Source organism: Taurulus bubalis, assembly GCF_910589615.1.
Source record: "Taurulus bubalis genome assembly, chromosome: 14".
Classification (NCBI taxonomy): domain Eukaryota; kingdom Metazoa; phylum Chordata; class Actinopteri; order Perciformes; family Cottidae; genus Taurulus; species Taurulus bubalis.
The window spans coordinates 13,429,584-13,717,941 of NC_136602.1; the positions used below are offsets into that span (position 1 = coordinate 13,429,584).

The window sequence follows — 288,358 nt, forward strand, 5'->3', positions numbered from 1 at the left end:
TAATGTTATTGTACACTACTGGGATCACATCAACAGCATGTAAAACAAAGGTAACATGGGTAGCAATTTGAATGGGAGCTCTGTGTCCATTGTACCAAGCTGGTATCTGTCTCTGCAGCCTGTCACACAATAAAGAGACGTTCAACATTTAGATCAGCAAAATGGAGAAACACAATCCCAATCTGCAGGGAGAGCAACGCCTGGAGCCATCCTGATGGACTGTCACTTATTGAACAGTATGTGATCTCTATATCTTACATTGGAAACTAATGAACAGCTAAAAGTTACCACTTCATGAATAAGCATAGGTCATATTTATCTATACACATTTATACATTCAGGTATGACTGTTGTGTTCACTGTAATTGGCACCGTTTCTTCTTTTTTCTGTGTGTGGAGAGCCAGTCAGAACCGACAGACATTGAAATGTCCAGATCTTTCTCTTGTATGATCTGTCAGTCACGGGCATGTAACGCTTCACACAGTTGCCTATTCAGACAATTCTAGGATGATACCTTTAACATGATCATTGTCCTCAGAAGAAATTTCATCCTATTTCTTCTGGCTTGACAGCAGCTTATGATAAGTTGAGCTTGACTACTTTAACTCTGTTGAACTAAAAACACCTATGGCAAACATCTCTCAAAATAAAAAGATAGAAATAAAACCCAACACTTCAACAAAAGGAACATGAAAACAATCAGAAGCCTTGAAGTGTGGTATGGTAATTACACGGTACATTTGAGGGGACCTTTCTTAATCCCAGTTCTCACCTCTCCAGCCCTTGCAGCAAATGAGGAATGTCTGAGCCAGAGAGCAGGAAAACACTGTCATAACTCGTTATCAAGTGATGTTACAAATACCTTACAGATTTTTATGCTATTTTTATTCATTATTTTACCTTTTTTGTTCTTTTTGAAATTTTAGAAAATATTTGAAAGTCAGCAACATGTATGTCTTTCACTTTCTACAGGAAAATGCCTTTAGATAAAATAAATAAAATCAAGCACAGACTCTCATGAATTATATGTAATATTCACATGGAAGACAACATATACAATATTAAACATATTTCTAGACCAATACTGCCTCCTATACAACAAGGCCAACCATCTGCTGTATTTTTGGCCAATTAATGTCATTAATTACCTTGTTGAAGCAAGTGAGATCGACAAATAAAAACACCTAGGGAACCAACTGAATGCCTTACCACCAGTCCCACAGCTTCCAGAAACAGACTTACTCTTTAACATAGAAAAATACTATACCAAAATGAAATACAAATATATATATTAGAATCTGTTAGGCATTTCTATATAAAGAGTTGTTGGGGGCGGCTAAAGGAGTTAGGTTACATCATGAGACAAAATATAACAAAAAATAAAACAAAAAATAAAAGCAAATCAATATGACAAATTAGACAGAACAAAATAGAAATCAGAAGATGAATCTGCAACCTTTTTTGATAACATGTATAGTGATATTAAGAAGCTCTACATATTTGTCGGCAAACTCTTCTCCACACATGCAACTGTTTGCACAAGTTTAATACTGCAGGCATCAAGACGAGCAGGGCTAAACAGCCTCCTGCTCAAAGGGGGCGGGATTATGCAAATCATCCTAACCATGAGGCGATCTATGCTGGGGGAATGATAACCACTGGGCTCTGCCGGCACCAGGTCGGTGCTTTATGCAAACAGATTTCATAGTTGAACCACTCACAGGCCCTCTCACTCTTAGGAGTGTTAAGACTGTAAATGTATGTATGACATGCGTATGGTCATGTACTTCAGAGAGGTGTACGACTGCCATTTTCAGTGCTGCTAGTCAGTGCAGTCTCTATTTTTATGGAGTTTCTATGTTACGGTACCTCACGGCAAACAACTGTGACGCCAGACCACCTGGCCTCAAAGTCACGACATCCGCACTGGATTATGTGCCACTCTAACCCGACCTTTGCTTTGTTCCCTTCTACATGTGCATGTGTGGATGGATGAGTGTATCCCGGCAGAGAAATTACTACACCAAACCAACAACAACTTCAACTCAACCCAAACCATATCCAGCCCTCTCCAGGTAACCCAGCCAAGCTCAACTCAAGATAGCTTTGCCAAGTCAAACGGTCCCGCTCTCTTCTCATCCCTCTGTTTCTCTCTTTTTGTCTTTCTTCTTCCTCTCTTTCGCCATTTCTTAGCCCGGCTGGACCCCAATGTCCTCACTGCCTCCATGAAGCAAAGATGGTAGATGGTGGCTAGGCTGTCAGAGGCCTCACAGATGGATGGGGAATTCACACTGGGTAATTTGGGTTGGAGGGATGCCTCACTCTGAATGCAAAACCTTTGAAATCTCTGGACCCGTTGGAACAATGTTGCAGATACAATGGTTCTGTTGCTGTTGTTGTCACTTCTACATTGTTGCTCATGATGTTGGTTTCTCTGTGTTACTGTAGGTCACACACCCTTGGAAGGGGAGGAAATGTCCTATTTTACAAACATTGTTGTCCATAATATATAGATAGAGGTTTTATATATATTCTTTATACTCTCTCTTTTTCTTTCTTTCCCTCCCTCGCTTTACTCCAGTCCTCTTTCTTCTTTCCTTTCTCTCCATCTTCTGCTCGGCGGCAGCGGCAGGAAATGTGAGTAAATGGTGCTACATGCAGCCCATACAGCCGCACTTGATGGTCTTTTCCACTTCCTCGCTGAAGGATGTTCCATCGCTGCATTCAAAGGTGTATTTCCGGCGCTTCATTCGCTGGCTGGCGCAGCAGGCCCCTGCATCGGCCCCTGCATTGCAAGCTCCAGTGCACTCTACCCAAGAAACCATGCGTGTTGTCTGGCAGATGGCGTAACCTCGCTGTACCTGGTAGAAGTCTCGCACAGGTTCCCCTCGGCATTCAGACTCTGGAAAACATGAAAAAGGCCCGAAGACTTCAGTTAACTTAACCAGGTACATCATCAGGTAGAGGCAGCAGTCCTGAAGTTATATTAGACACCATGTTACAAGACCCTTTCCATATGTATTACAAAGTAATAGTGTTTTATGTCATATAAATAAGTATAGTAGTTAGTCTAAATATATTAGTTCATAAGGTTCAATTAAATTTATCCATGTAGCGTCAAATCATAACAATAGCTATCCTGAGAGACTTGTCATACAGAGCAGATAGACCTTACTCTATAATTTACAGAGACCCAACATTACCCCATAAGTAAGAGCTGGGGAGACAGTCTTGTCATAGTATAGTATAGTATAGTATGCCTTTATAGTCATAATATAGTTTGACATAAAATATATCATAGTAAAAGTCAGTATAATACGGCATAAAAAAGTCAATAAAAAGTCATGGTATAGTATGTCATACAACATTTACAGACCGACAAAGAGAAAACTAACCTGCGTCACATAGTTCCCCTGTGTAGCCACTCTCACAGTGACAGAAGGCATCTCCTGTCTCTGAGATCTGACAGCGACCGTGTTTGCAGGACAGGCGACGGCAGGGGTTGAACAGCTCCCCCTGTTGGTTGCACAGGGCGCCGCGGTAACCCTCCGCACACTCGCAGCGATACGACTGCGTGTCCAGAGGGATGCACTTTCCATGGACGCACCTGGTAAGACACAATCACGTTGATTCATTTTATTTTTCAAAAGCAGTATCGTGGTATTGATGCATAAAAAAAGGTTTGCAACTACATTTACACAAATTTATGTTTTGGTCATATACAAGCTAGTTATTTTAATATCTAAATATGCTGAAGAATTTAAATGAATAAAACACATCAAATTAAAATGCTTAATTTCAATGACCTGTTACATTTTAATATCACCATGCCAATCCTGACACATCAGGTAGAGACGGTTTTGCCAGCGAGGGTTTGCCCAGATCCAGTGACACAAAATGGATCAGCTTTAAAAAAAACATTATGTACGGGACAACTCTGTCCCATTTAAAGCTCCAAAGTGTGCAGTCAGGTAATATGACCCCGAATGCATTACATTTGGATGTTAGGCAGTGACAAGTGAGGATAACACATATTTAAAGCCATGTTTATGTTTTGTATTTTTCTTATTTATTTGTCTAGGTGGTCCTCAAACAATCAGAAGTGTGCCTTAACTTACAGAAGGTTGAGAATCCCTGAACTAATGTATCTATTACATGATCTCCACCTAAGATACAACAGTAAAATGCCACTTAATTAACGTTGTTGTATCAGTAGCAACAATCTAACAAGGCAATACTTTATAATAAATCAGTCACAGGGAATAAGTACTTTTTGATTCTTTGAGAACATTTTGCTGATGATACTTTTACTTAAATGGGACACCTCCACAAGACAACAGGCAGTAAGCTGTACACTGTTAAATATGAACTGTATTCCATTCGCTAACATACTTGCTGCCCTGGCAGGGGTTGGTCACCGGCTCGTCACAGTGCGGCCCACTCCAGCCGGGCTGGCAGTGGCACACTGGTCCCTGGAACCCATCGGGCTGGCATATGCCATGTACACAGTAGATCTTCTTGCAGGGCTCGCAGCCCGGTACCACGCCAGGCTTCATCTGTGTCTTGGTGAAGTCTTGGAGCTCATTGTTGATGTACAGGTTCTGGATGCAGCCGTGGAAACTGGATCCGTTCTGGAGCTGCCAGAGACGGAAAGCGCCGGAGTGTATATCCACTGGCATGCCTGGAGGAGGAGAGGAAACAGATGACTTTAAAAGGGGTGAAGGTGTGCATACTGGATCACAGACGGACAACTAACACAGGGCTGATATGAATGTAATGAAGGAAGACATTTCAAATATGGGCATCCCAACAGTGCGTGTACAATTTGTCAAATGAATGTACTCGGGTGCTTTGATATTTAGCATTTGCCCCACAAGATACATCATTCTTGAAACAAATGTCAGCAAAAGGCAAAGTGGTACGGGGAAATGTCTCCTTTAGTGTTGTATGAATGAAGAACAGTACAGCGCTGAAACACACTACAGGTCACTCCTGAGCAAACTGTCATGTCAGCACCAAGCCTGGGCTTCCATGACAACACAATATTTTAAACATATTTAAATTATGTGAATGTCAAGAGGAACTGCATCATACATTACAAATAAACACAGTAACATTGTCTGCAAACACATCCATGCAAGTACAAACAAAGCTGAATGTAAGACTGTGTCTGGTAGTTCTTATGTTAGCAACTAGAGGGCGCACTTCACATAGTGTCTGAAATTTTTGACACACGACTACAGATCTATTGGACTATTACACAGTGTGTTGTATGTTCACGATAGGTTGTAATCCAAAATCTCATTTTTGGGAGTTATGTTTTATATGTCAAGGTGAAATGCGTTATTTATTCATTACAAATGTGTGCATATGGTGTCTGCGCATATTTATTTGTTGTGAATGAATGTCAGAATCAGCTAGCAGACACAGTCAGGATTGAAGGTGGGGATGGAGGTAGGATAGGGTTGAAGGGTTGCATGGTTGAGGGGAGACGTTGGTTGCGGTGGTGACAAAGCGAGGGGGAGGGAGGGTGATTGACAGTAGTGTAGTAGTTAAGAGTGCCTGCAGAGGAGGGAGGTGCGTTCTGGAGAGGGCCCCTACCCCCCACGTATAGTGGAGCCTCCCCGTTGAGGGGCCGCACCGCCGCAAAGCTGTCCATTGTTGTAGGGAGACCCCCGTCAATGGACAGGTTCACCATCTGGTCAAAGGTCACGAGCTCCACAGTGTGGAACTGGCCATCATTGATAGTCTCGGTACTAGAAACGGAAAAAACAGAGATTGGACATAAGATATAAGAAACATACAAATGCCATCTTTTCATCAGCTACCAGTTACAGGAAACCTCACTGTTTCAAAGGCAACTTACCTGTAGATGGCATGTCCTGGCTGGCTGCCGGGGTCATAGCTGACCTTGACATGACCTTGGTATAGCTCCACTGCAATGTGATCATTGTCCCCATTGTACAGTAGGATGCCATTATCCTCAGCTGTTGACACCTACAGAGCAAACATGTTTGCAGAGCGTGTGTGAGGTATTCAGATCTCAGTAAGGCAGCATGTACACACACACAAACATCCACACATCATATTCGATCCCACTCTGTGGATACCTGTAAAGTGATGTTAGCCTGTGGCCAGTTCTTGAGGTCAGACAGTAGAAGGTAGGAGTCTCTGTCGATGAAGTTGACGCTGACCAGCTTCTCGCAGCGTGGACCCCCAAACTCCGGAGGACACTGGCAGAGGGCACGGCCGCCTCGCTCCACACAAGGTGCGTTGTTCTGGCAGTCGGCCAGCTCACATAAGGACAGCGGAGATGGGACAACCTCACACAGCTGACCACTATCGAGAGACAGAGAAGAAGGGCAATGTTAGTGAAGCAGATTAAACTAAAACAAATCACAAAATAAAGTGTTAAAAGTGCGCTCTTCTCACTTGTATCCGTCAGGGCAGTCGCAGGAGTATCCATTCAGCTCATCCACACACTGAGCTCCATTCTGACAGCGATGCTCCTCACAGTCATTGTAGTCTACACTGCAGTCGTCACCAACATAACCAGGAGAGCACACACACCTGCAACACACAAATACAATAGTGGAATCAAAGCTACATCTGAGGCCGTCTATTTTGCAATATATAGAGTCATACTTTTTTACTGCATCTGTGTTGCTGGCAGCAAACACTTACTTGGGGCCAGTGGAGGTGATGAGGCAGGTAGACTGATGTTGGCAGGGGCTCCGTCCGGGGGCGCACACATCCTCCATTTCTTCGCACAGCTCCCCTACACCAAAACAAATATTTAAAAAAAAGTGTGAACTGTTGCACAACACAGAGAGAATAATTCTGCAAAAACAGCAAAGTAAGTCTTACAGCACTTTATTGTTACAGCATGATCCATTTAATATGTTTCAAGCACTATTTGCATAAAATTACTTCGCCTTTTGGTCTGTTTTGCTAAGTAAGATATTCAATTAAGCGAGACACATATTAAATGACTAGATGGCTTTGCATATTTCAAGTATGAGACTAGTTTTAAATCTTGGCAAGACAAAAACTATTCCGAATGAATTCATCCATTCCATCTATTATTTTTCCACCTATAAAGAAGCAGAGTAATTCAATTTAAAAGACAATCTAGTTTCAAGAATGTTTATCTTGAGTGCATTCATTTCTTTGCCTATGTCAAGTCTTTGTAGAATGAGGTTTATGTGCGATTGTGTGACTCAAGAAATAAGTAATCTACTGGCAGATTGTTTTTGTCTCATACCAAATTTCTCTACTTTTTTTTTGCTGCGTAGTTGTTTCTTGAGTCAAACTGCTGCACGCACTAACCTGTGTAGTAGGGGGGACAAAAACAAGTGTAGTTGTTGACTCCATCGACGCAGGTGGCGCCGTTCTCACAGTCGTTGTCGTCACATTCGTCAATGTTGGTTTGGCAAGTGGGGCCCTCAAAGCCCAGTGGACATGTGCAACTGCGAAAACGTACACACTCATTAACTAACATCCTCGCTTCAACTTCTTTGTGCGATAAATACAATTCCAAAGCTCGGGTTCCTCACCTGTATTGTCCCTCCTCATCCTCATTCACCTGGCAGGTTCCTCCGTTGGCACATGGGGTACTCACACAGGCATCCAGAGCTGTTTCACAGTTCTTACCCTGAGACAGGACAAAGGGAAATCATATTTATAATATAATAATAATAATAATATACTATATATTTTTGCTGTAAATTATTATAGAGGATATTCACAAATCGGTGGTAGCTCTGACCTTGAATCCTGGAGGACAGCTGCACCTGTAGATCTCCGCCATGTCGCTGTGACAGATGCCTTGGTTCAGACAGGGACTGGACAGACAGGGGTTACACTTGGCCAGCACCGCGGTGTCCACATCACCTAAGAAACACCAGGCCGTTAAGAAGGAACTGCATGTAGATACTAGTGGCGTTTATACATTATGTATCCGTGGCCATCACAATAACTCACCTGTACATTCAAACTTCTTAGCAGGTGTGGTGAGCAGCAATTTGCCCTCCATGCCTAGCGGGCCAGCACAGCGGGCGATGCCGGGCTCTTTGTAGCTGGTCTTCACCCAGTCAGACAACCAGCGCAGGCGACAGTCACAGTGCAAGGGGTTGGCACCAATCGCCCTAATAGGTAGATACATGGTTTCATAAGTTAGGGTGGCTTTGTTATACTTTTCAGCCTCTTTTAGTTCAGTAACAACCTCTGTCATCCACTGTAATACACTCTATCACCAGCAGGTGTCTCTACAGCCTTACGTAAATCAAACCAGCTCAACTGCTCAACTTTGTGTACTATAGAAATAAACCACATTTCCTCAAAGAATAAAGGAGATTTGAAATTTAATGCTCAATGCCATTTTGTGCATACATCATCTGGAGAATGGTTTCTCAATTATAGACAGAGGTGCAAACAGAAGGCACTCTTAACCACTTCTGTCATGGTGGTCGTGAATCAATGCTGCCCTATCCTCCCGCTGTATGCACAAACACTCCTGAATCGATGCTGTTCCATTACGGTGGAACACAGGCTCATCTTTCAGGCCCGGCCAATAGCTGACACCTGACATCTGCTAACATGAAAGCCACTTGACTGTGACTTCGAATCAATGGCTGCCCTCCGTCCCTTCATTCACCCTGTTTTCCTGCAGCCTTGACTGCTGTAAAATATCTTTGTTTAGTCCTCTCTTCAACATCTCCAACTCTGACACTGATAGGTATATTGATCAGTGTCTGTCAAGGGATGATGTGAATATCTAGACTGGATGGCAGAAGGCACACTGCAAAGATACCAGACTTTGATACTGTGAGACTGTAGTGTTACACATGTCCACGAGTACATGCACGACCACACGATGCCTACACGCCTCACACAAAATTACAGACATAAATAAACAAACCAAAACAAGCACACACGTCCACAGACCATGGATAATCTGTGTGTGTGTGTGTGTGTGTGTGTGTGTGTGTGTGTGTGTGTGTGTGTGTGTGTGTGTGTGTGTGTGTTTCTTCGGACATGTGACAGGGAGATGAGACAGTACAGGGGTCTGTGTAGTACTTCAACCACAGGACTGCGGTTGCTTAAGGGAGGGCTTGGCTCATGTGAAGCCCACCAAAGAGGACTACAGACAGGCCACTGTGAGCCACGCTCTCCAGCTGTCTGAGCAGACCCCCTCTGTGCCTGAACATGTGTGTGTGTGTGTGTGTGTGTGTGTGTGTGTGAGTGAGTGAGAGTGAGAGAGAGAGAGTGTACATGTGAGTGGTAAGTGCAGACAGTATCACATAGGCTGCCATTGGGGCGTACAGTATCTAACTGTGGGAGCCCTCCCTCTGTGTGTGTGTGTGTGTGTGTGTGTGTGTGTGTGTGTGTGTGTGTGTGTGTGTGTGTGTGTGTGTGTGTGTGTGTGTGTGTGTGTGTGTGTGTGTGTGTGTTACTACTTACAAGTGGGAAAGTGAGGCGACATCGTTGAAGATGCCATCGGGAAGCTCTGAGATTTCGTTTCCATGGAGAGACCTGAGGGGTGATCGAGGAAGGAGATCAACAATTATCATAGGAATAAAATACAATTATGTGTAACTGTTCTGTCCTACGATTAGAGCTGAAATAATTACACAATTCTTTGATTGACAGAAAATGTCAAATGTACTATTTTCATTATTACAAAAACACATTTCTCATTACAGCGTCCACAGTTTCTTCTGAGACTTCTCTGATTGAATATTGAATATATTTGGGATTTTGCACTGTTGGTCAGACAAAACAAGCTATTGGGAAATGTCCTCTTGGGGAAAAGTAATAATGGAGACTGCTGGCATTTTACAGTTTTCTGACATTGCATAGACAAAAGGATAAATCAAATATAATTGACTAAATAATCGATAATGACGAATTGATGTGTCCAAGATTCGTCTTCGGACAACTAAAATTACAAACAACTAGAAATATGTTGAGGGATGTTAGTGCATTAGTGCAATTGTGTGTGTGTGCAGATTTACAGGTATATTAATGTGGTTGCATATTTAGGCATATGCATGTTTAAGTGTCATGTATCAATGTGTATGTGCTTATACACTATATTGTATGTTCTGTCATTTCCTTTGGTGTTCTCTAAATACTATCACGGGTGACAAGCCAACATGGCTTAATGGCTAAATGACTGATGGCTGCTGTAATCCGCAGGGTCATTACCACCTCCAGCCCTCAGCTGACCGCATGCTAACGTTACCACAGCTTCGTCTGCAGCACCAATACATCACGCATCTGCTCTCTCTGCCTGGATGATTGGAACTAATGTAGAAACAGACTTTAAAACCCCACTTCCTTTTTTGTTTGATCTGTGAATTACTACTAAGCTGTTGACGAGTCAGGGGAGAGGATACAGACAGCGAAGCTGGTCAACGTCAGGATGTAGAGTATGTTAGGGAAAATACACAATGTAACTATCTGAGACAACAAGTTAATTGGCCTGTGTGCAGAGGGGATGCTTATTAGTGTAGAGCGAGTTGGGTTGTGGTAGTCGGAGTTAGGATACTGAGGGCATGACGCCAGCCGCATTGTGCCAACGAGGCGGCGATCTCATGGGAGAAAGGAGCCAGGGAGTCTCCAGGAAGAAACCTGATCCGCTCTCCTGCTCACATTCTCTCTGTCTATCCTTTTTTAAATGTTCTTTTCTACAGCTGTAAATGATTACAGCACTCCATCTGACCTATGTCAACCTATCTCTAGCTTGGCACAATACTCAGAATGGAATTGCATTTCATGCTTCTGGACAGGTAAAATGATGGACAGATATGCACAGATGTTCACAATGTTCACACAGGCTTGTTTACCTGACACCAGTTATTAAGCTTGTGTGACTCTGAGAGTCCTCTGAGCTACATGTTTTGAGGATCATGTAATACTGGCCTTTACTCACAGCACTGCATCCAACCGCAGTTTGAGAATATGTCAGGTTGTATTTCATTCTCTGTAGGCATTAACTCATTTTTCAGCTCTTTTCATTTATTACACTCATTCATATCACTTTCTTTTGTCACAGCCTCCCACCCAAGACCTAGTGAACCACGCCCTAAAGCTGCCTCAGCTCACTCACCTCACACCTAATACCCAGCAGGCCAATTAGCAGTTTAATAATCTGCAGCTCAAACCACAAGCATACACACAAAAACACACACAAACACACACACACACACGCACCAAACCACACCACACCATATCCATGCCAGCCTCAGACCCCTGGTCTGTTTGAAGCCATGAGCGTTAATGATTCTTCTCCTCTTTACTGCTCTGTAAAGCCAAAGGTTCAGCTTTATAAAGGCTTTGGCACCTCGGTGTGTTTGAGCACGCACGGGTGCGTCCCGTTCGTAGCCGGCTTTGGCCTCTCGCTGTGGTTTTCTATGAAGCTTCCAACTTTAAACTTTGAACCCGGTTGAAACTATTAAAATAGAGCTCATTGTCGCTTTAATTTTGTTGCAACCACACAGCTTTGCTGTAAAAAAAAGAAGAAAAAAGCTATGGCACCAATTGATATTTAATGGGAGGCTTATGATTGATCACACCAGCAATAAAGACATCAAAGTGTTCTGCTTCATTTGGACTCCCATTTGACTGAGACAATAAGGTAGTCCAGACAGTCTGTGCATATATATGTGTGTGTGTGTGTGTGTGTGTGTGTGTGTGTGTGTGTGTGTGTGTGTGTGTGTGTGTGAGGCGTGTGGTGTTTGGGGGAGGGCCTCACATGGCGTCTAGCACACTTGCAATATTTTAAAAGTGAAGGTGGCGTGAGTGAGTAAGAGCAGAAATAACGAACGCCGCTTCATTAGAGATCAAAGCGACACGCCCGGCCTAGCAAGGCGGCGTCAGCTAATGATGGCCAAGCTTCACTCTCATTCCACAAAAAGGGCTCTTACGCTTTGTGCTTCGTAATGATCGGCGCTCTAGTCAAATCCTGCCGTAAAAAGAGGCTTTGTTGAAGCTTTGTTGTCAGTAGTAAAAAGTGTGCCTGCTATGAGCACACATGGCCGCTAAGTCTACTCCCACACACATACTGACGGGCACCGAGCCAGTAGATGACAAACATATAAGCTATTCACACACACACACACACACACACACACACACACACACATATATAGATGCATATATAATCTCATAAGGAGTGCGGCTGGGCCTGGTCTCTGTTTCTCCTTCGTAGAACCAAACTGTACGTTTGAGTTAAAGCGTGAGGCATCCAGCTGCTGTATCATTGGATGCAGGTCCAAAGATCGGTTTTGGTCTCGTCATTTTTCTGTCGAAGATATTTACATTCTACATCTCAGTTATTTAGCAGACCGATTCAACTACGGGGAGCCCATGGTCACTGAGAGTGCACAATCAAAGACTTCATAACTTCATAAAAGCCCGGAGGCAAAGTCAAAACCATTACGGTTAGCAGGGCAAACATTCGCCGGTAATCAGTGTCAGAGTGATTTTGTACAGTGGGCTGTGGGGGCGCGTGTTTGGCCCTGACGGTGAGGCGGTGATGAGCTCAGGGCGTTTAGAGGTGAACAGGCATGCTGGGAAGATGTCTGAAGATGAGGTGTGGGCAGGAGGAGGAAATGGAGCGACACTGCTGCTGCCCCCATGGCTGCCATTTAAACAGAGTAAATAGGTCGGAGGTTGTGTGTGTGAATTCATAAGCTGTCATAACTGTTTTGACTATGTTTCAGTCCTCTGGAGTCAATACAAGATTCTCAACATCTGCTGCACTGCTTCTGTAGTCAGTGCAAGCTGCAAAATATCCTTTAATGACTCACTTGGTCTGAAAGTTAGTCTTATCTTGTTTTAGAACGCTTCGTTCAAAATAACTCGTCTCAAGTTGCTCTTTTGAGAATTGTTCTGATATTATGTGACAAAGAAAGAGCTCACACACACATTTGATTTCATAACATCTCTCCTAACACCACTGGCAAGATACATTGTATTAAAAAAGAGATTTTAACTTAATCTCAACCCCAGACCGAAGATGAACACACACATATGTCTGCATGCATTTCAAATATTAAAATGAACTCACAGCAGTCGGAGAGAGTGCAGTCCACTGAAGGCCATTTTGGGGATACAACGCAGGGAGTTGTAGCTCAGGATTCTGCAATGTTAAAAATAATTACAGATACATGTAGATCAAATACATATGTTTTCATCCTACAGTCAGCATCGGGATGAAATACTAGCTCTTGGCTGAGGCTGAACAGGACTTACAGAGTTGTGAGTTGGCTCATGTTAGCGAAGGACGAGTTGGTCAGAGAGTTTATCTTGTTGTTGCTCAGGTCTCTGAAAGTAAAGTTTAAAAGGCATAAGTTCACTGTATTGATCTGCACAGTGAGATAAAGGAGGCAGGCAGGAAAACACTTACACCAGCTGCAGGTATTTGAAGGTAGACAGGTCCTTTGGCACAACACTGAACTGGTTTCCATCCAGATACCTGGACAAAGAGACACACACTGTTCCATTGAGACCAAGATACGGGATGCTGAGCTCTATGGCTTTTACAGTGAAGGTGTGACAGGAAGTGTGGAGTTATTTGATCAAACACACTTTTACTGAGCAGTTTGGAACAAAGAAAAAGAAGAAAAGAGCAAAAATGCAATGAAGAGTCTAGAAAATCCCACTCCATCAACCCGACCAACCAAAATGTAAGCTTCATTCACTTACATATTTTCATATTTGTATCAAAGGTGTAAAATGTAAATTATCGAGGACGGTTCATGCAGTAGTGTTTTAAATAGTTTAAATAGTTTTTTAGTGAAAATGCATGTGTCTGGGATATACGACTGGATAAATGAGACTTGGATTATACTTCACGAGTTGTGCTAGTGTTTGTAAACGGATGTTTAATAGTTTTCTGCTGTTAAATGCGGCCCCTGTAGAGTTTCACAGTGGAGGCATGCAAGACAAGGCAACAGTAATTATATCATAATCTTTTATTATATTTTAGTTGTTGTTAAAACTTTATTTCATTCTACATTTGGACATGTTGTTCTGCAGCTGGTTAGGTGCAGTGCGTGTGGAGGTTATTGCAGGACATCACACTTTTTACACAGAGCACTTTTTTCCCACGCTCTTGTTGCAAATTAATCTCATGTTACACCAAACAGCAGATTGTTTTGTCTTTCAATTACGTTTTTCTTAAATGTTTTGACTCCACATTATGTGTCATGCATGGAAGTCAGTCCTATTCCAGACACACACTGGTTATATATCCCTTCTACTGGGACTGCGTAACTGGGAAAAGATGGCAAACGTATTACAGTAAGTGACATTTTTGTGAAATCTCAGTTTCCCAGCATTTCGTGAATGTGACCATGCCCACCAATGTTTAAAGTGACTGAGGCACAAATGCTTGTATGTGCGTTCATGCATGTGTGTGTGCGTGTGTGTTAACATACTAATGTATTTCCAAGCCACCACAGTTGACACCATGCCTGCAGGGATACAAGCAACCTGCTGACTGCCAACACAAAGTGCTATTAGAGGGCTGTCACCCTGATAAACGGCTGATTTAGGGTCCTTGTGCCTCTGAGCAGGGCTACAGGGCCTTTCTCCTGCTATTGTTGGTGACTGTACTCAGAGCGGGAAGGGCGGGGGGGGGGGGGGGTCTGTTAGTGGGGCCTTTGGGTTCAGAGGTAATGATAGGTAATGACGGTGCAGAGGACACTTGGGATAATGATGGAGTAGAAAACTCTCCAGATGACTAGATGAAAGCCCAGAACAGGGGGGCACACCTGGTCACACCTGCTGGGACAATGACAGGCCTTAAGGCTTTCACAGCGTGTGTGTGTGTGTGTGTGCATATGTGTGTGTGTGAGTGAGTTAGTCTGAACCACTTGAAGCAGTATTGGAAAGTTCCAGACCTATTCCATTCCCTCCCCTTTCCATTGAAAACTGCTCATTAAAATGTCCTCTTGCTCCCCTATGCTCCTGTGGACAGGCTTTTGGCCCTCACACAAATATGCGTGCTCACATGCACACACACACACATGCACACACACACACACACACACTGATCCTTGGCTCTGAGTGTGAGAGTGACATCAGTGCTAGCCCTGAGGGCTGCAGGGAACTCAGAAGAAGAATGTCTGAGAGAATAACTGCAGGGTTTATTGACTCCTTTCCCCTTCCCCAAATGATGAGATCTGTTTTCGTTGCCTCTACTGTTTTCTCTAACTCTTATCTCTTTTGCACCTTATAAGCTACGTCTCTACTACCATTTGAAATCACCTCCTTTAGTTTCCTTTCCAGACATGCCTCCAACAAAGCCAGACAAAGGAATAATAATACCTGGAACTCAACATGATAAGATACACATGCAATTGATGCCAATAAACTCACAGTTCAGTCACGTTTCTGGGAATGCCTTTGGGCAGAGTGTGGAGGTGCTTGTTACTGCAGCGCACCACAGTCTCGAGGCAAGTGCATTCACTTGGACACTGGGGTCTGGGCACACAGCTTGACGGTTCCTCTTGGCCTGGGAAAAAAACAGAGGAGTTTGAGGGGAGTCAGCCACAAGAGAGGAAGAGAAAGGAGTAATGACCAGGAGGGTAGGAAAGACAAGAAGGACAGCCAAAAGAAGATCTGTCATCCCTCAACAAAAAAAGAGAGTAGAAAGAATACTTGGACAAAGCCAACCTAAAGGCAAAGCAGAGCCAAAGCAGCACAATCCTTCACTCTGATGGTGAAGCATTGAGACAGTGAAAAAATAGGAAGAGACCAATGTGAAAAGTAAAATCGGAGAGAGAGAGAGAGAGAGAAGCCTCGATAATGTAATATTGACCAGCAAGAGCAAAGAAAGGAAGCTGCCAGAAGCCTGAAGACAAGTCTAGCATTCATTCAGGTGCAAATAGGCTGACTGGTCAATAAGGCAAACAGTTCAATAGCTCCACTCAGCTCAGCATCGACCAGCAGCTTAGGAACTGCGCAGTAGCAATCTATTCAGTAAACAAAAGAGTCGCACAATAGCGGCCATTATTTAAAATGATCTCAGACACTTTAAGCAGGTCTGTTTCATTATGTATTGTGGAGCAGAGTGCAATGTTAAAATCTTTATCAGTCAGAGCCAGACAGGGCAGTTTCACACATAGTGGAGGTCATCTACTATATCGGAAATGCTTGACTCCTTTCAGAGAGACAGATTACGTCATTTAAAGTGGAGAAGCTGCAAGAAAAGTTCAGATACGATCTCAATGAGGACATACATAAAGAGACTAAAATCACGATAGGCAGTTAGATGTGTGTCTTGGCACCACCTACCATCCTCACAACGGAAGTCAGGCAGAGCCACATCCTGCAGAGGAATCTCCTTTAGGAAGGCGGGACGCTGGCAGCGAGGGTTACCGGTCACAATCTTCTTACTCCTCAGCCAATCACCAAGCCAGCCCAGCCGGCAGTCACAGTTGAAGGAGTTGGCCAAGAGGTTACTGAGAGAAAGTGGGTGTAAGAAAGGTTGTGAGAGCGTTGAAGAATTAAAATGAACGATTTAAGGTAGGCTTGTGGGTATGCCAGGGTCTCACAGGGTGGAGAGAGTCTGCAGAGTGTCGAAGGCTCCGGGAGTGATTGTGGTCAGCTGGTTGTCGTACAGAGACAGCAGGCGGACATTGTGCAGCCCAGTGAAACTGTCGTTGTGGACGCAGCTGATCTTGTTGTTTCTCAGCATCCTGAAGAGGAAATACATTAAACACTTAGGCATTAAAATAAAAATGAAACAATATCTTGCATTTCAGAAATTCCAGACTGAGTGTGTGACTGTATGTGTTGTTGCATCACTCACAGCATACGCAGGCCCTCAAGGCCACGGAACATCCCACTTCGGACCGAGTCGATGTGATTGGCCGTAAGGTGAAGCTCATTGACCGATGACGCACCTTCAAATGACCCATCCTCAATCTCTGTGATCTTGTTGTTGCTGAGGTTACTGTGGAGGGGGAAAAACATGTAAAAGGAGTAAATATCACTATTTAGAGAATGACTGCTGAAAGGGAAAGTCAACAAATAAAATAAAAGAGCAACTTACATTTTCTTCAGCTGGGAAAGACTCTTAAAAACTCCAGTTGCCTCCAAAGCAGTGATGTCATTGTTGTTAAGGCGGCTAGAGAGAAAGTTTAAAAAGACAACTTTGTATTAAAAACAAATTCAAATTCTCTGCCTTTTCCTATATCTCTTCCTGCCAGCAGTGTACAACAGTCTTTTTTCCCTGTTTCCTTACAGTTCACTGGTGGATGTAGGGATGTGCTCAGGGATCTTGGTGAGCTTCAGGTTGGAGCAGTCCACAACGTTTGACTCACAGCGGCACTTAGGAGGACACACTGGATCACTGTTACAGGCGTTATTCAGACGGGTGTCCTCTGTGCCTGAAAAGGAGACAATGCAAACACACACAATGATATCAACCTCTGTCCTATGCCAACATATGCACCTTTCCATGGCGCTCTTAATCACGCCATCGCTCCCTCCACAGCTGTATATCAGGAGTGTGTCCTGTTGTGACCTGAAAGGCAACCGTACCCAACTCATCTTAAACCTTAGGCGCACTCAAGAACATCCTGCAGCTCTCCCGCCATTCAGAGGAGAGAGTTGAATGGGTGAGGGCGAGGGTGAGCTGTTTTAGAGAGGTGATAGAGTGGGAGCAGTGGGGTAAAAAGAACAGTATAGGGAGATTGAGATAGAGATGCCAAGGAGGATTTGGACGGCCAGCGTCAGTGAAGCAGAGCACCCAAGAAAGAGCGCAGGAAGCGTGTGCGTAGACAGGTAGAGTCAAAGGAGAGGAGAGGGAGGAAACAGAAAAAGGAGCAAATGAGGGACTTGCATGTAGGGAGGAAAAAGAAGAGAAGGAGCGAAAGGAGACAGATGAGAGAATGAAAGGTGAGTGGCAGAGGTCTGTCCTGATAGAGGAAATGCAGGAATATGTCCCGCACTCCCCATACTGCCTCACTCTTGCTCTTCCTCTGCCTATGAATAGACGTTACGTGCCAAAAAGCGTGCTGCCAGTTACATCACGGCTGCTCAATAATGGAGCAGCGCTGGGAGCCACTTAGGAGACAGTATGTATGTGTCTGTGAATGTGTGTATTGTGTCTGTGTATATATGTGCGTGTACAGTAATGCGTGTGCCTGTGTTCCATTGAGAGAGAACAGCCCAGCGTTTTCTGTTAGAATATCATCTTGTGTCCAGTTCCTTTTTTTTTTGCATGCTCACATCGGTGCACCTCTCCGCCTGAGGTTTGGAGATGACGTCAGTGGGATGCCGTGGGGCATCCAAACCACAACCATGAGCAGGAAAACCTCAAACAACTAGGACGAAATTCTACAGTGTCAAAAATCTGTCTAAATAAACATTGACATTTTAAACCATAACCTAAACCCAAAACCTCATTGTTGACTTTATTAAAATACGGTCGGACGGCAAAAAAATGAACTGCTTTCACAGAAAAAAACTGTCCTCAGGCCGTTCGTGCAAAGACTTCATCTGAATGTGTGTCACTTCTGAGATTGGCTCATTGGAGATATATAAACTCAGACATGCAGGTCATTAGGAACTTTCCCTCGTCGGGCCAGACAACAGGAAAACGCATTTCCTGCTGCAGAGGAAGCAATGAAAGTACAGCGCAGTGCTTTGATCTTGAGGATGTAGAGGAGCCGGGGGAGATTCGTGAGCCTGAGTCATCGTCATCGTCACAAGTGCGTGGTGGCGACACTTTTACTGTCAGCATATTTAAACGAAACTGAAGCAAAAAGAGGAGAGGGTTGAGCTTTTTCCCTCTCCAAAGCGCAAAATGACTCATCGCTGGAGTTGTAGAAGTTCTCATTATTCCCTGCAGCTTGGTTCCTCATTATCAATGCATTATGAAATTCCTGTGCTGTCTGTGATTGTGTGAGTTGAGTGCATGGGTGTGTGTTTTGTGGAGGATTTTATTATTATCATTCAAGGAGGGGAAATTCTCATTAATCACATTTGGCTTTGATCTTCTTTCTGCTTACATTGTACTCCCATTTGTTTTCAAAGCCAGCGTAGAGATTTATCTCAGCTCAGCACACAAAGACACATTAATTCATACGCACGCACACGCACACACACACACACACACACACACACACACACACACACACACCTACACACACACACACACACACACACACACACACACACACACACACACACACACACACACTTTGACACACATCACTGCTCCTCCTAGTTATTTTCTTGGAAGTGCTCTAGTTAAGAGGTCCGGAAACATCCGCTGATAGGAATCTGGGTCCTCTGGTGGGCTTTATTTTCTTTAGCTTTTACTGATAGAAAGGACACACTTTCCTTCCTCTCTGTCCTTCTATCCCTCCCTCCTTTTCTGCCCCTCTTGGTGAGTGACTGTCTGTGCTCATGCCAAAGCAAAGAGCCACTTCCTTTTGACTCTATCTGCTGAGACTGTTTAGAAAACAGAGCTGAGGGAAAACAGACGCTCTCACACATATATCTCATTAAGATGCACACACAGCCAGTCATAGGCCCAATTAGCTGTTCTCATACGTGTAAATACCGTAATAGCCACCACCGGGACATAACTTTCAACTAATGCAGATACCATCATCCACATTAGGGGTTACTTTGGTGGGTAATTGAGGTCTTTTCATAGTTTTAGCCATTATAAGAACTTATGGATACAAACACTTAAGTGAGTGGACCAGAGATGTTGGTAATAATCCCTCATTGTGCAGGAAAATAGTATGCATGTTACTATGGAAAGTAAGGTCGGTCAATGTTGAACTAGGAAGTCGTTCTGTAAACTGTGATAGAAGAAAACAAGAGGCAGTTTCTCCGCCTCGCTCTTTAGTTTTCTTTTCCACATAAGTTTGTCTAACCTGAGGTGATCTGAATGCGCGCGTTTCTTTCCCTTTCTGACTTATTTTGAGCAACGTCGTCATGTTCCCAGCTCTCAGCAATTAACTTGGCAAATAAAATGTATATTATTACTAAAAGAAATGATGGCAAAACTACAAAAATGTGACCCAGGTTGTAATAAACTGAAATGATCCTCTAACCTGGGGGTAAGTGTTATTCAATTGAACAGTATGTAATGGAAAAAATGATGCCGCTACACGGCGGGAGGATAATTAAAGAAAAGAAGGAAGACAATGATAGGTGTGAACATTTACAAGCACTCACCTGGGATGAAGTACTGCTCTTTGGCTGTGATGGAAAAAAGAAAGAGGGACGGATGTCAGTGAGACCAGTGACCTGCATAGCTGGGGTGTTGCTATGCTTCAGAACAGTCATATATAACGCTTCTATATGACGACACATGACTCAAGGCATATGACATTTAAACAGAGAAGCCCAGGACTGTCTCTGTGTATGGTATTGTGAAGGAACTAGTAACAGTGTTAAAAGGTGATAAATATTTGGCTGTTGCTATGGAAGAGTGACATGAAGGAAAGAGGGAGACAGTGAGAATGAAGGAAAAGTGAAAAAATGAAATACAAGGAGAAAAGAAAGAGAAAAAACACATGGACTCCCTTCTTCAGCAGATCTAGCCAAACAAGTGAGGCTATAAAGAAGTGTGAAACCTCAGCCGTGCAGAGTGTCAGACAGCGTAGCACAGTGCATAAACACAATGGTGGGCAGAGGGAGGAGGGAGCGGGGATGGTGAGGCCGGGCTAGTGCAGTGCAGAGGAGAGAGGGATGAGGGTGTGTGGGGGAAACCTGAGCCTGGTGGGCAGAGAGCACTGAGCGGGCAAGGGGAGATGGAGGCTGAGATTGGCGGAGGGCAAAGGCATGGTGGGCACGTAAGGAAACCCGAGCCCTTATAGTAGGTGATCTCAGCTCACTGTGGTTTGAATATGAAACCAGACTCACGATGTGGTAATATTGAGGGGAAAGGGAGAGAAAGCGAACGATCCCTCTCTCCTTGGCCCCAAGTTCATCTGGGTAGATATTGATTGAGGAGCACCAGCACAGCCAATGATAGGCTGAATAAAACCTTTTTCCAGGAATGATCACTCATTAAAAGTGGTATGAGGTAGAGGTAGCAGAGATAATAGCCACCCTCAGCGGAAAGAAAGAGAAAAGGTAAGAGCAGAACAGCGAGAGAAGTGGGATTAAAACAACAAAGCCTGTTTGAGCGATAGAGACCTAGAGAGAGAAATAAGAGGGAGACATTTGGAGAAACCGGCCTACCGGAGCAGCGGAACTTCTTGCTCTTGATCTGTCCAATACGTTTGTTTGCGAGTCGGCGAGGGCTGGCACAGCGGGCGCCGCTGGTCTCGATAGGGTTGGAACGCAGGTAGTCTGCCAGCCACTTCAGATTACAGTCACAAATAAATGGGTTCTGGGCAAGGTGACTGTGGAGCAGAGGGAGGGTTGGAAAGATGGGGAAAAGAGGTAAAAAATAATGAGAGGGGGGAAAAGAAATATGAAGCTGATGGGATAAAGGCTAACAAGAAACATTACAAGTAGTATGTTTATAATTAGACATCCAAGCCACAGTCAGAGAATATAAGAAAATGCCATTATTTACTAATCAATAGCTTGACATTTTGGGTGATACACCTTTTCACTTTTTATGTCAAGAGTGGGTATATAAATGGGGTCGACAAAAGATTAGAAACACCTCTCAGTATAATGCAATGAAATGTAATATAAAGCCCCACTAACTGTAGCATCCAAAATGAACGTAAAATTCAATCAATACCTCTCAAGCATTTCACCAGTTTAAAGAGCGTATGCTGTCATGGGGTAAGGCTTTATCTGTATTTTTACCCATTCTGCAGAATGTAGGCAAAACAGGAAGCTGATTTTAGACAGAGAGCCTTAAACTCAGTGCCCTCTATGCATGTGTGTGTGTGTGTGTGTGTGTGTGTGTGTGTGTGTGTGTGGGGGGGGCGGGGGGGGGCCAAGGGGCAGCGTTATCCATCTTCTTCAACAGGTGTCTTGCACATGGATGATAATGCCATGCAATGTGTATCAGACATGGAAAGCACCACGGTGTGGGGTCTTTGTGGGGCTGAATTGGTGCTGTCTGGTTACCGTTGGTGGAAAGAGTGGGTGTGGTGTGTGCTGTTTTTGATCTCGATCTGGCCGCAGAAGCTGTGTGTGTCCGCGTGTTTGCGAAGATGATAGCTACTCTCCTCTCTACCTCTTGAGTCCGTTCCTGTGTTATTATGCAGACCTGCGAGTAAACAACTCCTGTGTTGGCTCATGTTGTATGGTGACAGCTCAGTATGTGTCAGAGCAGCATGTTTATGTGTGTGTGTGTGTGTGTGTGTGTGTGTTTGACTCACAGGGTCTGTATAGCTCGTAGTGAAGTAAAGGTGCCCTTGGCGAGGGTTTGGATCTTGTTGTCGTAGAGCGATAGCAGTGAGAGATTCTGCAGGTCCTGGAAGGCGTTTGCACGAACACAGTGTATCTTATTGGCATTCAGCAACCTGGGAGAAGAGAACGGAAAAGGAAACAAAGAGAGAGGGAGGAAGAAGGAGGGAAGCAGCTTGTCAGAATTTCTTTATGTATTCATTCATTATGTATTCCATCTAGAAAGCTATGCACAGGTACAAAGTTTATTTGAAGGTTATGACTCCTTACTGAGTGGGAGTAAAAGATGCCTGGTATTCAATATATGTCTGCAGAGTATCAGTGTGTGTGTTCTGCTTACAGCAGTTGCAGGGCGTAGAGGCCGTCAAACACCCCCTTGGGTAGGTCAGTGATCTTGTTTCCATACAGCACACTGGGAAATCATAACACACACTTGCTTAAGACATGGGAAATGACAACAGGGTGGATATTTATGCACATACAAGCACAAACTCGGCTTGCGGCCACTTACAGGGAGTTGAGGGAGCGCAGACCCTGGAAGGCATCAGGAGCTATCTCTGAGATTTGGTTGTTGCTCAGGTCTCTGCGAGGAAAAAGAAGGCCAGTGAATTAGTCAAGGGGAAAAGTCCTTTTTCTGTGGGAGGTTTGACCCCACTGTCACCTGGGTGTCGCCCTCAGAGGAAGGTGGGGTGGGTGTAAAGGCCCTGCTTGTCGCTGGCAAGCAAGGAGGAAGCAAATGTAGTGTGAGCTGGATGAAGAGCAGTTCCAGCTCTCTCCCATTTTTTGATGGTGCGTCCCTTCAAGGGATTTGAAGAAATGGAGCAGACTAGAGTCTCATAGCCAATCAAAACATTTACTTGTATTATTTGTGGCCTAACAACCGGCCCTGTGTTGTATCACGGTGTGTGAGTGTGTGTGTGTGTGTGTGTGTGTGTGTGTTGGTAAAAATGGGGTGTAGGGCCTAAATCCAAAGCGAAATACAGTAGACTGCCTCTGAACGTAGCCCTTGTTAATAAGATCCACAGGCCTCTCCCCACAGGGTAACCACTAAGCCTGTGTGTCTATGTGTTTATATGTGTGTGTGTGTGTGTGTGTGTGTGTGTGTGTGTGTGTGTGTGTGTGAGAGAGAGAGAGAGAGAGAGTAAATGCAACAGTAAATGAGGAACAGTGGGACAGAAAGAGAGAAAGACAGATGGAGAGAGAGAGTTAATGGAGTATGTGGACTGAACTGCAGTCGACTGGATACCTTTGAAGGAAAACCATCATGTGGTGAAGAAGAGGGATATTTTCTCATTTGGGGGTAACAGTTAAATAAGTACCCATTTGTCTTCTTGCAAAGGACTGAGGTTTCCTGGAAACGAAAACATGGCGAAGGAGCCAACATCTGCACTGGTGTGTGTCTGTAAACTCAGACACTGGTCTGTTTGTGTGTGTGTGTGTCAGTGTGTGAGGGCTGTTACTGCATCCCTGTCTTAAGGAGCGGTTCACGTGCAGGTCATCCAAACTGGGACAAGGTGAAGGAGAATGTGTGTGGTTGGCATTTACTGGGAGAGGAAAACACGCAGGGCCAGGAGAAGCATTGCACACATACCTCCACAAATAAACACACACACACACACACACACACACACACACACACACACACACACACACAAACACCTGTATATAACATTAGCTTACCTAATGGTGCCGAATGACTATTTTTCCATAAATAATATGCCAGAAACCTACTACTTAATATAAAACATACATGAGAACATCTGCAGAGCCTGACACAGGAGAATAAGCATATTCATCGTGATGTATCGATGATGTCCACACACAGCGTGCACTGAGGGTGTTGGACAGGCCGGACCAGTGAGGGCTCACAGCCAGCTGAATCAACAGAGGCGCTGAGGGTCAACACAGACATGTGGCCATGCATTGTTGTTGCTAAATGCAGAATCAGCAGCAGCAGCAACGGTAGCAGGTCATGTTTGTTTGGAAGACCAAATGCAACACATTCTCAACCATTATATCTGGTTTGTAAATGCTCTCTGAAAACCACAAACGGTTTGTATCATATTTACTGAAAAGAGGTCCTCTTTTTTTGTAATAATATTGCAAACCACTATTTTCCTGAAAAGACAACAGTTTCTGACTTGAGTTTATGGGGCTTGAATTTAGATAGTTTCTCCGAACTAAATGTGGAACCCTGACATGCTTGAGTGACTCCACAAGGTTTGCAGTTTTTGTAAGACAATTATGTAAAAAGAATTTGGGGGAATTTTCTGTGAGATTATGGTCAGGGGCACTACAATGAGATAGCAGCTGCTCAATGCCATTTATTTTAACAAGAGAACAGCTTTTTTCTTTTACATTAGTAAAATATATATTAATTGTTAGCAGATAATATGTATGAAAACATATTCAGTAATAAGTGATGATATTGTGTTTGTCACAAAAGCATGATTCACAATTTGTGTTAACATACTATGAAAAAAAGTTGGACGAATAAATATGAATCTCTCTTGAGTTTTGGCGCTGCAATAAGATAGTAGTTGCTTGAGTCTGTCTGCCACTCTGTAGTCACCTCATCTGAACTTCAAACCATCTCTGCAGTGCGATGATACAACAGTGATGAATCCTTGAAGAATGGCGGAGAAACTCCCCGACCTTCCGTTTCCTCCATCTCTCCCTGCTGCTGCTATGTCGGTCAGGCCTGGTGGTGTTGGAGTTATGGGTTTGGCCGACTGGTGTGTGCTGGATGGGTGACCGGACAGCTGGCTCAGCGAGTGAAAAACCACTCAGCTACCAGCCAGTCACTGTTCACTCCCAGAGAGAGCAAAGCCTCAGCTCTCATTCCAGCACACTCTCAGGCTCCTCATCATCAGCCCAGCCACAGTTGCCCATGAAGGCACAAAACACACACACACACACACACACACACACACACACACACACACACACACACACACACACACACACACACACACACACACACACACACAGAGACTGGACACAACACTAGCCAGGGGAATACCAGTGTGCGGCAATGCAACATGAGAGCTGTTATTATGCTCATGTAGCATCTGAGTGCTTGCTTTCCATGCCACCCTAAGTCTGAGAACAAGTATGTTCTTTAGGCACAGACCAAATAAATACATTCTCCTTAGCAGTGAAACGACTGCCAATTGTCGCTTCTTTTTCCAGCGCTCAACTTCTTGTTCTCGTCTGTATTATTTAGCTCTGAGGTGAGTGCACTGCTATACTTACATCCTACGCAGTTTCTTGTAGGGAGAAAAGGCTCCAGGAGGAACAGACTTAATCCCATTCTGCTCCAGACGTCTGGAGAAAAGAGGAGAGGAGAAAAGAGGAGAGGAGATACTATCAGTTAACTAAACAATACTTCGCCATGGTAACATAGTTGAGCAATCCTCCCATTACCTCTGACCCTTGGTGATTAGCCTGATTATATTAGCGGAGATCTATTCCCCATCTGTAATAGGTCCAGGCATGTTGGAGTCATAACATCCTCAGAACCAATAAACAGTCTGGATACTAAAGTGCTGGGGAAAAGGACTGGAGGGGAACAGGCTCCTTCTCAGCTTGTGTGAGGGTGTTAAGGCCTTCGACTGAAAGTCATATTTCTTCTTTGTATTACATTTACAGTTTCCAGCACTTATGTTCTCATATGCGATCGTGAAATCAATAATGATCTCACTTGTTCTTGTGAAATATGTCTTTATCCTCTGGGTGTCTGCAAAGTGTCCACTGAAACCTATGCAGCGCCGTGAAAAATGACTTCTTTTCGTTTACTTTTTCCTGTGAGCCTAAGAGCTGCTGAAGATATATTACACCATCCAAAAAACGTCAACGAATTAAACGAACATACAGGCAAACAAACATTTGGTCATTTAGAACGGAACAGTCACAAACTCTAATCAGTCTCAGATGGTCACAGGGAACCAGACCTCACTAAACCCCATTAGTGTGGGCATGCATGTCTGCGTGTTTCAGACCGGCTGCTACTTAGGACCCAGCTCCCTGGTGTATCTGGCAGAGGGCTGTTTATCTGCAGGTCACTTCACAGCTTTTAAAACCGTCCTTAACAAGGCTTAGCAGGACCCAGAGGGAGCCGGCTGTGTGCCTGTCTGGTTGTCCTACCATGCTGAGGACCTGGCTGTAGAACCAGAGGAGGCATGGGCCTGCGCGAGGTGTGGTTGTCCAGAATCTATACGATCATTAAAGTGCTATTTGTCACCACAGAAAAATGAGAAACATAACATTTAAATCTGCAAAACTCTTTGGCAACAGAGCGTAGTTGATAGATTTCATCATCACTCTCTTTAAGAATATGATTTCTTGGCTCACGACCATTTCCACATGATTTAATTATTCCATTAGAGACATGTCAGATTTATTACATGCCTCGTAGGCCTCCTGCATTGCTATGTTTATGTCTATCCGTGGGGGGTAAATGTTTTGTTAACAGTTTTGAGTTTCCACATTTTTCAATCAGGAATCTTTGCCCTTCAAAGGAGGGGGTCTACATTTATGGAGCGATATAGGAGCGTAATTGACATTCTTAGGATAGCAGTGATTCTAAACCACAGATTACTGCGGTGTACATGCTCTCTCTGTCTGTTTTTGTCTGCCTGTCCCAATCTGTCCATGGATTTACAGGCGTGTGACAGCGTTGTGGTTCTTCTGCCCTCACCATGCGGCAGAGTGCTGGGCCAAGTGGCTTTAGCGCCTTCTCTCATCAACCAGCCTGTCTGACTGGTCCAAACCAGTCTAGCACTCTACGTGCAGTTTGCATGTGTTTTAGCGCTCCGATGTGTGCCATCATATAACAAAAGCCTTCGAAGCAAGACAAGGACATACAATGCTGTCTGACAACTTTTTAGCCTTTGCGCTGTCGCTAATCGCAGATCGATATGTGCAAGCGACTTAATCCCCTCAATCAACAAAGGAGCTGCTTTGTCCAATTGGCACAGAAAAAAAAGACAATCTCTCCGAGTCGGACGGACAATCAATGGTTCCCATCCAATTTGTCAGGTAGAGAATTTGTATGTGTGTCTGCCTGTGAGCTGGTGTTTGCGTCGGCCAAATCAATGGTCGTCATCCTTTTCATTAGGGTCTGAGCATGTTTTTCATTAAGGGGAAACACATTACGCCTTTGGGTATTCAGCCAGTGTGTACATTAGTCAGAAATGGATGGCAGGACCGCAGCAGCAGATGAAAGACGGGGGGAGATTTTTATGGCTGAGTTCAGTCACTGCAGACAGAGACTATGGTGCCCTGCATAGTAATCTGTTGTGGTAGTGTTTAGGCTAACTGGGCCTGGTCTCACAAGAGAGGAGTAGAGAAACCAGCTCACATCCCCACAGCCATAAACACAACACTGGCATTCATTAGGGGAGAGCAGGGCAGGGAGGTTGCAGTTCTCCGATTTGTACATAATGAGAGCAGCATGTGTGTGTGTGTTTGTGTGTGTGTGTGTGTGTGTGTGTGTGTGTGTGTGTGTGTGTGTGTGTGTGTGTGTGTGTGTGTGTGTGTGTGCGTGTGCGTGTGTAAGTTTCAGAGTGCCTCATTAACAAGACTGGCCTTGATACCCAGCAGCCCGCCTTGCTGTAATTGAAACTGATTTTATAATGAACTTCAAGCACAGATCAAACCTGCTGCACCAAATTACTGAGCGGAGCTCCCCCATCCCTTTTTACTCCTTCACCACCGATCTGCCTCCTCAAAGCCGGGAAAGCCGGGAAAGAAATCAAGAGAGGAGGAGAAAAAGCATTGTGGGAATATAGCTTGTAAGGTAAGGCTCTGATGGGCAGGGCAGGAGGAATGTGCATGATATGAGCCAGTGTTTCACCCAGGTCTTGTAAACGATGAATTAGATAGTAAGTTTATTAGCGGGATGCGGTTAAGCACCAATTAGATGTGAAGGGCAGGGAGACTTTTAAAATGTCTTTACTCATCTGCTGTGCAGAGAGAATCTACTGTCTATAAAACATGTGCATGGTAGAGCTATCTTTCAGCCTCCCTGTTCTCCCATTAGTGCTGCTGGCTGGTTATTGGGCTCATAGATCACATCACTCTACGAGATACTCCACTTGTGGAACAGCACAACTCGAGGGCATGCAGAAGAGGTGGCCAAACATGGCAAAAACCTTGTGAGGCTGAATAATTAGCATCACAAAAGTCAATATGCAGCATGTATAAAGACTTTCAAATTATTTCAAATACCAAAATATTTCTGAGGGGGTCATTCAATTAGACAAGAACACACAGAAGTGTGGACCGCACATCCAAATTAGGAAATTGAGCACACCACTGCACTAGAAATGGGTCAGGGTTGTTGGGGAACATGGGATCTGTGACTTCCATATAACTGGGTATTTATAAACAGACCCCATGGGGAGGAGGAGACCTAGAAACTTGCTGTGTCCTCCTAACTACACACATGCTCCTTGGAAGAACATGCTACACAACCGCTGGCTTCCTCCCTTCATCCTCCCCGTGCATAAATCACAGCGTTGCCATACCATTTCTGCCGAGAGGGCATTACATCTCTGATAAAGAGAGTAAAAGCACTATCTTAAAAGGTCTAGCCGTGCATTCCCAGGAATTATGGTAGGCTGATAGCATGTGGGCCGTAAAGAGTTAAAGCCCAGACAGATGTTGGAAGACTGATAAACTGAGGGAGGGATGTCAGCGAAGCGCTCGCATGTGGTTCACAGCCATCTGAGCTGATAAGAGCAAGCAGCCTCAGTCTAAAGTCTTTTAGTGGACAGCAAATGGATGGATGTCTTGCTGCCAGGTGATGCATGGTGAGAAAAGCAAGCTACAACAACAGCGTATGTATATTAAACATGTTTACATTCTCTCAGCCTTATTAAACCCCCGGCATGAGAAATATCTATAGAAATACATACACGGCAGTGCCATGCTTCAAAGAACAATGCAGCTGTGGATGTCCCTGCGTCTCTTTCCTTAAGGTCGGCTACAGGTTGCACTGTGCTGAAGAAGCTAAGCTTCCTAAATGTGACAGATACAAACAGTTATCTAGTTCTGAGGGTATCTACTGTACCAAATTTGACCAAAATCCGATTTACGCGGAGTTGTTCATGGTTGATATAATTATATAAATGTTGATTGTAGAAAAAAGTATTACCTTTGCATTTAAATGTATTTGTGATTTAAAAAAAACATATTTTTCCTAACCTAAACTGGTTTAGAAAACATATTTTAAGTTGGATTTCATTGATGTTTTTTGTTACTGGGGTGACACCGTTTACTGCAGAAAACAGTGTCATTGTGCTTACATCTCAGCCATGGTGTCGGGTAGGTTGGCCGGGATGGCAGTGAGACCTTTCCCTCTACAGTCCACAATGTTGTTGCTGCAGGTGCACATGGCAGGGCAAGAGCCCACACCAATGTTGCTGCACGGCTGAAAGCTGGAAGATTCCTGGTGACCTGAAGAGACAAGAAAGAGAGCGAAAAGAAACTACATGAGAGGTCAAAAAGGAGGAAAATATGATGCGTAGAGAGGAATATGCAGCTCCTACAGGTGTGTGAGCACAGGCGGATTTGTCTGGTTTCAATGAGAGCAGCACGACTCTCAGCAGGATTATCGTGTGAGATTGTTTGCAGGAGGATTTGTGCGCTGCTCCTGCACTCATCGGGAACTCAAGCTCCTCTGTTGCTGTTCATGTCATCAACCCTTTGTACTTGATGAACTGAATTGCAGATGAACATACATTCCCAGGGATGTTTTGACATTGAGAAAAATATATGAAACCTCACACTCTTGACTTTATTGTAAAGACGTACATCCTTGAGAATCAATGGGCAAGAAACTAGGTTATCTTTCAAAGGAGTGCCACAGTATATTGAGAGGAAAAGAAAGACATGAATAATAGAGTTGGGGAGGCGATTGAAGGCCTCCCAATAACACTCATTGATCTCTCCGCAAATTTTCCTCCTGAGTCTGCTTTCTCCGGGTGGAATTGATGCCATTCTGCACATTCAGCGCTACAACCCCCCCACCTCTTCACTTCCATTTGTTCTAAAACACTTCAACTTTTCAATTTGCATACACAGCACACAACCCATCGCGCTGTCTCTAGATACCTGTTCAAATAGCTGCGGCACCGTCAACGATATGGTGAAGAGCGGGTGCTTGCACTGCCAGTTCAGCGTGTTTGGTGTGTGTGGTGTGTGTGTACGTGTGTGTACAAGTGTGTGTATGTAAGCCTAACCCAGATAAAATGAATAAAACAGACTTTTAAATGGCCTCATTTACACAGCATTACTAATTCGAGTTTCAAACCATGAATATTTGATTACCTTCCTATATATCGCTCAGCTTGTGTGGAAAATGTTGGCAAGAGGGAGTGAAGTCGGGATAGATATTCAGGGAGAGGAAGACAGAGTGAGTGATGGTGAAAGTCAGTGACAGACTAAGTTCACTGCTAAAAACTCCATAAAACAGAGAAAAAGCTCACTGCCAGACATTATGCTGTACCATTAAATCACTGGCTCTAGCTCTTGGATTATTAACTAATAACCAATATATAAAGGTCAGATCTAATTTATCTGGCCAAATCATAATCAATTACCTAAAGGAACGAGACGCTTTGACAGATCTGGTAAACACAACAAATAGCATAAGGAGTGTGAATCAACACTTCCACAGTCGCTCAACCCACGTGATCTGAGGCCCTGTGATCTGGGATGGCAGAGCTTTGACAGATCTGGGATCAGTTGTAGGGCATAGAAGAACTCCCATCTGATCTAACATGGCATATTTGACAGGCCTGGGATCAGGGAGAGTGCAGTGCACAGCTGGAGCGTCCTTAACAATGACAGCTCTCTGACAGGTATACTTGAGGTGAGTCTGTTTGATGTACGCTCGTCCCCTGTTCATCCCTGTGCTGTTTCCCCCATTATCTCTTTCCCATCCGCCGTCTCCTCCACTGTATTCCCGCCCCATTTCCTTGGTTTTATTTGCTTCCACCTTTCTATCACTCCTCCCTCCTCCAGCTTTCTGCTCTCCCTCACTGCACTTAACGTCCTCATTTCCAGCCTCTTCACTCCCACATCTCTGCCAATGACGGTCACCACAACCCATTACCTGCTATCCATTTGCTCACAAGACTTTACATTTGACCTCACTCCACCTCATTTCTCTCATAGTTTCAAAATGTTATCAGTGGATTCTTTCCATTTGTCATTTTTCCTCAAATTCCCTTTTAGCACAACAGTTGGGTTCACCAGTTCTCTCATCTTTTTCCCTCTTTATACACTATTTTCTTCCCGGTTTCCCACTACAGGAGTTGTATTTTATTCCACCCCTCAAGCAATTCATTACTCATTGCTCAAATACACTATTTTTATGCCATTTATTAGTCCCTAGGAGCTGTAATTCAGCGTAATAGTTAATTTGATGTCATATAACCTCAAATTGGCACAAGCAGCTTCTGAATTTTAGTTACCTCGCATGTAAATGATCAAGCGGGTTTAAATCTAACCGTTCTGCTCAATAAAATCACAGCGAAGGCCATTCAGACCAATTTAAATCCCTCTAATCTAAACTAGAGACAGAGGATTATGAGTAATTAGGATGAAAATGGATTGGCAGTGATATTTGGCCCATCATGTTTTACTGGTTTTCTCAAAGAGATACATATTATTCCCAAGATTTTAAGTCTTCTTGCAGTAAAAACGTGTGTTTCTGCTGTTCACCTTTTTAGCCTGAACAGGATCATTTTGTGGTTAAAAGCTCAGAAACTGCATCTGGTTACAGTAAGTGAAGAGAAAAATGGAACGAAAACACAAATGAGCGGCTGGTCATGCACCAGAGCCCAACTGAAAAATGAAAGTAAAAGGGTTTGCTCTGCAAATGTTATTTTTAAAATCAAATGTGTATTTTTTCTGCTTTTGGCTACTTTTTAATCATTAAGTATGATGACAGTGTAAGAATGCATTGCTTAAAAACAAAAACTGCAAATAGTGAGCCCTAGATTTAGATTTTTAAATTGATGAGAAAAGACTGCCTGGTACAATATGATGTGATTCCTTAGAGTGAAGCAGTAAATGTGTTACTTTGCTCATTACCAACTTTGCAATATTGTGACACACTCCAGCCAAATACTGGGAGTGAAAGTCACTGAACCAAGATGCCGATAGCCCTGCAGAATGTCATCATATTTTGCAATAACTACCAACACACTGGACCCCCATTTTCCTTCTCCTGCCTCTCACAACAAGAACATGCCTCTCTTTTCCCTCTTCCTCTCTTCCAACAGAGCGCCACCCCGTCCCAAATCCCCCGCAGGTGGCCTGGCCTGGTCACAGCACAAACTACATACACAAGTACACAGTATATGTGTGCCAGCGAGCCAGTCCCTAATGAGTCCTTCACTGGGAGTTCAACTTCGGTCAGTCATCCATTGAAGAAGAAACTGGGTGTGTTTGCGTGTGCATGTGTTTGCCTGTGCACGTGTGACTGTTATGCACAGAGAAGCATAAATAGATTTGGTTTTCATCCCGTTTGTCTTGTCCATAATATATGAATACCCATTTGCTAATGAGACTCACAGAGAACAAATCAATCTACCACAGATTTCCTCAGTAAAAAAACAATACCCCATTAAAATTCTCCCATGATGGAGGCTAATATCAGCAATACCTGCAACTCCCTAGCATGCAAAGCCTCAACCTTTTGTATCTTATTCCTAGCAGACACAAAGTTTTCCCTGACACCCATTACTCCCCTTTCCTATCTGGAATCTCTACACTCCCACGCTTTAAGTCTCTTTCCCTGGACGATGAATAGTTAATGATCTGTGCTGTTACGCCGTATGGCTGCGTAAAAATCACAAACCCACAAATACACACAAATGTCGACACAAAACATCCTCACAGCTGGTGTTGAGAGTAAGATGGCCTTGTGGGGAGTGGAGGTTCTCATGCTGTTTTTCTATTGTACTGATATGATAACCCCATTGCACATGCTCTCTCTCTCTTTCTCTCTCTCTCTCTCTCTCTCTCTTTCTCTCTCTCTCTCTCTCTCTCACACACACACACGCACATGCACATGCAAGAGAGAAAGTTAAAAGCCCAATAATCCTGTGCGAGAAGGTGAGACCATGAATAACAACAACTGAGGAGAGAGCTACTACTGGCAGAGGGGGCAGCCTTTGCTCCAGCTGTGTGTTTTATATATGTGTCATGGTATTTTCCTGCCAGGTCCTGAAAGCTGGAGACACATGAAAGGGCCAAAGGAGAGCTGTGAGGTTGCTCGGGGGCAGAGGAGCTGTCAGGTGGCTGCCAGGAGAATACACTGACACAAAAACACAGCGGGACTGGAGGGGATAAAATATTTATTCGGTTGGACAGGGAGTTTTTGGAATAAATGATTTTGTTTAAAAAATTGCCCTTTCATCCCTTTCAAGATGCTCTAAAACTATCTTACCCTATCCACTGGAAATGTAAAAAACGTAATAGACAATAGACAGTTTGATATGCATTATTCTTGTGGTATCAATTCTGACGTTTAGAGGAAGTCTTACCTGAGCAGCTGAATTCGTGTTTCTGTACCTCTGCCACATTGAGTCCTCTGAGCTCAGTAGGGCCAGTGCACTGGGTGAACAGACCAATTGTAGGCCTCTGTCTGAGCCACTGGGCCAACCAGGCTAAGTGACAGTCACAGTTCAGATTGTTGGAGTGGAGACGGCTGTAAAAAGAGAGAAACAATTGCATGCATTAAAAGATCTTCTCTGCCCTTTTTTGCTATCTAAAATACCACCAGCTGAGGACACAAATAGCATAACAAGTATCTATTCTTTTTGAGAACTCGTCACATTCCATCCCTGTGGCGAAAAACACAAAATGATACGCTACATGGATGATTGTAAATGGCACATTTGGAGACAAGAGGAACACTAAAGTGTTTTCTAAACCCAATGTTCCAAACACGGCATTCTTTGAATGCTGTTCCTGTCCAGAATAACTCTTGCTGTGGTGCGGTGGACCTCTGGAGCACGTATGCTTACTTGCACACACACACACACACACACACACACACACACACACACACACACACACACACACACACACACACACACAGAAAAGCTATATATTTAATATAACCCCACTGCGAGTGAGGAAGCCCAAAAAGCCACCACAAGAGCAACGGCTCTGAGTTTTCTGCAGGCATAATTGTTTTAATTTGTACATAATTTCAGTTTTAGTAATCATATACACAATAGGCTTCTGGGGCTATTTTCGGGCCAATTGTGTGTGTGTTTAGATGGAGGGGATAATGGTCCCTGGCATTGCTACAGACCCTTCTGTGGTGCTTTGTGGTTATGGCTGCCCCCCAACACGGCCTGGAATGACAGAACCTATCTACTCCCATTGATATCATATGGGACATCAGCACTCTCTCTGTGCCTGCATGCAAGTGAGATATAGTATTATTTTATATCCAGAGAGATAGAGAGCATGGTGGTGCGATAGATGTGACTCACAAGGTCCGTAGCTTGGGCATGTGGTTGAAGCTGGAAACGGGTATGCTGCTGATGTTGTTGTTGTTCAGCGTTCTGTGAAAACAAAAGAGCTAACAAAGTCACATCCTCAGTGGAGGGGAGACATTTTATATTTATACTTCAAAAAGTGTTATTGCGGCCGTCCGCTTCCGTTACATCTTTTTAAATCCATCCCTTCCCCTCTCTCTCTCTCTCTCTCTCTCTCTTTTCTATCAGTCTCTCTTTGTTTCATCCTACTGGGAATATAACACCTCATTCCACACAGATGGGAAGCCCTCGCACCTCCCACGCACACACATACAGTCGTGCATGCAAATATACACAAATGCATGCGCATACAAGCACGATCACAACCAACCCGACTTGTAGTTCGGGAAACATAGAATGCGCACGCACGCACGCACACACCGTCGAACCCTGGGCATCAGCTGCAGTGGGAGAATCAGGTCATTTCAATCAGCCTAATAACCCTTCACCATATTTCAAGCTGCTCCCCCTTTGAACACAACCTGTCCTCCTCCCCCATAAAACCTATACATTCATACCCCACCAAACCCCTCCCCCCATCCTCTCTTACACCCTTATGACAAACCTATCACTACATCTGCAATCCATCCACGCCATGAAAGCAGCCTTTAATGTTTTGTTTTTTTGGTCTCCCCTAAAACCCCCCACAAACACCCACGCACAACGCAGTCTTTAACGATAAAAATAACAAGGCTGTCAAAGTGCCTTTGTCCCAAAGACTGCACAGTTAGTCGACATTGTTTCAGGTGGAGAGCTCCAACAGAGGCCTGTGATTATGATTTTTGACAAGGGATGATTAATTGAATGTTTAAGAACTGCATAACATGGTCACCACTGTGCCCGGGGTGGAATGCTCACTTGAATGGGATTTTTGATCAAGACGGTTGGAACTCCCTTGTCAGATGGCCCGCCCAGGGCTGGATAGGGTGTAGATGGAGGTGGAGGAGTGGGTTGGGTTTTGGGGGGTGGGGAGTAGGAGGGGTGTTAATGTGATGGAGGGGAACGCTGCTGTCAACTGAGTGGAACAATGAGTTAATGGAGCTTGGTCTCCGAGATGCAGCCCCCCTCACAAGGCCCACTGGGGGTATTTTGGCATAATAACTAAGGCCGTACTAATTAAAGGTCTGTGCCATGTGTATATATTAGTTATGATAACCAGCAGGGGAAAACAATGTCTTCATTTAACTTAGTGCTTTCATGGAATGATTCAAGGTGAGGCTGGATGAGTGGCATCACTTCAGATACTTACAGCACTTCCAAGCCTCTCAGAGCTCTGAAGGCTCCGTCCTCGATGCAGCTGATGTGGTTTTTATCCAGCTGACTGCAGAGCACACAGGAGAGAGAGAGAGGCTTTGTTACATTACACATACACGATATTTCTGTCTCCCTGTGGGGTAGTTGTGATTATACAGTAAGTAGTACACTGATGGACTGCAGTAAATCGATACTGGTTGAGTCACCTCAGCTTAAGTAACCCCCGAGAAGAGAAGGGAGACTGCACTGATTGTTTATCTGCATCGATACACCCCATAAACCTGTGCGTCCGTGTTTGAATGTGCATGTAATCTGGTGAAGATGTAAATCACTGTTGCTACAAGCCATCTTTGGGGAGCTGCTTGTGTGGTGAGGTGGTTATAGTCAGAGTCAATCCACTGAGCATTCACAGACACACGCACACGCACAGCTTTAAGAGTGATTTGTTTGGCTCTGAATGATCTTGATTCACTCTTTAATGATTTATTATTACTGATTTCATCGAAGTAGCAATACATCAAAAGCAAAAAGCCAATTAATTAGTTAAGCAAAGATTCACTTATTTCAGCTTCTCCAATGTGAATATTTTCGGACTTTCTTAGATTTCTATAAACTGAATATTTTTGGCTTCATGAGTTCTGGAAACATGCGATGGCCTTTTGTTGCTATTTGCTGACATTCTATAAACCAATAATGTATCACTAATGAACATAATCATTAGTTTCAGGGAAATACTCACAGGTTTTTGATGTCCGTAGCTCCTCTGAATGCTTTTCTGGGGATGGACTGGATGAAGTTCTCGCTCAGATCTCTGCAAGAGAGTAAGTAGGCATTAGTTACACATAACTTACACTTGACAATGGCTTAGTTGATTTTTTTTGGTTAGGCAGGGTGTGCGCTCTTTCAAAAACTGGAATACAATCCTTTTTTGGAAGGATTATATACACAATTTCCTCTGTAAATGTTTTTCAACCAGCAGAATTCACACTCTTCATCGTCACTCCCTCTATTACCAAACTAATCGGTGCAAAACAGAGAGCTACGGTACATTTTTATTTCCTTTCCAATGTGTGCCAACACACCTTAGGTGTGGTAATGCATGGAGAGCTATACTCACAACGGAGTGGGTATTTTATAGTGGCCGTATTATTCAGAGTTCCTTCATGCTACATTGTGTTCTCTGTGCCTTGACCATGCTCTGGTGTGAGATGCCCAACTCGCTGCCTGCACACAGACCGAACAACGAGGCAGCAATACAGCAACCAATGAGGGGTCCTCGCTGATCCTGTTGGGTGGATTCATTAGGACTATGCGGCACAAAGAACGTCATCTTTTACTATTAGGCTGTGTATGTGTGTGTGTGTGTGGCCGGCGCTTTGCGGTGGATACAAATTAGACATTTGAAATGTGTGTGGAAAGAAAAAGAGTGAGAGAGGGGAGGGTCAGAGAGTAAAGGAGGGAAAGAGAGTGAGTGAAACACAAGTAGCCATAGTTTTAATTAGCAGATTCTTTTGTCTGCCGTTTAAATAGTGAGCTAACCTCATTCAGAAAGGCTCTGCCCCTCTTCCACACATACACACACACGGAAACTGTAGGGGGCTGCCAGAGAGGCTCCTGTCTTGAAGCGCACACACACGCACACACACACACACACACACACACACACACGCACGCACGCACGCACGCACGCACGCACGCACGCACGGAGGGCTCTCACAGTTAGATAGACGTAAACAGAGTACTTATGGTTGGCCATAGAAAGGCTGAAGCACAACAATCTATAAAACACATAATACACAACACAAATGTTCTGCATGGGACTGATGACTTCTACTTATTAAATGATAATACACACCATATTAGGTATTCCCATGACGCACACAACAAGCATCCACACTTAATAAAACCCCATGGGGGAATGTTAAAATGCATTCCCGAGACTTCCGCGACACATCGGTCTCACACAATGTCCCCACTGGTTCATCCTTCCCAGAATGCTGTATATTTGTTATTTCAACAGGATACAAAACAGGAAAACAAAACACACCACAGCCATTGTGTTGTGCAATCTATCTAATGAAAGGGTGGTTTGCCTTCTATGGCGCAGCAGAAATTAAAACAGCCCTGTGCAGGCCAAATACACCACAATCATAAATGGAACGTGTGTGTTTGCTTTTTTGTTGTTTGAATATATTAAATCTAAGGCAACTGTTGAACTTTGACAAAAAAAAGAAGAGACATTTTGCTTGAACACGCACATGTCAGTATTTCAAGTGAAAGTCCGATAGATCGAGCTGTAAATTGGCAGTTGACTGAAACTTGTTGAGTCTTGCGTCATCTTCACAGTCTCACCCTGAAGACGGCTGTGTATTTAACATGACATACCCTGTGGGAATGGCCATTCAATTTGTACCTTTATACTTTAGATAAACTAACAAATAATATGTCCATTTAACTTAACTGCATCACATTACAATAGTAAAGACAACAGCTTTATCCGGCTGTCATTTAGTTTAATGCGACGTGCATGTACGGATGTGCAGATGAAACACACACGTCGCTGGCCAGTTTTCAAAGAGAACATAAATATTCTATGGAATGGCACATTTTAATTGCATCATCTGAGGTTCAGCTTTATTTCCTTTGCAGATCTGCAGATCTGTCATAGATATATTCCGACAACACAGTTAGCAGTCAATTTAGGCAATTACTCAACAATGATATATCTATTCTATCAGTCTGCCATATTTTACAGGATCAAATCCTGAACATCAAACCCCCTTCATGTCTCCTAACGTGCTGCCATGGGGAGCAAGAACAGTTGTGCGCCCTCTAGCTTCTTTGTTGTTCTCTTGGCAAAACAGCCTAAGTGCAGAGTTGAAAGCTGAGTCAGTCTGGCAGCCGGGCTATATTGGTGCCTCTTATCAAGGCGGCTCCATGCGTGAGGAATGCTTTTGGTCTACCTGGCCCTGCACTCTATCTGATGACTAATTAGTCCTCTCACCTTCTCCTCACCTTCCTGCAACAAACACTCTCACACACACACACACACACACACAGATGCTTTAGTGCCGTACTGCAGAAACACTGTTAGAGACTTCTCCGTATGTCTTTTCTGTGTGTGTTCACTGCCGGGTTCAAAACAGAAATGATAACCGATTGCTGTGCTGGGACAGCATTGTTGGAGCGCCGGAGGCTACAGGCTGTAAGAAGAGGAAGAAGCAGAAAGATGGCAACAGGCATGAGACGCTGGAAAAATAAGACGAGGCAGGAAGGCTTTGACAATATGAATACAATGCTACGTATGTAAGTAGTCAAATGAAAGCTTGAGGGTGGAATCCCCACACTAAAACCCCCATAATCCTATTAGCACGCTATAACGCGATTGGCTGGAGTGATCTATATTGCTCCCACTTATGGTGCTGTTTGATTGGATTAGATGCTGAGGTCGTGGGAGGTCGCTTAATAACTGTATGTCTGATCTGGGACAATGCATGCCCAAAAGAAAAGCACCATGACAACCCTAAATGATGCTATCCATCGTGCCAGAAAGTCTGCCTTTCTCTCATTTACTTATATTGCCTTTCTCCCTCTGCCTGGTTCTTTCTCTCCTCTGTCACATATAACAAAATAATCACAGTGGTCGTGGTTTGGAGTCTGCAGTCTTCTGTGTCCTTTAAGGATTTATTGATGCGTTCAACTCCTTTGGGAGCCAGAGCAATATTACATTTAGCAACACTACATTTCTACATTTACACATTCTTAAAACGGCAAACAGAACATTTCTGTGGGAGACCATGCTGTATTTTACATAGTCTGTGGTTGCCCCTCTATGGTGTTGTCTAAGCTCAGCCCTGACTGTGTTGGCTCCGAGATATTTGACATGTCTGATTAGTTTTGAAGTAGATTTACAGGGAAGCAGTGAACCCTTCAAAAACAGACATGATTATGTGAGAACAGTCACCGCAAAGAGGGATATTGGCCACCATGATCTCCATCACGGAATCAAGACAGTAAATCAAATGTTACAGCCCTTGAGCAAATACCACCACAGTGCATCACTTGAGAAGCAGCCCAAACAATCAAGTTAACTGTAGCTAACAATCAAACTGGCATGGCAGGAAATTACTGTTTGTCCTGTGTTTCTCCATCAAGTCATTCTGCATTTGAGTGTCTTGAGGTTGCTCAACCTCATTAGATTGAGCAGGATCAGAGGGCAGACAAAGTTAAGTATCAGAAGTAGGGCCACGGGACCAAACCTCCAGGTTTAACTCCACGTGCACAGCTCTGTTCAGGCTAAAAGGATTCGTGGAAACCCTCAGAGCCATACCGCACTCTACACTGCCCAGACTCCATGCGCTACAATGCTATGATACCCCGAGGCATGACTGTGGCCTCCAGCCCCAGTCCAGGCCCCCACGCCTGGACTGGGCGTGGGGGCCCAGTCCAGGCGTACAGTGCTGTAATGATGTCAGACCTGCAACGTTTTAGTTTCCTTTTTTCCTGCACACAGCATGGCCACCAGTCCTTTTTCATCACAGGTGTGTGAACCGCTGCCTGAGTGGGCGAGAGTGTGGCTAAGTTGGTGTTCAAACGGCGTAGACCTGGTATAGATTTAGCTTAATGCACTACATACCTCGAAGCGGGCAGTTAGTTCATTAACATCGCCTGGCTCTCTTTAGGTGACGTTGCTCACAGTTCATTCCCATTGTAGCCCTAATGATGAGGTAACACATGTTTTCAGGTGTGTCCTCACTGTATGAACTACGGCCCCTGACGTGCTGCGGTCAGGATTTTGAAGGATTTTACTTCTGCAAAACAATGGTATCGTTTAATCAGTGTAAAGTTCTCTGACAATAAACTCAGCTACTGATATGCCTATTTATAAGAATCCCTGCAGAGTCTATATCTGGAATAATTAGCAATGTTATCAGACAGAGCTCAAGGCGCCTGGTCTGGAGATTAGCCGCACATTGAAGGTAATGTCTGGTTCCTGTCTGATTCACATGATTAACCTCTGATCTCTATCGCAGTACACTGCATTAATACTGTACACAACGCATTACACACATACCTACTGTAACGAGGAGATGCTAATCCCACCCAAAAGAAAAAGCAGCGTGTAACAATCAAACTTTTGACTTTTAAAAGCAAAAGAAGTTCCTGGGGATGCTGCAATGGCTCAGCCACCTCAAGAACAGACAGCCTTTTCTGGTTGAAGCCCAGAACGGTTCCACAGTGCAGTAATTGGATGGTAAGTTATATACAACTTCTAATGAATAAAGGAAAACATGCACATGCGCACACAAACAATTGCCTCTTTCATGCCTTAAAGATTTCATAACCTCTGTCATGAATCAAACAAGATATCTGAGGTCTTGGTTTTAGAGGTTTCACTGAGGGGCAATGCACACTGCTATTGATTTCGTACTCGATTGCATGATAAGAAAATGTTTATCCTTGCCAAATGCTCTTAATGTCATTCTTCCATTAAGAGAGGGAGAAAAAGACAGAAAGACAGAGGGGGAATGTGTCCGATTACTTACTCATTAAGGGAGTTAATGAGGTGTGTGAGGACTGTTAAAAGAATGTCAGTGTGCTGCCACTAACTGCTAACTACTTTCTTCCTCCCTGCACGGTAACAACCCACAAGTAGTCACACACATAAACAACCACACAAATAAACTGTGGGCTTTCAGAGAGATGTTTCTGAAGCTGGAAATCAACACATGACATAATCCAGCGCAAATAAAGGAGCAATACATTCAAATGAATAAACCAAACGTGCACAACTTGTTTGTGTATGTCCACAACAAGCTATTGCACTTAGGTTGCACACTTGAATTGGACTAATCTCCGTTGAATCAAGACTTGAGTTGCTCTTGCCCCAAAACAGCTCAGTGATACCAGTCGATAGAAGGAGGTAGGAAGTATGGAGTTAATGATACAGTCTGTATAAATGGAGCCATTAGCCCTTTGCCCTGGTGAAGCTACAGCTGATGCAGCCAACCAAATGGAGGACCAAACCATGAGAAAGCATATAAGGTAGAAGTAATCAAGTCCCTTGAAAAAGGCCATTTTAACGAGGCCTTGAGCGCATAAGGCTCACTCAAAAAGCAGAAAAAACTGTCTATGTTAACATGCTGCATTTATGTGTCCACATATTTTTGGTTGAGGTGCTGAGAACTGTAGAAGACAACAAACCCGCAGTGTCAGGCAGATGAAAAAGGAGGGAAGGTGTTAAGAGTGGGGGATAACATAAAGAGAATGAGGTGAGAAGGAGTATGGATCGAGGCTGCAGGGCCTTTGGGTGCTTGCCAAAACCCAGGCATGCATGTGTGTGTGTATTTGTGTGGCCCGGAGAGAGTGACTGAGTGTTTCTGTGTGCGGTCAAGAGTATCTGCGCCTTCCCTCTCACCCTCATCCCCCCGCCCCCGCCATCCTTCTCTCTCCACACCTTCACATTATGCTTTCTTTCTCTCTAAAATAAATGATAAACATGCCTCCGAGCTGTGTCTACCTTCACTTTCTATCTATCCTGTCTTCCCTCAATGATTTGTACCTCCAAACAGCAATCTGAACAAGGGAGCCAGACACCACCACTGTCATCATCGTGATTACCATTATCATCTGGAGGTCAAAACACAGTCTTAAAAATAAAACCCTTTATTCATGTACCACACATTATCATGCACAGACGCAGAGTGCGTAAGGTGCTTCTCTGGTCCCTTTGTGGTAAAGATGAGAGCTGGATGGCGCTCAGTGGGAGGAGGACTTGTTAAGCGGGGAAGGAGAAACTGCTTTTATAAAGAGAGAAATAAACAGGCTGCTTTAGGAATACTCTCACACAAAAACCCATGAGAGAAAGAAGTCTCTCCATCTCCCTTCTAGGCCTAAATATAGGCTCGACAAAAAATCCTAAAAATAAACACTACATTTTTATCAAATGCAGCATAATTCAATTGCATCTTTCTCTTAGTAGATTTTCCCTTCTTTTTAAAAGTGAATGTCAACACAAGTCCACAAGAGCTAATAAGCAACAAAAAGCCAGGAGAGTAAAGCTGCATGTCACTACATTATAGTCTCTCTCTTTTTCTGTCCCTTTCTCTATTATTCTTATGGACTTTTAGGAAACAAGTAATCAAGCAGAATTATCTCATTTTCATCAGACCCCACATATTGTCAGAGCAGAGCCCTCATATATATATATATATATATATATATATATATATATATATATATATATATATATATATATATATATATATGCCGTGTGGACGCATCTGGAGAGTTTGTGATTTATTCTGATGTTGAAAAACACAGCTAGCATAACACCCTCTGTCTCTCTCGCTCCCATAATATATATACACACACACACACACACACACACACACACACACATCCTTTTTCGATGGGACCTAAATGGGATTTCATGGATGGACTCCACTCTAATCATCTACAGCTCAACAACCAATGAGAAACATGCAGAACTCCCAGACTGGAACACTCAACAACCACCAAGAGAAAACACAATGTCAGTGAAACTTATCAAGCCCATATGAGGGATGACACACACACACACACACACACACACACACACACACACACACACACACACACACACACACACACACACACACACACACACACACACACACACACACACACACACACACACACACACACACAGAATCAAGACAAGGCTAGTTTAACTATTGCCCACATCTCCTCTTTCAATGTAAGTGATTCATGATGTCTGTGTGTGTTTGTAGACTTAAAAATCCCATATGATCACATACGTACATTTGGCTGGGTGCTTTGCTGCCACCCGTGAAGCAAATGAAAGAGTTTAACATGGCGAAGAAAGAAAGGAGAAAATCTATCCTTTCTCCCAGCTCTCCATTTACCCTGATTCCCCCCCTACCATTATGTCTACTTGTGTTTCTGAGTGTGTCCAAGCCTTTCATTGGCAGTCAAGCTGAGTGATGGAGCAGGGCAGAGCGGCATCGATCATGACAAACGCTTACCGGCGCTATCAACTGACTGGTGTACGATAGCGCCGCTTTGCACAGGGACACAAGCCCTGTCCATCCATCATGCTGTCTACCTGCTGGACAATAGAAGAAAAGTGTGAGAAGAAGAGATAGGAAAGGAGGGAGGGTGAGGTAAAGCATACCTCTCAACAGCTCCATTATCACTGCCATTACCTATCCCTATTTTAGCCAGCGGGCTCACACCAAGCCAGAAATAATGATCTCCATCTCTGAGAATAGCCTGGAAATCATTTTGCTGGATTGGACTAATGTTTTACACTGGACGGGACGGGAGTAAAAGGGAAGGAGACAGCTATTTAGACAGACAACAAAGCCAATCTGGGTGGCTGCTCACACACGCACACACACACACACACACACACACACACACACACACACACACACACACACACACACACACACACACACACACACTCTGTGTGGTCTGGCTAAAGTAGTTAAAGATGCCTCTTTGTGAATGGCTGGCTACCTAGAAAGTGGAAAACTGATCCCGGAGATCGAATGACAGCTTTTCCTGGAAGAGCTGGTCTGAGGTCAGTGTTATTGAGCCGCTGGGATGACAGATCCACCACACCTAACCACAGGCAGCTGATACCAGATCACAGGACTGTCACTAAGACACACACAGTCAGGAGCTATTTCAATCAACACGTGAACTGAACACACTTCAGGACACTTAATCGAATCCATGCACTTCGCAGAGGTACAGATTTGGATCAAGACGAGGAGGGAGAAAAAGCTCCGGGGAGAAAGAGAGTAGAAGAAAACAAAACATGAACTATAGGGAGTAAGAGATTTGATGACTGCTGACCAAAATGAACCCCTGCATAGATCATCTTCTTGTGTCCTCTGCCTTCCTCTCTCTGAGGAACTTGCACACGGTCTGTTCTATTCTTTTGACCCCCAGTCATTACTGTAAGCTCTCACAGTCGCCGTCACACATGGGAAGTATCAGACGAGAGGGGAGGAGAGGACTAGGCCAGAGGGAAGGTGAGCATACCTATATATGGTATCGGCTCTGTCCAAATCCCTCTGAAAGCTAAATCAAAAACAGCCCAAAGGTACCTGCCTAGTTGTACACAGTCAAGGACACCGCGTCTAAATAGAGGATCTCATTATAAGGGAGGGGGGGGGGGAGAGACATGATTTTCCCTCCAACTCATCTTGTTATTGTTGCATACACAATTTATTCTTTAAACTTTTCTCTTTTGTTTACCCATTACATGTTTTGGGTATATTTATGCATGCCATAAATATGTCGTTTATATGCATTATTTAGCTGTGAGGGTAATAAGGCCACGTTGGAGATTTAGCCGTCCCATAGAACAGAAGAGAGAGGTGAAGTGACGGAGTAATAAAGGCTGCAGGCACTTCCCTCGGTTACCCATACTGCCTCTTGCTCACCATGATGTATGAGACAGGTGCATTGTGGCTGACGTCAAGTCGACAATTCACCCTGGGCATGTATCACCTTATCTTTAACAGGACACACTCACATGCACACAAACGCCCCCTCCGAGGCATGCTCTCACATACAAATAGTGCTTTCACTCCCACGTTATCTTAATGCAGCAAGACAGCAATGCAATCAGCAGTGAGTCCGGCCTCTCATCCCCGTATCGCTGCACTCAATGTGACAAAAAGTACACAATATAGGTGAGTAGTGGTTAGCTGAAGACAAGAGCAGCTGCTGCGCACACCACGATGTGACAAACAGAGGTTGGAATTCGACTTGTGTGTCACAGAATATGTCTTGCCATAGATTCCTCCAGCGTAGGAAATGATTCATAGCCAAGCGTCAGATTTCACCTGTTGATAGCACCAGCGCAACACTGTATGGATTTGTCATATATCACCAGGATATATTGTGCTTTGATAAGACTACTAAAAGTAACCTCTTTCATTTATTGATAAAAATCAAAGAACGATAGGAAAGTTTGAAATGAGAATAATGCCTAGCAATAATAAATAGTGACATACTCATGTTTCCATTTTTCGATTTACTTCAGGGCGCAGACTAATAACCATTTTCATTGCAGATTAATGTGCTGAATATTATTAAGAAATGAACTGATTACAAAAATACCATTCAACAAGTTTTCAGAGCTCAAGTTGACATTTTTTAAACTGCTTGTTTTGATTGAGCAATAGTCCAAAACTCAAATATATTCAGTTCACGTTCATGGAAGACAATGAAACAGCAAATATTCACATGAAAAGCTAGAACAAGTAATTTGTTGATTGACTAATCGTTCCCATTTTGCAATAGCAAATGAGGCCGAAGAAGTGAGAAGTTCTGCAGTGGAAGTCACTTAACTGGATGTGTTTTACTGTAAAAACAAAATGCCTCCGCACTATCAATCTCAAGCAGCAACTTGTATGGGATGAAACAAGCAGCCCGAGCAACTGATTGATCACAGTTCTCACAGTCACAATACAGCATCTGTTTAACAGACATAACCCTGTGCAGTTGCACAACACCAGCCATGGCACAGCCTGTGGTACCTACTTGTCTCGGCTCCATTGCGAAATGTTTTTTCAGATGGGTAAAACCTCTGAAGCAGCTTGACGTGTGAGGGAAAATACCACTGATGCCCAGAACATTGAGCATACAGTAGACACACTGGCTGTAGACAGACTGTTACATAAGTAAAGAGGTAAAGGTCAACCACTGGTCAGCACAGTGCGAGTGTGTTTGTGTGTGTGAACAGGTTCGAGGAGGCAGCGTGACAGGTGTGTGTACATGTCAGGGGTCAGTGAAGGCATTCATAAAGCGATGAATAAATAACTGCAGGGTCTCTGAGACTATGGAGATTTTCTCATGAATATTACATGAGAATGTCAGGAAGACTAAACTCGCTCTGGCATCAGTACTAACAAACCTCTCTCATGCACACAAACACAGACACACAAACTTTAAAACTATGTCTTAAATTTCTTTATCTCACTTGTTTTCTAAATGGTGAGCTCATGGCCATGCTCATTGTTCTTTTCAATGTTTATTTTATTTTATCTCTGTGCTTATCTATTTCATAATGAGTCTTTGGTTGCAGCCAGTTCTCAGACCTTTGGTCTGAAAACAGCTGTGTGTGCGTTGCTGTTTTCTTGAGGTCAATGCAAGTATTTGTTTTGATGTCCATATAAACTGATACAGACTGTTTTGTGGGCTACGGCAACTGGAACTTAGAAAAAAATGGGACTTCAAGTAAAAGCAATGCCATGAAAGTGATTCAAAGCCTCGAGGCTTTCGTTTTCTGGCACTCTTTCTCCTTCTATCATGGCTCTTAATTAACTTCACAGCATAAAGAAAGTAATTCCACCAGAGCTAACGGCCCAATACTTTTCAGATTCAATTTCACTCAGGCAGCAAGTCAAAACCCAACTCTAGTCGACGTGTGTGTGTGTGTGTGTGTGTGTGTGTGTGTGTGTGTGTGTGTGTGTGTGTGTGTGTGTGTGTGTGTGCGCGTGCGTGCGTGCGTGCGTGTGTGTGTGTGTGTGTGTGCAAATCCTAATGTCGGGATGGGTCCAAAGGTGCAAGGCCAGAAATTGCAGAGGTTCTGGTTGCTAGGAGACAAAAGATACTCAGCAGGAATTGTGACTAAGCCTTGAGGGTAGTGTGTGTGTGTGTGTGTGTGTGTGTGTGTGTGTGTGTGTGTGTGTGTGTGTGTGTGTGTGTGTGTGTTTGCAAGCATGCACATTTGTATGTGTGTGTTCTGTTCGTGAGAGCAAGACTGAGACTGGCAGAGGAAGGAGAGGACAATGGAGTTGGTCCCAGCTGTGCTGCAGTGGGTGGGAGTCGTCCTGAGAAAAAGCGCTTAACAATGGACATCAGTGGCTGCTCTGGATGTTTAATCTGTCCTCCACACTGCTCTGGAATACCCTCATCCTCCCACACTGACAGCCAACACACAATGTAGGCAGGGGAGTGGGTGAAGCAAACCTGAGAACCACCACATAATGACAGACAAAGACAATTTCAGCTCGTGGATATATATTATCTGCTTCTATGGCCGACAAGACATTTACAATTATTCCTCACAGTATTATGGCAGACCTCAAAGCAAACAGTTTCCATTGGTGTATTTCCAATGAAAATTGTTCACAGAGAGTTTTTAGGATTATCCAACGTAATCTTGACAATGTTTCTGGAAAGACACGTTGCTTTTATGTCATTTTTCATTGCAATTCCATTCACCTCCTTTGAATTTGCTTTACAACACAATAGTGTGAAATGATTTGTGTGTGATTTGATTCAACTGTCCCTTTCAGACAAACACTTTTACCAAGGGTCTGCATGTCTCTTGAATTAATTTGGCATGGGATATTACCCTCTCACATTCCTTAAAATATTGTAGAAGCGTCACATGTGGCCCTGGGGTGTTTTCATTAATGAGTAACCAGCCTGGAGCAGCAGATGTGATCTGCAATGATCAGGAGATAAAGATGAGGCTTGAGAAGACTGACTTTCAGGGTTAATGAACCCTTGCAGAGGTACAGCCGTAGGCATGGATTATTACCACAAGGGCTAAGCACACACAAAAACATGCAGGCGCACACACACACACACACACACACGCACGCACACACGCTAAAGCATCTCTTTGTCCATATAACCGTACTCCAAGTTGAATTAATTTAATATCTTAAGCGCTTTAAAGGTGGATTTCAACATAACCATTAAGTAATTTTAGCAAATGCGTCCAAAGATAAATATATCACTGAATGAAGAATACCCTATTTTATTTTTCAAACAGACATAGTTTAACACAATGGAGACTGAAGCACATCCATCATTATCCACAAGCATTAGCATAACGACTGATTACTCCCCAGGGCTGCGAGTCGCCTGTGTGGAGTAATGGCTGCATGCCAGTACAGTTAGCATACTGTCGCTAGCCAGATGAGGCCAACACCTTTAGATAATTTACTGAAACAATGACAGCTATGATGGATCAGAGGGAATACAATGGCTTCTTGTTCCATGTGTGTGTGAACACTGAATCAAGTCCATTCGTTGGAGTTGAACTAACATGCCACCGCGCTTGCTTGTGTAATCACGTCTCTGACAGCATGAGACCAACTTCTGCATCACTTTATTGTCATAAGTTCTGCATGGTTGTCGATGCATAGCCCGGGGCTGAGCGCATGCATATTTGTGGTAGTGCGTGTGCGTGTGTGTGTGTGTTTATGTGTGTGTGTGTTAGAGGGACTGGTAACCCCTGAGGAAGCTGTGTTTCACAAAGCCAGCCTGGCACTCACTTGAGGACCAACTGCCAGAGCAGGGGGCATGAAATTAAAACTCACCACCCAGGAAAAAAGGGAGAGGACAAGTCAGAGGGGGGAGGAGGCGGAGGAGAGAAGGGAGGTGGAGGAGAAACAAAGGATAATAAAGATGCAGGGGTGGACAGGACATAATAGGCTGCTGTATAAAATCACCCAAGTCAAAAAGAAAACAAAAGAAATCTATACGGCAGAGTGGAAATGTGCTTTGCATTAATGTTGCCTGCCGAGATTCTTACATATCATATATATGCGTTGAGAGAGAAAAAAGGATCTGACAAAAAAAAAAATCCTGCAACTATCAAACAAAACCCACAAGAAAGACTACCAACTGTTGGGAGAGAAAGTGGTGCTGACCCTCAGAACTTCAAGTCATATATCATCATATGTAGTGACTGGCCATGTTGCCAGACATACATTTGGTTTGAGTTTCTTGAGATGGCAATAGATCACCTCACTGGTCTAGACCTAATCAACACTGAGGCTCTGCACAGTTCTGATGCACACGCACACACACACACGCACACACGCATGCACACACGCACACACGCACACACACACACACACACACACACACACACACACACACACACACACACACACACACACACACACTCTATCCCGTCTGTCTATGTAGGCGTCCTCTCGACCATTTTCAACTCTGACCTCCAGAAAGAACAGGAGGCCCCGAGAGGCTATGATGGATATGCCAGACACGGAGAGAGAGTGTGAGTGTGTGTGTGTCTCTATGTGTGTGTAAGTACACATGTGTATGCTTACCTGACAATTCTACATCCTGTAGCTGAACTTTGCTATTTATTTTCTCTTCGTGTATTTTACTGCTGTGTGCAAATCCCCCCCCACCGACCCACAAGTGAAGAGAAGGTATTTACTGAGAAAATAATACACACACACTGAACTGACACACATCCATATATACACACACACGCAGCCGGGAACAGCCAGCGGATGTCCTCTCTCCAAGGTTCCTATCTCACCCTAGTCGTGACCTTTCACCCCAACCCTGTGAGTCAGGATGGGAGGGCCCTGAGCGTGACCGATCCATTAGACTCCTCTGACAAGGATGAGGATGACATCTGAACCTCAAAAGGCAGGGGAGGGAGGAAGACGCCGAACGGGAGGAGGACTACTAAAAAGCTGAGAGAACATGGGCTGTGGGGGTGAAGGGAAGGTGCCTCAATATGAGCAATCAATCGTAAGAAAATGCCTTATTTCCCAAGAGCTGGTGAGATGGAGGGAAGGAGGAGGATGGGACTTTAAGGATGAGTGAGTGAGAGTGACAACGCTGACTGGAATGCCTTTGTCTGCATAGGCTAATATTTGCTCTTGGATTTTGCTTTTTCCCCTTCTCTTATTTGCTGTTGACAGAGAGGAATGAAAAGGCAGATAGCCAACGGGTTACCTAGTAGCAAGACTTTTGTGTGTCCGTGTGTGTGTGTGTGTGTGTGTGTGTGTGTGTGTGTGTGTGTTGCCAGCAGGTTCCCAAGCAGCAGGTGGTGAGCAGAGGCAGAGTATCGCGTTAAGGAATCTTGTTTGCTGCTCTAAAGTTGCAGCTACTTTCCCATTAACCCTGCGAAGAACCACAAACAAATACCTAACATGCAACAGAAATGTGTGTGAGAGACAAACAGGGGGAAAAGGATGAAGACATAAAAACCCATTACACTTGATGCCAAGACCCCCCCCCCCCCCCCCTTCCACCTCCATCTCCTCCCCTCCCATCCCCTCACTCCTCTCCCCTCCTGGGGAGTCAGGGGTTGCAGCAGCCTGGGTGTCAGCCTGAAGGCCAGTCTCACAGCAGGCCAGTCATGGCAGCGGCTCTTTGATGTCTTTGTGGAGAGACTCCGTGGCTCATGTCCACGCTCATTAACTTTGTCAATGACAGATCAATGTGAGCCTGCAGAACGGTGCGCTGCCTCAAAATTACAGCCTATTCACCATTCTGGGTCTGAGTCTGGACTGGGCTCGGTATTACCCTGAACAAACAATACAACCAGAGACGGAGAGACTGTTTGCTCACGATGGCACCCATTTAACAAGAGTAGCCCCTTCACACATGCACGGAGGATATTGCTCCACTTAACTCTGGCATCCTCACTTCCTCCAGCTTAGTGCTCACAGGCAGCAGTCACATCTCTTTGCATCCTGTAGTTCCCTGTTTAATGATTAGGAGATTATGGCCCTTCTCTCCTTTTGCACCCTAACGTCAGTCAGACAGATGCAGCCGACCAGAGAGCTAAAACCATGAGAGCAGTTCAGGCTCATCTCTCACAGCGTGACCCACATTGTCAAGATCTAGCACTTAGCACCTTTAAACCACTTCTAGAATCGTACCCCTACTTCACGTGTCTTTTATTTACAACTCAATTCCATTCACGGACAATTTTTACTGCTTCTCCCTGCTTTTTGATGGTGTCAAGTTGGTTAAACGAGAATCTCTACTGCAGTCTGTCTGGAAGGACAGCGTTATGCTGTTAAGAGGGAACGTACAGTCGTGTGTTTATTTGTCAGCCCATCATCATTCGGTGCCAAGTGACACTTTATTTAGGAGTTTAGTAGTTTTCATTAACGTCCAGCATCCTGGCGTTGACATAAGCGAAATATGAAACCAAAATATGTAAAAAGACTCAAACTGACTGAGCGTTTGGTGGCCTTGTTTTACCTGCATGATGATATATTTCCAAAAGTATAATTAATTTAGTTTTAGTGTTTTTTGAAACAAAGAAGTTGAAGAATTTTCTCAACTCATAACCAACATAATAATGAAAGAGGCATCTAAAAATCTGAAAATCAGAAAAATCTCCTAAATTAATATAACATGGTTTTAACTCTGACAGTTATTGAGACACACTGAAATCTCTGCTGCGTTCACATGGAATTCATCATGCTCGTCTCATGCCCTCGTACATAAACATGCTCTAAGTAATTTACGGGACTCCATATACACAATATGTGCACACACAAACAAGTTCTCACACAGCAATGTTCATTCACATATGCGCAGTGCACACACACACACACACACACACACACGCGCACCCGCACACACACACACGCACACACACACACACACACACACAAAGCCTGGTTCACACAAACACACACAGCCAGAGAGATCATCTGTACTCTAAATATTTAAAAAGACTATTCATCTGCCTGTAATTAAAACCACTGCAGCATTCCAAAGCTGTAACCCCTACCATCAACCCATATCTCTCTCTCTCTCTCTAGTCTGTTGTTCTCTTCTTCCTTCCTCCATTCTGACCTTTGCTTCAGTTGCTTAGAAATGGGAAGTTTGAAAATCTTCCAAAAACAATGAAACTGTGGAAATCCTGTGTGCAACAACTGCCATCTCCTTGACACCCATGAATCTCTCTCTCTCTCTCTCTCTCTCTCTCTCTCTCTCTCTCTCTCTCTCTCTCTCTCTCTCTCTCTCTCACCCCGCCACCACCACCTCTCATTTTCTGTCACAGCTCGTCTGGAATGGCATCGGTTCATTTACCAGAGGGAGAACGTAAAAGGTCAGGTTTTGTCTGGGAGGAAGGCAGTCGTCTCTCCTGAGGAGAAGCTTGCCGTTCCTGAGAGAAGTAATGATATATTAGGACAGCCCGCAGAGCAAACACAGGAACCGTGAGTCAGCGCAACACACACAGTTTGGTTACAAAACTCATGGGCTTCTGTCGTGCCCGGGCCTGCGGGGATGCCCCACCGCTTCCTCCCATTACAATTTGCCCAAATCCTGCCTTTATCGCTGTGTTTGCTCTGCTGAGCTCACTAATGCTCTGCAGCCTATCTCACAAGCTAGGTGTTTATATGCATGTGTGTTTGCTTTGGCCTGCAAAGTAATGAGAGCAATGTGACGAAGGCCTGGGAGAGGGAACACACACTTAGAGGCTCACAGGACAGACATGTTCCTGGAGAGGAGCGCAACAGTATACAACTCAGCTCCAGTATAGATGCAGCGTGTGCGCGTGAGTTTGTGTGTACGTGTGTGTGCGGAGTTGTAAACAAGCACTTCTCATGAAGTTGAGATGGTCTACGGAGAGCTGCTCTCATTTCAAACATCATTTATTTATTAGCCCCCTGTGTGGGACGTACGCACACACAGTCACACGCGCAAGCAGTGACAGATATTCTGCAGTTTATTCCATCACGCACCAGCGAACAACCTCATTCCCTCACCCTTTTTCTTTCCGCCCCCCTCGTTCCTTCCTTGAAATCGATGGAGTGTTTTGTCACCCAATGCTGCGTTTCGTGCAATATTCATCTGAAGAAAAAAGAAAAAAGCTCATCTCACACTCAATGAATTTTCATAAACTCAGTTTGGCGCTGATTGGTAAATGAAGGGCTACCGGCTTGACACATGCACGTATGTACACACACACACACACACACACACACACACACACACACACACACACACACACACACACACACACACACAACCCCATTATCCAAGCTTCAGGCAAGGCTTTGTTTCCTACCATTGGAATCTGACAGTGATTTATGGAGAAGGGGAGTCACACTACACCCTGATACACACAGCAACACAAAGCAAGGTTACTGGCCCAAACATGGGTACAAAGAAAGGTTACCGCTCCACCAACAAAGCTACACTGACAGCAATGCACGCTGCGGTCCGGGGTCAACACCACATCATTGCAGCCCAACGGCTGCATTCAGCCGACCCACTAAATGAATGCATTGGCCACTTTCAATAACTTGTTTTGATGAATTCCATGGATATGAATATCTTTGCCTCTCCACTCAATGACTCCTTAATAACTCTTCCGGAAACTGCATAAGGTTTGGAAAAAGCAGAACCGACTCTCCTGCTGTCATACTGAGGTCCAACTTTATGTGCCATTTTCTGCAGTCATTTTCTGCTGCATTACCACTGTGGTTTTGTCATAGCGGTGAACCCTGCGAGGCCAGACACACCCTGCCTCTCAGCGCAGGTATGTCATCTGCAGTACCAGGCTTTCTTCTTTTCCTTCTGTGCAGGCATGTTAGATCATCTGTATCTGCTTTCAGTTACAGCTCAGGTGAGGACAACACATTCCTTATGACTCATTATGACTGTTGAGAACACAAGGCAGAGATTTAGCTGGTAATCTACAACAATTTTACCTCCACCGTTGGTTCTGGACACACACATGCAGACCCTGCGGGGCGGAAACTGATTCTCGAGGGAATACTTTTTGTTTTTCCCACACAGCAACCGCAGACCATTTCTGCAGCACATTGCCAATTTCATTCAGGGTGCCACTTTGTTGCTGCTAACATTCTTTGCCGGGACAAAACAGAAAGCTGTGATACATTGTCTTGTAATGTCAGAAAAAAACAAGGACGAGAGAAAAAATGTTGTGTCTCATGCATTAAAAGTTGGATAAGGGGCACGAAACACTGACTGATGACTCACAGACATAACACTGACAGTGAGTCATCCTTTACAAACCTTAATTTGGGGGTAAAACGCTCGTTGCTGGTTTTGCTCTCAGAGCTCAGGGCTGCACGGCAGAACCGAATGATATCAGAGAACAGGGACTCTGCAGCTAATCACGCAGTCAGATGGACGATATAGACTATACCGGAGAAGCACGACGAGAGAGGCGTAGAGAGACGGAGGGAACGAGGGAGGGAGAGAGAGAGGAATAGAGGTCAGAATGGGTCTCATTTGAGAGTTAATAATAAGAGTTAATTTTCAAAAATAGTTTCTCTCCATTCAGATGGGTGCTTCAGCTTTGGCAATAATAGTATAGGTTTATGTGTGCGTGCGTGTGCGCACGTGTGTGTGTGTGTGTGTGTGTGTGTGTGTGTGTGTGTGTGTGTGTGTGTGTCTTCGGATGAGGTTTATGAAAGCCACTCCAGGGCTCTCCAAGGCCGGCCAGCCACGACCAGCTTGACGATTGAGGATCGGAATTCAGAAGGGCGGTTGACAAAGAGGCTCTCCCCTGGTGTGTATTTTACAGAATGAGAGAAATACACAGACGGAAAGAAAGAACTAGCGAGAGAACGAGAGAGAGTGAGTGAGTGCGAGTGTGTGAGCGAGTGTGTGTGTGTGAGAGAGAGAGAGAGAGAAAGCAGGTGTGAGTGCATGAAACAGCATTGACAACTCAAAGACAGTGGTCTATTCAGGGTTGCGTAATTGCCGTTACAGTGGCTGCTTGTTTCTTTAATTTCCTCTTTGGAGCGATACGGCGGCTCTCGCGTTACTCATTAATTATGTTTTCTGGGATCCCCTCTCTGCCCCTCCCCCTCCGTGTTGACTGACAGCCCGGCTGCCTCCTGGCCCAGCCTGCCTTGGAGCAGGGGAGTGGGGAACTGAATAGGCTAATAAATGGCGAAGGAGGGGTTGGTCACACCCCGTCCTATTGTACCAGCGCTGTCACGCCTGACCCTTAACCAAACACACACACCAGTCACACACACACTTTGATGGGTAACAATGTGCGCACACAACCTTGAACGTAGTCACACACACACACACACACACACACACACACACACACACACACACACACGCGCACACACACACCTTCACATCACCTCTGTCAGCTCTGACCCCATACCAAATACCCAGGCTCCCCCCTGTATCCAAGGTGACCAAAATGAGGCCCCAGCTATCACCATAGCAACCGCGGAACAATGAGCTCCAAGGAGACGGAATGGCTTGAGCAAAGGGCAGGCTATTCTCTGGAGATGGAGGGAGGGATGGCGGCCGAGGTGGGGAGAGGAGAGGACGAGGGGTGATGGGAATGGTGTTAGGACACATCTTTAACCATGTCACAAAGAGGGAGCCTCCCTGGGAAACAAGGCGGTGCTGATCTAACCCCGCTGCACGTCTCTGCTCAACTCCGCTCCGATCAGCTCACTCTCACAACAATCTGACTTTTTTATATCAACTTTCTCGTCACATCCGCACAAAGTATGAGGGGAGGCCGGGAGAAAAGCCAGAAAAGCCAAAAGCAGAGACATTTAAAACATTACGTAATCTCCTGTTCCTTTCTCTAGGACAAGACGAGACATCTGTCAAACAAAATATCTTTATTCTGCTACACCGACTAACTCAGGACTGACAGCACTAACTTCCACATCCCCTACAATTAGCTGGGCAGTTGTTTAACTAATTGGATTGCTGACACCAACATCCTGAAGCTTTGACTTTACTCGCAGTGGAAGACACTTTTATCAGTTCTCCATCTGTCTTCCCCTTGGAGGAACAAGGGCGTTAACACAGATGTCTCACCCTCTTTCAGCTGTCTATATCCAGAAACACAGGTAGGGAGGTGAAGGAGGGTGAGATTGCCGAGGGGCCAAACGCATCACAACAACACTCTGCCAATACAGTCTCCATAGAAACTATTGAAAAAGACGAAAGAATGAGTGGAACAACAAACCTTCCCAAATAATTGGCTCCCTCTGTAATGATTCCAATGATTTATTTATCACATATCCATCTTTGATCAGATTTATGCCAGTGTCTCATGCCAAAGTGTCTGGCAGTAAAAGCAACTTCTGTTAGAGGTCTCTTCTAGCAGCACACTCTGAACCACAATCAAAGATGTTTTAACAATTAACTCAGGAGAAAGAGTTGAGCAGGGGGAGGGGAGGAAAGAGAGAGGACATAAAATGGGTAAAACGAGTGTTGCGGAAGTGTGGAGGGCTATCCAGCACCAGTCTGTTAGCTTGTTCATGTGAAAACTCTTTGTTAGCAATGAATGGCCGCCTCTCTTTTACAACAGCTTTATGAAGTGGAACCTGGACATATCCCCTCTGCTCACTCACACACACACACACACACACACACACACACACACACACACACACACACACACACACACACACACACACACACACACACACACACACACACACACACACACACACACTGTACTTTTTGTTCTGTTGCACAAACACACGAACACAGAGCAATAATTTGATGTTTTCCACTGTTTTATACCATTGCAATTGAATATATTTGGTTGTAGAACATTAACTTTTGTTACAGACTAAAAACTCAATCATAGTGATCATTAGTTGCAACCCTGGCACACATGAACATAGCAGCCATAAAGTGACCTAATCTACAAGTCAGAAGTAATCCCTGTCTGTGGGCCTAATGAAGGTGTCAGGGGGAGGGAGCAATAATGGTGTGTGGCTATGCGTTACGGATTAATGGACACACACATACACACACACACAAAGATTGGTGTTGGAGGATTTAACCGAGGTAGACAAAGAGGATTTAAGGAGTGGCAATGCTTCTTTAGGCAAAGTCAAATCAAAGAGTATCAGACTTTGTACAAATATCCCTCGATTGCTCTTTCTCTATCCCTGGACTTATTCAGATGGAAATTATATAAAGTGTTGACACACTCAAAGAGCAAGCAGAGAGGAGTAATATAACTATAGGGTGTGTGTCTGCCATCAATTTCTGGCCTATGCCGTTGTCCCGCTTAAAGCATCTGACCTTCTGTGGCCTGTAAATATCGGGAAAGGTCTCTGGGATAATGTATTGGACAGAGGAATGCTATAACTTTCACAGACTATAATGATTTGCCCCGTTCTTTGACAGTATTGTGTGTCTCTGTGTCTGGCTGGGACACTCTTGACTTCATGGGAACTGTCTGCATCTCCAGGTCTGGTCTGGGCTGGGGTTGACCTATTACTCTTCTATTCTACAAGCCACAATCCGTTGCTGGTAATATCCACTCCACTAACACCAGCACCAACAACACCCCCTCCAGCCATCGGCTTGATCTCCACATGAAAGGGTCCGCAAGCTCATTACCACAGCCTGGGGCTCACCACGGCCTCCAGTCCCCAGGCCCGTTATAAGCCAGAGAGGATGGAGAAATGCAGCCAGGAGGGAAGAGGAATAGAGAAAGAGAGCATATAGGGCTTGCCATCTAGGCAGCCAGGTGTTAAAGATACAGATAAGACGCAGGGGGGGGAAGTAAAAAAAAAAAAAAGCGTGAGGAAAGGGAAGCGATAAGAAAGGTATAGGACAACGTAGATGACAGAGAGGAAGTGAAGTACAGTAAAAGGGGCAGGGGGGTTGATAGAAGGGAAATGGGGAAAGCTGAAAGAGGGAGGAGGCTTTCCTCCTATCTCTGAGCCGTGTTTCATCATCCATAGGGCCCCGGTGTCACATTTAGGCCTCCGCTAGCAGAGTCCAGCTTTGAAGTGATAATGGAGCTTTTGGCTAATGCTCCACTGCAGGTGCCCCTGGCTCTCTCTCTCCCTCTCTGTATCCCAGCGCAGCCACATAGATGAGAGGAGATGAGAATCCTTTCAAAGTCTACAGATGAGGCCAATCTTTCTTCTCCCTGCCTCTTTTTCTTTCTCTCGCTTTATCTGCCAACCCCACTTACTCTATCCCCACACTATTTATTGCTTCCCAGGCACCGACTGTCACTTTCAGGTCCTTCTATTGCCCTCTAACTCATTTTACCCGCTTTCCACTCCTCTCATTCTCCGTCTATTTACTTGATTGAATTGCAGTGCTACACTGGATTTGGGTGGAAGGGATTTTCAACTACCCTGAAAAAACAATTTAAAGTTTACAAGGGAACTTTCCAAGCTGCATAAAAAAATAAATCAAATGTGAAATAGGATATCCATGGCATGAAATTATTACAAAAGATGCTTGATATTCCTCTCGTGCCAAACAATTTATCTTTCACTGCTCTTCTCTCTTTCTTCCTTTGTGCTTTCCAACTGTACCCCTGTCTGTGACTCCCTCCTTCTCAATCAATAAGGCCTCGCTCCTCATCGCTCCCTCTGAGGTGTCAGATTGGTGTGACTGCAGACCCTGCTACAGTTACAATGCACAACAGGTAAACACACACACACACACACACACACACACACACACACACACACACACACACACACACACACACACACACACACACACACACACACACATAGATCTAGCTGCTTCTCAGATGTAACACTCATTTCTTTTTACTGGGTGGGGCAGGTGTGTGCATAGTTGAAACAGCGGGGAAGGGGAATCGATTCCATCCCCCAGCGATTTCCTGTTCTACTGTACAAAGCTAAGAAGGAAAGACACCCCCTGCACAGAGAAGCAACTGTTTCTCACCAAAACATATCTCCACAGTGGGCATACACATACGCTCTGGGCTAATGAGATCACCGCTTCATGCTGTGATGCCAGCAGGAAAGTATTGTGAGAGGGAGCAAATATTGGAAACAGATAGGCATTTGTACTGGAATTTACTTTTTCCTCTTTGCTGTGCTCACCGGCGCTACGCAGCTCAAAATGTATTTTTACTGGAATGTGGGCAGCCCACTTACTAAAGCAGACAAGTGTCTTTTGTTTAGTGAGAAAGTCGGATGTCTGAGGAGAGAGTGCAGAGGAGAGGCACAGGATAGACGGTCTTGGTTGGACTCAACATTTTAAACTGTTGAATGCATATTTAATCTTTATTTTCCAGGTGCTGCGCCTGTTTGTCTTTTTCCACATACTGAGTATGTTTATATGCACACAAAACTAATTACTGTGAAGAATCGAATGTGGGTAAACAGGTTGATTTAAATGTGTTTATGACTCAGAGTAACAGTTGTTTGTTTGAAAGTGAGTATTCTATTCATCCCTGTTGCTTCTTTATATATTTGATCTTTTATCTTGTGTGTTTGTATCTTCAATTGTAAGGCGCAACTGATGACAACAAAAACATTTCCCCTTGGGGATTAATAAAGTATATATTCATTCATTCATTCATTCATACAGTCTAGGGTGTCTGGTGTTCAACAAAAATGTTGTGAGTGGATTTTGTTGGTGTTTAATGTTTTTAATGAATTATTAGCAGAGAACCTTAATGCATCTTACTTTAGATTTGATGAATTATAGGTTGATTTTTCTATATATAATATATTGTAGCAGCAATATCAGCTGTGAATTATACAAAATCTATGAAAATCTTGACACATTTAACCAATTCAAATAATAGATGATGGTACGCACACTTAAAAGTACCATATATTTTTTATTATTAAAGTTGAATTTTTTTATTCTAATACTTGAGGCAGAAGTTGAAGTTGCAATCGTGATACCTAAATATAAAAATACAAAACCAGTATGCTGATGCATTGGAGAGTTAATTAGCTAGACCTCAGATGTACATTTTATGAATAAAGTCATATACCGTTGTTTTTTTTTATCCTATCTTTAATATCAAAAGGATTACCTGGTTACCTAATATGTATAAAGATGATTTTATTAAAACTGCAATGCATCTAAATGCACTCTCTCTCTATATATATATATATATATAATACATGGAAGCTTCCACAGCACAACCACAGTCCACAACTGCTAATTAGCAGCTCTATTGGAGCTGCAGGAGGGAGGTGGTGTGCTCAAGCGCACATCAACAGCAGTTGCAGAAAGACAAAGATTCCTCTATAGCTGAGATTCAAACCGGCAAACCTGTTGTCACAAGTTTGCGTCTTTCACCATCAGCCTGCAACATCTTAACCTCATTAACCTCCAGGCGCACAAGGCGTCGGTCGTCTTTAAATAGTGAAACGCTCAGACACAAAGTTTTCAAGTTTAGCTGCTATGTGCAGCCTGTAGAGTCTCATAACCAAAATGCCTTTAGGTGTGCTAAGTATAAAGCCCTAAGAATGGACCTGCTCACCACAGACAGAGAGGAGACAGAGGCCACAGTTCACACACACTTATACAAACACATAGAAATGCAGCCACGGGGAAGAGGAAGGAGTTCAACCTAAGTCTCTCCTTCCAGAGGATAAAGGGATGCGTCTCAAGCCTATAATTACATATGCACACACACACAACTAAAAATCCAAAAATCTCTTTCCATCCGATGCACCACACTTTTCCCAAGCAATTGGATCAGTTCTCGTTCAGAAAATATTCTTTTTGAACCATTTCACCTCAGAAAAGGTTAAGAGCCAGAGTCCAAAACCATTGGTTGCTACTGCAGTAGCAAATCAGCAGGAGGTGGGCAAATATGTGTGCAACAGCATTTGTGTGTGTGTGTGTGTGTGTGTGTGTGTGTGTGTGTGTGTGTGTGTGTGTGTGTGTGTGTGTGTGTGTGTGTGTGTGTGTGTGTGTGTGTGTGTGTGTGGAGGCATAATTTGCCTTGCAGTTTGTTTGTTTGTTCTTCTTAAATGTCAGAGACAGAGCCCGAGGCCGCAGGATAGGGCTGAAACAACCATTTACAGTACGCGTGTGGGTTTGCCGGGCATGTGTGTTCGGCAACACATACTCATGTGTGGGTAGATTGCTTCTTCCTGCTTTTGAAAGGAGGGGTTTCGATCCCCCTCTCCGCTTCCCGCTCAAGAGTGGAGTGTTTGGGTCTGCTTGGGTCACTTCCAAAGCTGACATCCAGAGTCTCAAGTCAAGACCCTAACAGCTCATAACAAGAGATTTTACACAGACACTAACGTCTTTACTGCTAAGCTCCTCACACACGACACTTGCACCTGATGATCCAGAACAGATATTGTTGATCGAAGCCCCAGATCTTGAACAGAACCTTAATGAGATGGACAGATGCCCTGAGTGAAGGAAACACCCATAGCAGGGAGATTGCACTCTATTACGCCTGTGATGAATGAGCTGGATTTTTCATTCTGATGGCTACATTCATACGCCATGCTGCTTAGGTGCACACACACACACACACACACACACATACACACACACACACACACACACACCTACACACACACACACACACACACACACACACACACACACAAAATCTGGACAACCCAACGAGCGCTATATGGCTTGTTATTCCTGGCTGGAATTGCAGCATTCCACAAGCCCCTGCTTGGAGATTCCAAGGAGTGTGTGTGTGTGTGTGTGTGTGTGTGTGTGTGTGTGTGTGTGTGTGTGTGTGTGTGTGTGTGTGTGTGAGGACATGGGGGCAGCCTTTTCCTCCCGTGTGTCAGTTCCAATCTGTACCAGGCAAAGCCAGCCATCATAGAGGCAACGTGTCGGCAGTGGCACAGAGAGGAGGAGGAGGAGGAGGAGGAGGAGGAGGAGGCCTCCTTCGGCAGCTCTGCGAGTGAAATCCCTATGTGTGTATACTCATGACGGATCTAGACCACACTGTGATGTCTTATTCATGCCGTATCAATTCATAATGACCAGACCAGTCCCCAATGTTAAGACGTACATGCACACACACACACATGTGTATGATTGTGGACAGTCATCACAGAAGAACTTGTGTGTGTGCGTGCATGTTAGCTTGTACGAATATTTAGAGCACAAGGGGTTGTATGGGTGAGTATGTAGAGCAGTGTGTACCAGACGCTGGACACACACACACACACACACACACACACACACACACACACACACACACACACACACAAAACAGCACTGATGTCCCAGCGCTTTAGTGTGAATATTTAACAAGCTTCAATCCATCTGTTCAATTATTTATGAGGAAGGACACAGAATCGTTAGTAAATATAAACACCGCTGTTTCTCTCCTGCTTTCGTCGCAACTTTGCTCCTGTCTTTTGCACTTCTGACCATCTCGCTCTCGTCTTTGACTTTCTTCTTCTTCTGTCTCTTTTTTTTTTTTTTCTTTCTCTCCCGTTCCCTTTGTGCTGTGGTTGTGAATATTTCAGATGGCAAAGTGGTTTTTAAATTACCCCCTTTTGGCTTCCGCTCTCCTCACATGGTTTGGTCTGCATTTCTCTCTCACACACGGTCCGACTCGTAAAGAAAACAGCGACAAGCCATAAAAGCCACTTTTACCAGCTGACAAGGACACGGCCAGGAAGAGGGACAGGGACAAGGAGGGCCTGCTGGTATTTTTCGATTGTCCATCAGGTCAGATATTTCAGACCCATGAAAAAAAAACCTCTAGCCCTGCATTTAGAATGTTAAAGAGTCTGTTAGACCAAATTAGGAAAAGCTTTCACGCCAAATACCTTTTTTATTCATCCAGGTTTTGAAAACCTGCCTCTGCATTCTCCCCCAGGATACAGAGGGATTTTAATTGGGGGCGTCTCAAAGTAACTACAAAATGTAAAATTCAGCTTCCCTGTTACTCTCAATAATGCACAGACATCAATGTGAAACATTTTGAGTTCTGCCAAAGAAAAAACATTTTCATTTTGGGCGATCCAACCCTTTAAGTTGCCAGTTTTTTCTGATGCATGCAGGTATTTCGCTAAAGTCAACTTTACTCAGTAAAGTCTCTCTCAGTGTTAACTTAGTGTCAGACAAACCCCAGTCAAGAAATCAGGATGTCGGCCATCGCTGGCACAGAAACCTACTGATGAAGACGGGTTGCTATGGGGACTGCTGCCAAGTGGGGGCCCAAGCGGTCCTCTGAGGGAGAGAGAGAGACCTAGCACGTCGAAGGAGGTCATTCATAAGCAGAGACAAAGAGAAGGAAACGACAAGACCAGCTTGGGCCATTAACAGCCTGCCAAACAGACATGCATGCACACACACACACACACACACACACACACACACACACACACACACACACACACACACACACACACACACACACACACACACACTGCACAGTATTATACAAACACTTAAAAGAAGTCACAAAGAGAAAAAAAACATTAGCGTCAAGTTGTTCAGCCAATCATACTCAAAAAGTAAAAAGTTGAAAGAGTTAATTTGCTGGCTTTGTAGCACAAAACGTTTTGCAACACCAGAGAGAGTTTACAAGTCTATCAATGTGCAGCAAACGCAACGGGGAAAATACAAGGTATTGGATGGTAACGAAGTCAAAACAAGTAGGAAAACTAAAACAGAGCGATGATTTATAGATTTAATGATAGTGCACATTATTTATTCTAGACCTCCTTCCTACAAACACGTCTTTCTTCTCAGCCTGAACTACCGTTCCCTAAGCATCAAGCGATCAACAAACAGAAAACACAGCATCCCTCCAACACAAACACAGAACAGGCAGTTCCGCATCAACACATTGAAGCCGCTCTTTTATCTACAGTCAAAGCCATATAAAGAACGTAATCCCTTGTGTGTGCCTGCCATCCACACATTAGCACACAGAGATGTAATTATAGTGTTATTCTTTGTGTGTTTTCAGCCTAATTGGTGTTATTTACATTTTCCCTCTTTTTCGCTCTCTTGTGAGTGTGTGCATATGCATGTGTGTCAGCCAGTGTTTCAGCGTGTTTGTTTGGGGTTTGTGTATATCAGCATACCAGTAGTCAAGCATTAACACAAAAATTAAATATCTTAAAGAAGAGAACGAGAGATCCCCTCTCCAATCCTTTGCCGGGGTTTCCTCGGCTCCCCTGTAGTGCAGGTACTACCACACCCTTCCCTCCTCCATACCTCCCGGGGAGATACACAAGAGAGAACCTCTCTTAACCGTCCCCTCACCCGACCACGGGCATACTGCACGTTAGCCATTAATGAAAGCAACACCCTTTCAAACAAGCCTGTGTTGTTGCCAGCATTTGTTTGTGGCGGCAACAAGCAACACTGCAATTCAAAGAACGCAAATACCCCTTCTCCTCCACCTCCCTTAACCCCCCGTCCTGAGCGCAAACCAGATGCTATTCCCCGGGGCCAGCGATCAGGCTAACTGCTCTGCACTCCTCCAACTGCGCTCACCTATCCCTCTGTTTTCCTCCATCCCGCACTCCTTCCTTCCTCCTGCTCTCCCACTGCGAAAAGACACTAATTACAGACATGGATGAGTAGATTACAGATCTGAAGTGCAGTGGAAGTGGGATGAGGAGAAGTCAGGGGTGGTGGGCTGGGGGCAACAGGTCGTTAACAGTGATGAATGCAACTCTATTTTCACTGTTTTTGTTCACCGATGTTCTGCGCAGCACCTCTCACCTCTGCGCTGCCGTTCCCATGCCTACTCGATGATGCCATCCATCACCGGCAGCTTTAACTAACTCTAACTATCTCTAATCAATTCCAATTATCTCTCCTCTGCCCCTCATGCATCATTGTTACTGGTATCTCTCCGGTCTGGGAACAGACAGAGGAGCGGGGGTGTAGATAAGAAAGTAGACTCTCAGAAAGGAAAGCACAACACAAAACTCTGTAAAATATGTGTGCATTATTAGAATTTTCTGTTTTGTACATGAAACAAGACATACTCATTGAGGTTTGATATTTGGCGGAATTATTGCAAAGGTTAAAAAGTTATTACTTCTAAATTTAAAACACATATTTTCTCTATTAGTGTGTGTTAGTAGCTATTTTTCAATAAATGTTATAGCAAGAACACTTGCATTACTTATCTATCATCCCCTTGTAGTGGAAACTCATTACCCCGCTAGTGTAATGACTGCATGGGAGTAAATGAAAACTCCCCACAAATCAACAGTCCTCTGCTCATTTAACCAACAGCCTTTTATCAACCCGGCTAGCTTTTCCTCAAAAGTTTAATGAGAGTAACAATCTCATCTGCTTTCCCTCCCACCTCTATCCCCTACGTCCTTCTTTCTGTTTGTCCTCTCTGCGGGATGTCTATGACAAAAAGCCACTTTGTAATACAAAGCCTTTTCTCAAACCCTCACTCGAGCATGAGCAAAAAGAGAGAAAAAGAGGGGAGTCGAAAAGAAGCAGAGTAAGAGTGTAAAAAGCCTAGAAAAAGGGAAGCGGGGCAATTAATCCTGCGTCCAAGAGAAGAGAAACCATCTGGGTTAGCGCTCCACCTGAGGGCAGCGGGCTTTCACGTTAACCTCTCTTGTTAGGATCATAAAGGCAGACTCTAACAAGCCCTGGTGAGCACTTTGAGCAAGTGCAAAGACACACACACACACACACACGTGCATTAACATGCACGCGCACTCACGCAACCATAGACTCTTTTTCTCTTTGGCTCTCTCTCTGTCATCCTCATGCACGCGCACACACACACACAAATACGCACATGAAATAGCGCGCAATTCTTCCTCTGGGAGCTGAGAATCTTTTAAGTCTATTAAAAGCTGCAGGCGGGAGTGAGACAAGGCTGTAACCTAACCGCATCAGACTGGAACCAGAACCTACGGTGTGGCCCAGACACACCACTCTGGAGTTAAGAAACACATTAGGAAAAACCATTGTCTTGATCCCACACTGCTAGACCTCATTTTTAACAAGTAATAGAAATCTTCCACAAAGTACCAGCTGTCATTCAAACACAGGGACCAGAAAGATTGCATTATTTTAAGTTACGTGGCCCTGGATTGTACATTTCTTTAACTGCTAAAGAATGTATGGCATTTCCACACCTGAAAAGCTTTAAGATCCATTACGGTTTATTTTTATCCAGCCAAGGATGAAGTACAAATGAGTGTATACACAGACACATAGCGAATCGATTAAGCAATGTTAAACAAAGTCTCATTCCCCAGAACGTGGCAGAAAGGCCGGCGCTAGGTTTAGAATAATGAGCGTGAAGTTAGATTGGATGAAACAGGGGAGCTCTGTGAGCACAATCCTCTGGCTGTTGGCAGAGCCCACTGCTCCAGATGGACTAATCACGTTCGTTCAAGGCCATCCGCTGGTCTGGAAGGCCTCGGTCTGCTCTTTGTCTGCTCCAGCTAGACAACCGAGTGCTGCTCAGTGCAAGTGAGCCAGAAGCAGGATGGCCTTGTCCCCAAAGGACGATGCTTTGCCCTCAAGGTTGCTTTTGGCATAATGATAGGTGACGGGAGGAGACAGTTGTGAGGAAGTGACAGATAGATTCAAGATGGTGTTAAAAATCAAACACAAGATAAACAGATGGAGGGCTGAGGCCAGGATCATAGGTTGGTAGTACCACTTTGTGGATTGAAGGGAGGGAAATGATTTTTCCACGTCTCACTGTTTCATTATTCCCAGATGCTCCAGGTAATCTGAACTGGAATAATGGGAGCTGGAATGATCAGCTAGCAACAAGGACACTGATTATCCCGAAGAAAGAACGAAAAAAAACATTGAGCCTTGTTGCAGATGGGGATATGAATTTAGCATTACTGTGGGATTTTCTCACTGCATGGGGCACATGTGTGTAAGGATGTGTGGGTGTGAGACAGGACTGGATTGTCCTTAACAAGTGGAGATGATGACACATCTCAGTCCTATGATGGAGGTATACGAGTCCACTGGCAGAGTGAGCTTTGGGGACTTCTCCTGTGACATAAAACAACCTCATTAGGTAACACAGACATCCTTTCACCTTGAGCATAGTTCAAAGTCTAATGTGTCCCTCAGTTCTAGTCCCAATGTCACACCAACTCTCACCAGTGGATTTTCTCACAGACAGAGTACAGATGACTTGGCACGAAGGCCCAACGATGTGCAAACAACTCAGATTTCCACTCACAGTTCATTTTGTCTTACAGACAGCAAGTACAGTGGAAATCTCAGCGTACGCTTCACACACTTCACCTAATAAGTCTGAATGCTAATGAGACCTAATGACGTTCCAGCAAAGTGCAATTGAAGCATGACTGTTCTTTAATTGTGTTTTAACCAAACCGAAGCCAACATTCGTCAGACTTGTTGAGATCATGCTGTGCAGTATATCGTTTTAGCACATACGATCTCTGAGCAACGTCGGTGGCTTGCATAATAAAGAAAAGACAAAGAGAGGCGGCTTGTGCACTCACAGAAAAGAAAAGGCTGTGTGCTCAGTTGAAATAAAAAAGTTAATGTACTTACAGTCGAGATAGGGCAGGGTTCTTCTGAAACAGCAACTCAGGAAGCTGCTGCAGTTGATTACGGTTCAGACGCCTGGGGCAGGGAAAACATATGATCAACCAGTGAGTTTGTGTGTGTGTGTGTCTATGCATGCGTGCCCTTGTGTAGGCTGTGAATAATTTCTGCTAGCTGCCATAGAATCGGCTTAGCCACAGGCTATTGTGTTTCAGTGCGCTATTAATGTCACATAAATATCCAACTGAAAGTTCAGGGGAATTAAACTTCTAGTCAGAGACAGCGCCATAAATTATCTCTGCACAGTTAAATTACGACGCTGCGCCTCGTAGAATTCTGTGCTCTGCTGACTTTCCCAGAGTAACAGAATAGCAACATTCCCATTCAGACAAGTGAATTACATCCACCAGTTATATGAGCATGAAGAGATTGTATCTGGGGCGAACTATCAAAACAAGATGTTTCCAAATAAAATTAAGAGAAATGGATAAGCCTATTCAAGCCCAAGGAAGCACTGACAGGAATGGTGGTTGGCAACAGACTCCATGTCAAACAACTAAGGTCCAAGACTGGCAGGCTTTATGCAAATACAACAATTAAGTCAATGAGGAACAGACTGTTGCTAATCTGTTGGAAACCACAACTCTCTTCTTCCTGAATGGCCCATTGGAGGCACATGGGAGTGAATGCAGCGGCTGTGGCACAGAGAGGATGCAAATCTAAAAGGCAGGCAGCTGCCATTCCTTCGGACACATTCAGACAGATGTTGGGACCTGAGCCACTCACTGTATACACTGAGAAGAGTGCTTGGCCAGCTGAGGTGGAGATTTAGTGTGTAATGGGCATTAATGGTCTGCTGCCGCTCCGTTCAAACTGAACTGTACCTGCTTAGTGCTTTTAAACATTAGAGAAACGAGCCGCCTAATATCCACATTGCTCTGGCACAGGGATACGTCTACCAAGTGTTCAGGATCAGCTGAATATGGAGGAGGAGAGGAGGGGAGCTGTACACGGCCTGGAGTTTGGTAATGTAAATTGGTAATGTCGGTTTCAGATTGGGGGAAAGTCTTTTATAAAAGAACCACAATGTGTGCATGACGGCATGTGTCCATAAAGTCATCTGCTGCGCAGGTTTCCATGTGGGTAGCACTATTGATTTGCTAATGAGCTGGTTGAGGTGTGGTCGACTGTGTTTGTCTGTGTTTTCCCAGCCGGTTTACAAGCTGTCGAGGAGTCCCGGTGCTGTCCAGATGAGCCAGGGTCTGCGGTGGGGGAGGCCTCTCAAGCCCACATATCCCACTGAGGGCATTCCTGTCAGGCAAAGCTAATAAAAAAATACTCCCAGCCCACGTCGTACCCTCTCAGCACCATCCGACCACAATGAAATGACAGAGAAGAGCATCACACTTGATATACCAGTTATGGCCCGTTCCTCCTGTTAGTCTCATTACACTGATACAAAATATTGAATACAGATCAGTAATGGCATTTTTGTTTGAAGTTAAAAAAGGAATAAAAATGTGTTATTTCTGGTCAGGCCATCTACTGACAACCCTGGGTGGTACTCACAGTCTCTCAAGCTCCTTCATGTCATCAAAAGCACCACGCTCGATCACAGTAATCTGATTCTCCATCAGCTGCCTGCAGAGAGAGGACAGAAAGAGAGCCTCAGAAACGATGTGATACAGTGTGGCTTTGACTTTTTTACGAGTCTGTAAAAGGTCACTCAGGCTTTAACAAAGTAAAGGAGGCTTTGGGTGGCGGGCCTTCTTGCAGTATGTATATTCAAGCTGGGTGCAGTATATTGCACACACACACACACAGACACACACAGACACACACACACACGTGCGCACACGCACACACACACACACACACACACACATGCAGGGTAGTGGTGTGGACTGAGGGCATAGTGTGGAATCTTGGCAAAAGAAGCAGGAATAGCAGCCAGGAAAGTGTCTAAGGTGGCTCAGAGAATGTGGGTTCGGGCTCTGGTGTGGTCCACTGGGTGTAGTGGCTGGGTGGACATGAGACGAAAGGTAGGCAAGGGGTCAGAAAATGTGAAAGGGGAAACTGAGGTGGTCTCCAAGGTTTTTACAATTGGCACAAGCAAGGGAAAGTAGGCTGTGTGTATATGTGTACCTGTTGGATAGCATAGTTGGAGAGTATCAAAGTTGCAGGCAGGAGATCAAGGCAGTTAATCATACAAACATGGATGCACACAAACATACAGTCAACACACACACAAGCAGGAACACATCCTTTCCTCACCTATATTGCCAAAGCTAATGCACAAAAAAAAAGGTTTGGATGGTTTTGGAAGTGTTACAATAACACAAGGCCAGGAAGGAGAAAAAAATGTTCAGCAGCTTCAGACGCAACAAGAGCTTTCCTTCATTACGTATACAACTGTTCTGTGTTGAAGGCAAACCTCTCATGTCTCCTGTGAGGCCGCGACGCGCTGCAACTCAGCAGTCTGGGCTTCCTCCCCATCGAATATAAATGCTAATCACTGCTCGCACTCCATAAACATAGAGAGAAAAGTGCAATTCACCTCCGATCTCTTTCTCATGAATTTAGATGGAAGTGAATAAAATTGTGATGAATATTTTTGAATTGAGAAAACTTTTTTATAGACAGTCTGAAGTCATGAAGCCTCCGGCTTTTTCGATAACTTTCTTTCTACTTTTTGATTGTTCCTCTGCTGTATTGCTTTTCATTTATTTCTCTCTCACACACAGACACACAGACAAACTGACACACACTGCTGATGTAGACCAGCCAAGTACCCAGAGCCAGACAAATGGCTGTAAATCAGCTGTGTTGATTTTAGACTGACAGGATAGATGGCAGCTGACTGTAAAGACAAACTTCTGTTCCTGTTTGGCTCCTTCTGAGGGTTGCCCAGGGGTCAGAGGTCAACCACTGTTCGTCTCACATAGGTTGACCCCCAGTACACAGAGACAAACTTCACACAGACATGTCATGCACCTACAACATGTTAATCATGTATATAGTTAGCTGGCATTTTAGAGAGCCAGCAGTGTGTGTGCATGTGTGTGTATCACGTGTAGCACAGTGGTGGCTGTGAGGGACTTAGAGGCTTTACAGCAAGGGAGGTCCAGCGCTGTCTTCAGTACCCCTGCAAGGAGTTGTTTCCTTCTTACATGCCGATGACAAGCTGCCAACATGAAAGCATTTAAACTCCATGTGGGAGTATAAGGTGGTGCACGAAAAGGGGCATACATAGGTAGTTGAGAGGGGACAACAGGGGGTAACGATGAGGCTTGAAAATATTCAGGCTTTGCTAGGTAGTAGGAATTAATGTAGCTTGTGCTACATTTAAAACATGTTCAGGTCCACACCGCATCCCCTCTGGCAGTGTCTGTAACACCTATAGCACTATGTTTGCGCTCACATGCACACATATAGACACTTTTACAACTACTTTAATACCTGTGCTGTTTAAAGTGCTGTTTAATTTCAACACAGAGGGAGTCAATGACTTCACCTGATTGTGTTAACTATGTTGAGAACCTATTTAGGACTGGTGCTTGTGTACACATTACATGTTGATGTGTGGGAACTGAGGGCAAGTGAGTGTGTGTGTGTGTGTGTGTGTGTGTGTGTGTGTGTGTGTGTGTGTGTGTGTGTGTGTGTGTGTGTGTGTGTGAGGGACAATAAGTGCTACTACAACATACAGAATACGGTGAGAGCGCAGTCCATTACTTCGCTAGCTGCAGTCACTCAGTAGTTTAATGTACTCTGGAGTGGGACTCTTGACAGAAGCATCACCACTTCACTGGGTTTATGCTAATTTGAGCAGCAAGGCTGTACAACGTGTGTGATCCGAGGTTGGATACAGCTCAGGTATGCATGAACAGATCAACTCAGAGACGGACATGCACCACAGATACAAATACAAACATCTCAGCATCACACATGAACATGAAGTACTTACAAAACTCGGATGTACTTGAGTCCAGCGAAGTCACTCTTGGTGATGCGTGTGAGGTTATTCCCATTCAGCTCCCTGCAAAGACAGACATGCAAATATATATGAATAATTAACTTGTATTCTCCCTTTGAACCTCAACCTGATGGTTAAAGATCATGGTGGTACAAATGCATCTTTTTCTACTAATGCCAATGAGTCAAAATCTTATCTGGAGCTTTGCATCACACACAATCAAACACTTCAGGACCACACACACACACACACGCACACGCACACGCACACACACACACACACACACACGCACACACACACACACACACACACACACACACACACACACACACACACAAAGGGCCCCACGCTGTCATGATACTGGTGTAATGATGTCTTTAATTGCTGCTGTCTTCATGAAATGCTAATTTCTGTAGATGTTAGACGTAACAAATATTGAAGGGTGGAATCAGAAAGGTTGTGTTCGAGGGAAGTTCACGCTCAGTTCTAATTCCACTGGGAGATATCAGTTCCTATTAAAATGGAAGACACATTTGAGCTGCCTGTTTGTCTTTCTATTCCAGCCCTCTCCCACCAACACCCACAACCCCCCTCTCTTTCTCTGTCTGCCCTGTCCTACTATTGGTGAGGATTAGCAGAAGCCAGCGGAGGGGATTTGGGTAGGGCCACAAGGCCAGGAAGCTAAGTGCTGTGGATATAATGGAAGCAGGCCCCCTGCTGAGAGCTGGCCATTGTTGCAAAAGAAGAGACTAAATACTTGAAAAGAGAGAGGTTTTAAATTTACTGCTGGGTCCTTACAAGTTAACCATCCTCTAATGGCTGGCAATACTTATTCTTAAAGTGTCATGTATTTGATAACTCTAAATGTATCAGTTACCTCTGCTGCTAGAAGACTGTGGAAGATGTACATTTAACCTCAGTAGCAGATTGTATTCTCTTGACAGAGGGGAAAAAAGCAGTCAGAGCATGCAAGTGTTTCTCTGTGCTACTGCACGTTCTAAGCATTATGAGTCCACCCTACCCTGACTCCCCCCAACCCCCAACCCTGAAGCACAACCAAAAAAACTGGTTCCAAATCTACGCCGAAAGCACTGGTCTCTCTCGCTCAGTCACTCTCTCCTTCTCTAGTCTAATGACTACTCCAGGGACTGTAGTGCTATGCAGTACGAATGAGAACGGTCATTATAGACAGATGGTGAGAGTGTGTGTGTGTGTGTGTGTGTGTGTGTGTGTGTGTGTGCGTGTGTGCGTGTGCGTGTACACAGGTGCATCGACAGGCCAAGCGACAGGGCCACGGGAAATAAATAATGGACTGGGCTTCATTAGCCTGGGCTCCGGTACACACATGTGGTGCTCATTACAGGTGCTTACGCAAATAGGCACGAACACATACACCCACTCACACAATTCTGGATTCCCAATGTCTTATCTTCAGGGTGGTCATTGCGGATGACACACGGAGGACATTAAAAAAGGGAAAGATAGAAGAGGAAAAAGGGGAGAAAGGTGGTTAAAGTGAGGGCCAGCAGGGGGAATATGTGGGAAAATGTCTTAAACGTAAAAAAAAGTGAAACCACACTTTTCTCCTCCAGGAATGAGGTCTTGCTTTATCCTGTAATAAGAGACATGACATAGTTTCTGCATGTACTCTGGAGTTGACTGTTTTGTTAGCTGAGATCTGGTAAATCAAATTGGCGAAGCACCTGTTCAGCAATGCCGTGACATTTAGGCAATGCTCAAATGCCACCAGCAGCCTATGATGTTTTAGCTTGTCAGAATCCACACTGTTTATGACATATTCTGACCTTTTCCATTGGCATTTTGCAACTGAAACCATGCAATGTTTTCAAGTCCTTGAAATTGCCCAGGTGATATTCAGGTCATTTAAAATTGCCTAGGTAATAACGTTCCCACTGTGACTCACTTGCGAAGGATTGATGACTTGTGCATGTTGACATGACCTTCTGTATTCAACTGCTATATCAACTGTAAAGAAATGAAGCATGCATTTTGCATAAACAAAGAAAAGGTTTCTCATAAAGTGGACACTGGGCTTTATTGCCCATATATAGTGTGAAAGCTCCTGTTGTGTGACCCATCTGATGATGTCTGTTGACCCATGGGAGTATTCTGTCTCTGGAGAAACTTGCCAAGTTACTCCCCTGTCTGTACGGATGCTCTGTTCATCTGGCTGATGGAAAGAAGCTGGGATTCACATCAGTTTGGACCAGGAAGTAATTGTTGCACACATACACACAGACAGAGAGAGTAGTCGAGTATACGTGGTCAGTGAACTTTGGTGCTCAGTTCTGCAAGGATGCACAAATCTAGGTGAACCCATAACTAAGATAAAAGGTAAAGAGTATGGAGTCTAGACGTGCATAAAGTCAGGAGTGTGGAGTCAGCTCTGCGGTACTTCTCTCGGTGTTGATTCCATTTCTAATTAAGGGCACCGTATGCCAAAGTAATATGTGGTGTTGAAGCCTCAAAGGAAAATCTGCTGTTTGTTAGCTACAATATCAGACACTGCTACATTTTACAATCAAAGGAGTCTAAGCAATGGCTTTTGGCACAGCAGCAAAGGCACGTCACTCCATTCATAGACAGATGTTTTGTAGTACTGACTTTGGGTGGATTTTCACATTACAGTACTGCAATATTACTTCAGAGGTAGACAATGATTAGGTGTCATTCCCAGTTCCACAGCGAATGATTTCCACCTCCAAAAGCTACAGTCAAACCCATTCCATCCTCTGGAACCTCTGCAAGGATTCCCAGTGCTGAAGAGCAATGAATTTATGACATCACTATCTAATCCCTCATCATCTTCCATCTCAAGCTGATTGATGCATCGGAGTACTTCCTGGTGCACCTTCCCCCGGGTGGACACGCGGAAGCTATGCTCCACTGTTCCACATCTCTATAATTCAAAGGAGCTCCGAGCGCCGCTCAATTCTGAAAAACTCATTATGTTTATTTCTGCCAGCTGCTGGGGTCCCTCGGCTGAGGGGACCTGGTTTGAATTGAGCAACATTACATGAAATGAAACCCCAAGACAAAAAGGGAGGATAAGCAAACAGACCGGCTAACCAAGGCCTGCGCACAGTCACACTCACGCGGATACAAATACAGTATCACATGCTCTGTTTCTTACACATATACACAAAGACCATTTAAATATACTGTATCAAGGAACAGAGACAAGCACACCTACTGCCATGAACACAAACATTGCCCGTGGGAACGGCAATTGTGTTTTGTTGGGAGCTAGACAGAGCAAAAGAAAAGAATGATCACAAGAGGAACTACTGTTGGCTGTCTAGGTTTTCACCAAAACCAAGCTTCAGTTTAATAGTCATATACTTGCAGCCACAAAGCAATTGGTAATTCAAAACTTAAGGCTGTGGCAATAAGTAGGCAAGATACAATGTACTCAGGGTTACAATCATGGATAGCAGAATAACAAAGGCATTTTTGCAAGTGTTAATGAGATTCCTTGCATTAACACTCACTGGATTTTTTGGGAGGTAAACCCATCTCTCCGCCATCCTTTTTGAATTTACACTCATATGACTTATCAGGCTGTTTATTTGTTTTGCAATGCAGTCATTCTGTATTGCTGTTGTGAAAACCACATGGCCATTTGTCCTGAGCAGCTTTAGCCTGGCAGGGAAGACAGAAGCCAGCTGATTGAGGATCGGTGGCACAGTGCTCTCCAAACTCCTCGCTGTGTGAACAATGGGATGATCAGAAGCCCGAGGTCCTGGGCAGACCGAGTGTGGATGCTCATTAACCACAATCACACACTGATAATGTTATTTGATCACACCAGCAAGCCCTCTCCCTAATGAATGAACTGAACAGGTTGAGAAGTTGCGGAAGAGTGAAGCATTCCTCCTCCTCCAGACCCTACGGCATATGGACGTGACAGCCGTGAAACACACAGGAGGAGAAAAGGGGGTGGGGGGTACAGTCACTGAAAGAAGACAGTGTTGTTAGCTGCCTGAGAGCGACGGTGTGGAGCAGTTTGGTGGAGTGTTGCAAGTATAGCTGCAAAGCTGTGAGGAGCCGACGGGCTGTCTGGGAAACGTCAGTGCAGAAACAAGGCCTGGTAGACTGTGAGGAGAAAGTGACCTATATACTAGTTGGTCAAGCAGGCTACAGAACCAGGCAGTACCATCTGGGCTCACAACAACCTCCTAAACAAAGATAGAGAGACTGCGGAAGTGAAAGAGAGAGAGAAAACAGACCACCATGACCAAAATAACACACTCTTAAACGCAACTGGAACACTTCTGTCCACACTAAGAGGTCAGATTTCTGCTCAGCTTGAACAAAACGTTCCCTCTCCATTGAAATGTGGCTTTCAGACGAGCAGTTAAGGCCCTCCACTGCACATTTTTAGTGTGTGTGTGCGCGCAAAGAAGTCTGAGAGTGTTTTACCTGCTCTTGGACTTCTGAAGGGCTATTTACAGTTTCATTCTGCTCAGTCAGGTCTCAGGAGCAAGATTACTGATAGGCAAGGTAAACATCAAGCAGATCCGACACATGCATTGCACACACACACACACACACACACACGCTTCTCGGAGCCTTGACCTGCGCAGGATCTCCTTCATCTTGCAGAGCTACTTAATGTATAAACGGCTACAGGTACAGGTCAGGGACCAAAACTCAAGCATCTGGCTCTTTCTGTTTCTACCAGTCATTCACACGTTAACTACAATCTTGAAAAGGAGACTCTTTTTTTCATGTGGCAGATGCTGCTGTAAGCAAAAACTAGACACATGGCAAGAGAGACTGTGAGATGTGGAAAAAGGAGCCAGGCAAAAGACAATGGAGGACAGTAGCATGCGTCCACTTTCTGATCAAACACAGATAAATTATGACACTCTATCAGACCGAAGCGAATCAATAAAACATCTGTTCCAATGTGGTGTTACTGCCACAGGCTGGAAACACCCAAACACACACACGCATGCACGCACGCACACACACACACAGGGCTGCTGTAGGAGCGGAGACTGAAGGGTCTTTCATGGTTTGTACTGTATCTGTAGTTTGTTCAGTGACAGACGCTGAGGTTCTGTTGTGGCTTTGAGTCCCGCTTGAAGGTATTTCGGCTGTATGAATGTGTACTTTGACTGTAAAGTGGATCATGCGGACAGAACATCTGTTCTGCCACATCTATTATGTTTCAGTTATTCCACACAGAAGACCGAGAAGAGGTTTGCCTGGCAGATGTGCGCTGGCGACTGGCAACTTGATGGATGCTGCATGTGTGCACGAAACTGTCTGTTGATCCTTGAGAATAAAGAGTTGTTCTGTGTACTGAGCACTGATGTCTACATTCCTCCAGCTCTTTACAAAGATTTGCTCATCTAGCAGATAACCCCACTGCAAAAGCCGGAATGAAAAGCCAACTAAGTGATTAGTCATTAAAGTAATTGTTCTGTTGACTTTTTAAAGAAAAAATGCCAAACGTTCAATGGTTTCAGCTGCTAAAATGTGAGAATGTCCTTTTTGTTGACGAAATCTCTCTGTAATCAGAATCTGATCAGAAAAAGCAAGACATTTGAAGTAGCGATGCAACTTATTCAGTCCTGTTGCAGATAGCTGTGCTTTGCACCAATCCTATACATGTGTTTCATTAACAAGTTGTATCCCTCACTATGTGTGAGTGACTGGAATCATTCTTTTATATGTAAGGCAACATCAGGCTTGATTTCAATATTGTTTTCCTAACTTTGAAAAACAAAAAGTAACAAATAAATAGATAGATATATATGTACTGAGTTGTTATTTACTATTATATTAATAATGCCTCCAGTAACTTGGTAAACAATCTTAATTAACATAAATTAGAATTTAAGTGTAAACCTTTTTAACGCAGCAAAAGAAATGTAAAAACTTAAACAGGATTTAAAGTCTCCAGTATATACTTTTTAAAGTATATAAACAACATCAAAACCTGATCCAGAGATTTGAGTCAGTATCGGGCCATATCAGAAAAATAATTGTATGGTTAATCAATTAATCTATTTTTTATATTAGTACATCAAGACACTCCAACTTGCAATGACCAAAGCACTGATAAGACAAATGTGCAGACTGATGCAAATCTAAAGCAGCTCTTGAATCTGGCTTGCTGCCCATAATTTACTCTCAAAACTGAATCACATCAAAAGCATCTTGACTAGTGTGAAATGTGGATTATGAAGGCATATCTACAGCGCCAAGAGAGTGTTCACTGATGTGCGTTTTAACACACACACACACACACACACACACACACACACACACACACACACACACACACACACACACACACACACACACACACACACACACACACACACACACACACACACACTTACTTCACTGCCAGCTTCTTACTGGCTAGCCAGAAGGGTTAAAAGGAAAGATGGACTTTTGAGAGATGAAAGGTGATCTAGGTGGATTCTCCTAATTCGATTTTCACGGTCTGCTGAGATACAGCCACTTTTAGATAGGCGTGCAAAGCAATCACGCATGTACACTCACATTATGCACATGCTCACACACTTCATATATAAGCATATTAGACACGCACAAGGTAAATATATATATATATATATATATATATATATATATATATATATATATATATATATATGAAAAAAGTAGTTGGAAGGCATTCTTTGGCACAGACACATCCCATTGATGGGGTCATTTCTTAGCTCTCATGAGTGCAATCACACTTCCATAAAGTAGCTGCGCTTCAGGAGAGCAGGCCGGTAGGTGTTGTGTGAGTTTAGACACTCAGCAGCTGTCGTCACTCTGCTCAGACAAGCAGCACTATTATGTTTCATGGATGTAAAAATTAAAAAGGAGACAAAACGCTTCGACCAATTGAACAATAAAAACAGCACAGAGATGAACTTCTGTGGCCCACAGTACTTATAGTACTACTACTTTGTGTGACAGAGTTCACAAAATACTCAATAGACAGCTATAGCGAAGGCGTCCACCTCAGTACAAGAGAAAAGACCACAGCTGTGGAGTGCAGGCAATAAATTGAATGACCCCCGTCCCCGGCCTGTAATTTCCCAATCCTCCACTGAGCAGAAACATTCTCTGAATGATCTTCATTCCAGGCATTGTCGCTCCTCACGGGGTCATCTGCTATGAGGATGGATATATTAGACTGTAAAAAAGGACCTGCATGACATTCGGTCTGCCTCAGGACTAGACTTATTTTTCCTTAATAAAAAAACATAATCTCCTTTGATTCATTCATTAGCTTTGTGGTTGAGTTACATGTCTTCCCTCTTCTGTGCAGGAGTCTCTTCATTACCACCTCAGTTGTGCCAGCCTCGCCCTGAAGGATCTTCTCATCCTCTCTCGACCCCAACGTCTCCACCCCTCACTCCACTTATTTGTCCTTTTCTCCATCTCACTCGTTCCACTATAGTTGGCAGGTAGTGGGCAGGCTGTGTTCGGTCTTGTCAGGGCAAATTATGAATCAGGTGGCCGGTGAGCCGTCAGTTGTACCAGCTATGTGCCGGTGCCAAAAACACCGCAGGCATTCCCTGGCACATGCTCACACACTCTCCACCTCCAACCCCCCCAAATACATAAACATGCTTATCGAAGCAAGGGAGCCCCTCTTCTTCAACTACCACCAAACCTCATGTGTTTTCATCTTACATTACTTATTCACTGCACGCATGTTCGCATGGAGGCACATGCTCAAGTTTATGAACACACACAAGTGAACCTCGGCTTTATACAGGCGCACAGGAAGAACAGACACAAACACACACACACACACACACACACACACACACACACACACACACACACACACACATATGGTGTACAGCCTCCTCCTCCCCTATTCTGGAGGAGCTCCAACGTGCCCTCAAATCTCAGTACAGGGTATGTTCTGGCGCAGAAAATTATTCCACTGGCTTTTTGCAATTAACAGATGAGGCACACACTTATCTAAACAGCAGGCCTGCCAGGATAAAGCCAGGAGAGAAAAAAGATTGCACGTTAGTTCAATACCTGTCCATCTAAAAGCTTGACTAAGAATCTTTACTGTCTGTAAAAGTCACTTTCATTTTCTCTCAGCATAGCCTGATATCAATGTGGTGTCACGATGTGTTGTTTTTTCAGAGCAGATGAATAAAGACGAGGAAGAAGAGAGACAAGGAAAGAGACGGAGCGAAAGGGTTGATGCAAAGAGGGAGTAGAGGGGGAGGGAGCGGCCGGTGGCCCAAACGAGGCCGGGTGTGATTTTAATACATGGAGCTCACAGACTCATTACAGGCTTCAGTCTGAGGAGCGCAGGGGTCAGACCTGATCCAAACCCACACTGACAAGTGCAAATGGGATTCTGCTGTCTGTCTCAACACCTTTTATACGCACACCCCGCCCCATAAACACACACACACACACACACACACGCACACGCACACGCACACACACACACACACACACACACGCACACACACACACACACACACACACACACACACATTCTACCAAAACCAACCCCCTCCTTCTATCAAACACACACTCTACCACCCGTAAGTATCACTCTGTATACATTAGCGCAAACACACATATGCATTCACACTAATATCCATAAACATACAGCTAAGCAGACTGTCAAAGTGAAGTGCAACCCCTTCTATTTTGTTAGGTTTCTCTAGTCTGCATCTACTTTCCTTACAAATGCGATGCTGCCTCCTTCCATTAAAAGGGAGGCAAGTACAATTTGCAACATTACACATTTGAAATGTTTGCGATTCAAATGAATTCCGACAAAGAAAAAGTTTGTGTTAACGTTTCATCCTCGAGGTGAGGTCCACCAACTTCTGGAACAATTTTACAAAAACTTGACCAACTCATTACTCATATTTGACCCCGCACAATTTCTTTAACATGAACACACATTTGCCAAATGCATACACATAAATTTAGCTGTGCACATGGGACCATCGTGTGAGGCAGGGTGGGCTGCTCTGACTTGCACAATCACCTTGATGAATCACCCCATGTAACCGGCTGCAGGAGAGGATGGTCTATATTGTTAAGTAGTGCTTCTCCGTAGAGGCTGACTTTCTTCTACATGACCTACACACACATCTAACACATGCACGCCCCCAATAATTTACACATGACCTTTATGCACATTACGTTTAAAATGCAGCATCCTGAGTGTGCTAGACGTGCATCCAGAGATGTTACAACAATAAAATCCCCTGCTGTACATGACCTATGAATGCACAAACAACTTTATAACACAAAAATGCCCTTGAGTGGAGGGGCAGGGTATATTTCCAGTGTGTATGGCCATTCATGTAAAAGGAAACCACAAAATTACCGTGTTTCCTCTCTGTTTCAATGTTGAACCAGCATGTGCACATAAGCAACCCGGAAACATGAAGACGGCAACAAAAAAAAAAAGGTGTTCTTAGAAATTAAATATGAAAAGCATAAAATATGCAGCCAGCTCCCACTATGCCAACGCTGCCTCTGACACAGGCTTTCTCTCCACTGTTACCATCGCATGTTTTATTCAGGACTGATATTCTAAAAGCCGAAATAGAACAATCTATTTCCCCTTGCACTCCTCACTTCTGATTTACTGATGAATATTTCAAAGGAATGTGAAAAAAGACAGAAAAACTCCACTCTGGAAGCCGGCGTCCGCCTCACCTCTCCCTCCATCTCCCATCCTCCCTCCGTTTTACAAGACAGCTACGTGATCCTCGTGCAGGACTCACTTAAGTAGCAGATTTGCTTAATTTTCTACATGATTTAACAATTTGTGGAGTGAGTGTTCAGGGGCATAAGAAGGGGGTGAGAGGGGAGTCTTTGTCCCAGGAGTGGAGGAAAGTGAAAAGGGGGAAGAGGGGGGGGGGGGAATAGATAAAGAGAGGCACAGTGCTGCGTGGACAGGAAACATGTTCCCAAACATAACAGAATCTAAACTACCCACAGTACCAACCGGCTCTGTCTCACAATCATTTAAGGTTTAAACTTTATGGAAAACTTTTACTTTCTGATTTCTAAATATATGTCACATTCAAAATTAGACTTCATTCTTTTGCTTTCAGGATTTAGAAAGAAATATAAAATACATGCAGCATAAACAAGCAGGTAAGTAAATTACGGACACATGTGAAAGGCACACATCTGCTCCTGCTCTTTCTAGTCCCTCATGCCTATTTATACCTGACTGGAATGCCAGGGAGTGACTGACTGACTGACTGACTGACTGACACACACATGCAATCACACACATACACACACACACACACACACACACACACACACACACACACACACACACACACACACACACACACACGCAATTTCTCAATCTCACAATCTCACACACACACGCAGCATTACAGGCAGAGCTATTGTTCTCTTTCAGTCTAAGCAAAGTCATGTGCGCCACTACAATACAGAAAGGGGACAGAAGGAATACAGTGAATAAAAAAGACAGAGGGACACAGTCAGGGAGTTCTCTATCACTCACACACACACACACACACACACACACACACACACACACACACACACACACACACACACACACACACACACACACACATTGTACAGATGGTACTCACAGTCTTTCAGTGTTGCGGGGGATATTCCTTGGCATGGTTTTGAGACCCAGTCCATGGCAGTCTACTGTGGTGCCGCTGCAGGTACACAGGGCTGGACAGGCGCTGGCGTTGCCCATGAGCAGTGCAGAGAGCATCACCACCCACATCCAGAGTGGCTGCCCCGCCAGCCTGCCCATGCCTGCCCCAAAACAGCTACCTCTGACAGGCATATTCACCGCCACTGCAGCCAGCTCTTCTTCAACAAAACCCTTACTTCTCTCTGTCCACCCCTCTCTGCAAAAAACAAAAGTCCTGCTACACCTCGCAAGTCCTCTAAAAATAAGTATGTATTTGTGGTGAATATAAATAGAAAACAAAACTGTAACAAATGCTATTATTTTCCTCTTAGCTGTGAAACAGAGCAAATCCTTTTTGTTCTTCTAGAATTCTTTTGATGTAGGTATGATATCCACCACAGTTTCTCTTATTTTGTCCTTGCAAACTCTTCTCCTCTCTTGTCTTTTTGGAGTTGCTGCGCTGGTCTGCACACGTCTGCGTCTCTGTCCTCCTCTCACTCAGTCCCGCTCTGCTCTGCTCGCCTGAAGAGAGAGGGAATAGGGAAAGAGCAGAAAGAGAAAAAAGCCAGTCTCTTTCTCTCTCTCTCTCTCTCTCTCTCTCTCTCTCTCTCTCTCTCTCTCTTACATACACACACACCAGTCATCCATCACAAGGATCTACAAATAGCAGAGCCCCCCGACTCCACCCATACCCCTCCTCTCCCCCCTCAATACCCCCCACCCCCAGAACCCTGCCTGAACTCACTCTCATTCTCGAGATCCCTCTTTCATTCCCTTGATTCTATTCACAATACAAATCTAGCCCAAGTATCTTTCTTTATCGGTTTTCTTTTTCACTCACTCCACTCATTTTATTTCAGGTTTGCCTGCAGGCAAACCCCTAGAGAGAGACCTAACCTGCATGACACTACATAACCCCAGCCCGAAGGGAGAGGCTGTGGGGAGACTGAGCTGTGTGAGTGTGTGTATGTGTATGTGTATGTGTGTGTGTGTGTGTGTGTGTGTGTGTGTGTGTGTGTGTGTGTGTGTGTGTGTGTGTGTGTGTGTGTGCATACATGTAACGAAGGAGAATCCACTGGGGAAGGGTGAAATCAACACCTCAATCCTTGGAGGCAAAAACCGGAATAAATAATCCGTAAATGTGGGTCTTAACATGTAGATCAAGTGCGGCCACACACACACAGAGAAGCTGCAGAAGGGAACTGGAATGCAAAAGCACAAGTATTCATGATCTGTTGGGAAGGCAGACCACAGCCATACAAAGAAAGTTAACACAATATTTTCAGCACAGCATCGGCACAGAGACAGAGATTATATCGTTATATATACAAATGAAAGACAAACATGCTACACCCAACCATACCTGCTGTTATTTAGATTTATGGCCGTAACGGCACATAATCCCCTTCTTAACGCCTTTAATGCTTTATTTACTTTAAAGGAAATCTTAATAAATCGTATTTTGCAACGGTTGACATTTAGTTAAAACAGTGGATATATTAAGTCCAGCCGCTGTTGACAGTGTAATTGAAGCTTCCAGGAAACTTTTCCAAATGCATATTGATTCAGTTCGTGGTATTGCGAGCCAGTATTCTGGATGTGGGGAGGAAATACGCTTCTTGTATTTATAGGTTCAAGCCAAAGTGCATTGTTCTCAGCAATCGACACGATTAACTAAATGGTGACACTTTAAAATTAGGTTTATTGAATTGAGAGAAGTTACAAAGGAACAACAACAAGCAACAACAAGAGCAACAACACGCACTTATTGCATAACTTTTATTGAACCAATGTGGAATGATTAGTTTCTTAATATCTGTGAATCTGCATAATGATCACCATGAGGCACTCTTGATTAACGCTGCATCAGCTGCTAAAAGGCACAAAACCAATAATTAATACTTAGATCACTATCCTAATATTCACACTAGTTACTAGTTTAATAACCCCTTGTGTGAGGCAGTGCACGGGCAACCAAAGGGGGAATAATCCGTTATTGGTTTAGTGCCATTTAGCACCAGACTCAGCATTAATCAAGAATGATTCATTAGGTACTCATCTGGAGATCCACAGATATCTAGGAACTAATTACGAGACACTGGCTCATATATGGATTTGCATAACATCTGTCAGTTTTTGTGTTGTTTGTACAACAAACTGTATAATTCAGTCAGTACGGAACTATACTATTCATTCATCAGTAGTTTGGTTGCTTTGAAACTACAGGTATTTTTAAACTTTTAAAAGTAACTAAAAGTTTGGTACTTCACTAAAATCAAACAAAAAGTAGCAAACATCAACAACACAATCCCATCGTCCAAGAACCCCATCAACTTGAACTAACAAAGGCATGAAGGGCAGCAGGCAGGGAAGATGCAAGACAAAACATCTGTCTGCTTTGCTGCTTGACCAACTGGAAATGCATGAGGTTTGTATGTCTGTACATATGCAGGGTTACACACACACACACACACACACACACACACACACACACACACACACACACACACACACACACACACACACACACACAAGCTCCATCTGTGCCGGTAAAAGTGTCAGTGCAGTGTTGATCTTCCTTCTATGAATGGCTAATTAAAGAGGAGACAGTGGTGTTTAGTGGTAATGGGGGGTGGATGGTAGCGTCCCTCTGCTCTCACAGAGTCGTGATAGGAATGTGCACAAATACATAACAGGAATTATTCGGCTGTGGGAGGACATGGCAGCAATTTACAATTAGTCTGGGAGAGGAGAGTTTGCAAAACAGAAGAGCTCATCATGAGGAGCTAGGCACATCACATTTAGCTGACCCTTTTATCCAAAGCGACCTACATTTTTGCTCTATACACCGTAGACTGAGCAGCGGGGAGCTATTCGGGGTTAAGTGTCTTGCTCAAGGACACATCGGCATAGACTGGCAGGGCCGGGGCTCGAACCACCGATCGAAAGACGGACATGCTAACCATTGAGCCACAGTCGCCCCTGTGCAGCCCTGCGGAGTTCAATAAATATTTTCCTGCAGCTTGTAACCTAACTTTTATTAAGACGAAGCTGGCAGCTTCTCGTGTCGGAATCGAGGAATTAATTTGATAGTTCGTCACAAAACTGAGAAGTGCTTGATAGAGAGAAAGAAAAAACTGAAAGAAACCAAATTTAGCATCTAGAGAATTCCACAGCATGCTTCAAACCCCAAAAAGTTGTGTATTTCATCTTGCTGAAAAGGCTTGAAAGATTTTTCCACTGTCTATTGTTGGGGGAAAAAAAACTATACCGAGTCTACACAAATATTTGAACATTGATTTGTTTCCCCACCCTCTCCTCTTTTAGTGTGGTATTTCTTTATCTGTAGTTCAAGAATCTAGATGGAATTCATTCCCTCTGAAAGTAATTTTAGTGCATACATTTGAAGCCAAATCACATCCACTCATCATATATGCTTGTGGGTTTGTGTGCACACCAGATAATGTAAAGTTGATTGCAGTATGTCCGACTTCTTTTACAGTCATCATGCTCAATTTCGAGGAAGAATGCTAAATAAAACCCCTTCCGGAGTTTTGGCTGTAAAACAATACTATTCCTATTATGGAAGCTGTCTGATGTATATTTACAGAACATGAGAAAAGGCAGACCCATTTTCACAGATGTTTACAACATATACTTACAATACCAAACATGCATTGACATGGACACCATAATGACACACTGAGACATTCCTCCTATTGGAGAGCGGCCTTCACTCTTATTCTCCACCCACTCACTAAAATATGTTCAATTTGGGCAAATCATTTACTGCAAACAGCAACCACTTTTTAGGTATGTTTACATTTAGTGACCTTGTATGTTATGTTATATATGTTAGTCTTAAAACTGATTTAACATTCAATTGTATTTTGACATCTCTGTATATATTTCAGCACATACAGTGTCACATGCGTTTGGGTTGATTTGGGGTTCCTTCCCATTTTACATTTGCTGCAATGGCCGTTATAAGCCTAAAAGTTTGCAAACTACTTGACAACTGTTTGACATTGGATCACGTACTGTTAAAAGTTGGGAGAGGTCAAAAGAAGGAAGTTAAAGGAACATTAAGTAGCATGTCTTGCCCTTAAGGAAAATATGATATGTCAAAAGGTTTCATGATGTATTTCAGTTGTTTTTCGAGTTTTTGGTTTGATATTCATTAAAAATAGTGTTCACATAAAAACGTATTTGGGGTATTTAACCTCACAGGAGCAGTTAATGAGCAGATCTCTCTCATAAGGATATCTTCTCTATTTTGACAAGATCAGAGGAGATGTTGCACCTTAGGCGCTCTGCCTCATGAATTATTTGTAATTAAACAGCATCACCTTGTGGCTGCCCGTAAAACAACATCACAAGCTTCAGAGAGCAACACCACTGATATTCCAGAAAGGAAAAGTGACAAACAGCAAGAAGGTTCATAATGAAGTCTTCATCTTACTGAAGCCCACATGCCAACCCTTCAAATGAAAAGACCCCCACAGAAGTCAGCTTGATGTCTTTTAATCGCAGTGAGTTGCATAGCTTCACAGTAGCATCAATACATCAGCGGACATGTTGACCCATCATCAAGTTATAGTTGAATTGTAACAGCTTAGCGGCATGAGTGACGACTGATCTGGAAACAGCTACGCAAGACAACAAGCAGGTTAAATAGCTTAAACTCTCCCAGAAAGCACCTGGGTTAACAACTACAGTAGAAGGCAAACAACACATTTCTCTTCATTAACCTTTGAAAATAAAAAGATAAAAATAGACAAAAATAATTTAAAAACCATAAAATGGAAAAAGTACAAATGCATAGAAAGCAATAAAACTGTAAAATTCACAATAAAAAAAACAACCTGAAGTTTAAAGTAGCAGTAGCTTAAGTATCACAGTATTCTTTACTATCACCGAAGGTTTGAGCTATTGGAAACAGAGAAAACTATTAATATAATCCACACAAGATGGTCCTTTAAAGATTTTAACTCTATATCTCTCAACCTCTATTAATCTTCACTGCCTCAATTTACTGACACTTGAATATATTCTTTAAAAAAATGTCACCACACGCTTAAAGCCATCTGGAATTTAAAGAGAAAATGTACAATACAAATTACATTATTAAGTAATTTAAGATATATTAACTTAAAAAAGGCACATCTCAGAATTGACCACTTTTCTAATAAAAGTCTTGAACTGACTAGACTCACACATTCAATGTGTGAGTCTAACTAAACCTACTACAACTTACAAACAAATGTAGCATTTAAATAGAAAAGCCTGCATATCACATTTGACCAATGCATCTGATGCACTGGATTCCAGGACTTGAAACATTACAAAAATAAATGCATAGGTTTGCAAATCAAATTAACATGTTTCAGTCAATGGTAAAGCTATATAGCCACAAATTCACTGGTGTAAATACAGCATCCTGCTGAACATTGTAAAAGGAAGACTTGGCAAGAAAACGGGTAAATTTCATTGACTTCAAATAATGCATGCAACATCCTCACTTATGAAGGTTACATAAAACTTGCTAGACTGCAAAGGAATTTGGGTGGTTTCCTGCTATCCTACTAACCTTTCCGACATAAACTTCACTGCCTTGCTTTACACCGTTTAGTTTGTGTCAACACCTCAGATCATTTAATACCCCTAACATAACAGTCAGCCTGATGTTTCCTTAGTTGTGAAGAGTCCAATCTGTTAGAGAATCCTGGATGAGATGAAAAGAGAGAGAAAGAAAGAAAGATTAGGTAATTTCTAATCCTTTCAGCAGCGTACATCAGGCATCATTAACAATGTAAGCACCGTTGAGTCAAAGTGAGGCCAGGCTTGTCTGTGGTGAACCACAGACCGATGGCTGGAAATGCCAGAAAACTCCTTCAACACAGCCATGAGGAAAACTACTTGTCACTGGTGGATGACACTTTTAGGAGTGAATTGTGCTGTCTCACAATTTAAATGTGGCATGTTGAATGGTTTGGTTTAAATAAAAGATAATTACTACTTGATTGCTTCTCCATACATGTCCATCATCAAGATCATTGGGGAATATTATTGGCCTACAGGACCACGACAGTAAGCAATGAGGTTTTCTTAACATGTTACACAGGGCACACAGTCATTCTAAGACTTGTTTACTTTGTTTTGTGGTGTATGAATGCAATACTCACTCCTCCGCGGCGAGTGTTTTCTCTTGCCTGGCCATCGATTGACCCCTGGCTCGAGGACTCTGCAGACTGCCATTTTCTTTCTCTGGTAATTCTTGGCTTCCCAACACCTTCCTCTGTTTCATAGACAAAAAATCATTACTGGAAGATTTATAGACAGTAGGGCTGTATTTATTATACCATGTAGCTTTTTATCAAAACGCACTATAATATACGTATAATGTATACAAGACCATAATTAATATTATCGGAAAAAAAGATTATGTACCAACAAATAAGGAAAAAAATACAATACAGAATTTTCAGAAAGGTGCCACGCAAGACTATTGCTTTTCCTAAAAAAAAAATTGATGGTTGAAAATAATCAATAGTATAATGACGCTTGTATCTTGTGGTATCTCTGTGTTGTCAGTTATAAATAGCGGTAAGCACCTGGATTCACTCAAACAACAAAAGTAGGCAGAATAATGTTCTTAGCTAAACCTTATTCAGTAGCACTAGTAATATATCACCAGTAATAAAAAATAACTCTTGTCTAGAATCTGATCAAAATAGAATGAAGGCTGAAATGTGAAGGCTATCATTGCACACAGGAGTACTGTCAACCAACCTTGATGATCCCACCCAAAGAGCGTGAACGCCAATGTTTCCTGCTGAAGGGTGTCCGCGAGTCAGCCGAAGATGTCAGCAAAGGCTGCTTATCAAACTACACACACACACACACACATTAGGTGCTAGGTTGCAAATTGTTTTCTGTATTGTTCATCCTCCTCACAGCGGGTACTGTACCTGTCTGATGAGCTTCTTCTTTTTGGCAGAATCAGGCATGTGGTTGACCTGCTGGTACAGCTCTCGGAGGGCCGATTCAGTGTAACTCTGGGTAGACCTGACCTCACCACTGATTGTTCTCATGGAGGGAGAAGGGGAGGCAGCTGTTATGGCATGTATGGGCTCATCTTTAGTGCCAGCACAGAGGGTCAAGTCATCCTAGAGAGGTGAGACACAACAGATGACCAGATATTTCTCACTGCAACCAAACTCTTTTCAATAGATGTGACCACAATAAGCAGAAGATAAGAGTCTCTCAAAGTCCTGTATTTTAGGTACAAGCTACCTAAAATAACCAGACACTGAGGTTACTGGATTCAAAAGTTAGCAAATGAAAAAAGATATAATAGGAGTATTGAAAGTAGCTTTATGGATTAATGTATTGCTGTTTTAACACTTTATATATATTAATATGAGAAAAAGAAGAAAAACACAAAAGGACCAAAACACTCACCTTTGATTGAAGAGTGTTTGATCCTGTGAAGTACAAGCGGGTATATTCTTTGATGTATGTAGGTGCCTTCCATGGAAAATAGTCATATTTTAGTAGAAAACATTTTGGGTATAACTCATTAGCAATAAGCATAAAAAACAAAACAGAAATTAGGAAAACATTATGCTAAAATTGGGTGAGAGGAGCAAATATGCATGTAAACATGTAAATGAAATCCTCAGATAAAGGATTATTGTGAAGAATGAATCTTGTGTCCCATAGATTAATGCGATTGGCATTTAGAAAATGACCTCACCATGAACAATGGTGTATTGAAGCTGCCACTTGCCATATGTGTACAATATAGAAGCTCAACAAACGGAATCAAGAAATATAAGCTAATCATTGGGAATGAAAAGGCTGCTGATTACAGGCACTGAACAAAAAAATGCTTTTGTTGTTATTTCCTTCATATGCAAATGCAATATTCCTTCTTATTACACTGCTTGCATTCATTATAACCCCGGCAACAACTATAAGATCACAGTGGAAATATCATTACCACATGGGTGTGAAGTACTACAATTATCTTTTAAAATGATATCCAATTAGGAAGACCTCCCTGTGTTTTTTTTTTTTACATGAAAGTAAAGTTTAGCACAGAATACAGACAACCTCAACAGATAAAATCACACCTCATGCTGTTGTTCTTATCAGACAAGGACGAGCAACAAGACGTCCAGAGAAACGGTTTGTAAAACTGCCTACCTTGAACAGTTTCTGTGAGTGCCTGATAAGGAACGCTATGCCTTTATTCAGTTGCTCGATGTTTCCCTGCAGATCACTTGCCATCACCTGCAGCAAAATAATACCACAAAATAAACAATGCCAAACCAATTCTTGACTGAAAACATAGTCAATGAACTGTGTGTGTGTGTGTATATATATATATATATATATATATATATATAATATATACACACACACACACATCTCCATTGCTCATAAAGAGCGGTTAGAGGTTGAGTGTGTTCCTTCAAGGACACTTCGATAGAGGGATCTTCGGATTACCCTCGTTGTAACATACTTAATGAACAAAATTAACCTACGGTCCTTACATTTTTGGGCCAGAGGATGTGTGGAGCAAACATTGTGGCTAGATTGATAGCAGACATCTTGTTGATGTGCTGATTTCGAGCAGTGTGGTACAGCAGGTCCAGCAGCAGTTTCAACAGGCTGCGGTTGGCTGGTGGGAGCAGCATGAAAAGCAGCTGAAATGCTTCAATCTGGTGTTCCTTGTCGGGCATATTTGTCTTATCTCCTTTATCATCAAAACGAGTCAGCTCTGGAAACAGTACATAAGAGAATTGTTACAAAAGATCATGGAGTGCATAATTATTAGATTTTCTGGATATTGATGCATGACAAGGATCTGTGTATTGTCAACCCACACCTGCAATCTTCAGGTGGGCATGATAGTGTCTGTGCGTGAGCAGAGGCTCTGGCAGCTCTCCCAGGTAGGCTTTGAGCAATGTGGCCGCATCATTAGGATGGAAGTCCCCTGTCTCTAGATCTATCTCTGCCCCAGCATTCAGCATCTCCCTCAGGGCTGCCTGCCTCAGGCTGTGGCCTGGTACACGAAACAATCCCTCCACATGAAGGTCTGAGGGATAAGAGCGACAGATGGTGAGAGACAGCCAAAAAGGGAAGGGGGGGGGGATATATGTGGTTGGCAGGAGAGAGACAGCTGAAGCAAAGAGCTTTCAGATGAATTATTGACCCAAGCATTTGCTCCCAGTGTCTATTTTCACTGAATGACATCATCGCTTTCGAGAAATAAACCATGACCTCGTGATTATTCACTGCTTTCCAACTAAGTCAAAGTAGCAAGAGTTAGGATAGAGTATTGATGCCAAACAAATCCAATAATTATAAGAGTTAATACAGGCTGAAGCAATTCAACTAGGTATATTAAGACATTATTAAAACAAGTAATTGTGATTGTCTGATAAAAATACTATCATGGTTACAGAATCGGTCTCCTTCTAACGCATGAAAAATGTATGTAGTAATGATATCACAAACTGCTCTGGATGAAAGTGTCCTCCAAATGGCTGAAGTTATGCATGTATATTAAGGGATACTCACTTTTACTCAGGTATTCAATGAGCTGATAGATCTGTGCTATTCCTTCTTCAGTTAATGGTGCCCCAAAAACCACTCCTTTATCTGAAAGTCATCAAATAGCAAAGTATGACATTTTTTATCCAACTGTATTTAACTATTACACCATTCATTAAATTCTCAGCTGCCTTTTATCATTTCCATCAATCACATGGACCTGCTGCACCCTGTTGCATAATCTACATGAGCAGAACAAACATGAAAACTGTTGTGTTTATGTGGAGACAGAAACTAACAATGAACTTCACTTAAATTATCATTTAATAAACTGTATATTAGAGCTGAAACAATTTGTTGATCCATTGATTTGACGTCTGAAATGAATGGGCAACTATTGCAACAATAAATGAATCACTTAAATCCCCTTCCCCGTAAAAATCCCAAACATTCCCATGTTCGTGATTCTAAATTGTAAACATTTGTTGATCTCTTTGTCTTATGGGATAATAAATGTGATAACTTCTGGGACCACATAATAATTAACTGCAGCCTTTCAATTGATTATTTATTCATAATTTAAATAATATGAAAAGAATCCAAATCATGTAAAAAATGAATTCCGTTTCTCAGAGCCCAAGGGGACATCTTCACATTAGTGTTTTGTCTAACACCCAGGATATGCATTTGCAATTATATTATATGCATAAAGGTACAATACAACATCCCTGGAATAAATCATACATACATACAATAGATGCTCTGAAATGCTTAGGATGGGTTAAATGCAGTAGTCAAATTTCATATATTTACTTGTGTGTTTTTAATAATTTCATCCGAGGTGGAGGTACATGCATTCCAAGTATTAATTGAATACATACTGTGTGTGGTCTGTTGATAAATTAACAATAGTTAAACTCATAAGATATTAATCATGTTCTCTCACCTTTACGTTTCAGGAAGTTGAAGGAGCGGAGAAAGCCAGCGGCGGAGGGCAGCTTCGCCTCGGACTCTCCGGTGAGCTGGGCGAACTCGTCCCCTGGAAGGTCGATGAGGCGAGTGACATTACTTAGTACCAGATCCGCGAAGGCCTGTGGATGCTCGTGTCGCAGCCGCTCCACATAGAAGTCCGGGTTAAAGATCACAGGCTGGCTCGTGTTGGGCTTTTCCTGGCTGATAAACACGCTGCATTGTGTCCCCCTGTGGTTGGGAAACACGGAGATTGAGTTGAGCTTCATTGGACTAGTAGTTAATGTTTCGGGCTGCTACCTAACATGTAGCTAGAAGTTAAACAGATATTAGCGGCATACCAAGTTGTTGCTAACCTACGTTAGGTTAGTTAGCGTTAGGTTAGTTACTACTCTTCTAAATAACGTTAGTTCACAACAAATATACTGTTTTAGCACTCACGCTAATGATTAAAACAAATACCCCTCTTAGTAGTAGCTTATGTGTCTGTTAATTTGAGGACATATTCAACGAAACCTTTGTACCTTCTGTTCAGTTTGTGATTGTTGTGAGGATTACTTCCAGTCGCCATCTTCGTTTTGAATCTTCCGCTGTTTCCTCGTTACTCCCGCCCACTGCGTTGTGATTGGCTGAACAATACGCACGTCAGGACCGCTCAACCGATACATAATTGACCTCTTTCACTAAATATTTTCAATTTATTGTCATTCTACAGGGTTGCACAAAGACATGCATGTTGTCGCCCCTTTATGCTACACAATAATTAACAAAACAAAATAAAATGGTGGTGGAGTAAAGAAGATGAGCTGAGAAGTCGTACAGCCATAGGAAAGAAGCTGCTCCTTAATCTGATGCTATGGCAGCGGATAATTTATGTCTAGTTCACACCAAGTGACTTGAGCCCTGGTTATGCGCGGACACTTTCTGGAGCTCCTGAACAAAAGCCCCTGACCAGAAGCAAAGCCGTTGAGCATGTGTGTCGACTACAACATCAAAGTGCATGGCGATGCCTGTTTTACTTCTTGAGCGTTTTATTGACAACAATTTGCCTTTGAAAGTCAAGTAGTGTGAACTTGACTTTACAATACGAACAGCTATTGCAAGTGTGTGTAATGTCTTTTAGTCCGATATACTGCTCAGTAGATAGAGGGAAGTTCTGGGTAAACCTCCTGTCCTGGGCTGTGCACAAACAAGACCATTTGTAATGGTTCCAGTCAGGATGTTTCTTCTATGTAAAAGTTGACAGGGCATGGCAAGTTTGCTTTCTTTCGATTTCTTAAGATAACATTTCTGAGCTGATGTGGAAGTGAGATGACCATGACAGGTTCTTTGTGATGCTGATTCCCAGGAAAACGGTTCACTTGCTCCACCTCTGCTTTATTGATGTAGTGTGTATGTAGGGTGTATGTCTGCATGTCCTATTTTTTTTCTAAAATCAACATTCAGCTTCTTGGTTTTGATGATTAAGTTAAGTTGTTTATGGTGTGTGTCTGCAAACTGTAGTGGAGAAGGAGTATAGCATGAAATAGAAACTTGAGTAAGTAAAGTAGTACTTGAGTAAAGGTACTAAGTTACAATCCACCACTGCATATTACTATGTCATAAAGTGGGTTAGAAAATGATTGCTTATTTACATGTTCAGCAGAAACAGATTAACATTAACATCCTCCTGCAACCATGGTTGATGAGATAACCTAAAATGCTCCAACAGCAGTGAGGGAAACTGCTAGCTTGTTTCCAGGCCTCTCAATTGGCTGCCACGTCAACTAGTTCAGAGATTCAAGTAGAATGACTAAAGTGAAACCAAATGGCAATTCATTCTTACATAATGATTATTTGGGACCCCCGTTAGGAAATAATTTGATGTTTTGTTAAAAAGTGCATGATGATTAAAGCATCAAAATCCTAACCCACTTTGAGTCCTTCCTCTCCGTCTTTAAGTGTGAGCTTTTCAGAATGTGTGTGTAAGTTAATTTATTATTATACATCCAGTTACTCAGCCCATCTTATGCATTTATCACTTCTCTTGGTATTGGATTATTCATTCCTCACATCTAGCTTACATTTTTTGGAAAAGTTAAGAGGAAGTTTTAGTCAGGTAGCCTCCAGAACCTGAGTAGGCTGTGAAACATAATTTTCATTACACTTTGAACATAGGCAGGCGAGTGTACTCCATCACATTGTTTTGTGTCTGTGGGTAACTGTGAGACATGCCCCTGCTAGGTAGTAATTCTTTGCAATGAAAGATGAAAAAAAAAGAAAACATACACTGATTTTGTTGTTACCAGTTCTTCTTTTTCTGGCAATAGAAATGTCAGCATCTAACATTAATAGAAAGAACAAAGATGTACAAAGTTTTCCTTCACTGACCATTTTGTCCTTTCCCTTAGATTGAAAAATCAATTGGTATGTAACCTGCAGTTATGATGTGAGCAATATACCTGAACAACATACTTTATATATCAAATTCAACATAGAAATACACCATGCCATATCCTGTCCAGTCATTTCTGTGAAATTTCTGAAGAGTTGTATCACACTTGACATAAAAATGCACGCCATTGAATGTCTTCACTTCAGTCACAATAATGTAAGCATAAGCACCACACATATATTTCATGCTCGACAAAAGAACAAAAGAAATATTACTTGACATTAATACAATTTCACACAATTTCGAGACATAGTAATCACGTTTACAGATAAATTACTTCCAGTTTTCAACAACACTGAGATAATCCTGTAGTAACAGAATGTTCAGAAGGGAGGCAGAGTTGTTGTTTTTTTCTTTTGGTTTTTGTGACACATTTTTGTCAGAACCCAATTATATGTTCCAAACGGACAAACAAATATTGTAGTGGTGGATTTCTTCTGTACACCCATAAATCATTGGCTAAAAACTACTACTAAAACACTTACGGTACATGTATTATTTATTTCTCTTCATTAAAAAGGAATTTGTGTTTACAATCTGAACATGAAAATAACACTTAATTAGATGTGATAAATTAGTCTTAGACCTTTTTAAAAAAACAACATTTATCTTATTTCATTAATTCAAGAAAACTTTCATAATTATTATCCTTCATTCCAATGGACGGATACATCAAATAAATATAAATCCTGAGTAAATGCTATACATTTTTCTTCATAATTTTGACCCATGTTTACTTTAAAGGAGCTGTATTTAACATTCTGAAAATGTTCATAGCAGCAAAAAACTGCATGAAGGGCTAATGAATTTAGCAAAAGATTTCCAACACTTGATAGCCCTAAGCATTACATTGCATTACATTTCATTTAGCTGACGCTTTTATCCAAAGCGACTTACATTTTTGCTCTATACACCGTAGACACAGCAGCGGGGAGCTATTAAGTGTCTTGCTCAAGGACACGTCAACATGGACTAGCAGAGCCGGGGCGCGAATCACCAACCCTCCGATTGAAGGATTGGTATGCTAACCACTTAGCCACAGTCAAACTCCTTAAGCCCCATCAAGCTAGTGTTTTACATGGCCATATAGTTTGGTCACATTCGTATTTATACCGTTTCCAGCCCTCGGAGTCTCTCAGACGCAGCCTTTTACCAGGTGACGTCAATTAAGTCCTGAGGGTTCAGGGCTGAAGGCATTGGGGGGGCATTGGTATTGGGCTGTGCAGTCAATGGGTACAACAACAGTAAAATCTGGTCTGCACTTTCCCAAACGGGTGCACGATCATAGAACATGGGGATGATTGATTCGTTTCACTTAAGCCTCCGCAAGGTGTCAATAGCAGCCTACCCTAGAACCTGCAGTTATTGAACAGATCTTTAATAAAAGACCAAAAACAATTGCTATTTAAAACGTTGATCGACATTAATTCGAGCGTACCCAGATAGCATCTGAGAAACAACATCTCTTTAATTCTAGCACCGTCTGCTGCAAGCTTGTGACTCCAGTTACACTGCACATGTGTCATACATAACTCCTTTGGGGACAAAGATATGCTTGCTTGCCTCACGATCATCCGTGCTTGCTGAAAAAGGTTGTGAGACTATACTGCAGTCCACTTTAAATGATTTGGAACACTGTGATTGGCTTGTAGACATCCAATCAAATAAAGGTGTGTGTTTTGGTGGAGTCAGATGACATTAATCATAGAACTAAACATCCCAGAAAAGTAATATCCATTGTATTGGGGATGTGAACGGGTTAATAGCATGAAAGAGATAACAATTCAGATTGCTTGTTGTTGCTGCTCATGTTGAAAGGGGCTTTCATTGCTATTTTCATTCTTCTGATCGGCTTCATGGATCGGATTCGTGATTGTATTTCTCTTTTGGGCCATATTCTCTCCATAAATATTCATACTGGCTGTTCTGCTTGCTTCTTCACGAGCACTTCTCTGCCACGGCCAAGACACGCTCCGACATTTCCAGTCGAAGGTCGGCCTGAGCCTTCCCAGAGTTCTCCAGCACGCCCTGCGAAATGTGTGGGAGGAAATACAGAACAGCAGAGGGTCCAGAGCACTGTTCATATACCACAGTGGAAGCGACAAATACGATTTCAGGATTGTGTAGGCATAATCTACAGTGTCGGACCACACAACCACGTAGACCTGCATCAGTGACGAGGCAATGTCCGGAAAGTTGCAAACAAAAAAGGCCACCAAGACTGCGCCTGGAAGACACAACAAAGAAGATGTTCATCGCTCTCGCTCAGGTTAAGTGATCTTTAAATGAATTGCAGTAACTAAGCTAAATAAAGGGCGACAAAAATGTATGGCATCAACAACGTCAACAACATCTCATGGAGAGTCCATGCTATCAGCATCACAGTCGTAGATGAACCTTCCTCTTGTGTTAGGGTCGGCACCGACCCGTTTTAGGTTTTGAATGCATAAACGAACCACATCAATGTGTTTATTGCATCAAGGCTTTTTGACTTTGTCAGGAACCTCTATTTCAACAAAATACAAACAAAAACATATTTTTTCACTAAAATATAAAATGCTCTGGTTGGAATTATGTGTTGTTAGGGTCGGTTTCGACCCAGTTATCAAAATATGATTTGCTTGATTTTTTTTTTTTGACCTTGCTAATCTCTATTTTGTGTTATGACTTGTTCTGCTTTTAAGTTTGTGTTTGTATTAAAGACTTTTTAGCCTTTTTCTTGAAGTGAATATACATGTGAAATTGACCCGTAACACCATAGATGTTACTATATAAATAAATAAAACAAATTTATTTAAGAGATGTGCTCTAATACCCTTCGGTATTAGTCAGGTAACACAACAACCTTTTATTTATTTATATGATTCTCTTGAGGTTAATTTGACCATTTCCTTTATTGACATTGAGGGCTACACTGACAAAGAAAAGGCCCAGAGGCCCACACCAAAAATATTCAAACATACAATAATATTGTCATGGATAAGGAAGCCTAACAATGTGACCAAGAGATGAGAAACAAATTGGATGATATATAATTGTTTTAGTGTATTTTACAGCTGATTTGACATGGGTCAAAACCGACCCGTTAACACAAGAGGAAGGTTAAGACCATGACGGACAATGAATAATTACAAAGAATGTGCAGAAAAATCAGACCACTTGCGAGATTTACTATGCCACAACCGCAAGCCTTAAACATGGTTGTATTATTTTCGTGGCTCACCCATGAGTTTTAGAGCTCTCTTTTCATTTGAAAGCAGCTTCCCATTCTGATGGCACTGAATGTCTCGTCTTCCTTCTGGATCCGGCCGCATTAGACCCATATTTCTCCTTTGACGTCCGTTCCGCCTCAGGTAGAGTATGATGATCAGATAGAGAGTACAAATGGAAACCAGTGGGACCTGTTGGAGAGGCATGTTGAGGGTCTGCGTGGGATGCAGTTGAGTAAATAAAACTTCTCAAAAAGCACTTATCTTACCAGAAAAAATATTCCTGCTCTCAGAAGCAAAGCACCTTTATAGATGTGTGCAGGATCAGGCTCCGCCATCTCACACATGGTGGACACATGGAAGGCCTCTTCTCGTGTAGCGGCAGTGTAGTCCAGGATGCAGGCCAGAGCCTGGTCATAGACCAGAGCAAGGGGTACGGCCGAGACCAGAGATATGATCCAAACAGACAGAAGGCATGGCAGCCGAAACTTCTGTTATAAAGGAAAATACAAATATAGAACAAGTAAAAGCATCCCACTGTATCAAATCATGTTTTCCAAAAAAATAATATTTTCTCAGAAATGTCTTTAGTATGAACATGCTTTGAACATTATAATGCCCTGCAGTTGGACACATGCTTTACTTTTAAATTATACTATCTGCTGCAGTATATCTTGATAAAATACTTTGAGAATGAACAAGGAAAATGTTTCTGAAGTTTGAGAAGAAACCAAACATGAATATTATCCCAAATGATGACAGTTGCAGACAAATGTAGTTCCGGTAAACAGTAATAAAATACATCCCTAAGCTTTTGTTGTTGTTGCAAGAACTCAACCTTCAGGCTGGAGACAGACCACATGGTGTGGCAAATGGCTGCATAGCGCTCCATGGTGAAGATCATTATAACCCAGCTTGTGGTGGCACAGTACACTTGGCGCACCATGAAGTAGACTTTGCAAACTGTTCGGCCCAGACGCCATGGGTAGCTCTCCCAATAGTACCGATACAATGTTATCGGGAGGGTCAACAGCTGCAAAATGTCTAAGATTTAAAGAGAAAAAAACAACATACATTTAGAAAATTTGCTCTGAGGATGGTTCCTCAAAGTAGGCAATACACTGCAGTCCAATCAGTAATTTTTTGAAATTTAGATTAAATGTGTGCGCATTACAAACAATGTTAATTTGACATCGAATTGAATCAATCAGTTTCATTTTCAGGTTTGAAATACATAACTGCATCCCCACATTAAATGCAGGATGAATGACTTTCATTGTACTAACCTGGCCATAATGAAATGGAATGTCATGATTGGGGCCCGTTGATACAATATCAGTGAATATGTTCTAAAATATCCACTGAAGTGAACAATTAAAAGTCTACACCCTTAATTAATACAAATCAATTTTCACTTTGATTGAATTATTGAATTTTATTTGTCTTTAAAGTGCATGGTAAGTAAGTAAGTGAGTACATTTATTTTTCAAAGCATCATGTGCCAAAATGTGTTCCTATAACAAGCAGGAGCAATGACATAATGACATAATGACATAATGACATAATGACAGACAGATAGATAGATAGATAGAACAAATCTCCATGCATGTCAAACATGCATGGAGATTGTATTTGTTCTATCTATCGATCTATCGATGCATGTCGAAGCAAATATGAACACCATCTTCCACATTATAGTTATGAAACAGAATCTCAATGGCACATCGGAGGCACAAACTGTTCTTTAACATGTCAAACATCCTCCTATGCTGCTGTTAGACATTTAACGCAAATTGAGCGAGGTAAGAGACTGCCTGCAAACAGTGTCTGCCTATATGTAAGATTGTCATATAATAGAAAAAAGGGCATTTCAAATGTGACCTTTCCAAGACCACAAAGATGACATTTTCTTTTTTACTATTACATTGAGTGGAATGTAGTGTACCTGATATGACCAGGCTGATGAGGTAGAAACGAATGGCACTGCCTCTCATATGAGCATCCAGGAGCAGGGTCAGCATGCTCACACCATTGAGTAAGATCTGCAGAGCATGAAGGAACCGCATTTAGTGAGAATGAAAAGGTTTGTGTTGTTTGCTGTCAGCAAATCATTAACACTGTATGACTAGAATTGTGGCTTAGTTCTACTGTATTTTATCATCACATATACCACTTAGTGTTGTAATTCTGAACGTAACATTGATAATGTGTGGAGTGAGTCTAGTAAAGTTCATACTCCAGACAAGAAGATGGTGCTGTAGAAAATGGTCATGGGGACAGCTATAGTCAGTGGCTCCCTTTTGGAGACAATTATATCGAGCTGTGGCTTCTCACTCGGGGTGACATCACAGCTGAAGAGGGGTGAAATCTGCTCCGAGAGGTTCATGGTGCGGCAGCTGGTTGAGAACTAGAAGAATGTTAAAGAGAAATAGTAAACAATCCATGACTGGTGGGTTATATATATGTAATACAAATAATGAGAAAATTCCGACATTAAATAAATAAATTGACAATGATGCTGACATTAACGGGGAGAATGCACAACCTCCACCCAGAGGGACCGCCCAGGATCGAGGATCGAACCCTAGCCCCTCGTGCTGTGAGACAGATCTAGCCCCCACCGTGCAGACCCACGCACAATCTCCTTCTTGCTATTTTAGCTAATCTCTTATATTAAATATAAGGTTGATAGCACATACAGATCCTCGGTAGATTGATTAATCGCTGTATATGTTTATGTTTATCTACACTTCACACACTTCATATACACTACACATACATACTTTGCATTTTTGCACTTCTTTATCATTTAAGTTTAATTTAATTTCCTAAATAAATACTCTCTGCGCTGTACATATCTTTCATCCCAGCTATTTTTATTTTATTTTTGTATAAATCTTTCATCCCTGTTGTTTTTATATTTTATTTTGTGTCAGTAAGTTGCTGCTACTCCGACAACAAATTTCTTCATTCATACAGTATTTCTATACACTTAAATACAGTGATTTTCAGCTGCAGTTGTCAAAAAAAGAAAGCTGATTAACCTAAATATAAAGGCACTGACACAAACTAAATAATTTAGCAAATAACATACTATATGTATAGTATATACTGTACATTTGAAGAAGCTTAACATTAGAGATCAGTGTGCACACAAGCTTTGTAAACCAGCCATCTTGAACACATTCACTCAACCTGTTGCATTTTCAGAATCAAATCACGTCACTTTTTGTGAATATATCATCACAATTGCAGTGAAGGGTGCATGGACTTATTTGAGAGCACAGAGTGCAGAATGCATAGTTAAATGTATCTGTCAAACATAAAAAAAAATTGAAAACAGAAACCTGACACTGCCAGTTGCAGAAAAATGATTTCAGCGCCATTAACGGTCATTTCATGTTTGAATTGGAACAATAATGTGGAGACTTACCTTCTAGAGGAAGAAAACGCAGGGAGAAGCCTAGCAGCTCTCAAAATACAGAATTCTCTCTCTCTCTCTCTCTCTCTCTCTCTCTCTCTCTCCCTCTCTCCCTCTCTCCCTCTCTCTCTCTCTCTCTCTCTCTCTCTCTCCCTCCCTCCCTCCCTGTCTGGCAAAATATAGCGTGTGTGTTGTGTTGAGAAGGCATACGTAAATGAGCAATACAATGGCTGAGGGAAATGTATCCACATGTTTCCCCACCAGCATTGTTTCTGTAGAGGCAATGTGTCTGAATAAATCATGCAGATGTTCACCAGATGAAGGGAAAAAGTACTCAAGTAGAAGTCAAAATAGTAAAATTGTATTTCATGAAGAAAAAAAATCTTTGGGATGAAATGACAAGTCATCATAACCTGTTATTATATGACAGACATAATTCCCAATCTGTATCTCTCAAGTGTGGTCACAACGTCTGACATTAAAATTAAGTTTAAGAAATCCCTGCAGCATCTGAAGTGCCACGAAAGCGAAAGCGTGGAGAGCCGTTACGCAAGGCTGGTATCTTTAAGTCGCCTGAATAGGACAAAAGGTTGTTACAGTATAACGATAGACATTTACACACATCAGACTAGTCGGTTATATCGATGAATATATCTGTCCGCTAAACACAAGGGAAAAGACTGGAAACTGGGAAAACTGCAATTGTTTCCTTATTAATACAGATTACAATTTTGTTCATACAAAAGCACAATCAATCTTTTTAAATCAAACAACAAAAGCAATTTATGGAATTCATTCTAAAGTCCAAGTGCAAAATCAGAGAACTGTGGTCTCTTCTTGCGTAATCCCAGCATCCTTTGTCATTGCATAGAAATGGCCATGTTGTTGAAGCAGATTGCTTGGAGAATCAAATTCCACTATTTTACCAGCATCAAGCACCATCACCCTGTGGAAGAGGAACACAGGCAGAAATTGTAACCCGCTGAGTAGTACATGTCATGACTGGCTGGCAGAGAAGGAGGATTCAACAGAAGTTAACCCTCTGCTCAAATGAGAAGGAAATAGATGTGCAGCCTTATCCGTAGGGGAAGTACAAATGGATGGGCAGGCTCTACTTTGGTGGCCTCCAGTGAAAGTAAAGGGGTAATGCATAGGGTGGCTAAGGATCGGAAAATGTATGGAACATTTCAAAAACATTTTGAAACACTTCAAAATGTCGTTGGTAAAAACATCGGAGAAGCTTTCCTGGGGAGAAGTCGTTGGTGTTGTTGACACCATACACAACTAACTAAGTGAGCTTGCCATGCCACACATGTATTGAAGCCTGTTTGATAGCACTATGCCAGTATATTTCAAATGGATACCTTATTTTCCAATATGAAATCTATATTTACAAAATCTCTAAAACACAATGAATAAACCATTTGCACTCCCACTCCACCTCTTAGCCCTAGTCTATACATATCCAGGTGAAGCGGATGGAGACTTTGAAGTCTCGCAGAACTTTCACGTGTATCTTTTTATAGATTTGCATATAGAAGCTGACTTGGATCTCACAGCTGTGGCTTCTGTCACCACAGAGGTTGCGCCCTAACTCCTGGAACAACACCTGTCCCATGCAATACTGAATCACTCAAGCCCATTGTTTGGGACTGAATAAAAGACAATGGTCTGACAAAAATGAAACAAACACACAAATAATCGAAATAATTGCAATAACCTGGTCCTACAAGTGCTCAGATCAATGTAAAGTTACGTGTGATATGATCAAAAGCTCAGAAACGATTGACCAAGGGAAAGACTGGTTTGCTAACTGCTATTTTAAAGCTCAAGAATGAACTGTTTAGCTCAACTTTCAAGCCAACATGGACAAAAAGTCTTCAACGCAGGTCTGGAGTATGAAAAAGAGGAGCTGGAGTTTGGATTATTTTGTCATTATAAATACTGTACGAGTGTTTTTATTGCGCATTTTGAGTTTTATCAACTATAACTTTGTCATTACTGTCATAAAAGACAAGTGGATGTGAGGACACAGGAGCAATAATATGGCATTTCCAGTTTGTTATGCGTCATAATATTTGTTATTTTGTGTCCTTTGGCAACAAACACATTTTAACTGGGAGGAATTACACATGCATAAATAACATATGAAGGCCAAATGTGGATTCCACACCGTGTGCAAGTGGAGGAAGAAACACATTTGATATTGAGAAATGAGAAACGGATGCAGAGACATATATGGGAAGAGTAACTCACCTGGAGCTGTCCATGATGCTGTGCAGACGGTGGGCAATAGTGAGGACAGTGCAGTGTGAAAACTCCTTGCGGATGGTATTCTGAATCAGGTCATCTGTCTCCAGGTCAACAGCTGCTGTGGCCTCATCCAGGATTAGGATACGAGACTTCCTCAGCAGTGCTCGCGCCAGACACAGCAGCTGCCTCTGCCCAACACTGAGAAGAGAAGGACATGCTCAAGTGTTTTTCATGCACAAGGAGAAAAGATACACAAACCATCAGACCAGCTGCAATGCAACATTGGGCCAGGGGTTTGAAGTGTCTATGGCCCCTTCTCCACTTCTTACCACCCGACTTCTGTTGCCTTGCTCGGATCACAGCCGCCTTTGAACTCAACGACAAACCTGTGCAGTTTCATGACTGCCTCTTGCACCTGACATATAAACACCTGGCAAAGCACTCAAAAACACTTCTGTGGTGGTTCTCGCTTCACTGGGTGTCTTAAGGACCACATTTAGCCACACGCTGTTCCAGCTGGTAGCAGCTGAAGGAATAGAATACATTAGAGTAGCGGGGATTTGGACATTATTAGATGTTTGCAGATTATCTGTGTTGATCACACCTGGCTTTATTAGGCGTAACTATTGTCGACATGTGTGTTTAAGCATGTTTATGCATGAGTGTATGTATGATATATGTTCTATGCATGAATGTGGATTGGGATGCTGTCAAGTGTATTGTGTGATGCAGCGGTTTGGAGCCCAAGACTAATTTCCCTGCGGTACAACAAAGTACATCTTATCTTATCTTAGAAATCAACAAATCTTCAACTTGATTCTGTGCCATTTTCATGTGTGTTAACTGTAAGTGTGTGAGAGTATTTTTTTTTATAACTCAACTGAAAGTAAACTGTTTTTAAATCAAAGCAAAAAATAGTTTTCAGAAGAGTAACATTTATTGTCATGGCCCACCTGAGGTTCTCTCCGCCCTCTGAGACTTCATGTTGTAGTCCTTCCTGCAGCCCCGCTACATAGTTTTTCAGATGGGAAAGCTCCAACACTCTCCATATTGCCTCATCGCTGAATTTGTCAAATGGGTCCAGGTTCATCCTCAGGGTCCCAGAGAACAACACTGGATCCTGAGGCCACAGGTTTGAAAAGGTTAGTGGATAATTTAAAAGGGAATGTTGTGTGTAGGTTTGTGATGTTTGTGGTGTTTACCTGTGGTATGATTGTGATCCTGCCCCTGAGGTCATGCAGGCCAATCGTGGAAATATCTACATTATCAATGAGGATACGACCTTCCGCAGCTTCAATAATCCTAAACAGGCAGTTGGTCAGGCTTGATTTCCCAGCTCCTGTGCGGCCTACTATACCAATCTGAAAGCAGAGAGACAGTAAATACCAATTATTGACTCACAAAATACAAACAGAGAAACTAAAGATGTACAAGTATGTACAACTAATTAACATACAAATGTGTCTTGTCTTTTCAACCCCCTCCAAACCAAAATACAAGTCTAAAGCTACACTTTACCAATGCATCACTCAAACAATCTCAGTCCTGAACATTGTAGCTTTCAAACCACCTGTTTCTGGAGGAAGAAGAGGGTTTTTGTGTTCTATAAAAACAGAAATTCAAAGCAACACTGTAATTTAAGCTTTTTCACTTGGATAACTGCGTGTCTTTATAATCCCGCTACAGATCTTTTTGAAAGGAAACAGCGGCAACGTGGAGTGGGTCTCACTGTGGCTGTAGCTCTCTTATAAAGCACACCAATCAGCCAAAACATGCCAGTGTGTGAAAGAAACTAAGATACAGGATTCTCTGAGGGATTGTGAGGGTTAAGGGTTATAAATCATCTCGGACTTGTTGCAGGCTCTTCCATAACACCAGAGGCTATATGCTGTTTGCACACTACAATAACACCCTGACTGTTGAGAGATTCAAGATATCAAATGGCCAAGGAAAAACAAACAAAGAAAAAATGCTGCAAAGAAAAACACATGAGAGCAGGCAAAAGGAAACAAAGCATTAATATTGCCTTCAAGATGAAAGGCACAACATGAATAGCTACAAATAAATTAAGTTCTCATCATCTTAAGGAAGCTGCAATATAACCTACCCTTTGTAGTATCTAGTCAGTGCTCAAACTGACTCCAAAGGCTCACATTTGACCCGTTCTGTCTTATTATAAAATCAAACCCAATACATTAGATTTCACAGGTTTTGTTGATCTAAAGTTGGACAATCAATGGCAAATTATGAACAGCATCTAAATACTGTAATTAAACAGAATTGGTTGTTTTTATATTATTATATTCTATTGCTCTCAATACATTCTGACATATTTTGAGGCATACTATTGCAGCAGTCCAATCAGGATGTACACTTTGATAAATCCTCCAGGCTTGTTGTACACAGACATACACACATGATGGGTATGCAGACAAAATACACACAGACCTTCTCAGTGCTGCCTATGTCACAGGTGATTCCATGAAGAACCAGGTCTAATCCAGGTCTGTAGCGGACCTTGTAGTTGTCAAACTTCAGCCTTCCTGCCTCGGGCCACTCCTCTGGAGGGCGAGTGTCAGTAACCCACTTTGCCTGTCGAAACAAAGACACACAGCATAGATGAGAAATGGTGAAGCAACCCTGTCCTATGCAATGGAAACTCCTGAGAAGAGAAGATGGAAAACACATTAGCTACATAATGAAACCACCTGAAGATAAACAGCTCTCAGTACCACGTACCTCGTTCTCAAGCTCAGCGTATTCACTCACTCTCTCCACCGCAACGATATTGGTCTCCAGCTCTGATGTCATTCTCACCAGCCAGTTGAGGGTCTGGGTCACCTGCAAAGACACAATACGACCCGTATGCATTGTTAGCATCAACATACCACCAGAATTTTCATCACGCAGTTATTATTTCTATTAACATTCACATCATCATTATAATGAGTGTGTAAGTCGCTGACATTAAGGGCGTAGGATATCGACAGGCCAACCAGGCCGCTGTCCAGAGTATCCCTAGAAATGACGGCCAACAGTGCAGAAAAGAACACCACCAGGTTTCCAAGGAACTCCAGACGAATGGCCAGCCATCTGCAGAGTGAAAAAACACATAAACAAACACAAGGATATCATCAATAATGAATTTATTTTGTGTAGCACACTTAAAAAAAACAAGCCATTATTTAAGATTCATACAGGGAAAAACCAACTACAGTACAACATTACAACTAAACAATTCACACAAAAGATGTGATAATGAGTTAAAAGAGTGTAAGACAGGATTTAGGGAAAGTCTTATTAACCATCTGATCTACACTGACGACTTAGTGGTCCTGTCTCCTTATAGCGCTGGTTTACAGCAATTGCTCAGAATCTGCTCAAGGTATGGTGTGCACTATGATATACAATTCAACTCTAAAAAGAGTGTTATCATGATAGGTAAAACCAAGGAGGATCAGAAGCTACATTTTCCTTCTTTGTTTTAATGGGAGACCAGGAGCTAAATGTGGTGGACAAAGTTAGATATTTGGGTCACATCATCAGGAATGACCAAAGTGATGATGACGATGTGCTTTGCAGTGTTGCAAACTTTATGCAAAAACTAATATGCTGGCACGTAAATTTCACATGTGTACAGAAGATGTTAAAACTGATCTCTTTAAAGTTTAGAGCCTACTGTACTCCTCTCTATACAGCCCACCTGTAGTGCACTTATAGCAAAGCAAAAATGAAAAAGATTCAAGTGGCATTTAATGATGCTTTCAGAATCTTGCTCAAGCTAAGTGCAAGTCATATATTTGTGATTCGTAATGTTCCCACTTTCCATGCTGTGTTGAGGAATTTTATATCCAAATTTAAATGACGCTTAAATGGGTTAGAAAATGTAGTTATAAAAGTCTTAACTGAGCCAACACAGAGTGATACAAGGTATTCTTCTTGTTTCTGGAAATATTGGAACAAGTGTCTGTATGTTTTTAACCACGAGTGACTTTTTTAACTGCAATGATTACACTTATGTCCTCGTATTGTATTGTATTTTATATATTGTTGTTGTATTTGTGTTTGTTGCTATATGGACCCATGAGTCTGAAATAAAATTAATATATATATATATATATATATATATATATATATATATATATATAATAAGGATTAAAATAGGATAAATTACATTTGAGACAAAATAGTCAAGGGCCAAGCTTAAAAGTAAATACAATTATTGACAAAATCTAGAGACCAAAGTTTAAAAGGACACGAAGGAAAGGCAGAGAAGCACGGATGAGTCTTAAAATGAGATTTTAAAACAACGAGTGAGTTTGTTGGAGTTTAATATCTGACCTGTTTGACACTATCCATGGGTAGAGGCTTTTGAGGTTTTCATCAATAGTTTTTTCATTGTGTTTAAGAAACCTCTCCTGATGGCCGTAGGCTCTTATCACTGACAGACCTGACACTGTCTCACTAAAGTGTGAGAATATAGGAGAACGAGACACTGAGTCCAGCCGACGCAACTGCCTTGAAGTTGCCACATAGAAGCGCTGGGTGAAAGAGGGAGAGAGAAAACAGAAAACAGTGGAAGGTTTAATTTAATATTCAATGTTTTTCTTCTTTCTTGTGCTATCTTGGTCAGCTTACCTGTACAAAGTAGTAGATCACGGCCAGAGGAATAATGATGACGGCAAAGAAAGGAGTGGCCAGGCAGATTACAAACAGTGTTCCCACCACGCCCAGCAGACACAGGAGCCAGGAGCGGAAGGACTGTGGAATGGCTTCATCCACTGTGAAAATGTCCTTTAGAGCAAGCAATGGAAAGGTTTGTCTTTATTTAAATGATCGGGAACACTTTCAATGATGGCCATATCTATAATGCATTACAAACATACTTATAATTTGTTATTATCTGCTTAAAGCCCAACAGCTCATAAATATTCATATTACTTTATAACAAAATCAAAACACATTACAAGGCATTTTATAATGACATATGAGGCCAATTATATAACACTTCATAATTGCAGGTAACTCATATCATAGCGTATTACTAAGTTGTAATGCATTATAATCACTGTTAAAATACATTATAATGACTTTTACAATGCGATCATAATCTACTCAAAGTGGTAATTGGGTGTTTCAATTAAAATGAGAAAATATTAATTAAATTAATCCATGCAAGAACAACACAAAACGTTGTCAAAAAAAGTTATTTGTTTAACGAATCATAACAGAAAAAGTATAAATAGTTTTCCGACATCTGACATCGTCTATATTTTCACACTGAGTTATTTTGTGAAACATTACAGTACTCAATTTCTGTTATGATGACCCATGAACCAAATAAATACATTTTACAATGTAAAGAGTGTTGTTCAGGCATGGATTTAATGAGATGTTTTTAACATTAATTAAAGCAAACAATAACCACTTGTAGTGACTTATGACCAGCTTGTAATGTATTATATCTGCCTATACCTCAGGAATTTTCATTAAAGCACCCAATGACCCCTTTAGAGTAACTTGTAATCCGACTGTATTGCTTCATAACAGTGCTTGTAATGCAGAAGTGAGGCATCACATTGATAAGCAAAAAAAAAAAAAGCTTAGAGGGCTTCAACATTGCATCTTATGAGCAAGTGTCCTCAATTTTGTCCTTGTTCATTCGGAGCCATGGAGTCTCCATGGCTATACATGGGGAATGCCAAATTGACATGAATAAATAGGGTGCAAGACCTCAGCCAGAACAAAAGTTATAAAAAATGAAATGATAAACCTACTTTTGCAAAGCGGTTGACCACTCTTCCAATAGGCGTGGTGTCAAAGAATATCATGGGAACTCGAAGTATGTTGTTAAGCAGCCTTGAATGCAGAATACGTGACGCATCGATCGAAGCATTGGCCAGGAGAAGGGTACCGAGGAACACAAAGACCCCTGTGAGAAAACATATACAAAATATATAACTTCATCTTCACAGAGGAATCCATTTGTCAACAGTTGATAAAAATGGAGCACCACATGAGTTCACATCACACACAATGTTTCATTTGTAGGGATGGGTATCGTTTGTTTTTTTCCGATACCGGTGCTAAACCGATACTTTTAAAACGATACCGGTGCCTAAACGGTGCCTGAATCGATACTTTTTTATTGCCAAGGCAATTTTTTTTCTTCAAATTGAACAATATTATTAACTGTTTAAAGTATACTATAGATATAAATAAATAAGTACATACAAAACACACTTCAAACTACAGCTTCAAACCTTTTAACTTCAAACTATAAACAATATATATATTTAAAAACAGAACAGACACAAGCATCATGGCCTGATGGGACCGTGTGCAACAGAACTCAGACACTGTTGGATCCTAAAACTGCTGCTTTACTGGACTACACGTCATCATTTATATCAACTGGAGAGATTTGTTCCATTAAGCCGAGGACGGACGTTCAAAAGCTCGTGCTCGTGTCTCCAGCGATCTCTGTGTGCGCGCACTGTGTGTGTGAGCGCTGGAAGCCCCGCCCGCTCGAGCCCCGCTCTGCATGCAGGCAGACAGAGAGCAGAGCAGCAAGTGCGCTCTGATCCGCGCTATTTTAATAATCGTTTTTAGCGTGCGGGCACCGCGCTACCTTTTTAGTATCTATATACCGTGCAACTTTACAGAGTAGTGTAAAAAAAAAAATATTTAAATCGGCTCAGGCACCGGAAGGAAGCACCGAAATCTGCGTTGCTTTTCGGTCCGGTAGGTACCGGACGTGTTGGTACCCAACCCTATTCATTTGTGCCTCAGCAGCTGATTAGCATAAGTGGTTCATCAACAACATCCAAAAGAAGTACTTCACACTGAATGCAATCTTCTCAATAAGCTTGAGCAGCTCTCTTTTTTTTTCATCAGATATTGTGTGATAACTCCAATAACTGCCTGGCAGAACCAAAAACAGAAAAGAGATTTCATTAATCTGTGCCATCCCTCCTTGTTTGTACTTAGTTTTCTACATGAGCCATCTTAGTGAAACATTGCAGTAAAATGCGGTTTGAGGAAAGTTTGATTTAAATGGTATGAAAATCCCTGTAAATGGCTAGAAATGTCACGGTAACAATAACCATAATCTGCTCATTAGTTTGACATCATTAGACGATGGGCCAAATGAAAAAGATTAAAGTGGAAACAATTAACCTGGCTCGGTTTAAAGTTCAAAGACTATCAGCACCTTTATAGCTCACCAATAAACATGTATATCCTGTCATGTGATGTAACTATTTGTTAGAAAGTTCTAATATGTTCAATTTGGTGCTTAACAGTACAGAATTTCCTGAAACCTCAGTCTCAAGTCTGTTGCTTTAAATAATACAACAAATTTAATTGATATAGTTGTAGTGACTGTGACTTCATAATTCACCCTTGTTCTTAGTGTGGTTCTATACACTGTTTCATGCAGTTATTCAAGTAATGTGTTATACACGTAGGTATTACTGTTGCGGGATTGCGGCCCCTTTAAGAGTTCGACTGTGGTTGATGACGTATGCCCCAATGCTTGTTAGGTTAGAGGACAGCGCCATCTTGTGTAGTTTTTCGACATGTAAAATAAACGAGAAACGACTTCTCAACTGAAGGAATTGCCTTTTACTTTTAAATGCAAGTTCCTCATAGTGTTATATTCCTAGTCCAATTATCTTGAGTTGTCAGATGATGTGAATGCACACAGATTATGACATTGTTTTTTCATCTCTACCATCCAGCCGATGACATGAAAACACCTATCCTGATATTCCCCTGGCTCTAGCCTAAAAAAGTGAATTAATTTACTTCCCAAAATGTCAAACTATTCCTTTAATGAGATATGTTGGACATTATAGAAACTCGTTGTGCAGGTTGCATATGAAAGATTTTAAAACTAGGGAGAATTTTACTGTCCCTAAGAGAGAGAAAATACATTTTAGCTTTGAGGCAAAATTATATTGATCTGAAAAAACAAAAAAAACTGTAATGAGTTTATCTGTTTACCCTGAGCGACTCCCAGAACTCCAAACACTCCCACCCTGGTGTCCCTCTTCCAGTTCGGGTATGTCATGTTGTAGTAATCCACAGCATCATTGGTCCAGTCACTCAACCACAGGTTCTGACCGATGAAAGCAATGTTCTGGATGAAGTAAACCAGGAAGACCATGACAGTATATCCCCAGCCCATGGCACGCAGGTACTGGCTGTACACTGACAACTTCACCTGGAAATAAGAGAGAAAACTGGCTCAGGAAAAGGTTCTAATCTTAAATGATTTGTGCTGTTGAAAAAAGTATTCAAACAAACTAAGAACTTACCGTTCCTGTTTCCATAGTTTCATTCTCTATCAGCCTCTGGCCTTTCTTTACATCACTGGTATTGTCTGATTTTCCTATGGAGTTTTTTTTTCTTAGTCTGACACTAGAAACAAAAACAACAGAAAAGATAAAATAAGAAAACATAATGAAGATATACATAGTAGGGCATTTACATAATTGTTCTTCCATGCTGTGCATGGAATCAATAAGTACTGATTGAGACCCTATTTAGACATTGCTTATGTGCTCTACAAGAAGTCCACTGCATCCACATTATTCCTCACTCACACACACTGTGTCTCTATTGTGTCGCCGAGCACTCCATCTCTTTACTCTAACCTGCCATTGCGCTGGCTGCGGCGGATACTGCCTTCTCTCTTAAGTGTAAAAGAAACTGTGTCCTCCAAAGGAGAGTCGGGGAGAGTGTCCTCTCTCTCAGGTATGAGCTCCACGTCTGCAGCGTCCTGGTAACAATCTGAATGAATATATTCACATAGCATACATGGTGTCTTACAAATCTCATCGACACAGTTTTTAGCTATTTTGTGCAGCTTACATCCAAAATGCAGTTAGAATAAAATGTGTAATTACCTGACTGAGTCTGATTGCTTTGCTCTTTGGCATATGTGTCTAGAAATTCAGAAAAAGCTCCTCCGGTGGCACGAAGGCTGTTGTAGGATCCAACTTCAGAAATAACTCCATCCACCAAGACGACTATTTCATCTACGTATGGCAGGAAGCCCACGCCATGAGTCACCAGGATCCGAGTCTGTACAGACAAAGACCTCAGCTGTGAAATCATAACTCACTTCGGACAGGAAAAAGAAAATATGTAAGATGAATGGTTTCAAATTATTCATATCCTGAATGGCCTGCTACCAATACTACCATACATTTAACATGTTACTGTGAATTATTCATATTGAAATATAAGCTCTTTTGACATTTGGATATTTATTACTGATCAATGCATAATGTAAGCTCTGCACAAACCTTGTCTTTGAGTATTCCATTGGGCCCAATTACTTCATCAAATAGATGCTTTCCTACATGAGAGTCCACAGCAGACAAGGGATCATCCAATAAATAAATGTCCGCCTGACTATAAGCTGCCCGGGCCAAGCTCACACGTTGCTTCTGGCCTCCTGAGAGGTTGATGCCCTGAGGACAGATGAGACAAACAGCACAATGTTAGGTTTAAAGGATCATCCAGAGCTTCTCTTAAATACAAGAAGCTACAACAATTTTACCTCACTCAGGCTACACAGGAGCCTATACACAGGAAGAGTCACACCCTGACCTGGTTATTTACAGTGGTCTCAGCCCTAATGGCACTTTTATATTCTTACTTGTATTTCACATTCTTAAGTGAATTGATATACAAGCTGTTATCATATTATCACTGCCTGCCTGTTAATGGCACATACACCCCTTCACCTGTCCTTAAGTCATAAAGTACTTATGTGGACAGGCCACACATTAAGGGCAGGATGGATACACAGGTTTACATCGACACTCACAAGTTTACATGGATCGTAGTTATATCTGGATCGTGGGCCTGAACCGATGTGAGGTCCTGGGGCTGAGGATGTCATATGTGTACAGATTGAAAAGATCTCTGAGGCAAATTTACAATTTGTGATTTTCAGCTATACAAAATACATTTTGTGGAATTGAACTGAATGATTGTGTTGTGTGACCACGCTGACGTAGCCACGACCTGAAGCAAGAGGTCCCAAAGCATGCAGCCCCCATCCTTGTTCACATTTAATTATGTGTGACTTGTGTGACGACCCTCCTCCCTTGCCGTAGGTGTCACTGTTTCTATCCTCTTTACAGGTGCTGATTGGCGGGTCGTCAGCCTAGACGAGCCACAGCTGAGCCGGTGTGGCCTGGCCATAAAAAGGACTCTGGATTTGGCCCTCGCTCGCTGGCGGGGAGGACATCCGGTGTGTCGCTGACCCTGTCACCATTTGTCTTTTTGATTTGTACCTTTGTTTCCCTACTTCAGTTAGTTTTGCTTGTTATTGTTAAATAAATAGCTCTTTGTTGGCAGCTGCTCGCCTGTCTCCCTGTTTTGGTGCAGCCTGTGCCTCTTCTTGCAAGAATACATTCTTTCATAGATAAGTTCTGGTTTATGATACTCGTCATTTCAGCTTAAAAAGACTGAACAGCGGATAAGAATTTTTGTCACTACACCTGACAACTTGGAGACTAAGGATATCTGTGTCTAATCACAAAGTGGTTTTATTCCATCCTCGACCAGTTATTCACACTTGTCCGCTGCCAGGTTTTTAACTATGTGTAGTTTGTTTTAGCTTTTTACCACTACTTTTTTTTAACCGTCTTTAGTCCTCAATTTAATTTAGAGGAGCTGGTCTCCCTTTTTAATCACACCTGTCAGATCGTTCTGATCTTTGTTGCCCCCCTGAAAGACAAAAGGTAGATTTTAGCTAACCACTCAAATCCGAGAATTTTATTTCAGATAATCGTCACCCCCTCCCATTGTCTTTTTACTGATGCCTCACAAGACATGACCTTTGATCCTCAGTTGGGGCCCTTCTGGCTGTTCCAAAGTCGAGGCTGAAAACTAAAGGTGACCGTGCTTTTGCCATCGGGGCCCCTCGGATTGGAACGACCTGCCTGAGGACACGAGGCTTGCAGAATCAATAATATCTTTTAAATCACTTCTCAAAACCCACTTTACAGATCGGCTCTTATGTGACGTCATAGCCTTACTGCTTTATTTTTATAAAATTATTTTATTTATGTATTAGTTTATTTTGATTGTATCAATTGTTTTTTATGTTTCAGCTATTCTACTGTTTTGCCTTAGTTGTCTTTGTTGGGCCTCACTGTTCTTTGTGTGGTTGTTTTATTGCCTTGCTTTTGCTGCTTTGTCTGTCAAAGCACTTTGTGAACTCTGTTTTTAAAGTTGCTACATAAATAACATTATTATTATTATTATTACTATTGCCATTGGTTTTGTGTGCTTTGCAATCAACTGAGACAAATGTTCAAATATGATTTGTGTTTGTGTTCTCTATCCTTGAATCTTACTTTCTCTCCAATCTCAGTGAGGATGCCGCCAGGTAGCAGCTCCAGATCAGGTGCTAAGGCGCAGGCCTCTATCACCCCCTGGAACCGCCTTTCATCGTGGGAAGAGCCAAACAGGACGTTATCCCTCAGAGTGGAATTTTGGATCCAGGCTTGTTGTGGAACGAAGGCCATCGAACCCTGGACAGAAAAACATTAACAGTCAGGCACAGAGCGCCTTCTAACCACACTGGTGTCTAGCCTCCTGTCGTGGTTTTCATTCAAACCAAACAAAAAGGTTGAAAAAGGCTTATTTGATTGCTGTTTGAAGAACTCACATTGCTACAGCAGCCTTGTTAGAAAAAATAAAAGTAAAAATCATTAAATCAGTAACATTAATTCTTCGAAGAAGGAGCAGAGTCAGAATCACAACATGATATACAGATTGCACTTCCTAGACTGCTCAAAGAATGAGAGAAGGACTACCTTCTTAAACGCATATGTTTATCAATACACAGAGGGCCATATGACGTCTTCATGACTCCATCGTGAGCCATTGGCTGGTCAGGGCCAAAGTCACAAGGCGACAAGTATCCTTACGTTCCTAAACAAAGACATACTGATACTTGAGTCTCCCGACTATCATGATAACCAGCCAAGGATGTGTGTAAATATTTAACATGAGAGTGAAAGTTCAATCAGAAGTCACTGGCTTTATTAATAATACAACTAACTAATGAACCTTCTAAATGATTCCAAAGGTAACATTAGAACAGTACTAATCAAGAGTAAATAAGTTTTTTCTTCTAACAAGCCTTTACGATGGGACTTTCTCAGGAAGTAAAATAATGTTCAAGCTATTCCCCGTTGAATATGAAACTGCTCTTTGAACCGAAGAGCAGTTTTGTATTATGGATTACTATTGTACATGAAACATTTCTAACACTGGAGTAAAACCTCCAGAGTAAGAGTTCTCAAAATTGGATTTTGAATAAAAAGGCTGGCACTTCTAAGAGAAGAAATCACAATAAATGGAATTATTTTTCAATGAGTCAGATATTTAATATGAGGTAGTAATTTGAATTGTTTCAGGCTTTATTCTATTTAATAATGATTGTAAGTACTGCTCCGCAGAGTTATTTAGTATCTTTAATCATCAAATAAATTAAATCAGATCATGGCTGATTTGCTATGAATTGTAAGCCTAACAGACAAACAGCAATGGACTTCATCTGATGGTCTGATGCTGGTCAGATGAAAGTCAGTTCTAAAGGGAATGTTCAATTATTACGGCAGTGGAACAAACATCTTCATGTTGTGCATATCATATGCTCTTTGCCAAGCACACTACAGTATTCATGTTTGACAGATATGGAGACAGAAATAGGGTGTTACCTGAATGTTGATAAACCCTTTGGTGCTGTACATCTCTCCCAGGAGGGCTGACATGAGAGAGGACTTTCCCGAGCCCACAGCTCCCACTACTGCTACCAAACGACCAGGCTTAATATCCAAGGACATGCTAGCAAACATGCACCAAATAAATATGGTCAACGTTGTGAAACAAATATAATGTTTTGCAGCCATATAGTGTAATATCCAAATGTGTAACATACTTTTTCAGCAGAGGCTTCGCTTCTCTTTCCCAAGCAAAGGAACCATCGCATATGCTAATAGCAGAGTCTAGCAGATGAACACAGATGCACAGACAAATGAAAGCAGATGGACAGAGAAGACATTATGTACTGTGCATGCACCTATAAAATATGCTTCACTGCGCAGCGGAGGAACAGGTGAAAATAATGACGGTGAACATACTGAAACTGGGGTCATGCCGCACAATGTCACTCTCAAGGTCTTCCCCTCCCAGAAACTTCTCCAGGCGCTTCCTGGACACTGTTGTCTGAAGTGCCAAAGAACAAGTTAGTGGTCTTTTAGGTCTGGTTTGTGTGCGTGTGCCGTTTGTTGTTGTTCCCTTACTTGCACCATGGCAGCGATGAGCATCGGCAGCATGGCCAGGGGAAATCGAAGGATGTTGAAAAGAGAGATGGAAGTGAACGCCTTCTCAGCAGTCAATATGTTGTTTGGGCTCACCCCTACAAACACTGCAAATGTGGCCAGAGAAACCTGCAAAAAAATAAAAAAGACAGCGTAAGAAAAAAGGCTTTTGCAAAGACTATCCTTGACCAGCCGCTTCTCTTCTTTTTGCAACAATCAGGACTCACCACAGCTGGAGCACAGCTGAAGATGAAGGTGGAAAAAGACGTCAAGTAAGCAAACTTCCTCATGACAACAAGTTCTTGCCCCCTAATGCCTTCAACCTGTGCCTGGAAGGATGGCTCCCATGCATATAGCTTCAGAATCTGGTGGGAAAGGCAAAGAGAGGGAAGAGGGAGTAGAGGGCATTGCAAAGGACACGGAAAAGGAAGGGTGAGGAAACAGAGGCATTCATACCTAGTAGTCAATGTCAATAAACCACAGGTGGTGGATGCAGTATAATAGAAGCCACTTAGGAATAATATTTCAGCTTTTTCCTGAGGCATAACATCTTTTCATCTGAGGAAGGCCTCACTCAGAGTCCCCCACCTTCACCAGTCTGCCTCAGCTTGTACTCAGAAAAGGGAGCAGAGGTGGTGTTCTTACACCAACCGCTATTCATGACAGGCCATTAACTCACCTTGATTCCACTCAGTATTTCATTCATTATCTTCAGTCGTTTGTCTTTGAACTTCATGTTCTCTATCTGAAAAGAAGATGACAGGTAAAAGTAGCTCACTGTTAACCTCATGTAAAAATAACTGATAACGATGCAGCCAGGAAGAGAGGTACGTCGTGACATTACTAATATGTGCTGACAGACTTGGCCTATTTGACCCTCATTAAAAACCATAGCTTTTGTAAAAGACAGACTAAGGTTCTTGATTCATGATTAGGTGGTTGTTAGAGGTCAGAGTTGCTATATTTTTCTTTTGTGTTTGTTGTTCAGTATTATCTAAATAATCAGTATAATAGCCATAAGCTGATGAGGCTCCACTTTCTCTATTGTTTCTGAAGTAATACATATATTAGAGCACGTATGCACAAAGCACTGTGTTTTTATTTCTGCACCAGGAGTTTACTAACATTTCACCCCCTTAACTGTTGCATGTAAATGAATCCTGGTGTATTGTGTTTCTTCTTATTGCACCATATTTCTAATGGCATTGGTGTTAACATTTAATATTACTTGTTTCTTATATTTTAGGCTATGATTAAAATTGGCGGTCTATTATTTACGGAATATACGGTGCACTATATTCTAAAGGTGCAACAGCAATCCTGTATGAGTTTGCATTTCTGCTGACCTGGATTTTTCTGGCTTTGGTTGCTAGAAATCCATTGATCGGCACCATCAGCACCATGACGACCAGTCCTGCCAGCACCGAAGGTCCTAACTCAAACCACAGGAAAACAATGGACAGCGCAATCTGCAGAGGGCAGGACCACAGCAGGTGGATGAAGTTGACCACATCGTTAAAGCGCTGGGCGTCCGCAGACATCAGGTTTACCGTTTCCCCAACAGTAGACTCTTTACGAGTGTCATTAGACACCACCAATGCCTTAGAAAAGAGATGAAGAAGAAATTGTAAGGAGAGAGGGAGACGGGGAGGAAGTAAGAGGAGGTTTGGTGCAGGTTACAATTATCTTGGCTGATTGGCTATCTTGGCGCAATAAATGGTAGCAATTTATAATAAGTGAGCAATTATGCTAGCCATAACCAATAATGTGTAGCTATGTGCCAACAAACTATGGAATACTCGTCCACTGATGGACATTGCCCCCCAGCACCATCATATTAATGTTCTTTATCACTTTGTGTTGCGTCTATTTCCTTTTTCTGTTGAGAAGATAACTTGAGACTTCTGCTAGCTTTGAGGCACTGCTTATTAATGCTTTGTAGAGCATAGATTGTCCTCACTTTAGATCAGGTCACAGAACATACTTAACTAATGAGTAGTAACTACTGAATTCATCATGACATTTATTAATGCTTTGTAAAGCATAGATAGTCGTCACTTTAGATTAGGTCACAGAACATGCTTAACTAATACTTAACTAACGAGTAGTAACTACTGAACTAACAAGTAGTAACTACCTGAATTAATCATGAATTGCAGCATTGTTTTTATCATTTACTAATACTTTACAAATTATCTAATTAATCATCTGTAAGTCCTGAATACTTCATTTACAAATGGGGAATCCATCATTTATAAAGTATGAAACCCAAGTTTATTAATCAAGAATGAAACATTCATAACTGTTTATGTATGAGTTACTAATGAGAATTCATGTTGGAATAATGCTTTATAAATGATGAATTCATTGTTTATTCATGCTTGACTAAGGCCAAATAGTGTGCACTTATTATAAAGTGTTACCCAATAAATTGCTCTTGAAGGACCCCACGCAGAGGAAGTTATTTTGATAACTGATGAAAGTGATCTTTCAATAATACAACTGTCTCTTAGGTGGTTGTTGAAAATGTGGTAATTTCTCATGATTTAAACTGGAATGGTAATCTATTTCCTTCCGGTGACGATGTGTGAGGTAAAGTTAGTAGAATGCTGTTACCTTTTTGTACACAGCAGCCGTGATGGCAGTGCGAACCTTCATCCCGAGCACAAAGCAACGCTGGAAGTACTGCTGCAGGAATAGAGACTGCAAAATTGCCACCGCTAGCAGCAGCACCGCATACAGATACCCTTCCCAGGTATACCTAGATGTGTCCTGAGTGAATGAGACCATTAATCTAGGAGGAATACAAATGAAGTTAATGGAGCAGCTGAACACATGTTATTATGATAGCTCAAGCCTCTAGTGGCAGTTATTACTTTTTTTTAAAACCATGAATACCCTAATATATTATAATCATTTCCTTCATTATGAATCCTATTAATTCCTCATCATGTCCTCTCCCCTGCCAGACTCTAGTGTTAATAACTGTCCAGGCTAACCACTAAGTAGTGTATATGAAAGGGTTCAAACGTTCACAAGGTAATTCTTAAAAACAACAATATTACAGGAGTGAAATGATGAAGTCAGAACGTAAGCTCAGTTTCCTGTGGCCTTCTAAACTATACCAACATTTCAACATCCTTTTGAGAGTTTATTGATGCTTGGTTAATGATTGCTGAACAGCAGTAAACAGTATTATGTTGTTGTAACTAAGCAGGTTAAGGCTTTGTGCTCTGTTCCGTCTATTCTATTTCTAATGAGCAATAACATCATTTTAAATCCCTATTACAAAAAATAGCTGCTTCGCTCCTTACAACAGAACTGCAGGAAGTCAGAGAACATATCTTGGTGCTTGAGAAAGGGTGTTATTAAAATATTGACTCACTTTAGGAGTTGGGGACTGACAAAAGCCAGCAGGTCCTGCAGAAGTTTGAAGAAGGCAGATTCAAACAGAATCCATTTAAAGGTCTTGTAAATGGTCGAAATCAGCCATGAACTGGGGTGGTCCTTTTCCTCCTTTTTGTCCTTTTTCTTCTTCTTTTCATCTCCTTTCTTCCCCTTTTCCTCCTAAAGAAAAATAAGGTTTGAACACTGATAGGCTCTATTCAATGACAGTAAATCTGTGCCACCTAACAGAGACTCGATGGCCCTACTAAAGAGTGCTGTAAAAAAAAAAAAAAAAAGCGCTGTACAGGTGTGTCAGGGGCTTCTCTCTGCACACTCTCACCATCATCAGCACATCCTGACTGACGCCTTTCCCCAGGCCATTTTCAAAGGCCTCCTCCTGGGCTTTGTCTGTGCTCTTCTCGCGCTTTTTTTTCAACTTGTTTTGGAACCGGACTCGAGCGGCACCCAACTCCGACTGCATGAAATACTGAAAGCGCTGGTTGATGTCAGCAGTGCTTTCTGTGTCGTTCAGCTCCCACATGTCCGCCTGAACCAGGGGCCGCTTGAACCCTTTCACCACCATACTGAAGGAATAAGGACAAGTTGGACGTTCAGGCGTACATGTATGAGTGTTTGCTTTGACTCGTAGCGCAGCAACTTCTAATTTACCTGGTAATCCAGTTGAAAGTGATTCTGCTCAAAAATGCTGCACCTGCCTCAGGATTCTGTGGATAAAAACAATAAAAGCACTCATTTGGGTTACGTTCAACGCAGACTGTCTTATGATTAAGGTTCAGTGTATTATATTGTTATATTATGATTCTCGCAGTATCAAATACAAAAGTAACAACACAAAAATGCCTCCATTTTCTAAGGTACCTTTTTTACAAGCTCCTCGGCTTCGGGAGGAACATCAGCCACAGCAGAGAGGATAAGAGCAATCAACTCCAAGCCAAAAGAAATGTAGAAAAGACAGAAACGCGGGACATCACTGATTTCTCCCTGTTGGTTACAAATGAGTGTATCAAAGAAGGGGGTGGGGTGGGCAACAGTGAATGGTGCATTACTGACAAATGCAGAGAGATGAAATACATCAAATCAAGTGATTGCATTCTGACTGAGTAAGGATGCATGTTTTATTCTAGCCAGCCTAATGCCTTGCTCCCAACTTGATCTACCATCTCTGCTCATACCAGCCTGAGTGCCTCTCGTAGGAGTGTCTGGAACGGGAAGATGTCGCACAGGACGAGGAAAAACCAGAAGAGGAAGATAGTGGCCGAGTCTACTGATCCTTCCCTCCGCCTGACTCCTTCCTGACACAACAGCAGAAGGATCTACCAAAGAAGTCATGAAAACAAGTCATCTATCTTTATCTAGAGCACCAAATAAATCATTACAAGATTATCTTATGTTATATTTACCCATGTGACTGCGTACAGGACGGGATTTGCGTACAATACACCAGGATTTTTCACTGGTGAAACTTTGTTTGGACCGTAATCTTCTCCTAATGTGACTGCCAGGGCGGCTATGGCCGTCAGAAACAACAGACACACCACAAGCTGAGGGGAGGAAAGACAGTCAAGGTTGACAGATACATCACATGAAAGTTCATATTAAGATTTGTTTTACTGTAATGGAACTTCTTTGTTAAAAAAAAATACCATATAACATATCATACCAAAAAAAAAGTATCTAATTGAGGAAGGACATAATTGTATTGTTGCTCCTATGGTCCAATACTTCATAATTATAGGGTACTTGTGCTTTGTTATAAAGCAGCTTTATGGTCTTCCCTCTCACCATCACATTATGAAACGTCAACCCTTGCAGGGTGCATTACCTGTTTGCAGATGTAGTGCTTTGACAGGTGTTTTGTGCCCACTTGTGTCCTCCTGCAGAGAGACACCAAGTGTCGCGGGGCACAGAGCCACAGGAACCCCAGAGGGATCCAGACCAGCACCGTCTGCTCGAAACATACTGGGAGGTCGGGGTCTTTTCTATTCAGATATGAAGCATTCTGAGAAGTACACACAAACACACACATGCTTACATCATACAAGGATAACTCTTCACTGAATGACAGAGCCTTGTACTACTACTACAAATACTACTACTAGTAGTACACATAATAAGAATAATATTAAAATTATTAGAATTATTTTTTGAGACAGAACTTTTCAAAATCCATGTTACAAAGTGCTTCACAAAGGCAGCGCAACAAAACAGACAAATCATACATCATCACCTTTAAAAGAAATCTAGAATAAAAATGTAAAATGTGTTGTAAAACATAATGGTCAGTGAAAACGGAACAAAAGAGAAGTGATGGGATCACATCTCTTGGTTCCGGTTTAAAGCATGACAGCTGTATTCTGTAATCAATCAATATATGTTTGGTTCATGTCAGTATAAAGGCTGTGATGAGATGAAGGCGTGTAAACTGTCTCTTTGTCTTTACAAGTTAAGGTAGATCATATATTTGAGATATTTCTACGATGAAAAAAAAAACACAATTGCTGCTCAAAACTTAAATCACTGAAGTGAAATCGAGTGACAAAGAAATGCAGCAAGAAGCTGAAACCACAGTGTGTAGCATTTCCCCAAATTGTTTTAACTATAATAAGGATGCAGTATTATAGCTCATAAACATGTCCTTCAGTTGACAATCATGCTGAGTCATGTCATTACTGATAAGTCACTGTGTACAGGGGTGGAAACATACAATCTTTCAGATAATAGTTCTTCATTTGTAACAATTATCTGTTACATTCATAGCATGTCTTCATATGCCTCACGAATGCTGAAGGAAATCGACCCAAGAACATGAGCACCTGTACAATAACACAACCAAATGTAATTTTACAACCTTTATTAAGAAGCGTACAATGCTCTTTTTTTGTGTATCAACAAGGTTTATAATTGGAATTTTGTAATAACACAAAATAAACAGAAAAAAACTCCAAAGAAAGTTTGTACTTTATTAAAGTTATTGTGTTCATCCTCGGTATTTCTCCAGTTACATTTAAGTGAATTCCCTCTATAAACTAATAATCACGTGTGTGCATCAAATATTTTACAAGTTTGTCAGTGTTTTTCTTCTTTTTCACATGGAGGACATGCACAATTTCCCCCAACCCCCACTATCTCCCTCAAGCTACATTAACCCTGACTGTTGAACTCACCCAAAATGTGGACCCACAGTATTCCTCCAGAGCTGCAGCACACATGGCCCACACTTCAGTCACCTTCAGAGGACTAGACAATGAGACGCCTCTCACCCTCTGCTCCACTGCTGCCGAGCTTGGTTCAAACACTCTTTCTCTCTCCCGTGTTCACCAACACTCCACAGACAATTACAGGACGTGACTCTGTGGGACTTTGAGCCATGAGGCTTTTAAACAGAAACCAGGGAAAAGAAGCGCTGGATTAATTAAAAAAGCAGATGGGTTGATGCCCAACTTGTGCCTTAATTTGTTTCTTTTTAAGGCAGAAGATCTTCAGGGTTTTCCTGCCAGGACTCGTTTGATGTCTGGAAGAGGCACACTCACATGCAGTTGTCCTGATGGGAGAATGGATAACTCAAAAACTGTAGTCAGAGTCATTCAAAAACTCCTGCCTTGACCAGCCCACTGATACTCCTCAACGCTCTGATTTGTCTAAAGTTCAACATGTTTTGTCAAACTGCTGCACATGTTAGAGAGAGAGAGAGAGAGAGAGAGAGAGACACAGAGAGACACAGAGAGAGAGAGAGAGAGAGGAGCTTGCACAAATATTTCTGTGCTGTTTTTCCTTGTGTTAGGGGGAGGGCCCACCCAAAAAGGGAATGTGTTTAGGGAAGGGGAGGAGTGGGGCTCATTAGACCCCTTTTCCTGTTTCCACTTATACTCTGGTTGCCTTTACTTTCTCTGGAGGAACACATATTTTTAAGTCATATCAGATTAGTTTCTGGCCCTCGTGCTTTTGAATTAGCGACAGTAAATGTACAATAATGATCAAAACACACATTTGTTTTCTACTGTGTAAAAGCACTGGGGTTTTTTCATGTGCCGTGTCAATGTCCAGTTATTTTGAAATACCTTTCCAGAGGTAAAGTGCTTCAAGTTCAACACAAACCATTGAAACAAAAAGCATTGCTGTTGGTGTGTACAGTGTGTGTGAGTCTGTCTGCATTGAAAGAGGAAGATGAACACATGACCCAAAAATGTATCAACAGTACTGATTTGTTGTAGTAGTGATCCATGTGTGCGTGCCATCCAGAGATGATGCAACCACTTCAGCATGTTCTCAGCTTCATACGGTCAATTTATAACACACAGGTTTAACTAAAACAGCTTGGTAGACATGATTATATTATCATAATTAGTAGTGTCAACAAGCAGACATCGTAATAAAACTTGCCTAAATTGCAATGGAGTGATATAAAATTAATACTCAGTATGTCCAAAGTAGATTTGTATTACAGTATTAATTTACATTGCTGAAAATACAACTTAGCACCAAAGAATGTGTCAAGTCTTTCAAGGACTATGGCAATCTATAAAACAGAATACTTGGACTGTGTGGCGGTTAATAATTACATTGTTTGATAACATCCTCGTGGATATGGCTCATTGCCAGGATAGCCACGTGAAGACAAACCATGTGTATGTGAAGAGCACTGTAACTGAATCTGATAACAACTATGGATGGCTATGCATAAGCTTCTATATGAATTAGCACTTAGCATTCATCAACGAAGTCTCAATGCTTGTTGCTCAATAGCAAAGTGCAGATAATTTATTACCATTACTTCTGCTATAATAATAATAATAATAATAACTATTATATGATATATATATATATATCTATATATATATATATATATAGATATATATATATATATTAACTGATAGCAATTTGAAACCAGAGATGTGTAAAAACACGTAATTGAAAATGGTTGTGAATATTTTTTTATTTTCTCAGTCTTCTATGAATTGAGTATCTGTGGACTGTTAAACTAACACAACATGAAACTAGGATATGCAACCTTGGGCTCCTTGTTGTTTTTCTTTAAACTTAAACTCAAATATTAAACATCAAACTCAACTACATTTGCTTGCTTCTGCTCTCAGACCAGACACCCACAGGGGACATATACCAAAAGACACATCACAATTTATAGGCTGAGTTTTATTCTAATAAACTTTAACAATAATTTTACATCTATTATTATTTATTCTAAATGTGGATATAATAGGTGTCTCGAGAAGACAAATGAATGAAACTGGTTTTCAACTAAATGAATTAGAGACCATTCATCATTAACACGGAACACAATACCGACATACATTTGTAGTAAAGACCGTACTCTGGTGCTGAGAAAGCAGCTCCCATCGTCACACAGGTGTTCCTGCACATGGAAACATTACACAGACAGCAACAACAAACTTTAAGTTGCAATTCTTATAGTTATAATAAATCTTGTAATGCATGTAAGGATGGGAAAAATCATTCATACCTGAACTTCATTGCAGAATCCCTACCGGAGCGGGCTGAGCAGTGAAACTCTTGAGCCCCCGAGCCCTCTAGAATTCTCTGCAGGTTCCTCTCAGTGATACCTCCTCCTGTTTTTCAATAAATAAATAAACAATAAAATAAAAAACACATATAGCTGTAACAAGAAAAAAGTACTCACCTGGCATGATGGCAATTCTCCCTTTAGCCTGTTGAGTGGAAGGAAAGGTGGAGAATGGGACATAAGAATGGTAGAAAGAGATACAGACAAATAGCCTTGACATATGCTTACATGCAAACATGTATACATATAATGTATACATACCTGATCAATGAGTTGTTTAATGAGAGGGAGTCCCTCCAAAGCAGAGTTGTCACAGCCACTTGTCAAAAGACGCTGGAACCTTAAAGATACCAGAGTCTCCAGGGCAACCACTGGGTCATGAACCATGTCGAACGCTGCAGTAAGATTAATATCAGTATAAAAACATGACTCCTCTTTGGAGGCACTAATGAATCACTCTAAAGGGCTTTGTGATAGCTTTGATCCTGTAGATGCGATCAGCTGCATGGACTTTCAAAAGTTTTAATCTGACACTCCTTTTAATTGATTTAAAAGGAGTGTTACCTCGGTGGAAGGTGACAGGCAAAGGTTGAGCAGTTAATATATATATATTAACTGATAGCAATTTGAAACCAGAGATGTGTAAAAACACTAAATTGAAAATGGTTGTGAATATTTTCTTATTTTCTCAGTCTTCTATGAATTGAGTATCTGTGGACTGTTAAACTAACACAACATGAAACTAGGATATGCAACCTTGGGCTCCTTGTTGTTTTTCTTTAAACTTAAACTCAAATATTAAACATCAAACTCAACTACATTTGCTTGCTTCTGCTCTCAGACCAGACACCCACAGGGGACATATACCAAAAGACACATCACAATTTATAGGCTGAGTTTTATTCTAATAAACTTTAACAATAATTTTACATCTATTATTATTTATTCTAAATGTGGATATAATAGGTGTCTCGAGAAGACAAATGAATGAAACTGGTTTTCAACTAAATGAATTAGAGACCATTCATCATTAACACGGAACACAATGCCGACATACATTTGTAGTAAAGACATGAAAGATAGAAGACATAATAACATATTACTGTATGCTAGTATAACTCACAAGATTGTTTTCCTAAGAAGTAAGTTTAGTGAAGTAACTGGATAACTTTACTCCAATATAACTTGAACATGGGTTCATTAGTCCAAGTTCCACTTTGTCTGAGTCATTCAGATGACTTAACAAACCTGATTCTTGAAACAACCCCGGGATATTTATTTGTATGGGATCAAAGGCTCTTCAGTGTCTTGTGTTTGACTGTATAGTAACACGTAACTGGGCTGCATAGTTTACAGCACATCATTGTAAAGCTGCAGGAGTCTGTAGTGTTGTAAATTCCGTCTTTTATTGTTGTTGTTCTTTACAACAAATAACAAATTGATATTTGCGACGTATAATAATTGTAAGAAATAATAATTGTATTCGAATGAGATGTAAATGATGGTATAAAACTGTTTATTATGACATGGCATCATATATGTTTCCTCTGCCATGTCAGTGCCCCAGTGATTGTCTAATTTATCTGGCCCATTGTTGAATGACATCACAGGTTCACTGACACGCTCAGATTTGTCACATGACATTTGACAACATTGGCAATAAACATAAGTGAACTGAAATGTTCAATCATTTGGGACTTTATTTGAATTCTAAGCAAACTCACAATGTTTTTGTCCTAAAGTACAAAAGGTCCTAACTTTGCATTATCTTCAGATGAATAGGGAGTGGTGTAAATAAATATAAATCAGCCACATGGCAACTTGAAAACATACTATTCTGAAGACAGCAGCAGCACTATTTTACAACACTTTTTCTGAGGCAACATACAAGTGTACAATGATAGATGTAAATTATTCATCACTCTGAACTGTCCGATTTCCCTGAGCTCTAACTTTACAAGGACTGTTTGATCAGGGATTTTCTTCTTTTTTTTTTTAAAAAGGTGAAAAAGTGAAAAAACGTCTACTTAATGAAAAAACATTTTGACATTGCCGTATAATTTGTAATGATCACTTTTGAGGTTTTGTTATCTGCCATGATTGTGCAGAACCCATTCACAAGGTATTTCTGGCTATTGCATTAAGAGTGCGGACCTTGCTCACATCTGCCACCTTCAGACCGTACTCTGGTGCTGAGAAAGCAGCTCCCATCGTCACACAGGTGTTCCTGCACATGGAAACATTACACAGACAGCAACAACAAACTTTAAGTTGCAATTCTTATAGTTATAATAAATCTTGTAATGCATGTAGGGATGGGAAAAATCATTCATACCTGAACTTCATTGCAGAATCCCTACCGGAGCGGGCTGAGCAGTGAAACTCTTGAGCCCCCGAGCCCTCTAGAATTCTTTGCAGGTTCCTCTCAGTGATACCTCCTCCTGTTTTTCAATAAATAAATAAACAATAAAATAAAAAACACATATAGCTGTAACAAGAAAAAAGTACTCACCTGGCATGATGGCAATTCTCCCTTTAGCCTGTTGAGTGGAAGGAAAGGTGGAGAATGGGACATAAGAATGGTAGAAAGAGATACAGACAAATAGCCTTGACATATGCTTACATGCAAACATGTATACATATAATGTATACATACCTGATCAATGAGTTGTTTAATGAGAGGGAGTCCCTCCAAAGCAGAGTTGTCACAGCCACTTGTCAAAAGACGCTGGAACCCTAAAGATACCAGAGTCTCCAGGGCAACCACTGGGTCATGAACCATGTCGAACGCTGCAGTAAGATAAATATCAGTATAAAAACATGACTCCTCTTTGGAGGCACTAATGAATCACTCTAAAGGGCTTTGTGATAGCTTTGATCCTGTAGATGCGGTCAGCTGCATGGACTTTCAAAAGTTTTAATCTGACACTCCTTTTAATTCATTTAAAAGGAGTGTTACCTCGGTGGAAGGTGACAGGCAAAGGTTGAGCAGCAGCTGGAAAGCAAAAAATGACAATCAGAAAAAAACACGGAATGATACAAAATCTCAAACAAGTTGCAGTAGAAAAACATTCTGAATATTTTACCCCTTTTTCTAAGTTACACGCCTCTAACGATGGCCAGTTGTTTATTCAGTGCCACATACTCTTTATATAAGACTGAAACATTTACTTTACTTCATACTGTGTTTTGTGAGCCACTGCCAACACAATAATCTTTGTTATGGATTATTGCGACAATATTTTCTCTTTCTGACTTGCATAAATACAAAATAGAATACTACATAAAACACACTGCATATTAAGTGATGTTTTAAAAAAAGACAAAGATCCGTGTGTAACTTCCCCTTGAAAGTTAAGGTGGGCAGATTTCTAAAAAAGTACACATCATATTTTACTGCAAACATTTTGACAGCTGGAAAAGCACTAACTAATAACATTAATACCTAGATTCAATTTAAGGGGCCCAGAGTGCCAACTTTCCTAAATATAATGTAGACACCGACCACTTGAACAGCTAAATGGAATACAGCCATCGTTAATATTATTAATCACACCTCTGCCTTTCCCACTATGACATGCCAAAATGGCAACTGGCTATGTTGAGAACAAATTATATTTTGTGTATCCAATATCTTTGCATATCGTGCTACATGTATAATACCCTTAAGGGTACAGTATTTTAATTTTGTTTTTAATAAACTGGTCCTTTGTTTTGCTTGTGTAAAGGTAATATTTTGAAATGGCATTTTAGTGAGGTTTTTTATTTGATAAGATTTAAAGAAAGAGCATGGCGCAACTAAAGACATTTATTTTATATAAACTGGATCATTAGTGGAACTGAAGAGGCCAAAACCCAGCAACTCTTGTAGCATAAAGAACAACTTTAGTTTCTCACACTATTGGTCACCTTGAAAGTAGGTGAAGTTGGGCCAGAAACACCCGCTTTGCTTCTTTCGTGGAACTGTACATCATGCTTTGTTAAGTGAGCATCTTGGTTGTTTTTGTTTAGTGCCTTGGAGGCTCAGAGATGAGATCAGGTGCACAGGAAGACAATACCTAGAAACTCCATACAGAGCTCCGCGTCCACCCGTCCATCCTCTGTCAGTGCTCCCAACACTAGTCCGTCGGCCCTGTGCTTCTTCATCATCTCTATGTCCTTCCTCATCACCTCCACTTCCTGGTCAGAGTACAGGAAGTCCCCCCCACGAGGCCGGATCATCACGTAGACTGGAATTTTGACATACTGCTTCACAACCTGCAGCAGACCTGTGGCAAAGCAATTCATTAAGACATATGTGATTGTAAGTGCTGGTCTGGTACTCCAGAGTGTAGGGTTATGTCCAGAATTGAACTGAGCTGACCTTGACTGGGAGTGAGTCCTCCCTCCAGAAGACTAGAACACAGTTCAAGTCGACTTGCACCTGTAAAGATAAACAAACGCTCAGACAGCACCTATGCACCTTTATGGTCTGTGACCTTTGAGAAATGAAATAACATCGCATGCCGATTTAAGCGTACAGGCAAGATGAATTGCATGATTGACTGCAACCTCTCCATGTACGAATGCATGTATTACCTCTTCAGCAGGTAAAGTGAGTGTAATACACAAGAGAGAGTTCACTGCACGTTACCAACCTCCTCGTTCAGCGTTGAGAGCAGACTCCACGGAGTCCACACACGCCTCCATTAAAAAGTTATCTGCCATCCCGACAACCTGGACAGACAGGAACACAACGAGGTGAATTGTGAATGTGTTCAATGCTAAAATAGGCTAAAACGTACACAATCCTTTAGCTAAAAGAAAGAAACAACAACTACCTGTCCAATCCACTTCCTATCGATTCATAGGACCTTGCCACTCAATTGGAAGCGATATGAAGTCGGTACATGTTGTTTGAGTAACTTCAGCTCAACCCAGACAAACCCTGATTCAGCGTTTCCCGGTTAGTTGAATTACTAACACAAGGTCTGGCGGGTGGGCGGTGCTATACTGGGCTTAGCGGGAGGAGGCTGACCGCTCGTGCGGGATATGCTGAGAAACAAAACATGCACCATACACTTGGAAGTCCCGTCTCTCGATAATAACATTTAGAAAATACTGAGTAGTACATATTATTATGTTATGTCTGTGTTATTATGTTATGTCTGTTGGGTTTTAAATCTAACAAATACAAATAATAATAATAATAAGAAAAATATATATAACGTCGGCTTGCGTTCGTCGGCTTGTTGTGACGTCAGGAGGTCATAGTTGATTTGGGTAACATGATTTTGTAAGCACCGCCAACATCCAGCTCTGGCTAACGTGACAGCTTCAACTTGTACTGCAGGACATTGGCGAACCGCAAGACCCTAAACATGTTGCTTTCTTCTCTGCGGACATCCATCATTTGCAGTTGCAGAAATGCAGGAAAGGGATTTCAACACAGCAGCGTGAGTACAAAGCTACCTGCTGATATTAGCTTACTAACGTTAGCTAGAAAAAGGTCAGACGAGCAATATTATGAAACGATACTTCAGACATATTTGAAGAGCTGACCCATCTCTCTCCCCACAGCCCTTTCTATTTCACGTTGGGGTGGGCACTGGTTTTTCACGCTTATGCGCCGCTCACTTAGTTAGTAGTAATATGTGTTGTATTCAGTCAATCATTACAATACAATAAGTAAAGCCACAATCTAATATACAAAACAGAAAGACTGTAGATGTATAGGTAAAAGCATAATGCTTGTGTATTCCTATCCTAAATTATTATCAATTAAATCAGATAATTAATTTGATATAAAGAAAAACATATATATATATATATATATATATATATATATATATATATATATATATATATATATTTCATTCAAACTTGTAACCCTCAAATAGGTTTATAAACAATCCTTTTGAAAACCAAAAATGAGTTGACCATTCTTACATTCATGTTGGCATTGTTCCATAATTTAACTCCTTCAATAGAAATCCATCTTCTTCTCTTTTTTTTTACAGTAAACTTACAAACATCTCTCACTAGTATTTATCTAGTTTAGTTATACATATTTGTTAGCAAGGTGAATGTGACAGTTTCTTCTTTTCATTTTAACATCAGCGGAGTCCACAGCTGCGACACTGGCTTGTGAAGAGAGGTCAGAGCACCATCGCAGCAGAGGCGGGGGCCTCCTCTGCTGCGGCCGCGGCTTCGGTCCCAAACGCGGCCACGAATCGCATCCTGGGTCGCTGGTTACTTGGCTGCAGCGGACTGGTGGTTGGGGCTGTGGTCTTGGGTGGAGTCACAAGGTAAAGTGAGTTCCAAGTGACTGTTTATTGAATTGTCTTCTTTGTATTGGAGTGGTGTTAATATGTATTTATATGTGCATGTGTTTCAATCAGGCTAACCGAATCTGGGCTTTCTATGGTGGACTGGCATCTGGTGAGAGAGATGAAGCCACCTCAGACACGAGCCGAGTGGGAGGCTGAGTTTTCTAAGTACCAACAGTTTCCTGAATTCAAAATGTAAGGCCCCATCTTCTCCGTTTGCCTCATCAAGACAGTTTTAAAGACACTCTATCACTAATTATTTGTTCTTGTCTTGATACGCTCATGCTTGACAACTAAATTTAAGTCTGCAATGTTTTTAAATGTTGTCAGCTTCTTTCACACCAGGCGTGCTTCTACACACTGTTTCCAACAGGCCTATATTTTCATTTAATAAGAGCACAGCTTTCACAATTATGTAATTGGATATGCATCAGTGACATGTTGTAAACAAAAGTATCGATTGGGTCTTTTCTTGAAAGAGCACTTGTCTGTTGTCATTATGCTTTTCCCAGAATGAACCATGACATGACTCTGCAAGAGTTTAAGTTTATCTTCTACATGGAGTGGGGTCATCGTATGTGGGGAAGGCTGGTTGGGCTAGCGTACGTCCTCCCCACCGTTTACTTCTGGAAGAAAGGATACTTCACTCGCTCCATGAAGGGAAAAGTGCTTGGGCTTTGTGGATTTGTCTTCTTCCAGGTAAGACTCAATATAGCTGCAGTAATGGGAGAGGAACGTTCATCCTTTCTGTACCTCATTGTTTTTAGCGTAAAAGGATTGACTTCATGACTGATTTGTAGTTAAGTTGTATGGATGGCAAAAACACATGAATGACTATAATTGTGTGCGTGTCATCTTAGGGCCTTCTGGGGTGGTACATGGTAAAAAGTGGTCTGGAGGAGAAACCTGAGTCTTATGACGTCCCGCGGGTCAGCCAGTACCGCCTGAGTGCTCATCTTGGTTCTGCCTTGTTGCTTTACTGCGCCAGTCTCACGACAGGACTCACTCTGCTGCTGCCTGCACACAAGGTACAGAGGCTCTTGCCTACAGGCCACTCATGATACACTCGGTCTACATCTCAACATACATTTTAACCTTGATCTGTGTCTGCAAATATCACGCCATGTCATGTCAAGTTTTTGTTTTTTTATTCCTGACGACAACTCTTTCCTCAGCTGGTAGAAACCAAACGTCTCATGCAGCTTAGGAGGTTTGCCAAGGGTACTGGTGGACTCGTCTTCCTTACTGCTCTTTCAGGTACCGTTTGTTCTTGTGTGAATGCAACACCATAAAATAACATCAAACATAAATATCTGATTGCATTTCTCTTAGGATAGATATAAAAGCAATCTATAGTGATATAAGTGCTTTCAGTTTTCAAGAATCAAATAGATACTTGACGTGATTGTATCTCTAATCTAATGTTGCAGACTCTTAAGATAATATAAATGAATGTAGTCCATATATATGCAGATTTATTTGTAAACATTTTACAAATGTGTTTACATAGGTGCCTTTGTTGCCGGTTTGGATGCTGGGCTGGTGTATAACTCTTTCCCTAAAATGGGAGATCGGTGGATCCCAGATGATCTGCTGGCTTTCTCTCCAACCCTGAAGAACTTCTTTGAAAATCCCACGACTGTTCAGTTCGACCACAGAATTTTGGTGTGTTATTATTTTTAAAGAAATAATCTATTGGGCAACATTTCAACATACATTAAACATAATTCATCCCCTTCTTCTATCCCATTCAGTAATTTGAGGGGCAGCAGTAGGTTGTTGATGGTCCGCTGTATTTTATTTTTTCCAGGCGATCTCTTCTTTGACTGCAATTACAGGCCTGTATCTGTTCTCACGGAGGATGATGCTGCCCAGGAGGGCTAAGATCGCCATCAGTCTCCTCACGGCAATGGCCTATGGACAGGTAGGCTGTCAGTCAGCCCAGGAACATGTAAACTCAGTCCATTGATCCTCAGTGTATCTGAACTCCATGTGTTTGTGCTCCTCAGGTGGCCCTCGGTATCAGCACCCTGTTATTTTATGTCCCCACTCCACTGGCAGCAGTTCATCAGTCTGGATCCGTAGCTCTTCTCTCACTCGCCATTTGGGTTCTGGCAGAGCTCCGCAAGATGCCCAAATAAATGCCCACTGCTTTATGGACAAAACCAATCCCTACTAGCCACACCTCAAGCCTCTAAGAGCCAGCAGTGACGTTATAAACAAGTCCTTCGGAGAGAAAACTGAAAAAACAAAAGCGTTGAAAATGTAAAAATGTTTTATTTAACATTTGACTATTATGCATAATTACGCTGAAGCATCTCTCCTGTGGTGCTGCAATTTAGTCCTCATGTGGTAACATTTAATTATTTTTGCACACTGTTATTAAAGCAGTGTTATGAGTGTTGTTGATAATTACACAAATACATCAAGGTTGTCAATGAGGAACTGTCTGAAGCATTTGTTGATGCATGTTATAGATAGATATATACTTTCTATCATTTTATCATCAGAAAATGATAACCTAATGTGAAGTGTTTTGTTTTGCAAGGAATCAAACACACATGCAAAGCAAAATCAAGCACATTTATATAGTAGATTCTACCCAGAGTAGTTTCTATCCAGCTTTAATGAAACAACCACACAGTTTCCAGTGAACATGCGGGTTATGAATTTGGTTTGCAGCCAAAATTTTGCAGGAATATCTTGGAATAGACTTTTTGATCTTGTACAGGATGTTTTGACTGTACATTTGGTTACCAAGTGGTTGCTCACTTCTTGCCTCGTCTGGTCATACACTGCCTGTTAGTTGAATCGGATGTGGCTGTTGGGATTATGTGTAAAATGATGTATATTTAAATTCTGAACCTTTTCTTGATAAAGTGATGATGAATGATAAAGTAAAAACTATTTATATTTTGATTGTTGCTTTGTACCTTGCCTTATTTTAATAAAGACACTTATGTACTGTCTTTAAAATTGAAATTTCAGTCCATCTTTTGCATAGTAACTGTGAATTTTATTGTCTCTGTACAAAATATACACATTTTGAATACGTAATGCAACCAGTTGAGGCTAGCTAACTAGACAGTCAGTACAACAGGTTAGTAGGTTTTCAAGACATAGTACATGCGGGTATAGACAGGTTTTACTTGTGGTCAGGAATGGAAGTTAAAAACTATTGGCAAGGAACAATCAGAGCCAACCCACTTTTTCCCCAGAGAACAAAAGTAAAAGAAATAAATAGAAAACAGAATAGAAAAAAATGTCAGGGTTGGAAGTGCATATTTTCATCAGGGCTTTAGCGCCCCCTATATTGCGCTCTGAGAGGATTGAGAGGTTGGATGAGAGGAGAGTTGCTGATGCGTGGTAGAGAACATTATTGCTATTCCATGTCAGTCTGTCTGCATTTAAAAGATACGAGAGCATATTTGATTACGGCTTGAGTGTCTCCGTTACTTGCACAATTCTAGTTTGAAAATAAACAGTTGTATGTGTTTATTTAACAGGGACAGTGGAAATGTACGGTCACAGAGTTGGCAAGATCGCTTAATTTCATCAGCAGGTCCCATCAGGGTTTGCAAATTCTTCAAATGTCTTTCTAATAACGTAAAACGTAAAACTACACTTCAGTTTGGACAATGTGCACGTAAACCACATATCCACTTACCAAATGATATCCTTTTTTAAAAATCTCTGATTGCCCCTTGCCCTACATACAACACAGCATCTCCCTCTCTCACCCACAGGTGGGCTATATATCTTAACTCAGAGTGGCTGTATATACCTCTTTAATTAAATCTTCTCTTTGGTGTTCCAGAGAGAGGGAGGATACCGCAGAGGGGCATAAAAAAACGTATCAACGTGTCTTTCTTACTAACAGTACACACACATACACACACATACTATGCCTCTTGAAATTGAATGAGCCTAATTTAATGCAACAAGGGTTTTTGAATTATTATTTTTTTAAGTGGTAGAACCTGCTACAGCCACATGACATATCCGATTACAAGAAGTTCACAAATACAATCTGAAATCTAATATATTCCCCTTGAATGTACATTGATAGACTAGTACGACTGTGTTATGCCTGTCCTGTGTTGAAAGAAGCGTGGATGGTCAAAACAGCTCCTCAACTATTAGTGCAGTCCCCTCGTTGAACTGCCGAGTATCACGCCATTGGGAATGCTAGAAAAATGTACAACAGTCAATAGACACCTACAGCTAGGACTGTAATAGTTTGGTAGGCTCTGAATTATTCTACCAGAATCCCATGAATGGAGGTTGATGTTGTACCATCAGCCTCTTACATAGGTGAGATGGTTGACATCTCCTTTTGTTACACATGTGCACACACACACACACACACACACACACACACACACACACACACACACACACACACACACACACACACACACACACATAGGGTGAGGCACCTGTGAATGACTAGGAACAGCAGACAGACAAGCAGACTTTGGAGTATCTCTGTAAATACATAATTGGATATTAGTGACATCATCATGCGATATTGTAATCTGTTCCTCATGGAAAACAACATGATTGAACCTCCATCTGTAATGTGTCAGCTGTTTCCTCTGGAAGTGTCTTTCTCACTCTCGTCCACAAGAGGGTGGTAGATTCCTTTCTATTTCTATTTCTATGACCAATGCTGAAGCAGTCTGGCTCCTGGGAGGCCTTAGCCACAGGATCAGATTCACAGTCCGAATCTCTCATATCACAGGGAGCAGTGATCTTAGATGAAGGTTTGGAGGCAACTTCCTCCCTCTGAATTCAGCCAGTCAAGCTGTGATAGTTCCACCATCAGTAATAGTAATAAGTTAAAGTTCAAATAAAACAGGTGGGGGGGTCTTGCATGTGACAGTTCATGTGAGCCCGCTGCTTGTCTTCGTTCTCTGTGCCATTTGGGTAAAACTAAGGTTCTGCATGATAAGGAAAGGAGTCTGGGGAACTCCATTGTTGCTTGGAGAAACGTCAGTGGGGGTCCAGGAAGCGGGAGACGGCCTCTCGGTGCCCTGAAGGCTCACAGCTCTCAACAGACATACAAGCACAAGCTTGCAAGTCAGAAGACGGCCGCACACACACACACACACACACACACACACACACACACACACACACACACACACACACACACGCACATTCACAAACTTTCGCTTTTCAATCCAGATTCCTTTTCCACACAAGCTCCCCTCCCTGGCGCCAGCGTACTCTCTGGTCCAGATGTTTAGATGACGTTGTCAAACAGCTGCATGGACTGCATGATGTTCTCATCCTAGACAGAGATAAGGTGTTTGGAGAAGGTGTCATTTCTTCTTATGTGCAAAGTGAGAATTAAAAGTTTAGTGAACCAGTTATAACAGCTAGCCTTGCTCTGTCCCAAGTAAAAAAAACAGCACCTCTAAAGCTAACTTAATGAACATGTTATTTGTATTTAGTTGTACACAAACTGTGTACTCTTTACACAAACAAAATTCAATATGACAAATGTATTATGGAGTCACTGAAAATCCTTCCAGTCTTTATGCTTTGCTACGTTTATCTGCTACTGGCTCTAACTGCATAATTAACGCAAAGACAAGGAAGTGGTGTCAATCTTCTCATCTAACTCTCTGCAAGAATGCCAATAAGCATATTTAAATGTCAAACCGACCAACCTTTTTGCATGACTCGATGAACTCTTCTATAGTGACCACTCCGTCTTTATTCCGGTCCATTTTCTGAAAGGAAAATGGAGCAGCACATTTTTACTAACTGAAAAATTGTTATAATTTTGTACACAACTTTGAACAATATCAGTAATCAGTCATCTTTTTGTGGTTTAAACAATCATAAATTGAGGGGTTAGTACTAATGACTGTTGACCTGGAAGAAGCTCTCCACGTGTTCTCTTGGAATGTCGTCCTGCATATTGGGGTATGTGTACTTCCCCATCATGTCATAGATGGACTTCATGATGTCCAACATCTCCTGGAAAGGGAAGGACAAAAAGGAGAAAATATCATTAAGGGTGTAAAAATTGTGAGACAACGTAAAAAAAACAAAACACTTTGAGGCTGGGCCCTGGTCAGGTTTTTACAAGTATGAGTTGTAGAGCTTGTTTTTTTTATTTTGCACCCATTATTATTTAATTTTGTTGGTGAAATATGACATCAGTGACCACTTAATTTCTGTTACACCCAAAAATAACTTGGTTATGTAATGTTCATATAGAGCCATATACACATATTGAAGCAAAGTTCAAAATAAAAGTTGATGTATTCAACAGATCATTATTCTGGGAGACATTTCCACACCCGGTTTCCACCAAACTCAAAATGTACAAATAGCAACAGCCTCCACATCCTCCAAAATACTGAGGACATGACCTACAGCCCTGCTTACCAACTCCTTCGGAGACAACAAAGACCAGAGTAACATCTGCGTGTGTTACCTCTTTGGTGATGCAGCCATCTTTGTTCAGGTCGTAGAGGTTGAACGCCCAGTTTAACCGGTCGTTAACGGTCCCTCTCAAGATGATAGACAAGCCAAATACAAAGTCCTGAGATAGAAGCAGAACAATTAACTGTATTGTTTTGGCATTACTTCAAACGTTAAAGTAGTAAATGCAGTCAAATCTTCATCACAGCACTAATCTCTGTGGGCACGTTTTTAGCGCGAGTAAATGTGTACACAGTCATGGTGGCAGATTTAACTGGAGCACACATTTGCTCTTATCTCTAAAAATGAAGCTGATATAAGAATATAGCTCACCTCGAAACTAACTGAGCCGTTCTTGTTAGTGTCGAAGGCTTCAAACAGGAAATGTGCATACATACTTGAATCTGCAAAGGTAGAGACTTACAGTAACCCGTGTGCCCTCGAAACATGAAGCAAAGTCTTTGAACAGCTTATATTAGCAGCCAACTAAATATAGCCAAGATATAAGAATGATGTCAGGTACAACTGGAGGCGAGTGGTTAACATTTCAACCTAAATATCATGAAATGAAAAATTGCCTCCTCTCTTTGCAGAGCATGGACTATGGTTCAGCAGAGCGGATTTATTTTAATTTAATTGTGATGACAAAAAGCTCCATGTGTACTTCTACAAATAAATGCTGTTATCTGAAAACATTTCTGAAGATAGAGAGATTATGGACACAGTTGGAGCTCTTCCGGTTTAGCAGAAGGAGTTGACAACTCACCTCCCTGTGGAAAGAACTGGGAGTAAATGATCTTAAAGTTCTCCTCATTCACCACACCACAGGGACACTCCTGGGACACAAATGTGAATTGAGAAAACTCATTAGTTCCCACCTCCCACAAAATATCAATCTTAACTCCCATAATGATGTAACTAGAACCAGACTTTTTGTGTTTATTTTTTGATTTGCAGTCTGCCTTGTCATCTCTTCTCCAGCCAGACCTACATTTTTGAAGCCCCTGTAGAGGACTTGTAGCTCCTTCTTCGTGAACTTAGTCTGCTCCTGCAGCTTGTCCATGCTTTCTGGGCGATGACACACGGTAGATAACTCAAAGTCATCTTCCACGCTGTCTGTGTGAGAGAGAGACACACGGTTAGCCAGCATGTATCATCACTGCACCCACACCAAGCTCCAGGGCCGCCATGACCAGGACAACACATTTTTAATGAAGTCATCAAACTAATATTGAGCTCATCATACAGTGTAAGTATCATATATAAAACAAAATAACTTTCTTTATTCACAACAATGTTCATCTTGTTTTATCGTTATTATTTCACTGAATCAATGCATGAGTGAATCTTGTTTTCTATTTACATAATTTTGAGGTTACTAAGTCAAGCATTGTCCACACATATGTGTCCAAGCAAAGCAAAACCTTGTCAGTAAACCATCTACAAAAGGACTTCTTGCTTTTCTTTTCTTAAAATTCAGGGTTAAGTACACTGAACAGAGGAATACCGAGAAAGTGAGAAGAGGCTTGACTGAAAATGGTGAAGAAGAGACATCTTACAAATCTTACAAACTGTGGACACACATCCATCAACAAATATTCCTATTTCCATCTGTTTGTCCAAATAAATACCTGTCAATAACTGTACACACACACACACACACACACACACACACACACGCACACACACACACACGCACACACACACACACACACACACACCATTGCCCAAGGGAACAAAACACATTGAGTGTGTTCCTGTGTGACTGAATGTTTTTCTGGGTGTGTGTACACGACAGAATCCACACAAGCATCTGTATGACTCTTTTGAATTCACTAAAGAGTTGTTGGCATTAAGTAGAGATGTATAGAGAGTGGAGGAGCACTTGCTTTCACTGACTGAGGGGACAGCCTCGGGCTTGCAGCATGGCAGCAACTTGAGGAATCGCTGCTTTATGGTTTTTTTGTTTTGGCTGTTGGAAGGATTACCTGTAATCACCAACCATAGCACAAAGGTTAAACACACGCAAGTCTGCAATTTGAAATCTGTTTTCACACACACACATGCCTGTAGAAACCAATAACACACTCCATGCAAGGGACAGATCCAACAACAGACTGATTCATGCCGTTTAGTCAAATTGGTAGTTGCCTGCTGACCTGGCTCAGCGATGGGAGACCATGAACACCGCTTCAAACGGTAGATATTACACAGCAGCACAGTGTGAATCCGAGAAACTCACAGCGTCCTCAATCAGATTGTCACAATGCCACATTCAGCAAACTGCAATCCAAAACACAAGTCAAACATCAACAGTTTTAATTCCCAATCGGCCGAAGGACTTAAATTCACTTCATAGTAGAATACAATTTGCCAAATCAACCAGAGCCCACCATGCCCACCACCATATCACGTCATCTTAAAATCAAACTGCATAATTTATCTGTACTTGCTAAAATTCTTGAAACTCTTGTGAGCAAACAACTTAAGGAGTTATACACCAATGCCATTGTATCAAACTATCAGTCAGGCTTTAGGAAAAAACATAGCACTATTACAGCTGCACTGAAAGGGGTAAATGACATTTGTGTTGCCCTTGACGAGAAGCAACACTGTGCGTCACTGTTTATTGATCTGTCCAAAGCATTGAGCTTAGGTCTCAGTGCATCAGATAAAAGGGTCTATCTATCCTCTGATATTGCTACCATCTGTAATGGTGTGCCACAAAGATCTGTATTGGGTCAACTTTTATTTACTGTTTGTATAAATAATCTGGCCCAAAATGTGGTGGACGCTAACTGTCACTTCTTAAATTCACTTTACTTTCTTTAAACTTGTCTTGTTCTGTGTTTTCTGTCTGTAACTATGTGTTTTTTATGCTGTTGCCTGTCTGGGCCAGGTCTCCCTCGAAAAAGAGTTTTTTTTTTTATCTCAATGGGACTCTAGTGGTTAAATAAAGGTTTAAATAAAAAAAAATAAAAAAGGCCTATCTCGGCATGTTTCACAGAGTGATGATGAAAATCAGATCGAGGAAGTAAAAGACATTCACATACATGCACCTGTGTACTTCCCTTTGCTTAGTTTCCATGGTAACAATCTCCTCACCCCTTGTAGCAGGACTCAAGTGGTCTGAGGGATGAAGGCCATGATGGGGTGAAAAACAATAGAACCACAGCACCTCTACTGACAATCTTGCCTCCTCAGTGATGCGTCACCCTGTTGTCGCTCTGCTTCATGGAGCCTCAGGGACTCTGCCCTCCTGACCTGTGGCTCGGCATCATTCTGAGCCAGAACAGGCAGCACACATTGCCCGATGGAGACCAGAATAATACATCCAGCCACCGAGCACAGGCCCAGTCAGTCTTTTTTGTAATAGACCCAACAGCTGCCCATGATACAGCAATTAATATCAAATACTTTGACCATATACCAAAAAATAAGTCAATCTAGAATAATCTATAGAGTAAACTAAACCTTTAATCATGTCTGATGGCAGAGTAACCACAATGTATTTCTGAGCAGTGGTGGAAGTAGCATTTTAATGTTGTAACTGCTTGTTAATCTGCTAAATGGACCAGAGATTAGATTAATTTGGCAAGAAGAAAACCAACATGGACAACTACAGTTTCATGACAACTAGTTAACTCCGTCTGCTAAGGAAGATCATGTGATATGATTGAAGGCTCCAGGACAGCTACTAAATGGATCATTGGGTGAGATTGTTTTATACTATTGTTGCTTTATTTGTTTGTTGCTGCTGCATAACAAAGCATCATATATGCATCATATTCAAATGCATTGTATATTTTGTATTTATATAAATATACAATGCAGCGGACAAATAAATGTAGAGGAGTTCAATTTGGAATTACATTACATTACATTTAATTTTGCTGACGCTTTTATTGAAAGCGACTTACAGTAAGTGCATTCAACCATGAGTACAAACTCAGAACAACAAGAATCAAGAAAGTACAATTTATTCAATAAAGTTAAACTACAAAGTGCTATCCGTAAGTGCTATTTAAGTGCTACTAAAGTGCTACTATGGTGCTACTTTCCTTATTCAAGGTGTAGTCGAAAGAGTGTTTTTAGTTTATATATGTAGAGACTTTCTGCTGTCCTGATGTCAATGGGGAGCTCATTCCACCATTGAGGAGCCAGGACAGCAAACATTCATGACTTTGTTGAGTGTTTAGCTCGCAGTGACGGAGCTGCAAGCCGATTGGCAGAAGCCGAGCGGAGTGAACGGGTTGGGGTGTACGGTTTTACCATGTCCTGGATGTAGATTGGACCCGATCTGTTCGCAGCACGGTACGCAAGTACCAATGTTTTGAAGGGCATGGAGGAGTGGAGTAGTGTGGGTGAATTTCGGGAAGTTAAAGACCAGTCGAGCTGCTGCATTCTGGATGAGCTGTAAAGGTCGAATGGCATTAGCAGGTGGACCTTTCAGGAGGGAGTTACAGTAGTCAAGGCGCGAGATGATCAGAGCCTGGATGAGAACCTGTGCCACCTTCTGAGTATTCTCCTGATGTTGTACAGCATGTACCTACAGCAACGTGTTGTTGCGGTAATGTCGGCAGTCGGGGAGAGTTGACTGTCGAGTGTCACACCGAGGTTCCTGGCAGTCGGGGTCGGGGCCAACAGTGAGTTGTTGAAGGTAATAGTCAGGTCGTGGGTGGGAGAGCTTTTTCCTGAAAGGAAAAGTAGTTCAGTCTTGTCAGGGTTAATTTTCAGGTGGTGTGCGGATATCCACTGAGAGATGTCAGTCAGACAGGCAGAGATTCGTGCTGCTACCTATGTTTCCGATTGGGGAAACGAGAGGATCAGTTGGGTGTCATCAGCATAGCTATGGTAGGAAAAGCCATGCGAGCGAATGACAGAGCCGAGAGAGTTGGTGTACAGAGAGAAGAGGAGAAGACCCAGGACGGAGCCTTGAGGGACCCCAGTAGTGAGAGGACAAGGTTCAGACACAGATCCTCTCCAAGTTACCTGGTAAGTACGGTCGTTGAGGTAGAATGAGAAGAGGGAGAGCACAGACCCTGAGATACCCAGATCCTGGAGGGAGGAAATAAGGATCTGGTGGTTCACTGTGTCAAAGGCAGCAGAAAGGTCTAGAAGGATAAGGACAGAGGAGAGAGAGGCTACTCTAACAGTGTAAAGTTGCTCAGAGACAGCAAGGAGGGCTGTCTCTGTTGAGTGGCCTGCAATAATTACGTTTGCGAGATACAGTCAAACCTCAGAACTGAACCTTCACACAATACTTTAATACCTGTATTGCAACCAGTTGTATATCTAACAGGTATATCTAAAACAGGTTTGATGATATCTTTAATAGTTGTAAAATACATTTTTAACCTTCGCAAATGTGTTACAGATGCAGTTTGTCTCTCGGTGCAGCAGACTCAATTTAATTTCTACCAATTGTTCTGAAGGCCTGGACAGAGAAAGGTAAGAAAAACAATCACTTCATGATTTGTCCTTCCTTTGCATGGAACACTGAGCTTGAAATACTTGCTCAGTGCTTTCAAGCTGAATACACAGGAAACTGACCATGCTTAGCTGTTTTAGGACTGAGACACCTTTTCCTCTCTCCCATTTACACAGCCCTCTTTCCATCTCCTCTGTTTCTTTCTCTGTAGTTTCGTCCTTTGCTGCTGAAATCTTGCTTGTTTTGATGTCTTTGAGTAAATGTGCTCTAGCTGTCTTCGCCAAGTTTGTCTTGGAATAGAGATGTTTGATCTCAGAGGGATGAACCTGATTTGAATTACTTATAAGTTCCCCTATATATTATTACTACACATCATCTATTGTATTTATATTTTGTTGCTTTTTTCTATTTCTCTGTTGTTTTAAAGCTAACTATCAAGTTAGAGTTTTAGAAGATGTAGTGCTTAATATGGAAGGTTGGAAACTGTCCTTCGTTGAAAACAACATCAATTTGTTTCCCAGCCTTTGAAGTTAAAATTGTCTTTGGAGTGACACTGACAATGAGACCAGAAATTATTTCATAGAAAATAATTTCTGGTCGAAAAAATGTTATTAAAAAACAACAATACTATAGTCTATTCAGCATCAGGCAGGGAAAGAAAAAACAAACTTTCTGTGTTCTTCAGCATTGAGACATTCTTACCCAGCGTAACCTTTGTCGTGATTGCGCAATTAGAGTGCAATAGTTTCCCCTAGGGTACACTGACAAACCATCACAACTCTTCAGGAAATAAGAAAAACAGCTCTATTTTTAACTTGACGGCAACACATTTTTGGCAATATTCAGTAACTTTTGAAGAATCTCCGTGTCTCATAAACTCAAGAGATCTGAGGATTTTCACAAGGCACAGAGAAACTGTCAACCAAAGCAAAGGCGGCAAACATATTAAAGTGAAACAGTACACTGCAGATCCAACAACTGAACCTTTCAGCTATCTCTTGGCCCCACTGATGATGAGAGATGTGGAACTGCATTTTTATAAACTGTGCAATTTTCACAAATATTGGGAAACAATTAGAGCTGATGAACATCCTGCTGGTGTCTGCGGTTTTAAATGAGGCCTCGAACCTTTATCGAATGTCATTCATTTCCACTTTTCCTGTCTATCGTCACTGTTACTGCACTCCATTTACTAAGTATTGTGCTTTCATAAATTTGGGGGATTTACAAGAGGTAAAAAAGAAACAAAGAAGATGGTTTATATGGTCCAGCATATCGATGGCCGAAGAGCAAAACCTCCTCTTTTTTTTATTAGAATACTCAAACTTGTTGTTTTCTTGCAGAATGCTACTTGTACTCAATACATAATAAAATATACAGAATAACAAAAAGAAAAATAGACAAAGTGCAGATAGGAGGTTTTCCTCCACATTTCCTGGATAATTTTGCAGATAGGAGGTTTTGCACTTTGGCCATCAATATGGCTTAAGATTAAAAAAAAACATTGGATCCTACAATTCCAATAATGCATTTTTTGTTAGAATCCCACTGGAAAGATCTTCCAAAATCCCATGGCATCCTGATGATATTTTCAGACTTTAGAAATCTCCCTCCAGATACACAGAAGTCATTATACTGTAGAACTCTTCATGACGGGCAAAATCATCATTATGTATACAATTGGTGGAAAGCCCCTTTAAGCAAAAGAAAACTACAAATAAATAAAACCAGAAAACATTTTGGAAAGCACACCCTCATCAGTAAAAGTAAAGTCCATGTTTGATAAAATATTCCGCAGACAGAAGCCTTTAGTTGGAAGAAGTAATGTATTGAATGATGAATTTAAGAGATGTTGTTTTCCCAGTATGAATGGGCCTACATTAAGATGTGTTCTGGAAAGGAATTTTTCATTAAAAAATATTTTTTGGTTTTGGATTTCTTTTGTGTCATAAATGAAGCAGGATAATCAGTTTTACCTTCCTGCGAGATTCATGTGAGTTAGAAAGTTATATACCATATGTACTTTAGTATTTCAGTCCCAGACAAAGCCGACACTCAGAGACACACAGACACACACACACACACACAGACACACACACACACACACACACACACACACACACACACACACACACACACACACACAAACACACGGCCACACACACACACACACACACACGCACACACACACACAAAACAGCTATTTAGTGAAGAAATTAGGCCACACGACTCTGTTATGTTGAATCTTAACAAACAAACACATATGTGGACACTTCCATTTCCAGCTGAGTGTTTTTCCTCCTAATGTCCCCTCACCAAATTCATCATTTTAATTTCTCACTCGCCGCCTCTCTGTCGCTCGCTTACCTATTTCCTTACCTGGCGTGGAAAGGTCGATAAGCCCCAGAAAGTGCATCAGTTTGAGGGAGCTACAGACCACCAGGAGGATGCCCACAGTCTGCAGCCCCTCCACTTCCCACTGTTCTTTGAAGAACAGATACATCCTTTTCCCCTTCCTCCCTCTCCGTTTCCGTCAACCAAAATCTTCCTCTTGCCTCGGGGCAACCACTCCCCCCCTCAGCCGCAGCCAGGAATGCACTGTGTTCGTCTCTTCAGTATCTCCTCTCAGTCTCCCTCTAAATGCCGGTATTCCTCCATACTAACTCCGCATGGCTCCCCGCCCGCTGTCTTCACTGAGGGTAGATTGTTATTCTCCTCGTACCTTCATCTAGAATGGTAAGTACGTGGCAGCAAGGCTGCCGACTTGCTGCTCCACCCCCGCTGCCTCCAAGGCTGTCAAAGGTTGTTTAAGTTCCAGGTGAAGTTCGGACAATTCACTGTGTGTGTCCTGGCAGGTTGACGGCAATTGTTTTGCGACTCTCTCTCTCTCTGCTTTTCCAGCGAATAACTCTCAAACTCTCTCCTCTCTCCCTGTCCTCCCTCTCTTTCTCGCCTTACCTCCGTCACTCTCCTCCTGCTGTGTCCCTCCCCATGTTTAATTGGGTCAGTGATGGGACTGAGTGAAGGGGAGGGCAGAGGAGGGAGAGGAGAAAGGGAAGGAGGGAAAAGGATGGAGGAGTACTACTTGTAGGTTGTAAGAGGGGAAACAGAGAGGGGGGGACATGTAATAAAGACATGAGAGCAATTACTCCGGAGAGGAGACGAGGGAAGAAGGGGCAAGGTGGAACAACAGCAACCAGGGGTATAGCAAGGACTGAATCCAAAATCGAAATAATCAAAAAGAGCTACCAGGGGAAAATACAGGACAAAATTAGCAGAAGAAGCAGAGAAAGACTAACAGGAGGGAGGAGGGAGAATATGATGACGGAGAGGCGAAGCATCTGACCCAGCGGCTACTGTGGACGAACTCACAGATGTGGCAATCTCCCCTGAGTGTATTCAACTCACATGCACTCACAAACACACTGCCTGGAGTTGAAATTTGGCTATAACATGTATTGTATATGCAATCCAGTACAGTGAGGAATATTTCAGCCGTGAAGGGATATATTGATGTCACATCTGGCACACTAACATCCTACCACTGGCAGACAGAGTCGCTGAAGAACTGGGACAGAAAATAGGATTTAAAAGAATGGCATCATGATGATGCATTCTTGGCTTTAGCATACCTGACGGGGTCATGTGTGATTGACGGATGCATGACTGATTTAGGCCTTTTCACAACTCAACAAAGTGCAGCAGGAAACAAAATTGTTCCGTAATTTTACAGGAATTGGATATGATATAGCCTTTTTAACCTTCTGAAACATAATGTTGAGGTGGGATTTGATGAAGGAAATGATCGTGCTGAATAGGAGTTTGGATGCACTGATGTGAAACGCTGGTTTGACACGAATCCCAACCTTATTACTGTGATGGGGCATTGGTGTGAACATCCCACATTAAATACAGGTTCTTTGTAAATTTTATTATGAAAATTTCAGTGTTTCTATTGTCAGTCATCAGGTCACAGTGGGCTCCAGACGACATTTTAGTCCCACAACAACGTCTGACCCAATCTCACCTTACATACAAATGGTGTTAATTAGTTTCTTACAGTGAGCTGCACAGATTTAAAAGTTAAGATAAAAAGAACATTGGTATCAAATCAGGCACTCAGAACTTGCATAACCTGAGTTAAAGTATTACACAAAATACCTCCAAACAGGAAAATAGATGGTTTGTAACTTCCCTCCAGAATAATGTAGGTGTTTTCTTATTTGACAGGCCTAACAACAGGACATTATTTGTCTGTGCCCTCCACAACAAGTATAAAAAACTTAACAGTTTTCTTATCTGACACCACAATAGTCGAGGTTTAGTTGGGTTACGGCACAAACTCACAAGGTTAGGCTCGTCCTCATGCTTAAAAGATGTTGTCTTTCGGTAGGAAATGGAAAGAAAACAATGGCCTTCTGAGTTGCATTCTGCCGTTTCGATCGCCTCTGTCTGCAGACCTTGTGGTTTTATAAAACATCATCCAACTTCCTCCTTTTCTCTCAACGACCAGGGGTAAAAATTACCACAGGCGCTAAGGGACTTCACTCATGTTGTTTGGGGGCCTTTGCTGAAATGACTGATGCTTTTGTCCTTTTTGTCAGATCAGTCTCTGGAATTGGTGCTGGGAGAAGAAAAGTTAAATTACTGCATGCCAAAAGTAGAAATGGCTCGACTTCAACAAAAGTGGAAAATGATACCTTTAGGATTTAACATGCTCTATCGCTTTCATCTTCCACTTCATGTTCAATAACACTGCGTTATCAAAACTGAAAGTGAATGTTCTACAGGAAACTGAGAGGGGAGAGGGGGTAATATTCAGTCCCTCTATGTATGTGCATGCATCTGGCTGTCTGTGCCTGTGAGTAGGTTGGCTCAACGCCGAACAGAAAGAAACCAGGAGATGGAGGTTTACGGAGAGCTTGATCAATCTGCCGTCATATGTGATTAATGATTCTCGGTCAAAATGAGATCCAAAGCTACAGTTTCGCTGCAAGGCCTCGAGGAGCACAGCCTTGTGAGACTGAAGAACACTACACTTAATCAGAGGCCGACTCTGGTAAACAAAATGACAACATGCCATGATTTCGAGTTCACGTTCAAAGTCGGAAACTGGGCTCATGGACCCTAAAAGTGTGCAACCATCAATCACTGTCATTTAAAGAGAGAGAGCGAGAGAGTCAACTGTGGCAGTTGAGTGCTTCAAGTACAATAAGAGAGATCTTAAGGCTTCTAATGGCACTGAATGATCAAACATTAATTCCAAGAAGCTCTTTATGATCACATACATTGAGATGACTAAAGACAACATAATTGAGAAAAGCGGTGATTAAATGTGATTTACTTCACAACTGGTCATCTACACAGAGTACTAATCTACATAAAGCATGATACAATACATGTTGCATGTATTTACAGGCACGCTGAATTAAACAGGCTATGTGAATTCCCAAACACAGTGACATATTCAGGCCAGCAAATTCTCAAACAAAGTCTGCAGTCGGAGAGTCAAATCAAGGATGAAAGTGTGAGAGATTAAGGCTGGTCACGCCTATCTGCCATTATCGCGTACATAGAGCATTGGGATATGTGTCACATACCGAGACAGAAATGTAAGATCAATGTAATACAAGTAAACATAAAAATTCTCCCCTTTAACTTTAACTCAGACATGACGGCTCTGTGATTCCAGGAATATTGTAAGGCACTGACCTTTGAACGTGTTACTGTTGATGTGATTGTTTCTAATAATGGTAACATGAATTCTAGCTGACGTTACTGTTGCACTACTCTAACCCTGCATGCATTGATTTGGTGACTTGCAGGTCAAAATACGTCTAGACGTCTAGATGAATATAAAATCGGAGTGGTATAAATCTGGAATACATAGAACAACATTTCAATACCTGTATGTCATGTATTGTATCATGTCATATATGTATTTAGGAGCTGCTCCAAACTGAACTATAGCCATGCTTTTGAAAAAACTGTTATGTAATTGACATACTTAACAAGAGTCTACAGCCACACTAGCGGCTCAGTGAGCCTGAAGTGATAGGCCCAGAGGTGCTTGAAGCTAAATGCTAATATTTGCATGCCATGTGTTTTATAATGATGATGCTAACATGCTAATTTGTTGACCATTTTCACCTTACAGCGAGTAAGCATGCTAACTTCTTAACACAAAGTGCAGGTGAGGCTGACGGGAATGGAATCAGGTTTGCATGTACTTGGTCTCAAATTTTGACCTCATGATGGCACTGTAGAGTTGAGAAACAGCGAGACAGTAGGCGTCGTTGCAGTCGAGATAGTTTACTCTTTCTCCACATAAAATGTACAATACTTGTGCAGTACGGTAGCGGCAGCGCAAAACCCCACGCTTCCCGGAAACCAAAAACAACAACACCAACCGTGACCCCGGAAACCCCACCAGCTCTTAAAGGCACAGTAGCCCTCAGGTGAATGTCTCTCACAGTACGTATGTGGGTCACCACAGCACTACATTAAAAGTTTAAGTGTCACCAGAGTCCTGATGGCAACACTAAATATCATCCTGAGACATTTCCCTTCAAAATCACACACGTTAACCTCATGTTGGCGTTAGAGTAGAAGTCAGGGGTTTATCACAGTCATCAGGATACGTTCTCTGAGGATCATGAATACCTACAAGATGTCATGGCAATCCATCCAGTAGCTAACGGCCTACAGATAAACTGGCAGATTGTCATTGCCAACCCTAGAGCCTCGCCGTAAGCATGACTAAAAATCTACCAAATTACACACTACACACCTTTGAATTACTAATCACTTCAATGCTAATTAAATATGAGCGATGTGGAGTAGCTGTGTCCAACTGAGCAAAAGTGTTGCCCCATATGCTTTGAAAATGATGCGTTGTGTGTGATATAATTAGAAGGCCAGCGGTGAGCGTACCAAACAGCTTCTAGAAACATTCCTCAGGCATTTCTTCTTCTCGCTTGACCTCCACTCATCACGTCTAAATATCTGATTAGGGCAGTGAGGTTCATCCAGGGTGGAAATTGTACAGGAGCTTATTTTTTTCCATAACTGTTTACAGCTGTTGTATAGGAGGAAGCGACACCTGTAATCTCTCCCAAGAGACGTTTTGATCTTTATATGTCGATGGAGGTGCACTTGCCTGAATACTAATGCTATGGTAGATGCTGACAACACACACACACACGCACACGCACATGCACACACACACACACACACACACACACACACACACACACACACACACACACACACACATACACACACACAGATTGTGATAAAAAGCTAGGTTAATTAGTAAGTTGATTAGTTGCTGTGTGGCATATTTTGCCTGAAGCCAGGCACACAGAGTAATTGAAATAACTCCATATTTAGATGTCTACCTTGGCAATTATTACTCTCAAAACTGATTAAAATGTCTGAGGGTGTGTGTGTGTGTGTGTGTGTGTGTGTGTGAGAATGCGTGCAGGAGGAGGAGACACAGAGGAGGTCGTTGACAAATGGAGCTCAAAATTGAGTGTGCTTCCAATTAGATATGTGAAAGAAGATATCCATTTGCATAGATAATTTGCTTTTAAGGATATTTTTAATACTGCGATGTGGGACAAAAACAGATTCATTCTTCTGAGACCCCTTTCATCATAAACTACAAAAAGCTCCTAATGAACCGTTTTCTTGAACCAGGTGTGACGGATGGATCAGAGAGGTTTTCTCATTTGAGCAAACGAGACGTAATGGATTATTATGTAACGTTGCATAAACAACATCAATTAGATGAATAGTTACATTTAGACATTTGCTTTTTAGGAATACACCATAGTTGTTCTGTTGTGTCTCGTTTTGATACAAGTTTATGTGACATGTGATGCAGAGAAAACAAATGTGTGAAGCATTGCTATTTAATCAAGGATTTTTAACTATTTATGACCATGATTAAACGTTTTTGTAGATTTTTGTTCTCGAAGTTAAGCAAGGCATAACGATCCTAATGACATTCCAGTTGAAGAAAATATTCTGTCATTTTTCTTTCACTAAAAATGTCAAATTAATCTTTTTCAGTTATAAATGATTAAAATTGGATTAGATACATTAATAACAATGCAGCATTACACAAAAAATGCATTTGCCAAATAAACAGTGGCTCAAGGCCAAAAACCTCTGACCTTCCCAAACACACATCGCAGCAATTCACTTTTACACCTGAAGAGGGCAGTGCAAGGTAAGTCTCTCTCTCTCTCTCTCTCTCTCTCTCTCTCTCTCTTTCTCTCTCTCTCTCTGTCTCTCGACCAGACAAACAGTGGGAGGGTAATAACTGATCACAACCATTAACAATTTCCAACACACTCACAAACACACCCACCTCCACACAACACTGAAAGGGATAGTAACACTCATGTTTGCTATTATGACAATGTGTCGGATCAAAACAGACCGAACAGCTTTACAGCTGTTATACTCTGAAGCTTCTTTTCTGGCACTCAGCTGCATTAATGCTTTAAAAAATAAATGCATGCTGTGTTTTTGAGTGGTGTAAAGCAGTCAATCTAAATTAGGTTTGCATCGCTCACAACAATGCTCGATTTCCATCAAATCATGAACACTTTGCTCTGCTCTTTCCTGCCAGAAGCCAAATCAGGTAAACATCCTGAACGGGTCGATACAACAGAGAAAAAATACTTTGTCGCAGCTAAAAGGGTGATTTCAGCTGTTGAAAGATTTGTTTCCCGCTAAGACCAGTAAAACACATCTTAAAGGGGAATGACTGTCACAGCAACAGAGCAAACTAACCCCATTTAAAGCCAAACAAGACATTGCTATGTTAATTAAAACAAAAAACAGTGAACTAAGAGCTGGCAGCCAACAGGCCAGTTATCCAACAGGTTTATTGGGATCCAGCCATGAATGAAGATGAAATTGGCAGTTAAATCAATTGCAGACAGACAGCAGTCGGTGCCTTTCCCATGTTGTTGTAAAACAGGGTGAATAATGGCCACTGTCTGCCCAACATAAATGTTTCATTGTGGTGAATCCTGCTGCAAGGCGTTTGCACCCTCGTTAATAACACAGTATGTGTGTGAGAGAGTTAGCCAGTCCAGGAATCAGACTTTCTCCAGTGCTCAGTGACTGCCAAGAGTGAGAGACTGGGAACTGTTGTATGAGAGAAAATTAGGAAGTTATTAGTCAATTAATGTCAAGATTACTTTACTGGAAACTAAAAACTAAGAACATCTTTATTTAAGTGCCTTTGTATGAACAGTATAGTATGAATGTAGCAGCAGTGGATAAACAATACAGCAACCATCATCTCCCTGAGCAAATACAAAACAAGGATTAACTCAACACCCAACCTCGCAAGAGCAAACAAACATTGCATTTAAAGCAAAAGGGGAAAAAAGACATGATGGATATGACCAGCTGTAACAAATGGAAGGAACGTTGTTGCACATGCAGCATTATTCAAGAGAATTATTGTTCTATTAAACAGCTTCTCTTATGGGAGACGTTTCTTAAGGCTGGTATGTAAACCTATACGCAAATTACTTTTTTCTTGACTGAAGCGATTGTTCTCAAATGTACTACTTATATTATGTTTATAGCATAAAGAGGGCGCGACCCTCTAGTGAGGCGCAAAGGTTTTACAGATGGGGCGCGGGGGGAGATGCAGATTTATTTTAATTTTAAATTCGCACAAGCTGAAATTTTCCAACTCGGGCGAAAAAAGCAAAGTTGCGTCAGCCAATCAGCGTTGAGAAGAATAACTAGTGGTAATTCATTCAATGGTCGATAGCGGAAATGATAGCTCTTTTCACAGAGCTAAGCAACAGAGATAAGCCACGTCCCCTTTGACGTTTGGTGTGAACACAGCTCTTGTATTCAATAATTACATGTTGAACAACCTCTGGTTTACATTTACGTGTGTGTGTGTGTGTGTGTGTGTGTGTGTGTGTGTGTGTGTGTGTGTGTGTGTGTGTGTGTGTGTGTGTGTGTGTGTGAAATGTAAAGAGCAATATCTATATGCATTACTGGTAATCCCTAATTTCTTAATAAACCTGATTTAAAAAATGTTTTGCTGCCAATCTTTATGATTGGAAAAGCCTTTTCAATGCAAGTTTCATACATTTTTGCAATGTCCATGCACGCCTACTGCTTGGCCTGGATTTAAAACCATCATATAACAATATTTTATCCCTGTATGGAATGGGTTATACTATGGGAATATTGCTGCTTTGATCCCACTAAAGCTGTCATCTAATATAACCTTTGCCTGCAAATTGTTGGAGCATCTTGAAAAAAATTAAGTGTGGCATTACAAACTGCCAGAACATTTACATATTATGCTGCATACAGGAAAAGGGCTAAGCTGCGTAGAAGCAAATATTCCAAACTATAATACATTAGGAAGGGATATATTCATGGATAGGGGGATGGTGCATGGAGAGAGTTGTGTATTAAATATCTCGTCTTGTGTCCCAGGCTCTCATCTTCTAGCCTTCAGAGGAGCCGAGACAAACAGATCCTCAGACAAGGACAACAAGGACACACTCACTACAGTTATATTGTTGTTTGTAAAGTTTGCCACAAACTTATTGTCTAAACCACTGACGGAAGCTACAGTATCTACGTGCCTGCATTTGTTTAAACTTTCCTCAACTGAGTAGAATACTAACTGGCTGGTTATTGAAAACAATATTTGTTTTGTACAAATCATACACTTCAAATGACATTTATTTATCTGTTTTGAGGTTGAGGCACATGTAATTTTTGGGAGGAATTTTAATGTTTACCTGACAGAGAACACTGTTGAAGTGTGTGTGTGTGTGTGTGTGTGTGTGTGTGTGTGTGTGTGTGTGTGTGTGTGTGTGTGTGTGTGGAGGGGTATCCACTCAGCTACCAGGTGCTGCAAAATATCATCAGATTTGACAGATATGTCCTCAGACCCCAACAAATGGGCTGAGAAAAAGACACACACACAAAAAAACACACACTGCATTCTCCATTAGCGTTCCTGTCTATTGAAGGGCAGTTACAATGAGAGTAGATGGACGTGCCTCTGTCTGTGTGTGTGTGTGTGTGTGTGTGTGTGTGTGTGTGTGTGTGTGTGTGTGTGTGTGTGTGTGTGTGCTTGGACACAAATGGGTCCTCTGCTGACCGCTAAGCAATTTACCTTCACTTATCCCTCTCACACACACACACATACACACACACACACACACACACACACACACACACACACACAATGACACATACACACACACACCGTGCTGATCATAGCCAAATAACCTCTTAAGAAGGAAAAATGGTTTACTGAGCCTTTACAGCAAAATGATGGAGGATGTGTTTCCATGATGGAGCTAAATCTATATTGTTTATCAAAGGTACACACTCACACACCAGAAAACTAAATACATATATATATATATATTTTGTATTCGTAATCGGGATGTGCTATCCATCATCATAATTAGCTGCTCTCAAAGATGCTCTGAGTTTATCTTACACATTAATATGGGCAATGCTAAACAACATAGTGTTAACACATTTTGAGCTGTTGTGTAAATCTGATCAGAAAGTGAACAAACTGCTGATGTTTAGCAGGCATAATGTTCCGTGTGTTCACCCTCTCAATTTGCTGTGTTAGCTTGCTAATATTTGCAAACCAAATTTTTAAAGCAATTCAGCCAATTGTGTAGCATGCATTTCAATAATGAATGAAAATGTCAAGCTCATGGTGGCACATTGGGAAAAGTCAGGAGATCACCAGTCAGTAGGAGAAGTGGATGTCTGTACGAAGTCATGTGCCGAATCATTCAGTAGATTTTGAGATAATTCACTGAATAAGTGAAAAAGTGCCGGGAGAGGAAAGTCGGGTTAATCCACCAGGGACCTTGATTATTGTAGCATATTTCATGGCAATCCATCCAATAGTTGGAACATTTACATTGACATCCAGAGAGCCATAGCACAAACATCAATAATTCATAGCAAACAGTATAGTCTGTGCTCTACACCATCATGCACAAATACACACAAATAAATGAGCAGAATTTCCTCAATCATCTTGTAGTCGACATTTATATCCGCTGCACACCCCTGAGCCACATGGAGGAGCCGGATTGTTCGTATTGTTCTGATAATTGTCACTTATAACATTGAATCTAATACAAAAGGCTGGCGTATTTATATTTAACATGTGTACATGTTTTCAATAAGACATGCATACAACAAGGTTGTGATTTATCGTATATTAAACGCTGATCTCTTCAAAATTGCTGGTTTAGCTATTCAAGATAATATAAGGGGATGCAAAAACGGCAGTAAAAATCTTAAAATTACTTAATATTGAATATTCTGTATATATATCAATGCCCTCTTGTCAAATTATGGAGTTCAGATCCTTGGATTTCTCCCTGTGTCCTCCACAGGAATCAAACCCAAATAGTCCAATGTAAATCAAACAACAAAAACAAGTAGTAGGAGCAAGGTAAGACGTTGGTCTGAAAAGTTAAGGCTGGCTCATATCCCACTGTTATGGTATGAGTTGATATGAAGACAAAGAGAAACATTAAAGTAGAAAAAACAAAGACAAATCTCAACGGCCTTTGAGAAGTGATGAAGCAGCATGGAACAGGTCTCTGACATCCAGCACCTCATCAAGCTCAGTGCCGACAGTTTATTCTCAAATCAAAGGCTGAGAGGCCTTGGAGCACATGGCCAGATGCCATGCCTTTCATGCTAGTGAGTGACCAGAAGCACCACAGCTCACTGCAGCACATGTCGTTAAGTAGCTAGTTCCTAATTAGACACATACTGAGAGACAGCAAAAAGTAATAACAGGTGGGAGAAAATTAAATGCTCAGGCACTGATTTACTTTGCACCTTGACTAAGTTAACGGCAACACATTATATCCAGTGAATGTTTTTAGAACAAGAGGAAGGATATTCTTTTGTCAGGCAAGCTGCTGTCCAACTCAGAAAATCCCATTGTACCACGGTTCAATTTCCACCTCATAAACCTCTCAGGAAAAACTCTCCATCCATTAAGCATTGCCTTTAAATCTATCAGAGCTCTGTACACTTCCAGACGAGAGTGCACCTCTACTGTATGCATCATCTTCACATACAACCAGCTCTTTCCTCTTTCCCTTTTGCTCGAGAACACAAAAGTGTGTGCATTCTGTGTGTCCTTATGTGTGTTTGATCAGCTTAAGGTCAGCTACACAGCTCATTAGAGTAATGGGAGTCTGACAGTCTCTGTATTTTACTTGTCTCGCTCTCTCTCACTAGACAATGACTCCCGACAAGAGGGAGAAAAGGGGATATTTCAACCACCATAAATATTTTATTCTATTTTTTCCCCCCAAAACTGACTGAAACAATGACACTTATTTCAACTACCATTGCAAACTTTTCCATTTTTGTGTTATTCTTGTAAAGCCAAGTAAAGGGTGAAAGGGTTTCTGTCAAAGCACATACAACCAGTAACTAACTACAACTTGCTGTCAAGTCAACTCACGTCAGCAGATCGATATCCTGAGAGAGAAGTAAATGAAAGACACACCGCCACACAAGCAGCCAACACAAGGCTCCACTATTAATTTCAGCGCGTCAAGCAAAATGAAAGAATCTCTGTCTAATGAAGGAGTGAATCTGGCCAGGCAGAGGATTATTATGAAAGGGGAAAGATTACCCATGACTATGAACTGCTTTACAATTTCACACAGGAACACATGGTCAAAATAAATTGCTTGACTAATCACATCATGGCATCACCAGTATTTTGAAGCAAACACAGAGGCATGTGTGTATCAAGTGTAGGTCACATGTCCTTATATGGATTGTTGGCTACAAGCCTAGTGAACACATGACTCTGCAGATGGCAGAGACACCGTATTACTCAGACTAAGTTCTTCCATTAAAGAGAACATTCATTAGCTTAAGTACTCTCAGGAGAGTTGGAACACACACATATATTACTCCTGCCATATCCCAAAAAGAATGGTCAACATATAGTGAATACTGATGCTCAGACTGTGTATTAATAGAGCCTGAAGTGTGTGTGTGTGTGTGTGTGTGTGTGTGTGTGTGTGTGTGTGTGTGTGTGTGTGTGTGTGTGTGTGTGTGTGTGTGTGTGTGTGCTTGTGTGTGTATATTTATGCAGAGCTGTAGCATATAGACCAGGGGTGTCAAACATACGGCCCGCGGGCCGGATCCGGCCCGCCAGGGGGTCCAGTCTGGCCCGTGGGATAATTGTTAAAATTGCAGAAAAAAGAAAGAAAGCTGAGCTAGGTCTCGAACCACTGATTGAAAAACGGGGACCCTAGGGCTGTGCGACCGGTATACTAGTCCCAGTTGTGCGTACGGTATGAATTGTTCACATACCGTCATACCGGTCACCACTGTTTGGCAGCAACAACATTTAATATTCACAGCTTGAAGCTGAAGGAGCAGCGGACCGAGCTACTTATGTCTCATGTTAACTCATTTGACTCAGGGTGTGCAATAAAAGTGGTGAATAACGATGGCGGTGATGGTCCTTTTTGACGTCAATAAATTAATGTGTTTATTTGGAAAAAAAATGCCGTGATATACCGTGAAACTGCCAGAATCTTACAAAATACCGTGATATGAATTTTTGGCCATACCGCCCAGCCCTAGGGCACGCTATACATTGACCCAGAGTCAGAATTCATTAGACCACTGACATTACTATAAATATTGCTCAACGGCGAGGGAATCTGCAGAGGAGAGCCCAGGCAGGTAAACAGTGGGCTGATGTCTGAATTTTTGGTCTTTATGTTTCTAGTTCATTGTAAAAATACCTTAAAATAGGGTTTATCATCCAAAAACCTTCACCAATGATTTAAACATAGAGAAATATTGTCATTATGTATGCGTTAATATGCTGTGATTTTACTGGTCCGGCCCACTTGAGATCAAATTGGGCAGCATGCGGCCCCTTCACTAACATGAGTTTGACACCCTTGATATAGACCATAGCTTTCCAAGGGGACATTTTTGATGACAGAGCTTGTGGCACACCTTGACTACTGGGTGCAGTCTGGCAGGTGCATCAGGGATGGAGAAAGTCTCATCCTAAATAATCCACAAGAGCAAATTGGTAACATTTGATCACATGGCAAAGATTAACTGACTCGACTGCATGCTTTCCTTGACATGGTGACTCAAAATGAGAAGAGGAGCCGATTCTTTTCATGAGAAGAAAACCAAAGACCCCGTCAGAATGCAGCTGTAACCAGATGCCCAAAGCGTACAGGGCACTCTGAGCAGAGTAAAACAAAAACACAATGGAGATAAGAATCACATCTTCCCTGTTGTCACTAAAAGAGAATAGATAAGCAAGTGTGAACAAGGAAAGTAGATTGAACTTTGGGGGGACAAAGCACGGGTCATCCAGATAAGAAAGTAAAAACAAGGCCTTGGCGCGTGGTGACAGATCCTGGGGGACAAGTCCCTTTTCAGTCAAACCTTCATTTACAGGTGTTGTAAAAGCACCATTCAGTAAATGTTTCACTTTGTTAAACTATAATTACAGATCTGTGAACTGACCTTCTAAATGAGCACATGGTTGACCGCTGATGAACCACAAATCAATGAAGGCTTCTGTCTTTTTTGACATATATAGTTTTAATGTAAAATAAATCCCTTAGTGAAGCTGAATTATGTTTCTCAAATCACACTTGGCAAAGTCAACCAAAAAGCATGTTCTATTTTCTGTCTTTATACAGCTCCATGAAGGCTAATGGGAGGACTGAGAGTGAGGATGACATTCCCTCACTGAGACAAGTTTCTCTACACAGCACTCAGGCCCACTTTGTCCATAGTGTTATCGATTAAAGGGTAAAAGTACACACCCCAGGGGCAGAGAGAGGCCTCGCACACAGCTAAAGTTACTCTTTGTGTGTGAGTGAGTGAGTGAGTGAGTGAGTGAGAGAGAGAGGGGGGGGAGAGAGAGTGAGAGAGAGAAAGAGAGAGAGAGAAAGAGAGAGAGAGAGAGAAAGAGAGAAAGAGAGAGAGAGATGGCGAGCGAGAGAAAGATGAGGAGAGAGAGAGAGAGAGATAATGAGAGAGAGAGAGAGATAAGGAGAGAGAGAGAGAGATGATGAGAGAGAGAGAGAGATGCATGGCGAACAGTTGCACTGGTAACCTAAACCCTCAGACAGGCCTGCAGCCCCTCAGAACCAGACTAAATGGGCACTGCAGATAACAATATCAGCGTCTCAGCTCATGCACAAACTCGAAAACACCCACCCCACCTATAACATTTTTTTAACTCAAATTGTACTGCCCAGTTATTGTCCCGTTATTAAACCATTAAATCTCAGAGAAAGTCCATTACCTTCCCATCCGACTGGCTCGAACATCCCAAACTGCTCCAGAACTTTGATGAAGAGACCCATGACCACCAGCACAGCCATCACCTCCAAGCCATCAATATTCAACATCATGGGAGACTGCTGTGTGTCATCGCCCAGCACTGCGCCACCGAACCAGGTCGGGTCGGGCCAGCGACTGAACACCCGTCCAACTGTAGCTCAGCCGAGTCGACTTCCACCTACTTCCTCACTTTATCCACTTCGATCTAATCTAGTATTCTGATTTAAGAATATGAGTCAGATAAGACAATTATTTCAACTATAATAGAAGCAAGAAATAAAGCAGCCTGGCTCGATGGGCGTTTCTCTCAAGTCACTCAAAACCTGGCCCCTGACAACTCCTCTTAATCCCTGTTGGAGGCCATACTGCTGGAACTACAGGCTGCAACACAGAGCTCCAGATTGCCACAACACCTGTGCTAAAGTTGAAGTTTGCTTTGTTTTCCTTTCCTTTCCTCTCTTTCTTCTTCTTCCAGCCCCCCGTTGAGTAATGGCAACTTGGGTTGTGCTGCGCCTGCTAGTCCTTTGGCAGTGGTTGTCTGGAAGCGAGTGTTGTGAGGGGGAAAGAGGGAATGAGGGAGGGAGAGGAGGCAGATAAACAGAGGGGGAGACGATGAGTGGGAAATGGGATAGAAAATGAGAGAGAGAGAGAGAGACACACACACACACACACACACACACACACACACACACACACACACACACACACACACACACACACATTGTGAGACAGGTTGTTTGGTTGGGTGAGAGAGTTGAGGTATGCCCTCCCTCTCCAGTGACATTACCTTCATTGATTTACCTAATGTGGTTTCCTTGGTAACTGGAAGAGAGCGTTAAAAGCCATATTTAAGTACCGGTAATGGAAAGAAACTATATTTATGTTTATCTGAATTCAAGTCTCAAATCAAATGTGTGTTTTCACTGTATGGATATAGCTGCATCTGTTTTGGAGCCTGTGCACCTGCCGGTCGATGCAATGTCTCATTGACTTTTTAAATGTTAATGAGATGATGGGAAAGCATTTTTGGCTTTGTTACAGCAAACATCAAAGATGACAACAGAAATATCTAACTACAACAACTTTTTGGATACATCCAGTAGCTTCTGGTGCTGATGTTACTGTGCCCGAGAGAGAAATCTGTCTCGCAAGTAATAAAAGGGGATTTTATATAAATGAGGAATAATAATAACTTTAATATGAACCAATCCCTCTTGAATTCAGTGATCATCTTTGTTGCAAGAAAACTCTTGAGCTCCGTCTACAATTGTTCCCTGTTATATATATATATATATGTATATATATATATATATATATATATATATATATATATATATATATATATATATATATATATATATATATATATAGTTATTTGGGTGATTTTGCACCTGACATAAAAAAATTGTGAATGAGGCAATAGTCAATCAGAGAACAATTTTTCACACAGCAATAACAGCAATGTCAAAGAACATGAAGACCTTACACACACATTTCCTCTTCACAGCTATCACCAATAGTTGTTGTGAGACCGAGAAACCTTTCAACTTATAATAGTAACTACTAATACCAGCAGAACCACATTCACTTTCACATCCAACAAGGAGGCACTGCGTAATCTGATCATTTCCTGTGTTAAACACCCCGAATACCTTCAGTCAGTCATAAGGTCATTTTGTGATTGTGACAAGAAACATCTGTGACTGTTAGCCACCATCCGAGGTTCTGCCCCTCCCACCACATCTCCCAGGGAGGGTATCACTTCTCCTAATGTTACAAAAATAAACGTGATGTTCACTCTTTGTCTTATTCTCCCACTGTGATCTCCCTTTCTGAATCCTGGGAGAAAGGACAAGACAAATGCATCCACTCCTGCTGTTGTTTGTCTTTGTTGACATTCCTGTTCCTACATTTTCAACATGGCTACACAGAAGCATGCCTCATTACGGAGAAGTCTGTCACACAAACAGCATCCCCAAGAGCCACATGGGTCCATGTATACTCACACGCATAGACAAATGAGTCAGGCAAGGACAGGAAACCTACTCTTATGTCACGTCACTCTTCTGAAACACGGTGTGTATGTGAACAAACCCGTCCACCGCCAGGGTTATGAAATGTAATGTAAGGGTAATGTATAGCTGCTGTATTCAAGCTGAGCTCCCATTGCAGACATGGACAATGTCAACAGAGAAATATTGAACCACACTCTCTCAAACGAGACGGAGAGAAGAAGAAATCTGAGCTTGGCTTGTTGGTTAAAAAAGATTTCTCTGCCCTCTTATTTATTGAAGGGTTGTCGTTGGAGGGGAGAAACACAGAGGTGGAGGGAAAGATGAAGCGAGCCAGGTTGCTGCATGAAACACGGTGGCAGGGGAGAGTAATGAGAAGTAAGATAAGACAGACAGAAACAGAACATGAAGCAACAAAGGAAGGACTAACCAAAAAAGCCTGAGTGACGAAGGTCAAGCCCCTCTTTGTGGCGATCTGCAAAGCACAGAGGGAAGAGGCATCTATTCTTTATTACCCTCCAGCATCTCTCCTCTCCTGGAGGATTTTTCAGCTCATTCTGGCTGTCATGATAGAAAATTGGACCTGCAGATGTGTCCTTTACTCCTTCACTTTTCCTTCTCCCTTACTTTACCCTCTATTCTTCATCAAATGTACACATATTTACACTGACAGAGCCGAGGTCGGTCGAAACTCTGGGACTTTCATTTCACAACAAAGGACAATTGTCTGAATCTGAAAGTTCAATTAAGTTAGAAAAGTCAGTAAACAGGTCTGTTTACTGCATCATTTAGAGCTCTGCACCAGCAATTGAGAGCAAATAGCTTTCGGAAAAATACAAAACAAATGAGCAGACAGTTATCGCCTCATGCTTTCCCTCTGTTCCACAGGACATGATCGTCTATGAATGCTTTCCAGACCAAAGTGCATTTCAATCTTCAGAGAGTAGCAAGATGTGGCTCTGAAACGCAAATAGCACATCGGGTCGATGTTTTACTTCTAATGTATGGTCTGGTCCTTTAATACTTATGTGCATGCGCAAAAAACCTATGTGCATCTTTACTATATACTTTTATATTTTATACTAAATATTTGTGTTCTTTTGCGTAATGGCAGTTTTTGTAGCCTAGTTTATGTTGTACTTATTGTCATCACAATATGTTCCTGCTGATTTCTTGACCACATCTCTTAGGAGAAAAAAATATTTTGGGGGGAAAGGTTTTTATTGCAAGGCGCGTACCAGCAGTAAATTAGAGATTCACTTTCTTCTGCATCTTAACAGACAGTGGAACAGCACTGAAGAAAACTATAATTCAATTTTGGCATCATATCAGCAGGATAACATTATTTTATTTTGAAATGTTAGGAGGAGGGTGTTGCAGGCTTTTCAAGTAAAGGGGAGGGTTAAAATAAAGTATTAATAACAATAAGGAGCATCCTGCTTTCTCAAAATGTAAAAGATAAGGTGTAGCCCCTTTCCCCACCCAAATGACCTTCATACAGTCCCTTAAATACACGGTTCATGAGGGTTCTCTCCTGACCCTGATGCTTGTGTGCCCTGGTGAGACAACTAAGGCCAAAGTTCTTTAAAGTGAAAAAAAATATCCACACACAAATGTGTGCTCTGTCTTTTGTGTCCGATACAACCTATCATATTAGACAATCAGAGTCACTCAGCTCTAAAAACAAACACAAATTACCGCATATCCTCTCTTTCCCTTCTTGCTCCTATTGATTTTTCCGAATTCTTGCTGCTAAATATACTGTAAGAGATGCTGTCGTACGTGAGCCCTGACGGGAAGACAGTCAATTGCTAAACTCGGCAGAGTGTTGTTCACATTTGTGCTGATGGGTTCATGGGTTTTATGACAAACTGTAAAGTAAAAGGCTTTATTGACTTATACCGCATTATTTTTGCACTGGTTGGATATGCCTGACTTAAGGCTTCGGGGGAATGTTATGAAACAGTGATCTGACATCTCAGATAGACGGATTGTGACTTGAAGCAGTCAAGGATTTATGACAGAATTTATGCCTGCAGCGTTCTTATCTTGTAATACAAAGAAATACATTTTTCCACAGCGATGAAGATCTAAACTTCATGACAATAAAGCTGCTACGGCTGTGCTATATCGATCATTGCATGTTAATGATCTAATCCACAAAATGTGCTTCTTGGAGAACATGACTATGGATCTTTGCTTCAATAAAGCTTGACCGACCATGCTAAAGTGAGAGGAACTCAGAAATACAAGCACACAGGAAATCAGTGACAAATTCTGAAAGTATTGTACTGAAGTACTGAAAATCCCCCTCCAGCCGTCCCTCGTAGCGCTTTTTCACATGACACTACAACATCACGTGAGGGCTGGAATGAGCAGACAGACTTGAAATCAACAAATCAACAAGACAGATGTCTTGCCGGAAATGTTGTCTTTACTTTCCATGACACACTGTGAGCTGAGCCACACAGACAATCAATATAGACATAATACAACGAGATATGAGAGACGGTTCGACTGGAAACTAAAGGAGGGAGCGTGTTTTAAATCCTGGTCAGCTAGACTGGGACATCTAGTGGGCACAAAGGGCAAATATAAGACATAGTGTCATTATATGAATTGTTTTAAATAGGGCAAACAGGGCCACATTTATTCATTGGAGCTCTTTGTTTCCTCCCAACTTTCCGACACACATTTATTTACACATTTACAAGAGAATATCCAACTTCATCCCAATAACTTCCGTCAATGCCCTTTGTTTTGTTTTTAAATATACACTCCTGTTTTTCTTCTCCGATAAGTCTGCTGTAATCAATGATTTAAAACATCTCTCCTCATAAACAGTCAGTATGACAGTGGGAGTATTGACATGATGATGAGTGCAGCCTCCAATGACCTCCTTAGTGTTGTTCAGGATGAACACAGAGTTAAACATCCACATCCCCAACAGGAGTGATCATAATCAGCACTCAGCATGTGTGTTATAAGAATGGTGCACATTTTACTTACTATAATTCTGAGGGAAATAAATACTGTACTTTTTACTAAACTAAATGTATTAATTAACTTAAGTTTCTAGTTACTTACAAATTCAGATTCATATAAAATATAATCCACAAATGACTTCATATATATTACATTTGAAAATGTTAATACTTTACAGATCTTTTGCTGAAAAGTGACACCTTTACCAACTGCAACATTACATTAATTTAAATATGAATGTATCAATGATTCAAATGAAATAAGAAAATGTTTCCTGGAATGGGCCATCCTGCACAATGACTACGTTTTAGTTTGTGTACTTTATATATGGGATGACAGTAAGTAATTATACACTGTGGTTTATGGTAAGTAAAAGTATATCTGAGTACTTTATCCACCACTGATGTACACCCATACACACACACAAACACATGTCGTCATGCACCACCTGGCAAGTGTTGTTTTACCCTCATGATCAAACTGCTATTGCAAATGTTTACAAAAGAAAAGCAGCCTACGATCAACTAACCATTCAACTGGTCTTAATGAGGCCCTGTGTGTCCTTCATTTATGTATAGTTTGTGCTATGACAGGACGTCTTATAAAGTAGTGTTGTTGCAGTAGTTGCTGTTGTGCTGCACGAGAAGACACAATAGATGTTGAGCAGCGACATGGGAGGGCCGGCACAGCATACAAACAACAACGCAGCTACAGCAAATATCAACACAGCTGTTTAGAGATATACGGATAACAATGTATTATATGTTTTTTGACGTCGGAAGCACACACATAAAAGTATAAAAACAGCAAGGTTCAAAACAAGCAATGTATTATTTATGCCACAAATTGAATGCAGAGTGAATTTCACTGTGCCAAAGAGAAGGTGCTGGGTGGCTATAAATCTACTGGGAGAAAAGAAAGAGAATGGGAAAGAAGGTTGAGAGGGAAGAAAGACACACCAGCAGACTGTCAGACAGGAGTGAGGAGTACAAATTTAAAAAAGGAGCGAGTCTGGATTGTGCAAATACTATAGAAGGTGAGGGTGCATTAGGAAAGGAGGTATCTTAAAATAGAAATGTATTGAGATAATCACCTTCCTCATGAATAGACTTCAGTGTCACAGGATGTTCAGTCAAACAAGTGCAACTTCAATCAACCTCCACTAGAGGTCAGTGTAGATTAAAGTATGTACATACATTTCAAAGTATTTTCAAGCACACTCAGACTTGAATGTGCACAGAATGTTCTGGTAGACGGCCCTACTTGCGACTTTCAAATGTTCGGTACATATCCATTAAACTGATAAAAGCATGCAGCAGTTTTGAGCTGGTGCCAAGTCTGTAACACCACCAAAGCAGTAAGTCCTTAGCCTCACCTTTAATAGAACAGCAAGTGTAGCCGGGCACAGAGCCGAGTGCTCTGGTGGTCGGCGAGATGAGGTAACAACTGAAGAGTCACAGGTTTATGTGCATCAAAAGGTAAAAGATCTTAAAAAAAAAAAAGTCCTTGAGCTGTGCAGTACCCTGATGAGGCTAACCTGCTCTTGCAGTGCAGCAAAATGCCTGACTTTAAAATGAATCTACATAGATTATAAACACCCTTAATTACAGCATGTGCACATTCTCCGTCACTGCCTCTGTGGAATAAACCAACTGACAAATTAATTCATAATTTTGACTGACTCAGTCGAGTTAAGGACAAATATTGTTGCTCGGCCCCATAGTCCACCCCGTTCAATCTTAATGAATGTCTCATTTGAAAAACAGGACAATGTCAACAAACCCGTGCTGCCGCGGCGCTGAATCACATAGCTAATCAAAAGGGATAAAATTATCCAACCAATACCAAAGGACAAATCTGCGCACACAACTCTGCAAAGTCACTGAGGGTGGATGGCACGCTATTGATGAGCAAGTATAACATAAAAAAAACACACACACAAACAAGATGAATATCGGAAATCAGTACCGACACATAGGGGCGATTTGTGTATGAGTCAACCAGTTGTTTACATAAGGGAAAGAAATGTAATATAGAAAACAGTGCAGGAGATGTCATCTCAAGGTCTAATTTGTTTTTAATGATTAGGATGTTTAATGGGAGAGGAGAGGACACAGGAAAGGAGAGGAGATAGGAAAGGCGTGAAAGCTGTGATTGTCTGACAGCCAGGCCCAGTCAAATGCTCCATTGTGTTAGAGCTGTCAACTGTCACCAGCGAGAGTGGGCAAGAGAGAAATAGACACGACACATAGCATCAATTCCCCAGTTTTGGAGACACACACACACACACACACACACACACACACACACACTCTGCTCCATTCGTCTTGACTCTGCTCCATGTATTGGTAAAACCGACAAAAACAGGCATTCCCATCTCATCTATTATATTGTCCAGATGAATGTATTGATCCAGCCTCCATGCATTGCACACACGGTAACACACACGGCATATGCTTCTCTGCATAACACAGTTGAGATTTTGCGTTGCTGTCTCTCTGATATTACCAGACGTTATGGACAAACCTCATTATCATGGTCGTGAAGGCTACGGTGCCTGCATGCATGCAGAGCAGGGTTAGAGGAGCTGCATATGTTTCCCAGAGGATATTTTCGAATCCTTTTCCTGCTGTGAACATACTGTAGTTGTCTGAAGAGATTTCTATTTTCAGGCTCTATCAATCAATCTTTGCCAGCAGGAATACGATGGGTCATAGACATGATCAATGATTGTCTGCTAGTTTTCTAGCTATTGACCTCTTTGTTTGTTCACTCATGTGACCCACCAGCTGTCCTCTGTGTCCTTAACAGTGTCCGTATCTAGCTAATAACATTTTTAAAGTGTATGCTGGTATCCAGGGTTGGTTCATTCAAATTCATTTAACATGTTTCCTTGTGGTCTTTAGCCTCACAGCCTCCATCCTAATACGCTGCAGGTGAATTGTTTGTGGTGCTCAAAACATTGCAAAATGACATTTGAAACAGCAGACTTTCTTTTGATAAAGTATGTCTTCATTCCTATTGAAAATCCATGGACCCCATTATAAGTAGTTTTCATTGGAGCTACTTTCTCATGAAGAAATGCTGTAGCACCTATAAAACCTGTTGACAGCGAGCTCTGTGGCTTATCCAGGGTAACAAGGACACTGATTCTGTGAGAGGATGTTGAATTTTGAAAATTTACAAATAAACAATATTATATTTGCATCCATTGTGTGCGTGTCTGTGTGTGTGTGTGTGTGTGTGTGTGTGTGTGTGTGTGTGTGTGTGTGTGTGTGTGTGTGTGTGTGTGTGTGTGTGTGCACATACACATCCTCCAAGTGAAATATCTTAAAACACAGGCAGATAAAACCAAAGGGGGGCCTAAAGGTATTAGGTCTTATCTATAGAAACACAATAATTAGAGTGAGCAGTAAATAGGCACTAATGATTCACCATCATAGTGCATCATAAGTGGCATGTATAGAGTCGCCTTTCATAGTAACTAACAGAATGCAGAGCTTTGCATTGAGGGATTGTTAGCAGAACGTAGCGTACAAGCCATGGGCAAATCTATTCTAGTCTATTATTACTATTGTGGTCGTATTGTGGAAGTGTAATTGATGGCTTTATAGTGGATGAATTCAAACACTTAGAAGTCAGACAGTCAAATAAAATGCTGTAGAATAAATATAGTTGTAAATAGAGTAAATAGGGAGCAATGTGAGACACGGTCTATGTGACTAGTGAAATAAAGTTTTACTGACATCGTAATCTGTCAATACTCAGTAAAATATGCAATCGGGCCATCGGGATTTCAGCTTTCTGTTCGCCGATCCATGATAATGTCATATTGTAAACAACCAATCGGTGATGAAAAGGAGAGCTTGTAAAGTGGCTAATGGACAACAAACAAAGCATCCGTGAATTGTGCACCTTTATGAAAAAAACAACACGATAAATTACATTTATATATATATATATATATATATATATATATATATATATATATATATATATATATATATATATATATATAACAAATTAAAAGGATAGCATTTTGAAGAGAGAGTGGTTGAAATTATATTTGGGAAGGTGGCAAAAAAACCTAGAGCCTTGTATAGCAGTTGCTATAATCAACAACAAAAAGATCTGTATCTGCCAATATGGGTCATCAATGATCGACTATTAGTATGAGTGGCAAAAAATAGCAACATGATATGGGATCTCTAAAAGTTATATTTGCTCCCGTTTTTCTTTTGTCATACGATCCGAACCGTGAGTTTTATAATCTGGTTTTCACCGATTTTTATAATACTATTACTCTCACTGTAATCACTATTATTGATGTTTTCGTGTTTTATCTAATACTGTCTTCATCATATATATATATATATATATATATATATATATATATATATATATATATATATATATATATATATATATATATATATGTTGTATATGATGAAGACACAGAGAGAGTGAACTTGAAGTAAAGCCCTCGGAACATGTGGCGAGTAAGCAGGTGCCAAGATTCTGGAAAATGTACACCACTGCGTGCACACACTCTCTCTCACACACACACACACACACACACACACACACACACACACACACACACACACACACACACACACACACACACACACACACACACAATGATGTTGCTTTTGTCATGTGCTCCTTTTTCACAAAGGCAGGTAGGAACATGGGTCATGACGTGTTACACACTGTGGAGTGGGCCTCCACAGCTAAAAATAGCCCTGAGAGGAATCAGATTTGGAGAACCGGAGGTTGGAACTGATGAGATCACACATACCCATATGTGTGTGTGTGCGCGTGTGCGTGCGTGCGTGTGTGTGTGTGTGTGTGTATGTGTGTGTGTGTGTGTGTGCCTGTGCACACACAAAAATAACTTGGGTCTGAGGAAATGGAGACATACTGACATCATGCCGGCTCCAGAGATGGACAGAACAGAGACAGAACAGAGTGGGAGCAGACTGAATGCATCTCTATGATTGATAGGAGGATGTGAGGTGAGAAAACTAGGGAGGAGCGGCACCGTGGTGGTGATGAAATTATTAGTTGTGAGGTGAACGATGACGACAAGGGAACAAAGGTGAACTCAAGAAGTAATGGCACAGTATATATAGTATTCATGGGTGCTCTGAACATGCAATCTTTCAAGGACATCACAGTATTAATAGCACATGAAACATGTGTGTTTGATACATCACTGATGTAGTGTATATTCTGGTTTCCATATGAATCTGATTTGAATATATTTGACGTGCACCAAGGACACAAGGACATGTCTATTGGAGGCAATCAGATAACTATATATACTGTATAGCAGACCATGGGAATGGACACGATGCAGTGTATTTCTATTTCATTACAAGACAACATTTTTAAATAAATTAAAAAAACTATCAATGATAATACACACTACTTGTTGCTATAATATTATACTTGATCAACAGTGCTAATCTCAAACCTGCTGCTCATCCTCGAGGTACTAAATAAGTTTCCCCTTTATGTGGGCTTTTGTTGTTTTATATCTACAAAGCAAATAATTAACTTGTATATATTCCTACTTGAAACACAAGCACGTTGTGACTGCAACTCATACATTTTTTACACAAATTAGAAGAATTTCATTTAAAACAGTAAATTCCCCCCCCCCCCCCATTTTTTTTATAAGAGTAAAATGTTCTTTTATTTGGATACAAAACAAGGTGTCATTTTCTGTTTCCTGTGTGTGTGTGTCTGTATCACTTCTTTCTAAAAACACACAGAAAAGTCTTTAAATGACATATCACCTCACAACTGTGACAGCCACCCAGAGGCATGGTTATACACACACACACACAAACATATTTCTGAAGCCCACAACTGACTGACAGACATCAAGTTGATGCAGCGCGAAAATATGACAGACAAGTGCCACTCGAGAAATTGACTAGCAAGTGACACATTTACAGTACGAGAGAGAAGAGAGACGTTCAGCGTTATTGTCAATCAAGAACGGTGCTGATGAAGTCTCTCAGTGGGGCTTGACATATTTAATCATCTATTTCATTATTTATTTAATACGTGTGTTGCATGTAATTTTATGTTGTGCCTTTATTCATCCGAGAAAAGTTTTGTAGACCCACAACCACCACTATCATGATCACAAAGAGTATTCACTAAATCGACCCTTTGCTCGTGTGGACTGCACTTTGAGTTGTTTTTTCTTAATTCTCTGAATTTGTTAGTTTGTGAAACACTGTACGAAAATCCTGATGTGCCATGAGAATTATGATTATTACATGCTGACTCTGAAGTCTGAAGATAAAGAAATACAAGGGAACTAGTGGGGGAGATATTTTTTACACAAACATTTTCAGAGAGGACATTTTCTATTCATTCCAACTTCAGTACTATCTCTTCTTCAGATTTCTCTTTCTCCATGGTTGGGTTTCCTCCTGCTTAACTTCACTTCCTTTTCTCTTTTTATGCATCACTACATCAGAACACACTTGTATCACCACAATAATTTTCCTCTCTCACCCTCTTCTCACTCGTTCTTGCTCCCTCTCTGTCAGCAGAGCCTCTCAAGGTCGTCCCTGTCCGAGGGCTGGCGTCCTCATGCCTGGATGGCTGAATGGAACAGGCAGCTCCGTCCCAGTTGGGGACCTTCAGACTCTTAGTGCCTCTGACCACCAGCCTCCCTGGTGGATAGGCCTGATGTGCATGCTTTCTTTGTTCCCATCTACTGCTGTCCATTACAAAGAGTATGACCCAGAGAGAGAAAGACCGAAGGAAGAAAATAAGAGAAGAGGTATAGAATAGATCTAATCCAATGTTCCTTTAAATAAGTCCCAAAAGCTTATCTGGTTTCTTTCTCTCTAATATTCTAATTTACTGTTTTTTTCTTCACATTAGCTTTTCATGGCATAAGGTATAATGTTTTACTCCTATATTTTGCTTTGTTTGAGCAGTGATTTAAACTCTGCACACACCAAACAACCACACAGAGGTCGCCTGGATATCTGGGGCTCCGTCATCTACCAGGTGGACTGAAGTAAAGTCTGTTCATGGTCAGAAAACAACACGGACCAACGCTGACAAAACAGCTGATTATTATTCAGATCATGGTAACCATTTTCCTATTTGTGTCAGAGGCTTTACCTGCTTTGTGTTTTTCTAGTGGCTCCTCTTTGATGGATGAGCTCACAGTCTAATGTTCATATTAATATTTCTTTGTGAGCGTAGAATACTGCAGTGCCCCATAGTGTGTCAGCACACATATAGTTTGGTTATTATAGTCTAAAAAATGAGTCACTACACAACATCTCTTTCTCCATTAGGCTTATGCGTTAGAGAGTTTCTTAATTTAACATGAGACAAACATCTACACTATTTGTTAGAGCTGAAAAAAATAGCAGCGATTTTCATAATCAATTGATAGTTCAAAGCATCTTTCAAGCTAGTGAATTGATTATTTTAAAATCCCGATCAAGGTGCTCACTCCAACCCCTCAAGAATACTTTACATTTCTGGAATGTGTGCCCATTTCTTTTCTATCGAAGCCCTCAAGATGGACTCTGTTTCCCTGTGAGCTTCAGCCTCCTGTGGATTCACAGGTCAGAGTTCACCTTGTTCAGCTTTTCTCACCTTTGACTGCACAGATGTGCTCAGTCGGCCAATAGAAACAGTGGAGACGTCATTATTCTAGTTTGTTTCTTCACTAGTCGTAGTGCATTATCACACTAACAGAGTAAACGCTGTATTGTCACTCTGATACACTGTTTGCCATAATCAATATTCTGTCATTATCCGTACCAGAGCCATGGCATCATGTCCATTTTTAGGGAAGAGTACAGTGACATATAGTTCAGCGGAAACATAAAGTGATCATACTTTTAGACCATGAGAGAACATGAATATACTTAAAGTCATAATTGTATAACATTACATCATACATGCGTATGTGCATACAAGAAAAAGTTATTCAAGCACACAATTATATAATCTATTATAACAGCACCCGCTATAAGGTGCTCTTCTATGTATTTACAGTACGGCTGGCCAAACAAATCCTAATGCATCAACTTTGCGGTGAACGTAAAGAGTCAGGTGTGCTCACGTCCATACAGCAAAGGGAGTATAACTGAGAGAGGCCTGAGGTCTTTAATAGCTTAGATTTATTCACTGCTCTGATAGCTATAGTTAGCAGTAAATTTATCCACCTGCCAAGAGAACTTGTCAACGGAGGATGGAAAATACACTTCCATTGAGTTAGTTAGGCTGTAATGACTGAGGGGCTGGCTGGAAAGAGCTGATTAGAAAATTAATTATTTATCAAAATACTACTAAAAATTTCCCCTGAAAACTGAAAAATTGAGAGCAAGTCATTAAGGTGAAAATTGAATGTTCTGAATTTCAAATCGGAGCTACGTCTTTATGTGTGTGTGTGTGTGTGTGTGTGTGTGTGTGTGTGTGTGTGTGTGTGTGTGTGTGTGTGTGTGTTCATCAATAATAAGGAAAGATCAATAACTTAACACGGCCAGTCCGCCTGTCAGTCATTAAGCACAGACAGCAACATTGCTAGTAATCTCTTCTTTCTTTATTGAACACAAATCATACTTTTCTCTCTATCCATTTGACTAGTGTCAAAATGGTCAAACTAATAAATGGTACTGTTTTCATTCAGTTTAAAATTAGTTAATCCTCCCTTTAACTAACAGTCTTGCATAACTACAGGCCCAGTTTTACAAACAAATGTAGCTTATCATGTCCATCAGCTCAGTGGACATACATGGATTAATTTGACATGACTGCTTCTCTTAGCTCTAAAAGATTAATCACTGGCTGCTGACACTGAGCCATCAGAAATGTCAGGGTCGGTTAGAAGCAAGGTAACATCAAAGTAACCACATCTTCAATATAGGACATTCTCTGTATAGTTAAAAGATCAAATTCAATTGTAAAGAGGATACATGCATGGCTGCATGTACCATGTGATACATGCAGCCATGGATGTTGGGGCTACCTGGATACATCGGATCAGTACGCTCTGTGCAACAATGGTATTCCTTCTATCTGAGTGCAGAGAGAAGTGAAAGGGGTGAGGGTGTTAGACCTTGAGAAAGACCTGGAGGAAGTGACCGCAGAACATCTGCAATTGGAGCATTATAATATTTTAAGCCATATTTACATTCAATATTAACTAATTTTTTTTAATTTTACTTTTATCATACAGACTTAGGACAACTTGTAATATGTAAATGTCCTTCTGTGCCTGATATGCATTATACTATATCATTTGTTAAATTAGTTGGCGTTTCCACCTGTTAACTACAAAAACTCTATACCCAGCAAAATACATTTAAATAAATTGTTCTGTTCATTTAATGGAAACTTTTTAGAGAGAATTAAAAGGCTAAACGGAACAGACAATGAGTGCCTTGTGTGAGAATCTGTGTTTCAGCACCATGGACAGAGATACAGAGAAAGCGAGAGATTAAACATCATTTGTCCAGTTTCTTACGAATTGTTTTCCACACAACAAAAAATGAATACATGCAACAACACTGTGAAAAACAGAGAACGATGTTCATGCACACAAATTTACTCTTGGCATAAACTGCAAACTGCAAACAGCTAACCGATGCAAGCGTCATGGTGTGTATAGCAGATGCTACTTTGCAACACCTGTCCTCAGAAGGGATTTTATAAAACTAGAGATTATTTGGATTTAGGACAGAGATAACGCAGTAAGAGATTTACTACACCGTGTAAAACATTTTCCTGAAGCCGTGCTGTTACTGAAACAGTAACAAAAAAGTATATGATCAACATATTCAGGATACTGTATGCTAAAAATGCATTTAAACATTCTTTGAACACATTCATTTGGGAATGCATTAATGGTGCTACAGTAAAACACAGTTGAAAAGGATAAGATATTAAGTATTTAAGAGAATAGTGTTTGGATGCAACAGAATTATGAGACCGCCACCCCTCCATACTCTTCCTTCTTTGTTGAAATATGTTCTGCCCCCATCAATCCTAATAAACCATCAATACGGCTTTTCAACACCCTTCAGAAACCTATGAGTTAGTTCATGTTTCTAATCTGTGGTTATATAGCCAACCAACAAAGCTTGTACAAAGCTTATTGTCAAGCCCGGGAGAACAGGGGCAAAAAAGGGGCAACGGGGGATGGACCCAAATGCAGATATATGCAGGAAACAGTAGGATAATAAACAATGATTTATAAAGAAATGCCCAAAACAAGTGAGTAAAAAAGTAGTAACTAAAAATCCAAGAATGGGCAGAATGGGCAAAACGACAGGAAACAGGATCAGACTTGGGCACGAGGGATGCGAACATAGCAGACAGCAGGGAACATACCGACAGGAGCAGGGATACAAACAGATGAACCAACACTGGTGCAGGAGAAAAACAATGTTTAAATGCACTAGGGAGGTGCAGGTGATTAGACATCGGAGGATTCAATTAGGGGAGCGGCAGACAATCACAAGGGCAAGACGTGCAGGTGATTAAACACAGGAGGATTCAATTATGATTCAATTAGGGGCGGGGCCTACAATCACAAGGACAGGAAGTGAAGTGAACAGAGGACATAATTCTAAAAAAAACAGGAAACAAACTAAACAAAAACTCAAGAATGTGACACTTATTCACACATGAGAAAGCATTGTGGTCTAATTCTGGGAAAATATACTAATCATAGAAGAAGTTCCAGTGAGAAAATGACAATCAAAAATATAAAACCTTATCCTTCAGTTCCTCCGATAAACATTGCCTCACATTTTTCTCTTCCTTTCTCTCCAACAACCCCTTTCACACCTTTGCCTCCTTTAACCCCCACACTCTCTGCTGCTAATATGAGTTTATTTTTAGCACATCTGAGGTGTGTGTGTTTCACATCTATAGTAAGGGGGAAGATGAGAGAGGGATGGAGGTGAAGGGAGCAGAAATTGAAGGGGGGGATACGAAGCAGACTTGAGAGATGCTACTATACAGGAAGTGTGGAGCAGAAGGGTGTCGGGCTATGAAAGGGACAAGGCTTCCACCTGACAGCCCTGCTGGCACAGCAAACTGACCTACAAGCAGCTGAAGATCAGCAGGCCAACCTGAAAGTGCTCTCCTTCAGCGAGAAGAGGTATGACGGGAACAGTCTGGTGTACTGTACCATTCAATTAGACAGCTCACACCGGCCTTAGCTTTGGGCAAGAACTGAAAGCTAATCACATCATTTCTAGCTTCTTGTCTCTCCCCCAGTATCTTTTAAGAGGAAGTCTGAGAGCTGGTCAGAGGTGAGAAGCCTGCAACCAGCTTTAAATCATGTTAAAAGTGGATATAAATAGCAGAAAGTGCAGACACCACACTGATATAGACACTAGAGTACCTGACGGCCAGAGCAAGCTAGAGTACTGACTTGATCCGCTTAACGGAGCGAAATGTGAACAGCATGGAGCAGATTAGGGCTAAAACAGTGGGATAAAATGCCAGAAAAAAACAAAGGATAAGAAAGCAAGCAACAGATACACAGAGGGATTATTCAGCATACACAGAGTGCACAAATAACTACAAACCAACTGTCGCTCGTCCTTTATTAACTTGATCTGGATTGCCATTGTGTGTGCATGAAATTGCCACCACGTGCGTAACAGAGATGTAATAAAAATAGATCTTCAAAGAGGAACTTTTTCCTGCAAAGGCGCTGACCTTGAACTTCCACAAGGAGTTTATTTTTAGGCCATCTTTTTTATCTTGACTGTGAATGTACGAGTCAGGAGGTGTCAACAACAGACAAGAATAATCAGTGCAAGCGAGACAATTTAGGTGAGAATCTTCACATGTCTGGCGACAAAACAAGTGTGTTCCAAAAATGGAGTGCTTAGACGTGATATCTTTCTCTCTCTATCTATCCCTTCCCGTCTTCTCACTTTGTCAATTTCTATCATTCCATTTCCTCACGTTAAGATATATTTCATTAAAACGTCAACAGCTGATCAAAAGACAAAACACTTGTCACAGCTTGGCATTGCCGCCAGTAAAATAATAATCTCAAATGAAGCGGAACAAAATCTTTTAAATGAAGACATCTCTCTGTTTCTGCCCCGCAAGTCACAAGGATTCAAAGCTGCTTCCCGCTGTGTTTTCATATTGCCTATTATGCACTAATATGAGACAACATGCAGCTCAGCCTGGCAGAGTGTGTCCTCTTCACCCCACAGTAAAGCACACGAGCCGGGGACTTTAGCTTGGAGTACCGTAAATTATCCTTATGGTAATGAACATCTCCCTTCCCACTGTGAGCGCCATTACCACACACTGTGATATGGCTTACAGTAGTGGGCTGACACTCCATGCCCGCAAATACAGCAACACACACACACACACACACACACACACACACACACACACACACACACACACACACACACACACCACACACACACACACACACACACACACACTCTAACCCCTGGAAGCACCCGTCATTATTTACCATCACAGGCAGCCTTTGTTTTATTCATTTAGTCTAAAATTGGGTTTAATGTCAATTTTCTTAAAAGGAGAGAAAAGTGATGGACGGGTGTGTTATGATATTTGTTTGAGACGAGAGGGAGTGTGATACTGTCAAACTTGATCAACTCTACAGGTGCTGGAAGGGGATAAGTTTAGAGGAAAGATACACATACGAAGTCCAAACAGCATAAGATAGTTTTTTAGAAAGAAATACAAAATACGTAGCAGCACTATCTCCCACACAAATACACATAAAGCTCAAAATATCGAGGCTGTGGCCAAGGCTCGGACCGAACATCTTTTATTCATAGCTGAAAGGGTGATAACAAAATCTCTTTGGTTATAGCAACGATGGAGCTGCAAAGAAATCAAACAGCTTGTGGAAATGTACGTGTGTCTGTAAATCTAAGCCGATGTGTGTGTTCACTGTTGTGGAAGTAGACAAGCCCAAGCAGCAGTGCAAAGTTATAACAGCCTCGAAAAAGAAGACAAACTCCCAGTTTCTTTTTGAAAAATGTAAAATTGCCTAACAAATGACTCTGAAGAGGGAAATGAATGTGACTAATTCTTGCTCATATGTGTTCATAAGTATGAAGGTGTCGTGTTGGGAGGTGCATTTTGTAAAAATAATGAGTCACAGGAAGTTAGTCACCTGCAGAGAATGAATAAGCAGCAATGACCAGTGTGTATTGCTGCTCATTACACAGTTACCAAAGACATTAATCTTCAGATAGATAATATTGATTTAAGACTACTCATTACAAGCTAAAGCCATTTACAAGTCAAAGCGGCATGTTTGTTTACAGCCAAAAGTTGTAAGGGCACAAGGTGACGCTCGTTTATTTGATTAGAAAAAAAACATAACCGCTCTTTGTCAGTGTGAAATTATGTTATTGAGCAAAAACAGAACCAGAATGCATTCAGGGTCCATGCTAAAGTATGCAGGGCTGTAAACATGCAGACAACAAGGTCAAACTGGGATGATCGGTATTGTGATTACTGATGCATCATTGTTAAGGCAAAGGAAAGGGACAAACAATTGCTTTTTGACTCGTCAAACACAGGTGTAACCACATTGAGGCGTGTCAGCAACAGAATCAAAGGCCTTTTTCAATGATGAAACACAAATTGTGTTTCTTCACCATGAGGGGAGTATGTGGTATCAGTACAAAATAAATAATAGTTAAAGAGCACAACATGGACATGTGACATTATATAAATTGGACAAAGATAGTATGTAAAAGTATCAGAAAATTCACATATCTTCAGTGTTTGTCATGGTTAGCCATTAGTTATAGCATCAGACACATCCATGGTACCCCTACACTTTTTTTGTTTTTTGTTTTGCTATGCTGCATTATCAAAGCCTGATTGGGCCTCTTCTCAGGACTGTACAGGCATGTACAGTTCCGTTTTTGATCGACATCTCTGTCTTACTCTTCAGTGTTGTTCAACTTGTCACAGTGGCCCAACTTACATCTTTAACCTTAATTATTACATATTGCCACGTCTTGTAATTCCCAGCATTGCTACACCAAAATTTCACCTGGGCAGAGGTCTAGGCAGCCCCCAAAATTGAAAACACCTGTGAAAGTGAGCACAGCCTTTAAGCGTAGACACAAGATCCCAAATACAACCTCTTTAATTTCATGCCAAACCACAGGTGATATTACAAGTTTTTTTCTTCTTCAGTTACAGATGCAATGTGTAGAATCTGGCTGCATCTGGCGGTGAGGTTGCAAATTGCTACCAACTGAAACTCCCTCTTTCCAGACTATCACTAAAAACAGAAACATGGCCGCCGTGGAGAGGGTACAGAAGGAAGAAGGATTTCTCAGAGATTCTACATAGCACCACAACATCTACAGAACACGTGTGTATCATGCAACAGAGTGTAGTAAAGTAGAAAAGGAAGACAGTTTGTATTCAGTTAAGTGGTATACTTTTTGTGCGTATGTGGGCTGACAAACAAATTGAACGGTATTTAATACATCCTAATTGCACTAAACAAAGAAAGTCCCACTATTAGGCAAATCGACACAAACAAAGCTCTAGGGTAAAGGACACACACACACACACACACACACACACACACACACACACATTAGCATGGCTTGTTTCCCCTACAGAGGCTAATGAAACAAACTAATTACTGGGCAAAGTAGGGGCAAGAAAGAGGGTGCCTACAAATGACATCAGTAATGTGCACACACGCAAACACCAACCAGCCATAACCAGACACAATCAGACTCCTAGCATCATGCAGGTCTGCGTGGGATAGGCACGTCATACTTATAATTATACTAATTAAACAACATATCCAGAAACATTGTGTGGCATCAAGGCTCAGTCGGGGTATAAAATCAAGAATAATCTGGTAGAATCTTTCAAACGTGGTCTGCTGACTTTATCCATGATGTGGAATAAAACACCAGATAACCCGGGACTTTTTTGATTTTGTGTGTCCTTTTCTGCATAGTTTAAGTCACCGCTAGGGTCACACACAGTTTTAATGTCAGAGTCCATGCCCGACTTAGATCGCACGTCCCTAATCAGTGCCAAAAATGCCACAATACTCAAATACCAAACTCTGAATGGCCTTGATGAAAATCCCTATGTAGCACAGCCATTACGCAGTTCTGCCCTCGCTGGCTCCATCACACTGAAGCAGACATCGCTCTCCTTCTCTCTCTCTCTCCTATTGGAACAGACACACAGGAGCCAGTAGTCATGGTAACTCCATTCTGGGCAAACTTAAGGATGTGTATGTGCACGCACACACACAGACACACACACACACACACACACACACACACACACACACAAACACACACACACACACACACACACACACACACACACACACACACACACACACACACATTGTTTTTAATAAATACTTCATGGAGGAGAGCCGGTGAAGGGGCTTTGAGACTCTGCTAGCTAGTTAGCTGTGTGCCAATGTTTCTATTTCCTTATCTGACTTTATAGATTTGCAAGTGATGCATAAAGCACCCAACAAATGTCTGGTACATTGATTATTCAATAATTTCAACTCTTTCATACATTGTATGGACATAAATGAGCAGATAAGCACAATCAAATTAAATGTCACTCATTACAGTGTACTGTAACTAATTTCTTTGTTTTGAGTAGTTTCAGATGCGTATGCCACAGATCAATAAGCTATCAGGCTTTGACTACATCCTAAAATTGGATTTGTTGACACACAAAAAATAGAATATCAGTCTTATCCATTTATTAGACACAATTAATCATGCATTATTGCATTATCTAATTAATATACTGCCATATAAAAAATCAAAATAAACATCAGTGATTCACTGTTTAATCCAAGGTTTGATTGTTAGAGTTTGAATGGCTTTAATACTAAGGTTGACCGTCTTAATGTGGTAAATGGTCACACATTTGCATCCCAAAAACAAGATATGAAATATCACCTGACGCATTATTCAAACAACCAAAGAAATCTTGATCAACACCCATATTGGTAATTGATTAATTTCCATGTGAAGTGATTGGTCATGTTATTGTTTTGGTCAAAATACAATGTTTATTATAACTTGTGTGTATGTGGGCCTTATAAGATCACGTCCAATTGCTAACATAAAGCTCTGCAGAAGCCTGAGGAGATAACGAGGAGAGGAGCCGAGGTGGAGATGAGCGGCACGAATGTCTAATTAGCATTCACACACCGCTCTATTGACAAGGTCATCTACACACCGCTTTATCTCCATCTTTTAAGATCAACTGCTGGGATTCAATATAATGGTGTGTCTTCCCCAAGGCAATGTGAGCTGCTGTTCAATTTCATTCACAAGAAAAAGAGAGGAAAATAGGTGTAAAGCTTAGCGGCAGGCTGTTAAAAGGCACATTATTAAGAGTGTTTCTGGCAAAGGACACTTTATTCAGCCAGCATGAAGCTCAGTAGGACAAAGAGTGTGACTACATAAAAGAAATAAAACCTTTTAAGTATCAAGAATATATATTGATGTGGTTTATACAACTTTATTCTAATCTCAGCACAAAGATTAGCATTATAAAGTTGTGTGTAAGTGTACAGGGAGCGCTGGAGAGGAGGATGGGTGAGTCGGTGTCATGCTGAGAGCTGGCTGAAGGGCTGGATAAAAGCCTGTGTGTCTTTCTCCCACTGAGAGTTTCTCAATGGAGGTGGAATGCCACTTGCTTCCAGAGGGCAATCTTTTTGACTGCCAGAGAGATAGAGAGAGAGAGAGAGAGAGAGAGAGAGAGAGAGAGAGAGAGAGAGAGAGAGAGCAGGAGGAGAGAAAAGGAGTAGAGAAAAGGAGGAGAGAAAAGGAGCTGTGGGAGGAAGGACGAGGGAGTTTAAGAGACAGATAGAAAGAGGGGAGGAGTGAGTTAATTCAATCAGCTTTCTAATTTTCACTGTGCATACAGATCATTGATTCTGTTCATACTGTATATGAAGGAAAAGTGGAAGAAAAATAACATATGCCCACAAGCATACATACATAGATACTAATATATCCAATGCATATGAACAATACAAACAACAAGCTGTTTGATGTCTCCGTTTGTATGATCTCTGTCTGGAGATGATAGAAAGCACTCAGGCGTACTGTACACACACACACACAGACACACACACACACACACACACACAAAAACACACATACACACACTCGCACATACACACACGTGAATCCTACAAGTTCACTCACGCTCTCTGAACAACAATATGCTTGTTTCTATGCGTCTATGCAAATACAGAGTATACCTCTGTTCTAGCATCATTCAGGTGGAGATCAAAATGAGCCACAGACACAGCAGGACACTGAAGTGATGGATCAACAACAGGACTATCAGCAAAGATCAGAGACAACCTCTTCTAAACACACAGCAAACTTCAGTGAAGACCGTCACCACTTGGCTTCTGTACTCGCGAAAGAAGCGGACCCACCAGCAAAAGGTCTGGGTGTGGAAGTGGAAGTTTTTGGGTGCCTACCTTGGGTGAGCGTTCCCATGAGGAAGTGATAGAAATAGCGAGCCACCTTGGTGAGCTGCCTCTTGCACCTTTTCCTGCACTGGCTCATCTTGGTGCAGCTGTGGTGGAGCTGATGATGGTGATGGTGGTGCTTGTGTCGGCTAGTCTGCCGGGGAAAGCAAGCTCTCAAGGTAGGAGGAGAGGAACAGGGCACTGTGAGAGAGCGTGTGTGTGTATGTGTGTGTGTGTGTGTGTATGTGTGTGTGTGTGTGTGTGTGTACAGTAGGTGTGCCTGCCTCTCTTCTCCTCCTCACACACCCCTTATTTTTCCTCTCTCTGTTGCCCTCCCCACTCTCTCTTTCTCTTCGCTATTCTCTCCACCTGTAGGGTGCTGGCTGTCAATCAGCCAGCTGCGCTCTGCCTCCTCCTCCTCACGTTCTGAGAAGCCTCTCATTGGCTGGGAGCAGAGTGTGGCGGAGAATTACGGAGCGGCGCACATGCAAGAGTGCGTGTGTTTGTGTATGTGTGTGAGAAGTATACTATAAGAAGGCTGTCTTAAGTGGCAGGTGGTGTTTTTTCTCGATCTGCACACATCTTGTTGATTTTTTTTCCCCACCCATGGCTCTGAGCATATGAGTGTGTGTGTGTCTGTGTGTGTTTGAGCCAACAGGAGGTTGAATAAATTGACAGAGGAAACTAAGCAAATCCATCAATTAGCATCACATACCATCCTTCTCTGTCGGTCTGTTTCTCTCTCGCTCGCTCATTAATGGTATTCATAACAGCGAGGAAAAGGACGAAGAGTATGTGGAGTGTCGGAGCAAAAAGGAAAAGTGAAGGTATATGAAGAGACAGATAGGAAGCTGGAGATGGGGCAAAAAGGGGGAATGCATAATTCATATATTTCCCTCCATTCTCCAATGTGGTCAAATTTAAAAAGAGAGAAAAAGCCAGACAGGTGAGGGAGGTTGTTGGACAAATACCAACCTTCACCAGCCGCTGATGAACACATTATTATCTGCCAGTAGATCGGGAGGAGAGGAGTGAAGAGGGGATGAAGGAGGAGGAGCTTTTAAACCCTGTGGCATTGAGAAAGAAAGGTCTTTATGTAAAGTATCATCATTCTGCTTCCACTTACTGAATGTGAACACTTACAGAGTCACTAAATAAGGAAACACACTTTCCTTGTTTTCCCTGTTTACTAGTTGTATTGTTTCTCTGACATTACCCTACTAAACTGCAGCCACTCCACCTGTATCCTCTCTCCTTTTCCCTGATGCCGAATTACCGTTGCCACAGCAACCTACGACTACATGGATTGTTCTGGTCGTGGCACACGCACACACCGACATACACATACACACCTGTCTGCTCCTTATATTAGTTCAGGGAGAAAATCAATCAAACGTCAGGCAGATGGTTCCTCTAAACGTTACTGCTCTCTTTCTACAGACTCTGTGCCCTCATTCTCATTTAGCAGTCAAAGAAAAGGGTCAAAGTACAAGTGCGAGGTGGACATTGAGCTGTTCTAGACTCAAGCAGCGATGCAACACTGTCAGACAGAGAGCCCCGACACAGCCAGGTAACACGGCAGGAGTCTGAGCATGTTGGACAGACTGCAACGTTTTTCTGTGTTGGTATTAAAGATCAAGAATCACTTTCTAATTATTAACAGTGACTCCTGGCTTCTTGGTTCAGGGACCTCTAATGATTCAGATCAAGATGAACTCCCCTACTTGTGTGGATGCTCGTTTAGAACAAGCACATCAGTGGTGTTATCGGCTGCAACTAGCAGCTGTTTTGAGAGAAAGAAAAGAAAAGAATATCAAGCATCTAAAAGGGAGACAAAGTTGGTAACTAGTTGATGAACATAGAGGAGAACGTGAAACTCACTGCAGCACAGATTTACAGATACATTTGTGTTGACATTGGTGGGCAACTCAAGCAGACAGCAGTCCGCTGAACTTGTATTCTGCCTGCAGGTCCTATCTTCATCAACCTGCCAGTACACTGCAAGCCTGACTCTGACGACACGTTATAAAATATTAGGTAATCCATACTGCATTGCTCAACTCCAGAAGCAGATATATTAGAAAACTTTCTCATAAAACTTTCTCATAAAAGTGAGCAAGATAATCTTAAGAACATTTATAGCAGGATTATAGGCAATCAATGAATATTCATCTGTTAACTAGCTAACCCTTATAGATTGTTTTCACCACACCAGCCTATTTGCTAACTGTCATTCCCCTCACCTGGTTATCCACGCCCATCTCACCTGCAGCACATCCCGTCATACCTCATCAGTCCTACACTATTTAAGCCCTCCACTTGCAGTTGTTCCCAGCCAGATTGTCTTGTGTGTTACTGTTGAACGCTCCAGCGTTATTCCTGATTCCCTTAACTGCCTGTTCTCGACTACGGATTCTCTGCCTGCCGCTTTTGGATTGTTTGCCTTCATGACTGATCTCCCGGTGTTGACCCTGCCTGAACTTGAGTAAACTGAACTGTCTTTGTCTATCTATCTCTGTCGTGCTTTTGGGTTCCTGTGCCTCGGTAGTAACCATTATTCAACTGTGAATCCGTTTGACGGAGTCAGTCTCAATAATTCTGGATTATTTGCCATTTGGACATTTCACATTATGTCGCATCATTTTAAAAGAAGGAACCATTTAAAAAAGTGTTTAAATGTCAGCATGTGTTTCAGTTCCTCCTCACAGCATGAACTTGGCAGTGTGTGACGCAGACTTTGCTTCTGTGTGTTTAAAAATCATCAATGCACTTTTTGTTCACAGTTTATGTAGTTACTGTTCACACACAATCCCTGAAACTAATCATTGTGTCTGATCAGCTCAAAATGTTGGTAATTTTTTAGTTTACAGGTGATTAAAAAGAAAAAATGTCACCTTGTTTTATTTTCACAAATTAAAATGAGTTTGTGCATTTTCTATATTAATAACATGTTAGGAAAAGAATAGACAAAAAAATTACAAAAACATCTGTCACTTACTGTAAAATGTTCTGAATGCCTGTTTGGTGAGTTGTTAAAAAGGACTGTTCTTGTGGATATGCTAAAAAGGGCCTCTTGAACACACTATGTATTTGATATTTTGGGATATTTGTTAATTTTACAGCAAAAAGATCTGAAAAATAAGCAAGAAACTCGTGCATGTCATTTTTTTCCAGTATTTGGATCATACATGTTATATATTTTGACATCTCTCCGAATATTAGCTATCATTCAGGGACTAACCTAACCCGACCTGTCACATGGTTTGTTCCAGCTCCAGTTCTGATGAGCATGATGCTAATGTAGCATCTACTTTAAGGAACTGTTGTTTAAAACACGTAAGCCACGGTGTAGTTGCCACTAGCTCCTCAAAGGACGCTGATTGGTCTGTGCACTAAGACACAAACGCAATACTTGAAACCTGACAAGATGGATTGAAGTGATTCTTGCGTAATCTCCTGACATTACGAGCATCCAGCTGCTGTGGAAGGTAAGGACCACACTAGTCGCCAGCAAATGTAGGTATTATCTGCAAACATAATGCCACTGGGGGGCTCCATAGACAGGTTACTTCATTGTTCAGCTTGCTGTAGCACCGCTTTGCAGTGTCTAGCCAATAACAAGTTAAACTTCTGCTTCTTTGCCTTTGCTGGAATATGTACTGGTCACCCCTACCAATATTATATACATATATAATATACAGTATATTGGTCATGACCCAAAGCACGAGGGTGACACCTACTGGACCAATTGTGTCCTAAATACACTTGATTTCAGAAACGGCTCCTACACGAGATATGTTGACTATTCTGAACCAAACATATGTTTCATGACATTTTCATATTATTCTTGTATCACGCTTGCAGTGACGCACAATGCCAAATGGTTAACATTGCAAAACAATTGCAACAGATGATGATGGTTTGTGTAAAAATAACAAAAACATTTAACTACAGCATAAACTCAATGTTTACTTCTGGTTTCAAACGAGACCCAAATAGCGATCTCCTAGGTGAAAGTAATTTGTTTGTTTGATCCATCAACCACCACTCCCATCTGCCCTTTGTAGACTTTCTCACCTTCACTTGTCAAAATACTATGGAACTTTCAAAATGTCTATGAGGTATTAGATGGAGGAGATCAGAAGAAGTTGAGAGGGGTGTGGCTGCTTCAGACTGAGAGATTTGCATGTGTTGTTTAACACATTGTGACATGTCCAGGATTTGTGCCAGAGTAGGTGTATGTGTGCATGTGCGTTTTATCTGTCCATAAGTCTGAGTCACAACCACCAAGATGTCCATGGTGTGAACCTAGCAGAGCCAGGTGCAGGCTGCAGTTCATTAGCTATTACCAAGAAATACAACACAAACAAAGTACACAACACCTCACACAACAGCCCCTTTTAGCACCAATTATCCGCTGACAAACCCTTTTGTATTTAGTGTTAATTGAGACTTCAATCAAATGCCAGCAGCTTTGCACTGTATTCATTCAAGGACTAAAAATAGTGTTGGTCTTAAAATGTCAGGGCTCAAAAAACAGAAAAATTGACAGACGGTGAGGAAGGAAGGAGGAGCATGCTGGCAGACAGGCAGAGAGGTCAAACAGACAAGAAAGATGAGTTCAGTAGCAGGCAAACTTGGTGCACCATAGGCCCGACTCTGAAGCTCCAGATCTGCAGGCTGTCTGAGCAATTGGATCCATCATCAAGACCTGCCCTGACCATGAAGTTACTGTCAGAAACATCACCAAGCAGACCTGAAAAACTTTTGTTGGCAGGTCAACGGGAGGATAAATCTATACTGACTGTCTGATTGACCGGAATGACCTGCCTCCCTCTTGTCTTTCCTTGTTTCGAAACTAAGGTTTGTACTAAATGAGAGTCAGATGCAGAGACGAGCTGGAATCACAATAGCAGTGATACCAAATTGTGCCATAAAACTCTATCTCAACTACACATCTGTATCATGACTGCATCTTGCATGGTTGGAACACTATCATGATCAAAACAATCTGTCCACATTTGATAAAGTACCAAATTTCCTAATTTACATTTCTGGAGACAATAGTTGTCTCCAGGAACACATTTTACCACGATGAGACACAAACATACACTGACTCACAAGGTGAAAACAATAACAGTGTTACGGCTGGAAAATATTATGAAATATTATGCAAGTTTGTGTGTCGCAAGGGACAAGGACAACATAATGATTTTCTACAGATCTGGAATCGGGGCAGCAGTCTGTGCAGGCTGCTATATGAGCACAAAGGCACACAGTAATGTCGGAGGGCAGATGTGACACTGAAGCTCCACTCAAGTATCTGGCAAAGACACATACTTTAACACTATTTATGTTGCAGGCAAAGGCACCAGCTGGTGAAACCCACTCAACATTCTATTCACTGGGAACATGTGACTGTTGAGGGAAGGAGAGGAGAAAGAGAGGGAGGAGCGAGAAAGAGGCGCAGGTGGAAGCACTCGGCTTCAGGGACTTAAATAAAAAGTTATCACAGAGCTGAGACAGAAATGATTGTTGCTTTAACCTTTCCCTATCCACTCCCTCTTCATTTGCATATTTGTGTAAAGGTTATGCTCTCTTAAGGTCTGTTACAAACGAGCTGGTGTGAATTGGAAGTGGACTATAAAACTATGTGATGGTGCCATAAATAGGATTCTGAGCATTAATATAGTAGCAAACAACTATTTGCTATGAAAATATAAAGTGGAGTAATCTACCGTGATGAGAAGTCACTTCTTCTTGCTTTGTTTACATTGCCGGCCGGCTGTGCGTGCGTGCGTGCTTTGAGTGCATGTTTGTGCATGTGTGAGTGCCCCACTGGACCCCACTAGTCCGCCACTCGGCACTGCTTTCACAGTGCGGTTACAGCAGAGTCCCAACTAAAGCGGCCACCCTCCAGTTTCCCCCGCAGGTAAACACTGTTAGCTCTGTCAGCACTTAGCTGCGTGCCGCCAGGTCAGTCGTGTCCATGTTGAGAGCCGTTGAGAGGCAATACAAATGCTCCCGATTTCCTAAACAGCACCTTTAATTGATTTGTGTCCATATGAATGCATCATCAATTAAAAATGAACATGGCACACAGATTGTTTCAGGGATGTTAGACATTTACAGTTAAACAGAACATAATGTAAGGTAACTGAACAGCTAAATGAGCAAAGCAAGTATCCGTATCAGTGGTAATGGACGTTTTCTGCTTATAGAGTATGGCAAGTGTGTCCCACAATTTACCTGATTATTTATACCCTCCCCTTTAATGTGCTGTGAGGGCTCTCCACAGCTGCAAGTATGATTGAATCTGGAATGGCACTCCATAGTTATGTCAGCGGGGATCATTTGGAAAAGTACAGCTTTATTCTATAATTGAAAATCTTACTCAGATAAACCAGGTTGAGGACAAGTGGGCACAAGCGGAAAGGGAAACTGCAGCATCTCGTCACAAAATAACTCCTGCAAACCCTCAATCATCATGCAGAAGATAGATGTCAGTGCAACAATCAGATGTGTCCTCGTAGTGTACTGTGGGACCCTAAATAACAGTAGTAGTATAAGACATGTGTCATGTAGTCTCATGTCACAGGTTGAAAGCCAACTCACAAACTCTCTCACTGGACATAACAGCGTGTCTTGAGTCCCACAGTTTAACAGAGTGATGTCCAGTGGTGGGATGCAACTAAGCTACATTTACTGTGTCCTTCATTTTTACATACATCCATAATTCGCCATTATAAACTGTATTCCACTACATTTCAAGGGAACATTTCTTACATTTTATTGCACAACAGTTATTTAATACAGTAGTTACTCATATTTTTTTAAGTACATATATGTGTGTGTGTGTGTGTGTGTGTGTGTGTGTGTGTGTGTGTGTGTGTGTGTGTGTGTGTGTGTGTGTGTGTGTGTGTGATAATATGATATGATGCAGTAATATACCAATTAGTATACAAAGTATCTGAAAATGGCTCCACATTGACATCCCTACATTAAAATGCTCTCAAATACTATTTTAAAAGGAGCATTTCAGCATAAGGAGTACTTTTACTTTAAGTATATTTTGATGTATTATGAGTATTTTTAGACGTTGTTATTTCTACTTAAACCTCAGGACTTCTTCCATCACTGGTGATATCTAAGTAGATAGTAAAGAACAGTTCCTAGATGCAAAATACTAAGTATTCTGTGATTAGAAAAAGTAGTCATCCATAAACGTTAGACCCAACCATAACTAAGAGATCTATAAATATAAGTAAGCAACTAAAATCCAAGAAGGGAACATGAGAGCACCTATCCATGTATTTGTCTTGTTGGTATTTAGCAGGAAACACATTGAACCCTATTACATTTGAAATGAGATGGTATGTATTCTCTATTAAGCACAACACTGTGGCCATTAACAGCGGGCCAGTGCAGATAGTAAACCGCAGAACATAAGCTCCATGACGCTGCTGCCACCTGCAGGCAGAGATCTGCAGAGCCACAACTCCAGGAGAAGTCATCTGCCCTGAGAGTGAACAGATGGACTGAGAGGGCACAGGGGAAAAGAAGCGTATGAACTGCACAAACGTGCCCACGTACGTGCATGTACGCACACACATCGAACTACTACTATGACCATAGAGGAATATACAAAGTAACCAATGATGGCTCATCCAGCTGGGAGGGAAGTATGAATATTCATTAAAAGCTGTTCTGAAAATAAGAAAATATGGATAGAAAAATAATTATTTGTATGTGTGTCCAAGTCTGGAAGCATCCAAGTTCAGACTTACCCCTGTAAACCCATGAATACATTTGTGAATATTATTTAGCACAGATAAACACAGATCTGAAATAGCAGAACTGTTGCACAGTGTATGGTGTTTACTGTTGCGTCCTATGACTTAGGAATAGTTGGCTGTACTGAACAGTGTAGGCCAGTAGAGGGCAGTTACAGACCAGTAAAACCATAGCTGCTGTAGGCTTAAAGCAATATCTCATGGAAACTCTCTCTCACTGGAAATTTTCTCTTATAGTATGAAATGAAAAATGTTCCTTCCTACATTGCATTTTATGGGGCTCATAATGCCCTGCAGAAGATCTAGATGTTGCGTGCATTAACTTCACTCTGAATACGTTATTGTGGAAAGGTTGGCACCCACTCCAAATTAATATTTAATACATAGCTAAAAACATGTTATAGCTTGGGAATGACTTCATACAAATCTCAGCAAAGCAATTATTGGTAGATATTTCTTAGATTAATGTTGACACCAATTTACGCCTGTCCGCTTTTACTGTTAATTATCTCGTCTACAGAAAATATAGCAACAGTGTAATTGAACCATTAGAAGATAGAGTAGGAGGGTAAATGCAGATATATTTACTGGTCTATATAAGCCCACAGCAGAGTTGCTGATTTAAGATTCAGACTTCTGCTTTGCTCTTTGTCAATCTCTATCAGTGCAGCATTGTAATGGTGAAAAAGAGCTGAAAGGTCATGAGAGGACATGGTGTGGTGAGAGATTCAAAAAGTGTCTACAGGAATACAGGTAGATACAGAAAATGAATTAATGAGAATTAAAAAAATAGTCACAATTGTTCAAATTAATCTTTGGCTTCGCTGTGGTAAAATATAAACATTAGGCTCAAGACATATCTCTTCTCCACTAAAGCTACACAAACACACCCTCTCTTCGACTGTTCTCAGTTTTTACACCCTGTGGAGCTCCTGCCGTATTCCTTTTCGAAAAAGCCAGGGATGAAGCTACTACTGTATGAAGGATGAGGAAGGAAAGGGTGAAGGACCCAAGGTAGACAAGACTGACTAATAAACAGTGAGAGATAAGCAAGAGGAATGGATCACTGGACCATGAGGTCTAGAAATAACCCACAGGGGAGATTATGTGGTTTTCACATTGTTTTTATCACCAGGCAGCAAAGTCAGCTGTGCCTGACGTCAGAAAAGAGGAGCACCAGATCATATGTTGATACCTGCGCTCCTCCTTGAAGGCATCAAGCAGTCTGCGAGTGACAAAAGGTCTCAGATATATCTTAAGTGTTTGTGTCCATGGTTCGGAACTCCTGCCATCACCTCGCCTTTCTTGCTCCACTCCTGTTTTACATGTTATCATCTGACACAGGAGCTCTCGCTGTCACACTCAACCTCTTGGCTGCTTGACTGCTGTTCTTCCTCTCTCTCTCTTTCTCTCTCTCTGCCTGTCTGAAGGCAGGCAGCAGGTGTTTTGTGACTCGAAGATCAGTGAGCCTCCGAGAGACGGAGCCCCACTGAGCCAGGCTGCCTGTGTGGGAGGAGGAGGCAAAATCTACGCTTCCAAATTTCAGAGTCTGTCTTCTTCTCTGCAACAAGAGAGAGCACTTATCCCACCCCCGGACCACAGTCGCACCAGTTCAATATCAGTGGGTGGGTCTAATCCATGTCATATGTTCACGTATGTCTTCTGAGTGAGGAGCCTTTTTGTTAAGAGCCGTGTGAGCTATTGCTGCTGAGTTTAGGTGTCACCAGGGAGAGAGGCAGTGTGGGTGCACACATGCAATGACTGATATAGCAAATTAAGGGGACAAGTGAGAGGGGGAGATAAAGAATGAGAAATGGAAGTGTTTTTTCATAATGTCCATTCTCTGCATGAAATATGCAGATGGCACTAAAGCACACAATGACTTTGCACTGATTAAATCAAACCTTTTTGAGGTAACCCAATTTCACAGCACCCCACTCTCTGACCTAAAACTAGTTGCAGTGATGCTGACTTCACACTATACAACAGCTCTCCTCTCCCTCCCTCCCTCCCTCTCTCTCTCTTTCTCCATCTCTCCCTCTCTTCCGCTGTACCTCCTTGATGTTCGAACCACATCATGTGTAGACTTATTTTTCCCTGTCTCTCTCTCTCTCTCTTGCTCTCTCACCTGCTCATCTTTTCTCAAAGACCGGCCTGTAAGAGATCTGCAACTGGCCAAATTAAGCATCCTGTATTTTACCAACCTTGAGTCTGCATTTAAATCTAAAACAGTCATGGAAACGGCATAGCTTCCAACTTGTGGGTGGGTGACTAAAAATATGAAGTGCAACATTTGGTTCTGTATGAAATATTTCTCCCTCTGTAAACCTCTTGCCTGGCATCATCTGCCTTGGTTATGTTTGCTATATTTTTTAGGATTTTTTGAAAAAAGAATTACTAAATGTATCCAGAAGTGACTACAGTAGTCCAGTTCTTTGCCCACCAATTGACAACTGGTCTAGAATAGTGCATGCTGGGAAGAGATCATGGAAAATCATCTCAACCTTCATTTCCAGGTGACTGCCTTTGTTTACATCACAATGCATACAATATATCTCACTATGAGCTCATTCAAAATAAAGTGAACTAACTTTGTCCAAAACAACCTACTTCTGTCGTCGTAATTCTCATGTATCGTCATATTCCTTAATCTGTTTTAAAATGAGCAGACTATGTAAATCCTAATAACCAACACAATGTTTGTGTGAAGGCCAAAGCATGCATAACACTGCTATGCTTACACTGTACAAAACAAAGGACCTGGTCACAACATGGGTCACACACGGAACATGAACACACAACCCCTGATCAGTTGTGTTCTTTGACAATTCCAATAAAGTTTATTCAAACCAGAAGACAGCGTCTCAAACAAGTTGGGAAGAGTTATTTTTTGCAATTCTACTATGGTGGGAAAACAGGAATAAAAAAAGTAAATATGGAGCCGCAGATGGCCGCAGGATGCAGACAATATGGTCCAACAATATTATCTTAGAAATTACAGTTTAAGACTCATCCTTTGACAGTAACCACGTGTTAAAGCAGATGGTGGAACAACTCATACTGGAAGACAAGTAGCGAACATTTTAGACCATCCAAATGAAAATCTGAAGAAAAGAAATCTGGGCGTTTTCTAAAATGATTTGGGTTTGATCAGAGACCAGAGCTGCTATGCCCCCTGTTGGTGAGGACAAAATTCACTTGTACAGTGGGTACGGAAAGTATTCAGACCCCTTTAAATGTTTCACTCTTTGTTTCATTGCAGGTTGGATGGTGAACGTTGGTGGACAGCCATTTTCAGGTCTCCAGAGATGCTCAATTGGGTTTAGGTCAGGGCTCTGGCTGGGCCAGTCAAGAATGGTCACAGAGTTGTTACAAGGTTACAAAATAATTTCTGCAGCACTCAAGGTTCCTAAGAGCACAGTGGCCTCCATAATCCTTAAATGGAAGAAGTTTGGGACGACCAGAACTCTTCCTAGACCTGGCCGTCCAGCCAAACGTGGGAGAAGAGCCTTGGTGAAAGAGGTAAAGAAGAAGCCAAAGATCACTGTGGCTGAGCTCCAGAGATGCAGTAGGGAAATGGGAGAAAGTTCCACAAAGTCAACTATCACTGCAGCCCTCCACCAGTCGGGGCTTTATGGCAGAGTGGCCCGACGGAAGCCTCTTCTCAGTGCAAGACATATGAAAGCACACATGAAGGACTCCCATACTATGATAAATAAGATTCTTTGGTCTCATGAGACCAAGATTGAACTTTTTGGTGTCAATTCTAAGCGGTATGTGTGGAGAACCAGGCACTGCTCATCACCTGCCCAATACAATCTCAACAGTGAAACATGGTGGTGGCAGCATCATGCTATGGGGGTGTTTTTCAGCTGCAGGGACAGGACGACTGGTTGCAATTGAAGGAAAGATGAATGCGGCCAAGTACAGAGATATCCTGGAAGAAAACCTCTTCCAGAGTGCTCTGGACCTCAGACTGGGCCGTAGGTTTACCTTCCAACAAGACAATGACCCTAAGCACACAGCTAAAATAACAAAGGAATGGCTTGGGAACAACTCTGTGACCATTCTTGACTGGCGTAGCCAGAGCCCTGACCAAAACCCAACTGAGCATCTCTGAAGAGACCTGAAAATGGCTGTTCACCAACATTCACCATCCAACCTGACGGAACTGGAGAGGATCTGCAAGGAAGAATGGCAGAGGATCCCCAAATCCAGGTGTGAAACACTTGTTGCATCATTTCCAAGAAGACTCATGACTGTACTAGCTCAAAAGAGTGCTTCTACTCAATACTGAGCAAAGGGTCTGAATACTTATGACCATGTGATATTTCAGTTTTTCTTTTTTAATAAACTTGCAAAAATGTCTACATTTCTGTTTTTTTCTGTCAAGATGGGGTGCTGAGTGTACATTAATGAGAAACAAAATTATTTTTTTTGATTTTAGCAAATGGCTGCAATGAAACAAAGAGTGACAAATGTAAAGGGGTCTGAATACTTTCCGTACCCACTGTAAGTAATCACATCCGTGGTAATATGAAATAGGCTTGAGCTCTTTTGGTGACAGATTGGCTACTTCATCCACTTGTGCCATCCTGGTGACTATGCATCGAATGCGTGTGTTTCCTCTCCATTGCCAGCCTCTGTTAGCCTCATGGCTTCTTGTGAGCCATTATCTAGGGGGCTCAGTCTGGTGTGTCTGATGAGGACAGCTGCTGGGTTAAACGACCCATCTGTATCTAAATGATATAATCAGTCCTTATGGAACCGGGACAGATCAGTCCCATTGCTGTCAACCATCAGAGGACAAGAGGTCACCTTGACTGTGATTTAGGCGCAGTCCACCTGAAGCCGTGCAACTGCCTAGTTGTGCATGAGTCGAGTGGTAGGGTGGTTCAAGGGACCGCCCTCAGAGCCCACATTAATACCCAAACAGCCATTGATGTCCTGCCGGAGTCCAAAACCTACACACCTTACCACCCGCTGACAAAATACAACCAAACACAAGAAGAAGAAAAAAAAAGTCAAGTACTATTAACTTCTTGACAGCTCCTCCATGTGCACTCATGTAACATGAGCCCCATTTGATCCTTACTAAGAGCACTAAGAGCAGCTTTGATCATGACAAGTGCAGTACTTACACCACACTACTATAATCACCAACTCTCCTAATGTAATCCCTCACTTCACTTGACACCTCCTAGCTGTTTTAAGGAACTCTCTGCGTCTGTCTCTCCAGCAAGGAAGAGACGCCGCTGAACTTTCCCACCTCTCTCAATTTTCAGAGCTCACTGTGCTGGCTAATGACACTTGTATGACGGGGTGGTTTGTGTGTGTGTGTGTGTGTGTGTGTGTGTGTGTGTGTGTGTGTGTGTGTGTGTGCGTGTGTGTGTGTGTGTGTGTGTGAGAGGGGGTTTGGGGGTCACGGAATCTGAAACAGAGATCCTGGGGAGTGAAGCAATGGAAAATAGTTTTCTCTCTCTCTCTCTCTCTCACAGTGTGGGCGGGGAGCCAGGGGTGAACTGCAACCCAGTCTAACAACACAATGATGAAAGACCAGACACTCGGCAGACTTTGCAGCGTTTAGACAGACCTGACATTATAAACACTAACGCACACTACACAAACATCTTCCACAGAATAAAAAAACGATGTCAGAGTTGTATTGATTGGAGGACGCTCAACTTGTTGCCTGTAGGTTTTCTCCCGACAAGCGGCTCATCTATCCTCCACCCTTGTAAAAACAACTGTTGTGTAAGACACAGAGGACAGTGAGTGGGAGAGAATGCTAATGTGAGCATTTGTGTACAGTGTTCTCACGTGGCGTGTGTACTTGCATGTGTGTTTGTGTAAATGAACAGTAACTCGGTAAAAAGGAGCCCGACTTGGATAAATTCACCCAATCACCCAAAGGCTCATGGGAAATCAGTGGGCAGACAGGTATGGATTGGTGACAGGAGGAGGAGGAGGAGGAAGAGGAGGAGGGTAGGTTGGATTGGGTTCACTCTCTAACACACTTTAACACTCTCGTTCTCTCTCTGTCTCTTAAGGATTCTTTCTCTTCTTCTCTTCAGAATAACTGGACCTGTTCTGAGTGGATATCTTCGTTTGAGAGGTTGCCGTCAATCTAAACACCTGAACTGATCATTATCTGTTCATGATGGGGGTTACATACTGCTCTGGGAGAACTGCAAAAACAGTGTTTTGACAATGTTTAGGACGGACAAATAAAGAAGGTTTTCTTGTACTCTCAATGTAAGTTTGTACATATTAACGTAAGATAAAAACAGTAATATAACTGTAAAATATGTGTGGAATATTTTACTTATATGTGATAACATAAGTCCTATCACTCAAGCAACAAATTAAAACTTTTTTATGTTTTTAGGGGACATTTCAAATCAAAACATAAATGTGTGGAATGAATGTATAACGTAATGGTATAAATGTGTCATTAATATGTTGGTTGTAGTAGTAAATTAATAAATTAAATACGCATTCTGGCCCACACACAAACAGAGAAGGGATAAAGACCAATTCAATGTGTTATATACGCCTCATTACTCACACTCAAACAATATAAACCAGGGTTTATGTTGGGGACACAGACCAAATGAGCAGCCAGCACACCAATCAGGCACCACATTAAACGTAAGCAGACATTTTTTGTATGCATTATCTCAATGGAGCTACCGTGAGCTGAAAGCAAAACGTAAAAAAAGCAGCTTAAATTCCAAAAATACAAAGGAAATAAGATCAGCTCTTTCTCCTTTCATCAGCCGCTGTGACAGGCCTGCGTATTTGATGCTTCTCAGGGACAAATAAATAAACAAACCAAACAACTCTATAAAGGTCTCGTCAAAGCAGCAGGAGGTAATGAAAAAGTGTGTACTTGTATGTGCATATGTGTGTATGTTGTCTTCAAACATCACAATGACAGTATAGTTGTCATCTCTTCTTTTTTCATGAATTCTTCCTCTGCTATATGGGTTAGACAAACTAACGGAAACACAATAAAATACACGCTGTGTGTCTTTTTGTGACCTTAGCGTGACATTAGCAATGCAGCCTTCTTGTGTGTAGCACATGTATCAGTAACAAACATGGCAAATATGGTAATCTGGAAAGGGCAACCTATGAGAATTATTTCCCTTTTGACTGCTTTGTAATTCAAAGTTAATAAAAATGGCAATTGTCTATTAAAGCTGGCACATTCTGCTAGTTGGTTTTTAAATAAATATGGCACACCAACTACTAATTGTGATTGACAGTCTCAATCATTGCAAAATAATGTAAGGCTGCAGGGTATCATCTGATGATGTATGCATAAGACTTGTACCATCATTGACTAAAACAATGTTATGTGCTGAACAATTCAACAAACTGCTGTCTTTGACAAGGTCAATAAAATGTAAAGTTGAGTTTGATGGAATTACTTTATCAATTTAAGTGTTGCTTCCTGCAGGCATATGAGCTGCTTGACAGTATGTTTTTTCTGCTATATTCTCTTATTCTCCTTTTCTGTCAGCACTTCCTTATAGTATCTTCCTGCATTACTCTTCCACTGTTTCCTTTTGAAATATGAACGTGGTGCTTCTCTCTCCTGCTGCTCGGCCTCCTCTTTTATTCTGCACGGGTGACAGAAGAGAGGAAACAGCATGAGGTGAGACATGCAGGGCAGCGGGGGGAGAAAAAAAAGCTCTCAAAGCTTCACAACCTTCCTTTATCTATAATATATAGAGTGGCTGATATTAAATGCAGCCCTGCTGCCCCTTGTTCCCAATTCACTAAGTCTTCTAGCTGAAGCCCTGCAGAACCATTTCCATTCCAAAACTCTTCTAAAAGTATTTTTCCCTGTGAAAAAGCTTGGTTTTAACCATCCAGCTCAAAAAAAACAAAAAACAAATGATTCTCTGGGTTTTTCCTCTCTTATGTTCATTTATCCATCCCCCTCTTATCGACCCATCTCATCCAAGCAATTTTGTCTAATACACCCACCATCTCTGACTCAATCTTTTCTCTCCCGTCCTTATCGTTCTGCTTCTTAAGTCTCGACTCACGGTTTGGAGGGAGGGACAGCCAAGGACGAGGAACGAGAAAGAGAAAAAGGCAGCAGTAGAAGAAAAAAATGGAAAAGCAGTTAGAGAGAGAGACATAAGAGCGTCTAATTTAAATTAGGCACATAATAAAACAGAGGAGCATTCATAAAGACGAGAAAAGAAACAGAAGCTGAATGCTGCAGTGAATAACATTGACTGGTCTGTTGCCTATTTCATTCTTAAATACTTCAAGACATACAAGAACTGTCTGTCTGTTTTTCTCTGCAGAAAAGGTACTATCAATGACACACACGCATATTCAGGAACAACAAGAGATCTGCTGATCTTGATTTTGATTAATGAATGCACAAAGACTGAGGGCCAGGAGCTGGTGAGAAAAGTGCTCACCCACTCATGTACACACACACACACACACACACACACACACACACACACACACACACACACACACACACACACACACACCCATCCTCAGAGGATGTCTTAGATTTATATCATGGTTGATTAAATAACCTCAGTATTAGCAATGATAAAGGACAGTAAGATATCCTGTTTGCGGATTGGCATATTGCCTCACAGAGAAACAAAATAGGTTGACAGTCTCCAAACAACAATGGATAAGGGCAGCTGTCGCTGCAGGAACAACTTCTATTTCTATGGTGCTGAGGTGACATGTTTACTGTAAGGGATGGCCAAGGACAGAGGACCACAGCATCAAGTTACTTCATGACTACAGCACACATTATATTTGATAGATTTCCACGATATTTGGAGCAGACATTCATGGATCTCAGATGAAGTATAGAGGACTTTGGTGAGGTGGACATTCTTTTTGTGTGTGTGAAATGTCTTCACAACTAATAATCGGATTGTCATGAATTTTGCTTCTACATTCAAGTCCCACTCAGATTTAATTGTACTAACTTTGGAGATCCCCAATCCTTTCAGGCAGATGCTATTAACGTCCAAGTTTCAGAAGCTATTTACAAAGCCAATTTAGCTATTTAGACCCGGGTGTATAGTGCACCCACCATCCCATGACGACCCTCCTCCCATGCCCTAGGTGTCACTGTTTCGGTTCTCTGTTACAGGTGCTGATTGGCGTGTCGTCAGCCGGGATGAGCCACACCTGAGCCGGAGTGGCCTGGCCATAAAAAGGCCCTCTGCATTTGGCTCGGTCTCGCTGTGGGAGTACAGGTGTGTCGCTGACATTGACACATTGATGCCTTATCTTTTGCGTTGTATCTTTTTGCATACTGCACACACCCATACATCCACTTCATTACTGACAACTGATCCCCTCCACTTTAGTTGGTTTGACTTGGCTTTTTGTTAGCAGCCCGCTCGTTTATCTCCCTGTTTGTTGCAGCCTTTGAGCCTGCTAAGCCGCTGGCCTAAACAGAATCACAAAGTTTGTTTTTATTTTTTTAAATAATTAAAAGTTATAGCTATTTTTTAATTTAATTGTTTTTCACAAATACACTACATGTATTATTATTTTTCCCGATTAGCTTATTTTCTCATTGCACAGCTCCTGTGTTCCTCACAATCACATTTCACCTCTGTTTCTCTATGGAATCGAGAGCTGGTTAAACTATATGACGAGGCCTTCTAGCTGGTCATTCAGCGTGACCATTAACGTGCGCTGTGATTGGCCAGTGGTACTGCGGCAGTAGCTGGCGGTAATGAGGTAATAAGTGACGTAAACATGAGTGGGCCAATGAGGAGAAATGACAACAGAGAGATGCTCAGGGGGAGAGGATCCAGTACAGAGGGAATACGTGTCATACTTCTGACAGCGAGTAAAACTACAGATGTTGTATTAACAAGTTGAAGCATTAATGACAATGCATAACTGATGTGAAAAAAGTAACACTATAATAAAAGAAACAATGTGATACCTGCATGTGCAGAAATATCACAAAAGCTCTTTGTAAGCAGCATGTACAGTAGGTGTGTGGTTCTCTATCTTGGTGTCACAACGATTATAATTTAAAAGGCATGAGGGAAAGAGCCGAAGTATGACCTTTGAGAATAAAGGTCATTCTGACACCTAATGTACTTTGTGTGTGCGACAGAGTTTCTCAGACTTTGCCGTCTTGTTACTTTGAAGATCAATTCCCCGTGGAGCAATTTCCTGCATGCTGACTCCATAGAAAAGCATACTGTCGTGTAATGTAGGAGGAAATGGATGGTAATAGAGCTTCTACATCTGACAAAAAGGACCTGCTGTGCCTATCCATGTGCATGCATGTGCAGTAGGCGTTCTCAAAGCCACTTATAAGGATGCACCGATACCATTACCAATATTATCTATCGGGCCGATACAGACTCAAATAGCTGGGTCGGGTATCATGACATTAGGGTGAATCTATTCAGTTCAATTATATATGTACAGTATATACTAGAATGTAATTCTCATTATAGTTCATTCAGAACATTGTAACCAATTTACTGACTTACTGATTATGTATTATCTTAATGATATATAACAATCCAGTAAATGTATATCTATGTATTTATGTGTAACATTTTGAGTCAAGCCTGATTTGCTTTAGTCACATAAAAGAATGATCCCAGTCACTTCCACACAGTGAGGCACGCAGCACTGATATCTGACCGGTACTAAGTATCGGGAAATACACAAAGCACAGTGGCGCATTTGTACTTATATATCTGGATAATATGTGAAATATCTATATGAATCAAACATGAAACATGGTTGAATTTAGGTAATATGTTTCGGCTTTCCTGGAGCACATTTTAGGTCCTATAAAAAAATATTATTTAAATGATTATTATGAGAGGTTTTTATGCAAATATCTCTGTATGAGGGCGTCGGAGCCTCAGCCCCAGCGGGGAGTCATAAGTCACAGGGTGGTGGTGTTGGGTGCATCATAGACGAGCAGCACAGAAAGTGAAAGACAGCGGTGGTTTATAAATGGGAGCAGGATTGTTGCGTCAGCTCATTCTCAGTCACCTTTGACTCCAGCACTTCCATCTAACATTAATGTATATTCTTTGTAAGAGATATGAGGAAATGAAACTGGGCATTTCTTTGCCACACATTATAAAACAGGTGTTTATCCTGATAATGAAGAGTGTGAACTGTTTTAATCCTTTCATGACTACAGCCAATACACCTGTAGTCTCTATCAAATGTTTTAATTTCAATAAAATCTTTTCCAGGTATTTTCATTTTCAAATCCCATTCTTCCCTTCACTAACTCAAGACAGATTTCAGCTCTCAGATACCCCAGAGAACTGGACGCCAGAGCTCTGCCACAGCCAGCAGGTGTTCAATAACAGAGCTAACATGCCTCCAAGCTGTTTGACTGCAGCTGTATTGTCCTTTCTCAAGGGCTCCAAGAGCACCCAGCTCTTGTGTTTTGTTGGTTTTCTGTCGGATTTAGTCTGCTGTTCAGACGGGCATAAAGGATGAGATGAAGTGGGGTCCCATACCTCAACTGTCAAAGCCAGGGAGCAGCTCAAATCAAAGCCCAAGCGTCTGTGTCTGTTTACCGGGGGGCTGCTGTCCTGTTGTTTGCATTGCTCCCTCACTCGTCACACAAGGTTAATTGTTGAGATGACCTTTTATCCAAGCAAACACCTCAGAGACATTACAAGCATGTCAACAGCATCAGCATAGAGAGGAAATAAATACACACACAGAGGATGTGTGTTTGCTGAGAGAGCTGACCTAATCTCAGGATTTGGTATGGAGCCAAGAAATGGCCCAATAGATGGAATTAAATAGTTTGATGTGTCAGCCAGTCAAAGTATTAAACACGGCTGGATGTTTGCCATCTGTTGGGCTTCTGTGTGTTGGTAGAGTGTACTCTTGATATAAGGCTGAATTTAGTCTTTATTGAAGAAAGCAATAATTAATTCCATGTGCCCATGTAAACATATTAGCATGTCAAAGAAATGATCTGAATAATTAAACAAAAGGCAGGCACTTGATGTACAAATATAGAGAGAAAACATTCAGACACCCCATAAAAGAAGGAATAATACAAGCTGGGACACTTCAACCTTCTGTATGCGTTCAGCAACACAGCACAACACAGTCCCCACCTGAGGCAGTGCTGAGAGACAGAGAATTAATTGTGTTTATTAAACAGCGGTTCTTCTGGATTGCCTCTTGTGTTTGGGTAATTTGAAAGTGACATGGAGAACAGCATAAACAAAGGCATTATTGTCAGCTACACCACCACAACCTGTTAAGACCTCAAGTTTATTGGAAAAGGCCAAAGTATAGCAAAAGAGATGAGAAACCGTCAGAGGTTTGTGTGGGCTTAATTAGGCAGGACTGGGCGAGCGTGTCTGAAAAAAGATCTTGAGAGACAGTCCAATTACTAACTTCAGTTGAGGCAAAAAAGTTGGGCTTTAAAAAAAAAAAAAGGCAATCTGTTCCATCCTGCTGAACACACTGACGCTGAGCATTACAGTTGCATTAAAAAAATAAAAAAGTATAACAGATACACAAGCCCTGACAAAACCCGTCTAGCAGCTATGGAGCAACATTCTCACACTCATACGAGTTCAATATTCACTGGTCTTTTTGACTGTTTGAGGCAGGCTTATTATCTTAGACTAAAACTAGAATGAAAAAAAGCAGTGAAAAATATTGTCGTAAACTAAATACTGTAAGAGCTGCATCCAAAAAAACTCAAACTGAACTGAGACGATGTTGCTGGTAAAATAACTACTGTAATAATAAAATAGGTATAGTAAAATCTAAAGATTTAAACATGGCCGTTCCTACACAGTTCCCCAACCATATAATTTGAGACATTATACCTGGCTCTAACAACAACAAAATAGATCAAATTAAAAATTAAACCTTTCTGGGGAAAAAAAATGAACTAAACGTAATGTAGCGAATACACTTTTAAAAATGAACTACACATGAAAAAAAACTAATCGAAAATTCAAGAGTAATATATTCTTGGTTTGAAATTCTTAGGGCGTTTTGCTCAATGTTTTTGATAGAAAAATGTACTCGACATTTGGTGGTAAAATCATTGATCAGGACATGTATTCTTTGCAAAGAGGAGCAGAGACAGAATTACACAACATGATATGTGAATTTCGTATCCTGGACTGCTCAATGAATGAGCAAAGAGTTACCTCTTAAATACATTAATGACACAATCATAGAAGCTCTCACGACATCTTTAGATTACCTTGCATCGGCATGGTCGTATGATAACAAGGAACACCACGTTCTTCAAACAGAGACATGTAGGCTTCCCCAGTCTCATGGCTCTATCAGAAGGTTACTTGAAAAGCATACGTATGTTTTAACAGGAAAGTAGGTCAAATGAGAAGCCACAAGCCTTTACACAGTATATGATTAATGAACAAAACATATGATTATTAATATAACCGTGAAACAGTAACTCATTAAGAGTAAATACGTTTTTTCTTCCAACAGTTTTGATTTTCCAGCCCATGACATTTTGATTCACTATGTCACCGCCATCATCAGCATATTCATTTCCAGACTTAACAGGCAGCAATTTTCAGCAACATCTGCTCTAGAAACCCACTACACACTACTTTCTAAGCACCAAACATCAGACAAAGTTAGAGACTAGTTGCTGAACATAGTGGAGCATTTAGCAGCTCGAGAAACTGATATTTTTTTCTCAGGAATATCATTTTCATAACGGAATAATATGTTTACAGTTTCTTGTGCAACCATCGAGTCGCAAAAATAAAGCAGGTCAAAATATCGCGTCGGTATGTTGCTCGATGTTGCTGGGAGGGTTCCGCACAACGGATTATCTAATCGTTTCTGCTGCAGCTTGGAAAAGCTTCATGGAACTGCAGAGTTAGGTGAAGATGTCCAGGGTTCTGTCATTATGAGAGACCACTTTCAATTTACACACAGCCATATGATAATTCATTGGATTTAATGTTTTCCAGACTCAGAAGGTTTAGTTTAACGTTGGTATGAATATCTTGACTAATGCAGCACCATGTTGGCTCTGGCAGAGCGTACACTAGTCACACACAACATCCTCTGATTGGCATCAGCTAATATGACAAGCTCGCCCTCACTCATGAATACAACCACTGATGAGCTGAGGTGTTGAATGCAACGTGTCTCTCTAAAGGGAAGGCAAAAGATCCACCAGAGACCGCCTGACCATGTCGAAGCTCCAAGATGGACACACAGTATTGCACATACTGGCAATACTGCCTGCTTTGTCTGTGAGGTGCAGTTTCCAGGAACACACATGGCGGAAAATCTGTATTACATACTTTATTTACCTTTTTTTTTTTTTTTATGTTGTCAAAAAAAGTGCAGAAATAATTGGAAAAAAAAGTGGGATTTTTCTGAAAGGTCAGGGAGTGACGAGCATGCAGTGAGTGACTGTGTATATGAAGGAAAATGATGAACGAGCAAATTTAAACATTCTAAACCATAAACATAAGACATTCTAAACCAATAACAAGGCAAAATGTCAACTGCAGTACCTGTGATCCAAATAATTAAACTATCAAAATGCAATCCAAATTTCTTTGCCAGATTCATCTCGATGATTGGCTTGAACCTCTGGCCTCTCGCACAAACATGCTGGCGCATGAGCTCCTTGTGGCTGCCAGAGTTGTCTCTTTTCTACCTTCTATGGGCTCATTTCAAAGTAGTCGTTAGGAGAGAAGTAAGTAAAGATAATTGGCTCATATACACAGGGGGCAACCCTCAGGCAGTTTTAGTAGGCCACTTGCACACACGCGCACACACACACACACACACACACACACACACACACACACACAGCCGAAGATACACACACACGCTGTACAGGTGGTTCATTAAGGTGCTTAAGTGACTGAGGAGAATGCAGAGAGGCTGTAGTCATTAACAGCTACAGGAAGGTGGCATGACACAGTCTAGCAAAGAGAGCATCTAATGACGGTGGAAAGGGGAAAGTGCCAGCTGAAAGGAGTCGGACAAGATTGCTTTCTTCAATAATATAATTTTGCCTATGAGGTCCACACAACTTGCAGCCATGAAATTTGGATAAGCGCCACAAGTGTGTGAATGTGTCAGTGTTTGTGTGTCTTTGTGTGCCTAAATTGTATATGAGTGTGTGTGAAGCATGACAAATCATTGTCTATTTTAGTGTGGGGTGAGCTGAGGGAAGGAGAGACCCCCAGATGCCTGATCCACAGCTGGCGGAGGGCGATAAGACAAACAGGCTCCCCCATCAGGACGCAGCTGAACGGGAGCAGAGGAGGAGAAGATGAGTGGAGAGGAGAGAATGAGGAGGAGAGGGGGAGGTGAACGGCAGAGAAATGTCACCGTTTTAGAAGACAATATGTTTGTATGTGTCCATGCACATGCCTGTGTGTATGTGTTCATGTGGGCGAGTGTTTGAAATGTCATACTGGGCCATTAACCACATATTTCCCATCTGTCTCTAACTTTCTAAGTGCTATACTCAAAATTCCAAACTTCACCGAGGTCAGAAAGACACAGATTCAAAGTTCCCATTTGTAAGGAACAATTCACGTCTGAGTCACACCTAGAAGGAGTCGATAACGAGAACTGGTCCATTATGTACCGAGCAGCGCATCCGAGAGAAACAGCTTTGGCTGCAAAAGGTAAGTAGAACGTACAATGCATAAAGTTCATTTGCAGTTCAGCTTGGCCGTGTGACAAATTTCCACCGAAGTGTAAACTCCACTCGCTTCATTCGTTTTCCACAATGTCCTATTGGTGCCAGGTGGTTATTAAAGCTAGGATGAACGTCCATGCATTATCGCTGTCAAACAACCATCCTAAAGGTGATTTGTGTTTTCAGGATGATAAAGACAAACCCTCTGGCTGAATAGAGGGGAAGGGTTGATGCTGGAGATGAATCTTTCGAGGTGACCGTAACATTTTACCTACAAAAATGATCTCTGTTTTTCTGCATGCATAAAACATAGTGTCTTGAGTGCACTAGAGTGTATCACCTCCATCCATAATACCATCTGCAAGTGCTCCCATTTGAGTGAGTTGAGTGGAAACCTATACTTTGACACTGACACAGCAGCTGTCTTCTTGTGACAGAAAACAGTCTTTGCTGTGCTGGCTGAAGGAGATGTGCTGATAAAAAAAGTGAGGAGCAGAAAAGAGATGAAGGGATTATTGTCATAGCATTCCTTTCATCGCGGCCACAATGCAGCTCGCAATTTCAGCAGAGAAAAAAGGGATGTTAGAAGAGAAGGGAGGAAGAGGGGAGGTGATTTCCGACTGAGCCGGCCTAGTATTTTGACTAACAAATGAGAGACAAAAGGTGTCATCAGCATTACCGAGGATCCTCAAATCCTTGAGACAGAGACACATCATTTATTTGTTGTGCCAGAAGAGAGCACTGACCAGCATCTCATATCCCTCTCTTTCCTTACTCAATCTCTCACACCCGCCATCAGGGCGGTAAGGGTGGCTGCCAAACTTTCCATTGATTTCCTGCTTTAAGCGCACACACCCACACACTATAATTGCCAATGTATGAGATCCTGCCTTTCATTGCTGAGGTGTTTTTGCACCTTCCAAAGACTGATTCACCATTGTATCTCCTTTTTTTGACTATCCCATTACATTTCATTTAGCTGATGCTTTTAGCCAAAGCGACTTACAATAAGTGCATTCAACCATGAGTGCAAACTCAGAACAACAAGAATCAAGAAAGTACAATTTCTTCAATAAAGTTAAACTACAAAGTGCTATCAGTAAGTGCCATTGAAGTGCTACTACAGTGCTACTGTGGTGCTACTTTCCTTATTCAAGGTATAGTCGAAAAATATGTATTTTTAGTTTGCGACAGAAGATGTAGACTTTCTGCTGGGGAGCTCATTCCACCATTGAGGAGCCAGGACAGTGAACAGTCGTGACTTTGTTGAGCATTTAGCTCGCAGTGACGGAGCTGCTATCACTGCTCATGCTAACTTTTCTCTCTTATTTATTGCAGAAAACTATTGATAATGCAAGACACATGAAAGTCATCAGCCTCTTTTGTGCCACATACATTTTCTTCCTGGGAGAGATGCCAGGGAAATTGATGTTTTAATTGTGAAAAGGTCCCATATTATTGTGATGAATTATAAAATACCAATTCTCAAATTGGACAATTGTAAGGATCCACGTAATTATACATAGTTAGCAATGATATGCATCAGCTGTTCTTGTTTCAAAGTTTGAGTCTTTAAAAAAAACACGAAGTATCAATCATTGCTTATTAGAGCAGAGCACCAGTGCAGTCCTCATTGTTCCATGCTATCTTTAGACCGCCTGTCTAGCTCAAAGCTAAGTGAAGAGCAGTGCGGAGGATTGTTTAAGGAGCTGGTAGGAAGCAGAGACATAGAGAGACAATTCATCTCTGCTGCTGTACCAGCAAAGCAGGAGAAGCAGACTTGTGAAAGAGGAACACACCTGCTTTTCTCTTCCTGTCTCTGTTGAAGGCACACCACACACACACACACACACACACACACACACACACACACACACACACACACACACACACACACACACACACACACAATATGTTGCAGGTTTTCCTTGGTGTACGTTTCCCTCTGTCACCGTCTCCCTTAAAACACAAAAGAAAGCAGGAGATGGAGAACCTGAGGAACAGGAAGGCGCAGACAGTTTCCCTCTGTTCGCCATTGTGCGGGAGAAAGAAGAACATTTAAGAGAAAACTACTGACAATTCTACCAATAACATGTAATATTCCCAAAGTGTCCTGTACCAGGGTTAATCTCTCAGTAGTAAAAATATCAGCAGAGGTTGATTTGCTGAAATATTCCAACGACATGAAATTATCATTAGCTCTTAGGCGCAGTGTAGGAAGTGCATTTTCCATCATTGGTCAAAGTCGACAAGTGTCTGTGATGTAGTGGCTATTGGTGTGTTGAACATGAGGACATAAGTCTGTGACATTTTTGCCTTTTTTTATTTTGTGTATTTTGACAAATGTACACAGAATGACTAGTTTAATAGGACATTTCATTCAATTCCATTCAATGACCAACCACACCCCCTCCTTCTAGCCTGGGTAATACTGCATTTCATCCAAGGACAAAATGAAAGAGGTGCTAAAAATATTTCCCATAAGCATTATGCTGACATAAAGCCAGACTAAGAGGCAGGCGAGTGGTGACAGAGGTTCTTTTCTAGCTGGTTGGAGGTGCTGACAGAGAGCAGCTGTTGTATTATAGTTCTGAATCAAAAGATCAACAGGCATCAGTCTCACGTGTGTGTGTGTGTGTGTGTGTGTGTGTGTGTGTGTGTGAGTGTGTGTGTGTGTGTGTGTGTGTGTGTGTGTGTGTGTGTGTGTGTGCTGTGTCTCACTTGACTGATAGCTGGAAACTACTACTCACTAAGTGGATGCATTAGTCTGTAAAACTTTGACTTGGTTTACCTGCCTTGAAAGCCAGATGATAACGGTGCCTTCCAAGTTTTACGGTTCTTAATTTTCATCCCAGAACTGACTGACAGGGTCGTATCTGAGCTTATTAAATTGCTGTTGAATCTAGTCTGTGTGTTTGAGTAGCGGTGTGTGTTTTTGTCTGGCTGCTTGCCCTGATCACTTTTAACTGCATGTTAGATGTTTTATTCTGGAAGTCTTTGATGCAAATGGGAGAAGTTCAGAGAAAAAAAGGATCTGGGACCAAGCGACTATAGTCTCTGGTATATCACAATCACTATCACAGAGAGGGACAACCGAGGGCCTCTAGAGATGACTCCTGTGGTGCTCTCTCTATCTCTATCTTTCATTTACGTACACTCACACAGACACACACACACTCAAACCTTTGATGTGCTTCACACTAAATGTAATGTTTTTTAAACAAAAGCCTCGGAATTACAAATGGGGACATTCAAAAGGGGAAAATTATACAAGCCAATGTTTCTAAATGTGTCGTAATAATTCAGTTTTTCACAATAACACAGTGCACAGTCAATGTAATGCACCTGCGACATGATGAGGTAATTCAGCAAACATAACATCAATGATGTTAGTCTGTGATTGTTTGTGCAGATTTCTCACATTGACACTATTCAAGGCCTGAAATGTAAAAAATGCATAACTTTGGAATGATAAAAAAAAGGCCAGCTTGTTGCATTAGAAATTATTCACCATGGAAATATCCCAGATGGCCTGCTCGTACTGTAAAGGTCACTTCATAGCACAATGCCTGCAGGGCATTTTGAACTTACATTATTTACCTTAAGTTAATATTTTCTCTTGTGTTCTTTAAGAATGACTCTTCAGTTTTTCTTCTTTAACTGTCCAACCTTAATCCGAATTCACCCTGTCGCCCACACTGAGCTAAAGGGCTAATGTGAATAATAATACATCTCCTTTAGTGACAAACAATCCCTACACACATGCACACGAACAAGCATACACACATAAGTTTCCATTACTGTGAACAGTGCCCTCACATATTGTGCCCACCAAAGCATGAAAGCTATAACTATTTATTTTACATCCAGCTTAATCATCTTCTCTTCTACCTCCAAGTAGAAGAGGAGAGGGTTAAGTAGGAAAACGTTAAAACTGATACTGACTCATTGATAAAAGTGTGGCATGTAGAGGAAAAAAGTGGGAGGGTGAAAAGTGAAGGTGAGAGAAGAAGTGAGAAGAATCTACAATAGACGTCTGCCTCATGCTTGTCAAACTCTTATGACTCCTAATGTGAAGATCTACTCAGGAATATCAATGAGGTGGTACTGTACACAGACACTCCTTCAACACATTCACAAAAGCACACACAGCAACCAATATGTCTCCCTGCTCTGCTCGCAGACTGAAAATGTAAATGCACTCCTGTCACCACGCACTAAACCAGCCAAAGTCAAACGTATGGTCAATTTAAAGAGTAAAGAGCTGGATTGGAAGTGTCCGTGTTTGATAGCATTTAATAAAATCGTAATCCAATTTGAAATGTATTCGAGTATTGCCTATAGTATCCTTGATTGAATCCACTAAGGTTCCCTTTTTAAACATTAAAGATTTGAGCTCTGTAACAACCTTTTGTTGGCTCAACACTACAGTTGTGTCCCGACCGGGTGTGGTGTGGCAGAGACTCAGGTGCAGAGGAAACGACAGGAGTCACGTAAAATCAAAAAGTATTTTACTAATCAAAGGCAACACACAGGTAGCAATACACAAGAACAAACCTGCAACAGACAAGGGGAAAACACAGACTAAATACACAGGGGAAGGCAGGCAACGAGGCCCAGGTGCAAACAATGAGGGCGGGGCTTTACAATCACAAAGGGTGAAGGGAAAAAACAATCAGGAAACACTGGGAAGACACACACAGAATACACAGGGTGTTACAAGTTGTGAGTAGCAGCCAAATTAATGCTTACAACTTGGAGCTTCAACTTAGTTAAAAACTTTGAGCATCATAAGCATCCCATTAGATTTGTGTTTAATACATAGCTGAAACATGAAAGTAACAGGTTTGGCCTTTGTACTTTTGCACAGCTTTCACAAGCATACTGCTCCAAAAAAAGAGGTCCCCAATTAAGACTTCTTAAATTGATAAGCTTAAACTAGTGATGTGATATGGATCAAAGCATCAGGTAGATTGCTTCACCAGAGGAGACTCATCCATCGGTCTGCTGTTAATCAACATCTAGGCATGTTACAGAATGGTTAACCTAACCTAACAATCTTAAAATCAACAAACAAAAAATCTTGGGTTGAGTACAGACAGCAGTTTCTAGAGAGCACAACTAGACCATATAACCAAGTACCATTGTGGCCTTTTGGCAGTTATTTCTTGTACAGAATTATAGCTACAGCTGATATGATCTGACGCCTAATGATTTTACTCTTTAATAGTCATTTTTAAAAAGAGTCAAGAGAAATAAAACAATCGGTTAGGCTCCTTAGAGCTTAGGAAATCCAGGTGTTTTATCAACAAAAAACAGATAAACCAGTAAATAAGAATATGATATGTATGGTGTGTGATAGCTTTCTAGGCATATAACTCACATAAAAGTGAAACTGTAATTAACTGCTTCAATCTCCAAACTGAGCTCAACCTTTTCAGTAAGTCAAGAGTGCCATTATTCACCGTAAAGTCTCCTTTGATGCCAAAATCCAGCAACGCCTCTCTCAGTCATGATCACGCAGCAAGGAAACAACAGGCCCATATTTCAGGGCATGAATTTGATACTGGCCTCATTAATAATCATTACCCCGCTTAATGACTTTGTGGATGTGCATCAGAACGTGCACACCGCATTTCCTTAATTCACTCTCATTGGAAGCAAACATCTTCTGGTTGGGAAAAAACAACCTTCAGACAGATGCTGCTCTATGACTTTCTTCAAGCACATTTTCCATTACGGCCTTTATAGTTACATATTATTATATTATTTACATTGCTATTCTGTGGAGGTATGATTCACAGTTCAATATCACACTTGGTTATGCATGATTCATGCATGATGCTTTGACTTGATTTTACAAACACATAAAATACAGAGAAAGCTTTTTCAGTCAGCTGTTATGTGTTTTATAAATACAAAAATAATTCAGTCCAACTGAGTTTATCCGATATATCTCCACCTGTCCACCTTCAGATGTACATTGAATTACCTGAAACTGGTTGAACACTGGACTGACTTAAGCTTTTGTCCAGAGGAGATATAAAGACCATGCTGTCAGGAAGTCTGACAACCCGGCAGGCCGCTGCAACAACTCTAGGATGTGAGTGTATATTTAACTTTGTATAATGTTATTTGTCCACCCCAGTAGGTTTCAGTTTCTTTTTAGACATGTTTGTATTAATATAATATCAAACTGATGAATGTAAAAACGGACAGTACGAAACTCGCTCTTAAACCCCAAAGAGTGCTATTTAAAAGATTATAATCTCACCTAAAATGCTATGCTACTAAGCAAGCATTATTGTCAATTTTAAATTGTTGTTTTTGCTGCTTTTGGAGTCTCAACCTGTCTGGATAACTGGAAGGAACGGCTTCTTGGTTGAGTAACATGATGGTTAATTGTGCTGAAATTAAAAGTACAAATACATAACTGAATGTCATTGTAGGCTCTTTCAGCAGCACAAAATACAACCATTTTAAGCAAACAGCAGAAGAAAAAAATTCCCACCCCAACTACTATTGAATGTGATGTTGATCTCTCTCTCTCTCTCTCTCTCTCTCTCTCTCTCTCTCTCTCTCTCTCTCTCTCTCTACATTAAGTTCTGGTCCACCTTTGATGGCAATGTCAGTGGCTCTGCTCCAGGTCGGTAACGATCCCGTTGCTGTCATGACTGTCACTACACCAATCAATCAAACCTGCCTGTGTGCGAGTCGTATTCTGTGAGTGTGTATGTGCTTGTTGATTAGTAGACTCCATTAACTCTTATGAAATCCTGGTGCTTGGCCGTGGTGCTCGGGGAGAAGCACTTATGGAACGTCAGGTTGCTGTGTGAGTAATCGGTTTACCAGCGCCAGAGGGAGATAGCAGCGGGGAATAGGATTTTCAAGCCCCACAGCCAACAAGCAAACATCCAGAGCGAAGCAGTGTGCAATGGAGATGATTAAAGCAAATGGATTTTCAAGTTCACAAATATGTTGTTGGACTTCGAAATTCTGTGTATTTATAAGTGTGCAGTTTGGCGCAGCTGCCTAGGGGAAGTACAGGCTGGTTCAACAGTCAGGACACAATGGCAAAGCAGTGAAGCTGAACGCAAAAGTCCCAGCTCAGCATTTGAACGTTTCTCAATAACCCTTTCTTACACAATTGTAATATCTTAAACCGTATCGTAGCCTCCAAAATGCTACCTCATCCCACTGTGCATATTTAGCTGGTTGATTTGGCTGACTTCAGCATCTCTCCTGGGCGAGATTAAAACCAAGTTGTCAGGAAGTGTCCCGTCTGACAACCTGGCCGCAGGCTGACAGAGGAGCAATATTGATGAAGGCAGACATTTTGGGGGACGGAGCAAGGGCAGCTAGACCTGTCAGCGAGCTAATGACGCTGGACAATAACACAACATGTTGTCTAACGACAGAAGCATAGACTTTAACCTCTTAACATTCCTGTAAAATTTGACAAAAAACGCCTATCCAGGTATACCCAAAGTAAATTGCAAGCTGTACTTGAACTATTTGGAGTAAATGCATGGTCTTGGTCTCTTTTGAAAGGTAGCTTTCCTCACAATGGGACCATAGCCTGAAGCCTTTTCTAGTCCAAGTAAAAAGTTGATAACAATATCACAGAAAATGAATATTTTACACATGTTTTTCTAATGAAATGTCTAGGCGTTTTTCCATTTTGAGATTGAAAATATTCATGATATATATTATATATACCTATTAAAAAGGCTTATAGTCTTGCAAATTTATAGAGGTACTATTCATATATACTACCAGTATTGCTGACACAGAGAAAATGAAGTATAAATGCATTTTTATGCTATTTCAATGACAGACTAAGGATCTATGAGCAGAAGTTTGTTCTGGTGAAGCTGAAGCCTGTTGGGATCAACCCCACCCCCTATTGATTGGTCACGTTTTTTTAGGTAATTTCATTGGCTGTCCGAAACGCCTGTCTTCTGAGGCGCGACAGGCTTGAGCCACGTAAGAAAACAGAGGCTGAGCCTAAACTTCAACGTAGCTTCTGGTTGGGTAATGTAGCTTGTCAGTCAGGACATGAAGCTCCTATTGGTTCAAGTGGGGTCTCATTGGAACCGTTAGATTTCGGCGGACATTTTGATAGCGAGTTTGTAGCTGTGCTCCCATGCAAACATGACTTTCTGCTAAAAACAAAACTGCTTTCGTTCATAACTTCCAGCTGCAATGAAGTTATGCAACGCCATTTAGTGGATATTTATGGATGTAATCACGTGTTTTGGGCTAAATCTTTTATGGGATTTATTTTTATTGGACCTTTACGACGAAACAACGCCGTTTTTGTTGGAATATTATGGATTTATGGATCAATATGAGGCGTCATCGGTGAGTTGTCTTGATTTTCAAATCGCTTGTTTGTTTGTTGTTGTCTGACAAAAGTATTGATTGTAGCTGCTTTGGTGGTCTGATCTTGAAACGGAGTGGACAGCTGGAATCACAAGAATCGTAGGTTTCCAGAAACATATGGCACTCGTACCGAACTATAAATAGATGTACAGTGTACAACGGAATGTACAGTGTATAGTTAAAATGGACGCCCGCGTGAGGAAATTCAAATTGGATTATCTCTGTCGAACATATCGCCTCCTTGTATCATTTGTTTAACTTCTCCGCACATATTACAGCAGAAAAGGATAAAGGCAAACTGTGTTTGATGGATTTTGGATTTTGTTTTGATAACGGAACACACAAGAAGTACGATTTTTGGGGGAATTCGGAGGGTTGAATTTTAAAGCTGATTCAAGTTTCTGTACCATGAAATCGTAATCTTTCCTTCAAATCACAACATAAAATGCCACCTTTTACCTTCAAATAGCTCAGTATCTACAGTCCAGGTAAAACTCCATAGATCGTTTAGACTCATATGGCATGAAAACAGTATAATCTTTCATCGCTACTGAACAGAAATTGCCATTCTCCATTAAACATGGCTTGATCCGTTAGTCACTCCATCCATTGAGCGATGTTCAGTTTATTCTCACAACTGACAGATATTGACGAGGCATTGCCCACTGGGCTATTCTCTCTGACTGTTTCACAGCTGTGCAAATGCATGTGTGTATATGTGTGTGTGTGTGTGTGTGTGTGTGTGTGTGTGTGTGTGTGTGTGTGTGTGTGTGTGTGTGTGTGTGTGCGTGTGTATGCCTGTGTGTTATTGAATAGACCTTGTCCAAAGTTTTGTCAGCGCTAACTGATTGATTGTAAGAACAGCTGCAGTGTTTTCCCGCACTGTCATCCCTCAGGCAAAAACCCTGTGTGCGTGTGTGCATGCATGTGTGCATGCGTGTGTGTGTGTGTGTGTGTGTGTGTGTGTGTGTGTGTGTGTGTGCTTGCGTGCGTGTGTGTGTGCATGTGTGTGTGTTGTGTGCGTGCAGTAGAGATTTTGGTTTTGACAAGAGCAAACCCCAGGCTCCCTCTAATCACCTCTACCTCCTTATCACTCTCTGCTGTGCTGCCAATCACTGAAGTTGTTACTGAAGAACCTTCAGTGAATAGAGTAAATGTCCTCAGCAGGCCTTTCCATAATACAATCACAGTCAATCCTGAGCCATGTTTCCGTTCAACTGCCAAGTAAACAAAAGTCATCAACTGGTTTGGAGCGTATAAACTAGGCTACAGTGTAGTTTTGTCAGATGTTTGCGCCATGCATAGCTGTATTCTGTCGATAAAGCAGAGAAGAAGTAAATGCAAACCAGAAAGACAGCAAGTTGGCCATCTATCCCATCTACGAGAGAAAAATGGAGAGAGGTCATGAGGAAATTATTTTAACTGAGCAAGTTTGAACTGTGCTTTCATGTCAGCTGCTATCGTTTTCACAAAGATTTGCACGTTATGGGAATATCTGAGGACGGTGACAGCTGAAACAGCTGATCAGTCATGTGAGGTACGTATATGTTCGCTATACTTTTGGGCAAAGGTGTTTTCATATCCCATTTAGGGCCTCAACTCTTTTTCCAACAACAGGCAAAAACAACCTTTTCCATACAGCTTTTCTAATGCGATACTTCAAAATGTGCATAAAAATACATGAATGGAAAGACGGCTCCTGTCTTCATGTTTGTGCCCTCTCTACTTAGCACAATGAAGGGGAAGGCAAAATATTCTTACAATCATACACACATCTTTTGTTCAAACTCACGCATGCACCACTTAAATGAATAAAGGAGTAATGAGAAAGATGCACACACTTCTGCAGACATCGTTTCGATGGCAGTCACGTGTGTCCTTCAGACAACCTCTACACAAATGTTTACAGCTTCACCCACACAACACACGCACACCCAGTAATCCCCTATCTTCAATCTGAGACGTGCAACCCGATAACCTCTGATGACAAAGGACTCTCTCTTACGCACACACACGCACAACATGAGTCAAAGTGCACAAAGAAAGGCGAACAGGGTTGGGACCTACATAGCGTTACACAGTAACATTGTGTGGCTATCTGCCGGTCTCTCCTCTTCGCCATACTGATGAGCTACTATCAGTCTAATGGAGAATGGCTGAGCTAATGGACAGAAAATTATCCTGTAATGCGGATAAGATGATGTGAGTGACAGTACAGCAAAGCCAGAGAGAGAGACACAATGAATGACACGGGGCTCCATCACACTCAGAGAGACTTGGAGTCTGCCGATCAATCAGTCGCTTGTTGATGAATATCTGACAAGGAAAAGGCATCAGACTAATGACGTTTATTTAACAATTGATCAAATATTTCTTTCAATTTACTCGCTGCCCCATTATTCCATCATCCTCAGATGTACATCGACTTTTCCGTGGACAATTCTGCTCCTCCCGCCCATCTTCCCATCTCGTTCTTCATCCTCACCCCTCCTCTTCTCTCCTCTTCTCTTCTCCCTGCAGGCATTTATAATTGAATGTGTTTACAGAGAAGGGGCAGGGGTGGCAAGGGAGAGGTGAGCCGGGTTTATTTTAATTAACGATCTCCCAGCTCCTCCGTAGATTCGGTCAAAGATTAAAACTCGTTAGGATTGACGCTGGCTTCCAGGCCCATTAGGCTACTGGTCCCACTGTGGCCTGAAGGAGTCGAAGAAGAGGGAGGAAGGAGAGGGGTTGGGAGGTAGTTTGGTTTGTGGATGGACAATGGTAAAGCTAAAAAGTGAAGTCAACGAATGGAGAGCAGAGAAGGAGAGGCGCGATGAACCAGGGCACGTAAAATGAGACACTGAAGACACTTTGTAAGACAGAAATATATATGATGTTATTATGTAATCGGATCTGTGAGTGTGGAGACAGAGTGAGGGGGAGGAGTGCGATAGAGTGAGAGGAAAAAGAGAGTGCAGCTTAAGTGGGGACTGTCAGTCAAAATATTTAGAAATGTAGGGGACATTAAGGAGAGGAGAGGGAAGAAAAAATGTGAAATTACATACTGTGAACTCCTTTATTTCTACATGCAAACATCTACTTTACCTGAAGAGGCACACAGTGGAATGTGTGAGAGAACTCGCGTGTCAGGTGGCAGCACCCATATCATTACAGGTCAGACTGTACTGATGCATTGGCAGGATATGATTGGCAGGAAGAGCTTTTATAATAGGTCAAACACAGACTACATACATTCTGCCAACTAACACATCTTCCATTATTCCGTTCCCCCTCTCCTTCCTTCCCGTCTTTTGTTATTATTTCCTTCTTTCCTTCCCACAATGATGTAGCCAATGTGACAGATAAGCCATAAGTGGACCACTCCAAGCATTCCTCCGTGTAGGAATCCAGACATTTCACATCCGCCATTCTGGCACTTCCAGGAGCAACCCGGGCCCGGGAACCCAGAGAGGATCCCTGACGAGGCAGAGTATGTCACACATGTCACGGCACATCGGATGACACATTAAATCAAGTCTTTTAATTAGTGCCAGTGGCCATTACGCTTCTAGCTGCAGCAAGAACCCTCATGCTGAGAATGTGACTCCAGGCTAAACTCCCTCTGTCAGGCTCGATTATGAAAGCAATCTCAGCCCTGGAATCGTTTTGGTCCTGCAATTGTAAATTATTATTTTCACCATGGGGGCTCTGCATCAATCAGGAGGTTGGGGTGTGTGTTGTGTGGCTTCCAGACCAGCTACTGTATTGCCATTCACCTCAACACCTCTAACCTCTCTCTCGGCTATCTAGTTTTTTTTCCCCAATTCATAGTCTGGCGCGGCTATGAATGTCAGAGCTTTTGAAATTGCTCATTAGGAAATGTGTGTGCGTGTGTGTGAGAGAAATGAACTGTCCGAATTCATCAAAGGCTAAACATCTCTCCTCGAGCTGAGGGCTGAGCTGCCGCGTGAGACAAGTCAACTGTAGAGGACGTTCAACATATTTGTTAAGTTAAGTAAGAAAGACGTCACCCCACTAGCATTAGTATTATGCACATTGTGAAGTAGAAGAAGAAGGATGGACAATATTAGTCAACTTCTGACGAATCTCCGAAGCAGTTTATTCGCTCCAATTCACATTTCTGTTTGCAACATTTCTAAAGTTCGATAAATTTAAATGGGCAATTGAGGAAACGCATGCACAACAAATATTTGTGTTTGTCTCATAGACTTCTATAAGAAGTGGACGTAGTCCTTGTAACGTCAACCATTGGTTTGTGGACTTTTGTTTGAAAGCCTTGAGTTTGGTGATTTCACTTTAGCCATGTTGTTGTTGTTGTTGTTTTTTTCAACCAATGAACGAAAGTTACTATATTTGGAATGCGGGGGAGTGACGTAGAGGCACCGAATCTGGCTCTGGTTGCGGCAGTGACCTGTCAATCACAGTAAGCCCGCCCTAAAGCATACTCTGCTTTATGTTCTACTCTATCTGACTCTATATATCGACCATAATCTACTGAATGAACACCATGCTGTATTGAAGAAGAAGAGGATCATTTTCTCATAGACTTCCATGCAATCAAACTTATTTTTGCAACCGGAGGAGTCGCCCTCTGTTGGTCAGAGAGAGAATGCAAGTTTAAAGACAAACCCGCATGTCTTCACTCAGTGGAACTGGAGGTCGCGTCTGGTTTGTCTATGATTGAAAGTGTGTGTGTGTGTGTGTGTGTGTGTGTGTGTGTGTGTGTGTGTGTGTGTGTGTGTGTGTGTGTGTGTGTGTGTGTGTGTGTTTAAATCTGCACTTATTTTCCCCGAGTGTGTAAGTGGTGCATATAATTGTGCTGACTGTTGCGAGTTGCAATAAGCTCATTTTTGAGCCGACCCCCCACAAACAAATGTATACAAAACAAAGAGTACTCGATTTCACCGAAGAATATACAAAATACACTTCAAGGGGGGGATGAGGACACAAATAGGGCTTCAATGTTTTCATGAACAGATAATGAGACCATTATTCTATGAATTCATTGTTTTGTCCATAACATGTTTGAAAATGGTCAATCTTTTGCAAATGTCTTGTTTTATCCACTCCAAAACCAAAATATATTTACTAATATAATTTACTATTGTTGAAGAATATAGAAACAGGCACACATTTTGGAAGCTGGAACTAATTTTGTTTGTGCCATTTTGCTTTAGAAAACTACTTACACAACTAATTAATTCCCTATTGATTTACTAATCATTAAACTTCTAAACATAGAGAAGTAATGTCTCACAAAAGCAGAGGTGATTATCCCTGGCATGATAAAGCAAAGACCACAATGCAAACAAACGATACATCTCAAAAGTTTTAATTAAATATTCAAAAACACCAACAACAAGATAAGATGATGCCCACTTTAAGTACCTCACAGAACAAAGAGATGGTTGGCAGACCGGCTGCCAATCCTAACGGATTGAGCTTTTCAACAATATTCTGGACTTGGATGGAAGAAAGGGAAGCGTGAATATGTAGAGAGAAGCCTTTGTGAGCGTGTGTGTGTGTGTGTGTGTGTGTGTGTGTGTGTGTGTGTGTGTGTGTGGAGGTGATATGATACCTCTTGAGTGTGGCTTGTGAGATGGAAGAGGAGATTACTGCACCACGCTTCTATAATTACCTCTCATCTCTCACTGACTGAGAGAGTGTGCTTACAGTACAATGTAGCAGACTGAGAGGGAGTTATTTCTAGAGGGCTACATTTCACTCAAATGGTGATAGGAGACCACCCACACTACCTTGAAGCAACACAGGTCAGCTTTGCTTTCAGCACGCGCACACACACACACACACACACACGCACGCACGCACGCACGCACGCACGCACGCACGCACGCACGCACGCACGCACGCACACACACACACACACACACACACACACACACACACACACACACACACACACACACACACACACACACACACACACACACACACACACACACACACACACACACTCGCTGTAAGTAAGAATAGTGACTCACCAGTAGCTGTCCTTCCCACACAACAGAACCCATTTAAGAATCCATTCTCACACTCACATCACAGCCTATACTTTTGCATTTTAGTGGGGATTATGCAGAAAATCACCTGTTCTACCTCTCTCTCTCTCTCTCTCCCTCTCGCTCTCACACACACATACACACACACACACACACGGCCACTTTGCGGGCAGCTGTGTCTATAATATGAAAAATCCCATGAGCAGCAATTTTGCTCCACAGATTTAGCCGCATCACATCTTCATTACGCTGACTCTTCTTGGTCAGAGAGCCGGCCTTAATAACCATGCAAACCATCGGGGCTAAGTATGTTTTCGAGTTGACAGCATCTTGCAAAGATTAATTAACAATTCAAAGCTTTGAAAAAGTCATTAAAAACTATGCCACGAGAAAATTGCTCCGCCACACCGAATGACTTGGTCCCTCTCCCCCTCCCCTCACTTAACTATTAAAAAAGCAATATGACTTCTTGTGGACAGTCAGACATAGGGGACCACTTCAACAAGCTGGTCTGAGGAGAGGGAGCAGATGAAAGAGGAAAGATTGAAGACAAAATAATGATTATTCTGAGGAGTTTAGATTTACATTGCAGAAAGTTTAATCTCCTTCACTGTCACATTTACTAATCCCCCATAATGCATCTCATTCTCAGGTGTGTGTTGCACACTAATCTGCAACTGATTACAGAGCCAAAGGAAAAGTTCCACGGCAGCAGGAGAAAAAGAGAGAAGTCAAGCTGCTGAAGTGTGTTGTGTAGTCTCTTAGAAGCCCTGCAAAGCTCACTGTTTGTGCAGGCATGACGGCCAGCACACCGTGTGGGTTGGCTGACATGATTTACAATCCCCGTATTGAGTAGTAAAGCCTGATGGATGTTTTTCAATTCGGCAGAACAAATTCTTCTTTTCTTTTTTGTAACTTTCACCACTGGACTGTAGAAAAGTGAAGTTGCTGCCTCTGAACACACCCACACATATGTACCCACACACATGCACACCTATTGAAAGATAAACCCAGTACAATATATAGACTGAATGTCTGTTGCACATACACACACATGGTTTCACTGATAAACCTTGCAATCTTTTCTTAATTTGGTAACCATTCAATTTGAGACAGAGGGCTGTTTAGCTGCTAATGCGTGGACTTGTGCAAATGAGATTATATGTTCCCATTGAGCCAGAGGCACACAGCTGTTTGACTCTGGACAGCCACTGGTTCACTCAGTAGGCCTGAGATGTGTTCAGGCATTAAAACAAGCATTTTCTTTAAGCAGCTGGCAAATTCACATGCAAACGGCGCTCACATAAGCAGGGGAGAGCTGTGTCTAACGTGACAATGGGAGGCTGTGGTGACAGGGAAACACCTCAAGAGAGTGCTCAGCTCACATATGAGGAGCACATACAAAGCGCAGGTATATGCTTCCATGAAGTGCTTCATTATAACGCGATAAAAACGGATGTGTTTCAAGTCCGATACCCCAAGCACACACACACACACACACACACACACACACACACACACACACACACACACACACACACACACACACACACACACACACACACACACGGGAATTAAAGCACAATAGGGACACGTTTGTATTCAATCCACAGAGCTGACAGCAGCAAACGAAGGTGCGCACGCACAAATGTGCTCCGTTTGAGAATCCACATGCCATTAAGTGTCGCTCAGGTGTCTGCTGTGCTTGCAGATAATATCAGCTCTTTTTCAAACTATAAAACAGACTTCGGCAGATAAAGCTCGCAGCGATATGAGTCGGAAGCGATAACAAACCAAAGCAGATCTCTGCTCCACACATCAGGCATCAGATCGGTCAGACAGGTGGTATCTGCCCCGCAGCGCCTTTACAGCCAAGACAGCGACAATAAGGTGGTCTCCAATAGCTGATCCAGGGCCAGCAAAAAAAACACTGTTGTCTTTAAATTCATCCAACATTACGCACCACATTATGCAACCACACTGACATGCAACAAGGACATTACAAGATTCAATGTGTATTTCCAATTATATAATTTAGTCATTTTAACTCGTCGCCATTCTCTCTTTTATCATAAATCATAATGACATGCAGTTATTTAAGCAAAGTAGGCTAGTTTAATAATGTATACTACAAATGTTCCACTACTTTTGGTAACAGGGCAACTACATCAATAAAAACGAGAAAAAAAATGGTGTTACCCCGGAAGCTAATAATTGAAGTAGCATACAAACTTGCTCTACAAATGAACTGCCAATATATGTAGAAACATATTTAGTTTGTTTGGTGATGAGATGAATGACGAGCAGGTTGAGACATGTCAAAGCCACCTGAAGTTCGGTGGACCGGGCTCCTCTTAGATTATCAGGCTGACATATTGAATCTTTCTTTCTGCAGACAATCGGACAACATGCACCGGTGTTTCAGGCGCCGGGGTACTCACCCGTGAGCTGGTCATAGGATCCGTCCAGCTCTCTGGAGTCCGACAAGCTTTGGTCACGGTTTTTCGCCTTCATTGTCCCCGTGTGCGCCGGAATGTGGAACTGTGGCAAAAAGCTGATATATTGGCGATTCTATGTGTGAAATCAACAGTGGTTTTGTTGCACGCCTTCACGTACGATGGCTACAATATACTACCGTTAAGAAGTCATAATTGATTTGCCATAGATAAAAATAAAGAGAGAGAGAGCCATAAGTTGTTTTCCCCCGTGTCTGTTTCTGTGTGCGCTCTCGGCATCCAGGAGCTGAGTGAACCAAAAGCGCGCTTCTGGTCGGCACTCTCACATGGGCTGGCGCGCGCGCATGCACACGCACACACAGACAGAGACGGGAAGGGAAAAAGCATATCCAGAAAGAAAAACATCTATTTATAAATTGCTTTGGACACTTTTTTTGAGATTATAACAAAAGTACACGTTTGCCAAAAAAATGTATATGACAATGGAGAGTTCCCCCAACATTTCCCCCATGTGGGATAAAGCAATATAGCAACACTTTGCAATACTACACACATGCATGAGTTACTAAGAAACGAGTGAGGAATGTATCAAGAACGACTGGATAATGGATGGATCATTAAAGACCAACTAAATAATAAATAATAAAAGCAATAAAGCCACCAAATCAGCAACACTGACATCGTGAATGAAACATTTGTGTCAGCGAATTCATAGTTGCAACTCATGAAGAAAGTGGTCATTACTCCGATCTACCAATATCAATGATATTGTATAGTCCTGTCTGTTCTCTAACTCATCAATATTTATATACAGTCCTTAATCAGAGTTAATAATTATCATGACATTCCTGATTCGTTCCTCACTTCTTTCCTATAGTAATAACTTGCATGTTGTGTCTTGTCTTGTATAGTGTAACCAGCAATATCTATCTGGCTCCATTCATGCAGAATCACACTCAGTGAGTTGGTCGTCAGCTTGCCACTCTGCCATTACCATCAAATCCTCTCCTGATGTTCTCCACTGAGTCAGAGCCGTGTCGGATGTGTACAGAGACATCAGCAGGAGCAACAAGGAGCACACTGCTGCTGCCAGGCAGAGGTTCTGACTATATCTGATCTATAAATACTCTGCCTTGTGTCTATCCCTTTCCTCCTATCCCTCTCAGTGTCTTTTCCTCTCTTTGCCTCACTCCTGCTTGCTTACAGAATGACATTTGGTCACAATCTGTCACGCAATCTGTCTTTGATGCCATATTTTCCTACATTATATCAGGATGTGCATCAATAACGCCATCTCCCTCTACCCATCCGTTTATTCGTTTACCTCCACTATGAACAATTGTAATGCCATTTTACAGTAACTGTGTGGTAAAGTTTTCCTTTTATTTTGATGTTCATGCTCTTTTACCTCCCGCTGAATGAAGAGTGTAGACTAAAGAATGCTTGGTGATAGATTCCCTCCCGGTCCCCCCCCCCTGTGCTCAGTCATCCATCCTGATCTCTCAGGAATCAATTGACGTCTGAATCAGAAATGTGTCACGAAAAGGTCGGCCATAAGACCTTGTCTTCAGATGGGGCTGCCTTACGTGTCATATCTGTCACTGAAATAACCTTTCAAGTGTGTATTTGTCACATGTAGCGGTCCCATAATGCCCACATGCAAATGCACATGATATGTTGCCCTTGACCTGCCTGTTATGTGAGCGTGCAGTACAGTGTGACACTGATGGAGGATGAAGGTTTGTTGTTGATGAAGGTTTCGCTTCCGTGAGAGATAACATGTTGTAATCATCTTATTTCAATCAGGAGAGACTTGTTCCAAATTCAACAATAAATGTATTACACATGTATAACATTGTCTTTGGCAGAATCCCCTCTGGAGTCCAGACACTGGTGGTGGTGAAGAAGAAGGGAGTTGCTGCAATCCGATGATGAATGAGGACTATGACTGAAAGCTAGCTGGAGGTGCCCGGGATGGAGGAGGGTCACATTCGGTTTTGAGCTGAAATGACAACTGACAGCAGCAGAGCAGAGATCCCTTTTAAAAGTTTGACAGCAACGATATGATTGGCTTAGAGCCACAGTGCCGCATCTGGAGCTGATAGTGTAATCGATGGGAGAAATAGACTGAGATATTTATGAATGACCCGTAGTGTAAAGAGAGTCTTCCTTCCAGAACTACCGCTTAAGCTCCATTTGATTTTAGTTCTATGTGAGGTCTCAGAGAGGTTGTTTTTAATCTTGATTATGCCTCGAAAGACTGCTGAAAGTTGGTAGTTTTGACTTTCACAAAGCACGGAGGTCAGCTGAAAGTCATGTTGATTACACTCCAGGGGCCCAGTATGCTTCAGATGAAGTACTTGTGGGATCGTCCAACAGCATCAGAACACCCTTCTGACACACGTTTCCAATGCAAGAAGAGGGGAAGCTGCACCTGACTGTGACTTGTAACTTGTCAATCCAACAAGTGAACCCACTTCTTGCAGCGATTATCCAGATGTTTGCAGGTGCAAATGTAAGGCAGGATGTGAACCCGTCTTTCAAACTATCTTTTTTCATCCGTCCAAAAAACAAATTACAACTGAGGAAAAACCGAGGAAACAACCGAGGGAAAATGTTGAGAATCCGTGTTTATAAAATGTATTGCGCTGAGAGAACACATCAAATTAATTAGTTTATTTCAAGTGTGGCCTAATGCAAATTTTCAAGGTGAAATAAAATATTTAAATAAAGTTGTCCATATAACTTTGGCTGAATATGAATTTGTACCTGAGTGATTAATAAGTGTTATTTGTTACTTGTAACTGACATGCTGACACCTGTGGAATCTACTGTCACTGTCCGACATGAAGCTGCTGTTCTCAACGAGAGACAAAACTGCACTCAGAAATGGCTGTTGTTTCATTATATATTATTCTTGTGTGTTTGGCAGACAGAAAATAAATGTGGGTTTGACTCACTAACATTCCTCTTGGGTAACAATTCCTGTGTTTGCAAGCATTAATGACACACTGGGAGCATAAACAAATGACGTTATTCTTGGTACCAATGAAAGTTAAGGAGCAGCAGGTGCCACATTCTGATGACCCTATCTATAGCCTCATTACAATATAGATGCCTACATGGTTGGTTTATCTGTGGTTGCTTACATTTTTAATTTAAAGTATGACTGAAAGGCACCAAAACACCCTGGAAAAGAGTTGAGTTAAGGTCATGAGGAGTTGAATGTTGTCCCTGCTCGGTCTCATTTGAGCCTTGTGTGCTGCCAATAAACAGAGGGAGGCCCACAATAACCACAAGGCGCTGCTTCTCTGTCATCTAAAACCAACAAAATATTTCACAGATACGGCCGATTGGTTAGTGATTGGATTTCTGTGTGTGGTAAATGAAAGAAGACAAGGAGAGGTGGATTCTAAATGAAGGCAAAGAGGAGTGTGAGGGGACGCAGCGAGATCGATTCATGGTGAGTTAAAGGGGATTTAGTGAGTCAGAGCCAAAATAAAGAGAATCTGCGAGTTATAGTTAAGGAGGCTGTCTGTGACTGTGGGGCCGGGACTTCTAGACAAACCTAGATATGGACGTGTACATAGCTGTGCAGTGACCCAGAGACGACCTTGTTGCATCCCAGAACATAATAGCAGACACCGGGCATGATGCCAGCTGGTTAGGGAGGTCTGCTGCTGCTTTGTTAGCGGGGTGTCATTTGCATTCATATTTTAAAACATTAAGGGCAAGAGAAGGTTAGTTTCATGCTTCTGATTCAAGACCATAGTTGACCTACTCTATCAACAGTAAAGAGACTATTGTTTATAAGTAGTTACAATTTTGTGAAAGCTTTCTGAACTCCATAACAGCTTTCTATTCTCATTGATTTGACAGTGTTAGCCTGTGATCTTATACATAGCAACGACTCACAAATCTTCTCTCTGGAACATGTTTAGACATGCTCATATTTGCAATTTATAGCAAGCTTCTCTCATTTTATAACTCAACATAAAAAGCTGACTTGTCAGTGTACGTGTGATCTTAGCTGCACATTGGAAGTTATAAAATTCAAATCAAGCCTGAATTAGCTGTTTAATCCCAGTCTACCCACGAACCACCAGCACTCTGTAACCGGATTATCCACACCCACTCAAAAGCTCAAACAGACACTCGGACATACAGGTTATGTTGTTAGTGTCTGCAAGTTATTGATAAAAACTCAGTGTTGAAAAGCGGGAGAGGAGAAGAATAGAGAGGAAAGGAGAGGGATGCACACTCATCGAACTATGGAGATGCACCTTCTGGCTCTCGCTGCAACCCCAAGGTTAGTCGCCTGTCCTTGGCAACTCTCTCATGAACCGAACAGCACTGTGCATATTAATAGCACAAACTCCGGGATTCCCAAACCATGGTGTGTGTGTGTGTGTTTGTGTGTGTGTGTGATCAAATCATAGAGATGCCAACTAGAATCAAATCAGCATGTCACATGCTACGCTGGAACAGCAAAATATTGCACTGTTTTTCTATGGAAAGCTTTTCCTCAAACACAATGTTCAGAAAATATGCATTTTCTGTAGGATCATGTGAGAATATGGCAACCACTCTTTGCAAGACCAATTCTTCTCCTCCTCAGCAGAAAGGAGAGCATAGGAAGCTTAACTTAGACAGACCTGTCACTGGTATTTCTAAGCCCTGAGCTTCCCGAAAATAGAAAGAAAACCCTCCTTGTTAAGCAGTATTAAAAAGCACTTCAAACGTCTAAATGACACTTCTCTTCATTATTCACCACAGCATGCGACCTCCAGCACTGAGGTGTCAGCTTGGACTCAGTCACAATACTGGTTGAGTGACTGATTGATGATGTCCAGTGAGACGCAGACACACACGCAAACCACCAGGCTCTAATTAATTTGTGTTCCTCAATAGCTAAGCAAACATAACACTACAAACTATAGCAATAACAAACATGTTTTGGTGCATTTGGTATGATGTTGCATTTGTTTAAAAAAAAGGTTTCTCAGCTTATCAATGCATCTATTCTTTTTTTCTTTTGACGCTGTGGCCCTTCAATAAAGTTTCTTATCTCACATGCCAAAGAAGTACTGAAAGCCTACATTTTTGTAAAATATACAGATTTTATATAAAAAAATACAACCTGGGTTTAAAATATGTTTTTATTCAAATTATTTTAGTACAGTTCACAACCACTCAGCCTCCAAGATGACGAAAAAAGTATTAATACGTTTAATATTTAAAAAACCTAACTTGTTTAAATATACCTACATATCGTCCAATTTCCAGATGTACTGTAATGGCAAAGTACTTTAAATTGGCCACATTGGGACTCATTTGATTAAAGCATCTGTTGTAAACACTGGCTCTAAGATAGGTGAGGAAAATGTACTTGACGATTAATTGACGATAAAACCTCTAAACTGCACCAAACTACTTTGCAGCAGGTTTTCTGTGCAGAATGCCCTTTAGACCAGTGATTCTCAACTTGTGGCGTTTTCAGTGGGTCGCAGGCCTTTGCCTGGAAAAAATAAATAATAATATTTATTTTGAAGGGCCTTTTTAATGCAGCGGAGTGTCGTTTTTTTGCCGACTCTGGTTTCAACTTGTTTTGCACTTGTCCCTCTATGTTTTCTGCAGCGTATGGGTCAAACCATCCTGATATCGGGGAGACTCTGGGTTTTTAGGATAATTAAATTAAACATCCTACTGAATATAAAATTCACAACTGATGGCACTGCCTCAGACAGGACAACAATCGGGGGTTGTGAGGATAATTTAGTGGTGCTTTATTTTTTCAGTATTTACCTGAGGTAATCACAAGAAAATGTCATTTTGTATATATGAATCCTTTTGAATTGCACTCACTTTTTGTTTAATTTATTTAGAATTTGTGGAAGAGCTGCTCCTCAAGACAGTGACTTGTTCCATAATAAAGTGTTTGTCGTAGATTCAGTCAGTGTATTCTCAGTTAAAGTTAGTTAGTTATTTGAGTCTTTTTGAAACTACTTCTTAGTTGTTGGACATTTTTGTTTGTGCATGAAAGCTGTTGAGTCAGTTTGAAAATGGCTGAAGATTCTGAATGGTTATGTATGTTGTAATACCCCGTTTCCTGAAGATGCACGTTTTGGTTTTTAATTAAAATGCAGCTAATTGAGTGTAAAAGGGAATAGGTCCCTCTCTAGCATCGCCACCAGGTGCTCGTTTTGGTTGATCATTAAACTTGTTTTTGTGTTAGCATACATATGCTGTACTATCTCAGGTTCAAACTGCACCATCTTTTCCTTAAATACATTTGAGAAGTTGAGAATGTTCCTCGGTTTGAGTCGCGGCTTGTCATTCAGGTGGGGTGGTGGGTCCCGGAGCCAGACCAGAAGAGAACCACTGCTTTGGACCCATACACATTGCTTTCTTATATACAGTTCAAATAACGGCTGGCTCCAAACCACATGATGTCATCTGCATTTAAAAGCATTATAGTGTCTCTCCTCGCCCCCCTGCTCCCGTCCTTTCACCATGTATTCCCATTTAAATTGAGTACTATCAGTTCAGTCTGTTTCCATCAAAGCCACTGTAACCTTAATCCAAACTGACGGTCCGCTCTCGCTCTCCGCCTGTCCTGTCATACTCGGATTCTCTCTTCTCTCTGTATCTCCATCTCCCTGAAACCCCTAATCCCCTCCTATAAGCCAGAGATATGTCAGGACGTCATTCAGGACAGGAAGTGTGTGACCTTCAGAAAACGTGAACCGATTCCCTCTCTGCATCAGTCAGATTGTTTTTATTTTCACTGTAATCACAGTTAACTATAATTGTCGTTATTTTGTTTCGTGGTGCTGTCTCAGAAAAAGGAGGACAACCCCTGACCACAGGTATGTTTGCTGTCTCAGAGAGCATTTAAAACCTGTGATAGCTTTTGACAGATGTCACCTTTTGCCTCAGGGATGACAACCTCTGAGAGAGACTGGCACACACACGCAATCATGCCAGAAGTTGTCATCTGGGTGGTGAATTTGTGACTGTGTGGGTGTCCGAGAATTACAATCTTCCTTTTCTTCTTTTGGCAAGGTATAACAGCTCTGGTACGCTATATCGAGCAGCCAAATAACGTTGCATCTCTTTATGTTTATTGGCCTGGAGGAAAGAAAACCAGGCAGAATAGAAACCTGTATGAATTACTCATGAGTGTAAAGTGCATGTTTTCTCTCTCTCTCTCTCTCTCTCTCTCTCTCTCTCTCTCTCTCTCTCCCTCTCTCTCTCTCTCTCTCTCTCTCTCTCACTCGCTTCACTCTTCATTTTCATTTCCTCTTACTGTGTTTTTTTTGCCGTCTTGATTCCTGCCGTGTGTCCTTGAGAAGTCTGTCCTAGACGTGCCATTTCTGTCCAGACAGTGGACCAATTTCTGTGGAAAGGTAGACAAACAGACTTTCACACCCTCACACACACACACACACACACACACACACACACACACACACACACACACACACACACACACACACACACACACACATTACACATTGGAGCATATTACCCAGAGGTGCCCTCTGTGATGGTTAATCACCAGACAATTGGTGTTTACATAAATCATCCACCTGCTTTGTGCCACATTAAAATACAGTCTGACAGTGACATACTCAATCGGTTTCGTGCGCCGTCTTTTTAAAAATCCTCTTCATGTGCTGGCAGTAAGTTGTCTTTCACACTAACATAAAACTGTTGAATTATTGCCTCTCCATCATAAGTTGCAAGCCTGTCTCCTAAAAATGTATATATAAACTGTTGAATGTTTTTTCTGAATACAAAATGATTTAAAGGGCATAATTGCTTCCTGGATCATGTTCACTGGCAGTGTTTCCAGTCCAGAAAGGGTCACATTAATTTGCAAAGCTCAGGACTTTGACACTGGAGACACAACTGTCTGGTTAGGTTTTTAAATACTTGGAAAAGGTCAGGGAAGTACTGGGTGTTTTCACACAATGTGTCTTGTCTGTTGAGTTATTTAATCATTTAACTAATCGCATTGATCTTTCCCTATCCTTGACAAGTGTTTTAACATACTTAAACAAACCTTAAAACCTTTAATAATGCTTTAGCTCTAATGAGATATTGTACAAAAAAGACTAAATGAATTCAGTATGAACATGTTGTAACTTTGCAGACATAAAAGGTTCCTTGTGAGGTTACATTTGCATTACATTTCTTCCCAACAGTATTTGCTGATATGCCAGCTATGAACCATAGTGCTATGAACCATAGTGCCCCCAGTTTGTGTACAGCTATGGCTCTTTGTTGCATGTCACTACAATTGTGTTATTTTTCCTTCCTTGATTACTGTCATCTTCATGATTTCTGTCACTCTTATGAAGGCAAAAGATATTTTTAAAAAACACCTCTAAAAACAATGGTATTTGCTTTGACAAGGGAATAAAGGAGAAAAGGTGCATCACAATACTTTATGTGTCCGTACAGAGAGAGAACACTAGTTACCATTACCTGTTTCTCCTCATTCAATTTCTCTTTCTAAAAAGTTACATTGCGTAAAAACATGTGTGCATTTATGCACATACACATGCACCTCCAGTAATGAAGAGTGGTGTTTAGTGGACCATGAGGCTGTTTGTGCTACAAACCATAAACCCAAATTGATTTGCTTATTGGATACCTGATTGTATTGTTCTCAATTTAGTCATCTAAGATGAAAGCGCCATTGAAATTCAAAACCAATTCACACAATTGGAAACAGATAAACATCACTTTATACATCACCTACCAATGTTTCCCAGAGGAGTATGACATTCAATTTTCAATGTGAATTTTCATTGATGTGTAATGCGCATCGGCTGAGAGGTAACACAACCTCTCATGTTCTAGCAGTGTTGGTCTGTGCATGTGCCCTTCCATCAGGGCAATGCAACTTGAGCTTGTGTATTGAAGCAGTGACAGCAACTAAGCGCGTAGAGCGCCATTAAAGTTTTCCACAAAGTGCCCAAGAAAGCCAATACGGTCAACAGTAGAGGAAGAACCCCATTTCATCACGTCCTTCATCTCAATCTGTTATCTATTCAATGCTTTAAAAGCAATCTCACTATCACTTCCTATTTCCCTGATGTGTCAAAGATCTGCTGGCACAATGAATTGTCATGACTTTCCATAAACTGTTGTTGTTTTTCATCAGAGTGCCTTCAGCGCAAACAGCCTTAATGTGTTGGACAAACACTTACAATAACAAATGTTCCTGCGTTGGGCAGGGACAGCTAAATAGCCATCAGTACGGTGGGAAAAGCCCATAAAATCTCCATGTGATGGATCACTGGGGTGTGTTTGGCCGAGGCAGGCGCACCGGATTTGAAAGGCGCAAGTGGGAAAAAAAAAAAAAAAGCAGCTAAGGAGATGGATGAAGTGCAGAGACTGGTGGGTAGATGTAGAATATGATGGAGAGAGAAAACAGGAAATGTGCAGATCAGACAGATGGATGGAGTCTGGCGGGCCGGAAACTGCCCCGGTCTCGAACTCGAAAAGTGCTGTCCCATTAATGTCGGCAGAGGATTTTTTCGATGTTGAAACAAAAGTTGTATTGCTGGTACTCTTGTGCCGGAGGGGGAGGGCTCACATCGCTGGTGCTTGAGGCTCGGTCGCTCACCACTTGTCTCCACTGTGAAAGACGAGAGCAGCATGCATCTGAATCACATCATCAGGATGCTCTTAACAACACTGCTGGCTCTTATCTTGTAAAACTCATTGTCAATCTAATTACTCGGACCATCTGTAAAGTGGTTGTGTGATCAGTGTGCTATAATACAAGTGGGGAATGAATGGATGAAATGAACGGGTGCAACAGAAATTACATTTGAGTGTATACTATATTAGATAAGTCAAAATCTAAGCTGCATGAAGACTTTCATCAAGAATATATGTCAAGTGACACAGATAATGCTATGAGTGCACTGTTTCACATGCATTGTATCAAATCCATCGTTTGTGTGTGTTTGGAGGGGGTTATCTGAGCCTGCATTTGTGAATGTGCATGTGTGTCCTACGGGTGTTGAATAAGTAATGCAGAGGCTCCTAATGAAAGATAATGTCTAGTTAATGATCTGTCAAAATGAAGTGTTTGCTCATTGAGGAAGGGATCATCCTCGGCTTTAATTTCCACCCTGCGACTTATATTGGAGCATATTACTTCTGTAGACAAAGTATACACACACATCCACACATATACAAACACAGACACACACAAAAAAAAATACAAAACCATTTCAATGCAGAGTGCATTATGCTCAGGCTGAGCTTGGGTGCCAGTGAATGTGTCGGTTTGTTTGTGTATATACTGAGAAGTGCTGAAGCGTCTCATCAACCACTTCAGATGCCTGTGGATTAACAGCGGAGATGGAAACAGAATACAACAGCCAAACCACCCATAAATGGCCATCTAGTCAACAGCTATGGAGGGAGGATTAGCCTCCGTTTTATTCGCCACACATTGTTGTGAGGAAGAGCTCTTTGCGCTAATCTTGGCAACAGCTTTCCTCCTCAGTGGGGCCGAGCTGCTTCAGAATCATTCAGAGTGTTGATGTGGTTCACTGTGTAGAGGTGTGACTCAAACTCCAACTGAAACAATCAGGTAAGGGAAGTGAATGGGTCTTGAAATTAAAGTTGAATTAAGGGGGTGCACACACACACACACACACACACACACACACACACACACACACTCAGACATTTGTCAGGGCTCAGTTTATCGAAACAGAAATGGCATGTTTTGAAATACCACGTAGGAAGACAAATGGCTAAGAATAACAGAGAGATTAGTTGACCAACAGAAAATTTAAAGATGCTGTCTTGGTGTCTGTTGGCTTTTGATGGCCATATATTTAATGATTAATACTAATTCAAAAAGAATCGGAGTTATCAGTAATGAAACTGTTTAAGCCCCTGGATGAAAAGGACACAAGGATCACGACCGAGTAGGAAGAGACTGAATCGCTACAGGAATGAGAGGCAGGAATCACGGTCCTAGAGTGATATGTGAAAGCAACAGACACACACAGATTAAGGAGAGCCAACACACAAGGTCTACCTGTGGTACATGAGGAACATAAGAACATTTTGGTGGACAGACACTGGACAGAGACTGCAGAAAAGAGAAAAGCACAGGGGACAAACACAGAAGGGAAACCAGAGGCGAGAGGCAGACAACACAGGACACAGCAAGAAAGTATTTTTTTAATCATTCAATATAAAACTTCAGTTGTCTCCTGGAGGCTTCACTGATATAATGGAAATAGATATTAGTTTCAAGGGATTCACTTCAGGTGAGAGAAATAAGTATTGTGTCCTTGATTGTTGAACTAATAGACTGTGTGTTGTCCAGTTCTCCTTGACTCCCCTTGGTTATAGTGTCAATGAACTAAGTGCAATACAACAACAACCTTGCAGTGGCTTATGTCATGCACTCATAAAGGCAGCAGCTTTTATTGTATTGCCTGTGAGAGAATGCAAGGGGCATTTCATTTGTTACAACCTACTGTATGAGGTTATCTAAGCTTTACCTCAACCCACAGAAGCAGCCACTCATGAAGCAGCAACCATACTCGTTATGCCAGTCACCGACGCACACCACTGGCCACAGGACTATAATGCAGTACATATGCAGGACTGTGATAACCTTCTACGACATATACGTAGAGTAGAGGCAAGCACAGTAAGGCATACTGACACTTAAAACCCTTCAGGGTATTAAATCATCAGGTGTGGCCACGCAATTGGCCTTAGTATATTAACTGTGAAGGATAAGAACTGTGATGCAAGTCTGAGGTTGTCTGATTACTTTAGTTTCAAAGACACGGTTGTGTTGCTGCTTGTTACATTCCCCCGAGGCTCAACCACAAACCTGGGCTTGATGAACACAGGATGGTCAACCACAGCACTCTCCCCAAGCATACCAAGTTCATTTAGTATATATTTAATTAAACCACCACATCTACCCTGACATCAGGTCTGTTCTACTTTTCTCTTGCACTGGACACTCATATACCTTTCGACATGAGCATGCATCGTATTTAGCCATTGTTCTTTGTAGACCACGCAGCTCCAAACTTCTATGGCCTATTGATTCAAACTAGTGCGCACTCCAATCAATGAGCCTTTCCATCCATAAAGCCTCCATCTCCTCACACATCTCAAGACTGGCATTTGCTGTGACTGGTCGATACTATTATAAACTTGCAAAGTGTCATCTCTTTAATTTATGCGACTCGTCGTGTCCCCGATTAACACAAGGAAATGGAAATAGATTCCTCATTTATTGTCTAAATAATAATCACAACTTTATTTATATAGCACCTTCATAAACAAAGTTTACAAATGGCTTTGACAGACAATGCAGCAAAAGCAAGGCAATAAAACAACATTGAGGCCCCACAAAGCAAGACGAACTCATTTAAGAGTTAAACCCTGATAAAACAGAGCAATAGATGAAACAATAAAACCAATCGATACGATAAAAATAAACTAAGCAATAAAATATTGCAAGCAAACTTCTGCCCCTAGGCTTCCATCTGTCCTTAAATGTCAACTGGCGTCTGTGTGTGTGTGTGTGTGTGTGTGTGTGTGTGTGTGTGTGTGTGTGTGTGTGTGAGAGTGTGTGTGTGTGTGTGTGTGTGTGTGTGTGTGTGTGTGTGTGTGTGTGTGTGTGTGTGTGAGAGAGTGTGTGTGTGTTCTGGTTTATAATGACCAAGCAGTAAAGGATGCACATTTTTCACATCCCACTGGCATTCACAAATCCTTAGCTAGTTGAGAGATTCCATTAAATTCTAAAGCAGCTGATTGCAATTTAATTATTTTAACATATATTAAATATATCAAGATCAATATTTCAATAGTGTGACCTTTGTTCGAGGGATTTCATTTCGGTAGTTGCTTTACTCATTTCTAGCCACCAGATAATCAGCATTCGACTCAACGCTCCTCTGTTGAGAAGGGAGCCGTGGCAGAGCCGAGCTGTCTCGGGCATACCGCTGTTCCCTCCCACAGGGAAGAGTTATCATCAAACAGGGATGCTTCACTGGAGCTCACCCCATCTATGTCACCTAACCACCAGCTTAGTGCCACATGGCCATACAGATTGAAGAGCAGGATAGGAAGCTCTAGTCCAGATGTATTCTGTATGGTATGGTGGCCATCATTGTGTAGCACCAATCCCAAAACAGGAAGACAAGATGGATATTTTTCACTGTAGTATAACAACTTACAGGAAAGCCAGCCCGCAAAGAAAGAGTCTGTCGAACGATGTTATTCTGAACAGGAGGAAAACATAAATACACCCATAAACAATGCAGTAAAGAATATAATATAATGAAGAAAGAGCTCAGCTGTTATGGTGTGTAGATGATTCCTGGCTGTGAACACACAGAATAGGCAAAGAAAGACCTGCAGGTGTGTCCCTGACAGATATTTAATGGCTTGCTGGTACACATAATTGGGCGATGCTCCCAACTATCTCAAATAACTTCCAATTCTGACAGCGTGGCTGGTTCAATAGTTAACAGCATTAAAATTGAGACAATTGACAGTTAATTAGGAGTTACCTTCAGGATAGTTTCGTAATTTGAGCAATTTACTCTATGTACTCCACCTACAAACTGCTGCAACCCTAAAACCAAGGCAGCGTCGTGGAATTCATCCTGTGCTTTTCCTTTAGTTACATGTGAAAATATCTTCAGCGAAAAAGGCTTAGATTCCTGCCTATAGGTGAACCAAAACCTGAAGTCTTTTCTAGTAGCATGAAATTGGCCAAAGCAAGATCCTTAATGAGGCACGGCCGCTGCCATCATCCACATGCTCCTTATGTCTTTGCATGAAACAAATCACTCATCAGGTCCCTCTTTTAACACAGCTGGTGACAGTTGTCACCCAGCACACAAAAAAGAAGATGTCACAAAGCATCAGAGGCAGCGTCGGTCACAAAATCAGACAGACAGACAGTCGAGTTAATTATTTAAGACAGCTCTCTTACCACCAGGCAAGAGGTTGACTTGCTGGCACACAAGCTGACACCGATGGCATTATCCATCCTCAAAAGCACTCACAAACATACGCAAAAGCAGAAACACAATTCTACTTTTACTGTTTGGCTATTGCTTAAATAGACATTCTTATTTTGATCCATTTCAGACTAATGGTACAGTACTTTAGAAAGGCAGGCAGACACACACTCACACCCACAAAGTAATGCGCTTCAGACTTATTACTAGTGAAAGCAGCCATTAGGCAGAGATTTGTAGATCCAGTGTTGTGGCAAAGGGCGGTCCTCACAATCAATACACCGATGCCGCTGCACTGTTTCCCATTAGCTGCAGATATTTATGTCTGATTGGAGAAACAAACCAGAGGCCATTTGTTCTCATCATGCAGATGCAATAGCACCCTTGCGTCAAACATCTAGCCACAATGAAGTGGAAAAGAGGCGAATTAGGAATCCCATTATATTCAAAACTGGAAACATGAATCACAGAAGTGCACAGTCTACTGTAAAAATCTACCTGCGAGTAGACTGTAAACAAAACTATGAACGAGAAAAAATTCAAGAACAAGAAAATATATTGGAAATAAAACTGAAACATGAAAAAAACGTTTATCCCACACACTGCCCTGATGCCCCAAACAAACATAAGAGAACCAGGCTGTTCCCGAGGCAGTACTTTGTAAAGCCCACACAGTGGGAGAATGCTAGTGGACCCGCCATCATCAGCACCTCTGGACCTGTGGACCTGATTGTTACATGTCTTACAAATGGAAGCTGCAGCCAAGCCTGAATTTCATGAAGACCGACATTGGTTGTTTCATGGTTGACTGCCTTTGGGAAAGATAAATTGAAAAAATAAATAAACAGATCAAAATAACCACCAACCTCAAGAACCCGATATCAGATTTCTGGCAGGATATACGGATGCAAGAAAAGGCGAAAATGAGAAACAGAAAGAGAGGAAAGATGAAGAAAACGAGAAAGAGAGCTGGCAGGGGGGGAAAGACAAAGAGTGGGAGAGCGATGAGAAAGCAACAGCAGAGGCTTGAGTAAGCAGAGCTCAAGGCTTGCGATGACAGGTAATCACTCACACACAATATGCTTTGACAGCACAAGAAACGTGTCAGAAAAGATCCCCCACGCAAACAAGCAACAGCCCTCAGAGTGACACATACACGCAGGCATTCCCACACACACTCACTCACTCAAGACAATCGTTAGACTTTGTAAATTATGGACATGGCATTTGTGTAACTGAAATAACAAGCAAGAGCAAACAGCAACTTTCCCCTCATAAATGACTTGCCAATACTCAGAAGATCCAGAGGTGCTCTTCAGGGTGCTGGATTATGGCGTGTTGGTACTATATTTAGTAAATATTGATGAGTCCAGTTCAATCTCACCCACATTGAATGGTTTGAGGCAAGCCAGGCTGAGCTGCTATCGACATGCATGCAATTACAGCTAGGCAGGGCTTTCACCTCTTACACAGGCCATGAACATGCATACTCATTGAGTTTGCATAATAACACAGACCAACAAACCCAGAGTGCGCACAGTGCCCTCTGCTAGGAAGCAGATGTGCCATCCAGAAGATGAATCTACTCCACAAATAAATCAGACCTTCTCCAGAGGATTAGATTTGCTAGGGCACACCTGCGCACTTACACATACAGTACAGTACATAGCTAACACACACTTAACCCGAGATCACTAAAGTTAAAAATAGTAACACTATCACTAACGTCGGGTATATTTCACCCGATATAATCTACCTGATAAAATATACTTCTCATCAAAATATATTAAAATACAACAATACAAGGCAAATTGAAGTACTCTTCTTTTATTTTATAACTTCTTATAAAACGAAAAACAGGTATCATGGGGAGACTCTGAAAAAAGATTTAAGATCGGGTGAAGAATTAGGGAATTGTCAATAAAACATGATTAAAAATATAAATAATGGAGCTATGAACTTGTTATTTGGTCCACCCATTCCTGGCACATGTGGGCCTCAGCCTGTGAAGGAAAAGTCTCACCTCAATATTAAAACCCATCTGAAATATTTTCACCTTCTATCACTAATGCCGTGTGAAAATCACCCGAACATGTGCCTCACGCAAGGACTCACGCAACTCAAACAAAAGCAAAAATTACATAATCACAATCGCTCGGGTGAAAATCACTCGACGTTAGTGTAGGGTTAATGTCCAAACACCAGTGTGTGACAGAGACACACACACACACACACACACACACACACACACACACACACACACACACACACACACACACACCTACTTGACAAATGCATATTTAACATCTGCAATGGGTCTAGCTGCTTGCTACATGTTACATAATGACAACTGCCCTTCTAATCCCAAAGTGTTTGGAGTTCCTCATCCTTCAGCTCAGCAGCAGAGAAACGAGGGATGAGGCGAGGAAAGCATGCAATGGATTTCATTCTCTAATCTAACATGAAATCAGTCATGAAGGTGTGCAGATTAATCCTCTGTCTGTGTCAGAGGGCAGGACACAGCTACTCCTTCTTTGCTTGCAATCTATCTGAAGGTCAAACTCAAACAGTGTGCAGCAATGGAACAGTGCCATGGCCAAAATTGAAGATTATTAGAAAGCTTTATTCGCATGTGCCACCAAATCCACTCATACAGATAATAGACATAGTTTCCACAGTGGACAACAAACAGAAAACACATAACAACAACAAAATAACACCATAAAATGCCATTAGAGACATACATCAGAAATATTATGAATCTGAAAAACACATCTAAAATTGTTCATTAAAAAGGATATGCCTCTAATAATAAATAAATAAATAGCTACAAGATTAAGTCAGGGATATATCTTAACCAGGAAAAGAATACATTCAACAACATTATTTTAATTAGCTTTTGTTTGAATTCAATACTTCTGGATTAACTTGTTCAGGAAAGTTCCAAATATAACAATGTGTAAAAGCCATAACTCCTTCAAAATCTCAAAACCATTGTACTTTGCTATTCTTTTTGAATAATGGTATGCTTACTAATTATACATATGGGTTTTTATGCAGGAGACAGTATTTACTATATATATATATATATATATATATATATATATATATATATTTAAAATAGTAAGGATGTCGGATGATGGGGTTCACTATTGTTATCAGTATTATACTATAACTGGTTTAATAATCAATCTGATCTCAGTTAGGACTGATTATATCAAATGTGTTTGTTCCCAAAGCGCCTTAGAGGTGATCATGGGATTGCGATCATTGTTACACAGTAATGTTAAAAAAAATTGTTACGTGAAGAATACAATAAAAGAGAGCTTGAGAGAGAAGTTCAAATCGGTCATACTTTCTCACCTCTGTGAGAGATAAGTGGGCATGATTGTCAGACTGCTTCCTGACCTCCAACAGCAATAATCCAACAACCACTTTGTTTGAAGCAGACTAACTCCTGAAAAAGGCAAAGTTTCTCTCATCTGGCTAATATTTTTCTAAGACAGAAGGTATCATTTACCAAATGGAGGTTTTTCAGGTGTAAATCTAGAATGTAAATGATGAGCATTAGAGTAGTGTTTAATCATAGCTCGGCTAATGATGCTGCAGTAGTGCTTAGTTGAAATTGATATTTGGTTCCCTGGATCCCGTAAATCATCTGCATCCTGCAGTCTGGCTGTTTTCTGAATATTTCAGTTAATGAAAGATAAATAAAGCCATTTTTAGGATATGTTGAAGTAACCAGCCAGTTCAGAGGATAACTTTCATATTAATTGAGTTGAACTGAGTGATTGTTAACCAGCCAGCCATTTCTCCTACAGTGCTGAAACCTTCACTAAGTTTCTGCAGAGGAGTAGCGTTATAAATTCTTTGGAAAAACTCCAAATTCCTTCATGCCTTAACTTTAATTTCCAATATTAATTTCTAAAGTGTATGTATCAAAAGGCTTTTAGAGAAAGACTAAACAAATTAAAGAAATACAAAGAATAAGAGGACATTAACAAATGACGCAGACAATGCAGAGCTACAGATACTAAAAGGCAATACTTCCTAATTGAGTTAGTTTAATCTAAAGCCAGACAGCATTCCCTTTGGCACTGACCCTGGGTCTGACACTAATAGACAGCGGAGCAGAAAGGGAGAAAAGAATAATAGGAACGAGCCAATGAAAGAGAATATTGATACAATGCAGGGACCAGGAGGCCAATTGGAAAGCATGAGTTGAAGGGAAAGGAGCACATCGGAAAGAGGCAGAACTTGAGGTTATGAATGAATGACAGAGGGGAGAATATAAAAGGGTCAGGAGCGACTTTCTGATATATGTCATGCAAGAACAGCTTGAATGACAGAGAAGAGGGAGAGGAAATGTTTGCCTCGTATCTATTTCCGACAGAGGTTTGTCATCAGTTTCCACTAAACATTATTTTTATTGCACTCAGGATGGTCTTATCAAAATTGTGCTCAATTGTATTGAAATTCTTTCCCACACAAAAGATGAGAAATATATTCCAAACCATAAATTAACTAAGATGGCCAGAAACAGAGTGACTGAAACAGAGTGTTGGTCAGAATTGCTCCCTGTTGCTGTGTTTACGATCAGGTATAGACAGTGGTGTATAAAGTACCCAAAAGCCATACTTGAGTAAAAGTAAAGATACCTTACTGGAAAATGACTCCAGTAAAAGTGAAAGTCACCTATTATAATACTATCCATCCATCCATTTTCAACCGCTTATCAGGATTCGGGTCGCGGTGGCAGCAGGTTCAGCAGGCCGACCCAGGCTTCCCTCTCACCCGCAACACTTTCCAGCTCATTCTGGGGGATCCCGAGGCGTTCCAAGGCCAGCCGGGAGATATAATCCCTCCAGCGTGTCCTTGGTCTTCCCCGGGGTCTCCTACCAGTTGGACGTGCCTGGAAAACCTCTAATGGGAGGCGTCCAGGAGGCATCCTGACTAGATGCCCGAACAACCTCAGCTGACTCCTTTCGACACGAAAGAGCAGCGACTCGATTCTAAGCTCCCTCCTGATGTCCGAGCTCCTTACCCTATCCCTAAGGCTACTTAGGGATAATACTACTTGAGTAAAAGTATTGAAAGTAAAAGTACAAGTAAATGCTGTTAATAAAAAAGCAAAGGGTCAGTATTCTGAGAATTATGAAGTTTATTCTTTTAAGTGCTGTGGCCACCGTGACCAAGGAGTTGGGTTGAAAATAATTGGGTTGGCTGTGATCCATCCAGGAGCAACAATGTTCAACATAACATATTGTACATAAGTATACTTTTGCATCTACTATGAACGTATCATCATAATTCTCCAAAAAGCAACATGACACTATAAAGGAGTTGTAGCAGTGTCAACAGAAATATAAATAGTAAAGTAAAGTACTGATATCCCCAAAAAACAACAAGTACAGTAACGCTTTGGATGAAAGCATCAACTAAATGAAATGTAATGTAAAATGTCCCTGCCAATGGCAACATATTGAACACTATTGAATCATTTCTACCAATAGTTAACATTTACTTGAATGCATTTAGACAAGGGAATGTTTGCACCATTTTTTCTGCAACTTGTTTTTTTTAGGAGGGAATAAGAGGGAGAGAGTACAAAGCCCAGCATCAGAGGTACCATCTTTGATAAACAGAGCTAAAAGGAGATTAAATATCTGACTTTTGACTTTTTTTTGGACACTTTTGACATTTGTCAGTAGACCAGAATCACAACTCCAAATGAATATGAATGTTGCTCTATGTCTGAATGGATGCATTGTTTGCTGACAAATAGTATTAAAAAATGCACAACTTTAAATTGATAGCATTAGATTTCTGCATGCTCCATGCTCCTACTGACTACTTATCGGCATACCTTTCCAGCTGTCCCATTGACCTGTTGTCACTGTGGGCTTTAAAGGGATTAGTTCTTGTAAAATGCCTGTTAAAGCCTTTAGGGAGGACACAGGTGTGAACACAGTAACCAATACAATCAAGCAATAGCAACGCAAATAAATACACCAAACCCAAATAAATAGAAGTTATTAACTCACTTTCTATCATGTGGCATTTTTTAATGCCTAATTATTTTACATTTCTAAATGAAACAAGTTTGTTTCTGCTTCCTGACAGGAGTTGGATCAACCAATCATCTTGCAAGACACTCCGGGTTGTTGTCTTCGCAATCATCCCATAACAAATCTTTCTGCATAGATCCACTGAGATGTTAACGTGCATCAAGTATTTCTGTATTACTGAGTTTGAGTTCTTATCACAAACCGCTGTGTTGCACTCCACCCTTCTGAAAATACCAAAACCCCTCATCGGTCTCTGCCTTCCTTATTCCACTAAAACACAGCCACCCTGAAGTGTAAGTCCACCTTCCTTTAGCCATCTATAGTTACTCTCCCCCCTCCTCCTCCTAATCCTCCACTGGGAAGCCTGTAGAGTTGAGGCTTCCCTCTCCTTTTGATGAATGAGCTGTAGGAGAGCGAAGCTACACGATGTGTGGAGGAGAGGGGACTATTACACATCGGAGAATAGGGTCGAGGATTGAGGATAGGAATAAGAGAACTGACGGCAACTGCTTTCACAGATGAAAGTGGTGGCTGGCCACTGGCCTGTGAAATACAAAGTGAGGAATGGCTGTGATTTGACGCTGGAGCTTCGCCAGCCTCAAATCTGTAGAGATGAAGAGAATCATCTTGTCTCCTACTGGGTTTAGTTTATGGGGTTGTCTGTGACTCAAACTTTCTTTGTAAACTGGAGAATTGTTTGAGCAGAAAAATTATCTTGAGTCAAGTATCAATGTTTCCCAATGGCATTTTCCTCAAATCCTGCTGACTGCGGTTGCTGGAGGTTTGTGTCCTTGAAGTACAGCAGAGCTGTCACTAAGCACATTCTTCCTCCTTGTCAAAACATCTGGCATAGAAATAGCAATTGTCCTTGATGAGATTATCTTAATGAAACAAGCTAATTCAACAGTTAGTTTTAGTAGATCTACTGTATACTGTATATGCTAGATTGTATTTGTAAGTCTGCATCAAAACAAAATATATCTGAAAAGACTGGAAATACATATAAACAAGTAAACGCCAACAGCAAACATTCAGTCAACAACCGTACGTCCACTTGAGCTATTAGAACCAATACCTCTTGTTCCTCTGGGCTATCTGGCAGTCTGCCGGGCAGGCCTGCTAAATTGTCAATCATGCAGTCACCTGACCAATGTGCCAGCTCCCGATGGCCTGAAGGGAAATAATAAGGGCTCATTTCCTCTCCCACCTCTCCGAGCTGAAATGGCATGGCAGAGGTACAGGGGCGCGTGTAGAGCCATTTACACGTGGCATTTACCCACTAAATGTGCTCGCTGGCCTTTGGATAATGCACACTCACTGAATTTCTGGCAAAAAGGGACTAATTTAACAGAATTCTTTGGAACATAACGGCGATAAAATATTTAGCTGTTTCTCGAAATACAGTTGTAAAAGGCCACTCAGATTTCTTTTTTTTCACTCTTATTTTCACTCCTTATTTCAGGGCTTTTCTGTCCGCCCTTCAGTGCCCTGAGAAAGTGTGTAGAGATGCAACTGGACTTTGTATTGATTGCTCTCACAAGGATCGCTCACAGGTTTAGAGACGATGTAGGATTTTCTTTGTGCACACTGTCCAATAACTTTGTACTAATGTGTGTATGTTTACATACCGTGTGTTTGGACAGGCATGAGTGCATGTCAGTAGAGTGAAGAGTAGAAAGCTAGCACCCCAGTACACAGACACAGAGCCTGATCAATAACCACTACACAGCCACAGAATGAAGATCTTAACCATTAATAATCAATTTCAATCTTCTCCCTCTAAGCCGATAAGCCATGTATATACCATCCAATATACCATTCATAGTACCTCTCAGTTACAGATTCATGAGCTTTGAATTGTCTGTTGTTTTTGCCTCTAGCAAATGGGAAATGCATAAAAGGAGGTAAGAGATGTTAGTATATTCCTTTGAAATTTCATGCCTGAACTGAAAGAGAGGGCATTGTGGGATCAGGTCATACAAAATGAGCAAAAGTATAGTCAAGAAAAGTTGTATAAAGAACAGAAAAAGGGTACAGGTGGAAGATGGATTGAAAGTTGTTTTTGTTTTGTCTCAGTACAAAAACAAAGAAAACACACTTTCAGCCAATGATCTTAGAGGAAGGAAAATTGGACATGAAAGTAATCTCAGTGAAGCTTTATCTTATTGTGTTCGAGAGGATTCAACAAAGGAAGCAAGCCGTGGTCTCCTGAGTCAAAGTAAAAGATCAGAAGTTGTCGCCTGTGTGATAAGCACACAGTAATCATTTCTAATTATTTTTTGCCAAAGCTCAGATCCCTGCAATCACACTGAGGCTGAGCTACACTTATCGCACTCTGCACTGATGGGACCAGCTTGATCGAAAAATGGAAAGTTATCATTTGGATTTATCACACAAGGGTAATATATATGGCAAGTGCAAAATTGGAAGCAAGAATGAATGGCGTCACATACCCAGTTCTTATTATACATCATGATTATCCCTCACAAACATATTGTCCCTTTTTGTGGTGACTTTGACGTTGCTCGTAATTTGTGTGATTGATGATTCAAAGATGAAGATATTCCTGAGTGCATCCCGTGTTTTTATTTTGGTGTACTGTACAGACAATATGGGCGACAGCGTTAACCGTGCTGGCACTCTTGCACACTCTCAGATTTAGATTACATGCACCATGGGAGTAATCATCAGATTACACAACCGTTGGGTTTCTCCACATGTTGTCTCCCAGGGAAAGCCTTTGTGTTGTGCACTACAACACTGAAGCTTTCTGAGGCATGGTGAAATTGAAGCTGAAAATCTGTTGATAACATTGAGGTCAGTGAATTGTAGTCGTGTGGGCTTGGGGGTTGGGGGTGCCACAACATGTCGTCAGTAGTATCATGTAATTGACCGTTTGCTAGCCCCTTCCTCAAACGCAACCATAACTAGGCATGGCAGGCTCCTCAAGCTTTGTAATTCTCCACGTGCCGTTGTTGTGTGCATGAAGAGTTTGGAGGGCGTCTTCTATCTGTCCCAAAAACAAAAACAAAACAAGAGAGCAAAAAGATTTTAAAAAATTGAAAAAGTGTAAGTGTGTTTGTCTTCTCTAAACTGCAAGCATTAGCACGTCTGGCATAGCTTACTAACTAAAGCAATAACTAAGCACTTGTCTTTAACACCATTTGTATTTCTTCGTATACCATAAATACTAAAGCCGGTATTCAAATAAATGGCCAGCACGAACAATACATGATACATTTTATAATATTGTACATTTTCACAGTGCTAACCCCATTAGAGTCACATTATACTCACCTGCTGTCTGAGTTTCCTTTCTTTTTCAGAAATAATGTTTCCATGCGATGTTAAGCTAGTTAACAAAACTCACCACTTCCATGGTGTTAAAAGTCTAGCTTCAAGCCTACCTAGAGCAGAATACAATGCGTTTAAGTGAGTTTCCTGTCTGGTAGCTTAGCATTGCTTAAGGAGAAAGGAAAAGCTGAATACCTGACATTACTCTGGAAATGGAAATTATACTAAGTTGATCAAGACAATAGGCAACGTTTACGGAAGTTTGTATAGACTGAGGAAGAAAAAAACTGTCTTTTCCATCGTTCTGCCACAGGTAAATATATTTAGCTAGTATCATGATGGTAAATCCCATTAAATTCTACTTCAGATCTTTTTTCAATCACAGCTGCAATACAGGAGAAAATAGAACATCTTTCTACTTTCCTACTGAAGGTGACTCTATTACTTGCTATTTGGATTGATTTTTACAACAGTATTTACTGCAGGGCTTCATGTTTCTGTGTGACTTGTATGCCATAAGGGAGCTTTACTGGCAGGATCTGCAGATGTCAATGTGTGAAAAAACTGTAAATGAAGAGGAACATCAAATATTTGTAACATTCCTCATGCAAAGTGAATGACTCGGAAGCTTAAAAAATTACATGCTACAGGTTTATAGCTTAGTTGTATCCATAGTACGAGAAGGAGGCAATACAACAAAGCCTGTAGGCTGTGGGAGAACAATGTCTTCTGCAGTGTTTTCTCTTCATCCACTCCCTGCCCCTGAATACTTGCAAGGTCCTAGTCGTGGTTGTGTCTAAATAATCATCTCGTAGGATTTTGTGCTGAATTTAAATGGTTATCCGGTAAGGCTGGAACACATTTACAAGAGACGTCAACCGAATAAACAGTAAAATATGCAACTCATCAGCTGAACTGACGGACTGTGTTGCTCTCTTCTCTCTCACCACATCTTATAGTTAACGTAGCCTGACAAGACCTCCTCCCACAGCATTTACTCTGCGATAGACTAACTCTGAAAGCACATACAAGTTTAAAATAGAGTGCTGTTAGTAATGGAGAAGGGACTAAGAACTGCTGCAGCTCAGTTTTTTCAAGAGCATAAAATTATGTAAAGCTGTGTTTTTGCGTGCTAAGTGCTTTCAAGGGTCTGACATCTGCTTTCCATTTAGGGAAAAAGGTGGAAGAAACATGTCGGAGAAAAGAACATCGGTGAGATTTACTCACATGACACAAACCGTGGCTCTTCGCTATTGCATCAATTAACACAACAAATCTCTCTGAACCTTCTTGATCGTGTCCGGAGTGATTGATCTTTTATCCTCAAAGGCTTAAGCTTTTGTCTCTGGTGACCTATCAATGTGACTTCTTTGTACATACAGCATGTAAACCTTGCAGGCTTGCTCGTGATTTTAATACAGATCAACTGTTCAATAACATAGCTTGCCTCAATATCAGTATACAAAGCAGACATCACATCACATTGTGATTCTCCCACACATTCAAAGACAGAGTCAATCAGGCTGAAATGAGGAGTTTAGAGTCTGTCGTCATTGCTACAGTATCTCCTGAGATTACCAGATAGAGCAATGAACTTCAGACTGGGGGGACAATAAGGATACAAAAGGAAAGGAGGGAATGAGAAAGGAGTGCGTGTGAGAGAGATGATGAGGCCAATTGAAGGATGCCACGAAGCACCTACCCCAATCTCAGAGGTAGATAACTAATTAATCTCTCAGCAGGACAGAAACATCAAAATACTGAACCACAGACCCAAGACAGCATCGAGCAGGAAGAGCAGGAGGTGGGGAAAACATCAACCGGAAAGGAGGGAAACTACAGAATATAATGAGAGGAAGAAAATGCACGACAAACAACAACAACAGTTCTTTGGACTACATGTAACTTGTCTAGACGGCAGACTGTTGACGATGGAGTGAAGGATCATAGAAATGTTATAAGAATTAATCCAAAAGGTTGGCTGAAGTGGTCTGTAATTAAAAGGGTCCACAAGTTGTATTTTTAAGCATCAGTCAACTGTAAACCATATACATTGTTTTACAGCTGTGAGAAGTTGTGCTTGGGACAGATGTCTCATTAACTACAAGCAGTAACTATTCAGAGGGTTATCTCTCCTGAATTCAAATGGACTTCATTCAAAACAACATAAATAAAAGATATGAAGACGTTCACCTCAAACAAATAACTTTATATTCCACAAACAAATACTCAAATCTTACTCCTAATTAAATGTTGAATAAATATGTATCTGATACATAGAAATAAATGTATCCTACTAAAATGACCAAAAATAACCCCATCGCCATCTTGGATTTTTGCAACCAGTGAACGGAAGTGACCACATTGGGAATGCAGAGGAGTGACGTAGAGATGTTGTATACAGCTCTGGTAGCGGGAGTGACCTGTCAATCATAAGATAGCCCGTCCTAAGCATACCCTGCTTTATGGTCTATTTTATTCTAAATGGGACCATCATTTACTAAATGAACATCATGATGCATTGAAAATGAAATGTGGCAGTTGCATGTTTTGTGCATATACACTGCAGCTGGCGATAAATGATGGATTTGCAGCTTGTTGGCTTATAAATATCAACTGATGAGAGGTTCAAGTTACATTTCTATTAATAGGTATCAGGTGCGCTTGTATCATTCTGTCATTTCACGAGTATGAGTGCCTGAGCACAGCACCGGACCCAATACCCAATACTGGTAAGTGCATCTCTACATCAGACCTTAGAATAACTGGGTATTTTGCTAACCTGGAAGAAGCTCTGCAACCATCAAATATTGAAATGTTTCAAAGATAGGATTCATTGCTGGGCTATTGTGGTGTTCTTAGCCACTATAATAATCACAATACAGAACAGGGAGCCTAAAAATAGAACCGGACTTGAGAGAGAGGGAGAAAAAGACATGGAGACATGGGAGGTAGAAAATGTGAAAATCGGGCATTCTCTTAGCACTTGTCTTGTCGGCTTATTAAGTATGTGAATGATTTCAGCTGCTTTTTCCACCCTGCCTTATTTTCTGTCCTTCATCCTCACACACAGGAGCATACGCCCCCCCCCCCCCCACACACACACACACACACACACACACACACACACACACACACACACACACAGCCATGGGAGCATGAAGAGACATCCATCTCAAGGGAGAAGGTGTAAAGGCAGGTAAGAGAATAGGAAATCTATGTATTTAAAAGATGACACACACACACTCACACAGTGAGGTTCACACAAGTGTGTCATACCAGACAAATACATCAAGCCTTCCTGCTGTGACTGGAAAAAAGACACCCAGGTGCATCTTTCACTGGGTTGCTGACTGGTCCCCAGGTAGACTTTGTTGACACTGTACTCACTTCCACACATATCGGCACGAATGCACACAGACAGATATAGTGAACCAAACATTTAAGAAAAAGCCCTTAGTAGTTATAGAACACAGACAGATGTGCACACAAACTCCATATTAATACAGAGCCAGACAGAAAACATCCAGGTCGATTAAAGTTAATGCAAAGAGATTTGGGCATTGATCACAAGAGAAGCATTGACAAATTGCATCTGCAAATAGTGCGATAGCATTTTTCTAATTACCCAAGGCTATCACTGTAGATTGTGATCCATGTATAATGCACACATGCAAACACACACACACATCAGTTGCTAAAGCATGCAATCGCTCTGGCCCATCAGCTGTAATAGGTTTTCACACCATCATAAACGAGCGCAGACACACACAAACACACAGTTACACCTGAGGCCGTTCATTCTGCTTTTGCTATTTTTAGCTGTGAATGAATCCCATCTTTCATAACTTACATTATTCAAACAAAATCCAAAAAGCTTTTGATTGAGAGAGCGCCGGAGAATGCCACTGGGTGCAGGGAAATGCTAATGCTCTCCCTTCAGAGTCGTCCCTCCACACAAATATACACACACTGACACACACACACACACACACACACACACACACACACACACACACACACACACACACACACAGAGCGTTAGAGCTATAAGCAGAGCTGTCCACATGACAAACGAGGCTCTGAACCCAGGGCTATTCAAAAACGTCTGCTGCCGGACTACAGAGAGGGAAACCCCATCTCTCCCCTTCCCCCCTATACCTGCTTCTCTGAAAACACACGCACACACACACACACACACACACACACACCCACACACACACACACACACACATATTATCTCCCTTTTGCTGTAAAATAATCAGAATAAATGAACCAACTAAAACATTATATTACCTGGTTTCCTTGTCTGTTTGTCTGAATTTGGAAAATTCCTTGAGGAGTCTGGGTTCGAATTCTTAACTGGTGACAGTAAAACGTAGTTTTGTTGAATTTTTACATCCAGACCTCCATCATCATCTTTTCCCCATTATTAATGTCAAAATCATGTGCATTTGTGGGACAGAAGACATTGTGTCATATCTCTTTTCATGAAACAATTTTTCTGTATTTTATGCTATTTTCAGGCAGCTTTGGCTCAGGCGGTAGAGCTCGAGGGTTTATGAATATCAGAGTTAGCATTAGGGTTTGCATTAGTTTGATTCTGCTCCGGGGCATGTCTAGCTTTGTTGCTTGCTCAATTGGTTGGTCGTCAGAAATGAGAAATGAAGGTCTTACCTTGAAAAGTCCTACGAAATACATGATTTGGAAACTGGTGCCTTTGATTATTTCTTCCAGGACTATGCGACCTAAAAGAAAAGACACATAATTGATGAGTATAGTTCTATGCGACTTTTCAGCATGATTCCTTTCTGCCTGACAGAATAAATGTATAATCCCCCATTAAAATCAATGTATCTAACTCCAAATCAAATGTGACATATCTAACTGAGCTTCTCATTGACGTGATCTTACATAACACATATAGTTCTTCTCATTACAGTATTGAGGCCGTGGCTGTTGGCGGCAAAAGTGATTTCAACATGAAATGGATTGAAAAAGGAAGTATTTCCAATGATAACAAAGAATGGACCAGACAACATTATTAGACTTCATATTCCATTGTTTCTTACATGAGCCCGTTTCACTAAGGACAGAGCTGCAGGGGCTTGCATTAAACAGAAGGCTTAAATGTCAGGTTATGAGATTGACTTCTGTGAAATTCATCATTGGATTTCATGAACGGGCACGGCAATGGGTGTTAATGGCCTAGAAATGTCACTCATACACAGTCTTTTCACGCACACTGCTTTCCGGAGGGGCAAAATAAAATACAGCAGGGTGAAGATGAGGACTGCTACTTTGAATGAAACCCATGAACACAAAGTCCACATCTTAGCTGCTTATGCGCTTATCTATCTGAAGTGTCTCAGGGGGGATCAAGTGAAGAAACGTCAACAATATTTATATGCATGGCAGTTTGTTTTGCATGTGTGTGTATTAGTGTCTGCTTTGACATTTACAATGATTGTTACTGTACTGTTTTTGCTCTTAGTTAGCTTTGTAATGTGTACACGGTTTAAATTAAATGCAGTCCATATTGTCCAGTCCATATACAGCAGGGTTGCAACTAGATTATGTTAATTATGGGTTAATCTGCATAGTATGTTCAGATTATGCAAATCATGTCATTACAGTGCATCTTTTGTTCAAAGTTATCCTTCATTTTTTACAACAATTACCTTACAGTCTTCTTCATGGAGTGTACAGTATGTCACACTATTGTTTGTTTAACTTTCAGTTAGATATCACAGAGACATACAAAAAGAAAATGTGGTGGGATGATTGCATTGATGTCTATTGTTACACTGGTTGTTTCCAAAGAATACCTAGATATTTTGTATCACTTGCATGAATTATACATTTCTACCTAAATATCATTTTTGAACATATCTATTTTTTTCTCATCCACAGAATGCCGAGATCCTTGGTGTAACGTTTGCGTGTTATCCATTATGGTGCAGCAGATCAGGGCCCCATTCCTTGTACCTGGTTCAACAAAATTGATCAAATGTCCTGTTATCCACCTTAAATTACCGAGATGATTGACATCAGGCTTTGTTGGTTTCTCAAAGGCTGATCCGCCCTCAAACAGTCTTGTTAATTCGAACAAGACGTCAGTCATCTGGATAATTGCGCGTGCACGCTCCTCTTCAAAAGGGAGCATAGTTGAGCACAGATTCCGGGATCTTCAAACGCTACAATGGCAACTAAACTCAGAGAAAGAGCCTCTTTTTCTCCGCTGAGGAGCAGGAGATGATCATGAACACATATGAGGAAGTCAAGTCCATAATCATGGCAAAGTCTAATGCTGCATTCACAGCAAACGCGTTGCGAATATTCGCCAGGCGTTTGCTGTGAATGCAAATATCAGACAAGTTAAATGCGTAAGAGTTGGGAAAATCTATCGGCTAATTTGAAGTGCCTCATCACCCAAATCAATCAGATTATATGTATTTAAATGTGCCTGCTGGCAGTAGTATACAAATTAATACATACTTATGAGGATATATGTACTGTATGCGCGTATGTATCATGTACTATATATGTGTATATACATGTATGTGTAAATTACCATATAACTAGGAGTTTGAATATGTGTATGGGCGGATCAGTATGTATGTATTATTCATAATCAGAAATTCAATCAATTGAAGCAGTGAAAATAAATTGTGTGTGATTCTCTGTATTCTTATCACGAGTCCACCTTAATCATTTTCTACAATAATGATATGTATGGTGTACTAATAACACTGTCATATAATTATGAGTGCTTTCAAAACATCCATAAGTTTCGTAAGCGCTAAATAAACTTTACGAACAGCATGGCATGCAGTCTATGCATACAGTATGTAAGACAGTATGTGAGACGGTCAATGCTCGGCTGTGGTGTTCAATGTACGGCTCCAGAAGGTCGTATATAAATGATTCCTTGTCGGCAGAATCGATAGCGCTCATACAGGAAGTCATCATGGTGTGAAAACGGATCTTGGCGATCCGGAAGAACTCTCTCCCTATAAAACTAATGTAACTAATATTGCTCCTTCATCAATGAAGAAGGGAGCTGCCACTTTTGTCCGGTGGGAGTGGCCATCTTATCCAGTGAATTTCACTAAGCCTGCGCTGGAGCAGGTTAAGGGATTTGGATGTGTTGCTATGGTGTTTTTTCCAAACTTGCTTCGTGGAACCGAAAAGCCTGACCTGCGTCATCCTATCCTGATAATTATCCAGTTAACTCAGTAAGCCAGGTACGAGAAATGGGGCCCTGAAGGAAGTCGTCTGACATGTGTATTTTTCTCTCCCATTGCAACAAACACCCATGTCAGCACAATTCATGTAGGACATATGAGTGTTATAGCTATGTCTGAGGGAGCAGATTTTTCCTTTTCACTTTGTTGTTTGAAATCAAATTAAAAAGACCATAAATGAAAAAAGCCCTGCCCCCCTACAGGCAAAAAGCAAAACACAACACCTCGAAAAAATCACACCACATTGTATTTTACCATGGACCATTTAAACTATTTTTGAAAATTTTCCAGGATCTTCTTTTCTACAGCGACCATCTACTTCTGTATCCCCGAAACAAGTTCATAACTCATGCATGCACTTCAATCTTGATCCTTCCCGCAACAAACAGAAACACACACACACACACACACACACACACACACACACACAAACACACAGCACCTTTCACTTTCCCTTATGAAATATCCATGAAGGTTTGCAAAATAAAATGCCTTCAAATCAAGACTTGAAATAGGTTATGTTTTCATTCTTCACCTTTTTTTTATTCCATATGAAAGCAAATTCTCAAACAAGAGAAAGGAATTGCATTTAGATTGTTTGTGTGTAAAAAAAGGGAGGAAGCGCAGGAGACTGAGGCCGAGTCAAAACAATTGTATAGAGCCACAAACAAGTAATAAATAAAAGCCACAAAGCACAATGCATGTCTTTGGCTACAACATGTATTCACTCTTTATTATTATGCATGTTTGTGCCAGTGTTTTCCTTTTTTGTTTCCGTTTGCTTGCATGTGCAATATGCATGATCCTATGAGATCGATCATTGTTTCCCATAGGGAATAAAAGACACACACACACACACGGTGCTGCAGTGTTATGAGAGGAAGGGTAACACAAAAGATGAAAAAGCAAATAGAGAGAATGAGGAATCAGTGATCTACGAGAGAAAAAAGAGACTCTAGATGACAACAGACTTTCAGAGCAGAACGCCAACTGTGACTCAGCCATTGGAAAAACTCAACTCAACAAGAGAGTCGTGCTCATGTTTACGGGGGGAGAAAAGGTCAAAAGTTTTAGACAAGAATGATGGAGAATAATCACAAAATGACAGGATGTGTCACAAAAGTATTGGTGGCATTTTGTGAAGATGTATCATTTGACTTATCAGCCACATTTCACGTAACCTTCTATCCTTTCATGGCAAGTGAGGACAGGCTGAGCATGGAACAGAATATGACAGTACGAAACTTAATGGGATGTTAAACAGCATCAATAAACAAGCCTCAGTCCCTCAGAATCAAAGCAAAGAATTCATCTTTGTTGAAATGTGTTATGTTCACCGAGCATGTGGCCAAAAGTTACCGTCCTTGTTTATTATTGTCTGAGTCATGTTGTAGCCCAGTGTAGAGTCAGCACACAGCTGTGACTGCATATCAACAGAATCACTGCGCCAATAAGTCACCTTTTGTTTCTAAATATCAGATTGTGTTTACTTTGTTGGCTAAGCATGGATTAATGCTTGGAAGAGATGGACAGGATAGAGAAGGGAGATACAATAAATAAAAAAGACACCCAAAAGTGAATGAGAGAGAAACAAAGCCAGGACCGTTTAACAGACTTTGTGGACCATTTGCTGTTTTCAGACCTGACCATCGCCCTGGACGAGATCAGTCAAAAGAAACAAAACAAAGTTAGCCTCGAAGGCTTTGTGTTTGAGCATTGCTGCTGCCCAATACACCGGCCTGTTTTCTCCATCCAAAGCAGGCAAGCTAAACCAACCATGTATGGTTAGTTCACAATGTTACTTTTGTGATTTGTAGACTATCATTTTTGTTTCCGTGCGGCTTGGCTACTCAGCAAGTAACTGAGCGTAACCAAGCCAAGTATGTTTTCTTTCACTTTATTGATACTACAGGGCACTGTGTGTGAAAACACATCTGTCCAGATGTCCCTGTCTTCAAGCATGCTTTCCACTGTGTCTGTGTGTTGCTTTGCAACCGTTCTGCTAAATGTCGCTGAAAAAATACATTGTTTGGCTGAAGAAGGACTTTTTGTAATCAATGGATAATTGCAGTTTTTTTCTTTTGCTCTGTGTTTATTTTTTGAAACCTTGCCAGGTATATGTAGTAGCAGTTTTATAAAAATCAGCTTGAGGCTGTGATTTTTAGTGATTTTACAACAACTAACAACTTTAAAACAAGCTTTAAAAGTACCACAGCTGGCCACTGGAGTAGATTGGGTCGCTTAACCTTGCCACACCACCACATCCACCTCTCTTAATTCCTCCAAGCTTGAACAAAAAACTGATACAGCTATTATGGGTGAAATCCACTGTACTGTGCCATCATCTTCATCATTAAATCCTCACAGTGGGATAAAGTAATGTAACAGCTCCAGATCAAAGCATTCTCAATCACTGGAAGCCATATTTTTCACCACCGTAATGCAGAGACTTCCTCATATTAAGGTTACCACCGTGTGAAGTAAAATTCACAAAGAGCTTCATTTACAAAATCTGCATTAGCCTGGAGTCATTTCTAATACACAATCAATAGACACAATCATATTAATATTCTCATCATTCTTCTTTCATTTAGCTATTCTGCTCTGATTGAAATTCTGTCCTCGTCCTTTAAAGGATTTTTAAATCAGAAAGATTACACTGAACAAAGGCCACATCAGCATAATGGAAAGAGCACTGCACAACACAAACATACTTTGATCCTTTAAGGGACAACTTAGATTACACGTCTGTCACCCAAATAGAAGCTCGTCCTATACAACATATATGAGTGGTGGAAATATTCCTTTCCCTTCATATATTACGGGGTGAGAGAAGAGACACCGTAAATGTAATGCAGCTGGAAGCAAAGTTAAATAAAAGGAGAGCCACATTTCTTATTCACCTCTTATTCTCAGTAACACACTTGATCACACATCTCCCATTAAGACTCATTAAGCTGCCATCCCATAAAATACATCTTGTCTTTTTTGCATAAAACACAAATCTCGCCCTCTGCTTCGTGCTCTTTTATGGCGACATACTGTGAGCAGAGCACAGACTCACACTGGTCTAACTTCCCCTCCTGTGTGTGTGTGTGTGTGTGTGTGTGTGTGTGTGTGTGTGTGTGTGTGTGTGTGTGTGTGTGTACCTGAGGACTTCTTTCTGCCCATTAAGTCAGAATTACACCTCCTTCTATCAATGTCAACTCCTCCCATCTGCCCTCGTTCTCTCTCCTTTTTCCTCTCTACTGAAACTCTTCATGAGATATCTTTCTTAGAATTGTTAAATCTTTTTTCTCATGTTACTTTGATGGTTTATTAAAAACACATTCTGAAAAGAGGAAGAAAAAAAATCCAGTAAAGAAGAAAAAGAAGAAAAAAAACCTTTGTCCAAAGAGAATCATGCTGGATCCAGAAAGGTAATTGGCCAAACATGCTGATCCTCTAAGGCTGAACAGCTTTCACCTTGTTTTCATTCCCTCTCTCTTTCTCTGTCGCTCTCTTGCTTACTCTTCATGCATTACATGCATAATAACCTCCACCTACAGACAACAATCTCTTTCTCTACCTGGCAAGCTCTCACCCACATGCAGGTCCACCCATGCACTGTTTGACACGATTCCATCTACGACAACCACTTTGAAGAGTCCGCGAGATAGAAGGTGGAGAGCTTACTTTCATAAATAAGAGCTGTAGGTGTGTAGTCATAGCAATGTAACACCTTACTGAGAAATGGTACTTTTGGATTATCTGGCACCAACATTTATCTCCCTGTTTTGTTCTGAAAGTGTTCTTGCATAAGACTACATTTTTTTATTTAGATTAAATCTGTCTCTTTTTTTTATCTCAACTGTTACTCAACATGTTCTGCACTTAGAGAATGTACGGACAAATGTGTGAAGTCATGCTAAATTGTATGATAGATTCAGTGTATTTAACAGGCTTGATTGCTTAATTATTGTTGTTTGACATGGTGAGAATGTCTTCAAGTGCAACACCTTGTGTGAGAGTGAAGTGAGTGTGTGTGAGTTCATGTGCCACATTCAGAGTAATAAAACAGAGGCTGCAATTGATAGCTCCTTTAATACCACCTGGAATAGAGAGCAATGTTGACACAGACATTGATGAAGGCTTTAATTGAACCAATCCCTCCATATGCCTGCAACACTGAACACTGTATGTGCCTTTTAATTGCAATCAATAAAACATCCAACAAGCCTATCCTCAAGCCAAAGTGTCCATCACTATTCTGCAGCTTCACAGTTGATGGACGTCATCACCCATAAAAGGATATAGTCATAAAGTCAACATAAATTACATTGGTCGTGAAGTTCTTAGTGGAATTCTGATTGTGTGTATATCCCTTACTGGATGCATAAAATTAAAAGGATCTAGACGGTTTAGGCACTTATATAATTCATCCAAAATGTATTCAAAGCCACATATTGTTCAAAGGTGAAGGATGTCTTACAAAAAATGTACATGAAATCATGAGACTCAGTAGAAAGGGTATGAATCATATAACCACCCTGCTCAGTGCAAAGGTAGCACAGTAAGTCAGCTGTGACGTTCACTCAACAAATAAAGTGATGATTGATTAATTGGTCTTACAATGTGGATTTTCTTTGAGCAACGGAGCAAGGTTTAAACACAACACTGACTTACAATCCAAAGTTGATATGGAACAAAACAGTTGTTTTCTTTACACATTTAGCAGAACACATTATAATTAATTTGGAGTCCTGGGCACCTGACAAATTAAGTCCAATAATCACTCTCATTTTAGCTCTGTTGTTGGTCTCCACCATCTCCGGAGGGACATTTCTGACTTTAGCTACTAAATGCTCCACTATGTTCACCAGCTAGTTGCTAACGGCCTGTCAGTCAGGTGATATGCAGCTAACATGCAGTTGATCAAGCTGGTCTCATCCAGCATTTGGAGAAAAAAGAAAAGAGAGTGGAAATTTATACCTGTTGCTGACTTTCATAGGAAAACACAATAAATGAGGAGCAACTTTCTGTAAGAAATCCCACTAACCGTTGTATGAGGATACGTTGAATTGATCAATGAGCTAATGAGAACCGGGAGAGTGAAACCAAAACTTGAAGGAGGCTAAAATGGTCCATGAGGAACTGCAGAATTGTGTGATAATTAAGAAACAGATGTACAGACAAACAGATGTAGTAGTTTGATCTGTTGTTTAGATATACAAAATATCAATCAGTGCAGCTTTTAAAGTGGCTTGAATTAGCATTTACTCTATCTCAAAAAACAGTTGAAAAAAACTACTGAATAAATTGAAGAAAATATAATATATGAACATCGACCATATGGATCACTCAAATGGGCGTAAAGGACTTCATGTCAGACCATGAGATGAACAGATGCTATACTTCTTTTATTTATTTTCTTCTAGATGCTTTCTTTGGCACAGAAGAAGTGGAAGTCAGTCATTTGTGAATCACATTGGGTGACTCAGTGGTTTTGCAAACAGAGGAATGAGGCAGTTTGTTCTGTTGGCCATCTGCACCTCCATCAAGCTGGATAAACCCCAGTGAAACCCCCTGGCAGAGAGCAAACAGGCAGCAGGTGCAGCGTGACGCCCAGCAAAGGAATCTAGGGGGAGAGACACCCAGGATCAAGCTCCACGTCTGTGCATTTCCGACCTGCTGAGCACCCTTGAGCAAGGCATTGAATCCCATCCTTCCCCACTGTGCGGGGAAAAGACTTTCCCTCTTGATGATGAAGAGGGATGTGACGGGTGCTTCATTCTAGGACATAGCTGCCCAAATATTTAAATTGTGCAAAAATAATTAGCAGAAAACATTTCACAATGTGGGTAGACATAAAAATATGGAAGTGTTATATAATATCAAAGAGAGAGAGAGAGAGAGAAAAGCATTGGACCATGCTAAGTGGACACATATGCTCCACTGGAGAAAGAGAGCGCTGTGGCTGACAACCATACCTCACATGTTCAGATCAAAGTGTGACTGTGACTGTGTGTGTGTGTGTGTGTGTGTGTGTGTGTGTGTGTGTGTGTGTGTGTGTGTGTGTGTGTGTGTGTGTGTGTGTGTGTGTCTGACTAGCCCTGTGTAAAGGAGCTCATCTCCTTTGCTTTATTGAAAGGGGGATCCCGACACCACCTGTGTTGGACAAGTAATTAGGCATGAAATTCTCTCTCACACTCACACACACCATTGCCTTTTTAAATGGAGCAGGAGTATGGTGTGTTTAGGTGACTGCAGATAGTTTCATATCAGAACTACTGATTAAATGTTTAAAAGTGGAAGCTCCCAAAAGCAAAAGAAAGATTGACTACAAAAGTATGTACGCAAAAAGAGAAGGCACTATTGTGTTGCATTATGAGAAATTTATGAGCTAGTATTACAGAATTTCTCTGCCTCTGCTGCATAGATTTCAGATTTGGACCAATTCTTCTTTTAACCTGCCGCGGTGGAGTGCCCCTGTTAACACAATCCATCATACAAAACAGCCAAGGGCCATTGTTTCCTCAAGCCATCCTGGCCAGGCATCATGTTTTGCGCTTGAGTGTTTTTCCCAATTAGATTGCATATTGTATTGTCTGTCTTGGTCTGTATTGTACACTTAAGCCACAATGAACTATGTCATTAAGAGCTTATTTGCATTGCAATGTCTTGCATTATACGATAACCGAGATCGTCTCTGCCCTTAGCCGAACTGTGTCGACAATATGGTAAATTAAGTGGCTCGTTTGGTCTCATGTTTGACTCCTACGCTCCTGTTCTTATCCTTTTCTCACATGTAGCACTCTTACACCCCTAACACAGTGAAAATGTAACATTATAGCTTCCCTGGAACATCGGTTTCTATCTATCCGTACCCCACTTGTCCTCATTCATGCTGTGATCCAAGTCCTTGTTTCTTATACTGGATTGTCTCCTTACCCATGAACCCCACTGCTGTTTACACAGACTTATATTTTTTGCTTCCTGAGTTTTTGTGCTTAGCAGTGTCCTCTCACCACAACAAAGTAATTATACAAGTCTCTTAACCTCAGTCACATACGTATTGTCATTTCTTTGGAGCAAAGAAACTGCATGTTCCTTCTTCTCAGATTGCATAATGAAATCTCCAGGAGTTTAGTGACTCATCTAACAAGAGAAGTATTTATTATTCCTCCCTCTACCATCACCTTCCTCCTCCTCGTGCTGTACCTCTGTCCTATGACACACCTGCACACAGGTTTAGTGTGTCCAGTGATAATCCAGCCATTGAGAAGAAAAACACTGCCGTATTAATCATCATTAGGTTGTCTCCCAAATGGCCAGGGACCTTTAAATGGGCTATTAACTGTTAATTGACGGTGAATTGTCATTAAAATTGCTGCCAAAATAATGTCTGCACTGATGGGCCATGACTTTAACTCAATAGATCTTCCTCTATCTTTCACTGATTCTTATTTTTATTTGAAAAGTACATACAGTCCTGTCCTGATAATATGTGACTTTAAAAGTCTACCTGAGAGTGGCATTCACAGGACCGGAGGGGCACACTCAGTCAGCAGCAAACACACCAAAGGCTGCAGTGGTCATTTGTGGCTTCTCCATCTGACCAAGCCAACCAATCACCCTCTGCCACCCTGCCTTCACCTTCCACAAGGATTGAGATTGAAGGAGATTAAGTGTCTCAGTGGAGCACCAAATTAAACATCTTCTCTCGATCTGTATCACTTCCCTCTTCCTTTCTCCCAGACTCCTTGAGGTCTTTTTTCCCTCCTCTCTTCATCGGGCCACTGATTGCTTTTTTTCTCCTCCACAAATCCCTTTCTTCAGTACAAAACTGTGCTTGTTTTGGTGGGCTGCTCCAGGTTAAGAATGCAGGACCACAATAACTTGCATTTAATAGCCAGGGACAAAGCAGTGGGACTTAGCCTCTTAGATATAAAAGTTAACCCTGAGAGTGGAGAACATTTTATTTACAGTAGTTTACTTTTAATCTACTTTTAGTTAAGAATTGTTTCATTTTCCGCTCTGTGGTTAAACACAAAGGTGAGGAGATAAAAACACAAGTGATACAATTCTGAAACACTGTGGTGAACAAGTCCAATTAAAAAAACAAGGCAATAAAAAGAATGTAATGTCTCGGCTCTCTGTCAATATCAACCAATATAAGAACCGGCCATCTCTGAGATACAATATGCCCTGCTTGAGAGGAATAATTGACCACCTTCTACTGAGAGATATCAACACATTTATCAACAGAAAGATCATTGTGAACCCATTTATCAAACTGATCATGCATGCGTGTGTCTGTGTGTGTTTGTGCGCCCATTTACGTGTAAACTCTAAATCCCCAGCAGCCCTGGGCCGTTGTGTAATATGAATGATAACTAGAGGTAAGCTACTGGTAAGATGTTTATTTCAAGGGAGATCTGAACGATCGATAAGCATCCGACCGAAAAGGAAGAGGAAGAGGAAGATAATCTTTATAAAGCGTCATAATACCATCCAACGCCTACCATGATTAGACAGGCAGTGAAGAGATGCCATGATGATTTGTGTACATGTAATATTCAGATAATAACCATCTGTACATATAAAACCTAATACTTTTCAATACCAGTACTTTACTTTAAAATATTGAAATTATATTATTCTACTCTCATTCCCTGTCACAACTACTGCAGTTTACTAGCTACATCATCGAATCTTGAATGGGTTTCAGGACTTTTTTTTCCCGAAACAAATCTTGGTCAGGTCAGTTTTGTTGAAATATTTGATATTTGGTCATATTTTAACCAGATCTGGATGCCGATACACATTCCTTAACCCATAAAGAAGCATTTAAATGTGTAATTATGAAATCACCATATATTGTTACCAAGAATTCATACAACAGCAGCAATAAAGAAGATACAGTGTTCTGACTGCTGCTGTTGTTGTTGTCCTGCTGTAACAATGTGAATCTGTGCCAGGACTGACAACACAGAGAAATGAACGTGTCTCTCTGTAGCCTTGGGTCTGCCAAGAAGACTGAATGCAACACATTACAAGCAAATAAACGCCCTGATGTATGTGCATGTCTTACGAAGCTTTTCTACCCCCAGGAAAGAAGTATCAACATAGATGTTACGATTCAACTCTGTCTCTCAAACAAGTGCACGCACACACACACACACACACACACACACACACACACACACACACACACACACACACACACACAAAGTAGACATCCCTCAGAGTGATGAGTCAATGTGAGCCTACAGGCGTTCCTCCCACAACTTGAACATGTTTAAATCGACAGACAGACAGCTGACTGGATGGATGCTTTGAGTATGAGGCTCCAGAGATTACTCAAACCACATGGGTACAACTGCTCAGCTCACACATTTGACAATGGACTTCAGCGTCGTGGCTGTAGCAACAGACTACACTGGCTGAGTGGCAGAAAACGTATGCCATACAGTTATTGATTTAATATTAAATAGTTGTACTTGGAAAATGCTTTGTTATTTGCTTGTGTCCCAATTCTTGTATGAATTCCTAATTGACATTCATTTGAGTTTTATTGTATTGTTATTGTGTGTGAGTGGATTTTGTGTGGGGTTTTATTTACAGTAAATCCATATTATATATAGAAGATGTAGAATGAACCACCCTCCGTTACGCCAGTGGTACAACTGATTAAAAGTTCTGCAAGCAGCTAAACCCATTGCAGATATTAAATATGCATTTGTCAAGTTAGATAGGTGTGTGTGTGTGTGTGTGTGTGTGTGTGTGTGTGTGTGTGTGTGTGTGTGTGTGTGTGTGTGTGTGTGTGTGTGTAATTCTTCCTCCGTTCATGTGTGAATACAGTGTGGATTCGTGACTGCACTCTCTGGAACTTTGCCTAATCTCTGAAACACAAAAGAGGAAAGAGGGGCGAACTGTTACATTATTTAGCACACACACGTCTATTGCCTCCACTAACACGTGCATGGCCTTTCATGCACTTGTTTGTTTTTGTGACTTAGCAACTTACCCACAAGGCTTAGAGCTCTGGGGTTTAAATCCTCCTTCCTGTCTTATCTATAAGAATATGTATTTCACTGAGGATAGTTTTAAGTCTGTTCCTTCACTTATCTCTCCAACTCCTTTCAGTGAGTTGGGACACTCATCACACAAACTGAACCCACACATTCACAAAAAAGGTTGCTCACGGTGCCAAACTCTCATACTCATGACATCGTTTACATTATTCATGAATCCAAATAAGAGCACATGAAATAATCATGAATGGGGGCCATATTCACAAAGCCATCTGAAGCTAAAATATGGTCCTAATTGGCCAATTTAGGGACAAATTCTAAAAGTAATGATTTTAAATGCCTCTCTAAAACCAATTCTTCAAGCATTGACGGAGGGAAAAAGATTTCCCAGAAGAGGTGGAGGGAGGTTTGGTGAGGATAAAACCATTCTTTACTATGACAAATGAAATGTTATGCACACTTACTGAGCAATAAATGCCTTAATCCATCACGATGCTTGTAACTCTCCAGCATTTATGAGATCACTCGAAATTATCAAAATGCTGATGGTAAAAATGACCATTCGTCCCTAAGTGTTGTCTCTCCTTTAAATATTGAGTGGTGATGGTAATTACTGCAATAATAGCCTCTTCACCAGCCAGTAACACACGTTACTAACATATTTGAGATATTTCTAAAGCGGTTAGAGCTTCTTCTGCTTTTCCTTAAAAAACTGTAAAAGCTTCCCTGTGAACAGCGTCTTACACTCCTCCTGACACAAGGAACTTTTCTGCTGGTGTGTTAAGAAAGCAAGGAAGAAGTATTTTTAGCGGTAAGATAAAACGCTGCGCGAATAGGGACCTCAAGCACATTAGAAGGTTGTTGTTTAGCTGTGGATCCTGAAAACAGGCTTATTGTCGCAGGGAGAAGCTTTACAAGCTGGGTGGGGATCAAACTCCATGTTAAAGAAACATTAAGTCAGTAGGAAAATGTTCCGCTATGTGATGCTCGGAGGGGTTTCTTATGTGGTTGTTTGAGTTGAAAAGTAATCCATAAAAAGGCAATGGGTGTGTGTGTGTGTGTGTTTATATACAGTGTGTAAATATATATATATATCTATATCTATATCTATATATATATAGATATAGATAAAGATATCTATATCTATATCTATATCTATATCTATATATATATATATAGATATAGATATAGATATATATATATATATATGATTCTCCTTGTTTTTGGCATTAAATATGTATGTGTGTATGTATATACTAAATAAGTGGATTTATGTATAATATGATTCTTACAGAGAACTTAGTACGACCAGTAGTGTTGGACCTCCATTATGTGTTTGTAAGACTGTAACTAACGTGTGTTTGTTGACGATAGCTTGGCGTTAGCGCGTCACTAGATAGCCCCGTTTTGGATGTTTCCTTACGTGTCTACGACTGAACGGTGTATACTCAACTGTTGTCTCTATCACCGTTAACTTTCTTACAGTGAACTTAGTACGACCAGTAGTGTTGGATCTCCGTTAATCGTTACTACAGTAGTGTTTATGTCACGTTAGGTGCTGCTAACACGGCGCGAGCTAACAAGAGCTAACGTAGATAGCTGACTACAGCTATGAACGGTTGGTAATCAACTGTTGTCTCGATCACCGTTAACTTTATTTCAGTGAACTCATACTGACTTGTATTAATGTATTAATATGTATTAATGTATTTTACAGAGTGGATTCAGAGCTGCGAGGGTCCAGAGGACAACATGCACATGCGGCTGCAGCAGTCTCCCTGTCCGTCTGCCTGCCAACACATCACCATAGCAGGCCTCAAAGCCAGCCACAGCTCATCATCCCCCCCACCATATAATAATAAATTTGGTTTTTGACATTTATCTACATGTGTCTACCATGTTATTCATATATTCCACTGCTTTTGTGAACCTAAGACCTTTGGTAAACCAATTTCCATCACCAAAACCGCTATACCACATGAGTAAAGTTATGTTTTCACAACAAATATGAACAATTTCCAAAATCAAGATTACATTTTTCAGCTTTAGTCATATTTTCTCTTTACACTTGTGCCTTGGGACAATGGTGCCTCATTATATAGATAGCTGAGATTCTTCTGTAATTTTTGTATGTATGTATCACATGCAAGTGACTTTAAAAAGAGACATTTAAAAATGATGTAAAATCAAGAAAATGACCCCAGACCCCAGAGTGTTAAGTTTTAATGTTTTCATTTTGTTTAACATATATTTTATTATTTGGTTGGTAAAAAGATGACAATCAGTTCTGGAGATAGCAAAACTGTCTTTAAATTCCTCCCATGAAAACACGGGGACTCGTGGACTGGATTCTAAAAGTGTTTATTTGCATATCATTTTCTAGTAATTTATTTTCATTGCTTCATCAAACTCATTAACACAGTGCCACACGGTGCCTCTAAGGTTCTCCAACTGTTCTCCTATTATTCATTATATATCTATGCATTTGTGTGTGTGTGTGTGTGTGTGTGTGTGTGTGTGTGTGTGTGTGTGTGTGTGTGTGTGTGTGTGTGTGTGTGTGTGTGTGTGTGTGTGTGTTCCAGTTCTCAAAATCTGTGGTTTTATTCTCTATGAATAAAACTATAATCTCACAGTTTCCTCCCAATAGTGTTTATCATGGAACATGTAACATCCACAGGGATTTGATTGCAGCAAATTATATTCATATTTACCACAAACATATTAATAACGGAGCTGATTAACGGATAATAGAAAGCACTGGGGGATGTTGCTGCTCACACATTGAGAAAAAGGATGATGTGTACCTGGATGCAGAGGATGGATATGACATGTCTACTAACACATTCTTCACCTACTGATGTGTTTAACTTTGTTTATAAAAACATTCCTCAGATACAAATATGTAAAACAAAAAATACATTAATCAGATACAAATAGATGGAATTTAAATAAATGACATAATGCACAGATGTTCTTTCAATTTCACCCTGAATCTTCAAATCTATCTAAATTAAGAGCAGTGTTATCTACGAGGCTCACTGAAATTGAAAGAGAAAATCCAGAGCAAGTCCACGCTGGACCACCCACTCTACTTTAAAAATAAAAAGGCTTTGCCATTTAAAATCTACTCTCAGTGCATTTATTATGCCCATCCAAACCTACGCAGGCATTCCCAAATGCTCTCACTGTGCCACATTCTCCAGCACTTTAACCTGCAGCTGAGAAGCCCCTTCATGTATTATTCTGTGTACATTTTCCACGCCTGCTCACAGGAAAACTGAACTCTAATGGTAGCCATGAGCTCGCCCAGCTCACTACGGCGGCAGACATCGGCAGCCACCCAATCCACTGCAGCCAACTGAGGGGCAGAGCCTGCAGCCTGAGAGACAAACACAACATTTTTCGAGCAGTAAGAATGCTAAACAACCTCCAGGACCTGTCTGAAGCCAACTGAACAATCACTTTAATTTTGTCACCTCACTGAAGCTGAATTTGTTTGAAGCCTTTATGAAGATATGAATCATTTAAGTCCTAAGGATAGTCTAAAAAGCCCATTATTTCTGGAAGATGTAGTTATATTTCCTCTGTCTGCGTTTGAGTGTGTATTCATGTGAGTGTGCATCAGTGTCGGCGCGCCAGTGTTTGTGGTGTTTTGATTTATCGGCGAAGTGAGTTAAAACAATGGGGGGAAATTGTGAGTTGAAGTAGATTATTACAATTCACTTTCTTTGGCACGCACTGAAAAATAACCCAATTATTTTCCAAGGTTACTACTGGAGTTCCCTCTCTTTTTAATCACAGCCCTAGAGTGAAGGAAACCCAGCTCCAGAGTCGTAATATAAACCTAAAGCAGCAAAGAGATAATACATCACGAGGAGAGTTAAATAATTCAAAGTCCTCTAATGAAAGGCAAATCTTGATTTAGAGTTGTCTAGAGTATTCATACTTTGCATAAACTTCCCTGACATTTCGTCTAATTTAATATGCATGTTGTCTTTCTCTTGTTTGCTTGAGCATGCAGCCATTTTAATAGCCTGTGTCGTCCTGAAGAATATAAGAAATTGTCACTTCGGTCTTCCAGCTTTCCACTTTCCGCCTAATATATTTGAAAATAATTGAAAATATTTGATAATCATTCTGTATAATGGCTGTAATCCCACCAAATGAATACATGTTTACCTTTTTGAAATAATAATAATAAAACATAATAGGGCAGCCTGATTTCAGCGCCATGGACAGAGGAAAACTAAGACCAGGTGGTATAACTCGCCTGTTAAATTATGAAGGAGAAACAAAGGCTTACTAATGCACCTTTTGTCTTCTTCCTCTTTTCCCACCAAAGCAAGATGGACTATGCTTAGTGGTACATTTTTCTAGGGCGAGAGGGAGAAGTGAGGAAAATGTTTGACATGAATGTGTTAGATATAAATTAAATTAAATGTTGGACCGTAAGGAGGCATTTCAATTTGGTTATTCCCTTAAGTATGCGAGCAATAAAACACGTATATAATCTATCAAGCTTGCATGGTTCAGCATGGTGTACAGCACAACTGTTTTGTGTTTCTGTGGTTATCCTTTTTTTCATCAAACAAGCAAAGGACTGCCTGAGAACCTCCTACACTGACTCAGAATGACACTAATTAATGGCTGCTCTAATGGCTCCTTCTGCAAAAACACTTGGACAGTGAACAAGCTTTCAAGGTGAAACAATAACACTAATGTAATTTCTACCAGGCCCATGATGTCCAAACATTAAGAAACACTGTACCTGTCATTCCAAATAATGTCCCCACCTGGTTAAGTATGTTCTCCATTTGCATCGTTTGCGAGACCTTTTGCCCCTCGAGCATACTAAAATGAGCCGAACCACAGTGTGGCTAATGTCATGGGAACAGATGTGATGATCAGCCAGGCCTTGGGTCCTCATTACTCTAAGGCAGGTTCCCTGCTGCATTGGCTCTAACTTAAGACACTAGTCTCAAGCAAAGGAGAAAAATATCCCTTAATAAGTGTTAACTGAACTTTGGAGAGTCTTAACTGTAACTTGCATGAGAGAAAGTATGTGTGATAATGAGAAAAAGGGAGAGGGCATTTGTGTTTGCAGTCACGTGCTTACCCTTGTGCACCATTGCACAAGGCAATGCATGGAGACATTATCTGTGTACAGCAGGTCATAAGGCTGCACTCTCACTGAAGCAATAACGATCATTCCTTTATCTTCCACACTTTGGATCAAACTGTTGAGAATGAACCTTAGTACAAGGCAAACACGGCGTCATGGAGGTACAGAGAGACCTCTACAGCAGAGATAAGCAGTATTACGTTGACCTCTTAGCTGTGGAAATACGTGATGTTCCCAGAACAAGACATACAGGGCGTACAAAGAAGTCCACATATTTTCAGTTTTAAGAGAGTTGTTTTCCACCTACACATTCACATTAATGCATGTTTTACATAAGCCCACGTTAAAACATTAAAACAAAAGCACAGTTGCACACTAATGCTCACAGGCACACAAAATCGCACAAACACACCTGTCAGTTAGCAGCTAATGATTTAAATCGGAGCGATGCTTTAACACTGTCAGTTTTAAGACTTTCAACAGCAAGGTACTTTATGAAAAAGTGCATGTTATGGAAAGTTGGACAGTTTAGGTAATAGTTGTCCATCTGCTTTTAGTTTCTATTCCAAATATGCTTGGCTTCCCTTGGGGTTGGTTTTGCAGCCTGTTTGATCATCTGACTGTTCAGGTTCCCTTTGACCATTTTAGTGGTGTTGAAGTATTCCTAGCAAACCCGTTTATCTTTGTTTTTTTATTATTAAAGAAAAAAATCCTATGATAATGAACAAAGGTGTAATCATTAACATCAATCATGGTTGATTTTAATTCATGCCAGTTCCAGAGACAGAGAGATAGAGAGCAATGGTTGAGCAAGCAGAGGCTCTTGTCATAACATGTATCGAGGAACTGTTATTAGCATTAATAACACCTTCTTGAGCTGCCTTCAAACACTATAAAGTATCATTTTCACAAACCAAACAAGTGTAGTTTGTGCATGTGTTGCACTGGAATTGCACTGGACTATTTTGTGTCCATGTTATAAGTTTGGCCTCTTGCATAGAGGATCTAGTTTTCTATACAGTAGATATCATCTATAAACCATTGTCTTTTGATAGCACCTGCCTCCACCTCCCATTACAAACCAAACAGAGATCCCTCCATCTCTGCATTGCTAATCAGAAGCAGAATTAATGTAGCATCTCCCCAGGCTTTTAGCATCAGCCTCTTATCAAAGCACTGTGACATGCAGATAGACACACTGCTCCACTCAGTCGCAGGATTACTCTTCAGCTGTGTGGGAAAAGGCTGCAGATTTAGATATCATAGAATGCCTGAAGCTGGACAAACTGTCTATATGGGGTGATAGACAAGAGCCATTGTTGATCTCATGACTAGATAGCATGTTGGTTCTCCTTAACTGGTTTACTGTCTTCTAATGAATCCAAATAAGTCAGAAAAGAATAGTTTTCTTCTTTTTTTAACAGAACAAAAGCTCCTTCTGTCGTTTACCTCTCACTTTCCTCTCTTTTCTGCCTCTGCCTCTCTCCACAGGGATCTGTTACAACTGAGTGGTTCTCTAATGATCTCCAAGTGAGAGGCAGAAAGTCCTCCATAAGCATGCACATGGTCACAGTCACACTCACACACATGCTGACACACACACACACACACATATCTTGGTATCCTCGGGGATAATTGGGGGAGAGTTTCCCTAGCTCGCAGAATACCATCTGTGTGTGTGTGTGTGTGTGTGTGTGTGTGTGTGTGTGTGTGTGTGTGTGTGTGTGTGTGTGTGCGCGCTGGAGAGAAAGAGAGAGAGAGAGAGAGAGAAAGAGTTTGGGTAGACTTGACAGGTGTTTTTAGGGATGAAGTGCAGCAGACAGCTTGTCAGTTGGATGGAAAGTCATTTTTGAGTGTGTGCATGTGTGTGTGTGTGTGTGTGTGTGTGTGTGTGTGTGTGTGTGTGTGTGTGTGTGTGTGTGTGTGTGTGTGTGTGTGTTGGGTGGGCGGGTGTATAAGTGGCATGTACAGTGAAGTGTTAATGCTTGGGTGAGCATGTCGAAAGCCTGTACAGGAAACTTCTCACGGACTGGAGAGGCCGAGACAGACACACAAGAAGACGCAGGCAGAAAGTCATTCCTATTCCATAAAATCTGTTTACAGCCCCCGGAAAAGGGAACTGCCCAACAAAAAAATGAGGACAGAAAAGTCATGTAGCAAGATTAATTAATTGGCCAAAACACTCAAAACGTTGCTTAAAACTCTCCTAATTGGCTCAAACCCTCAACCCTTAGAAATAATGACCGTGGTTAACTGTGATATTTCCAGTTAAGTATAAAAGGTCCTTCTGTGCATGAGGTCTAAGGTGGAATAATGTACAACGATTTAGAGGACTGCCACATGTGCTGGCTAATACTGCTGTATAATTCAGCATAGTTTATCCACATTGGCCAAGTGGCTATTCCATGAATCCTGTTTTTAAATGCCTTCACCGAAATCTATCTTCATCATTTAGTTACTTACAGAGCGTCACTCACAGCTGGCTCATTAGTCATTAAACACAGCTTCACACCGGCTCTCATTATCCTTTATATACTGTAAGTGCAGCTTTGATTAAAGCAATTCATGATGTTTCATGTAGCCAGTAAGACTTGGTCAAAGGATTCAGCCTCATCGTCGTTAACGTGATGATCTTAAAGATTCTTTATTATTTCCAACCTCATTCTAATTAATATTCAGGGCCTGCTGTATTTGTTCAGTAATTCATGTGTATATGTATGTATGTATGTACTGTAATGAATGAAATGAACGAATGAATGAATATATACTTTATTAATCCCCAAGGGGAAATTTAGTGTCGCGTAGCAGCCATTTACACAGAAAATAAGATAAGATAAGATATAAAAACAACAGGGATGAAAGATATATGCAATAATCATACTAATAGAATAAAGATAAAAATAACAACAACAATAAAATAGCTGTATGAAAGAAAGAATAACAGAGTATTAATTTAGGAATTAAATTAACTTAAACAGTAGAAGTGCAAGAGTGCGAGTATGTATGTGCATATCAAGGTGTAAATAAAAATAAAATAAAAATAAAATAAAAATAACAACAACAACAACAAACAATAGGAGAGTGCAAAAATGCAATACATGTATATAATATGATATGTTAAGTGTTAAGTGTAGGTAACTATGAACATGTACAGTGTTTACAGTGTTTAATTCACAGAGGAACTAGCAAGCGGTGACTTGTTGTAAAGCCGTATTGCTGTCGGCAGGAATGTTTTCCTGTAGCGGTCCTGGTGCAGTGGAGCGTGAGGAACCTCTTGGAGAAAGTGCTCCTCTGGCCCTGCAGCAGGTGGTAGAGAGGGTGGTCCAGGTTGTCCAATATGGACAAAAGTTTCTTCAGCGTCCTCCTCTCCATCACCTGCCTCCAATGCTGCTCCCCCAGCAGACAATAGCGAAGTACAGGGCACTGTCCACAACCGACTGGTAGAACATCTCCAGCATCTTGCTGCACACATTGAAGGATCGAAGCTTCCTCAGGAAAAAGAGTCGACTCATCCCCTTCTTGTAGACAGCGTTGACATTGGCCTTCCAGTTCAGTCGGCTGTCGATGGAAACACCCAGGTACCTGTACTCCTCCACTATGTCCACGTCCTCCCCCAGAACACTCAGAGGACTCGGAGCTGTTGTCTTCCTCCTGAAGTCGACCACCATCTCTCTGGTCTTGGCCACGTTCAGAAGCAGGTGATTCTCTCCACTCAGTGATTCAGTCACTCACCACTGCCCTGTACTCCTCCTCCCGTCCATCCCTAATACACCCGACCACTGCAGAGTCATCAGAGAACTTCTGCAGATGGCATGACTCTGTGTTGTACTGGAAGTCAGTGGTGTACAGGGTGAACAGGAAGGGAGACAGAACAGTTCCCTGTGGGGCTCCAACATCACTGACCACCGTCCTAGACAGCACACGGCCCATTCTGATAAACTGTGGTCTGCCTGTGAGGTAGTCAGAGATCCAGGAAATGGTGGACGAGTCTATCCCTACCACCTGCAGCTTCTCACTCAGTAGCAGTGGTTGGACGGTGTTAAATGCACTGGAGAAGTCAAAGAAAGTGACTCTCACAGAGACACCTGTTCCATCCAGGTGCGACTGAGCTCGTTGCAGCAGGTAGATGATGGTGTCGTCCACACCCACATGAGGCTGGTAAGCAAATTGTAGAGGGTCCAGCGACGATTTCACCTGCGGTCGGAGGTGGGCCAAGACCAGCCTCTCCAGCACCTTCATCATATAGGAGGTGAGGGCTACCAGGCACGACGTCTTCCACAGCACCGGGACCACCTCCTGCCTCAGGCTGAGGTTGTAGAGGTGCTGCAGGACACCAGACAGCTGGGTGGCGCAGGTCTTTAGGACCCTGGGGCTGATGCCATCAGGTCCTTCAGCTTTGCCTTGGTGGAGTTTCTCCAGCTGTCTTCTCACTGTGTTTTTCAGTAATCGTGAGCTTTTTTTGTTTTGTGGGTGTGCTGTAAAGAGCATGAGTTGCTCCTCTTTTGCTGTATTTTAACTAGTCGTCAATAAACATCTCTTATTGAACTAAAGACTATCTACAACCTTTATCAAAGCCCAACCACCAGTAACAACAGGTGTCTCCAACTCAAGCAGCACTCGAATCTTAATGATAGCTTAAAGGGCTAAACCGTGAAGTCATGTTGAGTCTGATACTCTGTATATTTTATTTAGATTTTATGTGCTCTCTGTCAGTAATATTATTCATAAAAACAACATTCCCTTTCATCTCAACACAGACAATAAAAAGAGTCCACCTAAATCAACTACGCAATAACAAAATCATTGGTTAAATTTGAACCACATCATTTGGATTCTTTGTTCAGAGGACACAAAACTTAATTCCCTATCTCTATTAGGAAATGTATTATCTTTGACCATACTAAACTCCTGGTGCTGCCACAACATGTACATGAAAACACACACACATACACACACACACACACACACACACACACACACACTATACAAGCACACACTTTGATCATCTTGTCTCATCTAAAATGATGATGTGTTTGATCTCTGTAAAGCACTTTGGGTGAACCTGTGAAGTTAAAAGTGCTTTATAAATTAAAAAGACTTTAATTTAACTGCCACTTCAAAACACCCCCGCACACTTGCCCTAATGACGTCCCACTAGATAGTTTTACATCATAAAGCGCTCAGCTGATTCAGACTCACCACTAAATATAATCCTACAAAAACACAGCTTGTCCACATATGTTTTGATCATCTAGGTACTAATAATTGGATAATACTGTGATGGATTGTCACTCATTAAACTGATCTCTAAGGTATTCAAACCAATATCCAACATGAACTCTTGCTTTCACAGTGGTTGTTTCTACTTTTTTTTAATGACACCATTTAAAGTGTGAATGTTATCAAGTGTCATCAGCCCGATGGAAAGGCATCCATAAATACTTCAAAAGCAACAACATTCTTCAGCAAATATTCAGTGCTTAAAATTGCAATCGCAGCAGGATACATATTAATGTTTAAAAAGCTGTCCTCATTCCCACATGGAAAGAACTGCTGGTATTGCTACGACGCTATAATTAGAAGCATGTATAATAGCAAATGTAAGTCTCATGTTGCCAATGTTATGTTAATGTCAAACAGGGAAACTTGCTAAAAGATAAAATGTCAATTTAAATGACTCCTCGGCCTGGTCAGCCACCACTGACCCTTGTAGCTGATGATGTCTGATAACTTGCATACGATAGGTGTGTCTGTTCAGCAATCGCTGCCATTACACTCAGCTCTACAACAGGGCCGCATATACGTTTTCCAACTTTGACAAAAGCAATTTCATCAAAATCAAACATTTTCTCTTCATTTTGAATGGAAATAATACAATTCAGTTGGCTGGTGATTGCAGAGGACCAAACATGGACTGAGTGAGTTTTGGAAAACCCCTCTTCAATTAGTCACTCGGCATTTCAAAAGCAGTCTGGCAACTTATCTCCCCAGATATTCATTTAGTGGGCCATCAAATCCTCTAGTCCTCGTCTCTACAGCTAATGCCAAGGTATTAGACAACAGCCCGTGTTTACCACACTCTGCCAATGCATCATTGGCAGCTCGCAGTCAAACATTTCCACGCATACAACAGTGAACACTCTGCTACGCCGTTGGGGAAAGCAACCACACCTACTTGTGAAAAGCCCCTCAAAGCCACCACATTATCTCTGCAGCACAGCTATAGATTGCTGATTCAAGAAATGCTCTAAAAGAATTATAGGCAGGACACAGTGATAGTGTGTCTGCTTCTTAGTCATATCAGTGTACCGTGCTGTAACATGAGCCATGCTTTGAACTAAAGAGGACTGTCAATCACTGTGAAACCTCTCACCTTCATAAGCTCAAGTGTTTGAATATTCAAGAAATGCATTTATAAAATATATTCACATTATAACTGTGTATAACTGTGACTGTGAGAAGAAATTCATTTGTGTTATCATTTAGTGGAAATAAGAAAGTTGTACTTTGTCTGAATTTTTGGTTAGTGTTCCCCTTTTGCCGACTCATACAATCTTGCACACTTCAGTTGTTCAACAAGTTGCTACTTATCACATTAATCATTTAGATTTTTTTGTCACTCCAGAGCAATTTCCCAGCACAATAATCAGTTCTAACACAGATGCATGAGTAGTACAAAAATAGATTTAAAATTTGAGCATTAACGATTCCAAGCTTTGAGTAATTATTGCAACTAAGAGGTTGCATTAGTTATAACAATTTAAACAAGCCAATTATCCGACTTGCATGTGTCCGACCCCTCCCATGTGGATTGTTTCAAATTACAGCATGTCAAACAAAATGTTTTAATTATCAATTATTTAGATAAGTACATACAGCCAATGATGTCATCAAATATCTGTGCATGTAAACATGGTAAATTACTTTGTACAGTATCATGTCAGATTTAGACATCTGCCACATACTTTGAAAAAACATCACGTCATTGTTTAAAGTGTTTAATCTTTGTGTGCAAGCATATCTGTATGTGCATTCACTGTGTTTGTAACTGCATGTGTGTGACTCCGGCGGCTTAATCACAGCATCTGTTGCTGTCATTCCTCTTGGATATAAACATCATCAATCACTAGAGGGAGTGACATTATTTATTACGGCCCTATTTGTTGCGTTATTGAAAATACGTTATCATCGTACAACCAAATCAAGTGCAACGTGCCATGAAAGTAAGCTCTCTGCCTAATGATCGCGTCATTAAAAAAAAACTGATAATAAACCAATTTCAATTAAGTGAAGACCTTTACAAGGAGAGGTGTATGATTTATGACAATATGATGAATGTGTCTGTAAGATTAAAGATTAAAGTCTCAGATTGATGAAATAACGGGGTTGTTTTTAGAAGCCACGCATTGCTGTGTGTTGTCTCTCGAGCCATCTTTTAGTTATCTAACACACTAGCTGAGTCATAGTCGCAGCTCGATGGAGATTTAGAAAGTGGTGGAGGGTAGAGGAGGTCAAAACCGGAGAGGACTACTTCCTGCATCCTCGACAGGGAGGAGAGAACAAGTGGTGTTTGAGACTTTTACATTTCCTGCGCAGGGAAAATATTGGCAAATATATTAACAATAATCAATGTGTCATTGTAATCACTGTTTCGTTTAAATTATTCGTTAATAATAGAGTTGACTGTTAAATTACCCTTTATATATATATATATATATATATATATATATATATATATATATATATATATATATATATATATATATATATATAATTGCATCTGAAAGCTGTTTCCCAGCTGCCAACAAAATTAAAAGAAGAAGTTTGTTTGGTCAGAGATTGTCTTTGTTAGGTCAGTTAGTTTATGTTAAGTTAACGTAGTTTGAGATAAATTCTGGTTAGTTGACCTCTTTTTAATGGGCCCAAAACTTTATTACATATTTAGTCAATTATTGTTATTCTGATTTGGGAGAGTACACTGATGCCCATTGGTAGCCTCGTCACACCCGATTGACTCACCATAGTTGGCTACTCTTGTTGTGTTGTGTTTTTGTAGCAGCTACCAAGTCAAACCAGGCAATGTGCAGCTTCTGATTCTGTTCACTTTAAAATTAGATTTTATTTAAATGTAACTGCCAGCAATTGCATTGCATTACAGATAGTTGCTATTGTTTGTTTGTTTTTTACACTTCTTATTCTTTTTTTCCAAGTGGGAAATAACATAGCCCGACATCCATAATATCTCCAACTGGAAAGTACAACACAGGGGATGAGGTTAACATTTTTTCCCACACATTTGCTCATTACAGTTTGAATAATATGACATGAAAAAAACAGCAATGTCAGGAATTGGACAATGAACAATCAACCTGCAATCAAACTGTATTTGTAGAGCACCTTTCATAGCTGCAGTTGAAAGTGCTTCACAGATGACTGACAAGCCAAAAATAAGAACAAGTTTGGGCCGTAAAAACAGAGTGGAAAAAATATATTATAATCAACAATTTAAGACCAATGCAATAGACTACAGACAATAAACGGATATCATGTAATACAAAAGAATTGAAAGCTATAATAACATTAGTAGTAAAACAACATAAAACAAAGACCTAGATAAACAAAATAACTATAAAATGATACAACTCAACTATGATTGAAATGTTGTAGAATACTGATATATTTAAATGATTTGTCTTCGTGAAAAGTAGAGAAGGTGAATTGGTGAATATGTACTTCCTTTTGGAATGGCATAGTATGTTTATGTTACACCAGTGCAGTGCACTTGAGTAAAGGTTGTAATATCCTTCTGCAAAGAAACGCTTTAATGAAAGTTGTATGTTAAGGTTTTAAATGGTTTAATATGGGAGAAACTGTAATTTCCCAGGTGCCCAAACTAAAGTTTTTCATCACGCTTTGTATTCACTTTGAGTTCCTCCCGTCTGTAGCTTCTTGGCGAGAAACAGAAATTGTGAAGTGTTTGTGTGTGTATCTGTGTGCATGTGCACACACCTCTATCTGCTGGCCCTCCATGTGTGCATGCTGCTTGTTTGCCATATGCCAGCGGCTCTTTGGAACAGAGGCACCATTATCCATTCATCAGGCCTGCAGCATCAGTATCTGCTGCTTTCCCTGATCTACAGCCTAATTCACACCTCAAACACCTGCTCTCCTCCCTCTTAAAACCAAAACCATAAATCTAATCTTGCACTGTTGTTGAGTCCCACTGGTCAACATGTTCCTGTTTTTAAAAGCAAGTCATAAGTAGCTAGCCATCTGGACACAAGCTGGGGTCTGATCAGCACCGGCTGGGTCACCTAGCGGAGGGTGTATGATGGTAAAAGACTTGAAACATCCAAAGATTAACATCACTGAAGATGTGTCCAGAGGCATTAGTAGTTGTATTATAAAGTTGCTTTTAAAAGTAAAAGTTTAGATACGATGCACTAATCCACTGAAAGCCAGACAGAAGAGTTTTTAATGGTCTTTGAAAGGGAACTGAACCTGCAATAGACAACTGCCAGTTTAAAAGTTGGGCATTTAGCGCATTTTGTTTTCTTATGTTGAAGCTTAAATTGGATCAAAAGCAGTAGTTACAGTGGTAGACAGTTGAGAGAAAAAGAGGGCTTCATAAACAACAGCTACATTAAGAGAAACCACCACAAGTCTTCACCGTGTCTTACACTTTCATTTTCTCCTGCCCTTCCTCGTTTACGTCACATCTTTTATGGGGGCAGAGTTGTAGGTCTTAGGTATCGATTGTATGCCGAGGACTAATGGGCATGACAAAAGCAGCGTGGGGAGACAGAGAGGAGAAGGAGGGGGAAATAAGAGGCAAAAGGGATAAAGTAGGGTTACCATTTTGAAAAAAGCAAATATATAAACCAGAGTGAAAACTTGAGTGGAGATAGTTGGAACAACTCTGTGACCACATAGTCAGTACTTCACACCCCACGGCCACCTTGTTTGTTTCAGTACTGATGAAGCAATAATTTAACGCCTCACTTTTTCTACAAAAAAACATTGGTCTAAAAGAAAATACAAGTGTGGTGAAGAACAAAACACATCTGACCAGGTCTTTCATGGCAACTTAATCTGTGATCTGCATTCGGGAATCTGCAGGTCTTAAAGTCTTAAATGGCACTGAAATCAGTGTCCTCACAAAAAAGACTTTAGAATGTATTAAAGTCTTACCTTTTTATTTACAAAGGTCTTGAATATATTCTCTTGTCTATCATTGCAGTAATATTAGTTCGGAAACATAAAGAAACATCTTAATCCTTGTGTCTGCATTGATTTATGATATTAGTGACACAACATTAGGAGAAACAGGAACTTACATTTGCTGCTACTACTATTACAAAGTCTTAAACATTTTCAAGTTTAGTAAATGTTGTACCTAACTGATTATATAACAATTGCAAATATAATGTTAATATTTATGACATTCATATATGGACCTTAATTAATTAAATATATATGAATTAGTTAAATGAAATAAGTATCAGTCGTACCATTATTATATATATAGGAATATCATTTAATTTATTTATCTATTTAGTAAATAATTCTGCTGGTTTTCCTCCATACATTTTTCACACTTCTGCCTAAAGCTCCTCGGGCTAAAAGTTCATAAAATAAGTAGAGCGGCAGACAAACACACTGAGACAGGCAGCAGGGGAAAGAAGTCGGACATTGATCCAGGTCCGAGAGTCCGTGGCGTCCTTTTCTCTCGGAGCAGAACTGCAACACAAATGAGTCTCAAGATAGCTGCTTTCCTCATCCTCTGATCGTTCTTACCTCCTCCCTCGACCTCTACCTGATCGGGCCGCTCCTGGCTCCTGCTGCCCACAGGAAATCATTACACCCAAAGCGAAACTCTCTCCTAATCTCCTGTCCCCTAAGCTCAACCTTCTACCAATTAGGTGGTGTTCTGGCTGATTGCTAGCCATCGAATGTCTGAAGTCATTACTCTTTACTCCAAGGTGTTTAATGACAAAATACTACACAGCCTGCATATAGTCATGTGATGTGACTATGAATACTGGTGTCATTGGGTTTTGTTGACAGGTGAAAAGTTTTTTTCAAATGCTGGAGGGACGTTTGTGGCTCACAATGTCTCTGATAATGCCATGTGAATGTGTGGCAATATAGAACTTCCTGCCATATGGCCTATGGTTAGCTCATAATGAATGTGGAGTGCAATGTTGGATGCCTACCCAGGGACCCAATTTATCAAGCAAAGGCCAACAGTGTCAATGCCATTTCCTCGTGGGATGCAGCCACACAGCGAGTGACTCAATGAAGCTGTAATGTGCAAGGTGTAGCCATAGGTATTCGTATTCCCTGCAGTATCCACGCGTGGGAGAGCTAAGGTCAAATACATGGGACAGGCATGGACAGGGCTGCAGGGAGGATAATGCAAGATGGCAGGTCTCCTATCACTGGAAAAATACGGGTTTCTCTTTGTGTAATATGGTGTGAATATGTCCTGGTTTTGTATTGGAGTAATTTCAGTACTGACGCTAAAGGTGAGTGTATGTTGGTGTGTACAAATGAGCCTCAATATTGTCTTTTCTTCAGAGCTACAGTATGGCAATGGGCATTTATATTGTCACTCCCTTAAATGTGAAGATCCTGCTCTGGTGCATTCAGCTTAATTTTAACATCTAAAAATAATGAATCGCAGCTGAAAGCTGAGCATTCCATTAAGAGCATGATACGAATGATTAACGGGTAATTTGAGAAGGGTCAGTTTGATAGCATACATGCTTCCCATGGTCAACCACGTAACCAGTAAGTATATTTCATCAGCATTCCAGTCTTGTTGTTATTTTTAAATCATTCCTTGACTTTATAAGTGCTGCCAAGCCACCCACCTTCATCATATCATGAAATGTGAATGTCAAATTACACCCGAAAAGGAACATTTATTTGTTTGTTTTTTTCGTCGTCTTATCCGTCCGTCTGAGGGATGAATATGAGCCCAACAAAAGTACACAGCACCAGCTCCACTGGCAGCTATTCCTTGAGCCCACATTGGCCAAGCGAATGCCTCTCTCTGAGCCAAATTCAAAGACGAAGCAGACACCAGATGTTTGAGCGGTCAGACGAAGGAGCCAGTATGACACAAATCCTTCTAGCATGATGATAAGCAACTGGACTGGAAGCGACCCCCTGCCTGTTCTCCAATTGTTCACACCCCTGCTGGTCAAAGGGAAGATTGGGGGGCTGTCACTCATAGATGGCTGAAGTGTGATTACCTTTTTTAGGATGCCTTCACGCATTGTCAGAGGGGCACAGGTGGATAATTATTGCGAAACATGTTCAAAGGAGAAATTTGATTTGTAAACTTCACAGAACAACTCACTTGAAGCTGGTGCTAAAGGACACTCCAGCAGGGTGGGTGTTTTTTGCCTCCTTGTTTTTTATCAGAGATCGAGTTACTAGTGGACAGATTGATGGAGGTTAACAACGTTCATCTTTTTTTCTCTCTTTCAAATAATCTTTGATATAAGTTGGGGCTTTCTTTAACCCATAAATGCTTCTGTTTCTGGTCTAATCCTTCTTTTCAACAAGGTTGTTGCAGTCTTAAACCATTCACTTCACTAATAATATAAAGCTAACAGAAAGCTTGCCAGGTTTACCAGGTAACCACCTGCTTCATTTTCATGTTCAGTCTGATCTGTCGGAAGCTGGCATTTATAATCAGCTGTCTCCAGTATAATGTTTGCTTGGTGGATCCGGCAGAACGCGTTGCCATATGCAGACGTCTTACAGCTGAATATACCGTTCAGTTAAAGAGAGGGAGGGGAAAAGAAAGGAGGCCGGCATGCTTGTGTGTAGGAAACAGACATTGTTGTTAATGCATTTCTATCTGAGACAACGTTACTACCACCTATAAAAGATTACAGGCAGTAGCTGGAAGCACACAAAGACGTTTCATGATGTTATGATGACATGACAAGACATTAGAATTTAACAGCTCATCGTCTGAAGTCCTCAAAATACACAGGTTCATCCAGGTTTCACTGCTTCTCTTTTCACGCAAGTGGGACAAACTCAAGAGGAAACCACCAGCAACATGCTCAACACATGCACACACAGCACTTGAGTTTAAAGGGTCTGATCATGCTGAGATGCTGTCAAATTCACCTCGGAATGCAGCTGCCAAGGTGGAGGACTTTTAAGTGACAGCATCAAGGTTTTGTGGTTACAGAACCAGTTAAATTAGGCCAATGCTGTGGAGAGGATGCTCCGCATGATCAAAGGCTACATTGATACCGGTTTGACTGTTCCATGTTGCTCAGGGGAGGCAGATGTTTTCAGAGACAAAAAAGGAGAAATTGCATCGGAGAGTTTAGCAATTATATCTGATCCTGGGACAGAGAGATGGAAGCAGAAAGCGAGACAAGCAGAAGCTGAAGCTGAAAGAGAAAGAAAGAGACAGCATAAATACCAGAGGTGGAGGGAACCCTTGATTTATTTCAAGGCTGATTAATGAAGAGGCAGTGAGGTGAAATGCATAGGAAATCAAGGAGGAAGCGATGGCTCAATCCGGTCCTTTGATCTTTTGCTCCAGCGAGACTTTGTACACTCAAAACTACAGAAGGCACAGTGACTCACACCTGTTTCCTCAGCTGTAAAACACAAAGAAGATGGACTTGGGTTAATAGCTAATGCTATTTGTGCTCCGAGTCGGGGTTTGGATCATTGAGATAAGAGCCAGTGCTAAATGCAGGGAGACATCCGATTGTATCTGTTAGAAGTGACCGCGCTGCAGACATTTCAGCACTGACTTCCAATTTGAGGAACAACAGAAGTTTCATTTAAATTATTTTACTACTATTGGGATATCCTCAATACAACTTTTCGCTTTCCATCAACTTTTTTCATTATAACAAAAGAACCAATGGCTGTTAACATCTCACCAGCTTGTTGTAGCTCAGTCATCTTGGCCAAAGAGTTAGTCATAACTCATATATCTACAAGTCTGTCGTCTTCCTAATGAACCGTAAGCCTCCCTCTCCTCGCATCATCTCTCCTCTCTGAACGACCAACAGTCTACCATGAATTGACACTCTTTGTGCTCGTACAAATTACTGTAGCAGTCAATATTCCAGAGACACTGCTGATATATAATCTCACTGAAAACTAGTCATAGTTTAAAGGACTCTGTGGGAAATGAAGCTCTGGAGAGAAAATCATTTCTAAAGAGCAGTGTGGCTATTACATTTTCTGATTGTTTTTAAGCAAACACTCTTCTCTCTTTTGCTTTCTGTTTTCTGTCTAGCACCAACATACTGAACATCTGATAATTTATTAAGTTTGAAATTGATGCCGCTTAAAGAGAACTTAATATAAAGATCATACGTTTTGATGGGCCGTGATGAAATCATTAAAATAAATGAAAGATGTCAGCAATAATGGGCAAAGTTCTTGATTGTCTCCATCTTTCCTCCATTCCTCCACTTCAGTATACATATAAAATACATGTGTGAGATGGAAGAAACAATGGACAACTTCACCTCCCACAATGCTACGCTGTATGTCAGCACAGAGGAGAGTCAATGAAAGACCCTTGAAGCTCAAGACAACATGCTCCAGTGAATTGACTTACAGAAGCAAAGGGAGATATGGTGAGCGAGTGGCTGCACACATGACAGCTTTACAAAAATGAGAGCAAACTGACAGTAATATCTGCCTGCTCTCACGGGAGACAAGAGGCTGACAGGCAGCTATAACTTTCATACAGTGAAGTGGCATCTCACTCAAGCCCCAAACAGGCTGACTAATATCTTTCTTTTCTCACACGCGCAAACATTTCTTTTCTATAAACTCTGCTCAGATTAAAATCATTCTTTCCTGAGGGGACGCAAAGCTGACAGCCTACCCATCTTCTTTACCTCGAGCAGCAACATTTGCAGAAATTGGTTTTCTTTTCTACACCATATAACTCAAAAAGGAAATCTCCTCTGCCTCCAACACCCTCTGGTCTCCAGACAAGCATTTTAGCTTCCTGTCCACACGCACAGCAGATTAAACACACTCTCTAATAGAGGGTGTTTTCTGTCCAAAGCAAGCCTGTCTGGAGGCGGCCGGGCTTGAATCTACTGTTTGGAATACATACTGCATGCATATACTTTATCAGCTATGACACAGAGACATAATAGGACATAAATACATGGACACATGCACCAATATGAATGGGTGGCATGCATGCCTTGAAGTGCTTTCTGGCACAATAATACAGACAGTCCATACATTAATATATGAGAGCTGAAAGCAAGAAAAGCACCAGCTTTGACAGAGCAACCTCAAGAAACAGCATTCATGTTATTGTTCAGCTAGTTAGGTCAGACAAAGTTTAAAAGAACTAGCAAGTAAAAAACACATTTCACACATTTCCTCGCTTTTTCCCAGGGCAATGACCTACTTTCAGCTGGAGAATACAAACCTGAAGAAAAGGTGCTGCTTTTACAACCGGAAAATAATGAATTAAAATCATTAGACTGTGAAAATGTATGTTTTCACATCCCTCATAAACTACTCAAGGCACTTCAGTCCACAGCCAGATGTCAATTCTACTGGAAAGAAGAAGGTAAAACAGGAACCATAAATGTCACGAGAGTTAATGGAGAGGTTTGTGTGATGCTGGCTCTATAGCCATGATATATTCATTGAAAAACACAGTGAGTGTTGTCTGTGATGCTTAAGACTACTATCTAATGCATTTGTGCTCTTAGTGTCACAGAGAAAAGAAGAAATGATGAAGAACAACATCCTCCATATATAACTCTACTTATGTAGATATTTCAACTCATAATCCTTTGTAGACACCCACGTGCAGCGAGTGAAAAGCAATACTGCCACCTCCTGGCCACAAAGTCAAATTACACTAACAAACCGGACACCAGCAAAATAATTAAAGTATTTCCTTAAATTTAGAAGATTTTTTTTTTTCTTTTTGCATTTGTTAAAGTTTAAAAGAAAAACATTTGACCGGAATGTGTTAACAAAGGTCTTGCGCCAGGGATAATCATGTGACAGGAAGACGGAGACAGTTGAACTTTCACCATTATTTGATTATGTTATTGGTAACACAAGCTTGTCTGCTAATTTATGTAATATCATTAAATACAAGCAGCATGTCCTTTACTTGATATTGCTCCCAGACAAGCACAGACTAGCACAATCGGACATATGTGGAAATATATTGACCACCTTCTCCGATTTGTTTGAGTTAGCCTTTACATGCAGCCAAGAGTAAATAATAATCATATCTAACATATATATATATATATATTCCCAACTGGTGTACGCCACTGTCAGCCAAATGACAGATTCCTTTGTGATTTCAATGTCAGTGTGGGCTGATTTGAAAGTTGTCAGCTTGAAAGCTGCCACAAAAGTTTGTGAACGGGGCAATATCCAGGATTTAGAACATTAATAAAGCAGCAAACAACTATTTGATAAGGAAGTATATAGTGGAGTAATGTCTACCTGAGCACCCCATAAAGTCTCTCTGTGTGTGTGTGTGTGTGTGTGTGTGTGTGTGTGTGTGTGTGTGTGTGTGTGTGTGTGTGTGTGTGTGTGTGTGTGTGTGTGTGTGTGTGTGTGTGTGTGTGTGTGTGTTGTTATCCCAGCCTGTATGACCCTCCTGTATCCCCTCAAGTAAACATGATTAGCTCTGTCAGCACTTTTGCTTTTGTTATTTTCCCTTTAAAGTCTAAACCGTTTTTTGACTTCTGCATGTTAAGTTCGATGGCCCCTGCAAAGCCCACCAGGATGTCCTTCACAGACTCATGTAAGCCTCCCCAGCATCAACACATCTGTGGTGTGAAGCAGGATGGCTCTTATTACTGAAGCTGATTTCAATTTCAGTTTCTCAGGTTGACATCAGTCCCGCTGAATTTGGTTAAAAAAACATTCACACATACACAAATATTCATGGCCTCTTGCCAAAATGAAGAAGTAGGTACAGGAACAGTTCCTCAGTTTCATTCAGTGAAGATGGATTCATGCCTGGAGATAAAACAGTTTTTTACACTACGATTAAAACAACTAATTTGGATGGATGGATGTGTGGCTACTTTTATTCCCAAGATAATGTAAAACACTATTTCTATTTCCAACGCAAAGATTTTGAGATGTGTAACTGAGTTGAGGAGCAGCTGGCCCGCGTGCAGCAGCAGTTGCTCTTCTCTCCGCCTCGAAACAATCTTTGTCCCCTTTTATGCAAATCGTCATCGGTACCCGGACGTTAACAACCCCGTGACGTGAGGGGGAGTGCTAGCATAGCATCGGAATGAGTAAAGTGCCTTCCTCGATTTGGACCTAAAACTTGTTCCGCGGTTACTGTCAGCGGTCTCGCCTTGCCCGGTCTCGCCCTGTCGCGTACCGACATGGAGTCACCGGGACTACCGGGGTCGCCGGCTGTCGGCGGACGGACGTCAACAGCGGGCTGAAGCCTCTGCTCGGACATAACGGGATGCCTCTCGGTTAGTCTCCCCGGAGCCCGTGGTCGGATTTATGTGTCACGCGAGCTAGCAGGCTAGTTCACAGGCTGTTATTCACAAGCTGCATCGGGCTGAAAACGGGAAGTTATGGCGCGGCTGGTGTTGGAGCAACTGTCCGATTTCGGGGACTTTACCGGCGGTAAGGAGACCATTAAACTGACTAGTAACGAGCACACGAGCAGCCTGTCAAACGTCCGTCTGAGCCCAGAAGGACGTCACGTCCATGTCATCCTCCGCGAGCCTCGAGTCGGTCTCGTGACTCTGGACAAGTATGAAAGACCCCATCTTGTCCAGAACCAGAAGAAGCTGGATTTGCGGTCGACACGAGCCGTGCCCATCGTGGACGTTTTGTATTTGGACCACCGCGACAGCAGCAGAGACACGGCGGCCGTGGCGGTGGTTTATGAGAATGGAAAAGCGGAGTTTTGGAGATTCCAGGAGTGTAAAGCAGGCTGGCATCTCCTGCAGACTTCAGATCTGTGCAACAGCCCCCGAGCGAGAGTGGTGTCAGTCTGCGCCTGGTCCAATCTGCTCATCTGGTGTGAGGAGAGGCCGCCCTCGGAGAGCACCCCTG

At 41.5% G+C, this 288,358-nt stretch overlaps 9 protein-coding genes across 14 annotated transcripts in view; 2 read left to right on the forward strand and 7 right to left on the reverse strand.

The window, feature by feature from the left end:
* Window positions 1-2,332: 2,332 nt before the first annotated feature.
* On the reverse strand, window positions 2,333-83,009 carry slit1a (slit homolog 1a; the record flags this gene model as incomplete). The annotated part of the gene is made up of 37 exons (XM_079230272.1): window positions 2,333-2,903; window positions 3,397-3,608; window positions 4,394-4,682; window positions 5,603-5,757; window positions 5,868-5,998; window positions 6,112-6,340; window positions 6,434-6,571; window positions 6,686-6,779; window positions 7,331-7,470; window positions 7,558-7,655; window positions 7,770-7,894; window positions 7,985-8,148; window positions 9,464-9,535; window positions 13,077-13,148; window positions 13,262-13,333; window positions 13,416-13,484; window positions 15,392-15,527; window positions 16,310-16,476; window positions 16,570-16,713; window positions 16,827-16,970; window positions 17,070-17,144; window positions 17,262-17,406; window positions 20,216-20,239; window positions 21,227-21,390; window positions 22,330-22,473; window positions 22,698-22,769; window positions 22,869-22,940; window positions 25,613-25,684; window positions 29,668-29,818; window positions 33,919-34,082; window positions 34,879-34,950; window positions 36,173-36,244; window positions 36,917-36,988; window positions 68,203-68,274; window positions 69,766-69,837; window positions 72,161-72,232; window positions 82,801-83,009. 37 exons carry the CDS (start codon window positions 83,007-83,009, stop codon window positions 2,653-2,655), a joined length of 4,626 nt encoding a protein of 1,541 aa, XP_079086398.1. The 3' UTR covers window positions 2,333-2,652.
* Window positions 83,010-89,037: 6,028 nt separating this feature from the next.
* On the reverse strand, window positions 89,038-93,960 carry LOC306746595 (rho GTPase-activating protein 19-like; the record flags this gene model as incomplete). The annotated part of the gene is made up of 10 exons (XM_079229525.1): window positions 89,038-89,154; window positions 89,649-89,744; window positions 89,828-90,025; window positions 90,321-90,386; window positions 91,068-91,154; window positions 91,418-91,644; window positions 91,753-91,962; window positions 92,448-92,528; window positions 93,367-93,620; window positions 93,914-93,960. 10 exons carry the CDS (start codon window positions 93,958-93,960, stop codon window positions 89,038-89,040), a joined length of 1,383 nt encoding a protein of 460 aa, XP_079085651.1.
* A 1,506-nt stretch (window positions 93,961-95,466) lies between these two features.
* Window positions 95,467-101,418, reverse strand: LOC306746596 (pyrokinin-1 receptor-like; the record flags this gene model as incomplete). Its single annotated transcript, XM_079229526.1, has 7 exons — window positions 95,467-95,510; window positions 97,802-98,050; window positions 99,047-99,224; window positions 99,302-99,523; window positions 99,871-100,076; window positions 100,978-101,074; window positions 101,269-101,418. 7 exons carry the CDS (start codon window positions 101,416-101,418, stop codon window positions 95,467-95,469), a joined length of 1,146 nt encoding a protein of 381 aa, XP_079085652.1.
* A 1,851-nt stretch (window positions 101,419-103,269) lies between these two features.
* abcc2 (ATP binding cassette subfamily C member 2) lies at window positions 103,270-124,678 on the reverse strand (the record flags this gene model as incomplete). The annotated part of the gene is made up of 32 exons (XM_079229990.1): window positions 103,270-103,399; window positions 104,710-104,904; window positions 105,660-105,826; window positions 105,909-106,067; window positions 107,155-107,298; window positions 107,446-107,547; window positions 107,673-107,799; window positions 109,048-109,247; window positions 109,345-109,500; window positions 110,484-110,638; window positions 112,714-112,933; window positions 113,028-113,130; window positions 113,367-113,502; window positions 113,619-113,796; window positions 114,021-114,188; window positions 116,088-116,264; window positions 117,459-117,585; window positions 117,680-117,746; window positions 117,882-117,966; window positions 118,044-118,190; window positions 118,289-118,426; window positions 118,741-118,806; window positions 119,408-119,662; window positions 120,678-120,855; window positions 121,447-121,628; window positions 121,789-122,032; window positions 122,118-122,173; window positions 122,328-122,450; window positions 122,642-122,782; window positions 122,870-123,010; window positions 123,292-123,468; window positions 124,634-124,678. The coding sequence occupies 32 exons, from the start codon at window positions 124,676-124,678 to the stop codon at window positions 103,270-103,272; spliced, it is 4,689 nt and encodes a 1,562-aa protein (XP_079086116.1).
* Window positions 124,679-126,442: 1,764 nt separating this feature from the next.
* LOC306746598 (copper homeostasis protein cutC homolog) lies at window positions 126,443-127,395 on the reverse strand (the record flags this gene model as incomplete). The annotated part of the gene is made up of 4 exons (XM_079229528.1): window positions 126,443-126,840; window positions 126,949-127,054; window positions 127,126-127,153; window positions 127,270-127,395. 4 exons carry the CDS (start codon window positions 127,393-127,395, stop codon window positions 126,735-126,737), a joined length of 366 nt encoding a protein of 121 aa, XP_079085654.1. The 3' UTR covers window positions 126,443-126,734.
* A 1,071-nt stretch (window positions 127,396-128,466) lies between these two features.
* LOC306746907 (copper homeostasis protein cutC homolog) lies at window positions 128,467-131,925 on the reverse strand. Its single transcript, XM_079229893.1, has 9 exons — window positions 131,829-131,925; window positions 131,646-131,724; window positions 131,372-131,431; window positions 131,067-131,276; window positions 129,968-130,003; window positions 129,665-129,798; window positions 129,521-129,548; window positions 129,344-129,449; window positions 128,467-129,235 (listed from the first exon to the last, which is right to left on the reverse strand). The coding sequence occupies exons 2-9, from the start codon at window positions 131,713-131,715 to the stop codon at window positions 129,124-129,126; spliced, it is 756 nt and encodes a 251-aa protein (XP_079086019.1). The 5' UTR covers window positions 131,716-131,724; window positions 131,829-131,925; the 3' UTR covers window positions 128,467-129,123.
* A 416-nt stretch (window positions 131,926-132,341) lies between these two features.
* cox15 (cytochrome c oxidase assembly homolog 15 (yeast)) lies at window positions 132,342-136,265 on the forward strand. Its single transcript, XM_079229739.1, has 9 exons — window positions 132,342-132,443; window positions 133,108-133,295; window positions 133,389-133,511; window positions 133,829-134,015; window positions 134,177-134,344; window positions 134,492-134,573; window positions 134,827-134,981; window positions 135,127-135,240; window positions 135,326-136,265. Exons 1-9 carry the CDS (start codon window positions 132,369-132,371, stop codon window positions 135,455-135,457), a joined length of 1,224 nt encoding a protein of 407 aa, XP_079085865.1. The 5' UTR covers window positions 132,342-132,368; the 3' UTR covers window positions 135,458-136,265.
* Window positions 136,266-138,501: 2,236 nt separating this feature from the next.
* LOC306747233 (A-type potassium channel modulatory protein KCNIP2-like) lies at window positions 138,502-224,537 on the reverse strand (the record flags this gene model as incomplete). Of its 6 annotated transcripts, none has more annotated exons than XM_079230267.1 (9): window positions 138,502-138,612; window positions 138,995-139,057; window positions 139,203-139,307; window positions 139,771-139,878; window positions 140,091-140,161; window positions 140,524-140,593; window positions 140,749-140,869; window positions 141,643-141,745; window positions 224,465-224,537. In XM_079230267.1, the coding sequence occupies 9 exons, from the start codon at window positions 224,535-224,537 to the stop codon at window positions 138,565-138,567; spliced, it is 762 nt and encodes a 253-aa protein (XP_079086393.1). In that variant the 3' UTR covers window positions 138,502-138,564. The 6 variants fall into 6 exon arrangements, with proteins under 6 accessions (XP_079086393.1, XP_079086392.1, XP_079086391.1 ...); XM_079230266.1 differs by lacking the exon at window positions 224,465-224,537 and adding an exon at window positions 161,564-161,669; XM_079230265.1 differs by lacking the exon at window positions 224,465-224,537 and adding an exon at window positions 147,568-147,691.
* Window positions 224,538-287,871: 63,334 nt separating this feature from the next.
* hps6 (HPS6 biogenesis of lysosomal organelles complex 2 subunit 3) overlaps window positions 287,872-288,358 on the forward strand; it is a gene marked incomplete at both ends in the record, with an annotated part of 2,793 nt that continues 2,306 nt past the window's right edge. The window contains one exon of the mRNA XM_079229529.1: window positions 287,872-288,358. This exon is cut by the window's right edge and continues 2,306 nt beyond it. Coding sequence (XP_079085655.1) covers window positions 287,872-288,358 — 487 coding nt within the window.

Excerpts from the sequence above, each read along its gene's own strand:
- LOC306746907 (XM_079229893.1), bottom strand. The coding sequence starts at position 131,715 with ATGGCAGATAACTTTTTAATGGAGGCGTGTGTGGACTCCGTGGAGTCT. Across the intron at positions 131,432-131,645 it reads TCTCAACGCTGAACGAGGAG|GTGCAAGTCGACTTGAACTG; the intron begins GTTGGTAACGTG and ends TTATCTTTACAG. Across the intron at positions 129,450-129,520 it reads GAGAATTGCCATCATGCCAG|GAGGAGGTATCACTGAGAGG; the intron begins GTGAGTACTTTT and ends ATTGAAAAACAG.
- cox15 (XM_079229739.1), top strand. The coding sequence starts at position 132,369 with ATGTTGCTTTCTTCTCTGCGGACATCCATCATTTGCAGTTGCAGAAAT. Across the intron at positions 134,345-134,491 it reads TGCTGCTGCCTGCACACAAG|CTGGTAGAAACCAAACGTCT; the intron begins GTACAGAGGCTC and ends CTCTTTCCTCAG. Across the intron at positions 134,982-135,126 it reads AGTTCGACCACAGAATTTTG|GCGATCTCTTCTTTGACTGC; the intron begins GTGTGTTATTAT and ends TATTTTTTCCAG.